The sequence below is a fragment of the Diplotaxodon limnothrissa genome, linkage group LG14, assembly GCF_057381915.1.
Source record: "Diplotaxodon limnothrissa isolate DT_005_m linkage group LG14, D_limnothrissa_male_GT1.1, whole genome shotgun sequence".
In the NCBI taxonomy this organism is placed as follows: Eukaryota; Metazoa; Chordata; class Actinopteri; order Cichliformes; family Cichlidae; genus Diplotaxodon; species Diplotaxodon limnothrissa.
This window is the reverse complement of record NC_140609.1, coordinates 33585824-33874181: the sequence shown is the minus strand read 5'-3', so window position 1 is coordinate 33874181 and position 288358 is coordinate 33585824. Positions and strand designations below refer to the sequence as shown.

At 39.4% G+C, this 288358-nt stretch overlaps 6 protein-coding genes and 1 long non-coding RNA gene across 9 annotated transcripts in view; 3 read left to right on the top strand and 4 right to left on the bottom strand.

Moving 5' to 3' along the window:
* Positions 1-20017, bottom strand: part of gbe1b (glucan (1,4-alpha-), branching enzyme 1b) — a 104281-nt gene extending 84264 nt beyond the window's left edge. For both annotated transcript variants that reach the window (XM_085370916.1, XM_085370917.1), the window contains exons 1-2: positions 19821-20017; positions 6823-6992 (exon numbers count right to left, since the gene is read on the bottom strand). In XM_085370916.1, the coding sequence (XP_085227042.1) occupies positions 6823-6992; positions 19821-20002 (352 nt within the window). In that variant the 5' untranslated portion in view covers positions 20003-20017. The remainder of the gene's footprint in view (positions 1-6822; positions 6993-19820) is intronic.
* Positions 20018-46769: 26752 nt separating this feature from the next.
* Positions 46770-215145, top strand: cadm2b (cell adhesion molecule 2b). Its single transcript, XM_085370717.1, has 11 exons — positions 46770-46830; positions 168977-169003; positions 188402-188551; positions 198349-198534; positions 198801-198938; positions 207725-207883; positions 208156-208246; positions 208458-208636; positions 213178-213204; positions 214796-214918; positions 215027-215145. Exons 1-11 carry the CDS (start codon positions 46770-46772, stop codon positions 215143-215145), a joined length of 1260 nt encoding a protein of 419 aa, XP_085226843.1.
* On the bottom strand, positions 58021-66856 carry LOC146619234 (uncharacterized). The gene is made up of 4 exons (XR_014906793.1): positions 66778-66856; positions 59356-59407; positions 58311-58466; positions 58021-58077 (listed from the first exon to the last, which is right to left on the bottom strand). It is a non-coding gene; the product is annotated as an uncharacterized LOC146619234 (long non-coding RNA).
* Positions 215146-239279: 24134 nt separating the features above from the next.
* Positions 239280-240904, bottom strand: rwdd2b (RWD domain containing 2B). Its single transcript, XM_085371229.1, has 4 exons — positions 240661-240904; positions 240514-240581; positions 239692-240060; positions 239280-239583 (listed from the first exon to the last, which is right to left on the bottom strand). The coding sequence occupies exons 1-4, from the start codon at positions 240871-240873 to the stop codon at positions 239331-239333; spliced, it is 903 nt and encodes a 300-aa protein (XP_085227355.1). The 5' UTR covers positions 240874-240904; the 3' UTR covers positions 239280-239330.
* A 333-nt stretch (positions 240905-241237) lies between these two features.
* Positions 241238-246245, top strand: usp16 (ubiquitin specific peptidase 16). The gene is made up of 18 exons (XM_085370765.1): positions 241238-241435; positions 241628-241694; positions 241788-241981; positions 242064-242167; positions 242251-242363; positions 242443-242675; positions 242753-242845; positions 242928-243058; positions 243167-243254; positions 243645-243723; positions 243841-243932; positions 244016-244069; positions 244178-244336; positions 244426-245101; positions 245299-245393; positions 245538-245624; positions 245721-245865; positions 245945-246245. The coding sequence occupies exons 2-18, from the start codon at positions 241634-241636 to the stop codon at positions 246064-246066; spliced, it is 2526 nt and encodes an 841-aa protein (XP_085226891.1). The 5' UTR covers positions 241238-241435; positions 241628-241633; the 3' UTR covers positions 246067-246245.
* A 233-nt stretch (positions 246246-246478) lies between these two features.
* On the top strand, positions 246479-254038 carry LOC146619230 (transcription regulator protein BACH1-like). The gene is made up of 5 exons (XM_085370683.1): positions 246479-246562; positions 248692-248949; positions 249294-250460; positions 250551-250757; positions 253125-254038. Exons 2-5 carry the CDS (start codon positions 248710-248712, stop codon positions 253458-253460), a joined length of 1950 nt encoding a protein of 649 aa, XP_085226809.1. The 5' UTR covers positions 246479-246562; positions 248692-248709; the 3' UTR covers positions 253461-254038.
* A 6392-nt stretch (positions 254039-260430) lies between these two features.
* Positions 260431-287971, bottom strand: LOC146619229 (glutamate receptor ionotropic, kainate 1). 2 transcript variants are annotated; one of them, XM_085369989.1, is made up of 16 exons: positions 287860-287971; positions 279387-279554; positions 279028-279285; positions 271759-271940; positions 271178-271231; positions 270068-270241; positions 269538-269681; positions 263847-263954; positions 263304-263345; positions 262849-262962; positions 262552-262755; positions 262231-262454; positions 261938-262056; positions 261570-261787; positions 260820-261045; positions 260431-260720 (listed from the first exon to the last, which is right to left on the bottom strand). In XM_085369989.1, the coding sequence occupies exons 1-16, from the start codon at positions 287948-287950 to the stop codon at positions 260431-260433; spliced, it is 2616 nt and encodes an 871-aa protein (XP_085226115.1). In that variant the 5' UTR covers positions 287951-287971. The 2 variants fall into 2 exon arrangements, with proteins under 2 accessions (XP_085226115.1, XP_085226114.1); XM_085369988.1 differs by lacking the exon at positions 263304-263345 and having other exon boundaries at positions 287860-287944.
* Between the last annotated feature and the right edge of the window lie 387 nt (positions 287972-288358).

Below are 288358 nucleotides of genomic sequence, written 5' to 3'. Positions count from 1 at the left end.
ACAAAATACTTTACAACTCCACAATTATATTCGTTAAAAAAAAAAAAAAAACATCAATGTATTTTCACTTAAACAAGCAGCTGTTTTTTTTCTGCATTAAAGTTGTATAAAAACGTAACAGTGCGAATGTAAATTCCTTGCTGACAGTTTAACCAAAAGGCATTTCCAGTGGAAATTGGCCGACACATCCTCAGCATAACCATGTACAGGGAGTGCAGAATTATTAGGCAAATGAGTATTTTGTCCACATCATCCTCTTCATGCATGTTGTCTTACTCCAAGCTGTATAGGCTCGAAAGCCTACTACCAATTAAGCATATTAGGTGATGTGCGTCTCTGTAATGAGAAGGGGTGTGGTCTAATGACTGGACTGATGAAATGAGAGTGAGTCTTGATGGGCCAGATGGATGGGCCCGTGGCTGGATTGGTAAAGGGCAGAGAGCTCCAGTCCGACTCAGACGCCAGCAAGGTGGAGGTGGAGTACTGGTTTGGGCTGGTATCATCAAAGATGAGCTTGTGGGGCCTTTCCGGGTTGAGGATTGAGTCAAGCTCAACTCCCAGTCCTACTGCCAGTTTCTGGAAGACACCTTCTTCAAGCAGTGGTACAGGAAGAAGTCTGCATCCTTCAAGAAAAACATGATTTTTATGCAGGACAATGCTCCATCACACGCGTCCAAGTACTCCACAGCGTGGCTGGCAAGAAAGGGTATAAAAGAAGAAAAACTAATGACATGGCCTCCTTGTTCACCTGATCTGAACCCCATTGAGAACCTGTGGTCCATCATCAAATGTGAGATTTACAAGGAGGGAAAACAGTACACCTCTCTGAACAGTGTCTGGGAGGCTGTGGTTGCTGCTGCACGCAATGTTGATGGTGAACAGATCAAAACACTGACAGAATCCATGGATGGCAGGCTTTTGAGTGTCCTTGCAAAGAAAGGTGGCTATATTGGTCGCTGATTTGTTTTTGTTTTGTTTTTGAATGTCAGAAATGTATATTTGTGAATGTGGAGATGTTATATTGGTGTCACTGGTAAAAATAAATAATTGAAATGGGTATATATTTGTTTTTTGTTGCCTAATAATTATGCACAGTAATAGTCACCTGCACACACAGATATCCCCCTAAAATAGCTAAAACTAAAAACAAACTAAAAACTACTTCCAAAAACATTCAGCTTTGATATTAATGAGTTATTTGGGTTCATTGAGAACATGGTTGTTGTTCAATAATAAAATTATTCCTCAAAAATACAACTTGCCTAATAATTCTGCACTCCCTGTATAATATCCACAAAACTTAAAAAGAGGTTATACACACTAGGGCTGCCACAAACGATTATTTTGATAGTCGACTAGTCACCGATTATTTATGCGATTAGTCGACTAATCAGATCATCATCCACTGGACGTAAAACTACAGCTTATTGCACCAGCAGCATCTGCTCTTATATAACTATCATTAGCTTACAGCTTTAAGCTTTTAAGGTGCTAACTAAAAATAAAGACAAGATGATAGTTTATTAAATTTTAATGAAATTTGCAGATTGTTTCGGTGAAGTTTAATAAACTCCTTGCTATCTAAAATATAACAGGACAACGGAGTATATTCTCCAGCATCTCACACTTCTGATAATCAGCTGTCTGCTTGACGTTTATTCAGCTGTGTAAAAACTACAACTTTAATCTCAGACAAACCGATTTACTCAGGAACAAATAAAATACAAAAAAAAAAAAAAAAAGCCAAACAACAACATTTTTAATTTATCTAAGTGACTCATATATTTAACCTGAGTAGCGAAAGATATGGAACGCCAGGACTGCCATAATGAATTAATTAAATACACCATTAAATAATTAATTAAATGTGGCAATAATTAATTAAAATTGGAATTAATTAATTAAATAAATAGTTATGACACATGTAATTAATTAATTATTGACACATTTAATTAATTATTTATGTATTTCACATTTTAATTAATTATTGACACATTTAATTAATTATTGACACATTTAATTAATTATTTAATGATATATTTATTTATTTCATTTTGGCAGTCCTGACGCCTGGCTCTCGTCATGAAATAATTTTATCTGTCAGCCTCACCCATCAAACTCAGGGGGCGGGGTTAACGCTGCCCATGCAGCTTCTCTAACATTTGATTGGTTGCCGTGCAAAGTAAGTCAAAACAGGTCGATCCTAGAAAATCGATTGCTTGTGTAGACTTGGGGCAGCCAGTTATCCCAGAATGCAGATCAAATCACAAGCAGCAATGGTGGTGGTGTAGTTTTAAAATACCCCGTTTTTCTGTCACCAGCTACACTTTTAACAGTGTTTTAGCCGCGAATGTCGCGACGTATGTCTGGTCAGGTTGTCAACATAGAACATGTTTGCAAAAGTGCTCAGATGTTTTCAGAGATTTCACTAGCTCTGCTAACAGTTAGCATGCAGAGTGCACCGAGGGGGTTACGTTAACCGGTTTGTTTACATATTCCACTCTCCGTGTTCCACATGTTGCATTCGCAGATTCTCATTTTCACCGAACGATCGTCTCTTTCCGCCTGGTCTTGTGTCTCTGTGCTTCTGTAACATAAAGAACGAGCTGACATTTTTCTCACGAAACCAGCGATCAGCTCAACAGACCCTCAGTTTACCTGCATGCATCCTCCTCCTCATCTGTCAGCTGTTTAACACCTGCTGCTAATTCAAGAAACACGCCTAGTTACCTGGTGATAGTCACAGTTTAACTGGGCAGCCGGTGCTCGATATAACGCAATGTCAGCGCATTTTTCTGCACAAGATAAGTAAATATAGTGTTTTCCCCGAGCACAGAGCTGCTGGAGCTCGTTTCCTTACAGAGCACTTTATAGGCGAACAGCTTCATCAGCGGCTGATGTCCAATCACCGGCACACAGCTTTGAAACCTCAGCTGAGTTTTAGCTCTCAGTGGTTAAACGCTGGACTTCATTCACTCAGGTTCTGTCTGTCGGGTCACGTTTACTTCGCTGTTTTATTTACAACTGAGCAAATCGGTTTGGCTGAGGTTAAAGTTACGTTTCATAACTGCATAGTTTCACAGACGTTTAATGGTTCACTGGCACATGTGTTAGACTGAACTATCATCTAAATATCATCTGTTTTTTAATAGTTATTCAACTGTATTCTAAGCACCAGCTGTCTGTTAGAATGTGATTTTTTTTCTCTCTCTGTTGGCAGAGGTATAAAAATGCGCAGGAAAATCTGACGTGCATGGCAAACTTCACCTACGATATTTAGGGAGGAATAAACACACATCAAACATAAATGAACCATTTGTCTGTCTCCATAATTGAGAGAATTTTCTCTTCTTATGTCAACACTCTCTCTCTCTCTCTTTTTTTTTTTTTGCTTTTTCGGTCATGTTATGTTTACCTGTCAAAGGCTTGTTACAAACTATGAAACACATTGTGCAGACTTCTGGATGTTAGAAGAAAACTAATACTGCTCATGAATGAGACTAAAGGCAGGAAGGTGTCCTTTAAAACTAAACATGTTAATAGGACCTCCCTGTTTATATCATAGTTTATGATATAGCACGTGTATTTCAGTAATAGCCTGCTGAGGCCACTATACGTGCTGGCCTCATATCAAATGTGAAGGCAGACTGAGTCTATGTTTGACGTTTTTTATATCTAATCTTCCTTTTCAAACATTTAAACAGCAGCGAGTCTGCAGCTGAGGGAATACAAATTCAAATTGTCGGAACAGGTTTGCTCGTTTCTTGGATTCATTTGGTGATTTATTAAATGTATAACTGTTATTCTAATCTGCTGCTGAGTCTCTTACACTTTTCTTTATGCTGTATATTTTCACGTCTCTGGAATAGTTGGCAGTTAGATAGTCAGCTGGGAAACTTTGTGTTAACTCATGGAGCTGAGGATATCGTGGATATGCTGACCTCGCTGCGTGGTATACAGAGCGAGGTCAGCATGATTAATATTCACAATAAAAATATTAGCCGAACATCATGAAGTCTGTATGTGTTTCATAGTGTCGAACAACCTTTGTACAGTTAAAGCCAGCAGTTACTACATGACGGAAACACCAACGTTATCTCTTTTATGTGTTTATACACAGGTCATGCTGATTACTGAACAAAAACCCAAAGATCAGATGTTAAACAGATTTATTTGCTCTCTCTCCTCCTTAAACATGTTTTTAATGTTAGTTATAATTCAGAATTGGCGACTGAAACACGTAGGACACATAAGAACATCAGGAAATAAAACATCGATAAATATAACCTCAGTAAAAGAAGTCAGCGGGGGTTACTACAGCTGTGTACCGGGGCCTGCGCTTTGTCGGTGGGATTGCTTGCGAGGCGAGCGGGTCTATCCCACGCTTTGCCGTGAGACTGGGCAGACATCTCCGAAATCATCGAAACACTTTTGCAAAGAGGCTGTATCTTGACAAACCGACCAGACACATGAAGATTAAACCACTACATTCTCGGCTAAAAAAATATTAAAACGGTATTTGGTAACACACAAACAGGGTTTTTCAAAGCTCAGTTCTGTTAGCTTCCACATGCCGGTTGTTGTGTGCTAGAAACAATGGCCACCAGGCCAAAGCAATGGTTTTGACTCGATCAGCGTTAACCCCGCCCCCTGAGTTTGATGGGTGAGGCTGACAGATAAAATTATTTCATGATGAGAGCCAGGCGTCAGGACTGCCAAAATGAAATAAATAAATATATCATTAAATAATTAATTAAATGTGTCAATAATTAATGAAATGTGTCAATAATTAATTAAAATGTGAAATACATAAATAATTAATTAAATGTGTCAATAATTAATTAATTAAATGTGTCAATAATTAATTAAAATGTGAAATACATAAATAATTAATTAAATGTGTCAATAATTAATTAATTACATGTGTCAATAATTAATTAAAATGTGAAATACATAAATAATTAATTAAATGTGTCAATAATTAATTAATTACATGTGTCATAACTATTTATTTAATTAATTAATTCCAATTTTAATTAATTATTGCCACATTTAATTAATTATTTAATGGTGTATTTAATTAATTCATTATGGCAGTCCTGGCGTTCCATAGAAAGACGGCGGTGGGTTTGAAAACAATTTGCCGGGAGTCCGGTGTTCTCACCGCGCTAGTGACCTAGCCCCCGGCTAGCTATCGAGCTAGTGGGTAACAGACGTCTCCGAAAACGTCGGAGCGCTTTTGAAAATATGTGGTGTCCTGATAAACTGAGCCGATATTTGAGGTTTACACAGCTACATTCTCGCCTGAAAATATGTTAAACGTTTATTTTGTGACCCAGAAAGAATAATAAGAGTAATATTAAAACTAACTAGCTGCCGCCATTGTTGGAAACTAAGCTGGGCCGCGCTATGAATTCTGGGACACAGCTGCTTCTTCTTCTTCTTCTTCTTCTTCTTCTTCTTCGGGGTTTAACGGCAGCTGGCATCCTTGTACATGCAGTGCTGCCATCTTCTGTTTCAGTCCGTTATTACACTCTTAAATCCTGCTACTTATTCCTGCGTCTTTTGGGATCTTACAAAGCTTCAAACGACGCGTCGACTATTAAATCAGTCGTCTAGTCGACAAATCGTGGCAGCCCTAATACACACACACAATAAGGTAATATTATGTTGAAGCACAGTACGTATCACTCTGCGAGGCTCCTGCCTACGATAGCCGTAATGCTCCGACAATCCATCAAGCGGTGCGGCTTCGTAGCTTAGCAAAGTCGTACTAAAACATTTGACAGATTTTCGAGCGCCGTGTACCACATAAAATCGTTTCAAGGTCAGTAAACACAACCAGAATTCATACATAAGGCACACGGGATTATAAGGGGCACTGTCGATTTTCAGAAAAATCAAAGGATTGATTGGGGGAGAGACAGGGACCAATAATAATAATATTACTAATAATAAAAATAATGGTTGTGAAAAACACTTGAGAGACGAGAGCTTGTCTCAGTCAATCATCTTAAGGATGATACAACGAATCAATGTTGCTCTATTTTCCCACTACATCCATTAACTAAAAATAAAATCCGAAAGTCCATTAAATTACTTCCAAAGTTGGGACCAGAGGGAATAGAGATTTCAGTGCAAACACAGAGGTTGCACTCTCAACAACTTTGCAAGCGATGATGAAATAACTAGCTGCTAAAATATTAACAAACACTCCCAACATTCAAAAGCTACCCTTCAGTATGCAAGTTTATCCTGTGTAATCAATATCTTCCACATTTCCAACTCCCATGTCGGCTGTTCAAAAGTGATGATACTGTTGAAACACGGCACACTGTGTTTTCTTAATTTCTTGCCCTTTTGTGTTCAGGAGCGCAAAAATGTCAAATTTTTTATTTAATGCACTATGGAGACATGCAACCTTTCGCTCTGCACTGAAATCTCTTCTCTTTTGGGGGGAGGGGGTGTCAAACTGTTTATGCAGCTTCAAATTAATTTGCATTTTCTGTATTTTAATGTTATTTAGAAAATGATTGCTACTGTAGAAATTTACCAGCTTCACCTATGTTTTTTATTTTAAGGATAATGAGGATTTCTGCTGGGAGTAAAGCAGATTCCCCAGCACACATGAAGCACTGAAAAAGAAATAGCATTAAAGTGACAGTGACAACTTTCCACCTTAAGGGTGTCCACATCCACATTGTGTCAAGAATTATACACAGCAAGAAAGTTCACTAAGCTTAAAGGAAACAAACTCGGATATCACATGCACAGCACCCTGGTGTCACAGACAGAACAGACGGTTCTTCTCAAGCTACTTACTGAAGTCGCCTGTAAGGAAGAGGGCTTCTGCAGCTGGAGCCCATTCTTTAAAATACAGGCTGTTGTCAGGCCTTCGCTGCACACCGAAGGTATTATAACTGCGTGTGAACTGGTCAAAGCCTCCCTCAGCCTCTTCCAGCAGGAAAAGTTGCTTCTGTAGCAACTCATACCTTCAAAGCACAGAGAACACATAAAAACATGCATGAATGAAAGTCCTCCAGTTAATGTACCATTTGATGATTATATCTGATATTATACAGTATATTATGCTGAATAGATTTCAGGAATTCTGCACAGAATAACTTGCAACTGATTTTTCCTCCCATTGCATCAAGCTGTCTCCTCTGCTTCTACTTCAGCGGGCATGTTCCCTTTTTTTCTCCACACTAACTTTCTCTGGATCGAATCAGCTGTGGATTTATAATAAATCTGAGGTTAATTCTTTAAAAACTTACCCATTTATCTCATTTGGGTTTTCTTTTAAAAGATTTTTCATTTTTATTAATGTTTAATCTCTGTAAGTGGAAGAATTACCGTTGTGTAACTTTTAAAATATGCAATAAAATCATTCTTGCGAAATTCATCACTGTGCAGTTATTATTTTTTATTTAACTGTGTATTCGTGTATATATTTATCTAATTATTTTTTAGCTAGCTGTGTAACTGTGCACTAACCATGAGTAGCTCTCCTAATTTCTGCTAATTGTATTTTGAAAGGTACCATACAAAGGCTTTCTATTTCATTCTAGTGTCATAATTTACATATAAATAAAAACAAAACAAACAGAATATCATATATTATTTTATAAACATTTTCCAAGTTATATAAAGTAAAAGATCATTTGAAATTACATTGATTCAATTATTTACTTGTAAGTAGAGCAACACAAGAGCAAGGGCATGTAAACACACACAAAAAAAATCATCGCTAAGCACCAAATTATAAAATCAAAATCATACATAATTTCCTTAGGGATTGATAAAGTGTTCTGATTCTGATTCAGGTATGAGAAAATGAAGTCCCTCTGCTGTACTCTGTCGATGTTCAAAAATTCTTCTAAAAACAATCACAGTCAGAAGGTTTCACCATTCATTTGTGTTGCTCTACGCTAGATCATACATCATAACTGTTAAAACATTCTCTTATGCACTTCATGCATGTATCGATATGCATATGAAAGTCGTCCATAGAAGATATATTTGGGGGAGGGACCCAAAAAACAAGCACATTCAGCGGCTCATAATATTTCTGTGCTCACAAGGTTCCAAGGTCTACCCTCAGGATGCAAACCTGCCTCATAGCATCAAGAATGTGTGACTACAGACATATCCTGAGAGATAAACCTGTCCGTTACCTTCAACTGCAAAGGACAGACTAACTACTTTGCAATTTATCTCACTTAAGTTCCAGCAGCCAAGCCGGTGTCCATATCAGATCCCCTCCCGGTAAAGAAAGCCTCTTGCAACCAGCAGAGTTAAGTGCACTCCCTCCCCTATAGCCCTGAAGCCAAGCTCAGACTGGCCTATGAATGCCCTGGGGCTAGTGATGATGGGCTGAAGTAACAGCGCCATTTCTCAGCAGCTGCTCCCTGTGTTGAGCATAGTGGGTACAGACAGTGGTTGCCAAATGTAAACCTTTTAAGTCCAACGAACGCTGCCACATGCTTCCTTTGCCATTTTGTCACAGTTTCAAGAATATACTGAGAAAATGGACAAAGGATGGATTCACACTGTGGCAGTGCTTCAGTGCCACAGTATTAGAAGGCATGAAAGTCATGTCTGTTATCATTACTAATGGGTTCAAGGAGGTTGGAGCAGAGGGACTCAAGAGCCAAAATCCAGTAGTGTATGAATGCAGTCATCTTTTACATTGGTTCTACTTCAGATAAAAGATAGTGAGTTTGGTTGGATGGGTTAAAGGTACAGCAAAAACAAATGTTACTCTTATCAAATATAAATCAAACACATGCAGTATATCTCTCCTTTCCGCCCTGTGCATTTATCTAAAAATTGAGTTTGGATTAAGTTGTTAACTCTCCTCACCTCAATCCTCACACTGGCTTTATATTTCCATAAATATCCAAATGTTTTACATTAGTTGCAAATTCTACAGATTACTACAGTACTGGACTGCACATGGTATCCATAGTCAAAATTTGTCTGCGAAACATTCTACCATCTCCACCCACTTTTCTTCACTGTTAGCCATGAAGTCCTGAAGCTAGCAGATCAGAATCATGACTGCAAAACTAGCGGTCTCCCCACAACTTCTCTCTTCCTTCTTACATTCCCTGAAAACTAGATTATTTGTCAGACAATGAAAATATGTGTGTATTTTATATTTTCAATTGTAGTCAGATGTTTAACCTCCTAGGACCTGGCGTCCACATATGTGGACATCACATTTTGGGTTATTTAGACCAAAATACTCAATCTTGCTCTACAAGGGCCTGATATCCACTTACGAGGACATTATACTGCAACTGTTCTATCGAAATTTTAAATGAATATCTCATATGTGGCTCTCATTTTTCTTAGAAACAAAAATTAGGTTAAAAAAAAAAAAAAATCGGGTAGTTCTTCGTTTTTACATTCATCAGGTCCCAATATGCCCAAATATCACAGAGAAATTAAAAATGCATGCCAAGGAAGAGTTCGGGTCTTAGGAGGTTAAAAAATATAATCATTATGCAATGTGATATATCTTATTAGTACTTGATCTCTTTGCATATTAAGAGCCATGAACCCAAATAATGCCGTTCTTAGCCCTTTGACCACAGTGGAAAGAAGCTGTACACTGTTAATATGCCCAAACTAACAAATTCTATATAATATTTAGTGAAGCTTAAAGTATGATATGAAAGAACACTGTTTACTAATCCACTCCTTTTACATAATGCTGGGGTCCATTATCAATACCAAAATATTGATTATGGACTAAGAGAGATGAGACAGACCTCTGGTACATGGCTGAATTTTATAACAGGCTTCTCTATAGTGCAAAGCAATATTTCAGTTTCCGAGAGATACACTGCTGCTCATTTTGAGGTAGCAAACCACTAGAGACACTACTAATCCCTGTTGCTTGAAATTACAAAAGTGTTTTGTCCCGTCTCCCATTCAGTGGTAATAGAGCAGTGGGAGATTATAGATGTGAAGAACAGATTTCTGTCCTGGATCTCTTATCTTTTGGTTTAGATAACTTCTCTATCTACAAAGATATTGGAAAAGAAAAATATCCTGTGGCACAATTGAGAGATCACACTTACTGCAACACCACTTCATACAACAAAATTCTCATCCCCGTGTCAGATAACTGACAGTTTTAGACAGAAAACACATTTTCACTTAAAATATCAAGTTGGCCAAATATTCCTTAAAGGCTATAAGTTTGGTTTAAACTGCAAAGACAGAATATTCATTCATCAATGTTTGTTTAGAAAGTAACTATGTTGTTGCTATGTACAACTGCATAAGGACACCATAAGAATGATGTTATTTTTGTACAAGATGAGCAAATATGGATTAATTTAGAATATATGATATATGCATATCTGTGGGATATACATGGTTTAATTAACAGCAGGCATCTGTACCTAGTAGTCTTGTAGTAGTCTTCATTGGCTTTATTAAATTGCCTGCAACTTTAGAGTACTAACTGGTCACAACCAAAGTGAGTTCTAGGTATTAATCCATAACTTCATCAATCATCCATACCTAATAATGACTCCGGACACAAAGAAAAGATCAGTCAGAACCTTATGTTTAATACATTTCTGTAAATCAAATGTAATGTTTTAGAGTTATGTTCTCACTCTCACTGTCTTGGGAGGTGGTACTGACATAATGTTGCTGACAATCAGTTGACTTGGATGGTGATCACAGCCCTCCAGGGTCTTCTAGGCTACAAAAGCTTGTCAAAATAAACAGCCAAGCTTTTACTTAAATCCCATGTGGTGTCAAGTCCTCTTGGTTTATGTTTTGGTAGTTTCTATTCAATACTAAAAATCTGCATTTTCCTTTTCAGGCTTTTTTTTTAACATTATTGTGCACATGGGTGTTTTACACTTTATTGGTAATTACCCCAAGTACCAAAGTACAGCAACCGACGCCAATAAACACTTAATAGTATCATTAATTAAATAAGGTCTCGCTACACATGGACAGAACTTTGTGCTTATGAAGTCATAAATTAGTAAAACTACTGTATGGCATTAATTTTATGTGTCCCTCAAATACACTGAGGTACCACTTCCTTTATGCAAGGCTGTGATTTCAAACAGTAAAAATAAAGTAAAAATATTTGCTCTTTTTCTCAAAGTTACATGCTGAGACCATGAGGACAAGAGGGAAAACGTAGACCTTTGGATAAAGCTCTGCTGAAAGCAAGACCAAAGTCCAGAAGGCACAAAAGGAAGCTAATGAGCTGGCAACAGCTCTATTGAAAATCAGAGTTAGGGTTTAGCAGGTGCTTGAGAAGGTAAGCCAGAAAAGAGCTCACCATTGAGAAATCTGAGGCTCAAATATCGTCCAAGAAAGCAGACCAGCTGGAGACACTCTCCTGAATACGAGAAATGGGGCTCAGAAACAGCTGGAAAAACTTGACTTCAACTCTGAAGCACACAGAGAAGCAGTGGAGAATCGATCATCTCCAGTGGGAGAAGATCTTCCCTCCTCTGGGCCACAAAAGAAACAAACTCTGCAGGAGACTGAAGTGGAGTGGGCAAAAAAGCAGAGCAGCATGACGTCGAGATTGGATAATCCGAAGACAAAAAGACCATAAAGAAAAGTTGAATAGTCAAGCTCTTCCCATGCCCAGCAGCAGGAATGGATGCCAACTAGAATTTCTCTCTTGGGAGCTGGGCAGGAGGGTCTCTTTGGAGATTTTGTCACATTTATATTAAGTTACAAAACTTGGGCTTGGTTGAAAACCTTTTTCAAGGAGCTGTTGTTCATCTTAACACACTTATACTTTACCATGGCACCTTTCTTTTGATTCTAGTGTCAAACGCCATTTTTTCAGTGCAACTGTACAATGACAGTTAATTTTGAAATTAAGAAAATGAACCAAGTTCAAAGAAATATCTTAGCAGTTAAAGTAAGTAAGAAATTAATAAAGCATTTAAACAAGACAGCTTAAAACAACATGCTTTGGTAGTAGGGTTTTTCTTGCCTTGGAAAACGCACTACGGTGAGCACAATCAGTACGTTTTACTTTATCTGACAGAAATCAACACAGTTTCACAGTGCTCACAGTGACAATGCTAATTTGTTAATGTTACAAGGTCTAATGTCGACCACACAACCATCTATTTTTGTGTTTTGTTGTGCTAATGAGCAGTTAACTCAAAGTACATGTGAGGGTCACCTTCACTTGATTAGACATTGCACAAACCTTTATCTTGCCTCAAAGCTCTAATTATAAAAGCATAACAATGCAGAATTTTCTTTCTGGTGTTGACCAGAAACATAATAATGATAACCAGCAGACTTTACCTAGTCTTCATTATATATATCAAATTGACCTTATGGAATGTCCTTAATGAATCTACTAACTACAATAATTGGATTATAATTGGAATCATGTGTTCATGTAGTTTCATGGCTGAGCCTGATTGTGCGTGTAGAAAAATTCTGAAACTAAGGATAAATTATTTGTTCTCCTCTCTTCTCTCTGTCTCCCCAATCATGATGGAGTAGATGGAAATAGTTCTCTGAATCATCTGTTAAAGAGCCTGATGGCCAAAGTGAAGGCCTCGGCGATGTGCATTTGTCACTACATCTCATGACAGAGCAGAATCGTGATTCTTCCATTGCCTCCTCGTATGACCTTGCTGTGCCCGAGGACGAGGTTGCAAAAAAAGCATCTGATTATTTTTGTAAATATGGCATCACTGCTGGACACTGCTGTCTGTGTCCATGCAAGAATGAATGAATGGAACATTATACTGTAGCTCAGGTCATGTTCAGATTACTGAAGACAGTCATCTTCGCATTTCTGGCACGAAGGAAGTGGTTCAGGAGTTGCTTGGCTTGAATCCAGTATGCGTGTGCGGCCTCTCAAACTGCTACAAAGAACCACAAAGTATTCTTAATCACGTCGTTGCTGTTCTGAACTTCACCAGGTGCGCAAGTTGGGAAAGAAAAATGTGTCTACAGCACAGATGATGATGAAAGGTTGGACTGACAAAAAAAAAAAAAAAAAGCGCCAAAGCCAGACAATTTGAAACAGCAGATAAAGTGTCAGTTTTCTTGCCCAATTCTTTTCCAGTCTGCATGGGTGTTACAGCAGGCCCTATGCTGTGAACGGATTTAGATTATCACCACATCGGATTAGCTGTGTTGAAGCAGACAATGTCACGTGAATAAGTTAAAAGCATATCATTACCGAGAGAAGACTGTGTCTGATTCAAACTCTTGTCAAAAATAGTAAAGCTGCCTTGATGTTGTCCTCTGCTGCACTTTTGCTGTGTCGTAATCGGGTGTTGACATTTCCTTTGCTGCAACCATGTAGTTTTCCTGCATTTCTGGACTTTAGTAGTGAGGAGGTGGACTGCTTGAAACTTGTAGTACACATCCGATCAAATCCCAGTGAATACAGGTGTCTTTAGATCAGACAGTGAATCATTAACCATGTTTAATTTATTATTATCATTATTATTATTTTTAGATTTTTGTTGTGTGTTTGTTTCCCTGAGGTAAGTTTTACCCTCTCAAAAGAGATAATAGCTACTGTAACTAAAATACGGGTCAATCCTTTAAAGAGGGTTGGTGAAGATGCATGCATGAGGCCGCCTACAGGGAGGAGGTGGATAGTCTGGCTGAGTGGTGCGACAGAAACAACCTGCTGCTTAACACCGAGAAGACCAAGGAGCTCATCGTGGACTACAGGAGGAATGCTGACCCACATCCACCCATCCACATTAAGGGGACGGCTGTGGAGCGTGTGAGCAGCTTCAAGTTCCTGGGAGTCCACATCTCCGAGGATCTCACCTGGATGACCAACTGCGCCAAGCTGGTCAAGAAGGCTCACCAGCGCCTCTTCTTCTTGAGGACTCTGAGGAAGAACCACCTGTCCTCAGACATCCTGGTGAACTTCTATCGTTGCACCATCGAGAGCATCCTGACCAACTGTATAACAGTCTGGTACAGGAACTGCTCTGCCTCGGACCGGAAGGCGTTGCAGAGGGTCGTGAAAACTGCCCAGCGCATCGCCGGAGCACCACTTCCTGCCATAAAAGACATCTACAGGAAGCGGTGTCTGAAAAGGGCTGGGAAAATCATCAAAGACCCCAGTCACCCATCACATGGACTCTTCACCCTCCTGCCCTCTTGGAGGCGCTACAGGAGCCTCCGGACTAAGACCACCAGGTACCGGAACAGCTTCTTCCCCACAGCTGTCAGACTCCTGAACTCTGCCTCCTGACATCTGACCCACGTTAACACACGGACTGAACATACACACACCCACAATGGACAACTGTACCCTCAAACACACAATAATAACATGGACTGAACCACCACTCACAACCACTAGCACTTTATATAGCCTCTGTAGAAACTATCTACACCCTCACTTATCTTAACTGCACTACTGTATAGCTCTGTGTAAATAATCATTCTGTACATTCAATAATTTTTAATCCTACAACCGTTTACAACTTGCATAGTTCCCATTTCTGTATAGCTGTATATTTCAGATTCTGTAGTTATTTATTTCATATTCTGTAGTTTTTCATATTTATATCCTGTTCATATCCTGTACATAGCTTGTACTCACTACAGCCTGTACATACTTATAGTTATAGAATATTCACAACATACTTCATACCGTGTACATTATAACATACCATAATAGACCCATTTCTGTAATATACTTACATATCTATACTATTGCTAATATATATTGTAATATATCTATATCACTAAAGCACTTCTGGATGGATGCAAACTGCATTTTGTTGCCCTGTACCTGTGCATGTGCAATGACAATAAAGTTGAATTCTAATTCTAAGAAGGACTAATCATGTATCAGTTCAGTTCTTTATTTTCTGATGTGACAACCCAAACTCATATCTGCAACATGACATTCATGCCGGACACACTCCTCCTGCATGAATGTCACAGCATTCATCTCGTCTCCTGGCTGATAACTCTGAGTGGGTGTGGCTGTTTCTGTATAGGTGGCCAGTTGTGTCACAAAAGTTAAACTGTTACCCTCGTCCTTAAAATGGAAGAACATGCAGACAGTGTTGAATTGGCTTTGCAGCTTTTGTGACCAGGCCAGACATCCTGAAAGTCTATTCCATGCGCAAGTGACTCCCAAAGTGAGGTATATCTACATTTGTGAAACAAAATGCTTTCATGCAGTATACAGTCATGCCCTTTCATGTGTTCCAAACACCTGCCACATTTCAAAGAATGAGCAACACATTTTTGGCATGAATGCAAAGCGTACCTAAAATGATACTGTTATGTACCTAATGTTGTAGAATAAGCACGCTGGGTGGCTGAGGGCTGACGGCTGGTTGAGTCAAGCAACAGTGGTACATCTTAGAAAAATAAACACAAAAGGCAATCAAGATGTTTCTAGTGGCCTCCTCCAAGAGTAAGATTTAGTCCTTTTTGGAGGATGGTAGCTCTAACTGAAGTTTCTTTAAGAACTTCTGTTGCTGCTCCACTCACTCATTCCTCTGTTTGAGAGCATTAAAGCCCTCCTGAGTTGCACACCCATGTGTGCTGTGCCATTATTTTCACTGGCATTCTGGTGCAGTCCTGTTGCAAGATCGCACTGATGAGGTGATACACCACTGAAAAGTAGGTTGGTAATAATGCGTTGGATGTTATTTTTACAGTCCTCTAATGCTGAAGACAGAAGAAAAGACAAGAGTCTTAGTGGTGTTGAATAATGGTTAATGCAACCCTGTAATTCAACACTTAAGGCTGAAGAAGTTCCACACGCCTCAATTAACTGGCACATTTAAGAAGTGGGAAGACACCTCTCCTGCGCTAGCAATGGATTTTGCTTAAGCTGCCTTTTATTAATTTTGTTTATTAATTATTAGTTCAGATGGGAATTATGGACAGTCTTGCTTTCAGTCTAGATTTCATTAGTTTTGCTTTTTGTTATTAATTTAGGGGTAAAGTCTAACCCTAACAGTCCAATGCATTGCTGGTTCAAGGTCTTCCCTTTTATCCCCCCCCCCCCGAGCTGGTGCTTCCATCTTCTTTATTTGCGTTTGATTTTTGCAAGTAAATATTTTTTGTCTGATTAAAAATTCTCTGCAGCAACTTTGTGGCATCTCATGTGTCGTGTTCCTTTAAGCCATGGATTCGGGGACTATAAAAGTGGTGTTATTTTGATATCTTAACCAAATCAAAGTCCCAGTTTAATATTTTCCGTCTGATTACAAAGCACGTCTTGAAATTCTCTCCACAGATGAGCTGAACTCTGCACCCTTTTCACACACTCACTGTTATACAATTGGACATCTAAATTTAGAGTGAGTGTTAAGGTCTGTTGTGTTGTGTATGACTGATGGTGACAGCTGAAGCACAGAAGTGTCAAGAAAGTCTGCAATAGCCTGGAGAAAGACAAGAATAAGCTTTTCTGCTTTTTATCTTTGCTCACATAAAAAAGGGGCTTCCATACAGGCCAGGAGCAAGGTGACTTTCAACTAATGTCATTAACGTTCTTCTAGTGAAGCATTAATGGGGCTAAAGAGAGACCTGAACATTTGCTCAGAAGTTGATTGATGAAAGCAAAATTCCTCTGTTTAACTCACATCTTTGTCGACCCTCAGGCAAAGACAATAAATGCTTCCGAAGCCACTTTCAAAGAAGGTACATAAAACATCAATTTAATTTAAAACAACAGGCAGTGTTCCAAATCTTCTCTAGCCTTTCTTCTAATAATTCTTATTAACCAACCAAGTGTGCATGTTATCCCCTTTTCCAGCTTTAACTCCTCCTTTACATTTCCCCCAGTCAGAGCATCTGCATTCATAGTCATCCCTTCAAAGTCAATAATTAGCTTTTCTGTAAATATATTACATCACCATCACAAGCAGAAAACTGAGAATTATTCCTTTTACTTTGAGAAGAGTTCTGATGACATACGCAAATCTGTGCAGTACTAAGGAGCATTCCCAATACTCCCTACTTTCATTTGATCCAATTTAAGAGATGCATAGGGCCCAGAGCTGCAAAATCCTAGCAGCACTTCCTACAGACTTGCGCAACAGGAAGAGTAAATAATGAACGATATCAACACGGCACTGCTCACTGGGGCTGTAACCTGCGTGCAATATCAACGGCTGTTTTCACAATCAATCTGAAACTAGCATCCTGATAAAATGAGAGCTGCCTGCAACCACAGAATAACTAATTAGAATGGCAGACCTGCAAAATCTACTGGAGTCATTTCAACTGTGCACAGTATCTGTCTTGAACCACAGTTCAACAAACCACAGCCTGAGCAGCCTTGAGCAATGACATCACAGTGAAATCTAAAGCATCAGCCTCTGTGGTCATAGGTCTCTTTCTGATAAGCCAGCTAAATTCTTAGTACTGGGACACAGCGTGACACCACAGCCTGAGAAAGCTCCTGATTTCTGTGCCTGCGTTCATGATACGGTGTTTGGACTCTGGGCCTTAGAACACCAGGGGCTTATCAAGAATTAACCTTCACACAGCAGCGATCCTATATGTAAAATTATTTCTGTGCAACTTTCATCAGCGGGACAGGTGTTTGAGACACGTCTAGGGCTCGGTGAAGCCTAAAAATCCCAAGCTGTGTCTGAGATGGAGCTGACACGCTCATCTCTCTGCAAGGCTAGAGCCCTGCTTACATGCTTGAAATACAAAGCAGGCGGTCCCTTACCTGCCACATTAGAAACCAGATTTGACATGGTAATGAAAATTGATAAAACTATATAGCCCCTAAGCAGAGTTTTAAAGCTTAGTTTCAGGCTCTGACCCTGCGGTGAGCAGAAATGATAGCAATCTGAGCTGTAGATCATCATCACCATTTGGCAGCAAGTTAAAAAAAGAACATAAGCATGACTCCCCCCCACCCACCGTTTTTAAATGACTGAAATGAGCCTGATGCCGTCACACCTATAAAACAGTTCATGCTATGATCATCATTGTGTAATATTCTCTCATTCTGCAGGGCTTTGTTTTAACAAAATCCATCCCTTCTTTGAAATCTAGTCGGATTATCAGGTTAAAAACACTTGAAAAATAAGAAGGACATTTAAGTAGCAAGCAGAAAGATTGCACAATTTATTGACTTACAGTGTCTATTTACTGTTGGAGGTTCATGTACATGAGGTCAGTGCATGTACCAATGAAGGACAAGGTTTTGTTTCCCCCTTTCCCCCACACGCCATCAGACTGTTTAACTCCTCTCTGGAGGGGAGAGGGAGGGGAAACAGGAGGACAAAGGAGGGAACAACTAAGCTGTAGTGCCTCTTCACCTCACTGTGCAATACCTTTTGTGCAATACTTTTGTAAATAGTCAACGGTGCAATAGACTCAATACTTGAAATGTGCAACTCACTTGTATTTTTATTTTTATTCCTATTTATTCTATTTATCCCCTTCGTATATTTTATTTATATTGTCTCTGTATTTATATATATGTGTGTGTGTATAACTCTGTAACTTCTGTCGGTGCTGTGCTTTTTTGGAAATCGAATTTCCCAGAGGAACCCACCCGAGGGATTAATAAAGTTCTATCTTATCTTATCTTATCTTTTACCATCTCGTGTAAAGTGCTCCAGAAATGCAAGCTTCTATTCTTTTTAACTGAGGTTTGTTTTAATTGTCACAATAAGCAAACAGTCGTTCTATAAATCCCTGTAATTTTCACTGTGTTCCCTTTCCCTTGGGTGATAAAAGTGACAGAATAAACAAAACTAGCAGTCTCTAATTAGAAAAGAAAAATGACATTAATTAGCTGAACTTTAAACTTGAGCTAATTAAAGTTGAACAAATTAATCTGTTTTAGGATTTGTCAAAACTTTCCACTGATTTTTTTTTTTTTTTTTGTTAAATCATAAGCATATGACTCAGTGTGGCCTGGTCATAAAACTCTAGGAGTCTTCTTCTTTGTGCATTTCAAGTAACATGATCTAAACTGCTACTGAATTCATTAACCCACTCACACTTTATACATTTACAAATACCACACACACACACACACAAAGGCGAGTTCTGAAGTCGTGCATTCATACTTATATATGTCCGGAGTTCAAGTCTAAGCTGGAGAAGAACATCATGCAACATAGCATAACCTAGTCCACTTTGCATGAAGGGTAACTCGTATTGTAGAACCTTTAACCTTGATAAACAAACCACTAGCTGCAGCAGCATCTTTTCTAGCCACAAGCCTCCTACGTTGCAGAGCTACTAAAGGCGGGATACTAAGACGGAGAAAGAAAAAAAAACCCACTGTTATGAAGAGCAAGGCCAACAGAAAGAAAAAGATGCCCTGAAGATGCTGGACCCACTAAACAACAAGCACGCATCTGACAGCATCACCTCAGGAAGCAACGTGGATGTCAGCTGACTGAGAAATACGTGCCTGCTCTCGAAGTATCACGCACAGGAAGTTAGGAGACGACTTGCCCTTTATCAGCAACTTGTCATGTAAAACGAAGAGTTTCTGGTAGCGGTTCATTATTTTTGCATAAGCCGAACACCTCTTATCTCCTATGAACGCGTTTTATTCGGCTGACTGGGAGGAGAAAAGGGGGGCGGGGGTGTAAAGCTACTGCGCACGGGTGGGAAACGTAGCTCTATACGACCTCTATTCGCTTGAAGTGTCAAACCTGAAGACGAGGTTGTGTTGTAAACAACGGTTTTTTTCTAGTGTGTGTATGTTTTTAATTCAAGACACGAATGCCACTGCGAGCGTGGGTCTTGCTCGCTTGCCTGGGGACTGGTTTTGGCGACAAGCTGTTTACAAAACCGCCGTTTGAGCCGTGCTTTACCTCCTCCTGAAGTCCTTTTCGTACGGTTTGAGGTAGGGATCCATTTGGAGAAGGCAGCTGAACTCAGGAATTGTAACATTATCTCCCAGGTCTGCCATGGTTTCTCCAGACCAAGCCAATCGAGCACCGACTGCTGCTAGCCGACCGGACGGACTGACAGCTAAAGAACAGAGAGCAGGCATGCACTGTGCGCGAGGCTTTAGTATCCGGAGACAACAGCGAATCAGGGTGCCGCATGCCAAGCCCGTCCCATCACAACGTGCTGTGTTCCAGCAGGTCAGAGAGGAGACAGCTAAACTGTGCAGTGCTGTAGTGTAACTTTAAGGTAACAGCACAGGAAGCATCTGGCGCGTCAGAAGAAAATGAGGATGTTGTATACACATGAGCAGCTTTGTAGGCTGTGGGTTTGCCTGAGTTTGTGGCTCAAAAGAAATTTCATCTGCACAGAAATCGGATTTAACACAGATGTTGAAACATGTGGTAGTCAATTGATGGATTCACTGTTAGCCTAGAATTACTGTTACTTGGCTGATAGTATCCTGACATGTAGCCCACTGGCTGTACTTTTATCCTCACTAAATGTGGACATTTATTGTCATAAATGATCTTTCCAGAGGCTGCCACTGGCATCTATAACTAACAGGAATTGGCCAACAACTGTGTATTTGAAACAGGTTTAGCAGTCAGCTCCCAGTAACTCCTGTCTACAAGCTGTTGCAGGCAAATGTCACATTTTCCTTCACTCTCATTATCGTCCAAGTCTGTCTCGAGAATTACTGGCTAATATGATAAATATGTTTTTGTAGAGCAGCCACCAGGCTGCAATTTTTCATGAAAAATAAATTGTTTTTGTCTGTGTGTTTGTTTAATTTGCTAGCCACATTAATTTCCCACAGTGTACAGTCCTGTCTCATTTTGGACACTTAGTGAGTCTTTCACTTAAAACAGGAAAACATAAATTTCACAGATGTATCCCAATTATGCTCACTGCCTTTTTATGTCTCGAAAGAAACAAACTCTTTTGATTTGAACACTCCCTTGACTTAATCTTGCAGTTCACAAAGGATATTTTAAGTCCGTCTACTGGTAATGTCTGACAATAAAATCCACTTGTTCTTTGTTATGTCCAAGTCTTTAATGTGGGGTGCAATGAACAGCTCTCTCGGGGCCACTACTGGAGTTTTAGGCCATTTTTAGTTTTTTGTGATATGTTTTTTTCTTTCATTATGAAAATAATTTCTTAGTGACATGTATCAGTGAAATGCAGTATTATTTCACAATTAAACAGGATTTCCCTCAATTTTTGGATGCTTTGTAAATTAAAATGCTGTGCAGTGAGCTGTGCTTATAAAAACGCAGATGAAAATGCATTGCTGTGTGAAAACTTTTTTCTGTACATAACTTCATAGTAAAAGTGCAGCTTTGCATATATATATAAGTGACCTGCCAATCTTCAGTATGCGCTTCTGCATTTCATTTAAAGAGATCCCATGGTAAAAGCACATAAGCATTAGTGTATGTGAGGTGGTGGTTGAGGAGAATGTTAGGTGTTGCTGAACTCCATTGTAATGCAGTGAATGTATGCTTTTCTACAGATTCAGTATCTACTTCACCTGCACTTCTGTTTTGAAGCTATCTTTCTAAAATGCAGAGCTCACACTGTTTTGATCTAATTGTGGCCTCAATAAGTTTTAGCCCAAGCTACTTCACTGAAGTGGCAGAACTAAGTTGAACTCAAGAAGGATAACCTTGCAATAATTTAGATTAAATCCCTGTTGGAAAAGGCTGATAAATATGCACGCCGACTGAAGAAATGGCACAGGTCTTGAAAGCGTTGTCCTTGTCACAAAATAAAACTGTCCCAGCTAAAGGTCATAAAGCGAGTGTCATTCTAAAGAGCCATCTGTTGGTAATAGATGGAACAAGTGTGTTGCCGTCCACCCCAGAAGGTTATGCCAATAAATGTTGTCTCTTTGATTCATAGCTAAATAACACATGTTTATAGGTATCTATGGAAAGACACTTGACTCAGTGATAAAAAAAACAGACAAAAAAAATATCATTTAGCTGACAGATCTTAACTTGGCAACCTGGAGCAAGTAGTTGCAACCAGTATATGTGCACAACATCATAATACTTCATATTACAAAAATAGTTTGTTGTCTTAAGTCAAACATTGTTTTTAGCTGTAATGGGTTATTATTTTTTCATTTCCCACAATACCAAAAATGACATTTGTTTTGCCTGCAGATTTCACAAACATAATCATTTATTCTGCAAAGTTCACAACATTGTTTGTCTATGTTTTTTTGACCATGACAAGAAACTAATGTAAGCCATCTGAGATTGGAATATTTTGTTCGATAACATCAAGATTAATGGAGATCTAACAAAAACAACAGAAAATAGCACTAAGATAGAAATACTAACTGATCTAAATGGGCATAAGCACAAATTTGGATCTAACTTGCAACAGCAGATTGTATTCCATGGTACTGTGAAAAGTTCCTGATTTTTTTTATTTTTTGCATATTTGTCACACTTAAATGTTTAAGATTATTAAATAACTTTTAATATTAGACACAGATAACCATAGTAATACAAAATACTGTTTTTGAACGAGGATTTCATTTATAAAGGGGGAAAAGGTATCCAAACCTACCTCACTCTTCGTGACAAAGCAATTGGCTAATAACTGGTTGTGCTACGCTTGGCAACAAGAACTGCAATCAAGCTTTTGATTGGCAATGAATCTTTCACATTGCTGTGAAAGAATTTTGCTCCACTCTGCTTTGCAAAACTGTTTTACTTCAGCCATATTGGAGGGTATCTGAACAAGGCCATGCCATGCCAATAGGACTGGTAAATGGTAAATGGTCTAATATGGTGCTTTTCTACAGTACTTGAGCACTCACTGCTTTACTACATGCCTCATTCACTCATTCATACAAGCACTGTTTTTCTAAGTGTTTTCTAACATTCATCAGAGAGCAGATTGGGGTTCAGTATCTTGCCCAAGGATACTTTGGCACGCAGACTGGAGTACCATGGGACCTAACCGTCACCCTTCTGATTAGTAAATGACTTGCTCTGCCTACTCAGGTACAGCGACCCCTTTAAGTCCAGACTACTACACTGCTCCAAAATCTTCATTTTGGTTTTGGTTTTTTAGCCATTCAGGTGTGATTCAGATAATTGTCCCTGCTGCATAACCAAAATGTGCTTGAGCTCCAGGGCACAAACTAATGGCCAAATATTCTCCTTCAGCTTTCCTAGTAGAAAGCAGAATTCATGGTTCAAATAATTATGGCAAGTTTTCTGGGTCCTAAAGCAAGAAAGCAGCCTCAGCCCTCTTCATCTTGGGACTCATCAGGATGATTTTTGCAAATGTGAGACAAACCTTTATGTTTTTTTGGTCATCAGTGGTTTTTACTTTGACACTTTTCTGAGGATGCCATTTTTGTCCAGCCTCTTTCTTATTGTTGAATCAAGTACCTTAAACGAGGCAAGTGAGGCCTTCTTTAAATGCTGTTCTGGGCCTTTTGTGACCTCCTGGACTATCTTCAGTGCTCTCTTGGAGTAATTTTGGTAGCCTGGCCACGCCATGGCAGGTTCACCACTGTTCCATGTTTTCTCCTTTTGTGGATAAGGACTCAGCATGTCCCAAAGACTTAGAAATGGCTTTATAACTCTTTCCAAACAAATAGATGCCATTTACTTTTTTTCTTAGGTATTCTTGAGTTTTTTAGATAGTGAAGTGTTACTTTTTGAGATCTTTTAGCCCGCTTTACTTTGTCAGGCAGGTTCTAGTTACATGATTTCTTTGTTTGTGAAATTGAACTTAACTTTCCAAAAATGTGGTTAATCACAATAATTCCTGATTTAACAATTACTTACTACTACAAGTAGGTTTGGTGAGCTTTTTTTTTTTTTTAACTTAATACAAAAAATCTTTATCTGGTCTAATATTAAAATGTGTTTGATGATCTTAAACATGTAGCTGTGACCAATATACAAACAAATGTAAGAAATCAGAAACACAAAACATCCCATTCTTGCTATTAAAGTTAAGGCCTTATAAGCATGTTTTTACTCTGTCTACAACCTGAGGATGCTTGGTTAAAGGGAGCTTTATGGATCCTCTATTCCCCTTTGATCAGTCAAAATTAATCTGATGAGTTGATGAGCTCATCTGATGAGTTTATGCATCACAAATAGCACTGCAGATTTCTGAGAAAACCCTACCTTCCATCCTGCCTCTCTTCTGGCCCAAATTTCACCCCAAGAAAATATTATTTAACTTTCCCAAGACACTTGTAACAACTCTGGGTAGTTTTAATTTATTCATTATGAAGAATTCAATTGACATCTGAAGACAAAACCCTAAATATTCTTGGGTTTTGAGCATTTCTTCCTGAGCTATATGTTCCTCTGCAGAATCATATTGAACCAGAAAGACATCACATCAGAGATTCAGAACACAACTGAAATGCCAGCTCTGTGTGACTTAATAGAAGCTGACACAAACAACCTTCTCATTCAACTAAATTGACGTGACTACGCAAGCATGCTACACTGATATCATTTGCAATGAAAAAACACAATTAGTCTTTCAAAACCTATAATTATTCATCAAAGCATTATAGTGCCTCCAAGCTGAGAGAATTACTTTGCAGGGTGTTCAACCAATATAAGACACATCCAGGGCAAAAATTATAGCTGTTAGAAGATAGAGAATTGAGCAGGGATGACACAGAATGCTAAGACTTTATTTCTAAAAGCATGGCTTTGAGAAACAATAGAAAAAAGTAGAGAAGCTGAAACGTTTTATAAACAAACAAAATGTATAAGGAGAACATCCAGGCGAAGAAACCACTGACTCGAGGAAAAAATATGTAAATTATTTTAAGTGCATCTCACAGAAACAGAAAAACCTATTCAGAGGTCTTCAGTCCTTTTTTGTATATGACAATTCACCCTTGTAAAGATTTTTTTTTATAAAATATTGCAAAATATTAAATTTTGATCAAAAGTTCCTTTGTTCAAAACATATACATATAGATTTACAGGTGAAATGTCTTATTTCATTTGCAGCTCATGTAACAGACATGACCACCTCATATGGAAATACTAAATCACATCCAATGATTGTAATGGTCATGAAAATAAACAGTACCGACAAAGCTCATGAGCACAGAAAAACAAGACAAAGAAAATCGAGATTTCTAAAGGGTTAGGGTTAGCTACTCACATGGAAATCCCAGTTTTCAATTGTCATAGCCAAGTGGCAAAGCGAAACGGACAGAGCATTTCAACATGAATATAAATGAATTTTGGATGCCTCTCATTTTCTTTGGAAGTCTCTCATTAAAATCCATATTTCGAAATTAAACACATTCTCCAAGGATTGTAGCTCTGAAACTGTCTGTGCAAGACCCGGTTAAGATTAAGATCATGTATTTTGAATAGTGAATAAGATATCTGTGTTTGTGTGTGCACTGCATCCCAACAATCGATGTGAGAAAAAACCTTTTCAGGGAGCATATTTTCAAATAAAAAAATCATCTTCAAATTTTAGCTGTGAGACAAGAGCACAGTCGGCACTTGTGTTTGTGAAGAAGATTAAAAGATCTATTTTATTCGCATCGATGCAAACTACATTACTTAAAAGTAATAAAAAGATAAGTTAGTGATTCTGGAAATGCATCCATCCCACATTATAATTAGTATACATTTAGCATAGAGTCTCAAATTGGTACCAACTTCAGAGTCTGTGGAATTGACTATTACCTAATTCCTCATCAGACAATTGTGTTCAAAGTGTTTTGTGATTTATTGTCCATAAACATGCAATTAACAGTACAGTTTCTTTGGCAACAATCCTGGGAAATCAGAGCAATACAAATTAAAGTGCTCATGCACTTATTGCAACTGATTTCAGAAACACAAAGAGGAAAAGAACAATGAAAGAAGTAAAACAGGATACAGAAATATGATTTAGACATGAGACAGACAACCCCCTTCTATTGAAAATCAAATTAGATGTCAGGGATCAGAAATACTGCAACCTATATAATTCCTTTGAAAGACGGATGACGCTGCGCCATGAATGCCACCAAGTGAGAAGGTTAGCACTGAGCAATAAAGGGAACCAGAGAAATGGGGATGAAGCTAATGAGAGGTGATAAGATTCACTCCAGCCTTCAATTTCAAGGATGAAGGGATCTCAGAAAGGACCAGAGACTGACACGAGGATAGAGATCTTTAATGAGAGTCAATAGAGCAGATGGAAGCACCGATATTGGTATGTGAGGCTGAACACAAAGCATGTGCTAATGACAGTTTCGGAAACTCTGAGCTACATAAAACATTTCGCGGGGTTGAAAGCTATCCAGATGATAGAAGATTTCAAATATGTGGTGCGATGTGGTCACGGTTGCTGATGTAGGTTGAGGACACGAGGAGGCAAGCAGAACCTATATCGGCACACTCAGGGTTTTTGGCAAAACTCATTTATGAATTTCAGACTAGTCAGCCCCTGCAGCAGAAGTGAATTGTTAACACCTGACCCCACAATTTAACAGGCCAAATGGCTTAAATCAAGCAGAAAGGGCTCAGGGGACACTGTCAAAGGAAGAGGGCGAAAAGGCCGAATTTCAGCTGGGCGTCAGCAAGGGGAAGTCAAGACTTCTTTAACAGAAACAATGAGACAATTGTCAAGTAAGGTTAGAGAAAAATAATTACACTGGCCTTTCGGTATTAAAGAAAACACATATCCCGATGACTAATTCAGTATGTGCTGTGTGATTATTGGCTTACATGCACAGTTTGAGAATACCATTTCCCGTCTTCCTTCCAAGCCTTGACAATTATAATCCCACCATGTCTAAAACCTGCTGTGTTTCAGATATTTTCGAATGGCAATATGCTGTGTGATTATGTTGCAAATCAAAAAGGGTTGAATTCAAGGAGTCAGTCCATCTACTGAAATGCTGAAAAGCATAAAGAAATATTCTAGATTAGATTCGAAAATCAACATAACCCATATTTTGACTCTGAGACTAAACCTTGAAACAGCACTGTATTAAATCATAAGTGTCCAATTTCCATTTCATTGCCAAGATGAATGAGGCTTCAAACAATGAATGACTGTGTTGTATTTATATCTAGTTTGCAGTGTGTATTTATGTTTCCACGGCCCTTCAAGATGAAGCAGTGAAACAAAAACAACAATTCTCAGTAAGGACAAGAAACAAAAGTAGATTCACACCTAATCTGAGCAGACATAATAGAAGATCATTTATATTCCTGCGTGATGCTGCTATTCAGGAAGACGTACCAAAAACACTGCAACAAAACGAATAGATATTCAAAGTTATGTTGTTGCGTTTCTTCTTTTGTTTCAAAGAAGACATGAACTAAAGAAAGAAACTTTGGTGTGGTCCTCTGATTTTCTTATTTGAATATTGTCTAGAAATGTTGTTTAAACTGCAACGTGATAATGAAGTAAACATTTTCACGTGAGGCTTTCAGGTTCCTTTCACACATCTTTAAGCCTTAAACAGCGATCAAACAACACTGGCATTAAAATAAGTAACTGAAAATGCACAAAGCATATCTTACATTAACTGATGTATGTACTCCCTATGCTTTAAACACATAAATCTCTAAAGTTGAAGAGCCCACGATTTAACTGAACATGCCGATGACAGCATAGGATGCAGTTCATTTCAAAGAGATCCCCAGTTCATCACAGACTTAATACAGAGACACTATCTTTAGACTGTGGGAGGAATCTGTTCTGTTAATGTAGGTCAGCTATAAACACAGAATATCTGTTCATTTTACTTTTTATTATATTTATTCATTTTAGCATTTTTCCACATAATTTACATTGGCATCAACGGGACTCACCGTTGCATCATATTTTGTATTTGCGTCAGAGTATCAGTAATACAGTATATCTAGTGTATACAGTCTGACAAAGAGAGACACCTATGGGCCATTTGGAATCCCACTCACTGCATGTCTCGAGACTGCTGGAGGAAGCCGAAGCATCTAGAGAGACACGAGAAGAACATGTAAACTCCACACAGAAAGGTCCCGGACTAGATTTGAACCCGGGACATTCTGCAGCGAGGGTGTTAAAAATGTGATGACTTTGCATCACATTATGTAAACTGCCGAGTTCCTGTTCAAAGTTACTTTATGTCGAAGTTGAGCTGAGCCATACTGACTGCCATCTGTTTCCAGTCAAACCTACATGCTGTAAAAAGGAGGAAATACTGTCTGTATACTATTTATTAATTCGATGCAAATATTAGGAGACCTGGCATAGCTGCATGGTGGTCTTGATATAGTAGTTACATGTCTCTCTCCCAGTCTATGCTGTGCAAAATTCATTGTTGGGGTGCAGCCAGAGCATACAAATCATCAGACCTGTTAGAGTTTTAAAATATGGGTTAACAAAACATCACACAATATGCTCTGAATATCAACTTATAACAACAGGAGAAATCATTGCGGGAGCAAAAATCCACACACTATTTATATTGTCGATTAAAACACAGACCTCCAGATAGAACAAGCAATATTTAGTTGTGATGGTTGTGAAGGATTATTAATTATTAACATAACACTGCTTGTCATGTTTTGAAATTATTTTTCAAAAATATCTTGTTTGGGCTGAATTGGTATTTGGTAGAAAAGATTCTGTAATCATTTGACATTACTGAGTACCCCACTGAAAAGCATGGATAACAAAGATTATTCTGCAGAGTTTAAAACTGCTTATCTTTGCAGACCATAATTACCCCACCCCTCACACACACACACACACACACACACATCCATCAGCCTTTTAATTTACCTGTTTACCCAAAGTTTTTATAAAACTTTGTTCATCCATTTCTGTCATTTCATTTCACACGTCTAACCTCACTGTGCTGTAAATCAGGCTTTAGATTTAGTTGACTTGTCCATAATTTTACAGTCACTAGAGGTATATATAAAGGGAGCTACAATTAAGAATCCCTCAGTCACACCAGCTAAATACAACATTATGTTTACAAATGTCTGAGAACAAACATATATAAGGAAGGAGACAGGACTTGAAATTGAACCCTGTGGGACCCCACAATTTATGATTGGTGAGAGGACGATAAATTGCTTGCAGCGACAGAAAAGGTTCTATAGGAAATGTAGTAACTGAGCAAGCACAGTGCTATATCTCTGATACCCACCCAGTGCTTGAGGCAGTCAATTAAAATTGCATGATCTACAGTATAAAAAGCCTCACTGAGGTTTAAAGGATTAAAATCGAACATTCCCCAGCATACACTTTTAAAAGAAGGTCATTTGTTACTTTAAGAAGGCAATTCTTGGTGCTGCATGGACATTTAAAATTTTACTAGCGCTTTAAGAACATGTTGATCTATTTCTCTAAAAGAGCAACTTATTTAAAATGTGTCTTTAAAAAAATGAAGGGGCAAAGAAATTTACTGATGTAGTACCTTAAAATATTTTAAACTCTGATCTGTGAGAGAGCTGCTGGAAAGTTTTGGTTTTAGGCCTCAAAAATAAATCCAAAGAGTCAGCCTTATACTCACTTTGAATGCAAGGATAGATTTAAAAGTTGATTGGAATACCTGAAAAAAATAATCCACCTCTAAATAGTTAGAATCTCATATTTTCAGGATTTGATTGAAAAATTAGTGAGCCCTTAGTGCCATTACTGGCACAGTGGTTAACTATGAGGTTTGTTTCTCTCAACGGGACTCAGAAAATATGACAAGGCTTTCGTTATGTGATAAAAGGCAGTTTAATAACCATCCATTCAGTATCCAACTCTTGCTCTCCCACTTTAAAGACCACCTTCTGTGGCCTCATGCTACCATTCAAATTTGCTTGGCTGCTTTGAAAGAGACCCATTACAAAGAGTGATATATGATTATCTCCACAAGTCTCAAGTTCAGGTTTGCAGAGGGTGAATTAGTTGTCATTTCCTCTTTGGCCTCTGAACTAGTGAAAGCTTGCAAGGCAGACCATTTGAAAAACTTCAATTGGTTGATGATGTCACAGGAGTTTAATTTAACAGCGCCTTCAAAATAAGAGAAGCGTGGAGCATGTGGTATAGAATGTAACAGAATCAAGGATGCAGCTTCACTGTGGGTTTATTGTCCCTCAATATTAATGCTGTGGTAAGGATATATTCACAGAGGTGCAGCAAAAATGAAAATAAAGTATTCAGATTTACAAGTATGTTCTATTTAGTATTTAGAACAAAGGTCACAACATGTCATAATGATAGTTATCATATATCTCCAAACATATTAGCCTTTTTACAGGAAATTAAGAGTTTCTAATTAATATTAACTATGAACAAAGCAAAGGGATGAGCATTAAAAAAAATAATCAGCCTGATTTTAAACTGATATTCCAACATTCGAGTACAACAACGTAAAATAAAACAATCAAAAGCTCATTTGTAGGAATTCTTTAAGGTTGTTTTTTGTGAATAAACTCTGACAATGACATGCAATTTTAGGAGAGCAGTTACAATGCAGCTGTGAAGAGATATTAAACTTCGGATTGCACAATAAATCTTTTCCATTCAAACATACAGATCCTGTGAAGGTTTCTAAGGAGATCATATCCCAGCATGCACTGTGCAATAAACACCCTTGACAGGTTGCCAGTCAAATGGACTCCCAGCATGTCTTTGGACTTGGAAGACAACAGGGAAAGAAATCCGCAAGAAAACTGTGTGAAATGCACACAGGAAAACCCAAGTTACAGCTTGATGTTGTATTAGCCATGTGAGAGATCTGAGAGATCAGATCATGGCGAAGCTGGAAACCTGGACCCTCCGTGGCCGATTACCAGGACTATGTGAAGTAGCCTCTGAAGGTTTACTAGAAGATTTGAATGCAGCATTACAGATACAGATACCCTACTGCAAACATCAAAACTAATCATCTGATTCTGATCTACAACATGGCAGCAATGATTACAGAGATGCTTGGCTATAAGACGAACAGCCACAAGGAGAAGTACCCTCATTGAAGAAGGAGAGTAGACACCAAAATCAATGCAGTTTGGACGGAATTTAGCCAACTATCAGAGTTTTGTCATGAAGAAAGTGGTGCCTAGGAAGTACAAAGAGTGTTGAATACATGAGGCATTGAAAACTGCCAAGCAAAGACTCACAGTCTTGACCAGTTGTTTGAAGAGATATACAAGAGAGGTAGAACGCAGGAGACTAAACCAGCTGTACTCCACTGAACATCCAAGGTATACTCTCAGTGGCAGGGGAACAACATGAGAACAGCCCCACCAAGGCTGGAGATGGAGCAATACTGGTAGAGCATAAGGGATGCATCACATAGAAACAGTGCTCAGTGGCTAGTGGATCTAAGAGCAGACAACAGCAACCTCCCCGAACAGGGGCCATCACAGTGGCAGGGTCAGAATGCCTAGAATTATACATAGATCAACAGTGCCATAGGTGCCTTCATCGGGAATTCAATAGGGATGTGGCGAACAGCACTAAAGGCCAACTTTAAGCTAATTGCACAAGCCACCGTCAAGTGCAGGATCTACCAAGGAGATCCCCTGCCCCCACTGCTGTTCTGCATTGGCCTGAAACCCCTCAGTGAGATCACTGACAAGACTGGCTACCGATACTGATTAGGGAATGGAGCAATCGTCAGCCACCTCCACAACATTGATGACATCGAGCCGTATGCCAGGAGTGAATGAGATGTTAATTTGCTGATCCACAAGATTAGGATCTACAGCAACAACATCTGAATGTTATTTGGACAGGAGAAATGTAGTTGGATTGCAACAAAGCGAGGGAAAGTAGTTAGAACTGAGGGGACTGCGCTATCAGAAGGCAACGTTGCAGACATCGAGGACAGCTACAAGTACCTGGGAATCCCTACAGGGAACCACAAAAACCTGGAAAGGCTAGGAAACCCACAGCCACCAAATACCTGAAGAGAGCAAGGCAAGTCCTGAAGAGTCAGCTGAATGGAAAGAACAAGATCTGGGGAATCAACACCAGTGATCATATACTCTATTGGGACAATAAGTTGGCCAAAGGAGGAGATAGAAGCCATTGACATCAAGACAAGGAAACTCCTCATCATGTATGGAGGGTTTCACCCCAAATCCAGCACCCTGAGACTGTACGGCAAACGAAAGGAAGGGGTCCAAGGACTAGTGAGTATCAAAACCACTGTCCAGCATGAGACAACAAACATCCATGAGTACATTAGGCAGATTTCCTCAACTGACCCCAATATCTCAGACAACAGCAACACAAGAAAGAAGGGGAGCAAGAAGAACTATCATGGAAGGACAGCACCCTGCACGGTATGTACCTCTGGCAGATAAACGAAGTGGCTGACATTCAGAAATCCTAGCAGTGACTGGAGAAAACTGGACTGATAGACAGCACAGTGGCACTAATCATGGTGGGTCACTGTGGTTCAGGGGGTTTGGAAGCTCATCTTGTAACCAGAAGGTTGCTGGGTCGATCCCCAGCTCTGTCTGTCTTGGTCATTATGTCCTTGGGCAAGACACTTCACCTTCACGGGACTCATGACGGGGGACATGGACCCGTACAAAGCCGCGTCATATAACGTGCGGAGGGCGGTGAAAGAGGCGAAGCAGCGCTACGGGAGGAAACTAGAGTCACAACTCCAACAGAGTGACTCTAGGAGCCTGTGGCGGGGACTAAGGACAATAACGGACTATAAAGCACCAACAACCGGTATGACGAACGCGGCCGTGACTCTGGCAGACGAGCTGAACACTTTCTATGCTCGCTTCGAGGCTGTAGCTAAGGACTCCAACAATGCTAGTGCTAGCGGCGCTAACGGCTGCAGACAGGAAGATACTGCCAGCACCGGAAACGTGCTCGTCATCTCCGAGCATGAAGTAAGGAGAGCCTTCAAGAGAGTGAACACCAGGAAAGCAGCAGGACCAGACGGCATCCCAGGTCGTATCCTAAGAGACTGCGCATACCAGCTAGCTCCTGTGTTCACTGAGATATTCAACATCTCTTTATCTCAGTCGGTGATCCCCACATGCTTCAAAGAGTCCATCATTGTTCCTGTCCCGAAGAAACCCCACCCTGCTTCTCTCAATGACTATCGCCCTGTAGCCCTCACCTCAGTAGTGATGAAGTGCTTTGAACGCCTGGTCAGAGACTTCATCATTTCTTCACTACCAGACACACTGGACCCACTACAGTTCGCTTACCGTCCAAATCGTTCCACAGACGATGCCATCTCTCATCTCCTCCACACATCACTCACTCACTTGGACACTAGAAGGGGGAATTATGTTAAAATGCTCTTCATAGACTACAGCTCTGCATTTAATACCATAATTCCCTCCACACTCACCACCAAGCTGGAGCATCTGGGACTCAGCTCATCTATGTGTCAGTGGATCTCCAACTTCCTAACTGGCAGACCACAGGCAGTAAGGATGGGTGGACATGTCTCAGCCTCCACCACTCTCAGCACTGGAGCCCCCCAGGGGTGTGTTCTGAGCCCCCTGCTGTACTCTTTGTACACATATGACTGTGTGGCCACTACCAGCTCCACCACCATCATCAAGTTTGCTGACGACACCGTCGTGGTGGGCCTGATCTCTGATAACAACGAGACGGCCTACCTGAAGGAGATTAGGAATCTGGAGAACTGGTGCCAGAGGAACAACCTCCTTCTAAACGTCAGTAAGACAAAGGAGCTGATAGTGGACTTCAGCACTAAGCAGGAGAGGAACTACCAGACCCCCGTCATCAACGAGTGCCCAGTGGAGAGAGTGGACAGCTTCAAATACCTCGGAGTTCACATCACGCAGGACCTGTCATGGTCCTGTCACATCAACACCGTGGTGAAAAAGGCCCGACAGCGTCTCTACCACCTCAGACGCTTGAGAGACTTCCAACTGCCCTCCAAGGTGCTCAGGAACTTTTACTCGTGCACCATAGAGAGCATCCTGGCGGGAAACATCTTAACCTGGTTCGGGAACAGCACCATGCAGGACAGACGAGCTCTACAGAGGGTTGTGCGGTCAGCTGAGCGCACCATCCGCTCCGAGCTCCCTGACCTGCACTCAATCTACAGCAGGCGGTGCTGGACCAAGGCCAGGAAGATCGTGAAGGACCTCAGCCATCCCAACAACAGACTGTTCTCTCTGTTGAGGTCAGGAAAGCGATTCCGCTCCCTGAAGACCAACACAGAGAGACTGAGGAGGAGCTTCTTCCCGCAGGCGATACGGTCTCTCAATCACACCACCACACAGTACTGACCCACACATACAGTTCTTACACACACACTGGACTTTCTGGACATTGTTTTTGCACAACACTGGTCACTATATTCTTCATTTCCAGTTAATACTTGTACAGCTGCTGTTATTGTGTATATATTTATTTATATTTAGATTTCTTCATACATTCTTATATAGTTCTGTATTGTGTATTTTGTTGTACAGTTATTTTATTTTCAACTTTAATTTATATATTTTATCTTATTCTTCCCAGTTAAATTTACCCTTCATTCTAATTTGTGTTGTACAGTTATTTCATTTTTAACCTTAATTTATATTTTATTCCTTCCTAGTTAAATTTACCCTTTTTAATTTTGCATATTTATTTCCTATCTTATTCATAGCCTTTCCTTTTTTTGTTTTCTTTAGGTCACGAGTAGTTGTCCAAGCATTTCACTACATATCGTACTGTGTATGACTGTGTACGTGACAAATAAAATTTGAATTTGATTTGACCTACCGCCTGCTGGTGATGGCCGATGGCGCGATATGGCAGCCTCGCTTCTGTCAGTCTGCCCCAGGGCAGCTGTGGCTACAACTGTAGCTTGCCTCCACCAGTGTGTGAATGTGAGAGTGAATGAATAGTGGAACTGCAAAGCGCTTTGAGGGTCTTGAAAAGCGCTATATAAATGCAATCCATTATTATTATTATTATGGCAGCACAGGAACAAGCTTTGAATGCAAGATCCACAGAGGTTGGGGTCTACCACAACAGGCAAGACTGCAGGTGCAGACTTTGTAAAGATGTCGCTGAGACAATCCAGCTGTTTAAATGATAAATTCTGTACACATGCATGTACTGCAACTGTATGCCACTTCATTACTAATCTCATTGTGAAAACGATCTAGAAGCAGTAGTAGATGGTCAAGATTTCTACCTGAACGGAGCACCTTTACTGCAAAATGTTCTATTATTGTCAGTTTAAAAAAACCCAAATTTGTCACTACCAGATGTCACTGTCAGATGTGCTGACAGCGTTTGTCAATCATAATGAGTATTTTTTGTGACAGCTGTCAGTCAAAAGTCAATCATGTTATTTTGCAGGTTTCAGAAAAAAAGGCTTCCCTTTTAAATCGCGACAAGAAGATCTTTATCTGATAAGAACTGCTGGAATTCTGTAAGTATATTGAATTTTTGTTGTCCTGTTTTTCATGTGAAACCCTTTTGGGTTGCAGTTGTTCGAATTGCATTTTGATTACAGAAATGACAGGGTTTTGAAACATTTACCGTTACTTTTGTTTCTCTTTCTTAACAACTGAATCTATGAACGCACAATATTAAAACCATTTTTTTCTTTATAAAGGCACATGAGGGCAATGTTGCTAGTGTGTGTGTGTGTGTGTGTGTATGTGTGTGTGTGTGTGTATGTGTGTGTGTGTGTGAGAGAGAGAGAGTCTTTGCTAACAGCCCATAATGGCGATGACATTGTTCTGCAGATGAGGTGAGAGCAGCCCATTATATGTCAGTCTGCCTTTGCCTCCTCCTCTCAATGCCCTGATAGGACTCTTCTCAGTGCAGACCTGTTTTGGAGTAATGCCACAGATGGTGATGAGCCTGTGTAATCCCTGTAGATTTCCACGGTTTATAAACAGCAAGACAAGCAGCAGGTCCCGCCGATCTGAACAAACACTTCTAAATCAGGGGGTGTTTATCATGCCTGTTTGGGGTGGAGGTTGTAATTATTGCAAACAAGAGCAAACATGCAAAGAGAAATGGATTTCACAGATCTAATTGATTGGGGAACAGCAGTAGATTTAGCTGCTGTAACCAGCCTCCCCCCCCTCTTTCTCACTGCAATATTGCATGAGACTGTTAGATTTATTATAGTTTCTATCACCTGAAGTAATCCTCATTCTAAATGAGATGTATTCAAAGCGATACGGGGTGCATTTCCTAGGGCTAAATCTGAAAAAAACTTAAACACAGTTGGAAATGGCTCATTGCTATGTACCTCACAGAAAACAACAGATTTCTGGCTCATAATAGTCAAGACCATGAATCTCACCCTGCATGCACAGACAGAGAGAGTGTATCGAGATAATTGACAAATTCCTTGGCGAAATGAAATGCTGCGCATGCTGAAAGTAACATCAGTGTTTGCTTTCTGTCTGGCAAAAGAATCACAGCATTTTGATGTATTGCCTCACCCATGCACAAAAATACATTCATTTTGTCAGGTAAATTCCTTCCCAATTTCCCAGGGAACACGGGGAACATAAAGAAATTGGTTTGATCCATGACATGTTGACATTTCATTTGGAGAAATCAATCAAAATCTACCAGCAAAAAGGGCATATTAAATGTGTCAAATGGAACTGCTGAAATCAAAAGTTTTATGTGAATGGCTTTGGAATATTCATCAGGTAAATGAGATATATCAGAGCACAGCACAAATAACAGGAAAACTTATTGAGGTTTTTTTCCCCCCCCTTCAGTGTTACAGGCGCTAATACCCAAGGGAAATTGTTATTATCTGCACGAATAAGTTTGCTTTCTGGTGCTTTATTGTAAAAATAATACAATAATAATTGTATTAAAATTACCTATTTGAAGATCTGTTTCGAAAGACAGCCTTTGACAGCCTAAACTAAAATACAATCTTTGTGTTTAGTATGCTTTTGTGTTTGTGGTTCACCTTGTTTTACATGTACAGCATCCAGAGAGTCATCTAAAATTAGCAGCACAGTTTGAGAAACAGCAGGTAGTGCTCCCTACTAATAGGCTCTAGAGGTGAATTAGCCATTAGCTAAAAAGGCTAATTCACCTCTAAACCAGATGTCTTTGTGAAAGTGAAAAAGTAAAATTGAAAATAAAACACAGGGAAGCATTCAGAGACAAATAACTTGACGGTGGCTTGTAGACATAGTCAGGAAAACCTGCTAAGGTTCAAACTGAACATCAGAATGGGAAAGAAAGGTCATTTAAGTGACTTTGAACTTAGTATTGTTCTTGGCGAGAGACGGGTTGGTCTGATTGTTTCAGAAACTGCTGATCTACTGGGATTTTCCACACATTTATCTCTGGGGTTCACAGAAAATGGCCAAAAAAGAGAGAAAATATCCAGTGAACTGCAGTTCTCTGAGCCTTCTTAATGCCAGAGGTCAGAGGAGCATGGTCAGACTGCTTTGAGCTGATAGGAAGGCAATGTTATGTCAAAAAACCTATCTCTGAACGCACAGCACGTCCAACCTAGAACCAGAAGGGCTGCAGCTGCAGAAGACCATACCGAGTGCCACAAAGAACAGAAAGCTAAGGATACAATTTGAACCAAAAATGAATGAGGGAAGACTGGAAAAACACTGCCTCATCTGATGGATCTCTATTTCTGCTGCCAAGAATTTGGTGTAAACACCAAAAGAGCATGGTTACATCGTATTAACAGTTCAGGCTGGTGTTGGTGTAATGTATAGGAATATTTTCCTTGGCACACTGTTCCCTTAGTACCAACTAAGCATCTTTTAAACACCACAGCCTACCTGAGCATGGTTGCTAATCAAATTCATCTCTTTATGACCACAGTGCCCATCTTCTGATGGAAACAGTGATCAGAGGATGAGTCAACTGTGCTGCCATGTGACAAAGGTTAAACTTTTTTATTTTTTATTTTACAATAAGCTCACTATGCTCTAATGATCTCCATGGTCAAAAGATCCCAATTCTATAGAGCACCTGTCTACCATGCTGTCATGTCAATATGTACCGAAATCTCTACAGAAATGTTCATTTTTAATTTAGACCATAAAGAACTAAGACAGTTCTGAAAGCCTAAAAGGGGTCTAAGCCAAATTGGAAGGTGTACCTAATAAAGAGTCCAGTAAGTGGCCAGTAGAAACTGAATTTTAGCTTTTTCTATTTGAAATAATAGAAATAGCTAATAATTCTCTACCTGTCATTGCTGTCTCCTGTGTGGATGTGTCAAGATATCTCTCACATCTGCAAATGGAGCGAAACAGCACAAAAACAAACTCTAATCACCCTGCTGTGGTCTGACAACCTGTTTGAGGAACACATCTTAAAGGTTGAACCAGCTAAAACACGAGTGCACTTTCAAACTCTGGCTGGGGGTAAAAATAAATAAATAAATAAACACCAGCAGGCTGTTTTATACTGTATTAAATTGTCAGTGGGATAGTGCGCTTGACCAAAAACATCATTACACAACTTTGGCTTCTCATGGAGCATCTGAACGTATTTCCTTATGTACCATCACTTATTCATATCAGATTTTTTTTTTACTTTGATGTGAGCCAAGCTTGTAATTGCGTGTACCTCGGTCATCATGTTTCCTTGATGAAAATTTCATTTACATGTGAATTATGTATTAGCTATGCATAATGCACTGATGGAATTTCACTTTTTCTCCTCAACAAAACTCATGAAAGTTTTTTTTTCTTAAGTATTATTTTTCCTGGTTATAACTAAAGCCACGTCTGATGCTCGCAATAAATAAATTCACGCAAAACCTTTTCCAAACACCATAACAAGATTTACAAACACTCCTGATCGGCACGATACAAAATAAGCCGACCTCTGTGAAATGTGTTGACCATAATATATTGCCTCACCCACATGCATCGCTCTGTTTAGGTTGAGATGCTTTACAGCAGTCTTTCAGTGGTTTGCAAAGAGTGTATTAGTCATTCCTTTAAAAGCCTGAGGCAGGCACTGAGATTTGACCAGAGGTGGGACCAAGTCATTGTTTTGCAAGTCTCAAGTAAGTCTCAAGTCTTTATCCTCAAGTCTCAAGTCAAGTCTCAAGTAATGTCAGGCAAGTCAGAGTCGAGTCTCAAGTCACTGGTGTAAAAGTCCGAGTCAAGTCACAAGTCTGAAACTTTGAATTTCAAGTCCTTTCGAGTCTTTAAAAAAAACAAACGAAAAAATAATGTTGCAGTTATATGCTAAATGTAAATATTAGACCATGTAATTTTTAAATCTGTGTTTTTCTCAACACATGACAAAATAGTGAACTTAGAAAATATACACAAATTGTGAAATTGCACCTCTTTAAAATGCAGCTCAATTAAACCTAGCTCCAAGAATAATTTTCACCGACAGTTCTGAGATAAGCTGCATGTTATTCTTGGATGCGGTTGTAGGACCAGCTTTAAAATCGCATGACAAAAATATCATACACATTAAAAAAAACTGTATCACCAACGTAGCCTGGACAACATTTGCTAGTTAGATGAAGTCAGCTATCTCATCTTAGCATATTTATATGCATATTTATAATTATACGGTTCTTGGAGTGAGTGCATACACTCATGAAGTTTAGTAACTTCAGGTCACTGCAACAAGCCCAGGTACAGTTTACCGACGGATGGGTACAGGACCTTGAAATGCACCGTGTAGAACGAAAGACCATCGTACGTATCATAAGTTTACCAGTCTCACAAATTGTCGTCATAAATACACATTCCTTAACCGTTTATTAATAGGACCTTTGAGCTCAACGGTAATTAATTAGTAGTGGAAATAATTTCTGGTACCCATCACAGAAATGTAGCAGTGACAACAATATTGTATGCTGTAATCGTACTGGGCAATTAGTGATACAAAAAACCTGTTTTATCCTGTGAATAAAAGTATATGTTTTTGTCAATGTACCATAATAACAGAAGCGAAACGCAATATTGTGTCAGGACAATTCACTATTTATGCACAATAAACAAAGGAGCATAGCGCGACAATTTCTGTTCTTGCTTGTAACCTATATCACCAATTATGTTATGAAAATGACGTATTAACTACTAAAAAACACTGACCTTCGTGTAAATGCTTGGAGCAGACTAACCTGTGAGCTGGAGTGTTCTGGGACGTTATATTTGGTCTTTGAATGGCTGCAATCCAGGCCATCCGTCGCGTCTTTGTTACTTCGGAAACATGAACAATTTCTCTTCAACGACGTAATCCGATAACAACCGATCTCTTTACCCGTCGGCTTCCCGTGGCTGTCATGCGACCGGCTATTGCAGTTAATAATACAACAGCTTCTTGACATTTTTGTGTTTCTTTTTATCGCTGTATAACTGATTTTAATTGAAAGCCTGCGTGCGCTAGTACCGCTTGCCACGAGTTCCCAGAATCCTTTGCGGTTCTACCCGTGAATGACGTCACATTTTCAATCTCTATATAATATGCATGTTAAATTTTATATTTGGGGTAAAATATCAAGTCTTTTCAAGTAAACCGGTTCAAGTCCAATTCAAGTCCCAAGTCATTGGTGTAAAAGTCCAAGTCAAGTCACAAGTCTTAGAACATTTTTTCAAGTCAAGTCTAAAGTCATAAAATTAATGACTCGAGTCTGACTCGAGTCCAAGTCATGTGACTCGAGTCCACACCTCTGGATTTGACCACACTTGAGTACGCGCCAGCCGCAATCTCCAGAAGGAAGTTTGCAGTGCAGGGGGTGTAGGAACAGGTACAGTATTGTTTTCTGTGAAAGAAAGCAAGGCTGCTTATTGAATTAGACAGCGTGCAATCTTTTTTGCCAAACACACACATTTAAGTGTAGATTAATAATTGACATGAAGAAAAAGAAATCTCTTCTTAACTGATGTTAGGCTGTAGCCCAGTTCCAAGAACCCGATAAAGAGTACTGGGGAAATTTAGTTAAAAAAAGAAGGAGAAGAAGAAGAAAAAAAAAACCTTGACAGCAAGCAGCACTTATTACCACTGTGGGGACCATAATTTCTTTCCCCTGCATTAGGCTTCTCAGTAGTACAGTAAAAAATAACAGGAAGCTGAACCTTTTCACACTTTGTTGAAGTTTTTTCGTTCTATTAAATTACAGCTAAAAATATCAGGCTTGAAAAGTCACTCATTGAAGTAGAGTGAATAGTTTAGAGTTTTTCTTTTTTCTTTTATTTATTTTATTTTTTAATTACAGTTATGAAAGAAACCTGTGTTTCTAACATTATCGTACTAAAATGTCAAAAAGTCTGAACAATTCTTAATCCGTTCTCTGCCCATGTTTAAGATAAAAATTGCAGTTTAAGAAGGTCAGAAAGTGTGAGACATTTCATAAATGCAGTATTTTCAAACTTAGCGTGACGTCTATTTTGCAGCTCTCCCGTACGATACGTGTGAAAGAGAGAAAAAGCGAACAACGACAGAAACAGAGAGGAAAGTGGAGAGGGAGAATATGATATCAATACTAAGATTTAGCCAGCAGGGAGAGGATGTAGAGGCAGTAGCTGGCACGTTCAGAAGATTGGCAGCAGGGAACAGATGGTCAGAAGGAGAAAGGAAACATGACCAGGATGTGTAGTTATGCAAAGATAAGCAAAGGAGGTGCCGAGAGTGCTGATGAGCTATGAGACACAGGCATCCTAATTCTGTGCATAACACAGCTATCCAAGTATCAAAACTTTTCATGAGGTGCGAGACTGCTAAATAAGTTGTGCAGTGCTTGGAAAACTTGGTGCTCATTGTTTCTCATTTAGTGTGTAATGAATAAAAGCTGATAGACAACAGATGTGCCACTGTCGGTTTTGCTTTATGATTGATGGAGCTGTTTGAGCTTAGATGTAATACATCAATATATCTGACAGATATAGTCATAATATTAGCGTCATTTTAGGTTTATGTTATATAACGTTCACCTAGTCTGATGAGTGTTATTTTCCTTCAGGTGTCATAACTATGATAACAACAGATGTACCTGAGCTTGAATCTTCAAATGCAAAAATCAAACAGCTGTATACTAATGGCGTTGCTTCCGTCAGTGAAGGATAATAAAGGTAAACAATAGCAACACTGAGCTGCGTGTTAAGAAAACAGAGAAGGGAGCTCAAAACCTCAGTTTTAATCTTTCGCAAGTCCATAACAAAGTAATTCTGGACCCAATAAGAAGCAAGTGAGGAAATCACCACGGGCAGCTAAATCCTGAAATCAGCCCATTTTCCATGCAGTGGTCTGTGAGAACACCAGCTGCCGTGGGCTATCGTGGACGTGAGCCCTGAAATAAAGCACTTTACTCTGCATGGGGCACCAGGTTTTGTTTGTATCGGCATGGACGAAGAGACGGAGAGGGGAGCGTCTGCTTAAATGTGGCTCAGCATTGGTCCCACAGGGCAATGTGTGCCCTTGAAAAGATCCTTGGTTTGTAAAGTTAAAACGAAAGGAAAGTATTGATTCGGTTATTATAGCTCTGCGCTCCGGACCTGTGCAGTAATCATACTGTAATTACCAAGCTACTCTCCTTGCCTAAAGATGACTCTTCCATCAGTAGAAGTTTCATCAGAAAACAAGGCGGTGGTCTTTTGTTTTACAATGTTTATTTATCTTTTCATTTGGAATTAATGAGGCAGTCTAACTTTCTACTCTGTGATGTGAGGAATATGGCTTTGCGTTGTGGTGCTGTTCTCTGTATCCTCCTTCAGATTAAATGGTGATGAAATATTTCACTGAATCACAAACACTTTCACAGCCAAAATTGTAATATATCAGACTACTTGAAATCTGAGGGCATGTTAAATAACGGGGCTTTCAGGGAATAACATGTAAATCTTATTACTCTTGTTTAACCTATGAAAAAACTTCAACTCTCATTATACATGAAATACTGCTCAAGGTTTTGCCTCGTGCTTTGTCGGGTTTTATTTCAACAGTGTACTTGTACAGGTTTAATAGTTTGAATGGGGAACATGGTTATCCCAGGGCCTGTTACAGCTCTCTAACTTGCTTAGATAGAACACAGAGAAAGGGATTTAAAAAAACAAAAAAAACAACATCAATCATTGTTCAAGATGCCTTATCGTGTGCATGGGTTTTGGGTTCTGATCTCGACCACCATGTGGACTATACCTGAGTATACTTGGATGACTCTAATTCCAAGTGAAAATTTTATTACACAACTCAGTGGTGTTGCGCTCAAACTACAAATTAAAATTAGTGCTAATTTGATATTTGGAACCACAGCTGTGCAACATCTTAAAATCAATTCCTTGTAATGCAATCAAATCCAAAACCTATCCTTGCCACATTCAGACTTTCTATGCTATTTTTGATTTCTATCCATGAGCACCAAAGGGAAAAAAATTAACCAGTTATTTCTATATGTTATCCGGATGTGTATTGCTTGCCATGGCCGTGAAATTCTGTAACATTCTCAATTAACACGTACATCTGTCCAGGATTGTAAAGAAATCATTAATCAAATGCAATATTTTTTTACAGAGTGCAGCAATCACTGCAATGTTGAGTTGCACAGCAGTCTTAACCTATGTTTAGTATTGAAAAAACCGAGTGGGATATTCTCTAAAAAAGCCCTGATGATGAAACCCTCTGCTGGATAACTTGTTTACAAAATGACTTAACCTTCTTTAAGGTTTTCTTTGCAATGCTTAGAGAGAGTGAATCATATGGAAAGCAGACAAAGACCAGCAGCCCACAAGAAAGCTTTACCTTAGTAAAGCATGAATTCTGAGATTTATGAACTGTTTAACTGCACCACAGTACAGTATTTAGTTCCTATGACTTCAGTCTCAGTTACATAGGAATTTTAATCATGTTTTTTTTTCACTTGCAGCCACCAATGAGTAATCACCATTCAAGGTCTAAAGTTACTCTAAAGTCATCTCTATATGAAACACAAGTCCAACTGCCATGTAAGATAACAAAAAAGTATATCAATTTGATGACATACTGTAATTGATTTGGATACGAGTAAAAGCAAAAGAAGCACACAAGGATGATTCATGAGTGTCGTGAAGGAAGACATGCAGAGGGTTGGTTTGACAAGGGGAGCATGCAAGGGATAGGGTGAGATGTAGGCATCCATGGGGATCCCTAATGAGAACACCTGAAAGAGGAGAGAGTATAAGAAGAAAATCAAATAATTGATTACACAAATATTTTCTTCTTCCATTTACTGGAAGAAGGTAATTGGAATAAAATTTGTAATATAATATACGTTCCCAGACAGGATGTTTGAATGTGTAGCTCTAATTTTGCTGCACATACTAAAGATTTCATACAGTGCTGACTTGCATGTAGTTTGCCTGGTGCAGAAAGCACATTGTTAGATGTAACTATTCCCAGTGTCCTATCAATAAGCTAATAAACAGATGGAATTGCCTTCTCACCAGCCATTAATAGCAAATGTTCTTACAGGAATAAGAAAAAGGCACAAAAGAACATAAAGCTTTCATTGTGGGCCATTTTTTAAGTTCGAGCCAGAGAGAACAGCTGTTATTTCCCTGAGGTGCATTGATAGGGTAAAAATATGTATGTGTCTGCTGCACTGGATTATGAAATTTGATATCCAAAACTTCAGCATGAATTTTAAATATTTATCAGGATTCTGTTCTGCAGTTATATTTTTTTTCTAGTGACAAAAGCACTTACATGGTCTCTGCCCTAATCCTGGATTCAGTACTTCATCATTTAGATAAAGCATTCAAGCTTTATGACTTCTGTCATTCATATCCTCACTGAAATTGATTGTGTATACTGCATCTGGATTGGTTGCTTTTCAGTCAGTGAGATCACTGTTATCAGTGGCAGGTTCATGCAAACACTGTAATTCATCTTGGCCTAAACTTTCTTCTCCCTGGTTTTAATATCTCTTGTGGACTTTGCAGTCTTGAACATTAAACAACACAAAAGGGGGAAAAAGTGTGTTGTGTCTTAACAGGTACTTGGAATTCTCAAGTGTACGCTGGTGACCTTGTTAAATCTGACGGTACAAACACAACGGGGCATTTTAAATGGTACAAATCAAAGAATGCTATGCAATATAATGCCCGGGAGATAAATACAAATACATTACAGATCTGTGTCAGCACCGTGTGCTTTTCTGCTGAACTCACATGGTCAATAAATCCTTGCCGTTGAAAAGGTGCATGAGTAGAATTCTACTCTCAAGGATCTAATGAAATGACGAGGAACTGACCTTCAGGACTCACGGGATTGATTCTTTACCACCATCCTCATGGTAATTGTATAGGTCTGCTTTGAATTATAAGTGAGTTGTACAGAGAATGTATGTCACACAAGAGCACTCAGTCCTTCAAGGTTTACAGTTCAGAAAGGCATCAGTGATTCCCCAGGGATTAGAGATGTGAATGGCTCTAAGTTAAAAGGCTAAAGGCATCAGCATACAAAACAAAATGAGAGCACAAAGAACCGCCCCCCCCCCCTCTCCATTTTAGCTATTCAGAATGAAAACTTACAATAACCACAAAAAGCTGGAAAACACTATTTAACTTCTGGTTTGCAATGAAAATGAGTGATCCAAATGACTGATTAGAGAATGAACGTGGAGCTTCCTGTATTATTTCCAGTGATTCATACTGCAAAAGGAAAAGCAATTGGTTTAAAATTGGGGGCTATGCCACATCTTTCTCAGGTGGTACAGCCAGGTCAGCAATTTGATTTGAAGTGGGAGTGGCGTAGAAGAGCACTGTGCAAAATTGAACCAAATTCGCCCAGCAGCATGTTAAACCATGTGTAAAATCCTCGCCGTCGGCTTAGAAAACGATCCCTGGCTGGAGCTGCCGTTTCCTCACACCTCTGTCTTTAGGGATGGTCACACTCATTTCTCTGCACCTCTCGTAGGGAACCTTTGAAGGAAGAGGGATGTCCGGGTGCCCATTAACCTCCCTCGTGCCTGCGCCCTGACTCCCGACATGCACCCAGACACCAGGTCACAACCTCTGCGAAAGCAAATGCATCTTCACACAACATGGGCACGTGTTTCTGTTGTTACCACACGGTGCTCTTTAAGCTGTAAAACTTTTTTCAAGTGATAATATGTGTCGCAGTGGCAGTTATTTCGAGTCCTCTGGTATTGACAACAGAGCTTGTTTGGCTGCTCATAAAGCTTTTATGGCTCTAGGGTAGCTGTTTAGAACTGTCTAAAATTGTTAAATTAGCTCTGCTAGCTGTGGGCATATTTTCATGCATTAAATCTCTGGCGTGGTCGTTTTTGCACTTTTTTAGTTCAGTCTGCTGACACTAAACAGAGAGCAAGGATCCTCCACTTTAGAGCATTGGAGGCTCGGTGATGTGATGGCCAGGACTGGATCCTTATATTTTTCCCCATATGCATAAACTATAATCATATTCCTGCAGAGGCCTATTGTTCTGCTGTGGTGTTTAGAAAAGGATGAGATTAACAAAAAAAAAACAAAAAACTTGTCACATGACTACCGATGTCCCTTCTAGAAACTGATGTATCAAAGTAACTGCGCTCTACGGCGTAATTGTTTCGACAGTGTACCGGAGATCAGAACTATTTCTAGGTGTTCTCCATTGGTGAAGCGTCTTCATTAGTCAAAAAGCGTGGGCGGGACTCTTGCTCTCTGCAGCGAGTCAAAGAGAAAGGCAATAAAGGGAGGCAGGATCTGCACTTTGCCGACGAGCATCTCTGCCGTCCTGCTTCACTACAGTGATCACTGCCCCCTGATCTGCGAAAAATACACAGGGACTCCTCAGAAAAAGGCAAGAGTTCATCAATGTAACTCCGGTCAGTCAGAAACTGCGCCGTTCACCTGGATAAGTCCACCTTGACGAGAGAAGAGATAAAGACAGAATAAAAAGAGTCAAACGCGAGTGGAGTGTTGACGTAGAATTGCGAAGGAAAAGAGAAGAATATGATTGCCAAGCAGTACTTGATGTTCATCCTTTACAGCCTCTGTGCAAGCGTCTTTAAAGGTGAGCACTGGATGTTGCTGTGTAGACGGGCGTGGTGTGCGGGGAGGTGGTGGGTGCGTGAAGTGTAAAGATCATATGTGATCATGTCACACGTGAGTGCAAGTATTCGGTGAGGGGAGAGTTGATTTTCCCATAAAACGATGTGTTTGCGCAGCAGTTTTAGGCGCAGGACGAGCTGTCGTTGTTCACTGTCAGAGCCGAGTGTGCTGGAATGCCTGGAAGTTGAATTGTGCGGCGCAATGAGAAGCAGAATGCGGCTGCACAAGTTTTTGCATCGGCGACAACTTATATATTGCACTCCCTCCGGGATTAAGTGACAGATAAAACACCGTGCTGCGGATGAGTCGATTATTGTCGCGCATGGTTGCTTGGTTCATCCGTTTAGGCTATGCCCGCTGAAACTGACAGAGCAAGCCCAAAAAAGAGAAAAAAGAAAGAAGAATGTTACAGTAACCGGTGGCGTGTGTCTTTTTCCCTGTGAGTCCGGTGTCATTGAGCGGATCACGATGAAGTCACGCCATCGCGTTTGTTTGGGCATTTTGAATCATTCCACACATGACTTTAAATGACTGAATTCACAAAGGTGATAACAAGTCTTCGATGTGGCAAAGACTACATTTCCGTTAAGCGTTCGTTAAATGTAGCTCTGTTAAATGTAGCGAGAACTGTGCCTTGCGTGTGTGCTTGTGTGTGTGTGTGTTTTAGGAGGGATTCTTTAGGAGGCACAAGCCATGTAGTTACTCATTTAGAGTTGGGCGGCTGGGGACGCAGGTAAGGTTGCATGCATGACGCTTCTCTGCAGCCAGGGATCGTTGTCGCCTCATGACGAGTCCCCAACTCCCCACAGACTGTCCCGCTCTTGGACATGCTTGCGCAGCCACCGCCCTATAGGCGACCAGTGCGCATAACGCCTACCGGAAGGGGTGGCGGTGGTGGGGGGGGGGGTGTTGTCAAGGGGCTTCATATGAGAAACTACCATATCTAAGCAGTTATATCCCCGTCTTCCCCAGTTTAATAACGTGTTGTCCCACATGACATTGATGACATTGTCAGTGCTGATTCAGTACACTGTGCTGATAATAAAAACGAGAATGACCTATGATCATCCTCATCACATTAACTCGGCCTGTGGTTTAATTTCCATAAGTCTGAGGCTGACTTCCTTTATTGAGCAACTCCATGAATGATGCCACTACCACCACAGACCATCAGATCATTAGAGCACCTTTAAACAATAATATATGTGTCAGGCTTACTTGCACATCACATCATTGAATTAAAAATCAGTTCTCAAATGAATCAGTTTTTCCAGTATCAGATCACGTTACTGTTAAATAGCCTTTTTCTCTCATGACTGTTATGTGTTCAATAAACTACGTAGTTGGATCGCTTTACTGGACAGCCTAATGGTGAAAAATCGTGTAAGTTTGACTTGAAATGTATCTTTAAATTGCAAAAATACTTATTTACTTTGCCCCGATGCACGTTGCCTTGTGCTATTCTTGCTGTCCTTTCCTTCAGCAGGATTTTGTCCAACACTTTTACCTGATCTCACTGAGCTGTGGAAATTGAAATTCCATTATGAGGTGTGTACAGCTGTGATCTAATCATACAGACAGCCACTTCCACTTCCCGCCATGTTGCCTTAAATGTGACCCCACTGAAGAGGAATATGAATTCGAGTTAAATGACCATGCGTGATTTAGCATGCTTTGGAGTCCATTAACTATAAACTGTGTAATGTTACATAACTGCTTATTTAAAGTGTTCTTTTTAAAAAAGCATGCCTTTTTAGCTGACTTTCCATTGTCTCTGCAACCCTTTTCATCAGTTCAAGTCAGTGTAGTTTGAAAATTAATTTGCTGACACACAAAACTTGATTTTTGTTTTAAATGCTGCCTGGTATTGCAACACCAACCACTGGGAAAACGTAGCTTTAATAGTGCATTCAGTCTGAGCATTGACATTGAAAGCATTGCTTTTATAAGCTGTGTTGTAGGAAATGTATTTACCTGTAAATATAACTATCAGTCATGTTTTTAAAGGAGGTGAAAAAGACTCTGCAAACATCCAAATGGAAGAGTTTATCAAATAGTCCTTGCTTACAGAGCCTTACAAGAACACATAAGTGGACTTAAAACTCTGTGTCCCAGATTTACTTTCTGAAGCATATTAAATATTTTTGAAGAAGATTTTCAAAGCTATATTGAAATAAATAAAAAAGGGTTCACTGGTAGAAAAAAGTACTTGGTCTAAAAACCTATGGTATGCTTTGGAAAAGAACGATGTGAATTGTAATTATTGGGATACATGGAAAACTCCTTGTAGTTAGTGTAAGCCTGTGCTGATGCTCAATTTATGAGTATTAAAAAATGTTTGTGTTGCAGGTTAATGGTGGTTTGTTTACACAGTGGACACCAATTGACTAATCATTGAACTCTCTCTTTCCTCCAAAATACATTTGCAGTTTAAGGGTTAGATGCAATTTCACAGATTATTTTTTTCTGAAATGGCACATATATCCCTTTGAAATTTTCCAGCAATTAATCAGGTACACTTCTGTCATAAACAAAGGTATCCACCTTCTACTCTCAGTCTGGATTTTGTAGATTTTTTTTTAACCATGCAGTACTGACAAACACTCTAAAATGTTGTAGTTAGCACATTCATCCAACGTGAAAATTCCTTGGTTTGAGACCAGGCGTATACACAAATCCCTGGATGCCCTTACGTCAGGAAAGGCATCTGGTGTAAAAATCTGCCAAATCAAATGTGCATCCATCTGCTGTGGCGACCCCTTGTGAATAAGGAAGCAGCTTCTTAATATTGAAAACCACTCCCACAGAAAACAATTACATAGATATGGAATCCATTTTTACAACCTATAGTAAGTTTTTAAAGTTGCCTAGCCTCTAGTGGCGATGTGAACAAGTGCATGTAAAATGCGCCGGTGTCTCACCTTTAAAAATGATAGCATGGCTACCTGTTCCAAAAATGGAGCTTTTCTCATGTGGTGAAAGTTATAAAAGGGTTTGTTTTTACCCAAACCAAAATGTTATGTGGCTAACTCTAACCAAAATGTTTCTTTGTGTATACTTAACTTCACAGCAAGAAAGTGAAACTTTGAAAAATGGTCCAAGATTCAAGTCTCATTTTTCAGTCTCCTTGTCAAAAACTTGGCTGTATTTGTATCCCCTGCTGACCAATCTCCCAAATGCTGACTTTTCCCTCTCTTTTAAAGTTTACATTCCTCTATTGTGGAAGCGCTTACTTTTAGATAGTAGAAACAATTTGATTGAATACTTAGTTTGTAGACTCAGTGTACTCTTACCTTTTCAGGAGACAGACATACTTTCGGTGGCTTTCTGGGAAAATATATCTCCCCAAAATGAAATTAAGAATTTTGTTTTCATGAATGAGAACCTGACTTTTAGGAGACAGGACTGAATTAATGGACTCGTTTTTTTTTAGAGGACAGAGGAGACAAAGTAGTTTTGTTATATTCTAATTTCACTACTTGGTAATTTCAGAGAGCCGCAAAAAAAGTATGCTTTTCACAGCCCACTTTGCATCAGATTTGGGGTAATGAATAGGCAGAGAACAGGGCACAGAGAGTTTTCTCATCTTGCCCAAGAGCTCTGACAGTGCCCACTTCAAGGGCTTCTTAAATATTGATGTTATGAGACTTAGGTTAGACTTAGATGCATCCAATGCCCAGGCCTGTGCCCCAGGACGCTAAAACCTAAAGTTCTGTCTTAGTGGAAATGTAAGAAGTCGAGAAACAAATGAAATCAACACAGCTAGAAAAGACAGGGTACATTCTGGGCTGCACAGTCACCCAAATTTGTTATTTAAATAGCCAGATTTTAAAAACCAAAATGCATTGAAAAATGATTTCATGCAAAATACACACAGGTGGACAATTACAAGATACATGTGCCAGGATTTTTTAAAATTGGTTTGTACCAGTAGTTTGTGGCAGATATTTACAGAATTTCCTATCTGGTTTTGCTAATTCTTAAATGAAATCCTGATATACTTGTACACAGAAATCTGGCGTGCATAGAAAACTGATGCTACACTCATTCATTGCTTACCCATTTAACAAATTTCACTGAACAGTTTTTGCGATATCATAGCCTGTAACAGACAAATAAACAAATGGGACTGAAAACATAACCTCCTCAGTGTAAGCAATAAGGTGCAGCATTTTCTGTGTGATCACAGCCTAATCGACAGTTAAATTGCAGTGCTCCGCATCACACACTGCAGTGATTCTGTAGACGACTTCAGCCTCAGCAGCTCTGTTCATGCTCTGTAATGCTGAGAGTTATTTCATGCAGACTCATCCTTCTAGGAACAACTACACTATTAGAATTTGCCTAAATTCATTGCTGGGCTTATTTATGGCTGCAGCCCATAAACTGCTGTACTGCCCAAATGTTTCAAATGCTTCTATGGCAGATAGATATAAAGAGTGTATGGCGCACCCTTTATTAGAGGGCCTGCCTTGTTCTCCTGCTTTGGGTGTGACAATGATGATGTTGTTCCCATACTGTATCTGCACTGGTGTTAACCTACGTAGCGATAATGGTGTATCACTGTATATTTCCCAAAGCCAGCAAATAAAGACAGACTCGTCAGAGGCAGGTAAGACGGCAGGCTAATGCTAATTAGCCATGTGGCGTCGCCATGCTTAGCCACTTTGCAGACCTTGGGCTGATTGTGTCATAGATGTACTGTAGGTCTTATGATCTTCACATTTCCTTGTTGGCCACAGCTTCTCTGGTTCGGTCTGACATTCCCTCTTCTCAAGTGTTTCATCACTTTCTTTCATACAGAGCCCAAAAAGCTCCCATACCACCAAGGGAACTTTTCTTTTGTTTGAGCACCGAGTCTTTCATCATTTCTTATCTTGTAAGACATTTGGGCAAGTACACCCCTCCAGGTGACGTTGGTATGTGTTTGACCATTGTGTGTGTGTGTGTCTGTGTGATGGGAGATGAAAATTGGGTTGGGGGCTTAATGAGGGCAAAGCAGAAAATAAATGAAATTTATGCATTTTATCCGCTATCAAAATGACAGTTATCAAAACTACAGATAAAAAGAGACAAGGTGATTGAGGATGAATAATTCCTTCATAATGCACAGGAAAAATCTTTTCCCTGATTAGTGAGGGAATTGAGGCTAGTCATTAAAAATGCAAAAGTTCCTTGTAAAGTCTTTGATAGCTTCTTTACCCATTGGTGAAGAGAAAGTGGAGAGTTAAGAGCTGTGTTAAAGGTTTCTTATTTGTGAGCAATATAGTGAGCTTCTGGAGGTAAAAATCCAATTCACATTCTCCATATGGATTTCCATTATGAGCCATAGCCATGTAACCATCCAAAGTAGACTTACTATGAGCTTTGACGCTGATGGTATGTGCTCCTATAGAAACCACAAGTCTGTATGAAAATACTGTTTTATTCACAACTTTGTGGAATATAAGTACTCTATCCACAGTTCTAAACTGAAACATTGACACTGACATTGTTGGAGGTCGTTGTTACTATAGAAATTTTTAAACCTGCAAATGTCAGCTTGCTTAGTGAGCGCAAAACTGCAGAAACCATACAACACACAACACAACCCCCCCTCCTTCAAAATGATTACAACATTGAAATTATGCAAAGGATTGAATTTGAAAAGGTTATAGGTCACTTGGTTGGGATTTGTAATTCTTTATGGGATGAGGGTTTAATTCTTTACCCCTCGGCCGTAAAAAGGCTGATCGGGCGGGCGACATGGACATCCAAGCATGAACGAAGCAATGTAGGAGTTTTAATTTGATACCATAGGTGTATCTACTAAAAATCTCAGTGACCTTAACCTCAAGGTTAAGGGTCAGAGGTCAATATTTCTGAAAATCTTGTGACAGGTTGCCACCCTGATGCAGGAGGTGACTCCTCTGGTTGCTAAAAGAAGGAAAATACTCTTATGGTCTCATCTGTTATTGCAAGCCTTATTTACTAAAGCATGCCAGTCATTTTGTAAATTATGATATGACCAATTTGAGTAAATAGAAGATAAATTAGGGTATGCTTTAGGCTGTGCCTACAGTTGGATTGAAAGTGCACTGGAATACTGAAGGCTCATGATAATGCTGATGACTAAAATGTTTGGTTTGAGGCTTAGAGGACAGGCTTCACTGGCCACTGGCTGTTATATGTATCATGGTGGTTCTGTTGATTGTTTATATACATACAGTCTTATTGTTTCATCTGTACAACACTAGACTTGATCACAAAGACTGCCCATTACCTATAGTACCCCCACTCCCACCCCCATAAACATGCCTGAAACAACATTTATTAATTTAGTTTCTCAACTTTAGTAATTTTTTTTTTCCAATTTTGTTTCACTAGATTTTATGAAAATATAATTTATTTGTCTTAATAATTATGCAAAAATTATATAACATTAATCATTTGACAGGCTTCATATGTTTTCATTTGCACCCACCAATATGAAAAATTTCAAACACAAGCAAAATAACAAAAATTCAGTTCATTTACTATTGTTGGTCAGTGCGCAAGACTCCCACCTCTAACAATTTTGCTTGCACTAAGATAAAAATAATGCAAACAGTTCCCAAAGTATAAAGCAAAATTCTAAGCAAATGAATTTCGGAGGATATGATTCAATCAAGCGTCAAAGGCTCTGCTTTTTGCTTTCGTGTATAGCCCTGCAGTTGTCTGGGGAAACGATATTGTGTCCTATTATAGGATGCTGTGAGGAGTGTGGTTATTTCTTCCGTTAGAATGTTTGATTCCAACAGCAGCTTTCACTGCTACAACATAGATATCAATAACTCTCCTGCCTGCTGATTTATCATTTTGAGTGTAATATAGGATGGCAGTTGGTGCACCACTTCTCATTTCTTTTTTTCCCCTTTTTTCTTTTTCTGAGCATGGAGTTTTGTTCCAGCATGCACTGAAGTGTATTTAAAATCTCTTAAAAAAATACATATTCGACCCAGTCAAAAGTAAAGCCCTAAATGTCACACACAGGGAACCTGTGAGCGTATGCATGGGAGCATCTCCTGTGGGTTGGAATAATCAGTCAGCAGGAATAAGCTGGCTGAGCTGAAGGCGAGGTATGGCAGAGGAAGGTGGTTTACATTCACGGATACCCGTTCACCACTACTGAGGGTTAGCTTATCCCTGCAGATTGTCTCCCAGCTGCCAAGTGCTGGCTCTGATGCTGTGCTTTATGCCACTGCAAATGGTAATCCAGTAAAGGGGACAAATGTGCTCCAAAAGAGCCACTGCTGCCCTGCTTGCTTTCTGTTGACAGATATACATCTGTAGGGATAAGCCTCAAGCCAGAGACAAATGTGCTCAGACAAGTGGGGAAGGGGCTTTAAGATTAGCAGCTCACTGCCTCAACTATATTCTGCGTGCTGTCAGTCTCTCTTTGCCAAGCTCTTTGTCATAGCACTTTTACACACCATGCCCCCTCTGAGTGGGTATAAGCTCAGCAATGAAGCTGATAGACTGAAAGGGCAATTACACTATTAAAGATTATTTTGACCTGTATTTAAACGAAAAAGGTTAAGAGATTTTTCTACTTCCCAAGGAGCCCGTTCCAAGATACTCATGATAAGTCTAATGCCACAGTTGGTCACACTGAAAATAGGTAAAAGCAGTGCTTACATCAGTCGCTGCCTTCCTGAAGAGGTGCCCGTGTTCACACATCTTAAAGGGGTATCCGATATAAAACAGAATTTACATATATTCCTATGATTTCAGACAGATGAGTCAAAACATTTCCCACTTCCCGCTAAAGCTGGGACCTATGGAGCATTTGAAGTGTTATGTCACAAATCTCAGGTTTTATACTGTGAGACTTCACAGTCGGGAGAGGATATTATATCATCATTTGCAGCCACATTGAGTATTGTATATAAAATAACTAGACGTTTACTGTGCAGGTGATGATGCTGACCCTGCAATTCACTGTAGCTATCAAGCACATAATAGAAAAAATGAGATTGTGGTGTAAACAGAACTGAATAAACACTCAAAACAAAAATCAAATGTCTTAATGTTGCAGTGTTTTCACTGTTTCTGGGATTCAGTTGTAATGCATTTACCTTTAAAGGTTTAAACATCCTTAACAAACAGCAGAATTGAGCCTAGTGGACATTTATTTAATATTGTTCTAAGTAGTTCAAGGCTCTCTAACTATTTAATGGTGAGCTACACATTCAATTTTCAGAGAAAAGGGAATGGTCGAAAAATATTCTAAAAAAATAATTCACAGACTTGAATAAAATCTTTGGAAAATATAATAAAATAGTGTTGATTTCTTTGATGAATGAGTTTCTGCTGTGCTGCTGAGAAGGTGGTAGACGTGTGTTCTGCAAGAGGTTTATACAGTCCCTACATTTTAATATTGTGCCTGAAATGAAGCCTATACTTCATTTTATGCCAGTTTGCGGTGTTGACCTTTATCAATCTCTCTTGGCCCTCATCTCTGTTGAAGTGGGCTTTGTGCTCGACTATGGATGAGCCTGTGAATCTCATTTACCCTGTGTGATGATCTCCCCTTTCTCCTTTTGCTGCAGTCTCTATGAACAAAGTTAATATTTTTTTTGTTCAGAGATGACCGCCATATGACCAACCAGCTATATAATCCGTTTTTCCTACCTAGAAGCTATGTCAACTTTCATTCTGTTGTCCTTTGACAACATAGTAGACATCCTTTCAAAAGCAGTTGTGGTTCTGATAGTGTTTAATGCTGAGTGTTGACCATAAAATATTGTGCACATAATTATGTGTTTGCTGTGATAAATGTCCCTCTCTGCTTCTGCTGTGAACGTTTGGGAGGCTTCCAAAGAGAATGATTGACTGCCTGAGGTATGGCACTGCAACCAAACACCTGGCAGCCTGACCAGGAGTGACCATGCTTGTTTTGAGTTATGTCAGGGTCGTTTTGGAGTGTGCAAACAATGGCGGACAACAAGCTGTGGAGCCTTTGTTGGGCTCTGTGCGCATTTTATGCAGCTATGACTATTGATATGCAAGTTTAGTGCACACGAGCTTTTCTTTCCAAGTACAAAGTTTTGATCTGAATTAAGTAAGATGAGTTCTCGGTGCGTAGGCAGCTGTTGACAAGCTTTAGAGAATGCACAATGAAGTGGCAAATGTTGGCGTTCATGAAAATATTAGGTCTTTTGTTGTAATGAGTTTAGATATCACTTCATTCATCATCAAAACTGATGATGTTGTGTGGAAAATGTACATCTGTTTTAATAGGTTTTGATACAAATTGTTTTCTACTTGTGTTAATTATTTTTTGATTAACTAAGTAATTGTCTATAGGTAAAAAACATGTATGATTGCTTGATATGCCTAATCAGCACCATATAGAAGGATATTGGTTTACAGTGGTGCATACCTCCTGCATGTTTTTCTTTTTTCCTTTAAAATTGCTGAAACTATTAATTATTAAGTACACTGAAAAAAATGTTTTGTTCAATTTACTCAATTTTTTTATGACAAGTGGTTGCACGAAATAAATTTGTTTGAATCCAGAAATATTTTTTAAGTACACTGAATTTAATTTAAGCGAGTAAAACCAACATATATTTTTAAGCTACTTTAACTTAACTGTTGTGGATACGTCTTAGTCAAATATTATTAGTAAGTCCAACTAAGGTCGTGTTAAATGTACCAGAATAATTTGTTTCCTTTACACTTATGTCCCAAACTTATATTCAAATCAATCAAATTGTTAATTTCTCTCTATTTCAATTAAGTTAAGTTTACTTAAAAAATATTGCTTACCCTGATTTGTAGTTTTTAAAAACGTCAATAATGAAAACTACAACATTCTTTCACATCATTTATTAATGCAAAATTTGTTGCAAACAGAATAAGAATCCACATCTCTAAGGGAAATTGCTGCAATTTGTATAATACAAATTACAAAACTTTTGCCTATGAACTAGTAGCTTTAAAAAGCTGTATTCAAACAAAACAGAAACAACAGACAAGAGAAATGTTAACCAATGTTTCTCTTCCTCTAAAAAAGAAAAAAACAAACAAACTCCTTACATAAAAGAATAAAACACTACCAGCAGTATAATGTATCACAATTAGAAACTGATGCATCCACAAACTAACCAGTTTCAGACTTGCTGTTCTGCGATCCATATTTAGAAATTGCATTTTAATAAGGTAATTAGACTTAAAATTAAACTTGTGTTTTCCTTACTGCTTATTGACCACTGTCTTTCCATTCTAGTCCTTCCTTGAAGATTCTGAATGTTTTACATATTTTCTGACCTAACATACTCGCTTCAAAACAATTAATAGTCTTTAAAGTGTTACCAGTGTGCTGCAGTGTGGTAATCATGAATGTTTTTTTTTTTTTTTTTATCCGGTTGAGTTAACACTGATTATACGCAGGGCAGCAGCTATAACTGAATAATTACAAAGTTGCTCTTCAAGCTACTCAAATGTACCACACGTGAAACATTCATTATTGAAAGTTAAAATGTTCAATCGAAACATAACACAGAACAAATGATGGTTGTACAAGAGTTTCACTCCTATTCACAAGAGCACCAGTCATTGGTAATTTACATAACAGCATTCTCTTGATGTGTTATTTTAGAAATCTTCCTATCCAGTAGCAATTTTGTTCTTCAGCCCAAAGACTTTGGGGGAGAGCTTTTCACCATCGAATCCCATCAACACTTTCTAAATGAATTCATAATAGTCCTTCAATTCCTTGGGGAAGGCTAGGTTTAGTGCATAGATTACTCCAAGCATCAATGCACAAGCTTGGGCCAGAGATCCAATGTTGTCCATGACTATCTCCCCTTCAACAAATATTCCAATGTCATCATAATGTCCATTTTGTCCATCCTCCCTGTTGATGACATAAATGCCCATGGTGTGCTTCTTCAGGTCTCTCTGGATATCATCTCCTTCAATGTCCTAAACATTTAATAAAAAGGTAAAAGAAAAAACAATTAACTCTACAATTAAATTCCAATCTAGTCGTTTGTGTGTGTGTGTGTGTGTGTGTAATACACACACAGATATCTATCTAAAAAGTGTGTGTATAGATGACTTGCTTACAATGACTTAAATGACTTACAAAGAACTCCCGAATAAGGCTTCCGTCCTCTTCACAAAGGTAGAGGCAAAGTGCCCTGAGAACTGCTTCCCTTTTCACTTTAACATCACTTTCAGCCTGTTTAAAGAGAGTTGCTGATTAAACCAATTTGGAAAAAAGAACAATGTCTGACATTCGCAATAAGTAAATTTTATCATATGTCAGTTCAAACATAGTAAATAAAATTTATATATGAAATTTCAAAATTTAGATTGCTTGGCTGGTCACCTAAAACGGCTTATTGGACTCACCAGTGACCTGCCACTTAAGACAAAAGAAATCCAAATAGAATTTGCAATATTCAGATTTACCTCTTGCATGATCTGCAAGTGGTGGGCAAGTTTCTGCCCAGAAACACCGCCCTTCTTCTGGAAAACTGTCATCAACTGAGGTGTAATTCTGTCTAACTGTGCCGCGAAGGTCATCTCCAGTTGAAGTGTTGTAATACACTGGAATTCAGCATTTACCTGTATCACACACACACACACACACACACACACACACACACACACACACACACACACACACACACACACACACACACACACACACACACACACACACACACAGAAAAAAAGAAGACTGGTGCTTAATCATTGGTATGATTATTTTGTTATTTCTTCATTAAATGCTACAATGCAATTGCCATCACTTCATAAAGCATGATTATCATATGGGTTAGTATACAGTGCATGAAGGATGTTACTACTGTTAATCAAAGAAGAAATGAATGGCATCAGTCCATTTAACGGGTTTAAAGGGTTTTAAAAAGCAGATATTTGTCTGTTTCAGGTGGTTGGCAACACATTTTCCTGTGCTCTTTGTCCACTGGTGGGAGTGTCTCACCTGTGAGGTCAGCGGGGCAGAACTCTGCCATCAGCAACAGAGAGCAGAGAAAATTTAGATGTGCAACTAAAAACATGCTTGCCATGTAAGCCCCAAACATCTCTGAAATTGCTCTGCAAACTTCAGAGTACTTATACTTCAGGAGTCCTGTGGGTACCGTAAAGACTCATGTATGCAAACAAACCACATTTTTTTTTGCAATCTGATCCTTTTTCTCTTGGCGGTTTCCTTCAGGGATCACCACAGTGAATGATCCACCTCCATCTAACCCTATGCTCTGCATCCTCTTAACTCACAAGAACTAAATTCCTGTTTTTCATTTCACTTTCGCAAGTTTTTTTTTTCTTTTGTCCTGGATAAAAGAAATTTAATCATATATATTAATTGATATTAATTAATATCAATATTAATAATCACAAGAACCCTTAAGATGAGATAGATAAACTTGTCCCTGCAATACTGTGACAAATACTGTTGTGATAAATATGTAAGGAATTTGCATGTACTTACCAAAATAACACCATCTTCTTGAATAAACAGTAACACATAAGGGGAAGAAAATCTGCCAGAAAAGGAAGACAAATAAAAATAAAAAAAAACTTTAGAAAGACAAACAATTACCGTTTCCAAGCCATTACAGGGCTCTAGACTAACTTTTTGACATGGGCGCACCGGTACGCCTAACTTTAAAAATTTAGGCGTACCGGCACAAAAGTTAGGCGCACTCAAATTTTTCAACCGCATCGCTTAACACCGCAGTTTTACATGTGCACTTTCTTTGGGGGGGGAAGTCCATACAGACAATATTAATTTCTAAATTATTAACTAACAAACTTGTGCTTAAAGTGCTTTGTCAATATTGTAGAAAATGTTAAAAACTTAATCATCATCTTGGCCTCCTCTGACAACCTGTTTGCTGCTGTCTGCTGCTGAAAGGCCGTGGGGAGAGGGGACACTTGGGCAGTGCATTTACTGCAGCATATAATGTGTTTTCTGGATACACTGTGCTTTTTCAACATTCAAATATTGATGGCACCGTGTCAGAGCACTGGCTATGAATTTCAGACAGATCAGGCCTTAACTTAACAAAAAAGTTATCAATAGTTCTTTTGATCTTTTCTTATTACCCACAGCTACAGTACATCCACTTCTCTCAGGCCTAGGCTGCTCACTAGGGCTGAGTATCATCACTGATTTCTATAATCCATTCAATTCCGGTTCTCAAAGTCCTGATTTGATTCAATTTAGCCTCAGACAGTCAGAAATATTATAATTCTATTTATTTATTTATTAACCTTTATTTAACCAGGAAAAGTCCTGGTTAAATAAATTCTGATCATTTATCAGTACTGATACACATGAGACTTCATCAGAATTGTGAAAATCACAGCAGATGCCTTTGTGTGAAAGTAACTGAGAATAAAACACAGGAAAACATGAAGGAGATTTTCCTGGTCTGGCTTTTTATAGCAGATAACCTTAAAAATACTCTGCAATTTTGCATAATTTTAAGAAATTTAAATTTCTTCAGTATTGAACAGCAGAAATTAGGCTTTCTTGTCCGAGGTCATTTAAGTGAAAAAAGAAAAAGCGCTGTAAACAACGCTAGACTGGTGGGTAATAAGCGAATGAATAATGCAGAAAACGGATTTGAGACGGGAAACTGTTCCTGAAGTACAGAGAGAGAGAGAGCTGTGCAGGAAGTGTGATTTTTATCGTGGTGGAAGCAAAACAGCAAAAGTCAGAGGGAATTCATGACGACATTGATCAAATGTGAAGCGCAGTTTGCTGCTTCTTTTGCTGCAGGCTCGGTGAATTTTGGTTGGAGAGAGGCAAAACCTGCAGCTCAGAATCAGCGCAAAAAGACGTAAACACAGCGCGGACCCGAAGAATCGCTAAGCTCCGACAGCGTGTCCGTGTTCAGGCCGTCGGGTGAGAAAGCCGAGAAAGACGAAGCTGATTCTGATGTGTTGGGTCCGCTCCGTGTTTAGGTCTTTGTGTGGAATCCGTTAATGAATTGATATCGCTTTATTCAAGCTACTCACCTCTCTCTTCCACCTGCACTTTCAACTGGACCACGGCCAATCAGAGAGGTCCCGCCCCTGACTATCTCTGATTGGTTTAGTCCACGATAGGGGCATAATGTGTGTCTGTTGTTGACCACACGGAGAGTTACAGAGATTTTTTTTTTTGTTACCGGAACAGTTGGTCGCACAGGTGCGACCAAATATTTATTTTTAGTAGCACCACTGAAAAATTTGGTCGCATTTGCGACCAAATTGGTCGCACTCTAGAGCCCTGCATTAGTGCATTACTTCATGATACTCCCTTGTAACAAAACAAATCTTACTTGTGCCTCTGTGCAAACTACAGATGGCACGATACCACTTTTTTATGTCCGATACCGATATCATAAATTTGATTATCTGCCGATGCCGATATGAATCTGATATAGTGTATTTTATAATAAATAAAACTGTTTTTATAAATATTTTGCTGCATTTTGTATAAGTTCATACTCAGTTTTAAAAACAAAACATTAAAGCTATTCTGTTATACCTGTATGCAAAAAATACACTGCACCCAAAATATTTTATACTTCAGCAATACTGATCAACCTAAAAAACTTACACCATCCTCCTTATTCAGGTATTCTAAACAGTACATAGAAATATTAAACTAACTAATAGGACTGCCAACTCCCAGCAAAAATATTAGGAAACCACCCCGCACCCTCCGCCTGATAATGCTTAATTGACGTAATCTACTTTAATGCACAGAAATCAATTATTTTTCTATAATAATTTGATTCAACATTTTTCTTCAATACAGTTGCAGACAGCGCAGACAGCGTACCTTCCCAAAGGAAAAAGTGCTATATGTACTACTATTACTAGGGCATATATTAGACTTAATATTTACTACATACAATAATGGATCTCTATACATTTAACCAGATCACCACTTTGGTAGTAAGATTTAGAATAATTATTTATTAAAAGCTAGACATTTTAAATGAGAATAAGAAAGAAAATTATGTCTTTGTGTCTCCCTTTCCCTGTTAATGCCCTACCTGGCCCCTGGCAAAACTTTGCTAGATCTGCCCCTGCACAGTTACCAGATGTCAGCTACCTAAAAAAGGATCCTGGAGTTATTTGTCTCTCAGAAACAGTTCATAACTTCCCTTCAACTCATTCATGTGACCTAAAATGTAAACCTGTTTCTTCATTACCTGTTCAGCTCTAATGATTCAGTAAAAACTTCTCCTGGTTTCACCTTCATGTTTCCTTCTCACCACATATCCAAACTATCATGACCAGCAGCTATTACTGTCACGGTCTCGCTGGCAGACCGTGGGGAAAGGAGGACCCAAAATGCAGGACTCTACAGTGCAACAGTGTTTATTTACAGTGGTGACAATCCGAACAACAATAAATCCCCCCGTGCGATCCCAACTCCCGTTCCGTGTCTTCTCCTTTATCCCGTGCTCCGTGCTCTGTCTCCGTTCCCTGTGTACTCTCCGTGTGCTGCCTCCTGGTCGCCACAATTCCTCCTGAGGAAACACGCATACCAAAGGCAGCCGTGAGTACAAAACCTAACAGTAGACTTGCACTAACCTTGCACAATACACTTAAGACTGACGGGAAGTCACTCAACGATCCAGCGTCGAGGAGCTCTCAGCCACACTGTTTTGAAGCTCCTCTGACGAGGCTTGATCGGCGCCAGGTGTGTGTGGATTCCTGGGTGGGACCGGTCAGCTGGCAGGGCCACACCCACCAGGCCTAAAAGTGCCTGCCACGACCGCACCCTCACATACACAAGCACACACCCCTAAACACCTGACAGTACACCAACACGGAAAAACAGGACAGCAGACACAACCATAATAACAACAACCACAATAATGATAATAATAATAATAATAATAATAATAATAACTACAATAGTAGTCCACACTGCTCACGGACCCCGAATCCCTGGAACTGGGTCCGTGACAATTACGGCTGTGGCTCCAGAAAACATAAGCGGATACTAGAAGTAATATTAAAAAAATTCTAGCAACAGCTTATCAAGCTTAAACGTGCTGCTGTTGTTTATCTGCCGTTTTCCTCTTTCTAGCGCAAACTGGGTGACTAACAAATGAGAGAGACTAGCGACAGAAAAGCCGATCACCTGATAATCGATCAGTTTCATGATTGAAGTAGCAACAGGAGAGGGAGGGGGGAGAATGAGGGAAGAAGTTTTAGCTGTTCAGCATGAAGACACCGAATAACTCCAGCTTTGTGTCTTTTTTCATTCTAGCTGAAGTATAAAACAAATCGCTTCCTTTCCCCCTCAATACAAAACTCCGACAGCCAGTCCAGCTGTGGCTCCATACATCGGTTGTTAAGCTCAACATGGAAATACTATGCAAACATAAAGAGATGAACTTACACACTTGCTTTACTTCTCTGTGTTAGTTTTCTCTGAGATTAAATGCAGCGGTTTGGAAGCACGTAGCGAGGCTTTAAATGCTAAACCAGACCGCTGACAGGTCTTGCACTCAGCTCTATCAAGTGAAGCAACTTCTTTTCTGAGTTAATTTCAGTTCTGACAAACATCACTCTCAGTGCCTTTTGATCTCACATTTTTGGCAACCACTGAGTTATTCTCCTCCACAGTTTACAACCATTATTTTTTTCTGCACAAAAGACGTTGTGCAACGCCAATCCTACTTATTTCCTACTGCACCCCTGACTGTGCAGGTGCGTTCAGAAGCCCCCTCCCCCGCCCGACTATTCCTTAATGCCAATGTTGTGGCGGGAGGGACGATTTCTCCACTTAAAACTGCAGGCGACTGTACAGTGAACTTTACAGCTAACTACAGAGAAATTGCCTCGTTCCATAATTTGTTAGTACAAAGTGTGCCACAAGAACTAAGCTAAAAACATATGACATTTTAACGCATCAATACAATTACTCTTAAACCCCCGCGGAGCCATCATTTTGTGTTTCTACCTTTAAAAGCCGGAGAGCAGTCAAATGCTGGAAGTGGAAGCTAAATTGGCTAGTCATTCATATGTATATAAGGTTGTTAAATAGGAATTCAGGAGGGAGGGGAGTGGGGGTGTGTGATTGAGGGGGTGGGGGAGCGGAGTGTTTCAGTTTGCCATCTTAGGGAGAAATCAACACACATGGGTGTAGGTCCTTTGTTGCTGACATTTATTGATAAAAACAGTACAAAAACCAACCATTTGTACACATATTTACAAATAATAATAAAAAGCGAGTGAGTACATTACAACATTTTCAGCAATCACTCTCAATCCTGGCACTGCCATGGTATCTGTCGTCTGCATTTACCACATGTGTATCTGTAGCAGTGAACACATCGCACAGTGGCCTGATTTTTCTTGCATTCTGTGGGTTTCCCAGGTTTGCTGACCAGCAGTCATTTACAGATGGAACCCTGTTAACCCCCCGCAAGATCACAATTGCAATAAATGCCATTAGTTCAGGGAGGTCCATGAACCAATGAACATGCTCCGTTTGCTGTGCATGTTGAATAGTCCATTCTTGAATGCTATGAAGCATGTCAAGAGTGATGAAACACAGGAAGCTCTGAAGGCGACTCGAGATACTTCTCCTGGCCTTAGCCGTTGGCTCTCCATCTGCAGCGTACGCTTCTATTGGGGTGAAAGGTAGTGTAAATGACTGCTGGTCAGCAAACCTGGGAAACCCACAGATAATTGGAACTACAGGGAGTGCAGAATTATTAGGCAAGTTGTATTTCTGAGGAATAATTTTATTATTGAACAACAACCATGTTCTCAATGAACCCAAAAAACTTATTAATATCAAAGCTGAATGTTTTTGGAAGTAGTTTTTAGTTTGTTTTTAGTTTTAGCTATTTTAGGGGGATATCTGTGTGTGCAGGTGACTATTACTGTGCAGAATTATTAGGCAACTTAACAAAAAACAAATATATACCCATTTCAATTATTTATTTTTACCAGTGACACCAATATAACATCTCCACATTCACAAATATACATTTCTGACATTCAAAAACAAATCAGCGACCAATATAGCCACCTTTCTTTGCAAGGACACTCAAAAGCCTGCCATCCATGGATTCTGTCAGTGTTTTGATCTGTTCACCATCAACATTGCGTGCAGCAGCAACCACAGCCTCCCAGACACTGTTCAAAGAGGTGTACTGTTTTCCCTCCTTGTAAATCTCACATTTGATGATGGACCACAGGTTTTCAATGGGGTTCAGATCAGGTGAACAAGGCGGCCATGTCATTAGTTTTTCTTCTTTTATACCCTTTCTTGCCAGCCACGCTGTGGAGTACTTGGACGCGTGTGATGGAGCATTGTCCTGCATGAAAATCATGTTTTTCTTGAAGGATGCAGACTTCTTCCAGCTCTGAAATATGGCCAAACTGGTGGCAAGTGGCATCTTGGCAGCTGCACGCTTGACTTTTCTCAGTTCATGGGCAGTTATTTTGCGCCTTGGTTTTTCCACACGCTTCTTGCGACCCTGTTGACTATTTTGAATGAAACGCTTGATTGTTCGATGATCACGCTTCAGAAGCTTTGCAATTTTGAGACTGCTGCATCCCTCTGCATCCCCTTCTCATTACAGAGATGCACATCACCTAATATGCTTAGTTGGTAGTAGGCTTTCGAGCCTATACAGCTTGGAGTAAGACAACATGCATGAAGAGGATGATGTGGACAAAATACTCATTTGCCTAATAATTCTGCACTCCCTGTATGGCACGAAACCGCTTCCAAGACATCATGCAACACCTACGCTTTGATGACAAGTCCACCCGCTGTGATCGAGCAAAGACTGACAAGTTCGCTGCAATTTCCAGTGTGTGGGGATCATTTGTCACCAACTGCATCACGTGCTACAACCCTGGTCTACATATCACCGTTGATGAACAGCTTTTCCCATCAAAGACTCGGTGCTGTTTCCTGCAGAATATTGCAAGTAAACCTGACAAGTTTGGGATCAAGTTTTGGGTGGCTTGCGACCTAAAATCCAAGTACATTTGCAATGTCTTCCCATATCTTGGCAAGGACCCCAATCGTCCCACTGGGGAGAGACTTTCTGAAAATGTAGTAATGAGGCTGATGGAACCATTCGTAGACAAGGGCAGAAATGTTACCACGGACAATTTTTTCACATCGCTTTGACTTGCGCAAAAACTTCTTAGACGGAAAACCACCATCCTCGGCACAGTCAACAGGATTCGCAGGGAAATTCCTCAATCCACTAGACAGACAGATCGCAATGAATTCACCACTCAGGTATGTTGCAGGTCTTTTGTGGTTCTATGTTTATGTGTTTCATTGTGTGTAAAAGGGCTATGGAAATAACAATTTATCTTATTTCTTAGGTGTTTTCAACCTCTGCTGCCACGCCATGCCAGGATTGTGAGTGATTGCTGAAAATGTTGTAATATACTCACTCGCTTTTTATTATTATTTGTAAATATGTGTACAAATGGTTGGTTTTTGTACTGTTTTTATCAATAAATGTCAGCAACAAAGGACCTACACCCATGTGTGTTGATTTCTCCCTAAGATGGCAAACTGAAACACTCCACTCCCCCACCCCCTCAATCACACACCCCCACTCCCCTCCCTCCAGAATTCCTATTTAACAACCTAATATACATATGAATGACTATGATTTAGCTTCCACTTCCAGCATTTGACTGCTCTCCGGCTTTTAAAGGTAGAACGGTAGAAGCCTGGCAATCCTAGAGCAGTAGCTAATAGAGCACATAGCTAGCTTAAGTCAAATTCATGACAAAGTTCAGAGGTGTACAACTACTTAGACTTCTTTCTCCATGTGCACACGTCTTAAAGAGTCAACATGCTTTGACTGAGGTAAAAAAATAAAACAAAAACGACCGTAAAAGGTTTACTTACCGAAGCTAGACCACCTTTATATGAAGTTGTGCGATTAACTTGAGCCCGCTTGCAGCACACAAAGAGTCCGCTTCTTCAGTCCGCGCGCAAAATGGTGGCCTGTCCTAACGCATGCGCAAAATGGCCCAGCAGGAGGCTATGAAAAACATACTTAAGCATTTTGAGCTACATTTAATTAACTAAAATTAATTGGATTAAAATGCAGGGAATGTATTCTGGAGTTACTCGAATTATATATGTAGACAGGAATTACTCATTTGAATTGAAAAGATATACCAAAATATAATATGCTATATTTAAAAGGAGACAATATCACTTTTTTCAGTGTAGCAGCTTTAATTTATTTTGGTTGACAAGGCAGTTAATCTTCTGATCATTTCATCTTGCACCAAGCACCTTGTTTTCAAATAGTGCTTGAAAAATATGTCTTTTCTGGACAAAGTAAAGTTGAGACCGCCCCAAACATATTTGCAGAGAAAAGAATACAGCGAGTTTAAGTGCATTTGGAATAAGTGTGCTCACTTTACCATGAGGATTTAATGCTACTATTTTAATGTATTAACTCAGAAAGCCCATCACCTGCACACCGCCAGTAGAATTTTGCATCGCTGGGTTTCTGAGCTCATAAAGGTCCCTCAGTCGACTGCCCCAGCAGTCAGACTGGACGTCTGAGCTCCAGATAAAGGAGGCTTTGTTGTGCTATCTTTGGAAATTTGATAGGTTGCTGGAATACAACTCGCAAGTAATATACTTTTAAGAAGCAAATCATGGCAAATGCAGTTATTCATTCCAGGGTAGTGTTTTGCATTTTATGGCTTCATGATTTGATATGCTTTGTTCACAGTACAAAATTAAAGACAGTGGAAAAAATAAATAAAGATGAAACGGCAAACGTGCTAAGAACAGACTGTTGACTTGTGAGACAGGCTCGTAATAATTTGTCAGGACAAAAATGAAAACCATTTATATTCTCAGCTTGCTGAATCCCTCTCAGGGTTTCAGGAGCTGTAGACTATCTGAGTTTTTTTCTGAACGTTTTGCTGAATACAGACGGGTGTGGATGGCAGGTCACCTGTCCATCAAAGAGGCTATCATACGGTGCCTGGAAAGATTCATATCATAAGGAAATTTGGTGTCTTCACTCCTCTTTAGATTTCTACATCTCCGTATTTATGAGAAAACTTGCAGGAAGTTGAAAAGGTGAAAAAGATGCCAATGTAAAGAGTACACAAAGAGGACTTTAATTAGAAACGTCTTCATGTCAGGAAATATTTTATGCCATTTTCCCATGTGTTTTGGATTTTATTCTTTGTCCCCAGTGTGTTTATTAATGCAAAATAAGCAAAGAGCCTGCTTTTGTGCCCGAGAGCATCCGGAAAACAGCACCAATCTAACCTGTTTATTTTCTTATTTTATTAAGCAAACTTGCAAGTACTTATGTGTAGACTAATCCCTGCCGTATACACCGCCTGAAGACAGTTTAACATGCAACATACATTTGCAGTTTTCAAGCTCTGCATGCGTTGGTTACATCGCATTTTCTGTTTGTATTAGGAGAGAACAAACAAAGTTAGCACATTAAAAGGTATAGCATCAAACAATTGATCTAATAAATAAGTATTTTCAGGTCTTGGTACTTAATTAATAAGTATATGATTGTTCTAAATCTGGCTTTTATAAGCCCACTATATATATCTGTTGGTATAGATGATGTCCAGTAATGTTCGCACAAACAATAAATCATATCTTAACATTGATGGTAAACATATCCAATTGATTTAAAAAATAAAACGCATAATTATCATAATTCTCTTAATTCTTTTAAAGCTAAACAACACTTTTCTTTTTTCTTTCTTTTTTTCTTACAAAAACAGTAATGCTAAAAATTCTAGCTGTGCTTCAGTGCAAGAACTGGGAAATTATTTTGTTTTATAAATCTGCATGAGTGAGATGCTATCCAGAAAATCTAACTTTAGAATAAAGACACCAAAAGCACAAAGTTAAGCTCATGCATGTTTATACCCTTTTATTGACTTCCTCTTTAAAAGCTTCCCACAGGTCTCTAAAGCTGAAGTGTAGATACTGAATGCAGGCATATTTGCAAGGGAAGGTGGGGGATAAAAGCACTGAAACTCATGTCCTCATAAAGAGGGATCAGCAGTGTGTACGGGAGCTGCATACCGATGCAAGAGATGCCAGTGCTCAGAGCCAGAGAGCATGCTTTGCTTGGGGGGGGGGGGGCCTTAAAGCTGCTAAGCTTAGAGCAAGAAGGGGAAAGTAAGAGAAGGTGTGGAGCAGGAAGGCACACTGTAAAAGGCTGAGAGAAGTGTCATTGTATATGTCTGCTATTTCCTTCACCTCCTGTGACTGCCATTATAAAATGCAGGTTAAGCCATTACATAGAGTAGTAGTACAGCATACTGGTGTGTCAAAGATTTACTCTGGTTTTTGGTAGTTTTGTGTGGAAAAGGAAGAAAAAGGAAATCTGTTTCCAAATTTGAGGATCTTAACATTTGAAAGGACACAGATGAATATATTAGAGCCTTCACACCATTGAGAAGAGCAGTTCAAAAATTAACTTAAGAATCAGAAACAGTGTCACCACCTTGTGCCGCCACCACCACGGCGTGAGGGTGACATTCAGAAGGTGTGTTCACACCAAGGAGTTCACTCTGACACGGAAGAATAATCATTCCTTCACCAAGGCAAGAGCTGAAGATGTAAAAGTGCTTTCTGCATTGTCTGTTTGTTGATTTGTTTGTGACAGACATTATGCAAAAACTGCACAGCCAAATTTCACAAAACTTGGTGGAGAGGTGAATCATGGATGGGCAAATGAAGCAGCCATTAACATCTGGTGCAGTCTGACATAAGAGTGTTGGTCTTGTTGGAAGATATGCGCTAGAGTTACCATTCTAGTTGTCTCTTTTTTACTTTAGGTATGTATCTATAAGATTTACACAGATGGCAAAGTGTTTTAACCAGTCACATTTTGTCAAGTATGAGTTTGACTGAAACTGAAAACTCAAGGTGCTAAACTCCTGAGTGTAAAAGCTCAGCAGAGCTGAAGGTAAGCATATCTGTTTGCATTCCATACCCATTTACAACAAAAGGGTCATTCCTTCTTTTTTACTGTAATTACCCAGCATTCACTGCAGCAGTGAATGGCATTTTTTGAATTACAACCACATATACATTTAAAATCATCACGTGGTACAACACATGGTTTCGCATGGGCCTAAACAAAATATAAAAAACATGGCACATATTGCATCTGGTAAGTCACTGAATGTCATGCTTTTCACTTGCAAACTTGCAAAACCATTTGGTTTAACAGAGATAATTCTCACTATATCTATGGGGCACAAACAGTAGCACGAGGGCTTGGCAAACACAGAGATTCAGCCAGTGTTCCACAAATTTATCTATCACTGATCTAGGCTTCTTAAAAAAGGGTGAACAGCCACATTTGTATGGGACCTGGAGTATTTTAGATTTAGTAATATTACACCAACTGAAATCATAAATTCTACTGTGTAACAGCCTATACATAACGCCACACTGATCTTACAATGTGCACTGAAATGAAGAATAAAGGGTGCAATTAGTTTAGTTTAATTAAATAATTTTGTGTGCTTTGCAGTTCATTCAATTCAAGTAATTACATGTTCTCTGTGAGAGCCTGGGTTTGTTAAATATACCTGCTGATATTTATACACAAGTGGGCTTTAAGGACATACGTTGATTCAGTTCTACATAATTTCTCATCAATTACTCATAAGACCTTTAATTTACAACAGCGTATTTGACCTTGTGGTGTGATATCTAAACTTTAACAACTCCCAGTGTGCATAGTTGTAGGGTCATTTTGAACCTCTTTGAACATTGCAAATTGCTTTTTCTCCCAATTACACCTTCAAAGTGATACTAGACTGTTGTCAGACTAGAAAATCTTACTTGTCACTAGAAACATTTTCCACATAATGCTGCAGTTAAAGAAATGCATAAAAATGTGTACCCAGACTTACTCTAATGGTGAGAATTTTAGAAATTTCTACAAAGGCAGCAGTGTGACATGTTAACTGAGGTCACAGCTCCCTCGTGGCTGTGGCTTCAAAAATATCATCCCTGAAGTTTTGGCATGTGTTATGCATGATTTTATTGGGCACATTTTTTTTCTCAATTTATAAATGGATTCCAAAGGTGTCAAAAATACAAGGTAACATCTTCCAGTGTTTGATACCCATCTGTCTACTATAGGCAGGTATGTCCAGGTATTAGAAAAAAATGATAGTGAAGATGTGCTATTTGGGATGGTGCTGAAATAGCAGGATATAAAGCCAGGATGGATCCTACAATAAGCTCATATAATGATCAGTCTGGGTAGACCCTGCTTTTATGGAGTCAGAGATGATTATACATTTAGTATCCTCCAGTTCTGGTAGAGTGTGAGGATATCTGGTGTAGACCGGGTGACCTTAACTACTGGAGCTGTAGCATCTCCCAGATAATGACCACTCTGAACCCCAGGAGCAAGCCTCATCACCTCATAAATACAGAGACCATATGGACTCTCGGTGGAAAGCTGCCGACAGTCACTTTTCAAATCGGACGCATACTTGTAGGAGGCTTTTGTGCTGAAAAAAAAAAAGAGAGATCCAGTTAACATTCGCAGGTTCATGAAAACGGTGTTTTGTGTAGGCTGCAGTTCAGTTACACTGACCAAATGGCAGATGTCTTGAAAAATTGATTGCAATTTTTTTTGAACGGTGGTCTTGACTGGGAGAAAACTATATGGTCAGATATAGAAACTGAGCCAGTGGTTAAAAGAAATTGCTTGTCAGTGTTAAAGTGCCCTGTTTGCTGCGAATTCAGGGTCACTGTGTAAAAGATAGCATAGGATTTCTATTTTACAGCAAGGCAACCTTACCAAAACCATAACCAATCAGAAGTTTGACACGTTAATAAAAAAAGGTTTTCTTTTAAATGTATGGTTGATTTGAAAAAACAAATTGATCTCTGTGAAACTGTTTAGGAGATGATGAAACATTTAAATCTTTACTTTTCTGGAAGGCGAAACAGTGTATGTTCCTTTTTCATAGTTCTAGCCCTGATTGAGCACTCACTTTGGGAGGTAACTGGATATAGAAGTAGTCCCTCTGGACACAATTGCTTTCTATGGTGATGGCATACCAACCAGTTCTGTGATGCTGAGCTCTAAGCATTTTATATAACTCAACGAGGAACTGCCAGACTACAATCTGAAGGTACCCTCCATAGCCATAGCTACAGTGTGCTTGGAGGCACTGTATGAAGAGAATTTTAAGGCATACCTTGCTTTATTTACTTATTTATTACAGATTTTTTAAGCAAATGAATAATAAATAAAACAAAACAAAACAAGAATACAATAATATTTCAAATCATCTAGATTTTTGAGAATAGCTCTTGTACAATGCCTTTATGACATAAAAACTAAGGGCAATTTACAAATATTGTTGTATGGGTAATTTTATATGATTCATGACGGTAATTTAACTAGGCGAATAAATCGGAGACAGGGAAATGAGTGTCTTGAATGTGATCCGACTTGGCAAACGCCTGTGTTTATGTCTGTTTGTGTCTGTCGCGTGTGTACATGTGAGCGACCTAGATAACACCAAAACTGTAGGTAACCTTATATTATTGCTCGTAACCTTGTGCTCAACCAAACATAATGAAAACTAGGTGCAACAGTGCCCCAACTAAACTCTGTCTGACATTCATGCCTGATGTCACCAGGCAGTCTGTATCTGGGTATGTTCTGTGGATAATAACATCTCTTCATGGTTTTTTGGCATTTGACTCCGCTTCTCTGGAGTCTTGAGCATGTGAACAAAATGACAAATAGTAAATGAACATGGTCCGCTTCAAAATGGGTTTTGATTGAGATATTCGAATGAGGTACAGCTATGTGTTCTCTGGCAAGGAGAATTCATTTTTTAAGAGTGTGCCCAGTCTGTTCTATGTGCTCTTCACCTTGCATTAACATACTTTTTTCCATAAAGATAAGCTATCTCAGCACAGATAAACTGGGTGCAAATTGGGTTTCTGTGCTCAGCTTACCTCCGTGACTCAGGATAGCTTATGTTGGTGTTTCTCCGTCATTGCCATCAGCATCCATCCATGTTCGCATTCAACAAAAAAAAAAAGCACTTTTACAGAAGCCTTTCCACAACACATTAAACTGAAACCATGGAAACACCACTTGCAGTATACTGTCACCAAGTCAAAGAGCACAGCTCTTAGTCTTCTCCAATAATTGGTTTAATATTTCAGCATTACAACACATCTCTCCAAAGAACAGAGAACATTGTCAAGCTTGTTACTCCTCGAACCAACATATTCATACTTATTCAGTCTCTATTATTTCTAATTGAGACTTTTAGAATATTTAAATACTTAAATAGGTACTTTTCTTTACTCTATGTTGTTTTTATTTTAAATTTGAGTAATAGTAAAATTTATTTGTAATATTCAGGTGCTAAATATATTAACCATGGATTTACTTCAAAAGAAAAACAGCATTTACATAAGCTCTAATGGGTGAAATGTATTTAGATAGATGATTATTCCAAAAGCACACAGACCTTCAGCAAATCCCTAGTTTATTCCCTTACACAGACGGACTCGCACACATGCACGATAGCATTAACATAAATGAAAGTCATGGTTTAGGACACTTTGATAGGTTGTTTAATCGTGGCATAAACCTTGAAAAACAGAAAACTATGGGTACCTGATGTTGCCATCAATGACACAATGCCATAAACAAGGCTTTTCCTAATATTACAATTTTTTTTCTGTTGTTGCTTATTTTCAAACTGACAAAAACTGTCTAAAGTAACTGTAATCCATCTAAATCAAGCATAAATTTATACACCGTTGAGTTAAGTGTAGCAGCAGTGGGTCTGTTAGGCACTGGCTTGTACATAGGGAGCCAGTCCCACATGGAATTAATATCACAGGTCTAGATGGGAGCAGTCAACCTTTTCATTATTATCCTAAGAATTCTTTTTATACCTAATACTCAGAACTTTAAGGTCCTGTCTGTGAAAAATGTAGTGGTCTTATGAGAACATTTGAAGAGGAAATGTAATGCATTTCATGCACAGAGAACAAATTATTCACAATTACCCATTGCTTTCAATTCTAACATTTTATATATTGTATATACTGACCACTATAATGTTATCAGACCATTCAGTGGTTTTTATTTTCAGTCCCATAGATAGGACTACTGGGATTCATCCCCTACTAGCAGGTTTGAAAGGCAGTTATTGATTGCAGGCAATGATAAAGGGAAACCACACAGACTATGTTTTTTCCAGACTAGTATTTTGGTGCCTCAGAGTGTAAATGTTTTAAGCTACCGTTCATTTCTTTATATTATGCTAGAAAAATTGGAATTAGGTATGACAATTTAAAGCATGCAAAACTGATAGAAATAATATATATATAAGTATAGCATATAAGGCAAAATCAGTTTTGTATAAGTCAGTAATCATGAAACTCAGTGACCATCTTTATTTTGCAACATAGTTTGAACTCTCTCTCCAAGCTTTCTTGTAATTTCTTTAGTGTTCAGAAAGAGTTCTATAATAATAATAATAATAATAATAATAATAATAATAATAATAATAATAATACATTTCATTTTTAGGCGCCTTTAAGACCCTCAAGGTCACCTTACAATAACACAAGAACAGTAGCAGCAATAAAATATAATAAACACGGCAAAATAAAATTTAGACATAGGGTAAAAAAACAAAACAAAACACAAGCATAAAAGTATAAAAGCTGAGCATGGTAAAAATGGACTAAGACAGTTCTCCAGGTTTCGTGAAGGACATTGCAAAGCTCTTCTTTGAATGTTGGCTGCCTTTAGCTCCACTCTCTGCCAAGATGTTTCCACAGTGCTTCAAGAATGCTGAGATACAGGCTGAAAAATGTTGAGGCCAGTCCATGTCTGATAGTGTTTTATTGCGTGTGATTTTTTCTATTCAGGCTTTTAATGTATTGGCGATGTGTATGTTCTCTGACTATGATTTAACCAAAAATAACAACATTTTCCTTGACAGCCACCCTTCAATTGAGAATGTTTTAATGAAGCTTGGGCAAACAGTAGATGGATCAAGTGAACGGTCAGGTGTATCTGTCAGATCTTGTTACAGAGATATTTTTCCTGTTTCTTAACGACATGACCTTCAGATACTGTTCAGTTATTATTATTGCTCAAACTCTTATAGCCTCTGGTTCTCCCACCTTATCATAAAAGCCTAAACATTCACATGCTTTTCTCTCACACGGCGCCTAAGCTACGACCTTGGCTCCCCGTTTATCTGCTCCTGCTGAGTTGGGGCAGAAAACTCCAGCATGTTCTGTTCTCTTCTAATCAGACAAATAAGGCGATGACTTTCTGCAAACAGTATTTCTTATAACATCATAAAACAATATCATTCATCCACAATAAATCAGCAGTCTAATGTAATGCAAATCAGTTTAACGAATGCAATAGTTATCAGCTTCTTCTAATTCAGGAGAATAATGCAAACTAAAACTACATAATAATTCACAATCTTTAGTTAGAGGTATAACGTGGCATAAAATAATATTATAATCTAACAGTAGACAGCCTTTTACAGCTGCCACCTTTTGTCTGCTACTTGTTCAGTTTCCTCAAATTTTGTTAAGTACAGGTGCATCACCATGCACCACCTACACCAACATTTTGGCAAATAGCTCTTTTAGAATAAAGATAGTATTTTTATGCCTGTCAAACTGTTACCTTTGGCATTTTTCATAGATTCAACTGAAGAGAAGGCAACGATTTATTTGTGTTTGTGATAGATTAACAGTAACACAATTTAAAATTGTTTAATTTTAGACACGGCATGGATTCATCCCTTGAGTTAGGTTTTTTATACTTAAATGATTCATAGGTTATCAAAAAGAAAAAGATAATTGTGTGAAAAGTCTGGACTGAAAATATGGGAGGGGGAAGCAGATGTCCAAAGAAAAAACTTTAAAGGACCTTCAGATAGCTCGGAGAACTATCATTTAAGACCACTTAGAAAATTACAAGAAAGTCTGGCTCCTTGGAAGTTGGGTACAAAGAAATGAAGGGTGGCTAACAGAACAAAGACGTGACGTTGAACGTAAACAAAGAGTAAAAGCAAAATTAAAGATTGAATCAAAATGAAAGCTAAATACAGCTGTAAGAACTTAAACTACAGTTATTGTATTAAACTGGAAACATACTCATCATTACTTTCATTCAAATGGCTAAATGTCATGAGAAGAGGAGGCCACTTCCTGGCAATATGCATTGGACTGATAACAAATGGCCATTTGATGAGGTTATAAGATTTAAAAAATGTTATAACTTTTTTTTAAATGTAACCAAAAACAATTCAGTCAGTTCACCTTGACGTGATAGCTGGGAACTAAACTGCCATATGTTTCTTAATATTTCTGCTTAATCACATTTAAAATGCCGCATTTTATTATAGTAACATAAAAAAACCCCTTCCCGACTGTTATTCTACATGACTGTTTGCGATGAGAGAAATGCACCACATTTGTTCAAGCAGTTTTTTTTTTATGTTAGGCTATTTATTCCCTAAACATTTTTTATCACTTCCTTTGTTATATTATTCTTTAATTTAAACTTATTTCCCCTGCCTGTACCAAATACCACCCCCGTCATAGCTGCAGAATATGCTGCTTTCATCTCTGATTATGTATACATACTGAAGCGCCATATAAAGGTTTGCTGCAGTCTTTTGTTAAAGAAATTATTCTCCAATTTTATTTTTTATGTGTTTTTTGCATTACAGCTACCAAATGCTCTCCTTTTACCTACTTTGCTCTTTTTTTTCAACAGCACCAAGACCTTAGGGAAGTGTAGTCATACATTGTGGGGAGCTCAAATTCTCCTTCACGTTATGTTATCAAATCAAACATGTATCCTAAAGGATACTTGCAAGAAGGATTTATTTCCATATTCTCTTGGCAGGTGATCACATTACACTTTTCCTTCCATCTCTCCTATATCACAAACTTCAAAGCTAAACTGATTTGCGTTTGCCCTGCACTTTTAAAAAAAACACATTTAGAGTAATGCACTCTCCAGTGAATTGTACATCTGTTTCATTCATTCTGTCCCTGTGAATGATATTTTCTCACTTAAACTTGCTGGAGAATTTATTCCCAAATCACAGCTGAGGCACATAGACAGAGAAATTGTGTAAACTTTATCTCATAGTTTTACAAAGTAAAATGATTTACTCTGAACACAAAACCCGTAGAAGAGCTGTAAACTAAAATTTACAATAACTTCCTGATCTTGACTCCCTTTGTTACCTTTGCACCTGCCTCCTGCGTGAAGCTTTAGGGAAATTTGTATCATCTGTTTATTTAGGGAGTTGTCTCTCAGTTAAGCAAGAAATATGCAGCAATGAAATGAGTCTTAAAGTTTTTGGCAAATCAATCCCAGTATTGGACATAAAAGGTGAATCCAGAGTTCTTTCATTATTCCTAAAACCAGCATGTTTGCGTGCTTTAAGTGCTGTCTGAAAAGCTTCATGCTAGCAGCCTTATAGGTCTATTTGTGTTCACCACTTATGTAAGTGGCTTGCATTCATATGAGATTATAGTGGGATGCTTGTTGCTCAGGATTTTCACTCAAGCTCAGTAAAGACGTACGTCAGGCTTAGATGTGGGAATTAAAAAAAAAGCTGAGTGCCATTAATAAAAATAGTTTTTCAAAGGAGCTACTCCAGTATATGTTTATCCCATACAGATCAAGTATCATGCTTTCTTAAGTCTATTGGTGAAGGGTGATTCATGGGTCATCCTGTTTAATCTAAACATTACTGCATGTCATTTCATAGTTGTTATATGTGGCAAGATAATCAAAGCGATTTAGAAAACTGATCTAAGCCACAAAGACATATGGACTCCATTGTCACAAATAATTATCACTTGTAAATTACAGAAATTGTGATTCCTTGAGAATTTGCATAGTTAGAGACAAGTGGCAGGAAGAACAAAGTGTCCTCAAGTATTAAAATGTTGGTGTCTGGTATACAGTAAGCCTAGGGGCTTAACATGAATGCATGCTAGAAATACCAGTATAACTGCCGTACATGGGTAGAATGCAGGTGAATAGGTTTTTGGACTCGTATTTATTAAAACAAAGAAACAAAACAAGGAACAGACTTGTTTAATTGTCTGAGAGCAAGCAAGGAATAAATATAAAAACATAAATCAAATGTAGCTTTAGTTTACCTGCAGTTGATATAAAATTCACATGTAACCAAATGACAAAACAAAATTCAAAATACAGATTTAACTTTTGAGGTCCAATGCTCTTCAAGTTGAAATATATGTAATGATAGTAATACACGAAAAGATGTACACAGACACAGTCAGCCTTATGAGTGCGATTTAATCTCGCTGATATAATAGCATGTTGAGGGCTGGAGAAAAGCTCCCAGCAATACTCATGTTTGTGTGCTCATTATTGCCACAGCTCTGAGCTTTAAGAGGGTGCTTATGCTTATCAAAGAGTGAATTATCAAGCATGACATAAACAGGCATAATTAGACCATCAATAAAGTAAATTAGTTATGGATTATCTCTCTGTAATTGACCCTTTTGTATTCCAGGTTCAAAGTGAAACTTAGCTGAAGATTTCAAAAGTGGGCCGGGTGTCTGTGATTTATGTTTTCCTTCCTGCCTCTTATTGTGTAGGGTAGTCTTTTGTATATGTTCATCAAACTGAAGCAGTCATAGTCTCAAATTCAAATTCAAATTCAAATTTTATTTGTCACGTACACAGTCATACACAGTACGATATGTAGTGAAATGCTTGGACAACTGCTCGTGACCTAAAGAGAACAAAAAAGGAAAAGGCTATGAATAAGATAGGAAATAAATATGAAAAATTAAAAAGGGTAAATTTAACTAGGAAGGAATAAAATATAAATTAAGGTTAAAAATGAAATAACTGTACAACACAAATTAGAATGAAGGGTAAATTTAACTGGGAAGAATAAGATAAAGATAAATATATAAATTAAAGTTGAAAATAAAATAACTGTACAACAAAATACACAATACACAACATAGAACTATATAAGAATGTATGAAGAAATCTAAATATAAATAAATATATACACAATAACAGCAGCTGTACAAGTATTAACCGGAAATGAAGAATATAGTGACCAGTGTTGTGCAAAACCAAAGTCCAGAAAGTCACTGTCTTATGCAGTAATGTTGAGTATTGGTGATGATGAATCCCATGAAAACATGTCAAATGGCTAGCAGAATTATGCAAAAAAAACAAAGTGGCTTTTCAAATGGGGCAGGAGTCAGTTCTGGGTGATGAATCATAAGCTGATACTCTAAGGTAAAGCTTGGCTGGGCGCAGTCTGTGTCAATATGGTGCTCTCTGGATCCTGGAATGTAAATGCGTTCTGGCCAGGCTTCTATGAGATCCCTAAATGAACTTGACGTACTGTATCAGAGGAGATAACAACAAAAGAGCTGCCAGTGTGCAGAGGTGATTTGCATTGAGTCACTGCTGGGCCTTCTGCTATACCTGAGTGAGCTCTCAGACAGGTTTCCAGACACTCTTTGCTAAAGCAAGCAGCAAACCACCGATTGTGACGTCTTGAGATGTTTACTGCAGAACTGAGCTAGAGGAGTTAGGACAGCCGTGTGTTTCATCCTTTGTATAGCCCCACAAGTGTGTGACTGTTGCTCTAAAAGTCACTTGACCAGAAAGTAGTGAGGGAAGAGTTGATTTAGCATTTCCAGGTCTGTGCGTCATTCATTCACGTTTCACTGTGTGTGTGTAGTGTTGCTGTCGGGATTGCTGCCCAACATTTACGCTGATTTATTCAGTCGTTCTGTATACTTACAGAGTATATATAAAATATGGACATAGCCACTGGTTTTAGCACTGGATATATGAAGCAATAGGTGGCTCTGACTGAGAAAGGGGGCATGCTTTACACTCATACTGAAGGAAAAATATCCCATACAAACACATGTTTGTATGGGATATTGTATTTGTTTTAAATGTTATATACCTATGTGGTATGTGACTTTTGTTGCTATGATGCCAGGTCTCTCTTGGAAATGAGATTTTTAATCTCAATGAGATTTTGTACCTGGATAAATAAAGGATTAATAAAAAGACTGTAGTTCAAGGCTAAAATCACCAGAGAAGTACTGAGATAGACTAGAAACACAGCTGAGTCTTATAGAGTGAGACACAGGAAAACATGTCTGCAAACAGAGCACTCTTTCCACATTAGTGTCTTCTGTATAGAAAGGTGTCACATTAGGAAAAAAAGTATCTTTCCAGTGCCCAACTTCTAAAAAACAAATAAACTAAAAAAACAGTTGAATTTCTCTCTCTAGGGGAAAGTTGGAACTTTTCCCATTCACTTCAAAACAGCTTTATTCAGAGCCAGCATCTAGCAGCCATCTGAGCTCTGCATCTTAAGGCACGTCCACATTAATTTCAACAATAGTCAGGAATGGCTGTTGGCACTGTGTACTCACAGGATATCTGTGGACCTCCAATGTTTAGAAGTTGATCTAGGAGAATATTTGTTACTAAATGCATTTTGTCATTTAAAAAAAGGGAAAAGATTCTTAATTTAGATCATTATTTAATTTATTTTTCCATTTTTCCAAGCAGGGCCTGCTGTCTTTGTTTCTGCATGAAGGCAGGTGTAGATCTGAAGATTAAAAGAATAGCTCACACTAACACAAACTATAGGACAGCAGATTCTCACTTCAATGAAAAGTGAATCTAGATTGTGTTTTGTATTTTTATGTTGCTAGAAAAAGAATAAAAGAAAATGTGAACCTTATCAAAATGTATCTGTACACAGTAGCAGCAGGAGTCAAATACAATGTTGTGCAAGGCTGCTCTCTCGATGGCTTCAGTTGTTTTTTAGACAATAGGCTTCACAGTGTTAAAATGTCAGCGCTGTAATTAATTTCGTTATTCTGCTTGTGAGTTTTTTTTTTCCTAATGCAGCCGCAAGGTAAGCTGTTCTTTTGTCACATCAGACTTTTCAGGCATAAAACCACATTCCAAAACCTAATGTCAAGATGATAAAACTACACATCTGTCTTTAATGATGCCTCAATTTCGTATGCAAAGAGCGCTTCTTCTGCTTCTGCTTTAAAATACCCATGTTCTGTTAATACAGCTGCATGCATGTAATCAGTTACCTATACCCAACGTCACAAAATGACAAGACACTTCAAGAACCAGAACACATTTTTCAGACTTTCAGACCTATTTTCCATTTTTACAATTGCATTTATTGTAGCAGGAGGTAATTATGTCTATGGTGTTGGATAACTACTGTCCTGTGTTCCAGCTATCAGAGCGGTGCTGGTGGTGATAGTGACGGTGTGTGTGGTTGTGGAGAAGCCTGCAGAGATCTGTCACTCCACTACTCTGAAAAGCTTATTACAGAGAGGACTCTATCTGCTTCACAGTTGAGCTGAGATTCTTTCTTTAGGTCCAACTTATACTGCTTCTAACATTATTACGTTTGTATTGTTAATATGTGTCTTTATGCTCTAGTGAATTTAAATACAAGATGTATCATGTTTCATGCCAAGCTATTTTAAGTTAATCTAATATTGGCTAAAAGTGTGAATAAATGAATAATGCCAGCTGATCTAATCAAAGCAGAAGTGTTTCCAATTTATAAAGTTGTTATGCTACTGCAAAATTTTTGTGCTTAATTGATCTTCATTTTACCTTAAGTGTAACCGTGTTAGAGCTACGGGTGAAATGCTTTCCTATGTGGTTGTTCAATGTTCTCACAGTAGGCTTTAATGTCAAAATCACGGTGTAGCAGATGGCAAGGAGATGCCTCAAGTGAACATCCCTTAAAGGCATCTGTTAATTGTTTTTGAAGATGAACATTAGTTGCTGATGTATGCAGGAGCTCTTCATAAATGTGACATCCTCCTTGGTTTGATTTCACAGTAAAGTCTGCTGACCAGCAGTAATTTCTGATCAGTATTGTTCACCTGCTACAATCAAACACATGTCATGTCCTTTAAAATAATAAATACCATACCATCAATAGAAATTAATGTAAGCACGAAACATCCGTTCTCACTCCTGACGGGTAATATACCGACGATTTGTCACGTCCCAAGGGTAAAATGTTACGCTTTCGGAGTGAGAACGTGTTGGGACAAGTGATGTTGTGGTTATTGAGACACTGGAAGGCCTTTGAATGGAAATGTTTTTGCAGGACCAAACCATTAACTATTAAACCATTAAAACCATTTCTAATTCTTATTTTTTCCTAATTGTTTACACCTAATGGTGCAAACAGATCTGCTTTCGTGTTATGGGCTCACACGGGCTCCTTTTAAAACACTAAAAATAACTTGAAAGTAAACGGCTTATATTCATGACAGTTCAGCTGATTTCTCCAAATGTATCTTAGCAGTTATAAAATGAATAGCCTGCAGATTATCACCACATAAATTAGTGAAGGCTAAATGGTAGTGATGCACAAATTTCAAAGTGTGGACTTTTGAGTAAATGTCATATTTAATTTCTGTCAATACAGTAGGATGGCTCAGATGTTAACCAAATAACATCAAACTCATAGCTTTGGTCTTTTACTTCACACTTCTGCTTAAATTCATTACCTCCCACACATTGATTTGGCCTCTGTATGCACTGGCAACCCCCACCCTGGAGTAAGATATTCAGCAAGTGCCCTTTTTAAGAGCCCAAAGTTTCTTGACGAACTTTACGTTAATAACCAATCGGCCCAAGAGTCTGCCGTTGTGTTGTTGCTTGGAATTTATTTGTACTCCCATAAATTATTCAGTATTTTGCATCGACTAACTGCCATACCTTTAAGGTTGTGGATCCAAGACCTTGGCACACCTTGAATGTTAATATGGCTGGACTTACAAGGTGAGAGACAATCCCAAAATGACCAGGGCTTTAGTAGAGTTTTCCTAAAGAACAAAACTTTTGGCAATGCCTTCTCATTGTTCCCCAACTTTTTGTTTTGGGGAACAATGAGAAAGCAATATCTATGTCATCTATGTCATGCCTGTTGCTCTCTGAACATCTCAGTAACAGCTTGTCGGACAGAGTATGAGATTATTGCTCTGTGGAAGGTTTCTTTGTTGTCAGGCATAGTGCGAGGCGTTGTGGCCTGTCACCGTCAGGATGTCGATGCCAATCCTCAGTCCATCTGTCTATAGACATCCACTGTGAGGGCACATCCCATCCCCTCTGACAGCCAGTGCAATTACAAGCACCTGGCAGAGTGAGAAACATCGTAGCTGAGCTAAAACGAGATCACAATGATCGACATTGCTTACGTTCCATCTAACTGCTAGACAGAAAAATATCTAAACTTCACTCTTTTCAAGGATATTTGAACAGGCAACCCCTTCAAAAATGCATTAGAGGAACAAGAAGGTTTAAAATTTGCTAGCAGTAATTTACTCTCAACTGAAAGACACATGTTGTTTAAAAGCTTGTAGTCACTTTAGAGCTTCATTATACTTTTATTAGAGAAAAAAATCAGCGGCTGAAATATTAATTTTTTTTGATCTCCACTTCCAGCAGCAACTAAAAAATATATATTCTAGGGCATGTTAGGTATCAGGTAATGAAGACCTTCAAACTAAATTGAAATGACTATCTGCTGCTACCACCTGGGGCTACCATGGTGAGAAGTTTCCTACTGCTGGTCTTAAGTGATGTAAAGACTTCCTGATCAGCAGGCAATAAGCACTTTAGAGAAATATTTGTATCTAAGCCTTAGTTGTAACTATAAGGCGATGATGTAATAAACGTGTTTGTGTGTGAGAGGCATTTGTGTGTTTGAAAGAGTGCGAGAGAGACAGAGAGAGAGAGAATCTTCCACCGGAAGGTGACGTGATGAGATAGCAGGAGTTTAGGAAAATCACACCCACCTTTGGCACAGCTTTAGTATCTGGACTACTATGACTCACACTTCGTTCCACATTCCTTTTATATTTTATCTATTGGGATCATGTATACGAGCAATGGTTCAGATGATGTTGTGTTATCTGAATACATTTATCGCTTGCTTTATCAGCATGTCTTTCTCTGAAAAGTTAGTAGTAAGTAAGTAAGTACATAAAACTAACTTGTTTCTATGTTTCCTAATGACATGTATTCAAATGTATTGATTGAGGTCATTGAATGGTTGCACTATAAATGGTGCAATTGAAAACGTAAATTGTAAATTGCCTCATAAATGTCACAACCTTACTAGATTTTAATCTACCATTCGTTGTTGCACATGTCCCAACTGTCATGAAACGCTGTGTGGCAGGCAGGAGATGAGGACTCAAAATGCAGGACTCACAGACTCGAGGGATGAACTCAAAACCACAGCTTTATTTGCTGGTCGCAGCAAAACGAGCATACAAAGTAAACTAAATTAAACTGGGGAATAACACACTAAACTCACAGGGAGATCCACACGGCATGAGGGACAACGTAACACTGACTCAGAGAAACACAGGGTTTAAATACACTGGGAACATAATGCACAATACAGAGTGACAGAAAACAAGAAACTCAAACATGCAAAGACACAGACTTACACAGAACAGAGGGGGCACAGAGAAACATGAAGGGCAAGGGATTAAAACTAGAAACCATAGAATAACTCACAAGTACAATAATACAAAAACCACGAAGAACTAAACACGCTGGGTCAGAGACCCAGGACCCTGACACCAACAGCTTTCAGTGACTTCCATTTTTACAGCACTCCCTTGAAGTCCCATTCTGACCATTTGCACTGTGGATTCAGCGATTTCACCATGAATCTCGAACTTGAGCAGAGAGCAGATGTTTCTGATGCAAACTCAATCAAGTTTCCTGTGAAGGATCATTGCTGGTGATGACAGCTGTGGTTCTGGCTAAGTCGTAGCAGCTTTCAGAGGTTTTAGGTTGGAGGGTCTACAGTTTCCAAGTGCTAAGGCACTGGGTCAGGTTAGGTGAGACTGACGAATTGAGACTGTCAATCTCGAGTTCTACAGTAACCTCCCTGCAAATTCTTGGTGGAGATCTAATGAGCATCACAGAAGCACCAGTACAAGAGCACAGGTGTGGAATCAAGGAAAACTGCAATCGCCAGAAGCCGTTTTGACATAACTAAGAAGTTGATATTGAAACAAAGATAATCCAAATTTAGATAATCTGTTTTTTTAAGTATCATTTTTTTAATGAGCTGATTTGATTGCACCTCATATATCAACACTTTGAAATATATGATTTTAAAATGTAATGCACAAGTGAATAAAATGATGAAATACAAGTTTATGTAAAGCATGTAATACTTTGTCATTCATCAACAAATGTGTGAGTGTCACACATAACAAAGACTCTCTAAAACCCACAGAGTTTAATTGGTGAATGTAGATAAATAATATTTGTAGACAGAGGTCATGCACTATTATTGATACCTTTAATTCATAATGCAAGAGAATAAGCAAAAACGCCTGAAGAAACTAAAATGAAACACATTTAACTTTACAGGTTAAAGTGCCCAGTTTGTTCAATCAGTGTAACCAAATAGCAAACACTTGCTCGACTGGCAGATTTTCCCAGGCCTTACAAATTCTTCATCCTCTATTTAGTCAAAATTCTGTCATTGAAAGAAATTTTGGTGACCGTGAAGATATATAAGAGGTACATTGAACGTGACACATGAAACAAACACAAACGGAGAACGTAACATCACAGTGTTAGAGGGTGATAAATATAAAAAAGCAAGTATTCATGACTTGAAGACAAGTGGACATACATACATAGTACATACAGCTTTTGTCCTTTTGTTCCTGGCATTTGCTATGACGTTTTAGTATGCATCTCTTGTTGTAATAACCTTAAACAAATCTCCATTAAGGATGTAGAACTTGTAACTTCTTGTATCCCAGAGGACTTTACCTGGTATCTGTCTGACCATGTGCAGACTCAGGCTGCTGACATTAGCACCTTGCTTCTTTAAATCTTTTAGCTTAAGTGCAGTAATGCTGATGTGGTGACTTTAAACAGGCCAGTTTTTCCTCATCTAAATATATTCAGGCAAGGACTGCTGGCCACACAAGCTCGTCTTCAGTTGCTCCAAATCTCAGATTTGCAGTCACACTTGTGCGCTAACGACTACAGCTGCTGATCACTTAGCCTTCTCGTGGTCAGGAAAGGCCATGCGCCTAGCTTAAGGACAGCTTTAAGGTAATCATTAAGCAGTTAGTCCTAGATCACACTTTTGAACCACTAACCTTCTATGTATAAGTCGGCATGACTAATTTGAGACCCTTTTAAATGTGTATTCCATATAACTTTGGCTATTCTATGCAAAATTAGTTCAGGATTAATGTCATTTATTGGAAAATAATCTGTCTAAAACGAGTACATTTCACCAACTGAAATATTGTTTATGAAGGAGATTGAAATATCTCCAGATAGTAGTGCTTCCTAACGTCTTGATTCTGATTGGATAGGTCTAGTCAATACGTTCTCATTTCAGGGCATCAAATAGTGCTGCCATTTTTAAATTATGCATAAGGTATTCTTTGCTGATTGGTGGGCTTGTTCTTGTTAACCAAGTACCATCTTCACCTTAAATGGGTTGCTGACCCAATTAAATTTAAACATCACTGTGATTTCCTTAAATGCGACCGAGATTTAATATAAGCTTTTCTCAACTTTCTGCGCTCATGTTTTATGACATTGCTTACTCCTAGTTTGGACTATACTGTTTATGTTTGTTAAACTTGCAAGCAAGCAGCTGCTTACACTTAGTTAATAATAATAATAATAATGGATACTTTATTGATCCCCATGGGGAAATTACTTGTTTTTCTCTGCATTTGACCCATTCACTCAGTGAAGCAGTGGGCAGCCCACTAAGCAGGCGCCCGGGGAGCAGTGTGTAGGGACGGTACCTTGCTCAGGGGTACCTCAGGGTAGCCGTTAAGTGGATTCGAACCGCCGACCTTCCGATCATGGGGCGACCAGAAGGTCGGCGGTTGCCAAAGCAAGTACTTGTTGTTTGACATTAGTTGTTCGGAGGCAGTCATCCTGCTGCCTGGAAACTGGGCTTCGTTTTCTCAGAGCTCACTCACAAAAATCACAGTAAGCTATTTTGTTTTGATTACACTAGGCACAGGGGGTGTTGCTGCCATTGTTTCAGTTTTGGAAGGAAGCAAAACTGCTTTCTGCTTATATTTTGTAGATTAACTGACACCACTGCTCTGTTAAATTTCATTATTTCTATCATGGATTTAGCAACACCCACAAGCTTGTTTGCTTTTGCTTTTGCCTTAGTTGTTAATTATATCATTACACAATAAGTAACTTTAATAAATTTAAGACAAGTGGATTTATGTTGCTTCTTTTTACCCAGCTGAGCTGGGCCATAGTCCTTGTGAAAACTGTTGGTAGCAAGGTCTTTGGATTATCAGAGTACGCAGTACATTGTTTTTGAAAAGGCACAATTTTAAATTTTGAGGAGCACAAACAAAATTACTTCCACTTTAAATTGAAGTGGCAGCAGATGTTTTCGTGTCATAGATGAATTATAAATATCTAAACGTAAATCCAGAACAATCTGTTGTTTTTGTAACTAAGGCTAAGTGGATTCCTAAAGCTTTAAACTTTAATTTCAGATTCATAGACCTGGGTGTACAGCATAAGCACAGTTCATAATCCACATATCTATGTGTGCTCACCTCTATATCACCCGCCAGCTTGTTAAATGTGTTAAACAAGATAACCAGCAAAATTTGCAAATAATCCTCGTGTGGCACAAGAACTCGGCAAAGAAGCACACTTACTCAGATAAAAGAAAGTGTCAGTGGAGATGAGAGGATTATCAATCCAATCTAATCTCCCACGCGTAGTCATTACAGCAATATGTTGCGTTTGGATCCTCATTCACAGTACCTTGTAAAATTCCCTTATATTCAAATAGAAAATCATTTTTAATTTTTTTGCCACTTTGGATATAGATGCTTTTATTGTAAAGGACATTATCCTTTTAAATGTGACATTTTCAAAAAATTAGGAGCACTCCAGCTGCTCCAAAGAACCTGGAGTGTGGTGGTCTGATGGAAACCATCTCAAGTGAAAGTGGATTATTGTGGGATTTAGATTTATGAACAGAGAAGTTGAGAAACGAACCACTCTTTGTACTTCTTTAAGAAGTTCAGCACTAATACAAACATACATACTTATCCTTGTAAGGTTAAAAGGTTAATGGATTCAAACTCAGACAAATAGCTGCTTTTATTTTGTTCAGCTGTAAGTTTGTCTCCATTATGTTGCACTGACTGAGGTCTGGAGCTTGCGCAGAAAAATGCTGAAGGTTGTTTGAGCAAAGTGCCTTCCGTAGTCAACTGAAGGACAGTTTTTGAAAAAACTAGACAGGTAATTATGTATTATTTCTACTGACAATTATGTGTCTTTGAGTCAAACTAAACTTGAGACATTATGTGGGCTGACTTAGCTCTAAAGTGTTAATTAGGCTTACAGAATAAGGAAACTGGCTTTTAATGGGTCTCACTGAGCTGAGAGAATAGGTCTAATCTTTTGCTATTAATATCCTGGTGCAGTATAGACTTTTCTGATTACACATTGTAAAAAGTTGTGAAGAATCAATCATTTAATCACACTTGCATTTTTAAGTGTACTGCAAATCATCTCGCGTCAAATAATTAAAATCTCATGCCTTTAAAAAAAGAATCAGAGCCAGCAATATTCACAGAGACCTAAGTGCTCATTTTGGCAGTTGAAAGTAAGGACACGTTTTTCTTATTATCGTATTCTTGAATTTCTTTAAGTAGTCATAGTTAAACAATGAGTAAATACAGACAAGACATTGCAGTTTAAATGAAAGTGGGTTTAACTTTAAGCAAAGAAAGACTTTCTTGGAGTCCAGAAAGTGGGATTTAGAATAAGTAGTCCTTTGAAAATTCAGAATTTATAATTTCAGATATAAGCTAAAAGATCAAATGAGAAAAAACATTTTGTATGATATGCAGTTTCAGATTATTGGAACAAACACCAGTTTATTGTTGTCGAGTCTAGAAATGGCTGAAGCTGTTGAAGGTATATTTAGGCTTACTGCAACTATACTGTGCAATTAGATTTTATAACTATTTTGATTTGATGCAAATGGAATTATATCTACAGCTTACTGTGCTCAACATCTATTGTATAATCCAATCAAATAAGTTTACTTTAGTGCTGCCGATGAGTCACAGCACTGAACTGAAAGGAAACTTTGTACATTTTTAAACACAATGATGTGACAGTGGAATAAACATTGAGGCGGCCGTGATTTACTCATTTATTCTAAAGGTTAAAGAGTTCAATGTTAATTGCAAAAACAGTCAGTGCTTAGTTTTGGTTGACTTGAGGTTGTGATTAAAATGCAATTTAAAAAAGCATAATAATAACTGATCAGGTGCTTTCCTGAATCATCTTTTAAACTAAAATAAACTATATAACAGCTGCATGAATGTTTATAGAGGGTGTTACACATATATGTGTACATATGCAGGGGCGAGAGGGGAATTTTTTATATCCTCTTGCCCTTGTGGGCTGTCCTTTCTCCTTCAAGCGCGGGTCCTCTACCAGAGGCCTTGGAGCTTGAGGGTCTTGCACACTTCTGGACAGAGATCTCGGATGTCGTTCCTGGGATCTGCTGAAGCCACTCGCCTAGCTTGGAGGTCACTTCCCCCAGTGCTCCAACTACCATGGGGACCACTTTTGCCTTCACCATCAAAATCTTGTTGAGCTCCTTTCTCAGCTCTTGCTGTGTCTCTAGATTCTCATATTTCTTTTTCTTGATATTGTTATCATTTGGTATAGCTGTATCTATCACTATGGCCAGCTTCCTTTCCTCTCATTTTCCACCACTACTCGATTAGTAATCACCAGTTTGTTGGTATCTTGAAGTCCCACAGGATCTTAGCTCTTAGTCATTCTCAACCACATTTGGGGTTGTATCTCATTTTTCTGGTGGCTGAGATATACACTAAGCACTCGGCCAGTTATGGCCCTCTTCCTGATGTACTCATGGATCTTTGGTGTTTTGTCCTGGACAGTGGTTCTGACACTCACTCTGCCACCTTCCTTCCGCTCAGCATACAGTTTTAGGATGCTTGATTTGGGGTCAAACTCACCATACATGGTAAGGAGCTTTCTTGTCCTGATGTCATTGGCTTCCGTCTTTCCTTTGACCACCTTATTATCCCAGCAGGGTATCTGACAAATGGCAGGGGATAGGTCTTAATTGCAAAAAAAGCATCTTGTTCTTCCCATTCACCTGACTCCGCAGGACTGGTCTTACTCTCTGCAGGTTCTGCGTGCATGAGGTTTTCCTGGCGGCATTTTCATGTTTCCCATTTGCCTGTGGGATTCAAAATCAAATCAAATCAAATCACTTTTATTGTCACATCACATGTGCTGGTACACTGGTACAGTACATGCGAGTGAAAGTCTTGTGTGCGAGCTTCACAAGCAACAGAGGTGTGCAAAAAATACAATAACATAAAACAAGCAAAATATAAGAATGGCTAAATCTGAGAGTAATAAATATATGTACAATATAAGAGTGTATGCATTACTGGATGTGTATACTAAATATGTTTTTCTACGTGTGTGTGTGTGTGTGTGTGTGTGTGTGTGTGTGTGTGTATACATATTTTACAAATTAAATAGAGTAAACAATAAATAAAATATATAAAGTATACAGAGGTTGGTAGTTGGATATTGTGCAAAACAAGTGACATTTATATACAGTATGTAGTACATAATGTTGAAGTTCCAGTAGTGAAGGTGAGGTGTCTATGAAGTGTTCAGCAGTCTGATGGCCTGGTGGAAAAAGCTGTCTCTCAGTCTGCTGGTTTGGGACCGGATGCTGCAGAACCTCCTTCCTGATGGAAGCAGTCTGAACAGTTTATGGCTGGGGTGACTGGAGTCCTTGATGATCCTCCCCGCTTTCCTCAGGCAGCGCTTCCTGTAGATGTCTTGGAGGTAGGCAAGCTTACCTCCAATTATCCGTTCAGAGCACCGCACTACTCTCTGGAGAGCTTTGCGGTTGTAAGCGGTGCTGTTGCCATACCAGGTTGTGATGCATCCAGTGAGGATGCTCTCAATGGCACAGTGATAGAAGGTCCTGAGGATGCGGGGGCTCATGCCGAATCTTTTCAGTCTCCTGAGAAAGAAGAGGCGCTGCTGCGCCTTCTTCACTGTTTTGTTTGTGTGTACTGACCACGTAAGATCCTCAGCCAGATGTACACCAAAGAACCGGAAGCTGCTCACTCTCTCCACAGCAGCGCCGTTGATGGTGATGGGGGTGTATACTTCTTTGCACCTCCGGAAGTCCACTATCAACTCCTTTGTCTTTGCGACGTTGAGTGTGAGATGGTTGTATTGACACCAGTGGGTCAGGGCTCTGACCTCCTCCCTGTAAGCCGCCTCATCACCGTTGGTGATAAGATCCACCACTGTAGTGTCGTCCGCAAACTTCACAATGATGTTGGAGTTGTTAGTGGCCGTGCAGTCATAGGTGTAGAGTGGGTACAGGAGAGGGCTCAGTACACACCCCTGTGGAGCACCAGTGTTCAGTGTGATGGGGGATGGGGTGATGCTGCCCAGTCTGACCACTTGGCGTCTGTCAGACAGGAAGCTAAGGATCCAGCTGCAGAGGGAGCTGCTCAGTCCTAGATCCTGCAGTTTCCTGTCCAGCTTCGAGGGAACGATGGTATTGAATGCTGAGCTGTAATCTACAAACAGCATTCTCACATACGTGTCTCTCTTCTCCAGGTGTGACAGGGCAGTATGTAGTGTCAGGGCTATGGCATCATCAGTGGACCTGTTGTGGCGGTACGCAAATTGTAGAGGGTCCAGTGAGTCGGGTAGTGAAGCTGTCCTCCTAGCTGTCCTCAGTGTCTGCAGTGTTGCCTTGTGGTAGTGCAATCCCCTCAGTTCCGACTACCTTCGCTCTCTTTGTTACCATCTGACTACACTTCTCCAGTCTGAATGACATTCTATTGTTGTTATAGTAGATCCCCTCAGTATGGATGAGTGAATCAATGTCTTGTTCACTCCTGGCATACAGCTTGATGCCATCCATGTTGAGGAGGTGGCTAATGTCAGTGTTTGTAGCCAGTCTAATTATATTAATTAATGATAATAAGGAGGTTCAGGCCTGTGCAGAACACCAACAGGATGCATCTTCTTAACTTGCTTGTGACTTGTACCATCGGCTTGAAGTTGGTCTCAGGTCTTGTTTTCCTCATCCACATGAAATTTCCGATGAAGGCTCTTAGGGTCCTGTTAATCTTGGACAGCTCTAGGCATTCCAGGATCTGTGTGTGAATCAATGAGTTATAGGCTTTCTTGTAGTCAATCCAGGTGGTGCACAGGTCGGTCAGTCGGGTCTTACAGTCTCAAGCAACTGCTCTATCTACCAGTAGCTGATGTTTTGCCCCTCTGGGGTTCCTTCCAGTTCTTTTTTGTGACCCATTCATGTATTATGCCATGTGCCTGTTCATCTTAGTTGCTATGATGCCTGACAGGAGCTTCCATGTGGTGCTGAGCCGACTCCCCATGCATGGAATACATGAAATTCATAAAAATTCAATTTACGGAATGTTAGATGTCCAAACAGTAATCTGTTGAGCTGCACAACACTTTACAATTACAATTACCATCTGATCACTGGGGTAACATTCATATTACAATTATTTGTTATTCAAAACAAAGAAACTGTAAAAAACCTTCTAGTTTGAACTTTGTTTTTTACTTTTGAGTAATCCAAACAAACAAACAAACAAACAAACAAACAAACAAACAAACAAACAAACAAACAAACAAACAAACAAACAAACCCTCCTTTCTAAGATGGAAATAATAGACAAATTTAGATATTTTGAAAATTCAAGTGGCTAATAGGATTTTTCAAATAATGGCCCCAGAGGAACAAACATAAAAATTTTGATGTTTTTTTCTGCTATTCAGACTATTCCATAATTGTTTCAGTTATCTGCCACACAGAAACTGAGGGGCACTAAATTAAAATCCTAAGTATCAGGTTAACCTTTACTAGGTTTACATAAACATTGAATGTCCTGTTTATAAGCTATTGAGAACTGGTGAAGAGATATTCTGTGACCTGCAGAATTTCAGCTGTTGCGGAAATGTATATAAAAAAGTTTCACCTTGCTCTTTAAATTAAAGAGCTAATGTGTTGGAGGTTTGAAAAATTAAATGCAAATACTGCCTCAGTAGCAGGGAATCACAAAATACACAATAACTACTATGAATATTTCATAGTTTTTCAACGGTTGAAAAAAAACCCCCCCTTCAACAGTTTCAGTAATAATTGGGGATATACATCAGTGGTTTTAGTCGTTGACAAATAATTTTTTTGCTGCTAATGGAGGCTGTTTTTTCTTCTTCTTCTTTTCTACATTTGAATTTCAGCAGCTTCTAAAGAAGAAAATTCCTTGTAAGTCTGAATACAGAAGTCTTGATTATAACACTTTGGAGACAAGTTTCCACAGTCAAGCCTCCACACTCGACTTATGATGCCCCCGTTCAGTTATCAGATAATTGGTTAGCAAACGAGATAGTTTTTTCTTCAATTTGTCATGCTTCTTTCTGGTCAAAGTCAACTGAACTGTCAGGAACCTATGAGCTCATTTCCATATTGTTTGCAGTTGTATAATGACTCAAAATGATCTTCTAATTAAATCTGAGGAATTCACACTTGAGTGCATACTGTGTGTGTGTGTGTGTGTGTGTGCGTGTGTGCGCGCGCGCGCGTGTGTGCGTGTGTATGTGTGTGTGTGTGTGTGTGTGAAATTCATTCAGTAGTTCTTGATAGTGGAGACAGAAAATAATGTCTGGTACACTCAAGTGAACAACACATCATCAAGTTTACTTTGACACAAAGCACATTTTTTATATGTCACAGGCAGATTAAAGTTACAAGAGTCAGATCATTTGTTGTGTTTTTTTTTTATTCGCTCATTTTGTTTTGAATATCTATTGTATGTGAATACATTAAGAGAAATTTTAGCGGATTGTCGGTAAGCCGTTGCGCCTGTGTCGACATGCACGACATGTCTGTTCTCAAAAAGCGCTTTAACACATTTGACACAAAGAAATTGTGTAGCCTGGCTTTAGTTGTATTGATTCTGTTATTAATGTTTCAACACCCTTGGCATTTCAGATGTGGTTTTCCTACACTTTGTCTTATCCCGCCTGGTTCCTAGCCTGAAACAATCACTTATCAATAAATGCATGGTATGTGTTGGCACATGCTATCAATCAACAAAAGTGGGTGCAGCAAATGTGGCACGGTGCAGCAATATTTGCCATTTTTCCTCTTCTCCCAGGACTTTTATTTTTCCTGTAGAGCCTGAATTGCGTTTATCATTATTCAACTGGCTTTTGTTGTCCCTTTTATGTGAATATCACTTTTTAGTGTAATTGCACTGTAAACTCATCTAGGCAATTTGCTAATTTACTGCACAATGTAAGTGCATTTCTGTAAGCTACTTCGGCTTTACGGAGGCAGATGGTTTCATTTGTATGTAGTCATTAAACCACACATCCTCCTCACCAATCGGTTATTTAAATTTGCATTTAAATGTGTTTGACCTTGAGACTTTGCACACACTGGCTCCTCTCCGTTGCTTCACACCTTTAATTGGCTAATTATTTTGGGTTTTGTGTTCAGCCTGCATCATTATACTTTGTGTGTGTTTTTGCTTTCTCATGTGCTCCTGGTCTGAGCTGATTAGGCAGGATTTTTCCCACTAATTTTGTCTTTACGGATCCTGAATTATCTTCAAATTTGGTCTTAAACTGCCTGTCCGGCCCTACTTTGTTTACCTCGTGAGGTGCTCGCAAGATACACATCATCCAAAATGACCAACTGACCATGAACATTTAGTTTATTGGGATTATACAAATCTGATAAACAGACTCAGAGAAAGTCTTTGCAGGGGTCACAGTAGAAGAGTTTGTGCAGTAGACTTACTGATCTCAACACAAGCACAGTACAGGTGGCAGGTAACAAACTGAGGCAAGCCTGAAAATGCTGTAGGAAATTAAACAAATATTAAAGCATTGCTGCCTGTATTAACATAGGCTTTTGAGGATTTGGGGGCTTTAGAGACTCAGGGGCTGCTATACTGTGCTTGCTCATCAACAATACGATAGTGTTTTAAAATCCCAGACTCTACTCAGCATTAGTCACTGTAATTGACAGTAACTGACACACACTCTATTCATTTTGTAGTGTCACCTATAGCTGATGGATGATGACATTTGTTTTGCGTATTTGACAAAATTGCCTGTGACAAATGTTGCAGGAAGAGCCTGCAATGACGGGAGCTTTCCAAGTTTGCAGAAAAACGAACAAAAGTGCCTTTTAACCTGAAGCACAGCACTAGAGCACTACAGCATATCAGTGTGAATAACGAATGAGAAGGTGTGTAAATATATATATACACACACATACACATACATATCTATATCTATATCGATTATACATATATATGTATATATAGAGGACCCGAGCTTGAACGATAAACCGCCCGCAAGCTGGGTGTTTTTATTTTTTATTTTAATATATATATATGGCACTTACTGTTTAAGGCTAGCTCCCAGGTGAACCATTAATAAATTTGCTAAAAGACAAATGATCCACCTGTCCAGCACCAGGTTACCCTGGCTGAGAGGTAGGAAAAAGTAACAAATAACATTTTAATTTGACACCGCAGCAGGCTGTTCAGTCACCACTGAAGTACTGTGCTGTGGTCAGAAAAATTAGCATGCAGTGACGATCCCAGCAGCCTTATAAGCTTAATGCCAAAGAGCTGTTGCATCACAATAGCGGTGTGTCATTTTCCTCTGTCATCCACCTGGGCACAAACCATGGCCACAGTAAGAACTGTTTATATCCCAGTAAGAAAAGTAGACTGATAGGAAAACCCCTGTTTGCTTAGAAGGTGCATACATGGGTTTGTTTTAGGTAACATAAATATTCTCAGGGGATGGAAATTTGGCTCTTGAGGATCAATGATGAAAGCCTTTGCAATGGCTAAGAACTGTTCAGGAGGAAGGGATCTCTTTCAGATATAGACAAATATCGCTTTTAATGTCAATCATATCAGTCTCTTTCTGTAGATAAGATATAAACACAGATTGCAGGTTTGAGGAGCTTTTAAGTCTCATGCAGGCTTTCAGTGTAACTAAATAGTCTTGATAGGAGGGAATAAAAACTGGTTTCTTTGCCTGTATTTATATGCGAGCAGTGCTCTGAGTAACTAGGGCACTTTGGATTTACAGGTGTTGGCTTGGCTTTTCTGGATAGAAACAATAAAATCCAGATAAGGTTCTTACATGACACAGTTTTCTGAGCAATGGCAATAAAAACTAACACATTTTTATTCAGGGTTTACAATAAAAAGGGTATTGGGTTATCATTGCTACTGTAACCTGGATGTAGGCTCTTTTTGCTGCTTGAGAAAGCTTGTCCTGTACACAAAGGACAGACTTGGCTTTCAAGATAATAATGTGCATCCAGATGTAGCAATTAGATATCTGCAATGAGCAGCCTTTATTGTGGCGAATGGACACATATTAAAAAGTGATGCAGGCCTGAATTTTAAATTAATATCTTCATAACAACTATTGTTTTATTTTCATCTCCTGATTTTTTTTTTGTTTTGTTTTTTGATTGGCTAGTATATTTGGGTTTTTAAGGCTTTATGCAATACAGACAACATTTGTTCATCAAGTTTAAGCTTGCATCTCAGACTGAGCCTCTTTGTCTTGTTTACTCCCAGTGCCTTTCGGTACAAGACCATCTGGTGGGTGTCAGGAAGTGGAAAAAACTAACCAGCTTAAGTTTCAGCGAAACAGGAAGAATTCAGGAAAAATAATTAGTGCTTTCTGAAATTCATTTCTGCAGACAGCCAACTGTCTGTGTTCCAAATCATTCCAAAGTCTTAATTGGTGGTTTTATATCCTGAAATCCAATACATGTGGCGTTTGACCCTCTAAACATATAACGCCAGCATCAGCAAGTCAAACGTTTTTTTTAAAGTTTTTTTTTTAGTTGTTTGCCGCTTTTCTTTTCTTTTCTTTTCTTTTCTTATTATTATTATTATTATTATTATTATTATTATTATTATTATTATTTGTTTTTAAATATTCATCCCATAATATTATTAATTCCAGTTACTTGCTGCCATGTTTAATAATCCCAAATAATGAATGTCTGAGACATCAGATCACCAAATGTTCCAGACTTAGAAGCACTGAAAAGAGAAGGAAATACAAATGAATGATAGATGTAAGACAACAAGATAATCTTAGTCCCATATTCATATTTCATATTACCACAGAGCAATGCTTTGTCCCGTTTTCAGCATAAAGACAGAACAGGGAACGTTTTTGGAACTCTAAATTCTGACAGTATGAGAAAACATTGTCTTCCATCTCATTAATCTATACTGTGTTTTTCTCTTTTTTTTGAGTGGGGGTGGTGTAGCAGTATAGCAATAGAATATCCAGGCCTCCTCTCTGAACTAATAGAAGTCAGTGACCTCATTCTAAGGAGACTATAAAAAACGAAAGATTAACAACATGAAAACATAATGAAATCAGCTTCCAAAAAAGCCACGGCAGCAGAGTAAAAGTCATACAGGAGGTTGGCACTAGTCTGTGTTCTGGTCGCTCATTATGACAGGCATTTCTCTTTTTAAATTAATCTAACTATGTTATGACTGTGAATGAATGGCAGATGTGCAGTATCCAATATTTGCTAATCTGTTAATGTATCATGTCCTTGGAGGACACAAGCTTATGTTATGGTCTCTCTGTGTTCAGCTGTGATATCTTAGCATAATTGCTGAAAGTATCTGATGTGAGACTTTTAGGAAGCCAGGACACTGCTAATTCAGAAATGTCAGCACTATTATTGTGGCTGTCAGTTCCTCTGAGGACATAAAGGTTGTGTTTTTTATGTTTTTGTACTTTCTGTTTTCACTCTGGATTTGGAATGAGTGTATGCAGAGAAAAATTGCCTCGCCACCATAATCGGGTTGAAAATTTATTTAGTGTGGGGTTTTTTTCTTTCTTTTTTTTTTTTTTCTTACTGTAACCACTCCAAAAACTCTCAGGAGCAATGGATGCAGCACCTCTGAGGGCATCCTTGTTCTATCTGGCACCGGGTTTTTTGTAAAGGATCCTTGAGGTTCTGTGGGTTACAGGATAGGACATCCATGGATTGGCTTTACGGCATGCTTGACTGAATTAGAATCTAGGGAGTGTGGAAACTGGGGGAATGCCTAGATCACTTTGTCATGTTCATTGGGGCATTCCTGAGTTTTTGCTGTATGGGAGCTGTATATTGGCCTGCTCAAGCAACCTGCCACTGAGGACTTTTTTTGCCATGGGGTAGTCTGGTTGGCTGTAACAATGTTAACCCGGATGATGCATGGAAAAATGTCATTCACGTGAATGCCAGCACCCATGATTTTCCTAGCAGGACATTGCATTGTAACAAGATAATCTGTGTTTCTCATCTATCAGTACTTTCATTGTTGTTGTTAATCAGTGCTGAAAAGCATGAGAAACTGATATATAACTAAATTAGTTCTGGGCTAAGACACATTGACTCAGATTTCTGTTCTGCATTTCTTACTAGGTGAACAAAACAATTCTTAGTTCTCTTGTTAATAATTATGTCTAATTATTGAAGCACCACTTGGTAACAAATTTACCACAAGTGTCAAAAGGCAATTAATTACAAAGTTTGATAGCTCATACTAAGTTATTACACTACTTAAGTTAACTAAGTTATACATTTACACATGTACAATAATAATAATAATAATAATAATAATAATAATAATAATAATGATAATAATAATGACAATAATAATACATTTTATTTATAGGTGCCTTAAAGACCCTCAAGGTCACCTTACATTAGTAATAAAAAACCCTAAAAACATCAGGTAAATGAAAAATAAAAAAACAAGCATGAAAGTATAAAAGCTAAACAAGGTAAAAATAGACTAAAACGGAATCATGATGAAGGGTATGCAATTTTGAATAGATGGGTTTCAAAGTCATTATAATCATTATATTTTATGCGCAACAGGAGACTGAATTTAAAAAAATAACAACTTAAGTACTGATTAACCTAACACACCATGATGCACGAGTTTACTCCTGTTCATTTTCATTTAAGTGTGAAAGTTGATTTATTTAATATGACCAAAAATAAATGAGGAGTTTGCTGAACAACATTGTTAACATTTAATGAAGCTGTTCCGAGGTCAAAGGTTCTGCTCTTGCAGGACATATTTTTTTGCATTCAGCCTTTTATTTGATGATGAAGAATAAGATTTGGAATTTGTAAAGTAGTTGTAGAATTTTGATCTGAGTGTTAGAGTGCCACTTTTAGCAACTTTATTAGCTTTGGCAATGTTACCTAAATGAACTACAGCAATCCTATCTAATTTTAGTTTTAGCAAAGTGCCCTTAACTCTAACCATAGAAAACCAAAGACAAGAGTAATAAAACTTGCTTTCTGATATTATGATGCCAGAAAATGACTTGAGTGGCAGTGCTCATGACAAATTTCTTTGTGTAAGTGTCAGACATGGCCAAAACTTCAGACCACGCAAAAGTAGTTTGAGAAGAACTTTACTGTAGCAAATTTAAAAGTTTTCATTCTGTTTTAAAGCTACTTTTGATCCAAATTTTCACAGAAAGAAAAGGTGACTTACATTGCCTGTTGAATTATTCAGCGTTACAGTGGATATTGTTGCACACCACATGCATGTCATTGTATCCTTACAGCTTTGATGGATGAGATTCACAAGTTAAAGTCTTATAGATTTTGTAGGGTTCTGCAATGTTATTTTAGCAGTCTCTTCCGGCTTTCCCTGTTTTTTGGAGTAGACGGATGAAGGTACGTATGGGCACAGTGAGGGCAATGGAGTGTGGCTTGCCTCAACCCTGTCACTTTGATAGAGTGAATACATTGTGAGAGATAATGGAAACTTTCTATTCAGCGAGGGCTGGAATAAAGAGAGCCCTCCTAGTCATTCATCAACATTGATTACTGTACAGCCCATGGCCTGGAAAGAGCATGGGAGCACTACTTCTCACAAAGACTCTGCTGAATTGCAGGGAGAAGAATCAGAAAACAACAAAAGTGCAATACTGGCCTTTTAAGATACATCACCTCAATTTGTTTTAAGGTGAAGCTGTACAACATCTGATGCACTGAGATTTGAGGTTATAAAGAAAACTGTACTATGTATGGCATTGCAGAATCAACCTGCAATCATTTTCTTTCTGATATTCATAGTAAAACAGGGTACAGTAGCTTATCTGTTTTTGAAATTTACATGTGCAGTAGAAGATGCCAATATTAATGGTGATACATGAATTGAAATTTAAGCTAAGACACATCCAGATTTGTTTCTTTGTTCCACAGGGACACCATGATCGTCCACGTATGTGATGTTACTTAAGACACAGTAAAGTCATTACATGGACGTGGTTTTATAGCTTTGCCGCTGCCTCTTACTACTCACACTGGCCTAGAGACCAGTCAGCAACCACTCGCCAACTGGGTGGGGATACACATTTTTTTCTCGTGATTGCTTGTCCTTAGGGGGTCTTTGACCAGACCTTAGGCCTATGTGAATTGGGCTTAAAGTTCTCAAGATGGCGAGACGCCCTTAATATGTAATATGCTAATGATAGTAATATGTTTCTATGACTTTTAAGGATGCTTGTCAGAGAGACGTGACTCCATGGTAATTTATAGATTTGCTTGGCAAGTGAAAGGGCACTAGTCTGATTCCAGCTGGAGACACAAGTCCCTTTGGAGTTGTGTCAGAATCTGGCATAAAACTGAAGATAATCCTGTAATGAGCCAGTACCTGGTAGTTGGTGCAGGCCAAAAGTAGCTTAGCCTAGCTTAGCCCCAGTTAGCTCTCCACCAGCCGGCAAATCTGGCTCACTGGGTGACTGTGAGCAGGAAGCATAGTTTGAAACAGAAGCCTCAGGTCCCCTCCCCAACCGAACCAGTGGTGACAGCATGTTCTCATTGGTGTCTGGGCAGTTTCCAAAAATTATGCAGGCTTCATAGATAAGTGTGAAAAGTTCTGGGGAAATCCTGTTGTTGTTAGGAGTGATGACATTCATCCAATGAGCAGCTCTCATTTTTAGAAATCTGGACGAATTTATTAAATACCTAAAAATGTTACTATCCAGAGTTGGGACCAGGAGACAGACTTTCAGTCTTACACACCTTTCTGCATTTTCTCTCTTTCTGTTATCCCCTCAAAAACCCAACCCCGTAGAGGCTGTGCCTGGTCCCAATTACCCATGAAACAAAAAAAAAAGAATAACACTCTCAACTAAACCCAAGATTAAATCAATCAAATTTGTCCTATTAAACAATAGGCCTCTATCTTCTAAGTCCTTGTTAATAACTTATTTAATAATTGATCAACATATTGATTTATTTTGCCTGGCAAAGGCAATGAATATGCAAGTTTAAATGATTGAGCAGCCCCAAATCACAGAGAAGAGAGGCAGCATCATTTATTCGAGCTTATTAATCACTCAGGTCTGCAGAGAATTTTGAAACTCTTAGCCTTATCCATTCTAATTGGAAAAGTAAAAAAAACTGTTTTACTTGTTGTTATCTATTGTCCTTGTTGACAGTAATCAGAATTTCTGTCAGTTCTGATAAAGTAATTATTGTAGATGATTTTATCATCCACGTAGATGCTACAAATGTCAGTCTCGACACCTCATTTAATTTTTAATTAGACGGAAGTGTATTTTCTCAAAATGTAAATTAGCCTATCCCACACTTAAATCACATTGGATCTCGTCCTGACATATGCCACATACTAGAACATTTAACTGTATTTCCCATAAACCCTATTTTGTCTGATCCTTTCTTAATAATAATTTAAATGTACAACAAAAGATTACACAGCATTAGACAATAGATTTCAGTACATTTTTTTGTTATTGTTTTTATCGTTAACTCTGTTTTCCTGGGTCTTTTCATGTGTGTTATGAATAAATCTTCTTTTTTTTCGGTACCGGTACTAGTTTTATTTTGTTGTATTTATCCGCGACACCTTAAAGGCCGGTCTGTGAAAATATTGTCGGGCATAAACCGGTCCGTGGCGCAAAAAAGGTTGGGGACCGCTGCTTTAGATGGCATTACCTAGGCCTTCAGCAACACTGATCAGGATATGTCCTTCTGAGAGCACATCAAACAAATATGTAGAACTGCCTTAATATATTTGCACCCTGCATCCCATGCATTTATTACTTTGCCCTATATTACTGTGCTGTATTGTAATTCATTATTATCAGGTCGCTCTCAAAGGTCTGCGAAAAGCCTTGAGTTTATCCGAAAAGCTGCAGCAAAAGGACTAACTGGAAAAGACCTTATCAGTCCCATATTAGTTTCTCTTCATTGGCTCCTGTAAAATTCAATATTTAATTTAAAATCATTCTCCTCACAGACAACATCTTGAATAATCAGGCCTCATCTTATCTAAGAGTTCATGGTACCTTATTATCCTAACAGATCACTTCACTCTTAGACTGCTGGTTTTACTTTAAACTCTGACTCTCTCTCCTGTAGTGGGTCTTTTGTTCTGTTCCCTCTCCCCAAACTGGTTATGGTGGATGGCTGCCCCTCTGTGGGCCAGGTTTAAGTTTTCCCTTACCACTTTCACCAAGTGCTTGGTCCTAGTGGCTCATGCAATTGCTGATATTTCTTTCCAATATTGAAGAGTCTTTACCAAACAATAAAAGTGCCTTTCAAGTGACTGTTGTTGTGAATTTAATCGTGTTTCTTTGTAATCAGCAAAGATTAAACTTTTTTGACTATTCTTTCACTATAAAAGAATTGTTGGTATATTTCCTTAACATCAATATCTCAATATTCTATTATATCACATAAAGAAATGCGAACAGCTATGTAAAGTCAACTTTTTATGAGAGCTCTATAACCTCCTCAAATTGGCTTATTTTTTTGACTAAAAAGAAAAAACAGAGATATTAACATTTACATTGAAGAAAACACACAAAACTAGAAAATTATATTTGAGAATCTGGAACCAACAACTGTTTGGCATTTCTCTTTGATAAATAACCCAAATTTATTTGACCTGTGTTATTGATTTGTTGCAGCTCTATTTTCAAGGTGATGTGGTGAATGTTTAGAAAGTAACCCCTTTTCTATAAGGCTTGTGCAGTTTAGGAACTTATGTAAAGATGCTCTTGAGTTCCTGCAGCCCACGCACCCAACCCAAAAGTTTTCAGTGTTAGCAGCTGAATGTGAAGTGCTTCAAGCTTCAAGTGACAATCAAAAACGATCCTAAAACGATTTTCCTCTGCTGCTTGATGAAGCCGAGGCAGCAGCAATAATTGCCATTATATTATAAACTGCTCAGTTTGTTTTGACACACTCTAGGGGCGCTTGCTTGTCAGGATTTTTCTGCCTCCTTGTAGCAGGTGCTGTATATTGCCCAACGTATGTTTGAGAATCTTGTGCTCTGCACCTCATTTAGAATCTGATCTGTCAGCATTACTGAGGTGTCATGTTGTATCACATTGCAGGATGGCTAACATGTTACAACTGTTTAACCTAAATGGAGCTTGTTTCCTTATTCAGTCATACGGGCCCAAGAGTGAGAGAACGTGACTGTTGACAAAATATGCATCAGCGCCCCTTCTTCCCTCTGGGTGATGATTTTGAACCCCTATACAGCATGAAAAAAATCATTCCAATCAAAACAAAAAAACGATGTCATACTTTAAGAACATTTTGCGTTCGTATGCTGTCACAAGGATTTAAACTAATTTGCTGTAAGCTACAGTATGAGGAAGGAGTATCTTATTTTTCATAAAGTGATGGTGTACTTGATAACAGTCCTAGTGTGTTCAAATCATTTCACGACTACATTTCACTATAGTTATATGGAGCATAGAAAATCTCTGCTTTGTTATTTCTCTATGGCCAGAGGCCCATAGTGTATTCTGAACAATGCACAGAGCTTTTTTTCTTGCTGGATTTAAAATAAAAAAGAGACACCTTCCATCTTCTATTTTTTTAGTCAGAACGGAAATATTGTTGAATAAGCTGTTACTGTATGTCCATATGAAAGAAAGAGCTGTGTGCTCGCCCTGTTCACATAGAGTCTCAGAATAAAAGTCGATTGAAAATCCTTTCTCCCCTAGTACACAAATGAATCTTATAAAAGCATAACGTCTTTAAAAGATCACACTGATTTGACTTTGGAAGGCAGGATTCTTTTTGATTGACATCTTAATGAAAGCACTAAATAGCAATTCGGCAGCCAGTGCTGTCAGCAGGTAAACAAAGGCGTGAATATTAAAATGAAGAGTGATCTCTGTTACAACAGCTGGCACTTGCATACTGTACATGCTTTGGCCTGATTGGTTTGACTGCTTTGCATAATGCAAGTATTGCAAGGTGGCAATTCCCCCGAGTGAAATTGTTTTGGAGGAGATGGTAGCCAAAGATGCACTATATGCATCAAGGACGGTGCATATGCAAAGATTCAAATGCGGCTTTCTGCAAAGTGTGTGTCAACTCGCTTGCATAAGCAATTCCACCCAGTGAAATGGGAAAAGAAAATTCAAGATAGTGTGAGAGCTATTTATGAATAGTTGTAGCCATATTTGCTCGCCAGAAGTTGTAGTCAGGTTACAGCTTTAGATGTATTTGTAGCACAGAGTTAAGATGTGCGAAGATAACTCAAAATTTCAGTTCAGAATCAGAATAGAGAGAGAGTTTTTCTTCCATCAATGTGTTGATGATGTGATATCAAGACACAGGGTCAGCATGGGATATCTTGTTTCCTTCCCATCTACTCTACAGCTCACACTGTGGTAGAGTTATGAAGTCTTATTTGGCTCCCCAGGATATGGGGATTGATTTGCAGGCAAAAATAACCTAGATTTATATTTGACCTAAAAGGTTGAATACAAGAAGATACATTGATTGTGGCTTATTCTTAGATTTGTGCTTAGACAAATTACAGTTTTAAGCCTAATTTGTATTCACACGATTTGCAAATTATGTTAATCCTCATAATGTGTCATAGTTTTAAATGGCACTGAGAATGAGCATGCATGCAAACAGCCTGCACTGCAGTCAAATTTCAGCAGGAAGTTGTGGGTTTGTTAAACATATTGGATACTGGGTGGGAAGACTAATATGTCCTTCACACAGAGGATTAGACATTATCAGCTTGTGTTTCCCACAGCTTGCCCAGGCCTCTCACTGTACACCTCAGGACTGCATAGTTAAGCAAAGAAGCTTGGAGTCAGGTGTGGTTGCTGGGAGGCCAAGGATGAGAAAATCTAGAAAGGATTTATAGTTTATGCAAATTTTGTGTAAATGTTGTGTGTTCATGTGTATAAAATGAGACAAAACACCTCTCAGATCATAGCTCTTTTTATCGATTAGCTTTTACTTTTGGTCCATCGCTGGTTAATTATTCAAAATGCCTCCTGTATTATGTACATGATGATGACATAGTTTTATTTTTAGTTTGTTTGTTTTTTTTACTGTAATACTTGTGCCACACTCTCTTTTTCCTGCTTGAGCTTAAAATGTTTATACCCAAAGCCAAAAAAGAATACACAAGAGTCAACAAATATCCTATTATTTGGTTGGCTAGGAAACAAGAAGCTGTAATTGATGGAGCAGGTCAGCCTATCCTTGTAGCAAACAGGGTTGGTCTCCAGAGAAAAAGAAAGAAAGAAAGAAAGAAAGAAAGCGAGAGAGAGATGTTAGTGGTATTTATTATCATACCTGGTTGAGTATCATTATTGTCCGTCAGGCTTCACTGATAATTTTCTTTATGCTATCTCTGAACCCACTATCAAACAGCTATTGCTGGACCTGCTTTTTTCCCTGATTTTGTATCTGTATTATTACTTGTAGTAGTGATCAGGTGGATTATAATATAATGATTTGAGTTATTTACTAGTGTTTGCAATATTTGCCTTGTAACATTTTCAAAAAATGATATGGATAATTATTAAATACATGTATTCGTATTTAAAAATTATTTTGAAATGAGTAGTTGGCAGGATAATGGTGAAGGAAGGACATCATAATTGATTGTAGTGTATTCCCAGAATGATTATGTGGGCAACACAGGTCATGAAATGGTAAACTCTACCGCAAGTACAAAAACAAAAGCTTTCGTTTCTGCAGGCATGACAGAAGGTACGCTGCAGCGTTTGCTCCTTTCTAATTAAGTTAGTTTGTTGCACTGGGATCCAGGGCTTGCTTGTCATGACCACCCACTGGAAATTAAACTTGTCATACTTTCTTCAATGCCACATTCACTTGATGAGATAAAGAAATTGAGTGAATGTAGGTCCAAAGACTTACTAGGCTGGATTCGCTTGAACTCTCCCATTATGTGCCAAGTGGGACACAGAGATTTAATCTCCTGTTGACTCGTGGGTTTATCAGCAGCCACATTGCCCTTGGCGAGGCCTCCTGTTGCTCGACTTAAGCACCGCTTGTGGCCATGTTTGTCTTTCTTGAAAAGATATTAGCCTTTATAATTGAAACGGGAGAGTTGGCATCTAGGCCTTGATGTCCCATTTATAGGCCATTTCTTAGCACTCCACCAAGCAAATTAAGTTAATTTTCGGAAAGCAAGACTGCAGCCATGAGCATCATGAGCACTCAGCTTTCAATCTTTGTGTAAATACATAATCAAATTATCATAAAGTGAAAACCTTGCAGAATAAAACAGGCTATTACATGCTAATTTATAATAAAATTGCCCCATAATTTAAATGACTGTGGTTTCATCAATTGCTGAAGCTTGTCACAGTTTAATAAAAACCTCACTGAGATTGCTGCACTGTTTGCGTCAACAGTCATTAGATAAATATGGTCAGTGACAGATCTATTACATCTCAGAAATACCATCTTGAACAGCTTTTCTGTGATCAAGCTTTTCGTACATCTTGTTTTCAGTGGGCACAGTCATTTAATTACAAAAATGATCATCCTTGATTAAAGTATAACTATTATATTAGTCGGTGGTGGCAGAAAACAGATGATATCTATCTTACCTGATTATATGAGGCTTATATAAATGACCTCATTATAATCAGGGAGATTGAACAAACTTTAGATTTGTGCTGAAAGCTTGAAGTTGTCTTTATTAAGTGTGCTGTTTGACCTGAAAATCACCAAAATCATGGTTGGAGGGCTCTCAGAATCCTCTGTATAACATCTTATGCAATTTAAGGGAGGTAGCACAGCTGCGGTAGAGTTTTGGAAGTTTATCAACAGAAGAGAAATTAATCTGAATCTGCTCAGACGAGTAAAGCTGCTCCATTTTTTTTCTTAATATTAAACATTTCAACATGAATTGTGCAATATTAAAAAACATGCACGGTTTAAAAATGATACGGTTTTTCCAATTAACATAAAACATTTTAGTTACTTCAACTTGAATAGTTAAACATTTTATTTTTTAGGGTAGTTGCAGATTTAAACAAAGAAGTGATTTGTTATGCTTCATGAAGTCTGTTGTATATCACAACTATTTCTAGTGTACTTTTTTTCAGAGGTTCAGTGGTTCGATCCCTGGCTTCCCTGGTCCACATGTCCAGGCACATCCATCAGATTGTAAAAGTGCTTAAAGGAATAGTATAGTGTCTCAGAATGTGGCTTGTAGTAAAAAACCCTTTAAGTGCTCAGATGGAGTTGAAAAATGCTGCAGTGTTTTAAGGATGTACATGCTTTGATACAACACTGCCGTTACCTCTTTAAGACAGTGTAATGATGGCTGTTTGCTGCAGGGTTGTGATTTAATTAAAATGTGCTGATGATGTACTCGGTGCTTGCTTGAGTTGCAGTTAAAGTACAATTTTGCTTATAGTGCTTTAACAAATGAGGAAACAATTTTAGAAATGATCCAGTATAGAAAAAATATGCATATATATTTTTTTTACCTAAGTAATCCTGTTGGAATGATTGCATATACCCACAAACACAAATATATACACACGCACATATATATATTTCGTAACACACTGAGGAAAGCGTATAGCATTTTTGTCACGTTCCTCTTGCACAAAGCACAACACGTTTAGTCTAGTAACAAGGTTTCGGTTCGTCATTGAATTGAATTGTATTTATATTTATGGTCAGTTTGGTTGTCACCTACTGAGACAGCTGAGACTTCTGAGATTGAATGTGCAACACACTGCAACACTTTAAACTAAGTCTTCTAACTCGGGCGACAAGACATTATCAAGACACCGAGTCCTGTAAGGACTCCTCTACAAAGGGGTGAATTATATGTTTTTATCTATATTTTTCCAGTGTCCACAACATTTGCCAGAAATAGCATCTGCCTCTGCCATATTAGACATGATGCCAGTGGCTGGCACTTTAGTCGAAATGGCACTAGAGTAGGCCAGGGTATCAATGCAGCTCTTTTTAGACTTGACAGATGGATGTGAGTCATAGGAAAAGATTACCCCAACTATCGGTCGATGAAATAGCAGCCGGATGGGAACTTGTAAAGGATCCCTTTGAGTATGTGGTATAACTGTTATCTTCTTAACTACTTTTTCACTTTGGGATCATTAGGGTGACCATTTCTAGCTGAGAAAAGAGAAGGGAAAATAATGCTGACTGGATACAGTGTTTGCTTTGATGCAAAGCTATTCATTGAGATTATTTTTTTTCTGGAAGAGACATTCAAATAAATGAAATGAATACATTGGATAATACAGCTCAAATTATCAGCATTAAGCTGGTGTATGTCTAAAAATCCTTTTAGCTTACTTATTCAATTAAGGCTGAATTGTCAGGGGCTATGGGGAAATGATAGTCCACTGATGTTGAATAATTAGATTAGGACAATAATAGGATTCAATATATTTCTTTGTCCTCTGTGGCAGATATTTTAATAGGAGTTGAGACCCTACCAGGCCATTAGCCAGATGGGTCAGAGCAACTTAATCTCCAAACAATGTCTTCAATGGAGCAAATGACCTAATTAGCTTCATAATACAGGACATACTGCACAGCGACTTGCAAATGAAAAAATTAAATTGTAGTTCTCTATTAGGTGTAATTATACTTGCATGCTTTGTATGACAGCAGTAAAACAGTCGTGAGAGGCACAGTGACACACCCTGTCAAACCAAATACTCACAGAAGTAATAAAATTCCTTTTAGTTTGAAAAAATATTCTTAATAATATCAATTTTCTTTTTCTTTATTTATTTAGCTGTTGACCCTGACAAACTCTGACAGTCAAGGATAAAACACTCTAAAATAAAAAAGGAAAAAGAAACCCTTTTTCTTTCTAATGTTCTGAAACATTTGAATATAGAAAGCATTATTAAGATGTGATAACCTGCTCAGTTAACCTCCACTTGCTTTTTTTTTTTTTGGAAGTGATTTCAAAATAGTTTCCATAATTCATGTCGTCGTCGTCCCCCCCTGGAGTTCTACTCATCTGGTGGAGTAAGATGGATCATTTGCTCTGAGATGCAAATTTTTATTTACTGAAATTGAGTCTGTTTTGACAATCTGTTCTGTTGAGTCAGGAAATACAGTATAATGGGCTTGACACATGGTGGGCAGCAAAAGACAAATCGCACCACCCCCTCATGATGACCTTAACAATCAGCCACTCTGTAGCAGATTGCAGGTCTAGTCGTGCTTTGTATTGTCTTAGAGAGGAAACAATGCATTTCATTACATTTGTTAAAATGTTTAATACTGCAAGTGTTATTTTTTTATATAACACAACCTTTTATTGGTTACCATGTTTAGTGGTTACCAGATTTTAGATATTGTCAAAACGAACAATTCTTTGTGTGTCTGTTTTTATCTGGCAGAAAGTCACGAGAGCAAACATATGGAGAAATAGACATTAATGTCACACAATTACCTTGCTGCATATAGGAAATGTATGCATTTTAAATCTGTAGAGAACCCAAACATCCTGCTGTCTGGCCTTTTGTACTGAAATAAATTTAGGAGAGAAGACTTGCTCAGCTGTCTCTAAATGCCACAATGCTCTCTATGCTTAAAAAATGTAAACACTGCAAACAGTTACTAATCACTGTTGCTCAAACACAGAGAAACAACTAAAATGTGGAACTTTTTCAACAGATTAGCAAGTAACCATCAGCTGTCTTCCAAATGAGGTAAACTGTAATTTAACTGCAGTTATCCAATTATAACACTGGAGGGACTGCAGCATGCGCCTGCTCTGTAAATCACATAACTATAAAAAATAGCCACTTAGAAAGTGTGTATGTCCATGAGAATGTGTGTATGTCTGCATGTGTGTGTACGTGTGTATGTGTGTTTTTTACCTAATAAAACAGTAGAACACAATAACTGTTATTCTGAGTGACAGTGGCTGTTTTTCCCATTTATGAGCATGGGGGAGTGTGGGAATTATACAACTTTGCACTTTCCTAACACCTATCCACAACTTGATATCACCTCATGCAGTCTGCTGTTACTTATGAATGAATTGTGTTTAACTAGGGAAATGGTGGGTGAATGATTGTGAGATATTTGTGAGGAGGCATCACTGAGTCTTGCGGACAACCCTTCTGTTCACAGAGTAGGTGTCATTTATATTTGAATTGGGAATGGAAAAAGTAGCTAGATAATTATACCAAAGATTAAGTTTAATGCTGAGCATAGATGAGAGGCGAAAAAATGCAAACCATGAAAGATAACTTTTTATTTTTTTAATTGATTTAGTCAGATTTTGCCTTTAGGTAGTTTTAGAAGGTCAAAACTATGCTTGTTTTCAAAGTCAGTTTTTTAATCAGGTGGCTTTTTTCAGTAATAAGAGACTTGGAGTATGTAATTAAAAGAATGCAAGGTCTTCAGCCACTAGGCGAATACAATGAAGCTGAATCATTAAATCACAGGAGCTGCTTTGTATTAAATGAGAGCTTTCATAATAACTAAAATAAAAGAGAGTGTTTTCAAAGAGCGCCTTTTCTTGTTGAAAAATGTTTTTGTTTGTCTCATGAATACCTTGAGAGTCACAAGGTGACGTCGTGTCATAGCGTTTCACTATTGAAAGCACATGCAAGTTGCATTCATTGCCTTTAGGCGTAAATGTAAGTGAATGATTGTCTGTTGTAGGCCTGTGATTAAGTGTTGCGTTTTCCAGTGTTTTGTTCAGTTTGTGCCCAGATGACCGTGTGACCCTGAATAACAATACGGCAGTGAATGAATTATTTATTGTATGTGGTTCACTTTGAAATTTGATTGAACCAGCTATGCGTTATATAGACTACTGACGATTTTGGACAGTGCGTCATTCTTACTGTGAATGATACAGCTTGAAAGTCGATATCCAATTGGACAATGGCTCACGTTTGCTGTGAAATGAAATGGAACTTCTCAGTTGTATGCAAGAAAGCAAGAGCCCCATTAGAGAGGGATTTCTTACATTTTTCCAGTAAGAAGTCCAAAATAGACTTCTTATCTGTTCTCTAATAAGGTAAATTTTCACCAGATCATCATTGATTGTAATCATGTAAAGATACTTTATATTTAATAAAGTATTTCTGGTTATTTTGTTACTATTTTTTTTGCTCAGATATAAGGATCCTTATTTTTTCTTTCATAACCTGTTCTTGTAGGGCTAATGCCATTATTTGTTTTGCAAAAAGCCATTTATGTTTTCCCCCATAAAAGTAAAATTGCCATGATTATCACACATATTTCTGTTGAGATTTCACAGTTTTCTATCAATGTCCCTTTTTTTTCAATTCATCCATGGATCATGAAATGTTTTTTTTTTTACTTGTACATTTTGAAAACAAGATCCATTTGTTTTGACAGATGCTTGTTCTAGGGCAGTGGCCAAAGCTCAGCTTGATTTTCTGGACCATCACGTAAGACTTGTGGTTTATACTTTGTTGTCAGACAAACAAAATTGCACATTTGGCACATTGGGTGACTAATTATCTCTCTCCAAAGGGATGCGATTGTTGAACTTGTTTTAGATTGGAGGGAAGTGCAGGGCATAGATTTTTGTCTGGAAGAGAGCTTTGGCTGTAATTTGGCTGTCATGTAAAGCCCAGATGCAGTTCTAGTGCTGTTTTAAAACTTGGAAGGCTGCTGCAGAAAAATAAATAAATCAAGATGGATTCCAGGGATGTTTGGACGGTAAAATCAGAGGAATAACAGCGGACATATTTTGGGAGATTTGAAAGCTCAGTGGTTTAGTTTTTGTATTTCAGCTGATGTGTTTTTCGGGAGAAGAATTAAGATGGCCAATCAGGAATCGCTAGAGATTTGACAAGTCATGCCCTTCATGCAGAAGCTGTTAATTATGTGTTTAATCATTTAGGATGTCTTTACTTTCCATCTTAATAACTCACCCTTTCCCCTCAAGCACTTAGCAAACGCAGTGGATTAGCAGTCATGTTTGAATGTATATCTCCAAAGGTGACAGCAATGTCATTTTTCAGGAGGAATAAAAATGTGTAGCCTTGCTGATACTTTTTTTTTCAGCGATGAATAATCTTCATTGGTCTCTCAAAAGTAAGATTAATTTAATAAAGGGAGGGGCTAACTTCTTCGCAGTTTATGGTACGAACTAAACTTCAACATCGCCCCAGAGAATATCCACAAATATTGTTGCAGTTATTGTAAGACTGAATTCTCTTCAGCTTTCAAGCTTTGATAATGTTGAATGGTAAAAAGCTTTTTATCCATGCAGATGTTTGCAACAGCAATCAGTAGTTAACAGTGCACACAGCTCTGCTTCAGCAGCTGGCGTTACCTCTGAGGACTGGTTCAATCACAGCAGGTTTTCATGTGTCAAAGAATTTGAATAGTGACCTTTGTGACTCAGTGGCACGCTGTAGATGTGTTCTGCAGGTTGCAACGCTAATCTTGGCTGAAGTCTAAACAGGGAATTTATTAGCACTGCTGCGTACATGCATAACACATTCCCATCAGCCACATTTTAAAAGCTTTTGAGTATTCTGGAGGTGTCGGCAAGGATATTTGGAGGTGAGTTTAATTAGAGCACAACTCCCCTCCGCAGCACTGGCAAAAGAATGCATAATAGCTTGAAGACACAAGAAAGCTGCTTTATAAGCTTGTCATGGTTTTAATTTCTTCACTCTAAGTCTTCAATCTAGTTTGTCTTTAGCAAATCAGTGCTATCATTTACAAGAAAACAATATTGGTTTACTTAAGGTAATGTGTTATCTACAATATGTCTCAGAGTGTGGGTGTCCAAACTAAATAAGTTTCGGTTATGGGCAGGACAAGCATTATGCCAGACATTTGGTAACCTTTTCACTTCAGATTCTAAGTATAACCACAAGAACTTTTTCTTACAAAAAGTAGATGTCTCTGTCTTTCTCTCGCTCTCTCTGTGTCTCGTATGAGTGTAAATGCAGTGCTCAAATATGAGCCAAGGTAATTGATTTTTCTTTTCCGCTGGGAATGAGCAAGCACAGTCTGCAGCACTACAACACAAAGGAGGGGTAATTATTGGTCACGTATATCTTGGCCAAATGTTGGCTCCTCAAACATCACATCAACTAATGGAAGTGGGCCAAAGAACAACTCATTATCATACACAGACCAAAGACATTTCTGCTATGACCTTATAATATCATGACAGCATTACAATTAGTATGAAGATTCAAATAGCAGCAGCACAAATTTAGAAAAACGTTCATTATCCTAACAACGTAACAGTCAGATTAATTACAATATGTATGTCTTGATAACTGGATTGATGCGAAAACAAAGAATATCTCCCCAGTTAAAGACTGTGGATTGAGGAAAAAATGGAGCACACCTGCGAGAAACCGTTTTCACAGTGACATGCTTTTTCACAGATTAGTCGGTGAGGATTAGTAGCAGTGAGCTCTCCCTTTTAATATGGAGATTGTTAGTGAGAATGGCCCATTTCTGCATATTTTACTGAGCTACAGGAGCTACATGTGAAATTGCTCTGACACCATACTGATGTCATGTACCTTTTTGCAACTCCGTTGGACGAACGTTGCCGTGGGATTTTTATGATACACAGCATCAAGGTTTTGTGATTACTTAACCGTTTAAAAAATATTGGTAGCACTTTATTTTTTAGTCCCAAAAAGACGTGACACACGTCCTGAGAGATACATTTCATGAAGCCTTATCAAAACTGGTCACAGTGGCTGTCAAGATGCCATTCGTAAGAAAGAGAAAAAGGGTAAAAAAAAGCTGATGTATGCCAAATTTCACAAGAAGTGGACTGAAATTCAATGGCAGTGTTATGGAGGGATGAATTTGAGTTTGAACGTTTTGGTTAAAATTGTCAAGACTTTTGCATAGCACTGTAGTGATATGCTTTTTCTTAGATCGGTTAAGAAAAAACGTGATTAGCCATAACTTAAATCATTATATAAGGTGAATAGAGAAGTAGAGATGTAATTAATCCCTGCCTTCTTCTATTATTATTTCCCCTGTTTCATGGACCATCCCGAAAGGTATAGCATATGAGAGTGCTATTGTTCTCCATAGAGAACACTCAATATGGAAACATAGCAGAAAGCTAAAGTCTCTCCATCTCTCTACTGATGTGGCGTTCAGGTATGAATCAGACAGCCAGCTGTGATGGCTGATCATGGAATCTGTCAGCCACACAAGTTTTCAGGCAGTCCAGGTTCATTGCCAACCGCTTCCAAGAAAGATTAATACCAGGGCTCTGTTGAAGGATTGCTCTGGTGCAGTCATTGGGCACGGAGATTGAAGCTCACCCATGGCAGAGCAATGGTGACAAGACTCATCGCCAGAGAATTATATATGGAGAGACGGGAGATGGAAACCACAAGTCCCCCTTTCACTCAATTGTGCGTACCGGTGATTTAAATGAGCACCAAATGGAAGCGTTGATTACAGGAAAAAAAAGGATGGACTTTCTTTTTAATCACTGTGCTGCTGTTTGTGTGACAGCAGATTTGATTCTTTTTATTGAATGTTGCTTGATGTGCTGAATAGCACAACATCCCAAAGGTTCACAGACACACCAGCAAAAATAATGGCTTAAACAAACAGTAGAAAAAGCCCAAATTCCCCATGCATTTCACCATTCTGTCCAACAATGCATGATAGTGAACCCTAGTTATATGTGCAGATGGAGAAAAAAGCAACAGGGGCTTGAAAAGATGCATTTCAGCAGAAATTTGGCAGTTTTGCTGATTCTGAATACAAAGATGCTGACCAGAACAGGCTTGTTTACCAATGTGTGGTATGGTTGGAGTGCTGCAATGTCATTGTGGCACAGAGAAATGTCAGTGCTGTGCTAATATTTGGTTATAGTGCATCCATAATTCAGCTTTTGATAAGAAAGCCATTTGTATTCTCACCGGATGCAGAGTTTGAAGAGGGAATTTTATTCAATACCAATTTTTCATGAAAGATAAAAACATGGTCATTCTGTAGATTACAAAGTGAAATATAACACGGTTTCTTCATTAGTCTTATCCTCTAATTGTTTCACATGACTATAAAGAAAAGTGTTGTTTTTTTTTCAATATACAGATGGATTATCTAGACAACAATTTTACTGAAGTGAGCGATTAGCTCTCTAAACAAATCCCTCTATCTATTCCTATCAAGGAGGACTGAAGGTCATCCATCTGTCTGGCTCTATTTTTCCTGTCCTTTGTTGTCGAGTTGCTTTTCCAATATGTGAGGAGAGTCATTCCGTTCAATGCACCGCCTGCCTCGGCGCTACTGCTCGGCACAGTGATAAATCACAACACACAGTAACAGAACTTTATTTGCATTCAGCTTCCATCCACTTTTGAAGCTGCAGATTTGGAATTGAATTTTTTTCCCTCCCCTTCCCGGCTCTTTCTTTCTCTTCAGTAAGAGGCTATGATCTCCGAGGTCTGAGCTATCTACCTTGTTTTTCCAGGGAAACCTGATTTAGCCTGAATCTGTTAAAATACGTAAACATTTCCATACCTGTATAAATGGCACTTGGCAGGTACCATTTTTTGGCTTAATAATAGGAAAGTGTTTTAAGGTAAAAAAAAAAAAGAAAAAGAAAAGCAAAGCACAAAATCAGCAACCGCATGGTCATTTATGTCACCATAAGTTATGGTGATTATGGTTAGAGAAGAGCGTCTGGGGCAGACCCAGAGGATGCAACCCGCCACCAGATTTTGGAAGATAAACAGCAGGGCATGTGGCAGGATGTTGACTGGCTCCCTCCTGGCTTTGCAGGCTGCAAAGGGAATCTATCACGTCAAAAAGGCCATAGCCTCCAGCACACTCCAGATTGCTCCCTCTGCATACATACACACACACACACACACACACACACACACACATTCACATTCACACAAGCGTGCCTGCTCAAGGGCTGGCCTCTTCCACTTGACCGCTCTCGGTGGCAGAGAGGGTATATACTCTCTGTGACAGTGGCACTCTGTTGTCCTCCTGGAGATGGAGCTCAGCCCCTCCATCCTGTCTCGATGCTGAGAGCTGGCCCGCATCGAGCCTCGTGCGCTGCGACCTTCATGTCCTACAAGCAGAGGTGAAAAGCCGAGCGATCCTGGAACAACGCCTTCCATCCAGCCTAATGCTGGACGATGTTTCATCTGTTTGCTCGTTCCGAACGAATTAGAGATAATTTTGTATTCATCTGTGAGTCAAATGAGTCAACAGTGTCGCCGGTGCAGAGCCAGGCTAATCTGCTTTGCTCGCTGCTGTTTGAAAATTACTGACAGAGTGCTGATAAAGCCCAAGCAAATCCAAAGCTCAGGCCACTGTTTCATTGGAAGATTCAACAGATTGTTCCCCCTGGATTGTATTTCAGTGTAAGCCACCAATTGTAAACATGGAGAAACATGGTGATCAGTTAACCTCCAGCCATATTCTTTTTCTTCTACAGCATTTTGCTTATTATTTCTCTAATACCACATTAAGACTCTTTTAAATAAAAACAAAGAATGTATTTACAAACTACTGCTTAACCGTAGCATCTACTCTCACCAGTAGAATTTTATAAAGAGAGAAAATATTAATTGGCCATCTCTGCCGTACAGCAACACAACTGATATTCCTTTTCAAGCTGTAAAAATTTGGAGAGTTTCCCAGTTTTCAGAGAAAAATAAAGGTTCTGAAACAACACACCTCAGTTTTACTTGAAAAATGTGCTTCCTTTTCCTTTTTGTTCCTAATAACATGGACACGAATGATGAAGCAAACAACAGGCTTGCGTAAGAGTGTCTTTTGAAGTGTACACATGTTAACATTGAATTAATAACAATGCAAATATTAATACTTCTGCGGTACTTCTGGAGACGTAGCTCGATAAAAGCCCCTCTGCTGAGTTATTTCGGCTATATTCGTATAAATTCTCATTTGCAGTGTAAAAATCTTGTTATGAGATTGTGCATGTAAAAATGATTCTGCAATTAAACTCGGAGGCTGTGGAGAAATCCCCGTTTTTGTTTGTAACATGCTTACAAACAAGGATGCAACCACACTCGGGTGTGGAGATGGTACATATACTCTCACTGGTGATTTCAAGCTTGTCCACTGAATAATTAAATTATTTAATAAACTGAGAGGATATTGACACATTCTTTGGACCTTTAATTGTTTATTTCTGTTCGTTTCATAGTTGAAATTGTCATGGTCCTGGGTCGTGCGACCCAGTGTTTTGTGTTTTAGCCTATTTTGATGTTTATTCTTTGTTTAGGGTCACTAAGGCAGTCCAGCCATTTGTACATATTACCCGTGTATTAAGTCTCCCTTGCCCTTCGTGTGTTTATGTCTGCGTGTCTTATATTGTCAAGTCCATGCTGTCGGTTATGTCATCTCCCCTGTACTACGTCTCCCCGGTTCATGTGTCTTGTCTAATCTCCATGTTTCCTGTTTTACTTTGAAAGTCTGTATTCACGGTCAGTGTATTCAGTTTCACTCCTTCTGTCCTGTCGTTAAGTTCATGTGTGTCAGCTGTGTTCCCATGTGTGGCCACTTCCCCTGATCATCCCTCATGTGTATTTAGTCTCTGTGTTTCATACAGTCTGTCTCGCGTCGTCTGTGTTACCACCTCCTGTGTTCTGTACCTCCAGCCATAGTCTTTCCTTAGTTTTGTCCAGTTTAGGTTTTCTGTTGAGTACTACACGTATGCTGCCCTCATTCTGTTTTTGTTCTTTTCATCAGCCATAATAAAAGGCTCGTTTTGTTGGAATCCACTCCTGCATCCTCGTTTGTGTTTGCACCTGGGTCCACCACACACCTTTCCGCACGGTCTGCCTCCGCAGACCGTGACAGAAATAGTACACGGAACAAAGGGGGTGGGGGGGAGGAAAAGAAAGAATGGGAACAGAGTGACCCATAACTTTAAATCTACCAGCAGCTTACCAGCATACCAATGTTTTCTCAGTAAGTTTGGCCTAAATGCTTGTACTTGCTCTGGTACCAGAGGTTATTTCTGTTCTAGGTTAAAAGATGTCTGAACCCATCAGGAGAACATGCTAAAGCCTCAGAATTCATATGATTTAAAAAGACTATTCATTTAACACATGCTCCAACAGAGTAGGTGCTAAAAGCAGACCTATAGTTTGAATGACAGACCTAACTGTTCAGTATAATTAACACTCTGAAAATTTTCTTAATGGAATTTCACTGTCTTAACATAGCAGCTGTGGTTATAGGATTTTCGTAAGATTCACGAGTTACTAGGGTCATTAACATCTCCACCTTCACATGGATGGCTCTATGCACTGCTGACCTTAGAGCCATTAAATACATTCAGCATGCCGTGATTAGATCTTGAGTGAAGGCATTATGTGAAGAATTGATTTGATTCTTTGAATAATCACTCTAGCCCCCCTTAAATTTAGTCAATACAGTGGTCAGTAATGAGTAACATGTTAGACTGCATTAGAGGTCCTTTGACACTTCACTGGGTCCTCGATTGCTTCGGGCACTGACATCTATCCTTACTTGGCCTAATGAAGCATTGTGCACCCCTGTGGCAGACTACTTAATCTATCCACCATGCTTGCATTGTTTGAGAAGAAACCCTGTGCTGGAAGGTTGAAGGTGTGAGCTCAACTTCCCATCAGGACCTCACAGAGTCGACACATGGTGCCACCTGGTGAAGTGTTACAGTCAGTTGAGAGCTTAGTTGGGGCTGAATTTTGTTGTTTTAGAACGATTGTTCTAAAATACCGGCATTGTTAAAACAAAAAAGCCTTTGATTGCTGAATTATTTACATGGCTCTGTAAAAACTGTGACTTTGTTGTCTGCTACCTATTGTTTAACTTGTTACTGGACCACTGAAAGCATAAAAATGATGGAAAAAGATTGTCAATTTTACAGAAATGGTTTGGGGTTAGGTTCAATAGAAAAAATCCTTTTTATTCTTCGAAGGTAGTTTAATTTTCAGTCATAAGAGCTAAAGGATGTCATTGGACACCCTCTTCTTCCCAAGGGCTTCCAGTTTTTTACTGCACACAAAAGCATCGGGGATAACATGTCTGTGTGACAGAACCACCCCAAAGATGAATGAAAACTAGCCAAATAAACCACCCAAAAAGACAGTGTTGGCATGAAGTGAGTGCCAGGTGTTATTAAGTATTACATGTTGTGTTTATATGTGTGTGCAAAGTTGGCTTGGTAGGATTTGGGTGCAAATATGCTATTTTATTATGAGTAAATATGGATTTACAAAATAAGCCTGCCCAACTCTTGGAAAAAGTCCAGGGTGATGGCAATTTGTGAAAAAAAAAATGACAAAAAATGTCATTTTTTCCGTACTCATGGATATGAATCCTTACATATTTTTTATGTCAGTGAAAACAAATTTGTAAGAAATATATTTTTGTAGGAAATACCACTGTATTTGAACCCAAACAATAAAACAGGATTTTTTAGTGCCTAAACCTAACCATGTGATATGTGTGTAAGAAATAACATTATGTGAAAATTTTTGATGTATATAACTAGAATTCAACACATCTCAAACTGAATAAAAAGAAAATTTATAATCAGCATCAAATATATATATATATATATATGTGTGTGTGTGTGTGTGTGTGTAAACACAAAGAGGGTGATAGGTTTGTAGCTTAAACCTATTTGCTGGAGCGTTCAAGATAATTTAATTACACAGCAAAGCAAGACACAAGTAGGCAAAGTTCTTTATGTTTCTCGTGCACGGGAGAGAACTGGACAAGCGCTGTTCCTTCGCTTGACCCCAGTTGCTCTCATCCGCTCCCCCCTTAACACTGCTCTTTTATTGAGGTGACATGAATATACATACGTTCATTGACATATGATGTCTACATACAAACAAAGAGTACCTTGCCTGTGCGTTGTGTAAGTGTGTGTGTGTGTGTGTGTGTGTGTGGGGGGGGTCAGAGTGTGACCCCATAAACAACTTCCCTAAACCTACTGGTCTGGAAGTCCAGTAGTTCTTCTAAACAAAAGGAAATTAGATACAGATATAGATACGTTTATCCTACCATAAAACAATAAGACAAGGTACGACCTCTCCCATGCTCCCAGAATGTGGGTGTGAATGCCAGAACACTCTGGAATGCGCACAACATCTCTGCAGACTACTAAGGATCAAACCTCTATCAATCTACAACTAATTATAAAACTCTAAGCATATATAAGTAGATATTTCTAAGCATAAATGATAATCAACAATACAAATCCAACAGAGGGTTAGTAGTTGTTTGGTTGCTGATTACAGCACAGTTACAGCAGAGCAGACATTTTTGTTAATGGCTAACAGTGCATGTTGGATTGTCAAGATCTTTTCTCTTTTTCACACTAGAAGCCAGGAGCATGCATTCAGAAAGAAGTTTGACAGCTTCTTTGTTCCTGAAAGCTGAAGCCTTGACACTGCTGAAAGATGACTGGCTTTTCTTCTTTATGATTATAGAGTTAAAGAGTGCTTCAACCAGATGTCATCACACTGTCCTGTTTATGTTGGCATGTTGAAGGGTGAAACATTGTTATAGAAATACATTACCATCCTTCATTAAACTGAGACCAGTCGCAGGCAGTATTATGTAAATGAACCCTGATATGAGAATCAGTATGCCCAGGACAGAGAGACAGCAGTGCCAAGAAGAGCTGGCTGGGAAGCTCTCACTCAGAGCCAAGAGTCCCTGGCTCCAGCAGTGGAGAACATGTGTTGGTCTCAGTGTTGGAGTTACTTTGCATTTTTGCTCCTGACAGTCTTCATCACCCGTTTGGAAATCGCTGAAGTAATTGGGGAATATGTCAGCAGATAAAAAGCTAGTCATTAACTCTTCTTAGGGAAAGCTTTTTTTGTCCTTATTGTTCTACAAATTCAGTGTAATGGACCATTTTTAAGAACAATCGTAATGTAAATCAATCAAGCAGTGACCATAGCCATCTGTGTATCTCCCTGTTCTTTTATCACATCAGACTAGACTAGCTCGTTACAGTCTGGCATAAATGCAAAGGCACATACATACAGACACAAAAAGGGAGGGTGACACCCAATCATTAGCAGCATATTTTTGTAGAGACTTTCTGTTCAGTTGCTTGAGCTTCTGCAATTAATCTGCACTGCTTGTTATTTCACAAAGAAATGAAAACCTCCATGATAAGTCAGCTCCATGCTCGGCTGAAACAAAGTAAGGGATAAATTAAACAGTTAGAAATAGACGTGTTAGACAGTACAAACAGTCTAATTCAGCATTTTACAGTAACATTAAGTGATCTCTGCATAGTGAGACTAATCCTGTCAGCTCAGGGAGATAGCAATACTTGCGCATTAAATCCAAGTGTCTGCTTACGTCCCCACACAATAAAGATGGCCATCTTCCCAAGTGAGCACCACTAAGCACATTTTTATTATTCCTGCCATAAGGATGAACCTTCATAAGGAGCATCAGCATCTCTGAGTATGTGGCTGCCCAGGGTAGTAAAGCTCCACAGGGCTGAAGGTAATGGCCATATTGCCTGCAGCTCTGCAGAGGGTTGAGTGTTGCCGGAGGCCACTGTCAGGAGAGGAGGGCTGAGCGCAGTATTTGTCATGGCTCCGGCATATGAACCACTGAAATCCCTACCCCAAAAGAGTGCTTTCTCAAGTATCGGTGAAGAAAAATTCTACTGATAATAACTGTTGCTTTATCAAAGCTCTGAAGTCTTCTCTGCGAAATGATGATTAGATGACAGCAGCTGGAGGCATGCTCCGGTTTGAAAATTAGACCTTATCAATTATTCAAAGTTTCACCTGGCTTCTTTCCTCACTTCCTGTCCCTAAGATTCCGTGATGATCTCTTCAATTCTCTTTGGGATGGTCACGGTGTGTCAGAGGCAGCTTGTATAGATGGCCGTGTAAAACAAGAAAAACATTAACTTTGACTGATGTCCCATGTATCCATAATTAAACTGAACATCATCCCTAGGGCTAGATATATATCAGAAAAGATGAGTCAGACTATGGGCCTGTGGAACAGGATGAAATGTTGCCCTTGGCTGTTAGCACTTCATCATGGAGCCACAGATCACAATGTGGAGACCCCATGGCACCACAGACCACCACTGGGCAGTGGACATTACAGCATGGCCTGTGGTTTTGATGTGATATAGAGTTTACCCTTGGGATGTGCTCCACAAACACAAGTGCAATTTTTCTTTTATGGCTGGTCTGTCAGTGATGTATCGTAGATAATTCAAAATGAGTGGAAATGTGTGGCTTTCTTTAATAGCATTTCACAGTGAAGTGTTGGTTTAGTGATGTCTTTTTAAGTGCGCTAGCTCTTTCGGTTTCTTCGGTTCTTGTCTTTTGTTTTTTTTTTTCTCACGCCAATGGCGGTGCAAACTTTGTTCAATATATTTCTATCTGCTATATGTTTACACTTTACAGCCTGTCTTCTCAAACTGAGGACAAGCCAATTGGCTCTTAGAAAAGAAACTGGAAGGAGAAGAAATGGTTTTTGATGGACAAATCACTGAGAGCTCCAGAGGACTGTCTAAGCTCTCTGTGAGGGATTATACAGAGGTTAGTGTAAGAGGTGCTTCTCACTTCAGCTAAGTACTTATGAGCCCAGGCAAATGATGTAAGATATTGTATATAGGGCTATGGTACAATACCGCTGATACTGATAAAGTTAAAAGAGTTGTTCTTTTCAGTTTTTGCATTGTTGTGCAAATTCTCAGAACCACTTGTTAATACAGTCTAAATTAAAATGCCATACGTCTGAAAGCCCAAGGGTTCTACCATTTATAGATATCTGATCCCTTGCATAAGTATTTAGCAGAGCTATCTGGCATTGCAAATGGCAGATAAATCTTAGTTCAAAGAGAAAAAGAAAGGGAAGCTGTGAATTTGGTGCATTTGAGTTATGATGCTCAATGGCAACATATTGGGCAGCTCTGGTTGCTCTTTCTGGAAGGCTCCTGGACCCCTCTGGGAGCACAAATATGATCAGATTTATAGGGCAACAGCTGCCACCCCGCTTTCTTGAAGCCACTTGGCTGCAGGGAGATTTGTTAGTATTCACTCTCATCACTGATAATCTGATACCCATTTCTGACAGAACAGTATAATGATGATAATTCTTAAGAGTGTCAGCTTATCCCTGACTGCTCCAGTAGACCAGTTAATTTAGGATTGTGGCTTTCTACCCTCATACAATGGAAGGGTGTATAGTGAGTGTGTGTATATGTGTGTGCGAGAGAGAGAAAGACCATATGGATGTTTGTGACGAAGCCAGAGGATTTCACCGTTGGGAGGTGCTGAGGTGAGGATCGCACACCGGCACATACAGGCTTTCTGATGCACATTGATCTCTCTGCACGGTACATTGACTCGACGAGCTTGTGTTTTTTTTCAAACTCTCAGTGTATAAATCTGATTTCTGTAAACCTAGTTGGTATTTTGTTTCAGCTAATCCATACACTGATTTGTTTGTGAAAGGTGATCAGTCATTTTGCATCAGGCTTTGGAACAACTTCTGAGGTGATCAGCCATGTCAAATCTTCAATTTTTCCCTGCTGCTATTTTATTTAATACTGTTTCCCTCAGTTTTTGTCATTTATGGCTGCTGCATTGTGAAAATACAAGTATAAATAAGTATAGCAGCAGTACGTGCTATTTCAGCACAAATGTATGTCAGCAGCTCAGAGCACTTATTTGTAAAGTAATGCTTGACTGTGGTTTTCATCAGTTGCTTAAATCTCTCGGGCACTATTTGACCTAGAGTGCTTGTGACTAATCATCAAAAGGTGTAAATGTCTGTTTGATTAGCAGGCAAATAGCTGTTTTTCCTTATCATGGATTGTTTAATCTGAATCGCTTTAGAAGTGCATTCTCACTAGCCCTGTGAGTTATCAGATCCAAGGTTGAAAAAAACTCATTTATTTTAGGCCTACATTACACTGACGTAGCCATGTTAGTAAATATAGAATTCCCTGAGTAGAATATTTGCTACTACCACCAATATCTCCACCCGGGCTCGTCACAATGTAGCCCTCGCAGCGCCGCTCCAACGCTATCCATTGTCAGAGCTAGTTGATTCAGTTGGCTGTAGCTTAGGTGATAGAGCAGGTCACCTACTAATTGAAATCGGTTGGTAGTTTGATCCTTGATCAGTCTGCATGCCAAATATCCTTGGGCAAGATTTTAACCCCAAGATACTTTCTGATGCGACCATCCGAATATGAATGTGTCTGAATGTTAGATAGAAGCACTTAGAAAGAGCATAGAAAAAAGTGTTTGTGTGAATAAGGCAAGGTGTAAAGCGCTTCAAGTGCTCAGTTAAAGTAGAAAAGTGCTATATAAGAACCAGTCCATTTACCATTTGCCAACCAATTTGCTGATTTGCCTTTGGAAACAGTTACCCCATAAAACAATGTCAAGTACTTGGAGAAGGAGGTCCGAGAGTTGTGCCCAACTGGCACCACCAAGTTGTCTGAGCAGTTTGTTTGGCTGATGAGATGGAGGACTTGTTGTAGTAAGTCACTGCTTAGTTCGGGAAAGTCAAGGCTCAATAGTTCCAGTGAAAGAGAACTTCATGCTGAGCTGATGATACAGTACACTGGAACTCCAGCAATTTTTGTGTCTCTGTCTCCTGCCTGCTCCTTCTTGCCAAAATTGGATACTATCCTTCTGTCATGAGTCGTTGGTTCTTTTCAGAGATGTGAAACCTGTTCAGTCTGGCTCCTTCTCATGTGCTGATGAAAGTGAATTGACAGAGTGCCTGCAGAAACAAAATAATTTATCAGTAATGAAAGAGCGTCTGTTAGAGTTTGTATTGTTGATTGTCATTTATGCTTAGAAATATTTAACCATAGATGCTTAGAGGTGTATAATCAATTGTGTAGTGATAAGTTGTGTGATCTTTAACAGGCTACAGAGGCTTGGTGTGTATTCCACACTAGAATGCACACCTATATCCTGGGAGCATGGGAAAGTTCGTACCTTGTCTTAATTGTTTTATGGTAGGATTAACGTAGCTACGTCTGTTCTAGTCTAAGTGCTTTTCTGTTTAGATGAACTGCTGGACTTCCTCACCGGGGGGGGGGGGGTCTAGTCTACCCTCTTCCTGACCAAGGATGTTTGACCCTTTGATCAGCAACACACACACACACACACACACACACACACACAGGCAAGGTACTCTTTGTTTGTATGTAGACGTCGTATGTTAATGAACCTATGCATATTCATGTAACCTCAATAAAAGGACAGTGGTACGGGAGGACGGACGAGAGCGACTGGGGTCAAGCGAAGGGACGGCGCTCTGTCCGGTCTCTCCCGTGCACGAGTAACATGAAGAACTTTGCCTACTTCGTGTCTTGCTTAGCAGTGTAATTATATTGTCTTCAACGTTCCAGCGGATGGGTTCAAGCTACAAACCTATCAGCGTCAGTTTGCCGGGTGGTACGGTAGTTTTGCTTCAAGTTCTGTCTTTAAACTTGTAAACAGACAAGAAGACCAAACAAATGTTATTTCACAATAGCAGTTGGTTGATTTCTGAAAAGTAGGTCTTAGGGGCAGCAAACCATGCTTTCATCTTGCCTTGATGCACACATGTAGTGATAAACTGATCTTACAGTTCAGTAGCCTTCTATCAAGAAGAAAGAAGGATTGATAGGTGCACCTCATAAAATGAGGAGTAAAAGTGTAATAGTTCACAAAAAAGCACTGAGTAAGTCTTGACAGCAAGCAGCCTGAAGTCAGCAACAGGTGAGTGGGAAAACAGGGCTGAGCAAGAGCAAAAGATTGGGCAGAAAAGAGGAAGTAAAAAAAAAAAAAAGTCAGGTAAAGAAAAGCTGCCAAGATGATCTGACAAAGACTAGCTGTCCCTTTGCAGTGATTTTGGAATTTGAAAGCCATAACTTTATACTAGTGAAGTACCGTGGTAAAGGCCACGGTCTTCACTGTATTACAATGTTCTTGTATTTACTGTATAACAATAATGGGCAGTGTAAAATTTTGACATGCACAGAAATTTCATATGAAGTAGTCACCTCTACAGACCAAGAGGAAATAATTTCATAAAATGTTACAGATTGTGCTGGCTTCTGTGACTTTTTATGAGCACCAGTTTAAGAATATAACTGAAATAAGGACATGGGAGGCATGTTAGTCTGATTTGATCATGTTAAAAAACCCAGCTGTAAACACTGGTAGAAAAATATGTTATTTGCCTTTTGAATTGCTCCTTTGGAGTACCCTGAGAGGTTGCAAGTCTATACCAAGATGGTACATAAAATGCTCTGAGATGTGATTTCCTATCCTATTTGGTGGCATTTCTAGTAGTTTCAATCATTTTGAACTTTTATTACACAAACAGAAGCTTTTGTTCACTGCAGAACCTCCTAGAATTATTCAATAATCCTGACACCATTAGGTCCTTTAACTGGCTATATGACTATAAAATAAAATAAACTGCATAAACTCCAAAATACCTGTACGCCAGTGGCACTAGAGTGCTTAAGGTGTAGGCCGGATTAAGTCTGTACTGTATAAGTTTGTACTGTATAAGCATTGCTGTTTGCCCCAATAAAGAAAACAGGAAATAAAACTAACCAATAAATGCAAAAATAAATATCAAAAAATCAAAATATGAACAATGCAGATGGATGGCATGAGCTTGCTCTCATAGAACTGATTTTATTTCCATGTTAGGATTTCAGTTCACCACACATTCAGACAGGCTGACTATGTGATATCATGGTGTGACACAGATGGAGCTCAAGATTTTTTCACACAGTGTGATTTGCAGTAAACATACACAATCAGTTTGGAAGCCCCTTAAGGGAAATTTGGATGGTGTGAGGGGAATCCTTGGGGTGGGAATGATAAAGGAGTGGTAACTGCAGAGCAGGTGACAGAGGAAAACAGCAGGCTGGAATAAATGAACAAAAACAGAGAACCACAACACCTACAGCACTCATTAGGCAGACATTTTTTTTTACTGTAGATCTTAGCCCAGATGCTTATGCTACAATAATTATGTCTGGCCACGCTGCTGGTCTCAGAGATAATGGTACTGTAGGTGTATAGGTAGGAAAGGTGTGATGAGTGCACTTGCTTTACTTCTAAAAGACGAATAATGAAGTAAAGCAAGTGGTCCATGTTTCCCATGGGAAGTGTAGTTTTGTTTCCACACCTGACACTGTGTGATCTGCGTTTTCTGCAGGACCAGAGAACATGATTTATGTGCTCTGCTATTTTTTGTCTGACCTAATTGGACATTATCTGCATCACATCAATGACAGGTGTAAATGTACTCAAGGAATCGGTTACAAGGAGAAGGTAAATATTTTTCCCCAAAGGCTGGGGAAAAAAAGAAAAAAAGAAAATGTCTTCAGGCCTTTCAGTAAAGCTTGAAATATTTTATGTTTGCTAGCCTTGGTTAGCGTTATATTTCCAGACTCTGTCAGCTAAACCACACAGACTCACGAACCAACTGTAAGATGACAGAGACATAGTGTTACAACTGAGTCTCATCCCCGCACCTCCTCGTAAGTTTGTTACTGGATTGTAGCACCTTGGCTGGGGCCGCTTGTGCGCAAATAAACTAATGTTCTGTCACCTGTGTCAACAAATCTTTATAAATGTGTGGTACACTTTTGATGATTCTGCTGCCGTTCTAACCTTCACTTTTACAGCAGTTCATGTGTAAAATTTTGTTTGGGCTGCAATCTATGCTTCAATCTCAGCTCCCCTGTAAAACCAAAGCAATCTCTCTGTGCGGCTGAGTTAAATGATGTTCATTTCCTGACAGATGTGTCGGTAATGTGGCCCAGATACCGGACAGATAGGTATTATGGGCAGATGTATAAACTGTGGCCTTTAAAGTCATGCATAATTTCATTAGGGATATCATCTGTGACCAGCCCATCTTGAATCCATGATTCAGCTCCTGATATGATATTGAATTGAAACTTGCAGCACATACTTATGTTTATCCCCCACTGCTACCATTCAAAAGACTTTTAAAAAAGGCAATTGTGAGAATAGAATTTGCAATTTTGGTAATTATTTTCTCATGGAAATGTGTTTATTTGGGTGGCTTGTACAGTGATAGTGTGAATCGGGCATTGGCTCCATACCTACTCACATCCATTAATTTTACAGATCATCTCTTTTGGCCACAGTCTCAGAAGCGTATTTCACCCTCATTAGCTGCTGAGAGTAGAATAAAATTTTACAGTTTTTTCTTTCCCCCAAAGGATGTGTATGTTCACCATATGGCAAGACACTTGCTACTTGCTACTGAGAAAATTCTGTGCTAATAGTGAGTTGCTAAGTTCAACTGAAAAGAAAGTTGCTCTTTCTTTTTTCCCCCAAAATGACTTTAAAGGTTAATATTAGCTAGGTTAGTCTATGCTTCTTTTATATTAATCAAACAAACAGCTATGTAATGTAATGGAGCAGCACATTTTTCTTGTTTCACCATATTTTCTGAGCGATTCAGTCTGATCAGCAGCAATGCTCGCAGCATTTAGTTAAATCTCTTAGACAGCTGTCTAAGCCTGGTGTCAGATTGATGCCCCGGTTGCAGAAAAAGGAAATGAATTTTTCTTTAAAAGAAGCATATATGCAAACAGTATTCCCGACACATTGTTTTGTCCTCAATGTGTTTAAATATAAAACATTACTGTAGGTTTAGCTGACTCAGACTCCAGACGAATCAACACTCAAGCAAGGTTTTAGGGAAGAACAAATGGGGCTGCAGGTAATACGTGCTGTGTGTCGCTATGTAACAAAAATGGTATTTAAAATTCTCATAATATAAATTTTGATGCCACACAATAGTATAGGAATAGAGGGAGTCATACTATTTGAGATATTTTAGAATATTGCTACAATAGGGTTAATTTCTCTCCTATTAAAATGTATTGAAATTTCAATTTGTATCACAAATAATACTGCTTCCCTTTCTGGAAGAGCACACCGATTGATTTAGGCATAGCTGCTGCTGTATGTCAGTTCTTTTGGTTTTGGTATTTCAGAGTGGCCTTTTAGAAGAATCACCACCATTGAATTTTTTTGTAATGTAATTGGTTTTGTTAATCTGAAACTCTGTGTAAAAGCAAATGAAGTGATGCACTGAGTTAACATTCTATCATTCACTTGACATAGAAACAACAGAAATCTGTATTAATCATCATCAATAATGAAATCTGTGAATTCCTTTGATGTAGCATTTGGTAGCTGCTTTTGTCTCTCCTGTATTTCCAGCTGCAGTGTGTATGGTGCTAGCACATGTTCAGGATGCTGAAATGTGACAGTGATTGCTCTGATGAATCCATGCAGACTGAATCCATTAGGAACATAACAGACTCAGAAAAATGAGCCCATAAGTACTAATTATGTGATACAGATGACATGAATCTCAACCAAGTGGAATTTTTTTGAGGGAATGGTGATCAGTATTGAAACAAAACCATAAGAAATGCGAGACTTTCTCATATCTAATATATGGAGCTATTTTTATGTGACTAAGTTAACATTGTTTTGACCATTTTCTAGGGTCCACTAGTAATGGCACCCTCTTTAAGTAAGAATATTAAACATTTACAGATCATGCATCTACAGATTAGAATTAGATTAGAATTTAATTATATTATATTTGTTTGAATTTAACATAGGTCATGAATTTGAAGAAAGTTTTCCAAATTCTCAAAATTAGCAGAATTTAAGTGACATAAACTGGATAAATTAAAAGGATTTATGCAACAAAAATTGGATAAATGTGCTTACAATGTTGCTTCAGAGGGTGGAAAGAGAAATAATAATTTCCCTTTAATTATCATCCATTCCTACTCAAGAATGGGTGTGCAGAGGCAGCAGTGCCTGGCCACTTTCTCTGCTTCCTGCTCAGTGCCTTCCCAGGTCAGAAAGGACGTGACATTTTTCTAACATAGCCTTAATTTGCCCCATGGGCTTGTCTAGAATACCTCCCTTAGTAAGGATGTAGATAGCATCTTAGTCAGATGCCCGAACCACCATAGCTGGTTTCATTCAATCAAAGCTCCCCCTTGTCTCCGCGTTCTTGACCTTGTCTCTGAACAGCTCATGGACCTATGGTTCATGGTTAAGGTGCCTTAAGGTTTTTTTTTGTCACTGCCGAGAATTATTGATAAAGATTAATCACAGCTCAACTTCTTGAGCTTTGCTTTGCAGGCTCAGCTTCTGCTTTACTATGACCGACTGTATCAACTATCCACATTACTGAAGACACAGTTCCAAACGTGCTGTCGCTGCCATGGACAAAACACGAAGACACTTGAACTCTCTCCCCACGTGCAATGGACAATCCTCTGTTTTCTGGCAAAGCACTGTGGCATCAGAGTTTGAGATGCTGATTTTCATCCCAAGAGTTTGACACTCTGCACCTGTGCATGCTGAAGGTCAGGGTCAGCACCACTGTTCACTGCTGTCTTCAAAAAGCAGGGATGTGAATCCCTTTTTGGGGTTGATTTGTTTGAGTGATTGTTTGTTTGTGTTTTTGTGAGGTTACTAGCTTGGGCACTCTCCAGCTGTCAATAAATCAGCAACAGAATGGGAACCAAAGCACAGGCCAACTGGAATCCAGAAATACAAAGAAAATATAGTTGAATTATTACAGAATGAAGCACCTCTATAAAGAGCAGATGGTACATAGCAACAATACCCCATTGTCCCACTCCCCTCATTACAAAAATGCTGTGAGAGGCACAATTTCCATGTTTGCAAAACTCCAGAAGAAAGGATAACCATGTCCCATGATCTTTACAGCACCTTTGTAAGGAAAATGACATGACCAACTGTTTCATATTTACAACAGAATCTGCATTGCTCCTCCTGAAACTGAGGCTCGACAGTTGGACGGACTCTTCTTCCCAAGACAGAAGTGGGTGATGCAACTAACCATATGTTGGCATCATTGCTTCAAGGGTCAAGGCCTGAATACAATGTGCCCAAGCGTTCTCCCTTTTTCCTCTCTTTGTCCCTGTCTGTTTCAAAAAGGTCCATTGTTGTGACATATGTTTTTCAGAAACATATATCACTGATAAATTTACAGAAGTACACTCATCAGCCACTTCAGTAGTTAAAGCTTGTTAATACTTGAACTCCCTTTTGCCTTCAGCACTGCTTTGATTCTTTGTGGCATCGATTCAACAAGGTGTTTTGAACATTTCTTTGAGATTTTGGTGCATTTTGATATGATCACACAGTTGCTGCAGATTTGTCACCTGTACATACATATGTGGTTAATTGTTCCACCACATACCAAAGGTGTTTTATTAGATTCGGACCTGGTGACTGAGGAGGCCACAAGAGTACAGTGAGCTCACTGTCATGTCTAAGAAACCAGTTTGAGATGATTTGAGTTTTGTGGCATTCGTGTTATCTATCTAGAAGCAGCCATCTGAGGATGGGTATAAAGAGATGGACATGGTCATTGTCAACAACATACTAAAAGTAGGCTGTGGCATTCTAACAATGCACATTTGCTAGTAAGGGGCCCAAAATGTGCCAAGAAAATAGCCCACACATCATCACATCCCCACCACCAGCCTGAACCATTGATAAGAGACAGGATGGGGCCAAGCTTTCATGTTGTTTATGACAAATTCTGAACCCTCCATCCAAATGTCGCAGCAGAAATCAGGGCCCATCAGACCAGACAACATTTTTCCAATCTTGTATTGTCAAATTTTGGTGAGCCATCCACTTTCAGAGTCACTTAAATCACCTTTTTTCCCCCATCCTGATCTTTGGTTTGAACTTTAGCAGGTCGTCTTGACCATGTGTAAATGCACTTAGTTGCCACCATATGAATGGTGATTGAGCTACCTATGAGGTGACCAGTGAGCATATACGACAGACACATCATCCAACGTGCGAACAGCATAGTGAAGGACACTTTCCACCACTCACATGCACTGTTCTCCCTCCTCCCATCTGGCAGATGGTTTTACAGCATCAAAACCGTAACGACCAGATACTGCAAGAGCTTCTTCCCCCAAGCAGTCAGAGCCCTCAACTCAATACCACCAAAGAACTGATATACAAACACACCTTTACAAACACCTTACAATACTCACCCGAAAGACTCAAAAACAACAAAAACTTACACAAATCCACCTGGGAACAATATGCTTATTTGCACACTCAGTCATATAGTTACTGAACACATATCTAAACTATACTACATTTGCAAATTTTGCACCTTGCACATGTCTTTGTCATGTCTCGTCTATAATAACTTGACAATAACTTGAACCTGGTATTCAATACCAACTACACAATCCACTTTGCATTGTCTTTGTCCTGTCGTATGTCCTGTCCTATCGTATAGATAGTATTGTATAGTTTTCATTATACTATTATTTTGGATATCTATATCTATATCTATATATATGTAACAATATGTAAAAAAAAAAAAAAAGCCACCACTAAATATGTAAAAAGCCACCATTTGCCATTTATAACTTAGTTGTAATGTATAGTTTTAATGTTTTAGCTTCAGTATCCAAATGTCCTACATAGATATTGAAGGTCTCAAAAGGTATCAAACTACCCTGAACACCAGTAGAACCTTGCTATTCTAAACTTGGAAGGTTAATCTCTCCCAACAGCCGACTGCAGGTAATCAGTCTCTGGGGAGGAAGGGTATTCTCTCTGTCCATCTCGTGAAAAGTGTGATGGAGGGCTCAGTCAGGGACATCACTTGGCGAACACCCCACATCAGCTCTGCAGAGAATGATACTTCACTAGAGGTGTGTGAACAGCCCCTTCCAACACCAGGCATCCATCACTATAGCCAGCCATTCAGAGACAGTAGACCAAGGTGATTTTATTTTAATTGCGGAGATTTTCGTAAGATGCTTTACAAACAGAAGAGTAAATGCCATTGCATTTCTTTTTTCTTTATGTTATATAGTGAAAAAACATATGACTATTAGCCTACACCCAAAAGTTTTTTGTATTCAAGGACATTCACTGTGGGACTTGACTGTGATGACTGCTGAACTGGCAATGCTGATAAAACTGAAGATCTTGTTTTTCTGTCAACATGGGGACATGAGCAAATCTGATGATTGTTAGTCTATAAAAGGAACGATCAGCAAGACTGTCATATGTATCAGTTATGACAGCGCAAAATTACACACAGCACAAGAGGCAGAGAAGCGAGTGAAAGAGACACTTCTTTGGACGAGGAGGCTGAGATTAGAACAAACTGAAGTTTATGTATTGAGAACGTATTGTGAAAGACTTTCCTGGCAGCAGCAGTCAATAGTCATGTGTTTCCTATTTCCTCTGGAGTAAAGCGCAAAGCTATGAATACATAATTGAACAAAGGGGAAAATAGTCCAGTCCAAAAAGCAACCCCTGCAAGACCCATTAGTATGAGCTGCTTGTACTGAACAAAAAAAAAACCCCAAACAAACTAATTCCACTTTTTCTTCAATGCTTCTGTTTGGGGAATAAAAACTGGCACCAACATGAAATGAGAGTTGTACAACGTTGCCTTTTTTTTACACAATGGATACAATTTTTTAGCACAAAAAGGAACAGCTTCCATATGATTGCAGTAATGAACATACAGAGTTTTATCTTGAACTAGTGTCTTCACCCTTAGACCCCGGCAACTGGTGGATTAGAGAGCTATAATTATCGAACATGGTGTGAGAAAATGGTATTTATTGGCATTATCTCAGTTCATGATGTCAGCCTGACTCGATTAACTCCTGCAGCGAAGAGTGAATGAGGTTATGGGCCTTATCAGGTAGGATTGTGCCTGTGAGCTGTTTGCTGTTTGCCTGTTTGCCTTTGTCAGTCATGAAGACCTTCTTATTGATGGCTGGGGTCTGAGAGGCTAAACCGATATTACAGTTTTTAATAGCAGCCCCGCAGATACTGTGCTCCTCTTACAGCACTGCGAAACCTTTGTTCTTCCTGCCTCCAAGCAAACATGCCTTTAATCAACTTCTAGACCTTGAGCTGAAGAGTAGTTTTAAAGATATGTTAATGAATGAAATGAAGGAGCAGTCAGTATCCACAGGCAAGGGCTGACGGTTCAACACATTGTGGAAGCTGTTTGCAAAGCAGTCATTCGAACAACTCCCTTGTCCTCTTGCGCTCTCAACTTTCTTGTCTTTGGTGGACAAACCAAAAAATTGTGCTGCAATGACAGATGTGGTGCTTGTCCTCAGTTGAAGATATCTGAGACAACTTAGGCAAAAAGAAAAAATTACATGTGACGATTGGGAAATGCTGACTCTGGTTTGAGTCCATTCTTTTGAAAAATCAATGCGATCTAACCCTCTTTACCGTAATGTCACAACATTACATTAAGCAAAGTAACATCAAGGAGGACACGACGATACAAGCGGCATGAATGTTTTAAATAAAAAGTAGGCCTGGCTGGTGGCTAATTAACACAAATATTGTGTCACAGAAATGTAAAATGTGATACCACTGAGGCTTCCTGACAATATGTTAATACAGTGGGGCAAAAAAGTATTTAGTCAGCCACCGATTGTGCAAGTTCCCCCACCTAAAATGAAGACAAAGGTCAGTAATTTGCACCAGAGGTACACTTCAACTGTGAGAGACAGAATGTGAAAAAAAAAATCCATAAATCCACATGGTAGGATTTGTAAAGAATTTATTCGTAAATCAGGGTGGAAAATAAGTATTTGGTCAATAACAAAAATACAACTCAATACTTTGTAACATAACCTTTGTTGGCAATAACAGAGGTCAAACGTTTACTATAGGTCTTTACCAGGTTTGCACACACAGTAGCTGGTATTTTGGCCCATTCCTCCATGCAGATCTTCTCGAGAGCAGTGATGTTTTGGGGCTGTCGCCGAGCAACACGGACTTTCAACTCCCGCCACAGATTTTCTATGGGGTTGAGGTCTGGAGACTGGCTAGGCCACTCCAGGACTTTCAAATGCTTCTTACGGAGCCACTCCTTTGTTGCCCGGGCGGTGTGTTTTGGATCATTGTCATGTTGGAAGACCCAGCCTCGTTTCATCTTCAAAGTTCTCACTGATGGAAGGAGGTTTTGGCTCAAAATCTCACGATACATGGCCCCATTCATTCTGTCCTTAACACGGATCAGTCGTCCTGTCCCCTTGGCAGAAAAACAGCCCCATAGCATGATGTTTCCACCCCCATGCTTCACAGTAGGTATGGTGTTCTTGGGATGCAACTCAGTATTCTTCTTCCTCCAAACACGACGAGTTGAGTTTATACCAAAAAGTTCTACTTTGGTTTCATCTGACCACATGACATTCTCCCAATCCTCTGCTGTATCATCCATGTGCTCTCTGGCAAACTTCAGACGGGCCTGGACATGCACTGGCTTCAGCAGCGGAACACGTCTGGCACTGCGGGATTTGATTCCCTGCCGTTGTAGTGTGTTACTGATGGTGACCTTTGTTACTTTGGTCCCAGCTCTCTGCAGGTCATTCACCAGGTCCCCCCGTGTGGTTCTGGGATCTTTGCTCACCGTTCTCATGATCATTTTGACCCCACGGGATGATCTTGCGTGGAGCCCCAGATCGAGGGAGATTATCAGTGGTCTTGTATGTCTTCCATTTTCTGATGATTGCTCCCACAGTTGATTTTTTCACACCAAGCTGCTTGCCTATTGTAGATTCACTCTTCCCAGTCTGGTGCAGGTCTACAATACTTTTCCTGGTGTCCTTCGAAAGCTCTTTGGTCTTGGCCATGGCGGAGTTTGGAGTCTGACTGTTTGAGGCTGTGGACAGGTGTCTTTTATACAGATGATGAGTTCAAACAGGTGCCATTCATACAGGTAACGAGTGGGGGACAGAAAAGCTTCTTACAGAAGACGTTACAGGTCTGTGAGAGCCAGAGATTTTCCTTGTTTGAGGTGACCAAATACTTATTTTCCACCCTAATTTACGAATAAATTCTTTACAAATCCTACCATGTGGATTCATGGATTTTTTTTTTTCACATTCTGTCTCTCACAGTTGAAGTGTACCTCTGGTGCAAATTACTGACCTCTGTCATCATTTTAAGTGGGGGAACTTGCACAATCGGTGGCTGACTAAATACTTTTTTGCCCCACTGTACGTACTAGAACTGCACCCATTATGAAACCGATCCTTGGATGTCCCCAAAACCACTTTTGTGATACAACAACAGGTGCAATCATGTCCACATCATGACATGCAAGCATACAGGTGAAGGTCAAAGTAATAGCAGCCACACTTTTGGTAGTTTTGTAATGAAGGCATTGAAGACATGGGCAGCGCTTTCTGAATTTCCTTTTCCAAGAAACTAAACACAGTGGACTCAGCTGTTTGATGCCATGCTTATCTTCATACATATGGATCTCTCATCTGCTCCTGTGAGCATTTTCTTTGCCCATCTTAATCACTGTCATCTGCTCTTTTCTGTGATTGGAACAGTTTTGCTCTTGCTCAGAGATTAGAGAATGTTTATGTTAGTGTGCGAATGTGTGGGCTGAATAGATATTTGTCGACAAAATAAATAGGAAATGCCCTCACAGTTAGCCAAAGCAAACGTACATCCATTATTATAGTGATAGGTTATTCAAAAATGTATCCTGCTGCCAAGATGCTTTACAGCTTATTTCAGTCGCTCTAATTTGTGGATGCTGCAGTCTCAGTCTCGGCGAATGTGTGCTGTTTCTCTTTCTTTTAGCGGTGACATGTTGCAGAAAGAACGGATGCCCTCAGAGCACAACTTTGAAGATACCTTGTGATGGCCTGCCCAGGTGCGAGAATAACATTAGACCTGCTGGACAGGTGGCAATGGGAGAGAGAAGGGCTTAGAGGCGCAATAATGAGGGGTATGCCAGTTAGACCCCCATCTGTTGCCATGCACAGAACTCTGATCCATTAAATTGCAGCACATTTAAGTTTTGTAACAGATGAGGAAATGTCTGCTCCTCCAATGTGTGTTTGCAGAGTTTTTATTACCTTGAAATCCTTTTAAGTTATCAGTTAAAGCACATATTTTAATGGGATATTTGCACCGGCAAATTCTTTTCACAAAGAGTACTTTTAAAGACAGAGCTTCTGTGCGTGTTTTTCTCTTTATTTTCAAAAGAACATCATATTATTCAGCCCATGCTGTCCTTCTCTTTACTTATCTCCAGGGAAGCTATTTTTAAAGTGCCCAATCAGCCTGTGCATTCACTAATTAGAATGCAGCAGTACTTTGAGGAAGATTCCTCATAGGCACTGAAATGCGGTTGAGGCGAAGCTAAAGTGTCCTTAAAAACAGCAATAAAAACACATAGTCCTTCGTCTCTAACCTGTTTTCAGAGGGAAAATATTGCCATGTTTACCCGACATATGTAGTACAGAAACACTATAGCTTTATTTATGTAGCTTTATATATCTAATGAGTTTTCAGCAATATATATATCTATTAGTGTTGTCAGCGTTAATCTCGTTAAGGCTATGGCCGTTAGTAACGCCGTTACTTGTAACGCCGTTACTTGTAACGCCGTTATTCCCATCACTGCACTTCACATAGTAAATGTGTCATGAATAAGGCACCATATTAACAATAATGAATATGGATAAGTACTGTCAGTGTAAAATGGTCTTTTCCTTAAAGAAATCTTGTTTTTTTTTTTTTTTTGTCTGGTTCTTTCTCAACCATGTCCCTTCATGGCCATAAATTCAGCAATGAACAAAATGGTTTGCAAAAGTTAAACATGAGGCATATTTTTTGTCTACCTTGTGGCTTTTCTTGGATATTTTGCATTGTTTTAGAGAGGAAAGAGAGAGTCTTTTAGGGATTAAGAGTAAATTATTGCAGCTGGGAACTGAGCTACTGGGAATGACCCTAGCAACAGTGATGTTCGTTACTGCTATGTTTCCAGACCCCGCAGTGTGGCTGTTGTCAAAGGAAAGTGAATTCCTATATACCCTGAATTCAAAACCTGTCTGGGGACTGCACTGAGTGCAGCTCTTGGCTCATTTCCAGCAGACACATTGTCTCATCCTCAGCAAGGCGTGTCTCTGGTCACGGTGGTCATTGCTTCCATCTCTCCCCTCCTTTGTAATCCACAAACTGACTCCAGCAAGATCTGGATGGTTCTTGACTTTACTGGCCAAGATGGAGGTTACTTGTTCACTCTCAAAATAGGGCTGCTTTTGAAACAGTGATATTAATGCGTCATCCTTCTAATTATGAACAGTTACTGTATCACTACCACGGTAACTAGGGCATGAAAAGACATGTAACACAAAGAGATTAAAATCTTTATGTTTCTGACACAATTGTAGCTGATTGCATTCACCTCAATCTACTATTCACGTGAAAAGTTAAAAAAAAGATATTACTATTGCTATTACTTTGGATTAAATATTAAATTTCTTCTATTGTGGTGCTTATTTGTAGTTATGAAAAGGAAATAAAGATTGAAAAAAGGGAGAAAAAACAACTACAATAATATTTTTTTCACTAACTGCCTAAAATTAATTTTGTACTCTTATTAAAGATGAGAATACCCAAATCTTTTTTTTTTTCAGTGCACAGACAGACTTTCTGACCAGCTGGCACTGAACAGTCCTGTCATAAGCCCAAAAAAAAATGAAAGCTTCTTTTGGCCACGCTGATTTACTTTTATCATGGAATGGTTATATAGTAGATTACTGACAGCACTCCACAGGAAGTATTTAGACAAGAACTCAAAATTATACTTAAGATTGTAAGACTAATCAAGACCAAAGGGTGTCATTAAACAGTTATACTGTTATGGTGCCCCCTCCCTTATGAAACCATGTTACCACACCAGCATGTTGTAGGAAAACCAAGCAGTGTGATTCTTTTTAATGTATAGGGTTTTTTTTTTTTTACTTTTTTTTTTTTTAACATTTGTTAAAATAAGAATGGATTTTTTTCTGCTCCATACTGTCCCCTCAATAGCACAAGGGTGGGCAAATGTATTTAGCAGGCCTTGCTACCCACCAATAGCTTATGAAAATATTATGCAGAAATTATAATAATAATAATTCAATTATAATAATATCAAAATAGATGGTTACACCATAACCATGACTAATGGATTTTAGACGGGGGCCACAATAGCTGTTAATTGCATTACTTAAGCCAATGCTGTAAAGCACTGACATGAAAGAAGCTATTAGTTTCATTAGGTTAATTTGTTGTGATGGTATTGAGCCGTTACCATATTTGTAACAAGTAGTAGTCTAATGCAGTTAGATATGTTTGAATTTTGAGACACAAAGCATTCAAAACCACTGACCATCTGAGACATGGAAAAATTTGCCCTAATTTCAAAGCTGTTTGAACCAGGATCACTGTCTGACTGTTGTCTTTTTTTTCTTCTTTTTTTTCCTTTTTTTGTGTCCCGTTTGGATCTTTAGCCATCAGAATTGTTGTCTTAAGGCTAAGAAAGATGCAAAGCGGATTTATTTTACCAAGTGGATCATCATGGCCTTGCCATATTGGTCCATTTGATTGACCTTTATTATAATTATGAATTTATTTTATTTTCAGTTCCTACAAACGGGACAGACATGACTGGGGGATAGGACAGGGAGAAAGAATGAAAGAAAGAGAGGGAGAGAAAGAAAACCAAAGGGGAGAAGAGATGGTGAGAAGGGGGGGAAGAAAGAAAAAAAAACCAAACAACAAAAAAAACCCAAAACACCTGGGTCACCTGTATGGAGAAAAAAAACAGAAGAGAAAGCAAACAACAAAGAGCAACATAATAAAAAAAACGGCACCATCACAATAAACTAGCTAGCAGTAGATATCAGTAGATACTAAGTAATAAACGATATTGTGCAGCACGCAAGATAGAGTCCGCCACTGGCAGGGGAAGTGGTGGTGGGGGGAGATAGGCCTCCAAACCTTGGAGGGCCTGAGATGTCCCCAGAGAGGTGGCGTCTGATACCCAACCTGACATATAGACACAGACATACAGGCACACACAGACACAAACATCCATTCCCACCCTCATGCTCTCATATGCACTTACTCCACACTCAACCGATGTGGAGACAGACATAAAGAGACGCTGTACACACGATCACACTCCCCAAGCGTACTCTACGAACCGGGTCTAGGTACCCTTGCCCCTGGAGGGGGGAACTGCACCCAGACCCAGGTGGTGTTACCCTTTTCCCTGCGGTGGGGAGAAGCAGACCGCCCCGACTCCGCAGCAGCAGGGAGGCCCCACACTCCAGACCGCAGTCGGACGGCCAACTCCTCCTCCTAGCCCCCCCGCTCCAGCAGGTCGCAGAGAATGGGGGTGAGAGAAGACTCCAAACCTCCCTCCACCCGCTCATTGTAGTGTTGATGCATGTGTGTTCTAAGGTGCAATTAAAACCCAGGAGGGCATGGAGCTACCTGCCAGAGAGCAGCAGGTAAGCGCATAGTCCCTCCTGCTAGCCCTCAATGTCTACGTGTATTCAAAATTGAGAGGTGGGCAACGACGCCAGGGGTGAGGTGTACACCCTGATGGTAATTTGGACTCCGTGTATCATGCCCACCCCCAAGATCCTATATGTATGTGTAATGAGAGTGTGAGTAATGTGAATGTCTAAGTTGTGGGATAAAATTGAGGCAGAGGCAGCTAGAAGGGGACAGGGGGGGGGGGGGTAGCCTCCTCTGCACCCTGGTGACATACCCCTACTCCAAGGTCCTGCATGTGTGGGTGGTTGTGGTGGAGCGGGAGGAGGGAGGCAGCTGGAGATGGGGAGGGAAGGAAGGGAGGGGCAGGTGACCCCTCCCTGGGGCCAGCTCCCCCGCTGACCCCAGTAGGCACTCCCACACCCGAGAGCCAAAAGAGCCCCCAACCGGACATGACCGCTACCCCGGGTTGAGCCCCCCATGGAATATGCCTCCAGGGAACCCCCTGACGCCCTAAGCCTGTCCCTACCCCCACACCAACAGTGAAGGCGGGACCAAACTATGACCCCCCACCCCCACTAGGTGATGGAGCTGATCAAAGGAGCCCAGAGCAATTGATCTGATGTGGTGGCAGAGGCTGTATCAAGACTAATGTAATCTAATAGATCATTTCTATATTGGTTAGAATTAAGATTGTTTTTATTTTTCCAGTTCATGAGGACAGTTTTCTTGGCTATGCATAGGGCAGTGAAAACCATATGGGCGATCTAGAAAGAGTGGTCCATGCTTTTATTACTTCACGGCTAGACTACTGCAATTCCCTCTATGCTGGCCTAGATCGTTCCTGTCTACATCGCCTTCAACTGGTGCAGAACGCTGCCGCTCGCCTGTTGACCGGTTCAAAAAAAAGAGACCACATCACTCCGGTTCTCTGCTCTCTCCACTGGCTCCCAGTTGCCTTTAGGATTGATTTTAAAATCTTATTGCTGGCTTTTAAGGTTTTAAATGGCACTGCACCTTCTTACCTGTCAGAACTCCTTAGTACTTATCGCCCCAGGAGATCTTTGAGGTCAGCCGACCTGATGCTTTTAGATGTTCCCAGGTATAAATTAAAGACAAAGGGAGAGAGGGCGTTTGCTGTGGCTGCACCCAGACTGTGGAACAGTTTACCTCCTCACGTCAGACTCTCCAAAAGCCTAGAAACTTTTAAAACCGCTCTTAAAACTCACCTCTTTTCATTGGCTTTTAGAAAGGTTTAATTTATTTGTTTTATATATTTTTATTTTATTTTTATCAGCGAGGTGTTATTACGAAATTGTGTTCTATTGTATTTTTATCTGTATTTACTGTACAGCACTTTGGTCAGCCTTGGTTGTTTTTAAATGTGCTCTATAAATAAACTTGACTTGACTTGACTTGACTTGATATTCTTTTCTGAAGTGACATTATCTAAGCTGCCCAACAAACACACTAAGGGGGAAGTTGGAATGTTACATTTCAGACACTTTGATAAGTCTTCACATATCTCCAAAACTTCTGCACTGGTGGACAGAACCAAAGAGCGTGAATGTAATTGTCTGGTGTATTGCCTTGACAGTGTGAGCAGTTGTTGGAAGATGTAAAGCCCATCTTGAACATCCGATGACCTGTATAGTGCACTCTATGCAGACTGGGATTTTTAATCAATTTAAAGGTTTTTAAGTATACCTGAGACCAGAAGTTTTGGTCTAAACTGACTGATAGATCTGCTTCCCACTTTGCAATAGGAAGGGATATTGATTCATCTAATTTAGAAAGTGTTCTGTATATGACTGTTGTCTTACTAATTGCCCCTTGGGGATAAATAAAGTCTTTCTGATTCTGATTTATTGTTTAATCAATTAGCATTTTTTTTAATTATCAGAAGTAACAAAAAACAGAATTGATCATTTCAAAATAAAAGTTAGATCCATAAGTACCTTTGTTTTTCTTTTAGATCATCAGAGACTTTCTGGAATTATTTCTAAACATTAAGGTTGAAAGGCTTGCAGAGCTGGAGATTGGTAATATTAAGTGCACTAGACAGTAAATACTTGACATTGAAAATATTTTGCATTAACAATAAGCGACTTGGATTAAACCCAAACCATAAGCTAAAATGGAATCACTGGAAAACATGTATGTGTAAGTGTCAGAAAAAAAGTTGAACATATGGATTGCAGATACATTATTAGTTTACTATGCTTTTCTAAACAGCATTGTTTTTTTTGCTAGCTCTTACTTTCCCTTTTCCTGTATTTATTTATTTTTTGTTGTTATTTTTTTATAATTCAGATATAACCTGTTTTTGTTTCTTCCGTCCACCTCCTGGCTCATCTGTAGCTGATCCTGGCTGCAGCCTTTTAATTTCCTTCAGTGGCAGCTATTGTGCATGTGCAATGCAAAGGCACAGCATGCAGATGTAAGATAAAGCAAATGGTGAAGATGTGCCAAAAATAAAAAATTGAGTTTTTTAACATACACTTAGTCTGTCAAAAAATATGTAGTTTCTACTGAGTGATATTTTTTCCAAAACTATAATTATCTTGGTAATTTTTTGTTGAGTTTTCTTTCTTAGTGCTCATTTGTACAGTAGACAGATGTTCAAATGTTTAATTTGATTTGTCTGTGGCATGCGTGTCATCACTGCAACAGCTGCTGATGCCACTTTAAAACAAAGCTGATATATTCAGGGTTTTGAAGGTTTTATTAAACTCCATGCATTTGGTGACCTCTTGATTGGCATTTAATTTAATTAGAGTACACCGTGTCTTTCTTCTGTTTACCTCTACTGATTATGCTGAATGTGATTCCCTTTTCTATTATATTGGTAGTGGCATCATAAGCTTGCAGGCCTGGTGGGAACAAGGAGAATGAGACGTTAACTCCAGCCCATATGAAGAGGTTTTTTTTGGTCTCCATTCATTTCACCTGACTGGCAGCTGGGATTCCCTGTTGATCTATTGTTTGCGGTGTCATAATCTAATAACAATCTGGCTAATAATCTAGCCCTGCATTAGCTAATACATCACACAGATGTATAGCAACATTTGATCATCAGATTGCTTTTCCCATCCTATACATGCTGGAAACCAAATGGTGGCTGTGGACTCGCCATCCTTTTTCCTGCTCACAGTTGTACTGGTGTCAGGGCCATTAACCATTGCAGAAGACATCGTGTCAAGAGGTTTCACAAACTTAACCCACTAAAGACTCCATTGCAAAATGGTCAAGGAGACCCACTGTTGCTTTTGCAGGTCTGAAGGAGACTTAATAACTTCCACAGAGTCAGCACATTGTCTCTGATGAATGACAAGCTGCCTCTGGGGTGTAATGTTCTGGCGCACACATGGCCCCAGGGTCTGCTCTACACTTTCACTAATTTGACTATCCTGCAGCTTATTCAGGTAGAAAGAGTGAGACTGATTGAGGTGGCTCCTCTTTTGCCCCATTTGCCATGGTTTCACCAATTCTGCCTCTCTTAGACAGAACACAGTGGGAGTTCTAGCTTCGAAGAAACCTGCTGTCTCAGGAGAGCGGGATGCAATTTCACTCCTTTCCTTCAGGGTTTCTTGAAATCCCTGAGAGAGACAGACTGCTGGTTTTAGTTACCAAAGCCTTTAGTGAGGACTGGTCCCATAAACTAAGGCTGCATTGGGAAAACAAGTGGGTCTTATATGCTCTGACAAGCAGGGTCACCCCTCAGTATGTTAAATGAAAATTCATTCTTAAATGAAAACTATTTATTAGTTAGTTAGTTAGTTAGTTAGTTAGTTATTTGCTGTCAGTAATATTATTTAAAATATTTGAAATTCTCTAAAGATCAGATTTTCAGAAAACCAAATGATCATAATTTTAATATGAAAATTCAATTTTGAAACAAAAAATGAAGTCTGCTGATGACATTCAAATTTCATCCTATGGTAAAGGAATGAACCTGATGAATGTAGCAGAAAATGCAATAGTAAAAAAGTGAGGGGACCTTGTATTCTTCTGTGCTTGAATTTCATATCCAGTCCTGTGAACTGCTGAACTTACAACTCTTGCTTTGAGCAACTGCTTGGTGATACTATTAGTATCTGGGCTGAGCAGATTACCACTTGCCTTACTTAACTCCCTACTGGGAGACTCTTGGACTATCCACCTGTAGTAGCTGATTAATGACATGTGGCCTCTACTCTTCAAATGCAACTTTGAAGAGCAGAGACCAAGCCCTATTTGAAAAGGAATCCATTAAAAAGCTATAATCCCAAAAGGTAGAGTCACTCATGCCATGGATAGTTGGTATTTTAAAAGGCAGTGAGGGCTTGACAGCTGTTATTTAGAGCAGAGGCTCAGCAGGTTAACCCACAAAAGAAAGGCCTCATTACTGATAAATAAAACACAGTGCTCTACAGTTTCAATAATAACATGAGTAGTAAAATTCCCGGGAAGTGCTGTTGGAGTCTCTGAGCAAAGGTAAATTCACTAAATGTACCAGGCTTTCTCCCCTTGCCAAAGGCAACTCAAAATCATTGACTCGGAAGCACTCTTGGAGTCATGTAAACTCTAGCTTTTTATTTTAATACCCTAAGCATGATAGCTCATGTGCCTTACAGCCAAAATGTGCTAGTTAACAGTCTTTTTTCAGAAAATATGCATGAAAACCTACAAGAGAACTTTACAGTTGTTACCCTTTCCAGTTTGACTTCTTACCATGTTGTTTCCATTGGTTCTATCATAAGGAAGGTTCTGCTAGCCCCAAGGTGAATCGTTTTAACTGAAAAATTAATTCAATTTTTAAATAATTGGAAGTACACATTGAATGGAAAGCCAGTGACAGTTATTGCTATTCTTCATCTTTCATCTTTGCTGCATCTTGTTATCCAGTTTCAAATTGTAATGCTAGTATGAAATAACAAAGTCACTGTTTGACTAAATGTTAGGTTGGATTGTGTTCTTGAACTGCTCAGAGTGTTAAGTGCCTCTCATTGTAACATCTCCAACACATCACCTTGTCACTCTCAACAAGTTTTCAATTCAACTGATCGTAAAGCATAAAAGTCTTTGCAAGCCCAGGTGATTTATGAAGCATCTATTGTATATCAAGGTGGAAAGATTTAAGGAAGACACTTGTGTGAATGTGAGCAAATTCATCAAAGTGGATTATCTTTGCAGCCAGAAGTGCTCTCCAGAGATTGACCTTCTTTAGAATTTCATCAGTGAGACATAGAACACAACTCTGAGTATGTTTTGAAAGATAAGGGGCTGATATACAAGGAGGGTGACCATGTGTGTATGTGCATCTGACATGTAGTTACATATGACACGGAACAATCCTGTTTTGTCAAAGAAAATTTTGATGAATTATGTTTATAGTGTTTACCAACACCAGCGGGGTGTCTCCCATTTTTAGGCATTAGAACATCAAGTCCTCTTCACCGCCTCTCAGCTTAATTTCATGTGCTAAAGTGAAGAAGCTTGACCTAACATTTAAACAAAACATTTAACTTTACACTTGATTTTCACAAATCAGACCCATAACTTATACTCTGAAACAGCCAGCTTATTTAGTAGATGTCACATTTTCACAGTTTTCACGGAGTTTAGGTTTGCATCAAGTGCAATGCTTAATATAAATTTCCTTTTACTCCAAGCAAACTACAAAAACACTATTAATAGTCTTTTTCTTTTTTTGAATTATGCAAAGAAGTAGAAAGATGTAAAATGTAAAGTTAAAAAAAATCTTTCTAAAAAAACAAACCCTAAACCCTCTGTCATGGTGTGCTGTGTGGAAGGCTGGATAGGACGCAAATGTAGGTCTGTCAGAGATGAGACTTAAACTCAAAACACAGCTTTATTCGCTGGAGACACTTTGCATAAGAAATAAACTTTACCAAACTAACCAAAAAACCTCGAACATGAACTCGAAAATAAGCTGGACTCAACAAACTAAAACTAGGAGAACTAAACCAGAAACTAAAAACTAGAATTTCACCAGGAACACAGAGCGAGAAAAGCACGGAGAGGGAGTACATGAAGGTTAACAACACGACAACAAGCAGAGGAAGACTGAGGACTGAAATACACAGGTAGAATCATGAGAGGATGGGGAACAGGAAGAAATACAGCTGGGACAAATCAGACATAATGGGACGAGGGAAGGCAAAACTAGATACGCTGGCGTAGGAGACAGACTATCAGAATAAAACAGGAAATACGCCACGTACGCACAGACACTGACTCAGAGACACAAGCTTAACCCTACAACATAACTGACATGGTAACAGAGGGAACATAGAGTACAGGGACAGGAGTGACATGAGACACAACTGACTGATGACTGAACAAGAGAATAAACACGAGGACAAAGTACTAGAAAGACAAAGCAGCAACCAAAACACGAGTAGACATAAACCAAGATAAAACCAAAGATTGTTGTTATTATTATTATTATTATTATTAACTCATTCACTGCCAATGGCTGGCAGTGAATGAGTTAATAATAATAATAATAATAATAATAAAAAACAAAAATCAAAACACTGGGTCACCAACCCAGGACCGTGACAATGTCTCTGTATGAAGCAGCACTGTTGCCTCACAACAAGGTCCTGAGTTCAATTCTACCATGAGGGTCTTTCTGTGTGGAGTTTGCATGTTCTCCTGGTTTTTTGTGTGGGTTCTCTCCAGGTACTCCAGCTCCCACACTCCAAAGGCATGCAGTTATTGGGTTTAGATTAAGTGGTGTGAGTGTGAATGGTTGTCTGCACAGGGTGTACCCTGCCTCCCGCCCTAAGACAGATGGGATAGGGTCCAGTCTGAATTGAATAAACGTAAGAAAATGGAAGGATGGATTTCCTACTGATCCAATGCCACATCTCTTTTTCCATAAATATGCTCATGAAATATCATTTAAAGGAAGCTTTTGTACCATGAGTCATTCTGCCAATTAAGCAAATGAGCGGAGTTATGATTATGCATATGTAACCATTATGCTGTCTTTTAGTTATTCTGTTAAAGGTGCTCGATTGAAATATTGTCATTTATCAAATAAAATAAGGAAATGTCATTCACTTGTTTTCTGAATTAAACTGGTTATAGGTCTCATTACTGTTCTTTGCAGATTGTCAAATTCATGTTTGTTATCATATTTTCCCTTGTGTGCCATATGAATACCTACAGTGTCACCCACCGTCATGCTAGACTGAAACTAGAGGAGAGTAGTGGAGTGTATGCCTGCCATTATCCTCGGGGTTGGCAGAGAAAGACTTAGGAGGTTTGAGTCTTGGATTGCCTTAAGCAGGGACCCTCATCTGCATGCAGAGGGCTTCTACAAGGCATTGGCACAGCTACATAATGTCAAGCAATTTTGTGTAACTGAAGTATTTGATTTGTGGTAGAGCAGCAAGTATAGAGATGGACACAATCTCAGTTTATATCAAGAACAGCTAAACTAGACTGAAACATAACCTCATGTCATGCATACCATAACTTGCCTAACAGGTAGTAGTGAGTGACAGACTGCTATGTTGACATCTTCGCCTTATTGTGAATGCCACAGAAAAAGGGCTTTTATTACATGACAAACCTTTAACCTAATGTTTTGGCCAGTTAAAAGATTTAAGCTACATCTGAGTTGTTCAGTGTGCAGGCAGGAAGTAAAGGTACAAGACAGAAGTAAGCATTTTACGTCTTTTCATACTAAATTGCAAGTCTTCGTGTTGCTGTACTGCAAACCACTTACAACCTCTACTGAAAAGGCAATTTTGTGTCGAATGGGCCACTGAAATGGTAAATCTTACAATGTTGTGCCTGAAGCAAAAACAAAGATTTGACTTAAGTGCTGCTATGGAAAGAATGAGATAGAAGAAAACAAGAAAAAAATAGAAAAATGTAATAAATATCACAATCCAAGACCAAGGCTGAAGCTGCATGTTTCCCCTATCTGATGCTATGACTCATGTTTTTGCCAACATTAAAGTAGGTATACAGACTAATCCTTCAGAGCTACTATTGGCCAATGGAAGCGTTTCTCTTTCTCTCTTGTATTTTATAATAATATAGTCAGTTAAGTGTAATTTCAAACCTCAAGTCCAATATTTATCAAAGAAGTGATATGACTTACAAATTACATTAGATAGATGCTTCATATGACCTAGTTCTTTGTTATTTTTCCCTGGCGTTTGAGCCTTTATTGGACAGAAATAGTACAGAGTTAAAAACAGAAAGAATGCCAGCAGAGATCAAGGGACGGATGACATGCAGGAAATGGTCCAGAGCAGAATCAAACCAGGCCCTTGCAACCTTTCAGCATATGGGTCTCTTGCTCAGCCAAGTAAACTATAGCAGCACCCTGTCGTTAAACCTTTTAAAAATCCATTCTTACCATTGCATGTGCAGAGGTGGCTTGCTAGCTAAAAGGTTAAAATTAGTGTCAGAACAGGACTGGTGAGCCAAAGCACAAAGAACAGGGGCTTCAGCTTCATAGGCATGCACCTGAAAGCATCGGCCAAAAATGTATAACTAAGCCTATCATTAAACAGCATATGTATCTCTAAGTTTGCATTTGGTTTGATTTATGTAGCATGAAACAGTAACATGGAGTGACAACTATTTTTGAAATTTACTTTATTCATGTACATCAATGAAATTGCTAAAAAAATATAGCAGTTAGCCATATGCCACGCGTGTGTGTTAGCCGTGTGAGTGAGTGTGTACACATTAACGCAGTATTTCATTACCGAAAATGACATTTCTAAAGTTTTTTTCATAGTAACACTACATCTAGTGATGGTCCAGCTTTAACAACAGGTTTTACAGTAATTTATACAGTAAATTGTTTATTTTGTAAAAAAAAAAAAAAAAAAGAAAGAAAGAAAAGAAAAGAAAAAAGAAAAATAATGACAGGAAAAATAAATCAAAATTGAAAGAATATTAGCATTGTAATACATTGTAAAACATGACTTGGATACTCACAGACATAAAAAATTAACAGACACATAATTTTCCTTTTCATTCTTGTAGTGCCTGGTCAGATTTTAAAAGCAACCTAAAAATAAAAAGATTAGTTTAAATATTACATGATGTTACATTTTAATTTTTCAGTACTGTGGTAAATATTGTAGTTGTTTTTTTTGTGTTTTAAACCTGAGTTTATTTGAAAAAGTTCTTTAAAACAATGCTGTTGGGAAATGGCATAAATTATCTGTCAGGTAGTAATATATGCGAATCGTATATATAAAGATAAATAAATAATTTGACTTTCTCTTTTGTGTCTCGGCTTTCTAGAACCTTCACCCTCATCTTCTCATCTTCTGGCTCCGACTTCTACATTTCATTCCTCCTGTTCATTTTATTCTCCATTGCCTTATACTCTTTGTTCTCTCTCCCTTTGTACTTCTGCCTCTTTTCTGTCTCCTGCCGAAGTGTTTTAAAGTATAATTTAGTAAAATGATATAGCCCTTCTTCATTTTATCAGTGTCTGAGTTGACGTGCCACTTTGGATTTAAATTTTCAACAACACATAAACAAAGGCAAAATGTAGTTTTTGCAAACTTTTATTTATAATATTAAGACAGTATAATTCTACTTGGTGTTTAGGTGTTTGTTGTTAAAATAAGCCTAAAGCTTCTATTGTAATTACCAAAGAACATATATCTCTCCATTAATTAGGCCTACATTGATTATGTATTCTTAAGTCTATGTACTAATGCTATAGTAAGTACAATACTAATCTTATTCTGGGAAAAGATGGTAGTACATCCCTTAACTTCCCTTCTATCTTAATCATCTTGTTGTTATTTTCAACATCTTCACGGTTTCACAGTTTTTCCAAAGCTGATGTAGAGATTAATATTTATGTGCAATAACAGATATTTTTTGGACTGACTGTCACTAGAACCTATTTTGTTGGTCCAGTTGAATAAATTAGCTCATTGCCTGCTTTTACATCAGCTGAAAAAAGATGTTTTCGTTTTAACTAAGGTTTCACTTATGAGTTATTTATTTGGGGAAATTTTGATTCTTTGCACATATTTCCAACCAGATGCACTGCATTCACGCTTTGGGGCAAAGCCTGCTCTGCTGTGCTTGTTCTCCATAAGTTTGCGTATTGATTGCACCCAAATTAATCGAAAAAAATATAAACATATCAAAACATCAAAACAAATTTTGCATGCAAGCACCACATTTTGAGTGCTGAGTGTAGTAAAATGTGCTGTCAAATAACCAGAGCCAGTGAACCATCTTATTACAGTATTTTCTACACTCAAAAAAATTATTCATTGGATGAACGTAATTTTATCTTGCCACTTATATTCCATCTAAACAAATCATGTTATATTAATCATTTCTTGGTTGTGTTGTGTCAACACGATATATGTGTGTAGGTTTCACATAACATTAACATTAACATTCAATTAATTTGACTTTTGTTCAATCAACATGTTTGCACCACATTAGTCTAATTAAATTTATTTAAATTCATCTTAGATTGTTTAAACACTTTGGCACATCAAAAGTCAGTCTTGTTACATGAACTAGTAAAATATTTGTTTGTTACACCAATGATAATCTTGTTGAATGAATGAAATGTAACTTATGTTTGTAGTACATGTTGTATTCATATTACATAATGTTCAACAAAAAAATTCAACGGATTTACAGCAACTTCCAATCCACCCATCTTCTTATCTTTATCCGGGCTGCGGAAGTGATAGGGTCACAGGGGCAGGGTACACACTGGACAGGTCGCTAGTCTATCATACAGAGGCAAACAACCATTTTCACTTCAACACATTTGGGTAATTTAGAATAACCAGTTACCCTTACAACTGCATGACTTTTAACTGTGGAGGAAACCAGAGTACGTGGAGAGAACCCACTGCAAACTTCGCCACATTGTGGATTTGAACCCAGGATCTTCTTGCTCTGAGGCAACAGCACGAACTACCATGGCATTAATCTGTCAATACAGACTTAACAAAAGTAGGAAAGCTATGCTTGATGATGCTTTATGTTGTTGTCCTTGACAAGTTAAACCATAAGAAATAGTAACAGCATACACGTGGTGTGGTTGTCTGCCTCTTGTAACCCCAGTGATTTTCCTGTGGTTTGACATCTAATGTGATCTTGTGAATTTAGTGAGTCGACTCAAAAAAATGAAATTGGGTGGTTGTTACTACAATCTAGTAAGGGTGGTTAGTTGCCTGGATCCAGCCACTCTTACTTTATTGTAGCATGTCATCTCAACAAGAACAAATTAAGTTGCTGAATTTCATGCAGATACTAAATGATTTAATTACGTTCACCATAGAAACATGGAGTTATTTAGTTCAAATGACAAGTTTGGATCCTGTGCATGTAACAACCACCCAATTTCATTTTTTGAGTGTAAAGAGGATGTTTGATTTTTATGTTTTTTAATTGGATGAAAGGGCTTTACTTCATACATGTTTGTATAAGCAGTTTGATTAACCTCATCTTTGTGACTGGTGTTCTCTTCAAGTATGTTTGTTATATTTTCTATTAACCTTTATTGGTTGAAATCCCTTTTATAGTTCTAACTCTTTCTTACATCTCTAACTATTACATACATCATCTTTTAGCCCATTTAGAGAATGTAATAGGCCAAAATAAACTTATAAACTACTACTGGATTTTGGTGTAGTGTATTTTTTACTGATGCCCCTATTACTGTGTACCAGGATTGTATGTTGCATTTACTTTTACAATAACAGTGTGACATGGAAAGATGACTGGGTCTTATTCATCATACAGTGGCTACACCTTGACACAGCTGTGTTAAATCAGGTTTTTGCAATTACTCTGGCTTGCCTTCCCCTGCTTGTGTTCCTCTAACTGGAGGGACACTTGCAGGCTTTTGTTACATGAAGTGCTCCAATTGAAACACAGTAGAGACAAGATGAGAAAATTGAAGAAGGAATTGGTTTGGGGTGTCATCAGGTACAATATGTGTGTCTGTAATGCTACCTTTCACAGTGTTCTACCAGTGTGCTTAAATTGTGGTGTTTTTATTGGACCAGCAGTAGAGATGTATGGGGCCGTGTGCTCCCAGGAGAAAAGTAAGCTTGTGTTTCTCTGACTGGAAGTGCTGTTATTAATAGAGGGGTAAAGCAGGAGGCTCTATTATTAGTATAATTTATTGGTTATTATCAATACATAGAGCTGAAGACACTGATCATTGAGTACAGCTCGACACTGGTGATAAACACAAAGTATTCACTGCTAAGAGGATTTTGCAATTACACTTAACTAACTGCACAATGTCATTTTCAATAGGCTGATTGCTGGGGTCACCAATCTTTACTATTATAAGAGCCATTTTTAAACTTTTCTAAACCCTTCAAAATCATTGTGGAGCTGTAAAAACTGTTTGTTTAAACTTGGCATAATGAATGTAAAACAGCTTCTTGGGTATAATTGAGCCTGTCAATATTACTAAAAGGTAAAATTAAAATGCTTTACCACATGTGGCTAGATAAGTTATCATTATTTAATTTTTGATTATAATAATACCTTGTTTTTGTTGAATTCATGGAATCACAGACTAGAACTACAATAACTAATTATTATTTACTTGTTAATTTTATTGTAATGCAATAAAAAATATCTATCACCATGTTTAGGCCTACTTTGATATATGGGTAACTACAAAGCTGTCATGTTTAGGCTGTGTGCAGGTATGGAGGACCCAAAGTGCAGACTCAACTGAGGTGGGAGTGAAAATCAAAAAACAGAACACAGAACACTAACAAAGAAACCAAAAGAACAGATAAATAAAGGCAAAATCAAAGTACAATAATAATGAAAACTCAAAAGTCTGGGTCAACGACCCAGGTCTCCTTACACAAAGCTGTGCAGCCATGCATAGCTGCAGCTGTGAGTCCTACTTGTTTTTGTGCAAATTAATCAAATTAAAAGGATCCTGTTTTGATAATACATTTCATAAAAGGAAGCCCAATAGTTTTGAAAAGACAACAGTAAGTATGATGTAGTTGTTTTTAATTGTATTGTAAGTCCAGCAAAAGATCAAGCATACTAGTAAACTGTACAATTGGCAGTGAGCGTAAACACATTTGTCTTGTTTCCTGCTCTAGTTTCCTCCTTGACTTTTTGTTTTATTTAAATTTAGAATTCAGAGTAGGGGGGCTCTGGACTAGCCATTTATGTGTATTTACCCAGGCTAACCAATGCAACTGAGGTTAAGGATAATTTTCATATTTATCTAGCTTTTTGTTAAAGCCATAAGGAGATGCTGGTAAGAGAGCCACATGTGGTCGGGGAATCATAGGAATCTTGCACTAGTGCATAAAGTGTTACAGATTGTACAGAATGTTTGTTCTGTTGTAGTTTGCCACACTTTGTGCAGGTCTTTTGTAATTAACTCAAAGGTAAACAGTAATCTTTTAATCTAGAGGCTCCTTCTATAAAATGTTGCTATGGTCCTATAGTGATTTTTACAAATACACTTCAGCCCTAAAATTTTCTGAGCATTACATTGCAGTTACATTACATTATGAGGTGTTACATAGTGCAAAATACATAACTCAGTGTGAGGTCCAATTGCATCCATAGTGCAGGTAAATAGTCCAGTGAATTCCCAGAAAGCTAGTGCGCGACATGTTTGCTCCTGCATGCTCCTGCATGCTTTACCCAGGCAATTTCCTACATTTCTCAAGTTATGCACATGCTTGATGTGAACTATCTCCTGTTGGGTGCAAAATGTAAAAAAGGCTTTCTATGGACAAATGTCATGTTTATGTTTATCGAAGCTGATCAGTAACATTTAAATGAGAACATTCGCCATATTTCTTCAAATACGTTTCTGGCACTTTTTAAAAAACAGTTGTTGGTAGACTTGGATGTAGGGACATTATGGGAAAAATGTCCCGGTCCTGGGTCGGTGACCCAGTGTTTTGAGTTTCTTGTATCTCTGAGTTTTTGTATTATGCTCTTAGTTCTTTGTCGCCCCAGTTTATTCTATAGTCTAGTGTCTTAGTTTGGCCTTCTTGTATTCTGTTTAGTTCTCTGAGTATTTAGTAGCTGCCCTCTGTGTCTCTTTGTTGTTGTTCTCTGTGTTTCTTAGTTGCCCTGTCTCCCCTAGTCTAGTTTGGATCTGTGCTACTTCCTGTTTTACTTTGAAGGTCTGTGTCTCATGTGAGTGTATCCTACTTTGCTTCCTTGTCTTGTCAGTTCTGATTTCTCCCAGCTGTGCCCTCTTTCTGTATCTTATTCCCCTCGTTACTTCCCAGTGTATTTAAACCCTGTGTTTCTCTGAGTCAGTGTCGTGTCGTCCCTCATGCTGTGTGTGTTTTATTAGATTCTTCTCAGTTTAGGTTTTGTAGACGTTCTTTGTTCAGCAACAAAAGCTGCCATTTTGAATTCAATCCCATTTCTAGTGAGTTTGCGTTTGGGTCCAATTCCTGCCTGCACACAGCCGAAACGTGACAAAAAAACTGAAGCATCAAATTAATAGAAATTTAATGAGCAATGATTTTGATCATCTTCTGATTGTCCTCTGCTCAAAATGTTCCAGCTCTTTCTCAGTTTAATGCCATTCCAAATTGGATATTGCTGGTCTGTGAAATGTTGGCTGATCAAAAACAAGCATTTTGAAGACCAAAAATTTCAGTTACCTGCCACTGATGTTTGAGGGCCACCCACATGCACAGCTCCCCAGAACAGCTATTAAAACTGCCCTGTGATTCCACTTGTGGCTGTGTGGATGTGAGCTGAATATGATGAAGTACTTCCCTGTCAGAGGGTTACTTACAGCCACGCTGTCCCAGGAGAGTTTGCTGTGTGACACTGGCAGAAGGAAAGCAGTGACCCCAGTGATGGCCAGCTGAGGGACAAAGTCCAGAGCTGACTGTTAGAAGGCAAACCTCTCAGTGGTTGCTTAAGCTAATCACCACAGGGATCAACAACCATCGCTTTGTTAAAGCTTATATTCCCACGTTAGGAAATGAGTTTTAAAGATAAGTGAACAGACTATTTCCTGACACACTGTAAAAGTCACAGAATGCCTCTGGTGGGTGAACTGGCCAAAGTCCCATTGTTCTGCTTTGTTATATCTCTCCTTTTCTTATTGCTTTCCTATGTCATTGTCATTGACATGCTATTATCAGTTCTGGCAAATATTGGACTCATTCAGCTGGTGTGGGATCCCTACTCATCTTGAACATGGTTTCATCAGTTCCTGCTGTTTTTGGCTTGTCTTGTTATGTAAAGCTACTTTAGATAAGCTGTGGTTCCTTTATTTTTGTTTTGTTTTTTTAACATTTTGCAGTCTTAATTTGTTCATCATTAAGTAAGATTATTTTAGGCATGGTGATAAATGAGTGTAAGTACAAACTATGCCTAAATAAGCAACAGTTGTGTATATTTATTAGTACTCTTTTATCTTGAAAGCGGCGTCTTATGTTATTTTAAGGGTTATTTTCTAAACCACTGTTATTTTGGCATTTTGCTATTTGGGACAAAAGGAAAATGCATTTTTAAATCCCACTCAGGAGGCAGTAAAAATGAACTGTACAAAGGAAAACAAGTTAATTATATTATGTGGTTTATTTAACTAATTACAACAAGTACTTAATAATAATCCACAAGGATAATTGTAAAATACTCTAAAACTGCATAAGAAAACGTGTCCATATTTGGATACAGTTAAAAACATGGATGGCTATTGTTGTTATGAAAACAACAACAACCATAGGCCAGCTTAATACCTTGACTTTAATGTTATTACATTTATAGACACACTGTTTTCATCTTTCATTTTTAATTCTCATTTAAGCCATGCAGAATTCATCAGTGACATGTCACTTAGCAACCTAAACCTGGAGGTTTTAAGGGATGCATAGACTAAAACAGTGTTTAGTAGCAACTTCTCTTATATGTTCAACTTGAACTAATTGTCACGGCTGGCGGAGTGAGCCGTGTGGTGTGGAGGAAAGGGAGGACCCAAAATGCAGCAGTGACTGATGATACGAGTGATGTTTATTTACAAAGTGACAATGGCAGAAACAGGCAGTGAGGCATGACAAAACAACTGAAGAAACCTAAACTGGGAGAACTAAATGACAAACCTGAGACCATACAAAAGGGGTGCGGGGCAGAGAGACGCAGAGACAGGAACACCATAGAACGCAGACGAGCCGACAATGAACACAGACCGACACCCACTAAATATACACACACACACAAGGTAATCAGGTAATCACACACAGGAGGGAAGAACAGCTGAACCTAATACACATGAGGACCGGAGGACACAAGCTGAACACAATGACAACAGACACAGACCTTCAAAATAGAATAGGAAATCCAGAACATGAGCCTTCAAAGTAAAGCAGGAACACACAGACTGATTTACAACACAACACGGGGACATGAACAGAGCACCAAGGACAGACACAGGTAGGGCTGAATACACACACCAAACTACAGGTTCAACCCTAAACCAATACAAAATCAGAATAAACACAAAGCACAAAAATGAACTTCAAGGAAACACAAAACGCTGGGCCAAAATGACCCAGGACCATGACAGTACCCCCCCTCCAAGGGCTGACTCCAGACAGCCCAAAACAAAAACAGATGACCAACCCAGGGCGGGCGGCGGGGGCCCAGGACGGAGGGACCAACACCGAACAAAAACAAGCCCCAGCGAACCAAGTGACCTGTCCAAAACAAACACACATGCCGGAGCACAAGGACAAAACACAGTTCAGGAGGCCGGCCCGGAGGCTGACACAGATCCAAAAGCCGACCGAGCGGAAGGCAGCGGTGGCGGAGTGGAGGCAGTTCAGGGGGCCGACCGTGCACACGGCAACGGCGGCGACGGGCAAACAGTTCTGGGGGCCGACCGTGCACACGGCAACGGCGGCGACGGGCAAACAGTTCTGGGGACCGACCGTGCACACGGCAACGGGCAAACAGTTCTGGGGACCGACCGTGCACACGGCAACGGCGGCGACGGGCAAACAGTTCTGGAGGCCGACCACTTGGAAGGTAGTGGTGGCCACCGAGCAGGTCCGGAGGACGGCCACGATGCCAGCGGCGGCGACGAACTCTTTCCGGAGGCCGCCCCCGAAGGCCGTGATGCCATCTTAGAGGCCCGGAAAACGGCCGGCAGAGGCGAGGCAGAACGGGTCGAGCTGGCTCCGACGGCGGTGTGGCAACCGCAGGATCAGACGAAGGCGGAGCCGAGGCCGGACCAGGCGGCGGCGTGGATGACGACACGGAGGCCGGACCAGGCGGCGGCGTGGATGACGACACGGAGGCCGGACCAGGCGTGGATGACGACACGGAGGCCGGACCAGGCGTGGATGATGCAGAGGCCGGACCAGACGAGGATGATGCAGAGGCCGGACCAGACGAGGATGATGCAGAGGCCGGACCAGACGAGGGTGCAGAGGCCGGACCAGACGAGGGTGCAGAGGCCGGACCAGACGAGGATGCAGAGGCTGGACCAGACGAAGATGATGAGGATGCAGAGGCTGGACCGGATGAAGCCAAAGCAAATGCTGAAACCGGACCAGGCGAGGATGAAGCCAAAGCAGATGCTGAAACCGGACCAGGCGAGGCCGAAGACTCTGAGGCCGCAGCAGGCGAGGGTGATGAGACTGCAGCTGGTGATGAGACTGCAGCTGGTGATGAGATTGCAGCTGGTGATGAGATTGCAGCTGATGGCTGGACGGGCTCCTCGGGCCCCCCAGCTGACGAGGCAGAAGGCTGGACGGGCTCCTCGGGCCCCCCAGCAAAAACAGTCTCAGACCCAGTGGGCACTGGAGCCCCTGGCACACACAGAACAGAACCAGCAGGCACACGGGCCTCTGGCAGGAACGCAACAGAACCAGCAGGCACACGGGCCTCTGGCAGGAACGCAACAGAACCAGCAGGCACACGGGCAGGCACACGGGCCTCTGGCAGGAACGCAACAGAACCAGCAGGCACACGGGCAGGCACACGGGCCTCTGGCAGGGACGCAACAGAACCAGCAGGCACGCGGGCCTCTGGCAGGGACGCAACAGAACCAGCAGGCACGGAGACCTCTGGCAGGGACAGAACGGAACCAGCAGGCGCACGGGCCTCTGGCAGAGACAGAACAGAACCAGCAGGCGCGGAGACCTCTGGCAGAGACAGAACGGAACCAGCAGGCGCACGGGCCTCTGGCAGGGACGGAACAGAACCAGCAGGCGCACGGGCCTCTGGCAGGGACAAAACAGACTGCAGCTGCGCGGAGCACCGACCCTGCTCAGGCAGCGACAGCCGGGTGCAGTTCTCAGCTGGGTTCTTAGCCTCCAGGGGTCCAGAGTCAGCTGAGGGCTGTAACTTAACCTCTGGTGAGGCCCTGGAGCAAGTAGCAGTCTCTAAACTAGCCAGCTGTTGAGGAACGATTGCATTTTTAACGTGTTTGTCTCTCTGCAAATAATACGTACTAGAAAAAGAGTCAAAAATGGGAGGCACAAGCGCAGCCTCCCGTACAGAGGGAGTCTGTGAAGACGGAGACGGCATGAATGACTGGGCTAGCGGAGATACCGGAGTCCGAGTTGCTTGTGGCTGTGCAGCTAAACGAGGTAAAGACAGCTCAGCAGGAGAATGAGCAAGCAACACACAGTTCTCCTTGTCGTCTGCTGCACCAAACAAAGTCCCTGGATAAACTGTTCCACAGTCCAAGACAGAAAAAGGGTCCTTCTCACTCACCACGGCCGGCAGTTCTGAAGTTCCAATATCTGGCTGTGGGGTGACGCGCCGACGGCGCGATCGTCGCTTCCTCCCGGGCAAAACCTCCGGCGGGCCGGGCAAAACCTCCGGCGGGCCGGGCAAAACCTCCGGCGGGCCGGGCAAAACCTCCGGCGGGAGAAGCTGACGTGGCTGTTCCGGGGTGGCCGTAATCCGCTGCTGCTGGACAAAGTCTGTGGATTCCCGAGCTCGCACCACCCCCCGGGCTTTATGCAGGTTGCAAATTAAGCCTGAAACTCCCTTAAGCTGGCAGAGGTAGGGATTTTCTTCCAGGATTGCTTCGATGGCTTTTAACCCCACCACTTGTGCCCTTGCGTTGGTGGTGTGGGTTACCCAGTCCATCAGGCGTCGGATGCGTGCGAGGTCGCTCTCTCCAGACAAAGCTGCTGGGTCCATGTTTGGTCGGCTCGTACTGTCACGGCTGGCGGAGTGAGCCGTGTGGTGTGGAGGAAAGGGAGGACCCAAAATGCAGCAGTGACTGATGATACGAGTGATGTTTATTTACAAAGTGACAATGGCAGAAACAGGCAGTGAGGCATGACAAAACAACTGAAGAAACCTAAACTGGGAGAACTAAATGACAAACCTGAGACCATACAAAAGGGGTGCGGGGCAGAGAGACGCAGAGACAGGAACACCATAGAACGCAGACGAGCCGACAATGAACACAGACCGACACCCACTAAATATACACACACACACACAAGGTAATCAGGTAATCACACACAGGAGGGAAGAACAGCTGAACCTAATACACATGAGGACCGGAGGACACAAGCTGAACACAATGACAACAGACACAGACCTTCAAAATAGAATAGGAAATCCAGAACATGAGCCTTCAAAGTAAAGCAGGAACACACAGACTGATTTACAACACAACACGGGGACATGAACAGAGCACCAAGGACAGACACAGGTAGGGCTGAATACACACACCAAACTACAGGTTCAACCCTAAACCAATACAAAATCAGAATAAACACAAAGCACAAAAATGAACTTCAAGGAAACACAAAACGCTGGGCCAAAATGACCCAGGACCATGACAGTACCCCCCCTCCAAGGGCTGACTCCAGACAGCCCAAAACAAAAACAGATGACCAACCCAGGGCGGGCGGCGGGGGCCCAGGACGGAGGGACCAACACCGAACAAAAACAAGCCCCAGCGAACCAAGTGACCTGTCCAAAACAAACACACATGCCGGAGCACAAGGACAAAACACAGTTCAGGAGGCCGGCCCGGAGGCTGACACAGATCCAAAAGCCGACCGAGCGGAAGGCAGCGGTGGCGGAGTGGAGGCAGTTCAGGGGGCCGACCGTGCACACGGCAACGGCGGCGACGGGCAAACAGTTCTGGGGGCCGACCGTGCACACGGCAACGGCGGCGACGGGCAAACAGTTCTGGGGACCGACCGTGCACACGGCAACGGCGGCGATGGGCAAACAGTTCTGGGGACCGACCGTGCACACGGCAACGGGCAAACAGTTCTGGGGACCGACCGTGCACACGGCAACGGCGGCGACGGGCAAACAGTTCTGGAGGCCGACCACTTGGAAGGTAGTGGTGGCCACCGAGCAGGTCCGGAGGACGGCCACGATGCCAGCGGCGGCGACGAACTCTTTCCGGAGGCCGCCCCCGAAGGCCGTGATGCCATCTTAGAGGCCCGGAAAACGGCCGGCAGAGGCGAGGCAGAACGGGTCGAGCTGGCTCCGACGGCGGTGTGGCAACCGCAGGATCAGACGAAGGCGGAGCCGAGGCCGGACCAGGCGGCGGCGTGGATGACGACACGGAGGCCGGACCAGGCGGCGGCGTGGATGACGACACGGAGGCCGGACCAGGCGTGGATGACGACACGGAGGCCGGACCAGGCGTGGATGACGACACGGAGGCCGGACCAGGCGTGGATGACGACACGGAGGCCGGACCAGGCGTGGATGACGACACGGAGGCCGGACCAGGCGTGGATGATGCAGAGGCCGGACCAGACGAGGATGATGCAGAGGCCGGACCAGACGAGGGTGCAGAGGCCGGACCAGACGAGGGTGCAGAGGCTGGACCAGACGAGGATGCAGAGGCTGGACCAGACGAAGATGATGAGGATGCAGAGGCTGGACCGGATGAAGCCAAAGCAAATGCTGAAACCGGACCAGGCGAGGATGAAGCCAAAGCAGATGCTGAAACCGGACCAGGCGAGGCCGAAGACTCTGAGGCCGCAGCAGGCGAGGGTGATGAGACTGCAGCTGGTGATGAGACTGCAGCTGGTGATGAGATTGCAGCTGGTGATGAGATTGCAGCTGGTGATGAGATTGCAGCTGATGGCTGGACGGGCTCCTCGGGCCCCCCAGCTGACGAGGCAGAAGGCTGGACGGGCTCCTCGGGCCCCCCAGCAAAAACAGTCTCAGACCCAGTGGGCACTGGAGCCCCTGGCACACACAGAACAGAACCAGCAGGCACACGGGCCTCTGGCAGGAACGCAACAGAACCAGCAGGCACACGGGCAGGCACACGGGCCTCTGGCAGGAACGCAACAGAACCAGCAGGCACACGGGCCTCTGGCAGGAACGCAACAGAACCAGCAGGCACACGGGCAGGCACACGGGCCTCTGGCAGGAACGCAACAGAACCAGCAGGCACACGGGCAGGCACACGGGCCTCTGGCAGGGACGCAACAGAACCAGCAGGCACGCGGGCCTCTGGCAGGGACGCAACAGAACCAGCAGGCACGGAGACCTCTGGCAGGGACAGAACGGAACCAGCAGGCGCACGGGCCTCTGGCAGAGACAGAACAGAACCAGCAGGCGCGGAGACCTCTGGCAGAGACAGAACGGAACCAGCAGGCGCACGGGCCTCTGGCAGGGACGGAACAGAACCAGCAGGCGCACGGGCCTCTGGCAGGGACAAAACAGACTGCAGCTGCGCGGAGCACCGACCCTGCTCAGGCAGCGACAGCCGGGTGCAGTTCTCAGCTGGGTTCTTAGCCTCCAGGGGTCCAGAGTCAGCTGAGGGCTGTAACTTAACCTCTGGTGAGGCCCTGGAGCAAGTAGCAGTCTCTAAACTAGCCAGCTGTTGAGGAACGATTGCATTTTTAACGTGTTTGTCTCTCTGCAAATAATACGTACTAGAAAAAGAGTCAAAAATGGGAGGCACAAGCGCAGCCTCCCGTACAGAGGGAGTCTGTGAAGACGGAGACGGCATGAATGACTGGGCTAGCGGAGATACCGGAGTCCGAGTTGCTTGTGGCTGTGCAGCTAAACGAGGTAAAGACAGCTCAGCAGGAGAATGAGCAAGCAACACACAGTTCTCCTTGTCGTCTGCTGCACCAAACAAAGTCCCTGGATAAACTGTTCCACAGTCCAAGACAGAAAAAGGGTCCTTCTCACTCACCACGGCCGGCAGTTCTGAAGTTCCAATATCTGGCTGTGGGGTGACGCGCCGACGGCGCGATCGTCGCTTCCTCCCGGGCAAAACCTCCGGCGGGCCGGGCAAAACCTCCGGCGGGCCGGGCAAAACCTCCGGCGGGCCGGGCAAAACCTCCGGCGGGAGAAGCTGACGTGGCTGTTCCGGGGTGGCCGTAATCCGCTGCTGCTGGACAAAGTCTGTGGATTCCCGAGCTCGCACCACCCCCCGGGCTTTATGCAGGTTGCAAATTAAGCCTGAAACTCCCTTAAGCTGGCAGAGGTAGGGATTTTCTTCCAGGATTGCTTCGATGGCTTTTAACCCCACCACTTGTGCCCTTGCGTTGGTGGTGTGGGTTACCCAGTCCATCAGGCGTCGGATGCGTGCGAGGTCGCTCTCTCCAGACAAAGCTGCTGGGTCCATGTTTGGTCGGCTCGTACTGTCACGGCTGGCGGAGTGAGCCGTGTGGTGTGGAGGAAAGGGAGGACCCAAAATGCAGCAGTGACTGATGATACGAGTGATGTTTATTTACAAAGTGACAATGGCAGAAACAGGCAGTGAGGCATGACAAAACAACTGAAGAAACCTAAACTGGGAGAACTAAATGACAAACCTGAGACCATACAAAAGGGGTGCGGGGCAGAGAGACGCAGAGACAGGAACACCATAGAACGCAGACGAGCCGACAATGAACACAGACCGACACCCACTAAATATACACACACACACACAAGGTAATCAGGTAATCACACACAGGAGGGAAGAACAGCTGAACCTAATACACATGAGGACCGGAGGACACAAGCTGAACACAATGACAACAGACACAGACCTTCAAAATAGAATAGGAAATCCAGAACATGAGCCTTCAAAGTAAAGCAGGAACACACAGACTGATTTACAACACAACACGGGGACATGAACAGAGCACCAAGGACAGACACAGGTAGGGCTGAATACACACACCAAACTACAGGTTCAACCCTAAACCAATACAAAATCAGAATAAACACAAAGCACAAAAATGAACTTCAAGGAAACACAAAACGCTGGGCCAAAATGACCCAGGACCATGACACTAATAGCATTTCATCCATTTAGCTTCTTAATTTCTCAAGAGTCCACTAAAACGCAATGTTTTTCCATAATAAATTAATAATAGGATTACTTGCAAATGAAACACAAGGAGCCAGAAACCAAAACAGCAAACACAGGAGCCCAGAAAACAACTCAAAACAACCAAACAAACAAGGTCCACAAAAGGTGCAGGAGGCCATGAAAACAGTTCCGAAAAAAAGTTCAGGGGGCCGGCCTGGAGGTAGACAGCACAAGGTCCAAACCCGGGCAGTTCAGGAGGCCGACCGTGTGAAAAGCAACAGCGGCGAAGGAGGTCCGGAGACCGGCCGCGCGGAAGGCAGCGGCAGCGGCGGCGACGCAGTTCAGGAGGCCATCCACGATGGCAATGAAGTCCAGTCATCAGCCTGGAAGGTGGCTGGCGATGTTGAGGTGCTGGACGTGGACTGGACGGCGCTTGGCAGCGGCAGGACCAGGTGAGGCAGGACCAGGCAACGATGGCGTGGGAGCTGCTGATGGTGGCACTGCAGGTGACGGCGTGGGAGCCGCAGATGGTGGCGCTGCAGGCGACGAAGACTGGACGGGCCCTCGGACCCTCCAGCGGAGACAGAAAGGCAGGAAGGCAGAGGAGCAGGCTCAGCAACAATTGACTCAGCTAAAATAGGTTTTAACCCCTTTTCACCATGATTAACAGTTTTCAAAATCCTAGGTTTAACAGTCTTAGAGTGAGCTGACTTGGGGATGACTGAACCAGACTTGACAAAACCTGAACTGACAGAACCTGAACTGAATGTCTTAGTACTAGTAACATTGCTCACAGTTTTAACAGGGTTCATAGTCTTAAGCTGAGGATTATTGTCCTTGATTCCTCCCTGCTCAGAGGGAGCAAAATGAAAAAAACGTTTCCCAGTCTACGTCATCATCCAAAAGGGAAGTTCCCCACGGATCAGAGGTGAGTTTATTACTCTTAACGTCAGATGGGACGTGAGAATAGGAGAGAAACACAGCTGGGGCAAATCAGGCCTAACGAAACAGGGGAAGCAAAACCAGACACATTAACATAAGACATGCACCTCCAAAGTAAAACAGGAAACATAACACAGACTGAACTACAGACACAGACTCTGACTGGACACAGGGAGACAGCAACTATGGAACAGAACAGAAACCAGAAGACAACTCTGACAAAGAAACCAAAAAACTAGAAATGATAAATGATATAATAAACTCAAAACTCTGGGTCAACGACCCAGGCATCCTAACAATTACCTTATTGTGTGTGTATAACCTCTTTTTAAGTTTTGTGAATATTATACACAGTTATGCTGAGGATTGTCGGCCAGTTTCCACTGGAAATGCCTTTTGGTTAAATTGTCAGCAAGGAATTTGCATTTGCACTGTTAAATTTTTATATAACTTCCATGCACATAAAAAACAGCTGCTTGTTTAAGTGAAAATACACTGATGTTTTTTTTTTTTTGCACTAATAAAGTTGTGGAGTTGTAAAGTATTTTGTCTAGTGTCAATTATATCGTCAGTTATATCATTATTGCAAATTTTCAAATGTATATCGTGATAAATATTTTTGGTCATATCGCCCTGCTCTTCTTGCAATAATTAATCTAATTGATCTAATGATTATATAGACACATATATAGGTGCAACATTGTATTTCATCACGCTGAATGATTTTCAAACCTGCTCACGATTATTCCTGCTTTTGAGAGCGTTGACTCTCCTCATTATGCTATAATAAAGTGTGATTATTAATATAATTACTCAGTTCATTTAGTTATATGAACAGTAGCAGGTGGGCGTTTGCAGTATTTCCACACGCTGTAGCGTTGACCTTGTGCAGTTAACCATGACAAGTGTATTAAATATACTGACATTCTTACAGAAGTGTGTTGTTATGCGCTCTCCTATCGATTTTCAGTGAAAGTCCTCTTAGGAATGTCAAAGTGTTATACTTGTCAGAGAGAATATATTGATATGCTTGCCATGTGCTTGCAAACATTTCCAGTTCACAGCAAGGAGAATCTTATCATGGTGTCTGACTTTGTCAACACTATTAAATTTAGGGAGAGTCTATGATTAATAACTTCCACATAAGGAGAAAATAGGAAGACGCGCAGGCTTGAAGGCTTACAGAAAGATTAATGAGTGTCAAAAACAATGAATTTTCCATTAGATAGTAGATTGTCATACATTACTTGTGTGATCTTCCAGGTTTCCTCATCAGATAAGTTTGTTCAAGGATCATCAAAAAATTATCCATTTTTTATAGATAAAAATTTTGTCCCTTGTGCACAAGTCAGAAATATTACTTTTTCCAAAATACCACAACTAGCAATCTAATCATAGTTTTTATTGAACATTTGACCTGACTATTAAGAGAGAACAAATACGAATGTGCAGAACTTGCCTTGTGAAGGCTGGTTGCAAAGGGGAAAAAAGGACTGATTACAGGACACTCTTTTAATTTCAGCAGCATTATTTAAAACACACATGCACACGCAAGAACACGGGAAGTGTCATGCCTCTCTAAGACCTTTCTCTGCAACTGTGTTATTATTGTTACCAGCGATGGCCAGCTGATATCAAATATCAGCAATGGGGAAAACAAACACGCAGCATTCATGAGCATGTTGAATACTAATGCAACTTTGAGTAGCAGAAAAATGATAAGAAGTGAAAAATTATTCTTCACAACAAGAGAATCAAATGAGGCATGCATAGCGTGAACAATGCCACTGGCACCAGCAGCTGGAAAGGGATAGTGGTCTGTTGGATATTTCCCATAATAGACCAGATGTGTCAGCATACAGTACATTTGTGGACCAGAGAAGAGTGGTAAATTGTATAAGTGAGGCTTTCTTGACAATTTCAGAAGTGCTTTTTTTGAGTTATTTTCTCTGTCCACAAGTAGCAGCGCATTGCATGATCTTTAGTCTGTGAAAATCTGGGAGAAATTTGTAAGTAAAACATTAATTTTCAAACAAAAATAAATCACTAATGCCAAAATAAATAAAAAAATAAGAAAAAAAATAAATTACAAATGCTTAAACGTTTTTGTTTATCCTTCTGTTCTTTCTAATGCAGACTTTGGACTGTGTAAACTGCACCTTAACATCAGGTTCCACAGATTTTTCAGGTTCTAGTTACATTCCCTGAGAAATCAGACTTCAGCTTATAATAGCGTAATAGTTTCAGTTGTTGCCAGGATATCCAGTTCAAAACCGATTTTTGGTGAGGTGGACACTAAGGAAGGAAAAAAGGAATTTTATCAGTTGGTTACGTAGAGAGATTGAGCTGGAAAGAATCTGCTGTGGGTTAGGGTGGTTAAGAATAGAGATAGAGATGTGTGTAAAGAGCATACTGGGTACGTGTAAGCAGTATTTTGAGAATAATGAATGCAGAAAATGGGAGAGCGAGGAGGACAGAATCCAGAGAATTAGTAAGGAGGAAGTAAGAGCAGCTGTGAAGAGGATGAAGACCGAAAGGCAGTTGGTCCAGATGACATACCTGTGGGAGGTACAGTATGTATATGTCTAGGGGAGATGTTTGCGATGATTAAAGCTGGGTGACATACAGCATTATCTTGCTGGCAGCAGTAATCAAGGGAAAGATATGGTCGCCAACAATACTCAGGTAGCCTGTTAAACCATTGTTCAGTTGGTACTAAAGGCCCCAAAATGTCCCAAGGAAATATCCATGACACCAACCACCACCAACCTATACTGTTGACGATTTCATGTTTTCATATACTTTTGGCCAAATTCTGATCCTACCATCTGACTCTCGCAGCCGAAATTAAGACTCATTAAACCCAGCAACATTTTTCCAATCTACTATTGTCTGGTTTTGTGAGCCCGTGTGAATTGTAGCCTCAGCTTCCTGTCCTTAGTAAGTTAAGCTTGGGAGTGGCACCCAATGTGGTCTTCTGCTGTAGCCCATCTGCTTCAAGGTTCAACTTGTTTCCATTCGGTGATGCTTTTCTTGCATACCTTAGTTGTAATGAATTGTCATTTGAATTATTGTTACCTCATCATCTCGTCATCTCAAAGCATTCTAGCAACCCTCCTCTGACTTCCAGCATCAACAAGGCATTTACACCCAGAGAATTGCCACTTAATGGATATTTCCACTTTATTGGACAATTCTCTGTAAACCCTAGTGATATTTGTGTGGAAAAATCCCAGAAGATCATCACTTTCTGAAATACTCAGACAGGCACTTTTGGGGATTACATACTCACCTCTTGTACTCATGTGATGACATCAAATAACTGCTTTGCATAAAATGATTACATTAGTTGGCTTTAACTTGATCCAAAGACCCTTGGTGTTTTACTGTCCTAACAGATGCTGCTGTAAAGCTGTATTTAGTATTTAATCTTGTCATATGCAACACTATTGCCAGAAAAAATAGGCAGTTACAGTTGCCATAACTATATTGGAGTGTTCTGACTTTCGTTTGACTTTAATTCTAAGTAACTACATTACTTGGGACAGGAGCTACAGATGCATGTTTTAATGAAGGATTAATGGTACAAATAAGGTTGTAATAGAGTTAAAACTGATAAAGATGTAATAGTCAAGTCTTTTCTGTTTCTTGGTAATGTATTGGTGATAACACTTGACACATCATCAAGTTATGTAATAAATGAGTACTGAGTATCCTACTCCCATTTCCATATTAACAACATTTAATCTTATACTTCCTGTCACCATGGAGCAAATAATCATTATGCTATCAATTGTATTCCTTCACACTACCTATCTAACTTCCTGTCTCCTTCCTTTACCCCCTCATGCTATCAGTGGCTGGGACAAAAAGCAAAGCTAGAGGTGAGTTATTGCCTCCATTTTCTTGCTACATGATTTATGTTGCACGCAGTTCCCAATAAACAATGTTTGGATCACCCTTTTATCTCCACCAAAAGCCTAGCAAGCATTAACATACGCTGCTCCTCCTGAACCATTCTGGGCATTTTTTTGTTGTCGTTGTTAACCTTTCTTTCTCCAGGAAAGGTTTGTTGAACATCCTTGCTGTTTTCAGATACAACCTTCTTCACGTATGTATAGATTTCACACTGAAGTGCTGCCTGCCTCACCCAGCCATGCTTTCCTGCATTTGGCCTCTGTGCAGCTCATCTGGAGCAGCTGGGGGTGGTTTCCAGTTCAAGGACACCTCATATTTAGGGGGGATCATTTCTTATTTACTCATCCTCGACAGATTTTCTTAGCTGTATTGCACATTCAAACAGGAGATGTTCTGGTAACCAACTTTATTTTTTTTTCACCTCTGACCATCAGTATTTTACACTTTTTCAGATAAATATGTTCACTTCAATGAGTCTTATCTATTGCTTATTAAAATCTGCTTTCAAATGCATTATTAATTTAGATATTTGGTAATTTTAACAATGTTTCTTTAAGTTCAACATACATTTTGTGTTATTGGACTTTTTTGTTTGTTAGTTTGCTAGCATTTTTTTTTCATTATCTAGGTGTTACATAGATATTATTTGCTTTATGTCTACCTTACCATTTTTTATTGGAATCCCTCACTACAATCATACACTCATACATTAATTAGTTCTCAGTCTATTTGTTTTGCTGTTTGTGGTTGTTTTTTCTTTTACATATCCTCAACCAAACTAAATGATTAATTTTTTAATTTTGTTTTTTTCTTAAAATGAATGTTAAGCCCCACACTCCCTCCTGGAAAATACTGTCTTTTCTAATTACCAAGGAGGTTTTTTTTATAATTAACAGAAGATACACATTTAGCCTTTGTACCCGTAGAATGGGACAGGCTTTTTCAGCAGCACCTTTGTAGCTGATTAGTTGTTGATTATATATTATATATGTGTGTGTGTGCGTGTGCGTGTGTGTGTGTGTATGGGTTCATATATATGAACCCATGCATCAGTCTTGAATATTTATTAATGGATTTTGTAATGCTGTAATGCATGCTGATGATTGCTGTGTAATTCATGGAATAACTGTAAGAAGTCAGTATAAAAGATCCTCCTAGCAGGCATCATTATAATGGAAAACATGCCTCTTGGCTTATTTACCGAGACCTTATGAATAGATTTGTTTGCTCTGCGAGGATTCACCTGAGCGTATGAAGCAATGGTTTGGCCAGTGCAAGCAGAGGGAAAAAGAGGATCATTTATTAAAGTGAAAACATTGTATAAAGAGAGAAAACTGAGGATAAACTTTTTCGTGAGAAAACTTTTTATGGTCACCTCAAACTTAGGAAAGAAACTTGTATTGGCCACTATTTTTGGTCAAACAATGAGACTAATGGGACTAAAGTGCTCCAACTCTGCTCCGACAAACACGTATGGCAGCAGTAAAACATGAAGTTGAAATAGCAGAGGTTGTTTTCACAGTTGTGTTATGTAACCTTTATGAAGGGCACATTCAGGCAGGTGGAATGTGAATTTAAAAGCCTTTCAAATACAGTTAATCTAGGAGAGGTTATGTTACATTAAAGAGAAAAGGGCGAGGATAAGGTTTACTGAACATCTAAAAGAGGAAATGTACGTTTCTCAAAGAGCAATCTCAAATGGACTCTAGGAACTAGTCTTACTTTTTCCTGTCATGTGCCTTCTCGACATTTTAGAGGAAATCCATAGTTGGGCTTACTGAGAAAATATTATACTCAAGCTTGTGCTTAACCGAATTAACATTGATTAAAACATTTCATTTGGCAGCCCTCGAGAGTTGGGTTGATTACCATTAGACGCTTTTCTTGTTGTCTTCTTTGTTGTCTTAGTGGTGCTAGTTGTTATCACTTTGTAGCCTGAATATCCTTAATATACTGTCACTTTGGCAGTTTTATTTTTCTGTGTAGTGTAATACTTACACGGACCTTGATTTTACTTAATTTGAGGCACGTTAAGTGTACATATTTTAAGTAACTACTTAAATATGAAATCTCCTGTTTCACGTGGAGACAGTACAGTATTTCTGACACACTTTCTGAAACTGATGTATTACCACTTTCTTCTTTCCTTTTTTTTCGTGCACAGCAGAAAAAAAAACATGGCTAAGAGTTTCCCCCAGCAGGGATATTTATTGCCAGTTCTGTGGATTGTCCACCCCCTACTTTTTCCCCCACCTTCCCCACTGCGGTAAATTATAGGGGAGGACGACGCTCAGTACCACCTCTGTGTCGAGGAAGGTTCACTTTTGCTCAGGTGTTAGTCTGTAACAGGCACAAAATGTTCTTTTTGATGAAGGGTAAAGCTAGCAGACAGCTCACTCTGTCTTGGTTATTTCCTTTCTGAAAGACTTCATCAGCTCAATCAAATGACTGCATCATTTAGGATCACATTATCAGTGCAGACCATGAATACAATACAGCGCTGATAGTCATTTTTTGTGTGCCGGTGGGTTATCTCATCACATGCATTGTGTGTGTCTGAGTTCTTGTTTACAGATGATGGAGCCACTGTAAAAAATCACTGTAATCCTAGTGCAGATAGAGGGTGCATAATATATCTTTGTACAATCTACATAAACAAATTGAATGCAAAGATGACAACTAATTGATTTTACAAAAAGGAAGGAAAAAAAACAAGAGCATTAAGTATGAGCCCAGTTGCACGTGAACGTAGACACCAGATTATTTTATGGAATATACTATACTGTGTGTAAAAAAAAAAAAAAAAAAAAAAAAGATACAAAATGATACATAAAGACTCTAATATTCATTTTGGTTAAATGAATATTAGATGAATGGTTTGGTTAAATTTCCTTTAGCATTTTAAACTAGTTACTTTTGGTAACTATCAAAAAGCATCTGACATAATTCTGGCTGGATATTTGACCAATCCTCTTGGATTAGGTAGAGTTTCTTTCAGTTGGTTGGTTTACTACCATGGAACCAGCTTTTTTTCAGTGTCCACAAATTTTAAATAGGAATAAGTTTGTGGCTTTGAGAAGGCTATTCTAGAAGCCTAATATTAGCCTGCGTTTTGGTTTTGCGTGTGTGATTTGAGATAAAGTTGAACAATTTGGAGGTAGTCCTCATTCTTCATTATTCCATTCACATTTTGTAATGTACCAGTACCACTCGAAGCAAAATATCCCCAGCGCATGATGCTACCACCACCGTGCTTTACAGTTGGCACAGTGTTCTTATTTCTGAAAGCCTCCAAACATTCCTCTTTTGGCCAAATCTCAATCTTTGTATTGTCTCACCATAAAACGTTTCTCCAGAAAGCACTTGGGTTGTACACGTGTGCAGCTGAGAAGGTCAGTTGAGGTTGAAGGTGTCAGTTTTGGAGTAGGGGTTTCTACTTCTTCTTTGTTGGCACCCTCCAAACCCATGGTGATGTAAACCTCGCTTTGCAGCGATGCTGATGTTCCAGGAGTTTTCAGTTCATGGCACACTTGTGCCTTGGTGGTTCCTGCAGTAAACAACCTAACTAATTTCCTCCATTTGAGGATGACTGACTTTGGCAAAGAGGTAACAAATCTAAATGACTTGCATTTACACACATTTGTTTGAACTGTGTGTAAGTCTAAGTTAAAAGTTGTGTATATGCAAGTGGAACTGATGATCTTGAAATCTGCAATTGTTTGAAAATGGCTCCAAGAGACCTTCCTACCTTGTATAAATTTCCCTTCTTAGGTCTTCACTGACTTCCCTGCAGTTCTGAGCATTGGTCTATCTAATGAGTGCGGCCAAATAAATCCTTTATGCTGGAAAGGAGAAATTACCAGGAATCATGATTGCTAATGAGAGGTTAATCATCATTAGAAATCATTAAAAGCTATCCCAAAAGGTTGATTCTGTTCATCTGGACGTAGCGTTTTCAGTGGGAGAAATGAACAGAATCAACCTTTTGGGATTTACTTACCTGGATGATTGAGCATGCATCAAGTACGGACATAAAAGCTATCTATCTGTTACCTACATACCTCACAGACATTAAATACATGACCAGTTTGGCTACATGTAATCAAAATATTTGCTTTTACTATAATTATGTATAGATTTCAGTGTCTAAATGCATTTTATGGTGAAAGGCCTGTATAGTTTCAAATACTGTATTTCTTGCAGTTTCTTTTTTGTGACATTATCTGCAACTAAGTCTATGGTGTACATTTACAGATTAGCTTCAGTTCATTGATCAGATCTAGATTTAGCGCTAATTAGCTGCTGTCCTTAAATAGTTGCTTAAATCTTTAGCTACCGACTGTAGGCAGGTAGCTGTTAAAATAGCACACAATAGCATTTCTTCAGTTCAGTTCCTCAGATCAGTACGTTTATAATAAGCATGGTATGCATTTATGTGGATGTCATACCAAGTTAAATTACACTGTCAGTGTAAGTGATTCTTTTGTGTGAACGATGTGACCTTTTAGTCAGATTTAAATCATATAAAACATGTTTTTGCCCGTGTTCAGGAAAGATCACTCGGCAAACAATCAGATCTCATGGGGTTACTTTAGCAGTAAACTACAGCTTGTCTTATCTTTTCTCATTATCATGTTATTCCATAGCGTTTGTTTTAGGAAAAACAGTTAAAGGTAGGTAATGAATGTGTCTGCAAAGATACTAATATTTAAATCATAGATGTGATGAGCATGGTGTTTACATTACTTCTGTGTTTGCACATTGCATTCATTTAAGTAATCCACACACTACTGTGTTGTGAGGGTGTCTTCTTCAAGCTCGGGTCCTTTGCTAAATGCCTATGTGCAGTATCTTGGCTTTTTGTAGAACTACATTTCCTCACCCCTCAAATGTTATACTGGAAACTGACTAAAGCGAGGGGGAACAAGCCCATAATGGTCTGTGTGAATTTAGCACAAATCAGGCTGAAAATCTTCTTGACATGTTTCACATAGCTGAGAAGGGTTATGATGCATAATTAACTCATACACTATCAGCTTTCTAAGCAATCTAAGCAGTTCTATCATTCAGTTTCCCACAATTGAGCTTGAAGTTACCTCAGTGTGCTTGTGCAAGTATAGAAGCAAACAATAACAAATATGGAACGGACCATAGCGGATATTGTGTGGACAAAATCTCTTTAGACCAGAATAATTGAGCTCTGACAACAACACACTTGCCTGTAAAGCCTCTTTTTTTCTCCCTTTCAAAGATGTGTCATCTTGTTTAAATGGAATTTCCTTGGAATTGTCAATAGAAACCATCCGAGGGACAACCCTGATCTGTTATGTATCTTGTGAAAACCCACACAAAGAGGAGGAAGAACTCATCTGGGGTTTTCATGTATACAATCAGTGTTAGCATTATGCCTCCAGGACTTGTGCTGGGCTGTGCAAGCTCATTCTTATTCCCAGACTGACATATACTGCAGTTCTGTCAAAACTGCTGGCATTACAGAGAGTGTCTTTTGGGGTTGGTGCTTTAATGCACTGGTTGTGCCATAGTGAGACCAGTGTCACTCATCTTTCAATGCCTAGGGTTATTGTTGTGAACTGTTGTATTTTAACCCAGCCCACACTCTTTTCCAATGTAGCTTTGCTGCCAAACTAAACAGCAAATTAAAGAAACAAATTTTTGTTTGAAAACCAAATCAGGTCGTGTTAGAGTGAGAGAAAGAAACGTATGCTTGTTCAACAACACGTCCATCAACAATCCATTAAAATGTTCACATGGACAGATGAAGATGGAAATTTTGATGTGAGTGCTCAAGCAGAAAACTGACCTGCCGCAGGTTAAAATATACTTTATAATTATCATAATAATCCTTTAAAAGTGTGTGTTAATGCACTCAAATAACAAAAAAAAAAAAAGGAAAACAGAATATGGAATATTGATGTGCAGCAAATGTACAGTTATGTAATCTATTTCTAACCAGTAGATTAGCTGCAGGCAGAGCTGCCATTTATAACAGAAGCTGCTCTTGTTTTAAAAATTTTGTCAGATCTCCTCATTATACCGTCATTATTATCATGGTTACATTATTATACTAATTTACACATTGAAATTTAATGAGATGCTTTTCATTTTGCACTACAGACTCTAAATTGACATATTTTAGCGGATTAGTACAGTAGAGATTGCGTTCTTTAATAGATTTCAAACTAACTGGTTTCAGTGCTTCAGAAATAAGGCATCTTTGTCTTCAGTTTCAATAGCCTTTTACCATATAGTTAGCTTTAATAAAATCCACTTCCTTCAGCATGAGGGAGGGCTGTTTTTCATTTTAGAAGGGAGACTACATAAATGCTGTACTAAACAATAATATCAATACCATGTTGGAGAATAATGTGACAGGCAACCATTATCTGGACAGCTTGAGACAGATATCCTCGGGCATGATTATATCTTTTTGAGCTGAGACCATCACTCTTGAATCTAGTCTGGCTCTTTAGTACTACATATGTCTGACAGTGTCCTGTTAATGATGCTGAGTGAAAGTGTAGGGTTCAACAATCTGTTCATTTTTGTGTCATGTCATTTAGTAATTATAAAGTTCAAAAGACAAGAGTGAGGAAGATCAAATAAAGTACACCTGTGCCAGGCCTACTAGGTCTGTCAAGTCTTTTACAATACTGTGCAAACCTTTAGGCCATGGAGGTTGATCATCCACCAAATGTGAAGTGGCATAATCGTGTCTTTTCAGCAACTTGAAGAACAAGGTTTACTGTTGCAGATGGCCTCCACATCTCATTAAGTCCATCTACTTAAAAGAGTAGATCAGAGTAACCTACATGCCTGGTACCTTAGAAACTACTGAGGATGATTGGTACTGGTTCTCTGCACTTTATATGGAGTCAGTTGACAAACAAAAACTAGTCTTTTAAAATTATTCTTTTTTACTCCTGGGTCCAGAGTCATCATTTGTTTGAACCAGTGCAAAACCTTCTTCTGGGGGCTCAAGAAGAGGGTTTACTCAAGAGGCACAGTGACAAGTTTGCAACTGAAAGGCATGCAGCTTCATTTTTAGTGTTTGTCCTTATTGCAAATGTATTTGTAAGAGTTCAGTTTTTCAGACAGAATAAAATTAACCACAGAACTTTCCACTCTGATCTTTGCTTTCCTGCGATCCTATCCTTACTCTCATTTGCCCAGCTTAGTGCCGTTGTTCAACCGAGATCAGGCACAGCATAGTTTAAACTACATATTAACAAGAAAATCATCGACCAAGCATCCAGTGACGGTCAGAGTTAAAACTTCCTTTTAGCAGGAAGAACCCGGAAGTAGAACCAGCCTCAGGTTGAATTGACCAGTTGGGTTTGGAAGAAAGCAGAGAGAGAAAAGATGAGCACCCTAGGATAAGATTCTCTCTGGAGTTTTCTTTAGACCCTGGTCTCCCTAATGGAAACACAGATAGTTAAGGGTCATTCATCCTGAGTCAGTCCTAAGCACAAGTTTTATTCTTTGAAATGCAAAGTTTTAAACCTAAAGTTATAAACCTAAATGTTTTGTCTTCCATTCAACATTTGGAAACTCTAGGAACCACAAGGTAGCCAGATCTGGTCTGAAAGAGAAATGTTTCATTGGGATAGACAATACGAAAGAGGTTTTCCAATATGATTGAGATATATATATATATATATATATATATATATATATATATGTATGTGTGTGTGTGTGTGTGTGTGTATGTGTATATATATATATATATATATATATATATATATATATATATATATATATATATATATATTAGGGGTGCAACGATATTCGTATCGATATTGAACCGTTCGATACAGTGCTTTCGGTTCGGTACGCATATGTATCGAACAATACAACATTTGTAATTTATTTTATCAACTTTCCTTCCGACGATGCTGTCTGTGTTGAGCGCTCAGTGAATCTGCGTTCAACTACTCCGCCTAGGCTGCACTGTCGAGCGCAGATCCACTGAGCGCTCAACACAGACAGCATAGTCAGAAGGAAGAGCGCAGGGCAAGCTAGCAAGACACATGGACCTCCCCCACCCTCATTCAGATCTGGCGTTTGGAATTATTTTGGTTTTCATGTGACGTATGACCCTGAAGGTAAGCGAGTCATGGACTAAAGTAAAACAGTATGTTGGATGTGCCATGCAATGCTCAATTACATGGGTGGGAGCTAGTGTGTTAGCGCAGTTAGCTCGTTAACGTGTTGGCTGTCTAGACCCACACACGGGGCGATCGGCGGTAGCTCGTTAACGGAGATTTGCCGTGTTGTGGCGTTAAGGTCATTTCAACGAGATTAACCTGAAAGCACTAGTGGGAACACAACGAATATGACTGCACATTTACGCCGACATCATCCTAGTGCAAAGACAAGTGGAAGCAGAAAAAAAACAAGCAAGCATGCTGCTAACTTTAGCCGAGTCATTTAGACAGCTGTTTAATATGCTGCTGAGAATATAGCCCAGAGGAAGCGGATAGTATAGCTTTTATTTTGGAAAGAGCCATTTCTCTGTAATAAACTCTCTTTTCCAAAGATGAGTGATTCCTCAATCAGATACAGGGCTCGCAATATCGCTAGCCCAACGTCCTGGGGCTAGCGATTTTTTTCAGTCGGGCTACCAAAATCTATCTCTGCCCTGCCCGTCGGGCTATTGTAGGAAGGAAAAATATATGTCAATGCTTTTGCATTCTTTCAGAAATGTAGCTGGGTAATTATGTCATTGGCATCTGTGAGCCACTGTCAATATGTGACATATTGAAGTCGCGTTTGAATTTGCGCTTGTTTTTTTGCTTTCACTTTGCAATCGTGCGAACTGTGTATAGAGAGCGACAGCACTGATCTGTGAGTGATGATAATTTGCGCACCAATTCCTCTGACATCGTCTTATTAATCGTTAGCTTACTATGCAAACATGACAAGTGAAATCTCCCACAGCAAGCTTAAACATGTGAGAGGTTGATTGCGCAGAGAATCGCTGAGCTTATGTGAGTGCGTGTGTAAAAGCAGCAGGATATATATATTTTAGTTCTGCTGAGCCAAATAAGACAGGTCAGGGTGAAGAAGTGACAGCCAAAGAAAAGCTTACCACAAAACGGAAAAGTTATGACAAATCAGACTATAAGGCAAAAAGAAAGTGCAGCTTTATGGTTTCATGGACAAAATAATTTCTGTGGCTGCAATATGACGAGCTATATAACCAGGGCTGCACATAAGTGGTCCGCAGGTGCGCATTCGCTGTCAAAATAAAAAACACGCACAAGGGTTAGGGTTAAATTTAAAAACTGTACTTTTGAGTTAAAATATAAATTTATAATTTTAATAAATGAAAAATTAAAAAGGCATGAACATTTTTTTTGTATCGAAAAAATATCGAACCGTGACACCAAAGTATCGAACCGAACCGAACCGTGAATTTTGTGTATCGTTGCACCCCTAATATATATATATATATATATATATATATATATATATATATATATATATATATATATATATGTATATATATATATATGTATATATATATATATATGTATATATATATGTATATATATATAAAAACACCCAGCACGCCCCTGCGGGCGGTTTATCCTTCAAGCTCGGGTCCTCTACCAGAGGCCTGGGAGCTTGAGGGTCCTGTGCAGTATCTTAGCTGTTCCCAGGACTGCGCTCTTCTGGACAGAGATCTCCGATGTTATTCCCGGGATCTGCTGGAGCCACTCGCCTAGCTTGGGAGTCACCGCACCTAGTGCTCCGATTACCACGGGGACCACCATTACCTTCACCCTCCACATCCTCTCGAGCTCTTCTCTGAGCCCTTGGTATTTCTCCAGCTTCTCGTGTTCCTTCTTCCTGATATTGCTGTCATTCGGAACCGCTACATCGATCACTACGGCCGTCTTCTTCTGTTTGTCTACCACCACTATGTCCGGTTGGTTAGCCACCACCATTTTGTCCGTCTGTATCTGGAAGTCCCACAGGATCTTAGCTCGGTCATTCTCCACCACCCTTGGGGGCATCTCCCATTTTGACCTCGGGACTTCCAGGTTATACTCGGCACAGATGTTCCTGTACACTATGCTGGCCACTTGGTTATGGCGTTCCATGTATGCCTTGCCTGCTAGCATCTTGCACCCTGCTGTTATGTATATATATATATATATATATATATATATATATATATATATATATATATATATATATATATATATATATATATATACATACATATGCATATATATATATATATAAACATACATATGCATATATATATATATATTAGGGGTGCAACGATACACAAAATTCACGGTTCGGTTCGGTTCGATACTTTGGTGTCACGGTTCGATATTTTTTCGATACAAAAAAAATGTTCATTTGTCATTTATTAAAATTATAAATATATATTTTAACTCAAAAGTACAGTTTTTAAATTTAACCCTAACCCTTGTGCGTGTTTTTTATTTTGACAGCGAATGCGCACCTGCGGACCACTTATGTGCAGCCCTGGTTATTTAGCTCGTCATATTGCAGCCACAGAAATTATTTTGTCCATGAAACCATAAAGCTGCACTTTCTTTTTGCCTTATAGTCTGATTTGTCATAACTTTTCCGTTTTGTGGTAAGCTTTTCTTTGGCTGTCACTTCTTCACCCTGACCTGTCTTATTTGGCTCAGCAGAACTAAAATATATATATCTGTCTGTGAAGGTTCTCAGTCATCCAGGTCATCGTAGTCAAATATATATCCTGCTGCTTTTACACACGCACTCACATAAGCTCAGCGATTCTCTGCGCGATCAACCTCTCACATGTTTAAGCTGCGGGAGATTTCACTTGTCATGTTTGCATAGTAAGCTAACGATTAATAAGACGATGTCAGAGGAATTGGTGCGCAAATTATCATCACTCACAGATCAGTGCTGTCGCTCTCTATACACAGTTCGCGCGATTGCAAAGTGAAAGCAAAAAAACAAGCGCAAATTCAAACGCGATTTTAATATGTCACATATTGACAGTGGCTCACCGATGCCAATGACATAATAACCCAGCTACATTTCCGAAAGAATGCAAAAGCATTGACATATATTTTTCCTTCCTACAATAGCCCGACGGGCAGGGCAGAGATAGATTTTGGTACCCCGACTGAAAAAATCGCTAGCCCCAGGACGTTGGGCTAGCGATATTGCGAGCCCTGTATCTGATTGAGGAATCACTCATCTTTGGAAAAGAGAGTTTATTACAGAGAAATGTCTCTTTCCAAAATAAAAGCTATACTATCCGCTTCCTCTGGGCTATATTCTCAGCAGCATATTAAACAGCTGTCTAAATGACTCGGCTAAAGTTAGCAGCATGCTTGCTTGTTTTTTTTCTGCTTCCACTTGTCTTTGCACTAGGATGATGTCGGCGTAAATGTGCAGTCATATTCGTTGTGTTCCCACTAGTGCTTTCAGGTTAATCTCGTTGAAATGACCTTAACGCCACAACACGGCAAATCTCCGTTAACGAGCTACCGCCGATCGCTCCGTGCATGGGGCTAGACGGCCAACACGTTAACGAGCTAACTGCGCTAACACACTAGTTCCCACCCATGTAATTGAGCATTGCATGGCACATCCAACATACTGTTTTACTTTAGTCCATGACTCGCTTACCTTCAGGGTCATACGTCACATGAAAACCAAAATAATTCCAAACGCCAGATCTGAATGAGAGTGGGGGAGGTCCATGTAAGGAGAGCTTAACTTCTGTCTCGCTAGCTTGCCCTGCGCTCTTCCTTCTGACGATGCTGTCTGTGTTGAGCGCTCAGTGAATCTGCGTTCGACTACTCCGCCTAGGCTGCACTGTCGACCCTAGGCAGAGTAGTCGAACGCAGATTCACTGAGCGCTCAACACAGACAGCATCGTCAGAAGGAAAGTTGATAAAATAAATTACAAATTTTGTATTGTTCGATACATATGCGTACCGAACCGAAAGCACTGTATCGAACGGTTCAATATCGATACGAATATCGTTGCACCCCTAATATATATATATATACATACATATGCATATATATTTGGTTGAGAGGAGATTTCGGAAGTGATGTTAAAGTATGACACTGATTTAACAGTCTGAGCTTGTATGGCAGGACACCTCAGAGCCTAGGTGTCCTAACAGGGAAATCCAGTCATCTTTCATCTTGAGCCTGGACTTAGCAAGTGCCAAGAGCAGTGCCTGTGCTACTAAAGCTGCACTCTGACTCATAAGAGGCCAAAAGTTCAGAGAATGTAGCTTGGGCAAGACCTTGATGCAGAAGTTAGGAACAAAATCTTATCATCAATCAAAAAAAGAGAAAGAAAGAAAGGAAAAAGAAGGGAATGGCTGCCAAAATGTCTGAAACAGCATAATTTTATTTAGCATTTACACACTGTTAGTTAAAACCTTCAGTTCCCATTTAGCCTTTTCATGCTTTCAGTCCTGAAAATAGCATTTCTTTCTGACTTAATTGCAGCATTAAATACATTTTCAAATAAAACACACACTGTTATGAAAGATCTTAAAGACTGTAAAGATGAGAGTGAGACAGGTCCTGTAGTTATGCTGTAATGTACCCTACCTGCACAGGAATCAAGGTCACTAAAAGAAAACATTTTCATTTCTATTTTTGCTACTCTCAGAGACACCTTTCATCTGTACCTTCTCTCAAATTAAATGATTCATAACTTTGAGTGGAATTTTTTAGAGGTCTTTTTCAAATGTGTTTCCTTGATGTTTCGTGAAAAACACACATCTTAACTGAATATCTGTTTTTGTCATCACCAAGAATTGCCATGAAAGGATTTTCTCCATAATCATTGAGATAAAAGCAAGGTTAGTAAGGAGGTTTGAATCAAGGCTGGGTGTCTTTAAAGGAGCCAGACTGGATTGTAAAATATGTGACAAAACCATTAGTCACTGAGTTATTTACAACAAAGAATATAGTTGGTGAAATCACCTCTGTGACCTCTTTGAAGAATTTAGTAGGTAAAATTTCAGGTTCACTGCTGTGACGGGGTATTTATGACAGCATGTATTAATTTATGATGAGGTTGAAAAGATTTTCCAAAGCAAGTTAAAGAGAACCTTATAGGATGTTACTATCACAATGTTTTTCTAAACCTTCACACTGACCCGGGAGCTGCCTGTATTTGTCTTGTGCAAGAGACAGCAAGCTGTTATTTTTTTGTTCTTTCCACCACCAAATACACCCCACAAGAGGTCTTCACAGCTTTTAATTAAATGGAATATTTTTACACTGCGGATATGAAACTTCCTTTTCTCTCTCAACGTGGCGGCATATAGGCCACGCAGTTTAGACTTAGGCAATTAATTACAATTTTGTCAAGTGACAAGCATTAATTACTATGTTCCCAAGAGTATATTGTCTAGTTAAATAACATGTAAGCTTACAATGAGATTTAGGTTTTATTTAACATCTGTCTATTTATCTATCTGATTATCTGTCTATCCATCCAACATCATTTAATTTGACCTTTTGAATAGCAGCAAACAAATGTTTCCATTTTTGTTTTATAGCAATTTTATAATTATAATATGTTGATGTCTGAGTTATCAAACACTTAAAATATAGATATATGCATAATTAGATCATCTACAGCATACATTCAGTTCTCACCATAAATCCATGTGATTTGTAGACAAACTCTTACATAGCATTTTGTTACCGGCATCACTCTGCGAAGTTACTGTGTCTCATTAGTATGCAGTGGGGTGCTCAGAACCTCTAAAACCTCTATTTGCAAAGAAGTTCTTGTAAAATCAAGCACCAGAGGTGAACTTATGGCTTGATAACTGCCGTTCATATGAAAATGAATACTTGTTTTCATTTCTTAATGAATGGAGGCATTTTTGCCACTGTTTTTTTTTTCCCTGAGTTATTTGTTTTCTTTTTATCCTGCCTGCAGTTTATAGTTTATTCTGCAGTGGTGTGCTTGACTGCTCTCCAGCCATTCATCAAGGCACTGCTTTCCATTATTTGGTGCAGTCAGCTGAAACTGAGAAAGGCTTTTGGGGTGGTACGGCTCATTCTTCCTCCACCAACTCTCTGTTCTCCCAGACAGAGACGTTTCTGGGCTTTTTCACCTTATGGCCTGGATCAGTGGTCGTTAGACGAATCAGTGAAATTATATATGCAACACTGTTCTCCAATGGTTTGGTTTTCTGACCTAGTTTCTAAGCACGGCATGATTTTCCATGAGTATTATATCAAAACAGTAAAACGAAATCTACAGAAATAGTGATAAAGGGCTCAATTTACATTCATCAGTGAACCGTCTTAATCCTCTATTTAAGTATAGTCACAAAGACTATCTTTCTCATATTCACATTTTCTAGATACCCACCAGATCACAAGACTTGCAGAATCAATAACCTAAGTATCATATTCTTGGCTTCTAATATTGTCAGACTGAGATTCCATCAGGCTATGGTCTGGTCTGAGCTGCATTCTGATAACAGCATGAAAAGAGACTGGCTGAGATGAAATGAAATAGTTTATTGCTAATGTACACTCAACAGCCAGCCATTCTGCACATCTGTATTCATATTTGTACTCTACACCTGCTGTACAGACCTCATCCCTCATAGAGATGAGAAGTACTTGCATCCAGCCTGTGTTTCAGCAGACATCTGTTCCTTTGGTTCCGCTTTAAAATCTAATCATCAAATATTTGTGTTTACAATGAAGACGCTATCCTCTCTCCCCATTTACATTTCTACCTAATTTTAGCTGTGCAGGTAAATATTTGATTCATGAGGCAGTGTCACTTGATTCTGCATGAAAGTTAATGCCATGGTTGAGAGATGTGTCAGCAGCATTCTGACTGTGTGAAGCACAGCAAACAACTTGACTAATCTTGTGTTTGCTGACATTGTGAGTGATGATCAGTGTCCTGGTGGCCCACCTGAATGTGGACCATAAGCTCTTGGCTCAGGGTGATATTCCCGGTTTCAGCTTTTTCTGGCCTCTTCGCTTCAGCACAAAAAAAAAAAAAAAAAAAAAAAAATATATATATATATATATATATATATATATATATATATATATATATATATATATATATATATATATATATATATATATATATATATATATATATATAGCAGATCCACATGATCACTAAAATATATATATATATATAAAGCTATATTGCAAAATGGGAAAGGGCTACCAAGGGACCAACTGTAGTTTAAGAGGTAGGCCCATAAGCAGACTGATGCCTTAGAGATATTTTTAATTAAAGCAAGGTCACTATGGCAAAACAATAAAATCTTGGACTTTAATATAATAAATTTTGAGTGAAATGGGTTCACTCAGTTAAGGTTTCATTATTTTATGTTTTTAATCTTAACCTCCCTTTCTGCAGAGCTGTAGGGAGGCTGGATTGGAAAGCGGGGGAGCGAGAAGCACCCATGACATCAGATATTGACTTTAGCACTCCATGGTATTCTCACATAAAGAAGCAGAGTATCCAGTTTGAAAAAGCAAACATTAATGGTATTCATGTATCACAGGGCAGCAGTTAGTTTCATCAAGACATCTTGGGTCACTCAATCCTCACCTATTCACTGTCACGGCAGGCAGGTTGCATCCTGTCTGCTGTGAATATGTGCAAGCTGTCAACCTTCAGCTGTAACTGCCTGAAAATAACTACCCCCCTCTTTTTCAGTATAATACACCTAACCACTGAGAAAAGGATATAGCAATGCCCAGTATTGAAGTTCTTTAGCCTGCAGAAGTGAAAAACGTTGTGTATAAGGGTGGCCTATCCTCCCCCAAAACATCTTGCAAAAGTGCAGGCTTATTCCTCATTTCATCACTGCACTTCACGGAGTCGTCTTGGCTCATCAGTAGAGCAGACAACCTTAATACCTCTATTACTTCTACAGTTTGTTTTCATTCACTGGGAAATACAGCCATGACTCAACACAAACTACACATCCTTGCTTACTTTTTTCAATATTTTTTCTTTCATTCATTTGGAGACAGATAATACTTGACAGACAGACAGACTACTGGACTTTTTAAAATTTGACTCCAATAAACCTGTACCTTTGAAAAAATCTTATGAAAGCTTCTGCTGTTTAAAAATAATTCTGTCTTTATTTCACTTCCCACTTCATATAGTCATTTTTCTAAATAACTAAATGCTCTGAAGCTACAGTTTTTAAAGGACTCCAATATTTATATCACTCTGTTTCTTATTTCCATCAAAGAAAAGCGAATACAGCCTTTGTGCTTGTAACAGTGTTTATCTACAAAGCATAATCTGATACTATGAAGATTCACGTCGATGTAGCTTGTACTTTTTTCCCAGTGTGTGCCTGTGTTCTTCTTAGGGAGATGTTCGATTAGGCATCTGTCTGTCCACTTCAACAGTGCAGTAGTCATTAGAAAAGACCCTGCACACCGATCATTTTACCTCTGCTCAAGTGGAAGAAGGTCACCAGACTTTATTACCTTAAGTACAAAATGCACATCGCATTTTTCATTGTGCCATGTATTTTATGCCTTGTTCCACTCATTCTTTAACTTTAGCAGATGCTATTAAAATGATGGGATTTTAGTAGAAGGCAAAGCAGTATTATCACTGTCATCACACCATGAGAGTATGGCTGAGACAGTATGCCTCAACATACCAGGATCCTGAAACTGAAACAGCTAAATGCAGTTCAGCCATTACTTATTTATTTAGACCTGTGTTTTATCAGCTGTAATGTGCTAAAATTCTTCAGAAATAGCCTATTGCAGGCTTTAACAGATATTAAATGAACAGTATCTAAATTCTTGCATGTTTTTGAAGACGGTTATAATAAGGTAATTACAAGAATGCTTAATTATTCTCCCTACCTTACCTTTAAAATCCTTCATGGATACATGTTGTTACACACACCTCTGTGCACCTGTAGTATGCTGCTGAACCATGCTTCTTTAAAGGTTAGTGTACATGGTTGCACAGGACAGTGTAGTATCCTTTTAGCGGTTTGTGATTCATTGACTTTCTAGAATATTGTTTGCCACTGTTCTGTAGAATTAAAGCCAGCCGCCCTCCACTCACAATCTCAAAAAAGAAAAAAAGAAGAAGAAGAAGAAGAAGAAGAAATGAAATACACTCTGTAGCTGGCACTGGGGATTATGTTTCCTCAGAAAGGACAGCATTTTCTCACTCTAGACTCCTACAGAATGTCAAGACAGTGGAATTTCATGAATTTATTAAGTAAAGATCAGTTAGCTCCAGTGCACCTGAACCATGAAAACACCACCAAAAACAGCATAGCCATACCTCTGAATATGTGAAAAGCCTTTATTGGCTTGACAGGCATAATTAAAATAAATTTTAGGGTTTTTTTTTACTCAAACTGGGGTAAAACCTGAGGGACTGACAGTGATATTTATTACTGTTTGGGTTTTTACCTATTTTTATAGCATTCTCTGTGAATAGTGAACAGTATACTCTGGAGACATGCAGCAAAGATACCGAAGAGATTATATGAAGAAAAAAAAAAGCTAAGCAGAAACTGACAACAACACCTCCACATGGTACCCCCCACACAATGTATTTGCATCAGCATTTCCTACCCAGCTGCATTTGAATTATTGTGATGATGGCATTTTTAAGTCACATTTCATTAGTAATTTGAGCAATAATAATAATAATGATGAGATTAAATGATGCGGCAATACACAGTAATAATAGATGATAAAAGCCAATAATAAATGATAAATCTGTACAAATATCAAAGAAAGCGTTTAAAAATGCATTTTGAGAAGTGTTACTGATTGAGCAGTGAGCAGGTAGTTGATCAATAAAGCCACTGCCACAATATTAAAATCAGCAAATGTGTGCTATTGCGTTGGTCCCTTTCTTGTTGTTAAAACAACTGGTTCTCCTATCGGAATGGACACAAGAGCTGTGGGGGTATCATGTGGTCTCAGCACTGGAATATTGGTAGCAGGACCTTTAGATCCAGTCGATTAGAGGGTGGAGCACTGCTGGTGGAGACTGATGTGCCATTGCTTTTTCTGCAACAGACTTTATGCAGGATGCGTCAAGTTAACATCCGCATGAATCCAAGCAACTAAGGTTTTCTATAACAACATTGCATTGCAACAGCATTATCAGTGTTATTCACCTCACCTGTCAGTGATTTTACTGCCGTGGCTGATGTATATGGTGTATATGTAATGTGTGTAATTTGGAATATTTTCCTATTACTATTTATAGTCAGCCTCACCTTCACCTCTTTCTGACAATGGTCTCCATCAGGACAATCGAGGTCAAGGAAGGTCCACAGACCTATGGCTGTCCCAGCCTCTTCTGCTCCCATGTGTGAGCTGGACTAATGAGGCAGACAGCTGCTCCCGTAGTTGAAATGTCCCTGTGGTGAACTGTACCTGGGAGAGACAATGTCACCTTCAAATTCAGGCATATTACTGTACTAATGGAAACCAAAGCAGACGTGTAAAATCAAGAGAAAAAAATGTGCAAAGATTAGCTTTTAGACAGTGAAATGTATCCAGGAAAAGGCGGTACATTAGTTTCAAGCATGAACTCGAAAGCTTTATTGCTTTAACACAATTTATCCTTTAAGGGTATAGCCTGCTCAGGCTCATATTAGCCTACACTTTGTCTTATCACAATTCCCTACGAAGGAGTATTGTTTTAGACATCTGTTTCTGAAGCTTGGCAGAGTTCAATAAAACACAGGCGGGATAGAAATGCGTCTGCAATGTAATTAGGGGACTATGCTGAGACGACAAGTACAAATGTGGAATAAGAAGGTAAAATCCAGCAAGGCTGAGTGATTAGGCCTCATTTGGATGTCTTCTACACACTGACGAGCGGCTGTTTCAGGGCACGGCAGTCACTCGGATCGAAGGCCCACGGTGTCTAGGATTATGTGTCAATTTACCACCCAGCTGCAGCTATACACTCTACAGCAGAACATGACTACCTCTAATTAGGCCATGCTACCAATTAGAGCCCAGCAATAAGGAAGCAAGGAAAGCACTTTGGGAGATTAAAACCTACCATTGTTTCCACGATAAAAAATCACTGTCTTCTACAGCTGTCAAAGGCTGGGGACCATGACAACCAGGCTCCCATTAAGCTATCTTTGGTTTACTGTGATGTAATGAAGACGTTAATGGAACTGGGCAATATAACAGAACATTAAGTTTGCAAGGTGTCAAGCCTGAAATGGTACATTAATGTGATTCTGTGAAAGGACAGTAAAAACTAGCCCAATACAGCAATCTATTCATGTCACAACCATGACCTCAAACTGTGTTTTATAATCCTACAGGTATCCTGGGTCAGATCCCCATAACTCAGAATGTGACGGTGGTGGAGGGGGCCATAGCCAACATGACCTGTCGTGTGGATTACAATGATAACACTTCCCTCCAGTGGTCAAACCCTGCACAACAAACTCTCTTCTTTGGGGACAAAAAAGGTAAGTAATACTTACAGGGAAAATGCTTGTGATGATTAGATAATGAGATAAAGACATCTTAGGCAGATTATATTACAAGAGTCTTATTCATTAATTTTTTTTAATTTGGAGCATTCAAAATTGCCCCTGCCTGCAAGCACGCTGTTTGACTGAACACGGGGAAAAAATGATACGAAAGAAATAAATGCATCACTCGTAATGTTGAAGGAGACTATTAATGAATGTGTATCTCCATTGATGTCCCAGGGCACAAACTAAGCAGAAATAGACTGCTTTTGAATTGCACTTTTGTAATCATGAAACACTGACAGTGTTGTTTACAGCACAGTAATGCCTGTGGATTGTAAGATGATTGGGCTTAATTAGTATTTTAGTTGCCCTACATTTGTATAGCTGTTTGTATGTCACTCTGGAAAGGAAGTACAGTGTTGCAACCTTGTGAAACACGGCCTCAGCCAGAATGAATTATAATGTGCTCTCACCAGCCAAATCCAATTTAAAGGTGACAAAAAGTCCAGAGTTGATAAATTGGAATTGGGGTGAAAGGGAGTAACATTGGACTGGTATGGAAGGGCTGGGGTGTTCATCTTTCAGTGTTTCTCACAGCATATTACCCATTTCATTTATGGTGTAGCTGCTAATACAATATCATTGGTTCAGTGATTGAAGATGAACTTTCCCTTTGAATAACAATTGATAAGAGGCAGAGATGCCAGAGTGAACCAGCAGAATGAGAGTCACAGTCTGGATTGAAGAAATACTTTCTCCCTCACAAGTGATTGGATTTAGTAATGAGGTCTAAGGTGTTTTATTAGATGAAATTACTTCCAAATACAATTAAATGAAAGTTAACTGAATCTTAAACAGATGCTCTTATGTGAATGGTGTAAATGTGACCAAAGGATCCGGTCTTTGAGCCAAACTGTATTTTTGGAGAGAATAATAGTTGTGGTATTTTAACATGTCAAAGATAAAAGCCTTTAAAAATCATTTGGAATGGATTTTAAATGTTTCTGATTACGTCACTTTGATATTTTCCATCACATAATGCAAATGTTTTTTCCCTCCCTAGATTACACAGTGTGACTGGCTGCATCATTAACAGTTAAGGGCAACAGCTGGCTGATAATATACATTAGCTAGTGCTGTAGCTCATGCTTATAAAACATCTTACAATGTAGAAATTCATAATATTTGATGGGGCGTTAGTTTAGGCCCAGTGGCCATGCATGCCAGTCGGCTATTAAGCCTGTGGAAATGGGAAACTGCAATTTCTGATAAAAACATTTTAAACACAATGGCATAGTGACACGACAACAATGATATTTTTGTTTTCTTACCTTGAGGCAACTGTTGTTGTCTTTTGGTGCTATATCAATAAAATTATATTTTCACGTTTGACTTGTATTTCCATTGCAACTTGACTTTTATTAGACTTGTTAGACACCTATAGTTTCAAATGAACCAGATCATACCTGAAAAAGACTTTATTATCAAGCGATGTGACGTGATGAATCAACTTCTTTTTTTAATTTAACATAAATGAAACCAGCTGGCTATAATATGTTCCTATCTCCTGTGAGTGCAGAGCTGCATCTACTTGTAAATCTGCAATGCTGTTGCTTTAAGCATGTAAGGAGAGCTTGGGGAGCACAATACGTGTGAGCCATTTTGCCCTTCTTGGGTAACAATTTATATTGGATGACAGAATCCTTTTCCTGAGCAATAAGGATGACAAAATGAATATAGTCCATTCAGCAGAGGTTGCCAGGGCTAAGTGTGGGAACACTTCCTCTTCATCTCCTACAGCCAAATGAAAAGCCTTATTGGCACAACAAATACGATGCCTGTGAGGCTATCAGGACAAACTGGAGGCGTGGAATGACACAGGCTTCATATGACGAACAGGGTGGGACACCTGGGAAGAAATCTCTGCTGTGCCAAATCACCAGTTAATTGCTTGGCAGAGGGCTGCAACTGTCCTTCTTCTGCCGTTTGTTGTGCCTTGTTGTAGAGCCAATGAAAAATGTTAAATTCAACCTTATGCTACCTTTCAGTCCAACAACTAGCTACAGACTGGTTGAGCTTGAGGCAAGCTGTTCTCTCCCTCTCATGAACAGCTGCTTGTGGACTGCTGTCACGGAGTAATTTAGATTTTTGTAGCCCTTCTTGTTTCTAGTGTTTAGATTTATGGCTTTATTTTTTTCCTGATGTTCTGATAGATATCTCCTTTCCTTTGTGCTTGTTGTCTCTGTGTGCTGTCCACCTCTGCATACTATAATCCTCTTGGGAATCCATGACAACATGGCCATATGTAACCATTTGAAGCTCATGCAAGTTCCCTTTATTCTCTCTTCACAGAGAGGATGGGGGGAGTTTGTCATTGTGCATGTGTAATCCAAAGGCGATTCAGCTTTCACCGCTTTTATGTGTGATTCTGGATGCATAACACATAGAAGTAATGATGCTATGAGGCATATTTTTTGAAATCTACTCTTGGTCATTCCCTCAAGCTTGGTATTAAAGATAAGGGCATGTGTCTGGATGTGTTTGGAGTTTGATCTAAAATTGTGCGAGAGGAAAAGGAGTATTAAAATGACCTTTTAAATTCCTTTGAGAAGTTATAGCAGAGTAAAGTGAAACAACTAAAAAAAACCTGACATTCCATATTCAATTGAGTTTTACAGCTTCTGGGTAAAGTAAGACAAAATCTGATCTTTGCCCGAGCTATAATTTGTTCCATTTTAATTCAGGTCTGACAAATTAGATTTTTTTAAAACTGCATTACAGCCAAGGACAAAGGGATTTCTGTGTCTTTCAAAAACACTGAATATCATAAATCTACTCCAGTTTAACAGAACTATATGTAGTGTGTGCAATGTCTTTGGAATTATTATTGACACTGTTTGTTTCAGTTACATCAGTTATGGCCAGGAAAAATACTTCACTTAAAAAAACACATCTTCCAAGGCACAGCTTTCTGATTAGCCACTCCTATGGTAAAGGTAAGTTATTTGTAACTGTTCACCCTTGCCAACATGGTTTACTGTTATTAGACGACAAGCAGACGTGAGCAAGCTGTATTTGGTGTTATAATACAATGGATCACATTAAAGGATGCACTCTTGTGCTTCAGTTTTGTGCATCATTTTTAGATCTTTTGGCTGATAATTGGGTTTTATGTTACTAGAATGAAAAACTTGATAGCATGCCAAAAAATAGCAAAGATTTGGAACAATAAACACCTATGATCACTACTGTACTGTATTAAACTCTGTCTAGTTGCTAGTTAATGCTTTACTCTGGGATTTTACAAGAAACCTTCCACTTCTTACACAAAAAATAGTTTTTCTTATCCAGTTAAATGAACATAGTCTTTTCACATTACAGATCGGCAGTACTCATAACCCTAACGCCAACATTAACATTATCATTTTATTATTAGCTATGGCCACTAGCCGCTACCCTAACAGTGGGCAAAAATAATAACTGTTTTAATGATGGCACTAATTATGCACAGTTTTTCCCCAGAGTGTCTGTAACTCATAGAGGCCTGGCAGTTTTACAACTGCCTTGCCAAAGGGGTTTGAAAGAAACCATCAGGGGCTGTTGGTATAGGAGACCATCAGACAAAGTGCAACCACAACTTTGATCTCTGGAACTGTGGTTGCACTTTGTATAATTTTTCTTTGTTGTAACATCTCACACAACTTTCACATTTTGATTTGCATGATTACAAAAATGTCAGTCACAAAAAGCATTTAATAATCAACTATTGTTAATTATTTCATGGTGAGTATTGTACTTAATCCCAAGAATACTCCAGTTGACCTTTGGCTGATTTAATAACAACATGCAGCAAAGGAAGGATCACAACAGTGCATAATTAGATTATAAACCCACTGGGATTCCTTAAATGAAACACAATTCCAGCAGTGCATCATGCAAAAACTAAAACTTCTCTACACAGCGATGGTGTGACAAACCTACAAAAAGGATAAAAGATTAAACAAGGCCTAGGTTGCAGGTAGGAACGAGACAGTGCAATTGGTCACAACTAAAGCGATATGTATTATGGGCGAGAGAGCCGATGATATCTCATCCTGTCCCATAACAGGCTCAGTGAAACCTTGAGATTGTTAACCTTGCTAGATTTCCACATCCGATCCATATGTGTTGGATTGTCTCTGCATATTTGTCTAAAGCTGAACACAGCCCTCTTCTTATTTCATGCCAGCTGGCTCTTTGGCATGCGCCTCCTCATCCATTATGAGCATCTGAGTCTTGGTTGATTGTTGCCACCTCACAGGCTTCAGACAACACTAAGGCAAAGACCAGCATTCAGACAAACCACAGACCTGAGACAAGGGAGACAGATAGGCTTAATAGCTAGGCCAATGCATCCTTCATTTATTAGGCTGATTAGTGGTTACTGAAAGCAAACAGCTCTGTGGTGAGTTGCCACAATGAAAAAAAATTGATTTAGACCATATGTCTTTTGTAGAATTATCCCTTTCATATGCTGCTGGAGTTTAAAATTACTATTCCTGAGCAGGGCAAATGAGAACAGAGCTGTCTTTTACTGTCTTCATTATGATTAACTTCACTTTTGGCTTCTGTGAGAAAAGGATAAATGTAAGCAGCAGGGTTGTAAAGAATGGTAATGACATCTGTGAGGCATGCAGAATGGAAACAGAATATTTTGTCAGATATGGGAAATATGAATAATGCAATTAATGGAAAGCTGCTGCAGGTTGCATGTCAAAGGCAGATAGCAAATTGCTAATTTGATCTACAGCGCGTGGAGCAATGTAGAGCAATATACGGCATATACATGCCATAGCAGATTGTTAAAGACTTCTCCCCATTTCAGTTCCATCTCTCAGAAGTTCATGGTTCTTCATTCATGACATTTAATTGGGGCATTCAGTCTGGATCATAAAGGTCACAAAGCAAAATTGATCTTAATTGGCTTGTAGTGATCAAAATGCTGTTATGTGCTAAATGAATGCTCTAATGTGAGCATTAAAACATTCATTAGCTTGAGAGAATGAAGGATAATTACCAAGGATGCAATTACTGGAGTGAGCACCAATGAAAGCCCATTTAAGCCTCCTTTCTAGAAAACACATATTTGATGGTGTGTCTGTTATCAGCAACTGAGTGACACTTACCTTTAAAATTCCAGTTGAACTACATATTATTATTAGTCTCATTATTGCTATTACAATTATTATGACTGTAGTTCTGTATACTTCATTCATAGACTTAAATTATAAGATAAAATAAAGGACATAAACATACAAACAAAAAACATTTAAGTAAGATGTAAAAGATCAAAACATAGCACGATGTTAACTTCATAAATGTAAATGTCACATAATATTTTTCCTAATCTTCTTGGGGAACTAATTTTTACATGTGACGAGGCATAGATTTGCTGTTCCCAGTGTAATTGGCAGCAAACATTTAAAAAGTGCCTCATGGCCTCAACTAATGTATTTCTTTGGGGACTAATGGGCTTTTAAGTGTACTCCTTTACCTCTAGCTTCACTGAAATGTGAATCTACCATTAGGGTACTCTACACTAAGCTAAGATCACTTCTGTGCACAGCTACTCTTCTATGCACTAAATGATGATCTGTGCCACACTGCACTCTAATGTATAAAAGCTACTTTCAGGTGCTCCCTTATTCACAAGGGGTCACCACAGCAGATGGTGCCACATGTTTGATTTGGTACACCTGATGCAACCTCAAAGGGATTTGAGCCTCCCCCTGGTCTCAGTCCAGTGAACTTTCATTTGTTAGCTAAATATGTAAACCACTGTACTATGAAACCTCTCATGTATAACTTATAAGTATTTAGTGTAATTATCTGTTGTATTTAAAGGCCCTTAGAAGTTTAAGGTCCAACTGAAAGAAGTGAAAAGACTACATTGTAAACTATTACAATTATATAATCCTGCTTGGTACTTGTTTTGGTCAGGATTTAATCTGGAGAAACTGACAGCATAGATGGAGGAAATTCCACAGTGTACGATCAAGTTAAAGCTAGTTAGTTGAGAAATGGACAAAAATATATTAAATCTCATTATTCACTGCATGAAGAAGGTACGCAACATAGCTGCTGGAAAAATTCCTCCCTCTTTGCTTAGCTCCCTCAAGTGCCGGAAATTAGTCCAATTTGAGCAGCATCTGCTCTGTGGGATCTTTGAAAGCACGGGCAATGACAATGGCCCTTTGGAACAAGGCTCTTTCCTTTTCTTAATTGCAGCCACATGTGTTGTGGGAAAGAGCCCCCTGCCTGCACCACTATAGACCTGGAAGACATCCAGATTCGCCCACACAGTCACCGAGCGTGCACAGATAGCAGCAAACACACTCTAATTGCAAAGAGTGGAGCCCCTGGCTGGAGAACGGGTAGGGGTTAGTTGCCAGGATCCTGTGTTCTCGCTTAAGGAGAGCTAGTGCTTTCACATTTCAGTAATAGCTCAAAGTGGTTACAGGCCATTCAAAAAAGGCCAAATGGGGAAACAGTACACATGTAACATATTTTGGCTGAACCCAGGAGCCATCAGCTTCCAAGACTAATGAGTAGATGTGGAATCTCATTTAAAATCAGAACTGTCGGTGGATACTTAATTGTTTTGAATTAAAAACATTTTAACACCCCTCAGTGTTGTGGAAACGTGAACGCCATGTGATGATTGCTCTTCGAGGCACTTTTATTTTTAAGGTCATTGCTATTCTAACCAGACCGCCTGTTCTTCTTATGTGTGTCAAAACTGGGCATCAGGTTATAGTTTCACGTGTTAAAACCATTTTTGGAACATATTACCTGCAGGTGATATTCAGTAAAGTATGCCTAGATTGTTAAAAGTAAATATCAAAAACTTTGGTTATGCCCATTGACCTCACTTTGGTCTTCCACTGGTATGGTTGGTAGTGCGAAGGACTGTCAGGGAAATGAGCCAAACATTACTTTGCATCAAAAGGGCAAAGCAACAGCGTTCCCTGCCCTGAGGGAGAACTTGGGTGTCAATTTTACTGATTTGAGACAGCCTTGGTAAGGCCTCCATCGCAGAAGACGTACGGCTGCCATGCTATTAAGCTGCCATCCTGCAAGGCTGGAGCATACACAAGGTCAGGGTGCAGATTTATGTTTGTGCCTTAGCAGAATGAACAGCGCAAGAGCTGTCTAGGGTTTGGGGGAAATGAACCTTTTCATCACATTGATTTCCTAAAGCACCTGGAAAAAAGCTTTGTCAGCCGTTGGCATTTGGGTCTGATTGTGACAGATCTGGCCACATTCTAGGCCTCCAGCCTGGATTGGATTCTGGTAGTATGGTTTCCTGGCCATATGCCGTTTGAGTAATAGATAACCCCTGTCTTTGGGTTATTCAAACCTTTGTACATCTCATTCTATCAATATGTCATTGACCCATGTGTTGTGTAGTACCAGTGAATGTCTAACAAAAATGCATCAGTCATGACCATCTTTTATTCAACTATAAGTTGTTTGGCAGCTTTTGCGTGGGTTCAGCCTATCAGAACAAGTAATTCGGCTACTGACATTTAGATATATTTCAATTCCGAATATGGTGTTGTGCAGAAGATACAGAAAATGAGCTGTATCCAACTTGGTCCTTTAAATGTCATTTGAAATTATCACTGGTCTGTACTGTACTTCGGTCACTGTTTGGTATTTAAACTGATAGCCTATCTATTTAGTAGCAGACTTTGTTAAGAGGTTGGTTTTATTTCCACTACGTAATTTTTGCGAATAGCAGTCTTAAATTTAATTGTCAGAATCCAACAAAATTGTGGTTTACCAAAGAAATATAAAGAAAGTCCCCCTTGGAGTATAATAGAAATGATTGTTACTGCATTTGTTGAAAATATGTGTAAATAAGCCACTGTGGAGTTCTAAGGGTGCTAATGGTGCAGATTGGAAGGAGGCTAACTAATCACCATGGAGAATCAGCACTTTTAATTATTCTTGTCGCCCGTGAAGAAACATAATTTCAAACTAATCGTAGCTGCTGTGGTAAACCACACATTATTCTGTATTTAAACACCCAGATTGTGTGCTAGACGTAATTTTAACCAAAAAACACCAGCTTTCTCTGACCAGTTCCCTTTTACATAACAACAGCAGACCATTTATCGTCATCTCAGAGATGTTTAAGGAGCGGGGGGGTTAAGAAGAAAAGTTGGCCTGTTTCTCCTGACTTTCTTCAGTGCGTTGCAGAGATAGAGGGATATGGGCCAGGGGAAGACTAGCACTGTATGTCATCTTGTTGAAAGCTTTGATCCTCCCAGCCCATACTGCCATATCTTTCAAGTTCCTGTACAGTGTTTGCTTAGACCCCATAACCTCTCCAATGTATCCATCCACCAAAGGGTTTGCTGTTTTCTGCCAGAGCCTCTGGGCATTTTCAGGCTCTGTAGTGAGGATGCTTAACTACAAAGAACATCAGGCAGCTTTGTTTCAGGATGCTGTTTGCTACAGTAAGACTATCAAATGTTTGTATTAAGCCCTGTAGCACATAATAAGCTTGCTGTCTGATGGCACAGACAGCAAGCTATTAAATTTTAATTCTTGCTTGAAGATTGTTTTTATTTACACAAGTCCTTATTCTTGGATTACAAAAAGTCTCTAGTAAGAAACTTCTTAGGGGCATCAATGTCTTTTTTTTCCCTCTTTCGTTTTTTTAGCTTGTGTGATTACACGATAATGATCATCAAATTATATGCTGTAATTGAAGCTGAAGAACAGCATTGTTGATAATGAACTATGCCTGTGTAAACCTAATAACCACTTCACCCAATCTAATTTAATTGTGTATCACATGTATGCTGTGTATGTTTATCACTAAAATCAAATGGAAATAACACTGGTGATTAATGATTTTTATATAGATTTGCTCTTTATCTGATAGGGCAGCACATTACATTGGTCACAATGATTAAATCCTAATCAGCACCTATTCCTGCTGCATTTTGCCAGGTTTTGCCTGTGTAGTACAATTCAATAGAGTTCAAATTGCTTCAAATGAAAAAGGGTGCAGGGAAAGCGCTGGCCAAGCCTCGGGGGACTGAGGATTAAGAATGTGCAATTTATTCAATGAAGGGCACTTTCCTTCCTGGCCTCTGTGGTTGGTCGCTTGTCGGAGCAGGTGATTTTGAATTTGAAATTGTATAGAAGATGACATGAACAAGATCACCTTTTTAACTATAGATATGTTTCTATGGGTTGGTCAGGGTGCGATCTACCCATTGCTTTTGTCACTGCTCATGTGTACAACACAGTCCTATCAGTGCAAAGATTTGAAAACATGTCCATGTCAGTATTAAAATTTTGCCTTTTGCACTGTAACTGTTGCACGTCTCTGAGCACAAGCAGAGGCAGCTGCTAAAAGTGTAAATGATTACCCTCCAAAATATTTTAATCTCAGATTGTATTTTTTTTCTATCGCTACGCTTCAGTGCGTCCCATGGATGCCTACTGTATTCTCGTTGAATGTGAATAAGCCTGTCAGCCTAGAATGGAAATCAAAAGAAAATGTTTCAAACCACTGGCCACAGTATGTGTTTGCAGCATTTGACAACTATTAGAAATAACTGAAAGCACAGTGTATTCTGCCTTGTTCTGGTAAAGGTCATCTGAATTTCATAGTACCTCTACACGTTTGCTGCCCTCACTGAAATTCAGTGCGCATTTGCTCATTAGTTAACTGTACGTCTTCTTTCCTCTGCCCTCTATGACTCTTTGTGTCCTCCTTTCTTGCATAGCTCTGAGGGATCACAGAATTGAACTAGTTCGAGCCTCATCGCAGGAGCTCACCATCCGAATCAATGACGTCAGCCTGTCAGACGAGGGACTGTACACTTGCTCGCTCTTCACGATGCCTGTCAGGACCACCAAGGCCTTTCTCACTGTTCTGGGTGAGCATGTGCATTTTGGTGAAGTCTCCATAGGTGAATTACTTCTCAGAAAATAAACACCTGCACATGCTTTTAGGTTCTGACATTAAAAAACTGCATGACTGTAACATTGTCTGCTAGATGAAAAATAGTAATAATAAAGTTAAACTATCTTGTAAAGAAAGATTGATATCTGAAATAAATTATTTTTGTTGCTGTTAGAAGAAATCCACCTAGAATTCCCACTGAGATATTACTCAATGTGCATACAGTATTTTTTTAGTTGTTAGATTGTAGATTTACATTTCTGTGCACTGCAGGAGTGCCAGGACGACCAGAGATCACAGGCTTTACCAAGCCAGCAATGGAGGGGGACGTAGTCACTCTCACGTGCACCACATCAGGCAGCAAACCAGCTGCTACCATCCGATGGTTCCGAAATGACAAGGAGGTCCAAGGTAAGTGTGTGGAGTGGATTTAAGAAGCCATTGTATTCTCATTGTACTCTCTGTCCATTTCTATCTGTTAGTAGGTGTCCTTACCGTCAACTCACTCCGGTGCTATATTTCTTTATGCTAAAATATTCATGCATTTTTCCCGTGGCTGTATTGCAATAGTTCTGTGAGTTGCATGGTGCATTATCAGCAATGCTATTGTACTTGGAAGCTGTTCACTAGCTAACTTTTATTGATTCTAATTAAAAGTTAACTGTAAATAAAAAAAAATCTCTGCATTCAGTGTTCATTGTCATACAAATGAAATTAAAGATGCATTCAGTCAGTCAATTCATAAAAAGCAACAGCATCCAATACAACAGTTCTTAAAAAATATAAAAATGTCAAATCTAACGTTTCTTCTTGGGCTTCAGTAAACAAAATTCCCGAAAATGCCGTTTCCTTTGAAATAAAACAGAAAAAGAAAATTTTAGAAACCCATATGTTTGTGTTTTGCTGAATATTTTATACAGTATATCTAACATATTTTCACAAGCTTTTAAATTTCTTCTTTTGATTGAGTGACTCCTCCATAAACTGTACAATTACTGTATATTTTGATTTTAAGACAAAGAAGTTATAATTGACTGAATTGATCTATTGCATTTCAGCTTTTTCAGTCTTTTGCTAATTGATTGGCAAGGAAAATCAGTAAAGAAGGGCACAAGAATGTGTAACAATACAAACCTGGAAAGAGCAGATACCTAATTTAATCCAACTACCCCACTGAAACAGTGCAATATCAGATGGTAAACCATGATGTGCAGTGATTACAATAAACCAGCAGAAGTTTTCAGTGGTTCCACAGAATCATACAAGCTTTCACTTTCTTGTACACTGCTTTCCAAACTCTTTGAAACTCTGCACTTTATGTTGTATAGCTTTTATCACCTTCTTATTTCTGGTTTTAAGAAGCACAGGGAAGACAAAAACATTAAGAAATAGGAGTGGAATGTTTTTCCTCAATTTGATGGCTGAGATATGCTGTTTGGAGCTCTTTAATGTAATGGAGCCTGCTGTGGAGGCTCAGTGTGACAGTTGCTCTTTATTGAAGATTTGCACCAGAGAGCTTTTTCTTGGTGGTTCTGTCTGTGTCTGGCCAACATGGCATGCTGATTGAAGGGAGAGGGGCTGGGATATGAAGTTTTCTTGTTGAAATGACATGCACGTAGACTCCTGAAAGGCTAGTGGAGAGCTGGCACACAGCATCACAACCAGACTTGCTGTCCGTCTCAAGATGCAGTGAGAGATGAGATGATATTTTTGTGCTTTATGTTTTAGAATGCAATTAAATCCTTAAAGCCTTAAAGCATATAATCTTAGGATATATGGACATGTGCACATAAGCCGAGTATAAAAATGCAATCGAGCAGAGTTCAAAGAGTGATGCATGCAAATATCAGGATAATACCTTTTGCTGTGATATAAAAATTTAATACCTTATTGTTCACCGGGGTTTCACAAGCAAGCATAAAGTGAAGATAAAATGAAAAAAATCCCATTATTTATATGTGATATAGAAAATGGCATTTAAATATGTAGAAATTGCGCGTCTCTAAAAAAGATCCTGTGCCCCCAGTCTGCCCCAAACTGGTATGTTGTATACAAATGTGCTTTTATTAGTTTTACTGGCATACAGTGGATTTTATTAAGTCGCTTGGGCAAACACATCAGGAGCGTTGCATCTCCAAGTCAAAGAAAAAAAAAGAACATAGCAGAGACTGGAGGGCTTGACTTAAAAACTTCATTTCCATGTCAAAGTGTCAAAGACAGGGAATGTCAATCAGTGCTCTGGATCCAAGTCTTTTGTAGGTGTGGCTTTAAAGCTTTCTTTAGCGAGTATGTTGTGGGAGCAGCATGTTTTGCCATTGGTTCTTCTGTGGAAGATCATTGCCGCCAGTGTCTGCTGTCAGTCAAATCTATCCCCACTGGGGGACCAGTCTACAAAGCTCTAAGACGACAGAAGGTGTAATAGCAAAAACATGTCATATTTATTTCATGCTCTGATGATTTGTTTTTCGACAATTTATATTAGAGGCACACAGCATTACAAACCTCAAAATGCAACTGTCATCCAGTGTCAAATAATTTGTTTACAGAGTATAGAGTCATACAAGTTACTTGTGTCGCTGAATGACAGCTAGACTTCAAATTGTAATCTATTGAGAAAAAAACCCACCCACTGTTACTCTCTTTGCATACATAAAGTTATCCTTTTTCCACAGCGGTTTGAGATAAATTGAAATTTTCTATTTGGCATATTAGACACTTAAATTGTCCAGCTATCCTACAGTACAGTTCGACAATACATTTCTGTCCTCTATTTTAAATTAGTGCTCACTTCTTGTTGAGCAAGTTTTACTCATTTCTTATCCATATACCTTTCTTAGTATATAAACAGTGTCTGCAGCAGCGGTTACTGTAGGAAAGAGCAGGGATTGCAATTTCTAGCCTTCTTGTGGTATCAGGGATATATTTGTATAATTGTGCTATCGTCTTACTGACAAAAGCTGACATCCCAGTAGTACACAGTGAAATGTATATCTATCATATCAGTTTCACCTTTAGTCATTTATTTATTCATTTTGTCCCCTTTCCTCTACTTTCCCCATTCCTCTCACAATTATCTCACAAGAGCTCTGACAAGGAAGCAGTTACCATTTTTTTAATACCTGTGGCCATCAAGGCTGTGTGTCGCTTCATATACTGAAATATGTTTCCTATATAGCCAGTGTCTCACTGCCTAAAGTAAGATACGTTTTAAGAAAAGTGTTTAGAGTTATTTTCAGTGCTTTTCCTTAAGTCCAACATTAGACCTGACTGCTTTTTTACTCATTACCAGTGTTGGTCAAGTTAATTACTAATTACTGATTGCTTCTCCAAAAGATTAGTCCTCTTACTTTACTGATTACTTATTTTCAAAAGTAATTAATTACTTAGTTACTTTTCAAAAACATGATATACAGCCTGAATACGTAATAAAGCAATAGACCTTTCAGCCCAATTCTATTTTTTATGGATAATCCATCATATAAAATTGAATCGAATGAAAAGCCTCTTTTAATTTTATGCACATTGCATTAAGCAAAAATATAATTATATGCAACAGTCTTTGACTTGAAGAAATTCTTTAACATTTAAACCTATTTTCTGCATATTCCAGCATATAAAATAAAATAATGTTTTGTGTTCACACTCACTCTTTCAAATAGACCCAAGTAAAACACAGCAAAAAACAAATAAAATCCTGTCGCTCTTAAAGCTATTTTCACCTGTTTAGCAGGAGTGGGGCCGATGGAGGTTTGCAGCGGTCATGTCAGTGGAGAATTCCGGGGGTTTCTCTGTGAATTTCACATTCCCGTGGCGGCTTGCTAGGTGCTTGCTCAGATTTGAAGTTTACTTTTTAACGTCACATGTGCTTACGTCACTGTCATGAGACTCTCTCACAAACAAAATCACAACGGTTTAGTAACGCAGTAATGCAGTGTGCTTACGGGAAAGTAACAGTAATCTAATTACTTTTTGAAGTAGTAATCCCTTACATTACTCATTACTCGAAAAAGTAATCAGATTACTTGTAATGTGTTGCTGCCCATCTCTGCTCGTCAGAATGTAAAAGGATATAGTACGTATACCTACCCATCTAAAGAGAGATGACTTGAGAACAGGCTACATTTTTTTTTGCCCCAATTTTAATATTAATTGGTGTTTTTACATTTTTAATCACTTATGATATTAGATTAGATTAAAATCTCATTTAAAGACAGAGCTCCTTAGCTAATTATCCCAGTTGTGTGGTGGAACCAAAATACAGCATAACACCCTCACATTCCCAGTCACTCAGAATTTACACTCTGAGCTAGAGGATCACTGGCTGTCAGCCGGCTGCAGTGCCCTTCCCAGCCAATTTCCAGCTACTGTCTCACTCCTCCTCTTGTAAGACTACCTATATTCTGTCTATATGTTCTGTGCTATTCACTAAATAGCTGAATGCATCAATATATAAACTACCTAATAATATTTTTAGCGCATGTCTTGCACACAGTGTGACAAAATAATCTGTAAAAGGAATGTAATTAGTAAAAGTATTAAAAGTAAAACCAACAATCACTACAGACTGATTTGTGGCCAGTATTTGTTATTTGTGCATTTTAACTATAAATTTTATAACTTAATTTCACCCTAACTCAGCATTCATCATCTTCAATGATGAATGCCGATGCTTCACTGGCTGATGAGCTGAACACGTTTTATGCTCACTTCGACGCCGCAGCAATTAAAACAACAAATGGCTGCGCGCGCTCGGAGTGCACCAGTGAAGAAAATGCATTCGTCATCACAGAGCATGCCGTGAGGAACACCTTCAGGAGGGTGAACACCAGGAAGGCAGCAGGACCAGATGCAATCCCTGGCCGGGTCCTTAGAGCCTGCGCTGATCAACTAGCACCGGTGTTCACGGAGATCTTCAACCTCTCCCTGGCCCAAGCTGTGATTCCCACGTGCTTCAAACAGTCCATTATTGTCCCTGTTCCAAAGAAACAACAGCCCGCTTGCCACAATGACTACCGTCCAGTAGCACTGACTTCAATTGTGATGAAGTGTTTTGAAAGACTGATGAGAGATCACATCACTTCTTCACTTCCTCCCACCATCGACTCACTTCAGTTTGCTTACCGGACTAATCGTTCCACAGACGATGCCATATCTCACCTGCTCCACACATCCCTGAGTCACCTGGACACTGGCAGAGGGAATTATGTTAGGATGCTGTTCGTGGACTACAGTTCAGCATTCAACACAATAATTCCCTCTAAGCTTTTCACCAAGTTGACGGATCTAGGACTCAGCTCATCACTGTGTCAGTGGATCCTCAACTTCCTCACAGACAGACCCCAATCAGTGAGGGTAGGAAAACAAGTCTCCCCCTCCATCTCACTCAGCACTGGAGTGCCTCAGGGCTGTGTTTTAAGCCCCCTGCTGTACTCACTGTACACTTATGACTGTGTAGCCACATCCGACACCACCTCCATTGTCAAGTTTGCTGACGACACTGCTGTTGTGGGCCTGATCTCCGACAACATCGAGACGGCCTACCTGGAGGAGATTAGGAACCTGGAGACCTGGTGCCAGGAGAATAACCTCCTCCTAAACGTCAGCAAGACTAAGGAGCTGATCGTGGACTTCACTACAAAGCAGGCGAGGAATTACAAACCCCTCATCATCAGTGGCACGCCAGTGGAGAGAGTGGACAGTTTCCGATACCTGGGTGTCCACATCACTCAGGACCTGTCATGGTCCTGTCACATCAACACCCTGGTTAAGAAAGCCCGTCAGCGTCTCTTCTTCCTCAGAAGACTTAGAGACTTCCATCTGCCACTGAAGGTGCTCAAGAACTTCTACTCCTGCACCATCGAGAGCGTCCTGATGTCAAACATCTGCACCTGGTTTGGGAACAGCACCAAGCAGGACAGACGAGATCTGCAAAGGGTGGTGCGCTCGGCAGAACGCATCATTCAATCAGAGCTCCCTGACCTGCTGTCCATCTACACCAAGCGGTGCAAGTCCAAAGCTAGGAAGATTATGATGGACCTCTCCCATCCCAACAATGGACTCTTCTCACTGTTGAGGTCTGGGAAGCGCTTCCGCTCCCTTAAGGCCAAAACAGAGAGAATGAGGAGGAGCTTCTTCCCCCAGGCTATTCGGGCCCTGAACCAGGTGTAGGACTGGACTCTCCCAAACACGTCACTATAAGACTGGACTCTCACACACGTCACCACACGCACCACCACACATTTCCTATAATCCTATAATTCCTATAATTTATAATCCTTATCTTTATAATCTCTTCTGCTATTTGCACATTCTTTACTGTAAATTCCTAAGTTAATTTGTAAATTTTTGTAGTAAATTGTAAATATTGTAAAACTTTTCTTCTGTCATTTAATGGTCGGGCATTGTACAGCTACAAGCATTTCACCCCCATGTCATACTGTGTATGGTTGTGTGTGTGTGACAAATAAAATTTGAATTTGAATTTGAATTTGGTTAGATGTACAGATGGATGGATGAATGCTCATGTTTGGCCAATTGTTGATTGATCTTTGATCCAGTAGTGCAGCCACATTATACACTTATTTACACCGAGATAATCCAGTACAGAACAGACTCAGCTGTCATGGAGCACTACTTGTGTAGACTACACCTAAGACAGGAAGTTCAGTGACACCAACGCACACCTACTCCAATTTAGAATCACCAGTTGACCTAACATGCTTGTCTTTGGACTGCAAGAGGAAGCCAGAGCATGATAACGGAATCAACACAGGCACAGGGAGAACATCCAAACTCCACACAGAGTTTGTAAGGTGAAATTACATTACAAACACGTAATCAATCAGTGGGTATTAAACTGTGTAGTGTCAATGAATATAATGTATACGAAAAAAAGGACATGTTACTTCTGGTTGGTGGGCACACATGGCTTCTCTACATTTCCATTGTTGGGGCTTATTTACTGCTATCCTAAGCTTGAGCAAAATGGGTAACTCAGGTAGCAAGCATTTGGCTCTGGAGGAATGTCACAGTTTATCTGTTCTAGGCAAGGTCAAAGTTTAAATTCTTCCTTTATTTAAAGGTTTACTAAAGTTTGTCTAAGTCTATATATTGGCCCCAGGCCTGTGTGTCATGGGAGACACCACCAAGAACATTTCCCAACAACCCACTACTGAGGATCACTAGACCACACAAGCCTTTCTGCTACAACAAGGCTCGGATCCAAGAAAGTACTTGGATCGGGAATAGCCACTTGGGTGGAGGCCCCAGGGACAATGTGAGACGTGCAGAAGGGATTAGAACTCCCAGCTAGCCTGAGACTCACTAGCTCCCTCCGAAGGAACTGGAGGGAGTTGCTGGAGAGACAAGAATACCTGGTCATCTCAGGCCTCTATTACAGCTGTGACAGTGAAGTGAAAGAAGTATTTTGGAGAATGAATGAGAATGAAGAAAGGAAAACACCAAAATAAAATGATGACTCCAAAAGCCCCCCAAAAAAGCTGAATTTGAGTTAGTACTATAAATTACTTCATTAGCAATTAAATAGAGAAAAGTAGTCACAGAGTAAAAGACAAAATCAGTCCAAGTTCAAGGTTCATCTGCCTTTAATTTTCCAAGATATACCTCAGCAAATCAGTTAAGGTCAGAGAAAAACACCAGAATCCTGTCACCGACACACTTTCTTGTTAAAACAGACACTGAGGTGGTGCTTACAGGAGTGCCTCCAGTTGCCTGAATACAGCTTTACTGGCCTCTTGGGGTACTTGTTCAAAGCAAGCACAATTGGGCACATTCCCATTCTTACGAAAGCTACCTTAGCGTGTTCTCTGGCAATGCTAGCAGCCGCCTTAAAAGAGACTGACAGTTCCTCTGTTGCAACCCTGATGCTGTAGGCGACTTGACGAATGAGAGAAAAAGCTGGAGAGATTTGCGCTTAATACCACAGAGGCGCTTCCCTTTCCCCTCCTGTACTCCAGGGCAAAATCCAAGGCATCTGACTCTCAAATGTAAGGCCTCCGACTTTCCTCTTTGCTCAAATCCTATGTGATGCTTGGATTTATTTTTTTTTTCAAAATCTTGACATTTATGATGCACTCTGTTGCTCTGTGCTTTGCATTCTTATTCTTAGCGTTATTAATTTCAGTTTTGAAGTTTGACTTTTTAACATTTGTAGGCTACTCTGCAGTACATTAGGATTTTGTCAGACCATTTCATGAAAAATGGAGTAGTGTGGCACAAACAGAATAGATTAACCCAAAATGATGATGCTACGGGTAATCTGGGTTTCACTGAAAGGAGCTTTTAGTGTTTAATAGACCAATATCAGTGTGTAGGTGTGTGTTTCTGAAGGAGCTGAGTGAGCACACACATATGTATTGATTGACTCTGGTTTGCTGTGGATGGCAGGCAGTCCAGGGGGAGATGGTTGGAAGTATGTAATGTGAGGAGGATGCAAGGAGGTAGGGGTGAGTGGGGGAGCATCTCCAAAGAAAAGTCCTTCTGAGGCCATTGTCAACTAATGTCTTGTTTAGATCCAATAGCCTTGTACAGCAGATTCTAGGTGCCACACTAAGTGCTGACAAGAGAGTAGCCACAAACGGCAATGAAAGGCTTTCAATTACAAGTTAAAAGGCATAGCTTAATGAGGACAACATCACAGGGCAGGGGAAAAATGAAAACAAATTGAGATAAGTTGAAGGCGAATGTTTTGGTATGACAAAAGACAAAAAAGAAAGAAAGAAAGAAGAAGTGTCACTAAAACTATGTAAATCTATCACATACTACTGAAGGGGGGAGCATGCCTGTTTGTGTTGGCTGGGATGTCTGAGAGATGGTCCTAGAGGAGCAAACACACCCAACCAACCGAGTCAACTCTCATATTGCTCTCCCTTCACTATTCACTCTACTTTGACTTGACTTTCAAAGGCTAAGGATTCTTTCCCTCAAAGGAGATGCAGAGAAAAACAACAACAACAACACTGCAGCTGTCTATGTCAGAAGAGCAACATCTTGAAATAAATTTCTTTCTTTTTTTTTCACAGTTTTTCAGATTTACAAGATGATTTTTGTTTTGCTCTGCTTCTTTCTCCAAAATAATTTTCCTGTAAAAGTCTTGCTCAAAAGCTAGAACTGCTCCCCAAAACTATAAATAATTCACAAGTACATTTCACCCTGGTTCATATTCTGATTCCCCACAGGCACTAAGGAGGTGAACGCTACAGGAAAGTCATTCACAGTGAGGAGTAGCCTTCAGTTCCAGGTGGACAAGCGGGATGACGGCGTTGCCTACACCTGCAGTGTGGAGCATGTGTCTTTGTCCAAACCCTACATGACAACCGAGGTCCTGGAGGTCCACTGTGAGTGGGGTCATAGCCTGTAAAACTGGGTAGATTAGCATTGCTTAGATTAGCGAAATACATGGATTGAGATTACAGTTATGTGTCCAGGTTTAGTCTTGCATTTGTTCTGGATTAATATGGGATTATCTTGCAGGTAAGGGATTAGTGCCTAAACAGAATAGTGATATGGGCTATAGCTAAGAGCTGCTCAGTAGGCACAGAGCTAACTACTGTTGCATTTTGTGTTAGAACCACTTTTTTGTGTTTCTTTTTTTGTCTCCTCTTTGCAGATGCTCCCCATCTGGAGATCACACATTCACTCATCATCCCACAGGAAGGCCAATACTTCAAACTGGAGTGTGTTTCCATAGGCAACCCAATGTAAGTTGAAAAGCATTTACAACTTCAATTTCATATCAGCACAAATAGTGCAAATTGCACCTAAATGTAATTTGTTTTGTGCCTTGAGATGACTTGTGAAAATGAGTTGAAGTGAAATCAAATTCATTATGGTTTGTTATTGTTTTTGTTTTTTTTATCACAGCAGTTTATTCAGTTGCAGTTAAATACATTTTCTCAAATTCTTTCCCAGACCTGAGCCAGTGGAGTGGTCTAAAGATGGAGGAGAGCTGCCAGACATTGAGCGTATGATTGTGGAGGGAAGGGAACTTACCATCACTACGCTAAACAAGACAGACAATGGCACATACCGGTGTGAGGCCAGCAACCATCTGGGGTCCAGTAGTGCTGAATACATACTGTTTGTATATGGTGGGTACTTCAGTAAGGGCTTTTTTTGTTATGCTTTATCATTTCCCTTTGTTGCTGCTTACAAAGCTTTGCAGGCAGTTGTGTTCAAACTCAAAGGCAGATGGTGTTCATCACAAAAATACAAACCCAGTCCATGTCAAAAAAGCGAGAGTCAACTGGTAACTGTAACTGTTGAAAACAACCTGTTTTAAATATGAACGATTTTTCAATACAGGGAAATCAATAAATTGATCATCTTTGCAATATCAGATAATCAGTTGTTCAAAGTGGAGACACTTTAGGTAAGGAGTTTATGGGAAGGTAACTTCACTTCAATCATTTAACAGTCATTGATTAATAATTTATGAATTTCAGCTATCAAGGTCTCCACACCCACACATCTCTTTGAACGATAAGCAGATAGACTTAATGAATGGATATTTGGATAAGCATAAATGGGTAAACATGTTTCAGATCTTTTTCATCAAAAATAAATAAATAAATAAAAATCAGATTTCCCTGAATAATGTTTGGCATTAATTTGAATGCCATCTAGATTAAATTGGTTTTAATATTTCAGACACTTTAACCACACGTTTTAACTACTATTACTACTGCAACATATGTTGGCGATATAATGGCTGGCAAATATACAGTTTTAACATTCAACACAGCCATTGGGTTCAATGATTTCAGTGTATTCTAACATGGCCATTAAGTCTACAACCATGAATAAAATGACTCACCAAAGTTGCTCAGCTAAGATGTCTGTATATTTCATTAGAAAACTGATGGTAGCTCACAACAGAGAAGGAAATTTAATTATGTTAAAACACACTGATGTATAAGGTCAACACGACACTTTACATTCTGCTTCCATCTGGATCATCAGTTGTCATTCGCAGATGACACACCGTCTTCAAATGACAACCTGCACATCCTCATCAGCATGTTGGCTTTTTAGTTTGTGAGACAGCTCTAAAGTGAGACATGTGTTTGTAGTAAATGAGATAAAATATTTATTATTATATAAGAAAAAAAACTTGCTATATGGGGGTTTTATATTTCTGCCAATTAGCAATAAAAGATGGTGCAGAAGAGAGTAGATTGTGACTTGCAACAGCTAAACGGTATTATTTGACACAAAGGTGGCATAATAAGAATGATAAGTTAAGTCTGTTTAAATATCATCAATTTGCAGTTCAAATATATATTTTCTTTATAAGAATAATACATATCGTGCAGCACAGAGATCTGTAGTCATGCAGTTTTCCACTCCATGTACTCAAGAATCCACTTTCAAATTTCGCCTTGGCACTATGCAGGATAACACAGTTTACCTCACTACTTATCACGGCGTGGGTTTAGCTTCTGGACTCTTCCTGTGAGGAAACAGAAAAAAAGTGTTAAGGATGCAGAATTTAGCTTCCAAGTACAGCCTGGAGGAGAGATAAGTTAATCCTGAGACAGTGAAGGGGTTGAGAGAATAAAGACGACATGGTCCAGAAAATGGTTCGTTAAGGCCTCTGCAGCGCATGTTTGTAACATTTATCAAATACGGCCAAAAATAAAAAAATAAAAAAGGCAGAAACAAGAGCAGAATATTGCAATTCAACATGGATTTATTTGTTTCCACTTTTGCCAGCTAAACAGTGCCACTGGAGATTGTAGTTTGTTTGTGAACGACTTATCGCAGCACAGACTTATTCAACTCCCGAGCAGTTAGTGGATGTACGGCAGCTTTTCTGTGTGATTTTTAAAAGCAAAGGCTTTGGGGAAAAAGAAAGCTCTTCATTGGGAAATATGAAAAGAAAAGGATGACACATTGGTCTTTTCAGCTTTTGTTATCTTGTTCTCTCCTTTCAGCATGTTCATTGAACAGGGGTAGGCAGTGATGCCAGCCTAGTGTAGATCACTGTATCACCCTGTCATATCTAGACACCATGTGCTGATCTAAGGTTTCCTTCCTCGCATAAGATGTTTTTTTTATTTATTTCAAACCAGAAAAAAGAGAAATTTGTTGAACTAACCCAGGTGTTTAGAATTATACATACCCAGAGGGTTTCTAGCTTTTGTAATACTGGCTTAGGAAATAACAGATGCGATAACCCTCAGCATCCATCTTTTACTAAATACAAAGGTTCTGGTAGGGAGGATTGAGAAATTGAGTTGAGCAGGTAAAAAGATGCGTGAGACGGGCTCATTTCCACCGATGATGACAGTCATTTTTCAGGGCTACAATGTGTCTGGCTGGATACTTACCAGGTCTCTTTGGATCGTCTCAGCCTCTAAACCTAATTTGCTAATGACAAGAGAGATGAGAAGCCATAAATGTCATCGGTCTGAAGCAATATATCACAGACTGCAATTATATCCTTTAATATACTGCATTAAATAAAGAAAAAGAAACACTGTATTAGATGACAGAGCGGTAGTAACAGATACTAGTTTAATTAAATAGAGTCTGCATACATCTGTGAAGCTGCAGACTCACTCATGCCTGTTTCTCTCACATTTCATTGTGATTGATTGTACATTTTCACCTCAACAAGCATGACACATTGTAAGTTTCACTTTTCCTGTGTGTGCTCTATTTACCAGCCAATCATCAGTTGCTTGAAATTTTAACAGATGTAAAAGTCCTTCGACTCCTTCATGCGTGACTCATCTTTTACGGGGTGATACTGCTGAAAGACTTTACTGATTCAGAGCTTGATTCATTGTGCAGCCCTTGTATTTTAACGTCAGTTCATTGTTTTCTTCTTCTTCTTCTTTTCGCTTGTATTTACTAAGGTGAAGTAAAGTCATGAATTAAGCTGCACCAGCCACACACAGTAAATCACCGGGGCTGTGTGACTGTCCTGTCAGTTTCTCACACCGATGCCTGTGCTCCTCAGAGTGGTTTGTTTTCGCTTCCAGTTGTTCCTATTTTTGCTTAGCAGACGTCATCGCCTTCGTGCCTCCCTCTCTAGCCTCAATCCTTGCAGTCTTCTAATGCCTACATTGCCACATTAAGCATAGGCAGTCACAGCTGCGTTCACTTGCACCCGCTGCGTGGCCCCGCCTCCCCCGTGCTCCACGCACTCACAAACGTGACAATGAACACACGGCTGATGATTGATGAGCTCAAAACCAGGCTTTGAGCTAGAAAGTAACATTGTTTCATTTGATGAATTCAGTATCCTTTTCACTTTCTATTTGTTTGTTTTTTTCTAACAACGCTGTTACATATGGATCATTTTTGTTACTGCATGTGATTAATTCTGTTATTGATAGCTGATGTTATGCAGATATTGTAAAAATAACAAACCCCATTGTGGAGTTACTGCTGGTAAACCACTGCATACATAAAAGTCCAAACAGGAAACATGACAGTGTTCATACTTTTGTTCTTGGGCTGAAAATGAACACATGCAATTATCTTAATGATAATTAATAACAATGTTCAGCAAAACCACATGCTTCATGTCACTATTTCACTCTGTCTCTCCTAATGGAATTACTGTTGCAGTGTTTGTGTATTATGACTTTGACATACTGAAGCACAAGAGCTGTCTGCAGGTAAAACATGGCTGCATTAAAAGAAAAAACAAGTTTGTTGGATGAGAAACTGCAAACATTACTTAGACTTAGGCTGTGCTTTGTTTTGGTAATAACTCGCATTAAAGGTGCCGATTAAATTTCTTGTAAACAAACAAAGGTTATATTATGTTCCTGCAAAAACACATCGTTTTTAACTTTGACTAATATTTTCTTCCTTGTAAAATATTTGCTCCATATTTATCCCCTGGCAGGACCTTTGCAAACGCAATTTTTGGTCAGTGGAACAGCTTAAAACTGGCAAGAATGTGTAATGACAGCATGTGCTAAAAAAGGAGGGATAAGGAGCCTTATATAGTAACCAGAATATTAATCACACAGCCACACACACACAAACACAATGTGTGTGTATGATTTAAAACATTTAGGTGATGTTTGAACGTTTAAAGCAGATTCAAGTTCCCTCAGTATTAACACAATGGCACGCAGTACAAAAGAATTTGTTTTTCCATGTATCTCTACTGCTCTATGCATTCAGATGGTTTGGGTTTTTGGCACAGGTTTTGACATATTTGTCTCTCAAATATTCTGCATATGCCTGCCATAAAGAGTCCTGGGTAGTAGAATTTTATTTGTAATGTATAAGCAGGAAAAAAAGAGCAATATGCTCCAATGTAGACGAATTATTAAACAGGTACCAGTTAACTTAAAATACCCAAACCATCTGAATACTTGTGGAGGTTAGTGAGATAGTATTTGACCAATTAAGAAACTACGCACTAACTCTATACGTATACAACCTTCTTGTGCTGCTCTCTAAATCAACATTTATAGCAAGTCCAGTTAGGCATGTATTTGGCTCATGTGACAGCAAGCTGTGCATACCTGCACACTGTCAAGTAAACCAGAACCATGGAAATCTCTTTGTGTTTTCCTTTGAACTTTGTGGTCACCTTTTTTATCACGGTGTTGTTCCCCTCGTCTTCCCTTACTGCTGTCACTGTCTTCAACCATGGCAACAGCCAAAGACTTTCCAGGGCCTACAACAGGTAAATATCCCAGTAGATGATCATTTCAAGCCAGATTTAGAGTGTGTGATCTGGATCTGGCTCTGGGTCAAGACACATCACGGCCTCACCCAGCATGAGCCAAATCATCACCATGCATGGATGCTCGCTCAGTCGTTTTCTCTCCAGCCATGTCACAGGCTGCATAAGTCATCACACAATATGTTTCTATTTTGCTTTGTCTTTGCCACTGAAATAGATGGTTCTCAAAGGACCTCTGCTGAAGATTGTATTTGTGACAGTATCTATGTATATGATCCTGTGGTTACAGTAAACCAAAGTCAAAAATTATCTTTCAAATATCTGATCACAGAGCTCTTGAAAAGTATTTGTTCACCATTATTTGTAGATTTGATCTAAGTGCAGAATTTCTGTTTGCAGGAATTTAGTTATTTTTCTTTGTAAGACATTTTGAGTGGGATTGTGTCTAATTAATGCAACATGATTAAAACAACTTATCTCTCTTAATGTAACTGAACATCAGATCAGGCAAAATATGACCGACGAAATTACTCTTGTCCCTGTGTGCTCTTGAAATGACCTTTTGTTGTTGAATGTAGCAACTTACATCCTATCTTATCTTTTATGCTGCTTTATTTTAGTTTGTTCCAGAGCAGTAACTACTGTATCTACACAATCAGTACCAAATTCTGTTAAAAATGCACCAGCCAAGTGTGATATAAAAGATTCCTTATGCTCCTTGCTGACAGTGCTGTACAGATCATTCTATCCATTAACATGCAACCAAATTCAGTTAATTCAGATCAAAAAAAAAAAAAGAAAATTCAGAGTTTGCAGTGCCTGCTTGTGAGTTGATGAAACAATCGTGGTGGTCTATTCTGCATGGAGTTTAATAAACTGCATGTTGCACAGCTTCATCCCTCTTTTTTTTTGAACGTCCCGCACGCTGGGATTTTAAAAATGAGGGTTGCATTCGTTACCAGCAGAGTATAACAAGGTTTGTAGAAACATCGCCGCAATCATTTCCCAGGGTCACTTTGGAAAACCGAGCACAAGCCATAACCATTCATCAGCCTGAGATAATGAGAGCACACAAGGTGCACAGTAAAGACACAGCCACTCACAGTTTATCACAGGACCGGCACAAAGGCATGCTCCTGCCTGGGAAACCCTCTGTCTGCTTTCTGCCCAGAGGATGCACAGTGTTAAATAATGCTTATTTAAAAACCTAGTCCTGAGCATTATGAAAGTAGTGCTAGGAAAACAGAAACATGAAAGACAGAAAAAAGGAGGATAATGCCAAGCTTTTTAATTGTATAGAGATTTGTGGTATTTCCTAAGATTACTTTTTTTCTTTTTTTAACAACTGTTCAGGTACTTCAAAGCAGTCGTTTCAGGTTGTTCTAAATCTGACAGAAGCTCATCTGCTACTCTTGTGCTTTGTTCACAAGTGTAAAAGCAACATCTGGATTTTTTCAGGTTATTTGCAGCAAAATACCTTTAATGCTGTTTAATAAACACCTACAGCTGCATTGACAGTAGAAGCTTCCAGTTGTTAAGTTATCATTCCTCCACTTTTTCTCATCTCCTCTCTCTATCTGTTGTGTTTCAGATCCTAATGCTTTAGGACAGCATGGACCTGACCACGCTTTAATCGGCGGAGTTGTTGCAGTCGTGGTCTTCATCACCTTGTGTTTGATAATAGTCCTTGGACGATATCTGGCCAGACATAAAGGTAAAAGAGGTCTCCTGAACTGCTCTGAATATCACTTTGCTTGTTTGCAGTAAATGAATATGTCTTGCACTCTCTAGCTGGTGGATAACTTGCTTTTTATGTCTGCAGGGACATATCTAACACACGAGGCCAAAGGAGCAGAGGACGCCCCTGACGCTGACACAGCCATCATCAATGCTGAAGGAAACCATGTGCATGCAGAAGAAAAGAAAGAGTACTTTATTTAGACTTCTTTTTCCTCACTTCTTTCATTTCATGACAACCTTTGACAGCAGACGTGCAATTTTAAGCTGTCTCAGACTCACTGCATTGTCTTTTTTAATTCATTGTTCTGTCTTTTTTAGAAAGCAATCATGCTTAGATATGCTTGTTTTCAAAGCATTCACTAACAAAATAGCCTTCGTCTTTTGTAATATAATCCATGTACAATTGGATTATGTCCTTTTCAGTTTTTCTGTGCCTAAATGCTGTACATTCTTCTGCATTTCTTTCATTGCCTGTATTTTTCTCTACTCTTTCTTACGTTACCTGTTATACAACCTTTTGCAGATTTTTAAAATTCAGAAGTAACAACAGTAATTTTGTTCTCCAACTCAACTCTCAGCATTTGAAAAGGTTTTTCTGTAGGAGCAAAATATGTTAAATACATCAGTTTTTAAGGATTACATGATTGGCTTGGATGTTTCCCGGAGCTAACCCTCCTCAGACATGCCGCACACGTTTAGAGCATCTTAAAACAGATCAGATACTTTAACAAACACAAAGCAGAAGCACAATCTGAGTGATTGTCTCGAGATGAAATAATCGCCCTCTTAGCATTGTCTGTATATTCCTGCACTGATTTTTTTTTTTCCCTTTTTGTTACACTGTTGATTTATAACCAACAAAGAACAAGTTAGAAAATTAAAGCACAAAGTCTGAGGACTATTACAGAGGGGAAAAAACATCAACTGCTTTTTGTCTCAGGATTCAATATGAGTCTAGATGGAGAGATGGTGTCAGACATGTGAAGAAGACTTCAGTTCAATCGCAGTTATTGTTGTGGATGAAAAACGTTTCCTTTTTGTTGGCGATTTGTTGTAATATCCAAACTGAATGAGTGGAACCTTGTGTCAGTTCATTATTTATGTTGAGTTTTATTGAACAACTATGCTAAATGTGTGGATATTGCTGTAAAATACTTTGCTAACGTGAATATTAGTGACCAATATTGTTGAATCTTGGGATCCCTGACACATTGCAGTTTGTATATTAGCATATACAGCATTTAACGGTACTTCACAGATCTTTCATGTTTTTCCATTTCTTTCCAATTTTGTTTTGCCCGAAGGCATGTAAATAATATGTAAGTATTCAATTTTAGTAAAAGGAAGAAAAACTCTGGTTATAGCCTTTAATTTCAGGTCATATGAGTTCCAGTCACTTCGAGGACAGCGTTTTCACATTTTTGAAGATTTCTTCAAACAGGGATTCTAATGAAATGCTTAAAATGTTACAAAAAAAAATCTGGGTAAAAATATATGTATTTATTATTATTATGGCTGATTGACTTTCTTATATGATACTATATTGATTGATATTATTGCTGTTATTATGAAGTAGTTGTCTGACATTAACTTTTCCATTTTTATTTCTGTAAGTTCTCATAAAAGAACAATACAAGGATCACCGTTATGGCCTTTGAGTTTGCTGCAAACAGTACTAATGACATGTTTAGGCATTGGTGAATCAAACATCCCCTCACTGTATATAATCACTGTATCAAAGACATTGAACCACATTGCCAATGCTCATACATGTTATTTTGTTAGTTCAGTATGATGCTATAAATAACTCATTTTGTACAGATTTAAATTGCTGTAATTAATTTGCTTTTTATGGGGGATGTGTGAGGTTTGCTTTTTTTCACAGTATTGAATATTCATTTTTCAACTATGCCACTGTAAAATGAAAAAAAAAAAGATGCGAAAAAAGAGAGATGAAGTGCGGATTAAAAAATGAACAACTTGAAAGATGTCCTTTTGTTGTTACTAAATTTGCACCTTGAAGCGCCTTGCCGTGATGAGTTGGAGCGCTATTACCTGCACTCAGTGAATCAGTCCACGTAGCTGCCGCTGAGCGAGAGAAGCATATGTGGTAGGCAGTGCTGTGACTTAAGTTGCACTATAATTGATATTCTATACTACTATAGTAACTGTTAAGTATTACTTGCCTTTAGTGTTAATAATATATGCAAAGTGTCTGACTTGTAGAAAGATTAAAAGTCCATGAAGCTCCTCGGGAAGATTGCCCGAGGCATTTAGCTTCAACTCATGATTTGTGCATTAATACAGGGCGACAAAAGGAACACTTAAGTCTTCCCAAATTCCTCCGTGTCTCAGTGGACCTGAGTTTGTTATGCTTCAAGTGGCTTCAGGAAGCTACTCGCAGACACCCACACAGCAGGCTGCTGTTGCCCTTGTTTTAACAAATTAGACAAGAAGTAGGTTGGGTTCGGTCAAGGATGCTGAAATGCAGGTGATTGCTTTAAAAGTGAAGAAAAATTCTAATACTTGAGATGAAACTTTATTTAAGCCAGTAGCCAGAGAAAAACGAAATAAATATTCTTTTTTTTCCTAGTTTTAAGAAGCTGTTACAGTTGAGACAATTGTAGAGTTAAAGCATGTGCCGCAGATGTTGTGTTTACTTTTGTGAAACATAGAAGAGTCGTATAAATCACAGATATATTAACTGATTGATTGATGTGCGTTACCGCCATTCATGTTCACTTAATTACTGGAAACAGTCATTTCTGTGGGATAAATATTTACTATGATATACATGAAACCAAATGATATGCCTTTGAAATACCCTGAATATAAGCAACATATATTATTACATATATCCATATTATTTATTTAAATATGGCTCAATGTATATCTGCAGATGAGAATTAAAAATTCAGCACCCTACCAAATCTACACTGAAACAAATTTTCATTTTCATAGCCTACATTTAGTAATATATAACAGACAGCGTGCCGTAGCAATTTAGAAAAATACAAGAAGACACCTTTAATGGTCCATTATCACTGCTTCAGTGACACAGATGTACTCTTGAAATGTGAGGACGAGACGATAGCCTTGCACAGATTACTGAGCTCATATTAAATGTCTCAGCATCCTTAAAGGGAGATCTCGTTCCAGGACACAGGACCCAAGTCATTACGATCCTCTATTCTTTAGCTCCCATTGACCTTGAGCATAATGTTGCTTCCCAGCAGACTAATGTTGCTATTATCAACACACTGTCCGACCAACCATCTGCCTGCTTCACACAACGCCCGGCTCCCCCTCTCCTCGCACACAGACGGTTCCCAATGCTCACTTCATAATCATTACCACCAAAAGCCCAGCCAGTTCAAATAAACATCAGCTCCCACTATTGCACCCCTTCACATTATTAAAAGCTCAGTGCTTCATTAAGCTATGTAAACTGAGATAGACTGTCTTGAATAATGCCTGGCAGAAAATAATGCTAAAAATCCATCATCATTTAGTAACTGGATATCAAGAAGGCAAACATTTATGTGTAATAGTAAATTGTGAGTTGGGAAATGGATTTTCGCTTTACCCTTGAAATGCGAGACCCATACCCTGGGCAATGTAACAATCACAGCATGACCTCTGAGGAGGCCTTGTAAGTCTTACTAAACTGAAGAAACTGATCCCCACTGTACCCTGTAGGCAGGGTCCATATCAGCTCACAATATTCACATATTCACAAAATTCTTCAGGGACAAACGGATATCTTAAAAACACAACACTTAAACACATTGGGCCTACATACTGATTTTAAATGTCAAAAGTTATTCCTTTAGTTAATAGTCATTACAAGTTTCATTTGTGCATTTGTGTGTTATTCATGAGTGTTAAGCTTCTCTTTTTTTTTTCGAGTTTTATTATCAAGGCTCTGGAAGAAAAGTAAAGTTTTTACAAAAACATGAGCCCCGCTGCTGTCAACATATTTTTTTGTTGTTGTTTTTTTCCTTTTCATTACACAATTCTGCTGTAGATTAGTGACAACTGGCAGAACCATTGAAACAAGGGGCATAAAAAGCCCTCCAACCATAGCACAAATAATGGTCCTTCTCTTGGATTAACAGTACAACGTTTTATGCAAAAATAACAGTTCTTTCACTTGTTTTCACTATCCAAGCATGTAAATTGCCTTGTGTAATTCACAGGGCGATTTGCGTAGGAAGCAAAAGGATAAAAGGATTTCAAAGATGGGGTGTGGTGCAGTATGCTTAACAGAGGTGATGGAGAAGTGTTTGTCCTCTGGATCATGTTTTTAATTACAGATTTAAAAGGTATTAGTGATTCTGCAAAGTAGCCTGCTGATTCATGCAAACATTTAGTCAGTGCTGTACTTACAGATACTTTAACTGTGACAGCTCTCATATTGCTTTGTAGGACAAACGGTGTGGAAGAGTTAGCTTATAATTGTTGCCCTGCAGCTAAAGGTTTGGTATAAAAGATGAAAAGCAGGATATTTTTCAATATTCTGCTTTTTATTTTCAGTCCTTTGAATAGAAACTCTGTTATCACTGGCCATAGAAGCCTGGGATTGCATTGTTTGTGCAAATGGATTTTGTCTTTGATTGACAGCTCACTCTAATGGAGAATCGGGAAGAATCATAATAGCATGTTTACAGCACTGCTGCTACCTTGGAAAATGGCCCATTGCAGAAAATTCTCACAACGATACAAACTGTAGTTACCGGTAATCTCCTAGAACATTATGGATTTGTCAAAATACCCACAGCTAGATTATTTTAAGGTTTTCTCACATATCTATAAACAGGTTTGTGTTGTTTTTGTAAATATAAAGGGAGTACAGGTTGAGCACAGCTGAGGCTTCCTGTAGCCCCATTTCACTTAACGTTTACACCTCATGAGTATCTGTACTGCATCGGAGAGCTATGGGATATTATCTTGAGATGTGTTATGCCTAATCATATTTGATGAGATTAAACAGATCACTCACGCTTCTAGTTGTGACAGGGCCGAGTGGAAGTTAGAAGGAGTCAAATGATCTGGAACAAAGAACATGAGCTTGTGTATCCCCCCAGATGCATCACCATGCCATTAGTCTAGATGAATGTGTACAGTCAGACACAATTCCCTTGTTTGCTGCATGAGGGCTTCCACTTTGTGAGGCAGTAGCTCTGCTGTGCGAATCAGGCCACATGCAGGTCCATGGATTGATGACTGAAACAGGGCTACCCACTGTATTTTAAACTCATTCATCCACACTGACTCACATTCTCTGTGGTGCATCTTTAAATAGCCTTCCCTGGGATTGTCTGCCTGCCAGTTGATTAATTCTATATTGCATGTGCATGTGTGTGTGCGTGAGTGTGTGCGTTTGGTTTAATTACAACAAACTTTTCTGAATTGTTTAGGTGAAATTTAAATCATGCAGGCACCCGAGAATACACAAGCCAGCCTTGTTCTGGTTAGTCTTTTGGGGCGGGGGTAGGAGAGGGTTGAAAGAGGAGAGTTGTTGAGTGTTTGGTGGTGGGGTGTAGTACTGTACCTGTGGCATAAGGTATGCAATAAATAGCTTGCCATCTGTTTGGATTTGAACACTTGAGATTCTTCCAAGAAACTCACCAGAGACTTAATTAAAGTTGGAATATTAGGAGCGTGAGACTGACGTTCCACTAATAAAATGACAGCTAGAGGAAATTCTTGAATTAGTTTAAAACAGATATTCTTTTTTTTTTTCTTCAAAATAAAAAAAGAAAACTGTGACTGTAAGGGAAGCGTTTCACCTTGTAAATTATTCCAATCGTTTTGATGATTTTTTATGATTCTAATCTCCATTTATTAAGGACATCTGCTCTTTCCAGCAAATAGGCACATTTAATGAAGACACAGGAAATGATGTATGTTCATACAAGTAATATGTTGAATACGGAAGAGCTGCGCTGTTGGTTAAATGAGTGATTAGCCAGTTAATCGGTGGATAAAGAACAATATTTGTCATGGAAAGATGATGTGCTTTAAGTTTATTGTCTCTTAAAAAAGGGGCTACTGCTAAATAAATCAAAATAAATATTCGATATGCTTCTGAAGGCAAATAAATATTTTATCAAAAGCAACAGTGAATAACTTTTCTGAAAACTACACATAAACTATCCAGAACCATTCTCATAACCTTGTGTTGCTCAAACAATGGTTGCACCTCTGTCATTGCATACGTACTTGTATTTGTTCAAATCACTCCCATGACAAGAAAATAACTGTTAATTTTTCAGCAATTTGTTTGGGCAGGAAAATCCAAAAGCAATGCATAGTCTTTAATTTCATCAAGAGTATGGTCCTCCATACAAGAGAAGTGGGGTTTTATAAATGAAAAAATGAGAAATGTTCATATTTTTCAACTACCTAATTAAAGAACATATTGGCTATTATAAATTTTCATCTGTATATTGCATATTCTAAATTTCTTGTGCAAATTGCAACCCTTTTCTAGTAAACACATGATATTAATCAATACACTATAACATACTGCAGTTCTTACAAACTGTGGTACCTGCTGACTGCCAGCTGTCTGGATGTAGGTGGACATGAGATGTTGGCATCAGCCTCAAGGTCCTCCTCTCCCTTCCCCAGTTGTTCTTTTTTCGGTTTAAGCAATAATACAATAGGACATCAGATTGGATGATTTATTTTTATTTTACACTTAGCTTTCTATTTTTAAGTCGGGATTTTAATTAACCATGTTGTAATGATGGCAGAACGCGGAGCACATTAAGTTGTGAATGATCTTCAGAGAGTGTGAAATTGGGTGGTTAAGTCAGAAAAGCTTTAATTGTACAGATAGCGATTTAGAGTGGAGACTATTTTAACTGAAGTACTGTATCTATTGTTTATTTAGAAGCTGTGCAGCCGTACAGAATGCCATTAGTTTTTTCTGACTAATGACCCAGCAATCAATTTTACATTTTTAATTTTAGGTTGTTTTTTAGGATGCACAAAATCACGGTTATCAATTTGCTCCTTGTTGTCAAATCCACCAGCACAATAAAACTTTCGAAAGTTTCCTACAAGGAATACATTCGTATGAAAAAGAAAGTGCACAATTTTTAAACTCTTATGTATCGGGATGTTAAATAAATAAATAAATAAATCATCTGGTCTTTACCAGGTTAAGCATAACTTTACTGTTTTCATAGGAATGAAGAGGTTAAGTACTGATCATCAGCAAGTGTGACCACTTCTATAATAGCAGAAGTTTTAGCACTTTGCTGGGATGGGTTATAAGACCATTTCGACACTATTTAAGGTCCATCATTCTACAGTAATAAAAAATAATTCACAACTAGAAAACATTCAAGACAGTTGCCAGTCTTCCCAAGACTGGATGCTCATCCCAATGTGAGACAATGCAATAAACAGGATACTGCAATCCCCAATAAATCCCCAGTAGCTACATTTCAGACTGTACAGGCCCCAATTAGCATGTCAAAGTTCATGATACTAAGGTTAGAAAAAGGCTGTAAGTATGGCTTGTTTAGAACAGTTGGCTGGAGAAAGAGGGACATGGGAACATGACTTTGGTTTGCAAATTACCATCTGAACAAGACTTGTAGGGCAAGGTCGTCTGAACTGTGACCAAAGTAGAGATTTTGGCCATAATGCACAGCTCCACATTTGAAAAGAGCAATACACAGAATATTAGCATTAACACTTCATACAAACTATCAACCACAGTAGTATACGACTGACTTGGGTGTGTTTTGCAGCCAAAGGACCTGGGCACCTTGCAATCATTGAGTCAATCATGAATTCTTCTGTATATCAGAGTATTCCAGAGTAAAATGTGAGAATCGGGTTATGTAACAGACCACAACCCTAATGAAATGACCTGGTGAGAGCTTCACAAAAATAAACACAATGAACTAAAGTAATGCTGTAAAAAAGAATGGGTCAAAATACCTTTATAAATAATATAAATCTTTTAAATAAACATTTCCTCAACTATAGTGATGCCTAATTTGTAAGAGACTGACAAAATCATGCAGAAAACTACTTTAAGTTACTGATAACCATGGGTCTACTAATTCAAGTATCGCTTCTGCATCTTATCGCAGTTTTTGTTAAATAAGTGGTGATACAATGTAATATGTCATGTATTTTTTGTTTATCTGAGGTTGTGTTTGAATAATTTTACAACTTAATAAGGGCCAGGTTTTTAGAATAGAAAGATGGTATACTATCTTTTTCACATGACTGTGTTTCTCATATTTCCACTAGACGGTGCTTTAATGGAAGGGAGTAATCATGGAAAAAGACATCTGCTACAAATCTGGATCTGTATCAATGCATTTTGCAAAGATAAATAATACCTGAGACTTGGTCGGGAGGCAGCCTAGTACATTTTAAGTGTGTAACATAGCTTGTTTTGATTTACAATGTGGTAGGTGCTAAATAGCGCATACAAAATGAGTGGAAGGACCAATGAGATATCTAAAGCTTAAATACTTCCAGAGTAGCAAACCAGTTGTCTTTATGATGCCAGTCAGCTTGATGGTAGGCCTCAGGGATTACTCCAGACAGACAGCTCAGTAAGACAATTGATTAAATAGTAGTGAGAAGAGAGAAAATGTTTAATTCAGCCATATTTAGTATTCATGGAATGAAGAGCCATACAAGAGTTCACCTTGAGGGGTCATCAGGAGAGCAGGTCCAGAATCCCAAAGAGCAGCTAGGCCAAGTTTCCACATAACATTTGAAAACACAACTGATTGTGTTTTTAATTACTTTGATTGTCAAGTTTACTTTAGCTGAATTGAAAATGGTAATGCAACACGCACTGAATTGACAAACTGATATGCTGTGAAAAGGAGATCAGTTGTGCAGCTCTTGTGACATTGTGATAGATTTACCAGAATAAGAAGTGCTGAACCTCAAGCAGAGGATATAAATTAATATTTCGCACATATTTAACCTCTTTCATCATTACAGAAAACTTAAGCATTCAGAAATATACCATCGATTATCTTACAAAAATCTAGTAAAAGACTACCCAAATAATTTAAGTATATTTTAGTAACTATAATTCACCGCTTATTGCATCACATTTATAATATCACAGTAAAACTAATGTTAAGGAAAACAGTATGTGTCACACTGCATGTGAATAGTGAATAGTGTATACAGAACAATGTAGTATGACACCGCTATGGTGTACATCTGTTTCAATATTGCAAAGACTCATAAGCAAAAGTTTGGAAATTTTTTACTTCTAAACCTTCTGTTCGGTGTTTTCTGCCTCACACAATTTAAAAGAATACTATTTCTACTCGCCTGACTCCTGTGAAAGAGTGCCAGCTACAGACATGATGAAATCCCTGTGTTAAAATACAAAACCATGACGTTAAAAACTAATTCAATTATATGCATGACCAGTTCAATAGACCTACAGAATTGAGTTATTGTCTGAAATGATGGGAAAAAAGAAAAATACTAGTAAATCATGAGTGAATGAAGTGTAAAGTAAAAATTATTTTCACAAAGAGTTGCCAAAAAAGGCTTCAAGAACAAGGCATAATGGTTACTGCAGTAATCTTCCAAGCTATTTGCTCTTCATCAACAAGAGGTGCATAATGTGAATCTTCAAAGGTATTTTATCATTGCTATAGTGGCTATAGTGAAGAGGAAAACAGTGTAGGGGTGAGGTAGGGCCAAAAACAGCATAGTGGAAGCTTTTTTGAAGTCTAGTGTATATACATACAGAAGGCATCTGTTGTATAACTTCTCTGAATCATAATAAAAAAGCATTAGGCACTGCTTTGAAGGAATAAACATTAAAAATGCCAACAATATTCTTGTTTCTTACTGAATAGGCAGAATTATTCAAATTAAGGCCAGATTTTTGGGGTTTCGATTGACAGCTCATTGCATCAAACGTGGGATTTGAATGTATCAGTGAAAAGTCAATATGAGTGTTAAGCTTCATGATGAGAACCAGGAGATTCCAGAAATCTTGTCTGAGGGTATGAGAGTCTTCAAAAGCAACACTGATTGATTTTAAGGTTAAAAGTCTGATCATGATTCAGCTTGTAAGCGTCGCATTAGAGATAAAAGTACACAGCCATCTCACCAGTAATCTTTGCCATTTAGTTAGAGTCTACCTGCCATTTATTTAATGTGGAAAGCATTAATGCCACAGAAGAATAAAACTCTATGAGGAAAGTAAGTGGAGGGAAATAAATGCCACCATCGTCCCAGCCTTTGTGTCTGCAGTTTTGTGACACTGATGTTAGAGTCGCAGAGGCTCCAGAGAAAGGAAAGTGCCCAATAAATTTGCAGATCTGAAGAACTTTGATCTCTTGAACTGTCTCCTTTACCATCCATCCATCCATTTAATGCCTTTTATCTTGGTCCAGGTTATGGGGGCAGCAGTTTAAGCAGACACTAACACCTCTTTCTCCCCAGCCATCTCCATCGGCTCTTCCGAGGTTACACCAAGGCATTCCCAAGCCAGCTGTGAGATGTAATCTCTTCAGCGTGTGCTGGGTTCCCCCAGTAGGATACAAAACACATCACTTAAGTGTGATCACCTTACCGTAATGTATTCCTTTCATCCATCTTTTTACTTCTGCTTATTCATTTCAGGGTCAGTCGGGGGCTGGAGCCTATCCCAGCTATCATAGGGCAAGAGGCAAGGTGCACACTGGACAGGTCACAAGTCTGTCTCAGCACTTTTCCTTTCAGTTGATATCACTTCAATTTTATTTATAAACCATTAATTCTAAGTTGTTTCCTCAAGGTGTTTTAAACTGTAGAAGAGAAAAATCCAAAAATCTGACAATCCCCTATGAGCAAATGCTTTTCGACATTGCTTTTCGACATTGAGAAAGAAAAGCTCCCTGGCAGAACGAGACTCAGTGAGGGGCAGCCATGTGCGTTGATCGGTTAGATGTGAGAGGAAAGAGAAAAGAAAAAAGGCGAGTGTTATGTTCTCTTATAACTTAACTGGTAAGTAACGACGCCTTCTTTAGTCGTAGGAATTTACTTTAATAACCAGTCTAAGGAAAACAAGGCGCAGGCATATCAATGCGCGCATACACTACACTTTGTGTTCTACACTCAATAACAGAAAGTAGTGCCACAAACTATAAACTGATTTTACTAAATACATAACAGTTCCTCCCATCCAACCTTGATGAACACAATAGGTACCAAACAATCAAAATATTTCAGATAATGTTGTAAACCAATAATTTAACTTGAACTGAAATATGACACCTACTCAGTGATTTACAACATGTAGGTAGGTTGTTTCCTCTTAAACATTTGAACTGCTTTCCTACAGAATTAACGTGAAACCTATAAGTTCAGTCTCTGAGGTGCTCTGCGATTTCTCTCAGGGTACCGTCTGCCTATTTGGTCAGACTCCATAGTGCTCTGTGTGGTAAGTTCAGGTGTGTGAGCATCGGTAGCTTCACATAAATCCTGAACCTCAGGTGGTGGAGCGAGGGCAAACTCTTCTGAATCTTGGTGTGTAGATGTGCTCTCAGGTGGCTGTGGAACCATGTGGCTTTCCGCATCTACAATCTGATCAACATGTCTACGCCAGACTAAGTTGGCTCCAACATCTACAGTATATGTCAGTGGTCCGGTCCGTGACAGGATCGTGCCAGGCTGCCATTTCTGACTTGGGTCTCTGTAGTCCCTGGCGAGAACTTTTTGTCCGGCATTGAAGAATCTAGTTTTGTTTCTTGTTGCGTCCACCATGGAAGACTGTTTGTCTTGGACATTCTTGCGAATGTCTGGTTTCAGCAAATCTAGACGTGATCTCAGATTTCGTCCCATGAAGAGCATTGCAGGTGTGTGTCCAGTTGTTGCATGGGTGGCGTTCCTGTAAGCCAGTAAGAAATTGTCTATTTTCTGTTGTAGCGGCTTCCCCTCTGTGCGACTGGCTTTCATTGACCGCTTGAAGGACTGAATGAACCGTTCGGCTTGTCCATTTGTTGCAGGATGATGGGGAGCTGAAGTGATATGTCGTATGCCGTTACTCCGAAGGAAACACTGGAACTCCTCTCCAGTAAACTGACGACCATTGTCACTTACGAGCTGTTGTGGCAGACCTGTGCGTGCAAACAGTGACCGAAGGCTATTGATCGTGCTGGCAGCTGTTGCTTGCTTTACGGGGAAGATTTCTGGCCATTTTGAGTGAGCATCAACCACAACTAGGAACATTTGGTCCATAAATGGGCCAGCATAGTCTATATGGATGCGTTGCCATGGAGCGGATGGCCACTCCCACGCGTGTACAGGTGCTGTTTGAGGTTGATGCAGCGTCTGCTGACAACCAGTGCAGGATTTTGCCATGTTCTCTATTTCACAGTCAAGGCCTGGCCACCAAACATAGCTTCTAGCAAGAGATTTCATCTTAACCACACCTAAATGTCCAATGTGCAGTGAGTCCAGTACCGTTGTACGTAGTTTGGGTGGCAGGATGACACGAGTTCCCCACATAACACATCCTTGGCAAACGGATAGTTGGTCTTTGCGGGTGGAGTACGCAGAGAACTGAGTGTCAGTGCAGGACGGCCAACCATTCACAGTAAAATCGTATACTTTGGACAAGATTGTGTCTCGGCTCGTTTCCCTTTTCACCTGAGCACTTGTGACAGGTAGGGGTTCCATTTGTGTAACGTGAAACACAGTAGCTGGATCAGTCAGTTCTTCAGTGGGTTGCATGTGTGGAAGACGTGAAAGTCCATCTGCATTTCCATGTAACTTTGTCCCTTTGAACTCAATGGTGTAGGTGTGTGCACCTAGGAACAAGGCCCATCGCTGCAAGCGTGCCGCAGCCATGGTTGGAATACCTTTCTGAGGGTTAAAGATGGACACCAGCGGTCGGTGGTCTGTGATCAGGGTGAAGTGTCGTCCATATAAATACTGATTAAACTTCTTCACGCCCCACACTAGACTGAGTGCTTCTCTGTCTATCTGCGCATAGTTGCGTTCGGCTGCATTTAGGGACCTTGAAGCAAAGGCAACTGGGCGTTCCGATCCATCAGGCATTTTGTGAGATAGCACAGCACCAATGCCATATGGTGAGGCATCACAGGCGAGGCGAAGTGGTAGATTGGAGTCAAAGTGTGTCAGAACCTCCTCTGATGTAATGAGCTGCTTAGCGCCATTAAATGCCTCTTCACAGTTTTTTGTCCATTTCCATTTGACATTTTGTTGCAGCAGAGAGTTCAGCGGGTGCAGAACTGCTGAAAGGTTTGGTAGAAACTTGTGGTAATAATTAATTAAGCCCAAGAAAGAGCGCAGCTGACTCACATTTTTAGGTTCTGGTGCCTTCAGGACTGCTTCAACTTTGTCCTTGGTTTTGTGGAGCCCATGTCTGTCGATCTTGTGTCCACAATACTCAATGGCATCCTTAAAGAACTCACATTTGTTTTTGTTTGCTCTCAGTCCATATTTTTCTAGCCTGGCCAGGACTGCTGTTAGGTTAGCCAGATGAGTCTCCTCATCAACACCAGTGACGATTATGTCATCCAGAAAACACTGTGTTCCTGGAATGTCTTGTAGGACCTGATCCATGGCACGTTGCCATACTGCTGGGGCACTGGCAATACCAAATACCAGTCTGTTGTACTGATATAGGCCTTTGTGAGTGTTTATTACCAGATATTTTCTGGATGTCTCTTCTACTTCCATCTGGAGATAAGCCTGGGCAAGGTCAATTTTTGAAAAGTGTTTGCCACCTGCTACTGCTGTGAATATGTCTTCTATCCGTGGAAGTGGGTATTGATCTATGCGGAGAACTGGGTTCACTGAAACCTTAAAATCACCACAGATCCGCACACTGTCACTTGCTTTCTTGCTTACTGATACTATTGGTGTAGCCCAATCTGACCATTCCACCTTGGTGAGTATTCCTTGCTCTTCCAAGCGTTGAAGCTCTGCTTCAACTTTAGGGCGTAGAGCATAAGGTACAGGGCGTGCCTTGTGGAATCTTGGTTTTGCATTGTCCTCTAGTATGATCTGTGCTTTAATATTTTTCAGGGTGCCGATTCCATCTTTGAACACCTGGGCATGGTTATTAAGGATCTGTTTCAGTCTTTCATCTACAGAATTTGCACTCAGGCCTCGTTTCAGTCTCATTGACTTTATTTCTTTCCAGTTGAGGCGGATGTGTTTCAACCAGTCACGCCCAAATAATGGCACACCTCCATTTTTCAGAACATAAAGTTCCAGGTTGCATTTCTTTTTCTCATATTCCACTTTCACTTTTAGTTTTCCCAGAGGAGTTATTCTTTCACCTGTGTACGTTTTCAGTTTCACCGAGGTGTGCTTCAGTTTCAGATTGGGGAATTTGCTTCTATAATCTTCATATGAAATCAGTGAGAGAGCAGACCCGGTGTCCAGTTCCATCTGTAACTCAATCCCTTGTATTTTAGGTGTGAGCCATATTGCATCGTTATCTTTCTCTTGCATTGTGTACAGTTCCAGGCATGCCAAATCCTCCTCAGAATCAGTTGGCTCTGACTCGTTTACTTCATGCAGCTTTCTGTCTCTTTTCCACATTTTGTTTTTCTTTTTATCATACTGCTTTGATTTACACATTTTCTGTATATGCCCCTTTTTGTTACATTGCAGGCATTCTTTCTCTTTAAACCAGCAATTAGCAGCGTCATGTGACTTCTTGCCGCATCTGAAGCACATCGGTAATTTGTTATTGCGCTGCGGATATATTTTGTTTACAGAACACGGCTCCGTGCCTTTTCCCTGAAGCTCTCCGGCATCTTTTGCTGCTGTCTCCATCGATATCGCTATCTCTAATGCACGGTGCAAAGTGAGGTTATCCTCTGTGAGAAGTCGTTTCTGTGTGCCTTCATTGTTCATGCCGCAGACGAAACGGTCTCTCAGCGCATCTGACAGCCCCTCCCCGAACTGACAGTGTTCCGACAGCCACCGGAGTTCCGCGATGTACTCCGATGTGGACTCATTCTTTAGTTGATTTCGTTTATGAAATCGGAAACGTTCGGCTATAACCAGTGGCTTCGGTTGGAAATGTTTTTGGAGCACTTCTGTGATCTCCTTGAAACTTTTGTCAGCTGGTTTGATCGGTGTGATGAGGCTGCGCAACAAGTTGTATGTTTTCGCTCCCATCACACTCAGTAACACAGCAACTTTCCTCTCGTCCTCTACTTTATTAGCTCGACAATACTGTTCAACTCTCTCTACGTATGTTGTCCAATCCTCTGTGCCATTATCGAAAACGTCCATTTGTCCAACGCCTCCTGACATTTTTCGGTATTTTTATAAGCGTCCTTCACTTAAAATAATTGATGTTACTCACGTCCTCTCTTTAGCCAGGCAGGTGAGCTAGCATCCACACGGAGGGTTAGTTGTTTTGGCCCTAACCGTTTTTCGTGTCTTTTTGGCCACTTTCACAAGGATTTCCCCCTCTCTGTCGTCCAATGCACATCGGGGATCCGTTTTAATCCTCGTCGCCAGTCTGTTATGTTCTCTTATAACTTAACTGGTAAGTAACGACGCCTTCTTTAGTCGTAGGAATTTACTTTAATAACCAGTCTAAGGAAAACAAGGCGCAGGCATATCAATGCGCGCATACACCACACTTTGTGTTCTACACTCAATAACAGAAAGTAGTGCCACAAACTATAAACTGATTTTACTAAATACATAACAGCGAGCTTAGCTAGGCAAGGATGAAACACAAACTATGAAAGCAGATAAAAGTTAGGGACATGCATTAGTGGAACATAAACACATCAGAAGTGAACTGTGTATCACAAGTCCCAACAAGTTCCCTATGCAGCCTGAGCCTAGAACAGCATAACTAAGAGATGGTTCACTGTCACCTGATCCAGCCCTTCCTATAAGCTTTATCAAAAAGGAAGGGGTGAAGCCAAAGCGGGAGTTGGCCCACAGGAGAGGAGTCTAATAGCTGAAAGATATCCCTCCCATTCTACTTTTAAAGCTCTAGCAACCATAAGAAAGCCTGCAGTCTGAGAGCAAAGTGCCGTAGTGGGATAACATGATGCTGGGGTCTTTAGGACATAATGCAGCCTGATAATTCAGGGCTTTACATGTGAGAAGGAGGATTTTAAATTCAATTCTGAATTCAACAGGGAGCTAATGTAGATAAGCTAATATGCGAGAAATGTGATCTTTTTTCCAGTCTCCGTCAGTACTCTCGCTGTAGCATTTTTGGATCAACTGAAGGCATTTCTCCCAGCTCTTAGAACAGCCTGATTAGAAGAAATTACATAAACCGAGTTGAGAAGTAACAAATTCAGCATCACTATGAGATGGGATGATTCTAATATCAGCGATACTGTGCAGATGAAATAATGCAGTCTTCCATATTTATTTAGTGCACACATTGCAGGACATATCCTTGTCAAAAATGCCTCCAAGGTTCCTCACAGCAGAACTGGAAGCCAAGGTAATCCCATCCAGAGTAAGGATCAGGTTAGATACCATGTTTCTAAGAATTTTAGGGACAAATGAAATAATCTCAGTCCTATCTGAATGTAGAAGTAGAAAATCGCAGGCCACCCAGGTGCATTCAGGTCCACTGGGGCAATTTTTGCTATTTTGCTTTTGTGCACTGCCAGAAGTAAAATGAAGCAATCAAGGTGCCACTTAGAAGACTTGCAGCTTTAATTCAAGGCACTTGAGAAAAATATTTCCTTTATTTTATAGGCTTTACAGCAATTTAAAATTTGTAATTAAATAAGTGGCCATATATAATGCATCCCATTATATTAGACAAGGTCATTTTAAATGTTGAAATTGTTTTAACATATCAGCTGCATACTCTTTGTAGCCAATAAATGACTGAAGTTTAAAACCCACTGGAAACACAAAATGCATTTTCCTACCTTAAAATGCCTCATGCGGTATTTCTTGCAGTTTCTGCTGCTTGTTTATCAACTGAAAAGTTCCAATTTTGCATTGCCTTCAGTAATGTTTGTTTCAAATAGATTTTAAAGACTAATATTCAAAAGATCATTTTAACCCTTTAAGACCTACCATAGAACCAAGTCCGCCAGAGCTTATATTATATTTTTACATGCTGTGGAGCCATTTTTGGGAGCATTTCAAGTTGCTATACATCAATACAACCATTATAGCCCAAACTTTAATAATATGTCTGCATTAGGTGCATAGTAATTACATAAATTGCAAAAAAGTGCAATAAACTACAAAAAAATTGAAAATCGTTTTTGTTTTTTTAACATATATTTCTAGTTAGAGAAATTTAAGAGGCTTATCCCTCAAAACTGTAAATACAAAAAAGTTACACAAACTAGTTTCCCACCACAGGAAATTTATTTTGAGTGTCTTCATAGTTTTATTTTTGAAATACACCAATTTTTATATACTGCAGGAAAAACGAAAATAAATATTATAGTGCAAATTTGCAAAATAACAGCATATGCATCAAAATAAACTATTTCCAGCAGTGCAATATGAGTCTTAAGCATCCCAGAAACGACACAGAAAGTCATAAAGGCAAACATAACTTTTTAAAACACATAACAAGTAAAACACAAGCTCATAAGGCCCCGATCGTAAAAAAACTACATTTCCGCAAAATGACGTCACTTCCGGTTTCGGGCAGGTCATGCGGTCATGTGATAGTTCGCGCTGATGGACGTAGGAAGTGTTACAAACAGCTGATGGATCGGCGAAGCGTGTTTCTGGAATATCATGTTTTTGTTGCTGCAAGTGATTTTTATGCAGTTTTTGCAAAGCTATATGTGGAAGGAAACTGTGACCTAGGACAAGCTGATGGCATAAGATGTAAGTACAACTCCTCCAGTTTCATATGCAAAAAAAATTATTGTGCTAGCTTACTTGGTTGCAGAGCTACCGGGATTTAAAAATAGTTACGCAAAACAGAGCGTGCCCGCTCCGATCGGCTGTAAAGGGTTAATTTGTCCACATTCACTCAAATTTTTAAAATGTCTATTTATTTTTGAGTAAGCACTAAAAGTAAAATTAATGGTGAATGCAATAATATTGTAAAACCCCTTGACTTTAAATCACATCTTGATTGCTTCATTTAAAAATCCTTTGTGATAGTCACAGAGGCATAATTGCAAAAATTGTGTCCTTGTCCTAAAATTAATGGACTTCACTGTAGCTACACAGTGCAGTGTGACTGTTACTGTGACCGACAGTGATATTTCCCATAGCTTTGATTCTGTACTCCTGAGACAATCTGAAATAATGACTTAGCTGTGCTGACTTGCAGCTTCAACAGTGCATTGTGTACACAAACTAGATATCTTGGCCCTTAAAGTATTTCACACAGGAAATTGCATAGTGGAGATGGCAAGCCACTTAGATCTTGATGAATCTCATATCACATGACAAGCCTAAACAACAGTCACACTCCTATGGTAATTGCTGCATAAAAGTGATGTGTGCCTCTTTCCTTGATCGTTTATGTTTTTGGTTTCATTTTTTCATAAATGTTTATCGGTGTTTGTGTTACAATTGGCCTGCCAGAAATTTACTGTATACACACCTTTTTGAACAAGTCCCCACAACATTGCTTGATGTAGGGATTTGATAATTGCAAAGCTACAATATGATATTCGCTGGATCGTATACTTTTATGTGACAAAGAATTTGAACTCAAATATTTTTCAAGTTTATCACAGTTGCCTGTATCTTTATGTGCATCTAAAAATGTGCATATAGTGGTCGTTAGAAGCTTGCAAACCCTTTATAGTCTTTTTAATATATTTCATAAGTATAACCTTTAACATAATTACATTTTCACACAAGTACTGATAGCAGTCGAAGAAATTTAAGTAAATTAAAGAAATAATACATTGTTCTTATTGAGGACAATGATAAAACTTTACATATGCGTGAGCAGCAAATGTGTGAATCTCAGGTATAAGGACTTAATTTGAAGGTGAAAGTCAGGTATTCAATCAATGGTAAATGGTAAATGGCCTGTATTTATATAGCGCTTTACTAGTCCCTAAGGACCCCAAAGCGCTTTACATATCCAGTCATCCACCCATTCACGCACACATTCACACACTGGTGATGGCAAGCTACATTGTAGCCACAGCCACCCTGGGGCGCACTGACAGAGGCGAGGCTGCCGGACACTGGCGCCACCGGGCCCTCTGACCACCACCAGTAGGCAACGGGTGAAGTGTCTTGCCCAAGGACACAACGACCAAGACTGTCCAAGCCGGGGCTCGAACCGGCAACCTTCCGATTACAAGGCGAACTCCCAACTCTTGAGCCATGATCGTCACCTGGCGGACGTCTTCACCTCTATATATAACACCTCGTTGTCCTGTTCACTGGTACCATCCTGTTTCAAAGCAGCAACCATCGTTCCCATCCCAAAACAGTCAAATGTCACATGTCTGAACGATTTCAGACCTGTGGCACTCACCCCCATTCCCGCCAAATGCCTGGAGAGACTGGTCATTAAACACATCAGAGCTGCTTTTCCACCATCCCTGGACTCGCACCAGTTTGCATACAGGGAGAACCGGTCAACCGAGGATGCGATCGCCACAGTGCTGCACACATTACTGAAGCACTTGGAACACAGGAACACCTATGCACGGCTCCTCTTTGTAGACTACAGCTCGGCTTTTAATACCATCCGGCCATACAAACTCCGTCCCAAACTCCACCAACTGGGACTTAACTCCTCTCTGTGCAACTGGATTGTGGACTTCCTCACTAACCGTAGACAGAGTGTCAGAGTGGGTAAGAACACCTCTTCCACCCTTGTGGTCAACACCGGTGCCCCTCAGGGGTGTGTTCTGAGCCCTCTGCTATACACTCTCTTCACCCATGACTGTATTTCCTCCTGCGCGTCCAATCTCATTGTTAAGTTTGCAGATGACACTACAGTGCTCGGACTTATATCCAACAATGATGAGACAAACTATAGGACAGAGGTGCAACAACTAGAGTCATGGTGCCACGACAATAACTTGGTCTTAAACACCAAAAAGACCAAGGAGATCATTGTAGATTTCCGGAAGAGGGGTCATAACAACCATCTGCCTCTCTTCATTGGCAGTGAGGCGGTGGAGAGGGTGAGCAGTTTTAAATTCTTGGGGGTAACTGTGACCGAGGACCTGTCCTGGGGCAACCATATCACCTCAGTTGTACGGAAGGCCCAACAGCGCCTTTACTACCTGAGGAGACTGCGGAGCGCACACATTCCCAGATCTCTGATGTTGAACTTCTACAACTGTGCCATCAGCAGCATTCTGACGTATAGATTTCTAGTGTGGTTCCCCAGCTGCACCAAGGCCGATCAGCAAGCACTCCAGCGGGTGGTGAAAGAAGCTGGCAGAATTATTGGAACAAGTCTGCCAGAGATCAGTAATATCTTCCCCACTCGCTGTCTGAGGAGGGTGCACAGTATCCTGCGGGACCAACATCACCCTGCGCGCCACCTTTTCCATCTGCTGCCCTCAGGGAGAAGGTACAGGTCTATACAGGCCAGAACATCCAGACTGGCCAACAGCCTGTATCCACAGGCTGTGAGGCTCCTGAACTCTCTGCCCCCCTCTCACGGACAATAACCATATCCAACTTCTTAATAGCAATGAACTGGTCTGCATTGGTGCATCATATCTTTATTCTCTTCCCCCTCCTGCCCCCCCCCCCCCCCCCCCTCTTTCTTAAATAGATAACTATCATATCTGATATCATATCTCACAGTACAATAATATTGAATGGGTTGCATTGTTGTATTTTGTCATGTTTCTCAGGTCTTTGTCTGAATTTCTACGAACATTATTGCTAAGGATTGTCTTATTGCATTGGAGTCACACTGGGTTAAATATGTACACTTGGGTTTTAAGGGGTATTTATTATTTTCTTCTTTTTTTTGGGTTGTATGGAAGCCCCAAACGCAATTTCATTGTTCTTGACAATGACAATAAATAAATAAATACTAAATACTAAGAAATGTCAGCTTTGTTATTTGGTTTGAGATGTGCATTTTTCCCATCCAGCCCTCAACCAAATGCTGGATCCTTAACTTGGTGCCCAGTCGCCAAAACACTGAGAAATCCTGCTCTATTAAACTAAAGGCCTCTTTCACATTGGCTAGGAGGAGAACAGTAAACAGAAATTGTGTGCATGGGAGCAAGGAGAACATTACTGCCATTCTCTACTTATTAAGGATCACATGGGACAACCAGAGGACTGTTGGAACAATAGTTTGCTGATGAATATGACCAAATTTGAACTTCGAGAAGTGTCTGAAGACAGGAAAATCCAGTTGTAGTAGAATCACAGTCTGGGCTAGGATGACTGGACATCATTGACGAAACAGTAAGATCTGGATTGCACCACTGTGAATCAAATCTCAAGAGAAAGTGGGTCACGCAGCAAGACACCGACCCATGCAATTCAGTCTCCCAAGGAATGCTTAAAGAGGAATAAAGTTAATGTTCTGGAGCAGCCAACTCAAAGTCCTGACCTTAACCAAACAGAAGTGTTATGGAAGGACATGAAGCAAGCAGTTCATGTGAGGAAACCTACTAACATATAAGATGAAGCTGCTCTGTACAAGAGACAGGCTAAAATTCCTTTAAGCTCGTGCTGATCCACAGTTACATTCAGTTGCAAACGGGGTCCCACCAGATACTATAACCAAAGACTTAGATGATTCTGATTAATGGATCATTTTACTCAATAAAAAGACCATGCTTAATATTTTTTATGTAAAAAATATTATTTGTGCTTCTATTTATGCTTTCTTATTCTTTAGTAATCACTGGACTGCTCTCTCTATCTACCAGTAGGTAAAAAGGTAAGGAATCTACAGGTTACTTACAGCAAGAAGGAAGTTAGTATTGACTCTGTGAACATGTATTAATGATTTGCACTAGAGCTGCAGTACAGGTCAATAACAGTTTTCCACTCCCTAATATCTTAATTGTAACAATGAACTATTACAAATACATTTACTGAGGTTCAGCTTGCAGGTAGAAACCAATTAACCTCTGATGGAGCAGGCATAACTACGGTATGGAGCCATTTCACACTTTGGCATTCATATTTCAAGGCATAAATTTATCATGACTTTAGAACAGCAGTCATTGTCACATGTCGCGATCACGTGCTGGAACATCACAAGCACCATTCGTCAGCTCACCTATTCAAGGAATAAGTGGGAAAGGACACTTACAGTGTCTGACAGTAACCATACAAAGCTTTCTATTTAGCCATAAATCAAGCATTTATTGACTAATTTCCTTAGAATTAGCACATTTTCAGGTCAGTTTTTAGGATATGTCATCTGCTGTTCTATGAGTCTACTTTTAACATGAAAACCAAATTACTTTATTGAAACATGACTGCTTCTTACAGTAATTTGCAGTCCATACTCCATGATTCAGTCCTTTATCAAAGCTGCTGTGATGTGATTTACATCATTAGTCATAACTTTACAGAGTATAGTAATGATGCACATCCCCGCTGAATGATTCAGTGCAGAGACCTTCATATAGAGGCGCTAACTAATGAAGGATTATTAGACCCAGAGATGTATAATGTGGATCTGGATGGGGTCACTTCTTCTGATTTACAGTATTCTACTGAGGATCCTGAGGAATCAGATGATGTGAATGCACCTGGAAGTCAAGCTCTCTTCAACGAAGAAACAGAAGGGCTCTCTGATGAGACTTTGAAGATAAAAGTCAGAAGTCCTTGTTCCAATAGACCTCTGACAAGAGTGAATATACACTGTAAGAACAAAAGAACCCATAAAATCAGCAGGGGCAGAAAAGGGACTGTCAAAAGAAGCAGCACAAAGACTGTAAAATGAACCAGCATCTCACAGGACAATGGAGGCTTGGGACTAAAATCAAGGTGAGGAACTCCTGCTCGTGGCTGCCTCTAGATTTAGTATCTGTTCAACACATAATATTTCAAATGTTATTTGGAAAAAATCACAAATGGAGATTGTAAAGGACTTTGTGATGTTTTGGCTGCTTTAATTTGTGTTCAAATGCAGATACAACCCCTCCGTTTTTACAGCACTCCATACTGTCTGAGCTTGTAAATCACAGTAGTCAGTTTTCACATAAGTAACAAGTGAACACCAATTAATCCAAATTATTGCTTTACTATTCCAGCTTTTTTTCTCATGCTTTTAGACAGAAGTTAGGATTTTAAACATGTTTAGGAAGTTAAGATATTACTGTTTCCATGTTTCCCCAATTTAATTATGTTATGCTGCCATCTGCTGGACAGTGTAGACCAACAGAGTCTGCAAGTGTAATCTGCATGGATCTAAACATCAACTTTGTCTTCAATTTGTATTATTTCCTTTCAGCGTAGAACTGTGCACTGAACCAGACTTAATCATACCTTTTATTGTTAGTTTTAATACTAAATTAATCACAGGAATTACTAAAAGTACATGTCTCACTGGTAATATAACTTTGGCAATCTAACTTCCTAAATTAAATTACTCTGTGTTCAGACTCGTTTGAAGACTTTACATTCTTCTGTATTTCTTTATTATTATGTGATAAAAATGGTGAATTGATACCTTTTAAAGGCTGTATCTAAGGAGTGCACTTTGCATCAAAAAAAGAAAATCAAGAATATCCATTTATATCATAATACGTTAGACACAACTCCAGAGGGGAATCAACAAAGAGAACTTGTTTGTTTTTTTCATCCAAGGCTTGGTGGGGGAGAAATTAAGATTAATGATAAATAACCACACGTTTTAATTGCCAGTGTATAATCCACAGCAACGCATAATTTATCTAACAACTAATCATTCAAAGAAAATTGGAGAAAGAATTTCCATGCTTATGATATCTATAATTCATAAAAAGAAAATCAACAGATTTAAAAAAACAGATATCCAGCATTTTGTTGACAATGTTGTTCAATTATTAAAATGTTATCAAACCTGAAAATCCTATAATAGCCCCGTAGTAATAACACACTGGTGCCATTTCAGAAAAGAAACACCTGGGGCAATTCGTGATATGCAGGAGTATTAAAATTGCAAATATAACTAAAGTCCTTGAGGAAACTCTCAGATAAACATCTTTTTTCTTCCTTCTTTTGATAAAATGTGCCTATTAAAAAAAAGAAGAAGAAAGAAATGAAAACTGTTCCTCAAAATTGCAGAAATGTTCTTTCTGCTTTTTATTCCAGTGAATTTTGCAGGTATGACAACTTTGAAACTCAAAAAGTTAGTTAGTTAATTTGTTTCATTTTATCAGCTTATTCCATTCCCATTTCATTTAAAAGTTATTTTCAGAATAAGTAATTTCAGTGACAAGGCACCGGTACAAAAACTATGTACATCCATTATCTCGGTCTGACTACTACCTCCCTTCAATGCCAAAATACATCTGAAAGACTTCACAACAGCCTTTCTCATTCAAGAACTGGTAGAGCTGCCCAAGGTCCATGTGATTGCCTCTGTTTCCATGGGGGTCAAACATTGCTTCTTCAAAGCCTGTAAATTTGCGCAGGGAGTCTATATGTTCAACAAGCCTGCTGTCCTCACTCTGACAATCAAGGGAAATATCCTCTCTGTGTCGAATCATGATCTTCTTCCATGTCAAAACCTTCACTCTGTGAAATAGGGGAATAAGATTGGAAAAATATTAAACCTGACACCTCAGCAGGCTTCTGGCTGTGATTAAGTCATCCCCAAAAAACCCAAATCAACAGGCAAGGTACCTGGACCAGAAATCCTCGCAGGCAGATTGAGGACCTTCTACACACACAATACCAGGTTTCCCAGGCATGCTAAATCCTGACAGGCCCAGCTCCTTTGACCAATCCAAGATGTTCTTCCTTTTCGACTTGTTGTAAATGTGGTGACTGTAGATCCACAGCCGGCTGAACACTTCAGGCATCCGAGGTGAGGCAGACTCCTTCTTAGGACCTGGGGCTTCTAATAAGCTCTTATCAATAAAAAGCTGGAGGTTGTCTTTCACCCATTCAACAGCAGAGAGCACACATATTTCCCCCTGGCAGTTTCCCATGAGGTATGCATTAAGAAGTGCCTGGAGCTGTGTCTGCTGGGCCCTACTGAGACCAGAACACCTGAAGCAAGAATAACACATGTTCTAAGAAGGTTTCAAAGAACATTTAAGGTCACTTGGCACTGGGAATTTCCATATCTGGGAGCAATGACAGCACAGCTTCAGGAGGTTCAGCGCTATTAATTATAGTGACTAATGATACACTTTAAACAAATTAGAGGCACTGTTTCTTCCACTTACTGCTGTGGCTGTGTTATTGTTACACAAATTAAATTTTCTTTCATTCAAAACTATATTTAAAGGCAACACTGTGAATGCTATCTGTGCTCATCCAGGCTGCGCTTCCTATATGGTAGAAAAACCTGGGCCACTAGTATTCTATTCACTATACTATTGTTTTCGCTCTCTCTCGTTTTTTTCAACAAGTCTGTACACAGGCAGGTGAGACTCTCCTGAGTGAGCTCCCTAACTATTTTCCTTTATGTTAGGAGTTCAAATGAGGATAATCGCTTACCGGACTGTTATTTCTGGTAACACACTAGGATATTCAGATGGGTAAGCACAGGACAGAATGAACACCGTCTGTATGGGGAAAAAACATGAGAAATTAAACTAAATAATGATTTTTAAAAAAAATTATATATAATGACAGATTAGTTACCCCCTCTGTGTTCGCAGAGTCCAGCTTTTGTTTGATGAGAAACTGGGGTCTGGACGGTGGAGGGCCGCCTGTTGAAGCTGAGCCCTCCACGTAGTCCCTGAGCTCGGCTAGTGCCAGCTGGTCAGTGAACTCCAGCTCCTCCACGGTGGGGAACATGCTGGTTAGCAGCTCTATCTCTGCAAGCTGAGACTCAGCCCACTCCAAGTAAGACATGCTGCTTTAGTCGAGAACTAAAATAGTCAATCTTTTCTAATGTTCATTTAAAAAGTTACCAGTTACACCGTTTTCTGGTACGTCCAAAAATATGACTCACTTATGCTAACACATACCATGTTTCCGGCCGTAAACCAGCCTCTAAAATTGATTTCGTTACAGAACAGTATGAAATCTGAAAACAAAATAGTATTTTTATGTATACAGTATAGACATACAGAGGCAGTTTACCACTGTCTAGTGTCCCGCAACGTCTAATAATGAAGTTTTGTTTGAACTCGGACTCTTTTGGCCGACGCACGCAGGAAACACACGGCAGCAGAAACAGCGGCCCCATCACATTTTGTTCCTTTGCATGTGTCAGCTGGGATTTTTTTTCCTGCCAAATCACTGGAGTTATTTTTGCGTGTTCTAAACTTTACGAATCAACGTATTTACACTAAAGCTCGCGATTTATTTCTCCAGTCAACAGTCTAACGTAATTATGTCCGAATTAGAGAAGTCAGGAATAGAAAGTAAACGAAACTGAAGACGATTAGGGTTTTAGGCTCGGTTTGTCACAGTAAGTTGAATGGCCCATGAGGGTGATGATTAAATTTAACGATATATTTCTTATTGTGTGTGTGTGTGTGTTTTTTTTAACAGAATTTGCCGTCACTGAACTCTATTAGCAGCATTATAATCTCATGTAGGTATTAGCCAAAGCTAGCCTTCTGTTTCACTTGAGTGCTGTGTTCGATTCCCATCTCTAAAGGTGAAAATGGGAAAGAAGAGGGGAAAGGACAAGACCTCCAAGGAGGATGATGAGCTTGACCTGACAGGTAAAGAATATTTCATCATCTTTCATGTCATGCAACAACCTGTGGAAAGCCTAGTGTGAGACTTCCTTTTCATTTAAATCTTTATTGTCCCAGTTCCATCCTGTAGGCATATTAAGAAGGGAACAGACCAAACTCTTCTCAAGAAACTTTCTGGTACCTCAGATTGGACGAGTTGTCAGGATTGTAAGCAGGAAGAAAATAAAGAAAATATCAACAACCATCTGCCACAGGAGGCTGAGGAAGAAGAAGAAACAGGATTGTGGATGTGCTTGAAATGCGGCCATAGAGTGAGGTTTTTTTTTTTTTGTAACTATTTGTCATTGGGTTTAAAATGGCGTGCATTTTTTCTAAATGCGTCTTTTCCACTAGGGATGTGGACGGAATTCTGAGAATCAGCATGCCATCAAACATTATGAAACTCCCCGGTCTGATCCACACTGCTTGGTGGTCAGCTTGGACAACTTTAGTGTGTGGTGAGCATTTTATGTTGTTTTGCTAATCATAGGCCTCTACATCAAGTTTGAAATAAGAATAATATGTTTTTGGTTTTTCGCAGGTGTTATATATGTGATGATGAAGTCCATTACTCCAGAACAGGGCATTTGGCTCAGCTAGTAACCAACCTGAAAAAGCAAACATCTTCAGATTCTATAAAACGACCACAGAAACGTAGGTACCACTGGGGAAGTCTAACACGCACATACATTAGACTGCTTCTAACCATGTCAACCCTGTTTGCTTTCTTTAGGGGTCAAGGAGGAAGATGCCTTGATGGAAGCTAAACAGAAGGTGGAGACTGTAAAAGAAGATGAAAATGAGGACAAGGAAAACAAAGAAAACGGGGATCACCAAAAGAAAAACACAAAGAAAGAGACTGTTGGGAAATCTCAGAAGAAGAGCACAACTGAAGAGCATTGTGGTGTTTCAGTAAAGGGTCTGAGCAATCTGGGAAACACCTGCTTTTTCAATGCAGTCATCCAGGTAAGACTGATCCTTACAGGATGCCGGTCTTGAGTTCAGTGAGAGTTATTACTGATTGCTATCGTTTTCTTTTCCAGAATCTGTCTCAAACACAACTCTTAAAACAGACTCTCAACAAAGTGACAGAAGAGAAAAGTCTCAACATTAAACCCGGTGCTTCCTTAGATCTGGTGTGTTTTCCCCACTTAATAGAGTAGTTATGTTCCTCTACTCATTACTATTTATAACTAACTTTCTTTATTATGATGACAGGAGCCTATAGAAGTGCAGTTAGACGGTCCCGGATCTCTAACTTTGGCTATGTATCACCTACTCTGTGAGATTCAGGAATCGAAGAAGAGTGTAGTAACACCACGGGAGCTGTTCACACAAGTTTGTAGAAAGTAAGAATGACTATAGTTTTATGTTAAAAGTCAACTTTAAAATGTGCTTAAAAGTATAGCTCCCAGCATTAGTGCAAGCGTGGCTCATCATTCATCTTATCTGTGCAGGGCTGCCAGGTTCAAAGGATTTCAGCAGCAAGATAGCCAGGAGTTGCTGCGCTACCTGTTGGATGGCATGAGAGCCGAGGAGCACAATGTGTGTACTGAGTTTGAAACTGATCTCCCCATATTTAAGTCTGATAGATTTCTACTAAAATGAGAACTGTGGCTCTTCAGAGGGCTATATGTTACATTGCAATAGATTGGTTTGACAGCAGAACACTGCTGTAGTGAGTTGTTTTATGTGGCGGCATTAAATGTAAGAAATTGTGTTTTAAAAACATTTTCTGTGTCCTATTTAATGACCTTATAATTCTTCTTCTCAGACAGTTGGTTAATTTTCTGTGTGCAGAGGTTTTAACAGGAGCAAATTTTAAGGGTAAAGGCCCTAAAATTAAGGTTTTGTGAAGAATGGATGTCTCCATCTTGTGGTTAATCAAAGGTATCTTTCATCTTTTGAATATTACGGTTGTATCTGTGTTAACAGAGAATAAGCTCAGGAATAATGGACACATTGAAACAATCTAGAGAAGGCACAGATGGAGAGCTGAAAACGCTACTAAAAGGCAAGTAATGCTGCTATGTATTATTAATCAGTGTTAAATAAAAGTACGTTGCTAAAGTTTTTGCACAGTAGCTTTTCTTTGAGAAATGTGGCTCTGACGTTTAATTTCTTCTTTCAGAGTATGAGAAAAATGGATTTCTAAAAAACTTTGTTGACCAAGTTTTTGGTGGTGAAATTACCAGCACTATTATGTGTCAGCAGTGTAGAACGGTATGTATGAAGACCAGAAAGTAAGTAAGAGAATATATCCTGATGATGTCACTCTAAAAATATCCACTTGTTCATCCTTACAGGTTTCTGTGGTCACAGAGATGTTTTTAGATCTTTCCCTTCCTGTTTCTGATGAGGTAAAGCAGGCATTTGTTTTGTTTTTTTGTTTTTTTTTTGATAGTTACTTGAGTAGTTATTTGTTAATGTCTGTATCAGTTATTGTTCCCTATTGTGGCATCCTATAGGCATATAGAAAGAAGAACCAAAAAAAGAAGACCAGTGCTTCAAGCCAGGATGACAGCAGCAGCCCTGTTCGGACTAGTGGGAATGATGACATTCCCACTGGGGCTGGCAGCAAGTACCAGCAGAAGAAAGCCAAGAAGCAAGCAAAGAAGCAGGCAAAGGTGTGTCAGTGAATGCATACTGAAGGAAGTTTCTTTTTTCTTAAACTTAATTCATTAATTAATCCAAATTAATCCATCTCGACTTTCAGCATCAAAAAAGACAGCAGAAGCTTGAGGGTAGAGCCACTTTGGACAGTCTCACCTCTCCCAGCCAGGCTGAGAGCGAACACACAGATGCTACAGCAGAGTCAAAGGACAGGGAAAACACTGATAATGAAACACTTGAAGAAGATTCACAACATCCTGCTCCAGTCAGTGTGTCTGAAGAGGACCAAAAGCCCTGCAACGCAGTGCAGGTGGAGCAGGAAAAAGAAGAGGATGAGGATTCAGCGAGTGACCCTGACTCATCAGTCAGCAACCGGTTTACTGCCTTATCAGTGGAACAGCACTCAAAGGACAGCACCGTATGCAATGAAATGGCTAACATGGGTCATGAAGAAGACAAGACAGAAGAGGAAGACACACAGCTGGTGAGGAAAATGAGTAAAGTAACCTTGGATGATGCCTTTATAGAAGACACTGACGCAATGGAACAAAGCATGGAGAGTGAAGATGGAGTGATGGAGACTAAGGAATATACAGTAATAAACCAAGATCCAGAGCTGGCCTTCCACACGATGGCTGTCAGGACAATCCCAGAGAAACAGGAGTGTTCAGTGCAGTCGTGCCTTTTTCAATTCACAGAAGTAGAAACCCTCACGCAAAACAACAGTTTACTTTGTGTCACCTGCACCAAACGGCAGCTGGGGAACAACAAGTCTGGAGGTATTTAAAATGCTTCCACATCAGTACTTAGTACTTAGTCTGCTATTTAATGTCCTTTGCATGTCTATGCACATGCAATTTTACATAGTGAAGTATCACAAATGTGTAATTTTCTTTTCTAATACCATTATTAAACTTTCTTTATACATAGTTTAGGGATCGACTAAAACCCACTGTCTTTTTTGTGCTGTGTTTAGGATCCAAGAAGAATATCTACACTGATGCCTTGAAGCAAATCCTTATCTCCTCTCCACCTTCAGTCCTTACTCTTCATTTAAAGAGATTTCAACAGGTATGCTCTGCACTGATCCAGTTCGCTGTCAGCTAAGGTTTTTATCACAGAGTTATGAGCCAAGCTTTAAAGAACATTGAACCCTTTATGGTAAGGCAATCAAGAAATCACTATTTGGATTTTAATGATGTTTTTTACCTGTAGAATGGCTACAGTATTTGTAAGGTGAATAGACATGTCACCTTTCCTATGATACTGGATCTAGCTCCCTTCTGTGCAGTCAAATGCAAGGTAAGTATGGGAAGTAACATGTTTTATTATACTGTACAAAGACGGCTATAAGTGAATTAAATGTAGAAGCACTAACCACTAGTTGTTTTGAAACAGAATATACCAGAGGGACATAGTCAGATCTTATACGGTTTGTATGGCATCGTAGAGCACAGTGGAACAATGAGGTCAGGTCATTACACGGCCTATGTGAAAGTGCGGCCCGAGTGCCCTCAGCCCTCATCCAATGGACTTACAGACGGTGGGTGTACTCTGGCTTGACCGTTAATAGGATAAACACTTCTAAAAATGAAATGTATAAACTCATCGTTTCCCTTCAGGAGATGCAGAGCCATCCAGAGGATCCTGGTTCCACATCAGCGACACAAGCGTTCAACCTGTGAGTGAGAGTAAAGTCCAGAGCTGCCAAGCCTACCTCCTCTTCTATGAAAGGCTCCTCTAATTGTGCATCACCACTCAGGAAATCCAAATAAACCAATGCTGCTTCAGTTTCACCTTCTAAGGGATCTCAAAGAATATTTCCGCCTCTACCTGTTCTGTCAGTGTCTGAAATTGTATGACAGTGTCTGAAATATTAAACAGGTCATTTTTATCAGTCTCATACCAGTACAGAAAACCTAGTTGGACAATGAATTGACAATATGGAACTGGAAGTCACAGTTTCAGTATATTAATGAAAGCTTGGGATAGATGATATGTAGATATATATTTTTTTCTTTTTTAAATCAATGTCATGTAATTAAATGTTGCAAAAACAAACTCCTCTCCTGTGTGCTGGTTTGTCGATACTTGCTATGAGTCTGCGCAGTAAGTGCTGCTAGCGCTTCCTTGTCCAAGCTGTCACATGACTACAGTGAAGTCAGGCTCGGAATGGCCAGAAGCATCTGTACCCTATCCCTAAATTTACTAATGGCAGTGTTATCCAGGTAGCATGGCAGGTCAGTAAACGTTTGGCTTTTTAAAGAGCATCGAGTAAAGTCACAATAGCGGAATGTTTCAGTTTCTGTTTTTTTGCTAGCAAAGGATAAATACGAACTGAGCGCAGTTAAAGCTAACGGTCTGGCCTAGCCTCAAGCTTTTCCGTTTGCAGACAATTACCACTGTTATTTGTTTAGCTAAACGAATCTAATATAAGTCGTCAGTAACATAACGAACTGATCATAATTTTGGACATGCTTTTATTGCCTTTATCCACCAGGCCCAGTTGATTAACTTGGCTAAACGTGAGTCAGCATTTTAGCGTTGAACTTGGCGTACAAGTTAAAGAGTCACCGTTTAACCCACATTTCCTTGCTGTGGGGAACTATTAGTTATCGGCAAGATTAAATATTTGCGAAGTTAGATAGTTAAATATTGAGAGGCAGTCGCCTAACTTAAGGACTATGTTAGAAGTAATTTTAGCGAACGTTATAGTTATTTTTCTCTTCGTTACTTTAGTCAGATTAAAAGAAAAACGCACTGGAGCATGTTTTTACATGTCGTTATACTTATATAGGTATTAAATTCTATTTGACTAACTATTCATCAGTAATTTCCTTGAGGGAGAATTTTATTCATAATCAAGTGTTTCGCCAAGTAGCTGGTTGGATGTCTTGTACCACTTCTGCTGCCCATAACAGCAGTTTAAGTTCCTGAACCTTTACATAACTTTACATAATACTAAAGCTCCCCTTGCAATACTCAACATTGGGATTTCTCACTTTTTTTCCAACTGCATATTACGTTTAACATTGTCAGTCTGTTTTATCCAGTAAAATAAAGTTATTTCACTTCGCTTATTTTTTTCCCCACAAAATGAGATTGTTACTCATATAAACACTGTCACTAAAATGTGCAATAAATGTTACCATAAGAGGGTCTGCCGTCAGTTTTTGATTGAATTGGGTCAAGTTGGTAATTACATGCAGTCTGTTTCTGTTAATATAACACTTAACTGTGATAAATCATTGAAAGCTACTTTTTTTGCTGTCTATATAGACAGAAGCTGGCACTTAGTTATTAGATTTGTATTCCGGAATCTCCCTGTTTTATAAGAAAACTGATAAAGACTCATTTGGACTGAATGATCAGTGCAGTCCCAAATGGTCATTTTTGTGCAACACCCTCAAGCTGTGAGCAACCATTTAGACATTTAGAAAAAAATTAAATACAGTCACAAGGCAGCCACTGATTTATTTTTTTTAATGTATTAGTTTATTTTTGATTGCAAGGGATTTGCTGTCCTGTTTTACTTGAGTGACTGGGCCGTTAGTTTGCTCTGAATCAGGATTTAGCTTTGCTGAGCTAAGTGTGTCCATTGTTTTTTCAGTCTTGCTGATTTATACATTCATGATTTATAAATTTGCTCGGCTAACATTATCTCGGTCATACATGAGATGAACCCTCTTGTTCGTAATATTCCCAGTATTTTAATTAATTAAATAAAATATAAATATTTGGTGTCCCTGTATTGATATGCTATTGCCACACAAAATATTGTGATACATTATTCTTTTTCTTTTTTTTTCACCAAAAAAATGTGCCTTGCAGCTGTCTGTGGTTGCCTCATGATACACGGAAGGCTTTGCTAAAGACACCTTTAGTGCAAGCAATGATTAGTTGTATTGTATTCTGCTCATTTTTTAGTTATTTAATCCATAGAATGTCTGCAAACTCTTAAGAAAACATACATTCAAAGTCACGTTGACAACTTACAATTGGTCTAAAATCTGGAACGGTTTATGTCGTCATAGATGAGTTACAGTACCAACATCGGAGAACCAGAAACCCATGAATTTCTGTACTGTGTCTTTTATTTATTTATTTTTACAAATTAATTAAAATGGATGCAAAATCTAGACGAAATAAGAAAATAATTATAGTTACTTCTGCATGATTTGGCAGATTTTTTTTCCAACTCAAAGAGATTTGTGTCTTGAGCTGGGAATCTTTCACTTGTTAGGCAAATGTGTAAACTGCTCCACTCTGTAGCCACTATAATATAATACACATTGATAAACCTAGAGAAATGTTTCTTGTGTAATCATGACATTTTTGTTAACTCCATATGGCTCTCTTTTTTGCACAGGCTGAGCTTGTAAGAACTATGGCGCTCCAAGCTCCTCGCACATCGGTGTTCACCTTCCAGTCTGCAGTGCACAGCGCCCACGTTCTGCAGTGTCTGAATGAGCAGAGACAACAGGACGTCCTGTGTGATGTGACGGTGGTGGTGGAAGACAGGAGTTTCCGTGCTCATTGCTCTGTCTTGGCTTCTTGCAGTGAATACTTTCACAGCAGGGTCACCAGTGTCACCAGCCAGAATCCCATCATCACCTTGCCACATGAGGTTGGTGCCTTGGGGTTCAGCCAATTTATATAGGGAAAAAACTAATATGGGTGATACTGTTGAAAGTAAATGGTGGTAATGTTATACAGGCACCATTATTTTATCCCTATTATCCATGAAAAGTGTATGCATAGTTAGATTTGTTGTCTGTCCACTAGCTTCTATTACTTGGTCCATTTTGTGTCATAATGTGAGTGAAAAACAGTTTATATGCAGTGTTTGGAAAATTCAACTTAAAAAGGTCAATACAGGTACATAAGAGACCTGTTGAAACTGAATTTTTGAGCTGCCTGAGTTTCATTGTGTTTTATTATGTTTCAACAATTTATGTCTTTCCCCTGCAGGTGACCGTAGAGGGGTTTGAACCTTTGCTTCAATTTGCCTATACATCAAAGCTCCTTTTTACCAAAGAAAACATTGATGCTATTCACAGCAGTGCTGAGGTTTTAGGATTTCACAACTTGGAGTCGACATGCTTTGATTTTCTCATCCCAAAGTTTTGTGAAAGCAAAAAATCCTCACAGGAGGTCAAGCAAAAAGTCTGTTGCCAGAGCCGGGATCCTAGTGCAAGTTTTGGCTCTCGTGCAGAGAGTAGCCAACCAGAATCATGTGAGTCACACAGCTCAGTGCCTTCAGGAGGTGATGAACAAATAGACTTCCCGTCGCAGTGTCCACAGAGTGCACAAGGTCAGACAAACAGCAGGGAGGAACACTTCTGTTTGGAGAACTGTGGACCACAAATGGCCCCCTTATCTCTGGAGTTAACAGGAAATGGCATGTGCCCCATGTTGTCTCTGCCTTGCCCAAACTCTGACAAAGCAGATCATCCGTCTCAGTTTTGTGAAAAAGACATTTTAGAGATGGGAGACGTGTGCAGTCAAAGTGAGATGCGTTTGGCAGACTGCGGCTTATCTTGTGAGCTGTCAGCCTCGGGGGATGTGAATCCACCAGAACTCATTGATCCACCAGGCAGAGAAATTAAACAAACTGTTGAGACACTTGGTGCAGAAACCAATTGCATCCCTAGCTCATGTCCACTCGAGACTTCAGGGGCAGAAGATTGCAGTACTTTAATAAAACAGAGTGAGGCTCACTTTGAACAGGGAATGACAGGTGATCTTTCAAACTCTGCACTGACTACTCTAAGCCATGAAGAAGGATGTGGCGAGAGAAGTCGCGTGGAGAGGGAGGTGGCTGAACATCTGGCAAAAGGATTCTGGTCCGACCTCTGCCCGTCTCAGGCTCAGCCACTTCCTGTGGATCCAGTGGAACAAAATAATCTAGCAAAAGCATCTGACTTTCACTGGCTTAAGCAGCTGGACCTGAGTGCCAGTGTAGGAGACTGTCCCTTTCTCAGGGACCTTGGAACAGGTGATGATGCAGCTACACACACCGACAGCTTGTCTCAGGCAGAGAAGAGCCCTTGTATGTCCTCCTCAATAAACTCTGCTGATGACTCTGACCTGGACACAGATGGCGATACTGAGGCCAACAACAAAAGAGCGGAAGAGGTTGTTATTATATATGCGTCTGATGTTTGGTTATTGGTAATGGAAGATAGAAAATCAAATTAATCTAAATTGTTTAACTCTAATCTTCAGGTTCAGCTTCCATTCCCAGTGCAGCAAATCTCAGTGCTGAGCCGGAGTGAATTTCAGCAGCTTCTGAAAAAACATTCATTGACCCAGGAGCAGCTGGACTTCGTCCATGACGTCCGTAGACGAAGTAAAAACCGTGTGGCTGCACAGCGGTGCCGGAAGAGAAAACTGGACAGCATATACCAGCTAGAATGTGAAATCAAAGGATTAGTAAGTTGACTCTAACATGCCTGATTTTCCAAACATACTCTTAAACATGCTATAATGTAATTTCATAAACTAGTAATATTTTTTTTTAACTTTGACATGATGACCACTGTGAACTGCAGCTTTGTGGATAACACTTCTTTCTGACGCATCCTTACCACCTTTTTCTATCCCTTATTCACACTCGGGTCACAGGGGCAGTAGTCTAAGCAGAGCAGTCTAGTCTTCCCTCTCCCTACCATTGCTTTCCTGCTTGTCCAGGGAAACACTGAGTTGTTCCCAGGCCAGATGAGAGAAATAATCTCACCATTGGGCACTGGGGGTGCCTCCTCCTGGTATCACATGTCCAAATCACCTCACCTAGGAGGCATCCTAGTCAGGTTCCACCTCAACTGTTCCTTTCAATGTGGAGAAGCAACAGCTCTACAAGTCACTCTTTAATATCCAAACTCCTCATCCTGTCTATATGGGACAGCGCAGTCAGCTTCTCAAGAAAACTCATTTCACAGAGTGTATCCATTATCTTCATTCTTTCAGCCACTAACCGGAGCTCGTAACCATAGTTTAGGGTAAGAATGTAATTTGTCAGACAAATTGACAGCTTGGGTTTTCTGCTCAACTTTCTCTTCACCACAACATATCAGTAAAGTGTCTGCATCACTGTGGACGCAACCCCTATCTGGTTACCCAGTCTCAGTCTCCAGTATTCTCTGAGCTGTGAACAAAACCCAAGATACTCCTCCAATTGGGGCAGCGGTTCCTCCCAGACTCGGAGTGGGGACTCCACCCTTTTCTGGTTGAGAATCATGATCTTGGATTTGGAGGTGTTGATTCTCATTTCTGCCGCTTCACACTTGGTCACAAATCGCTGCAGTGCAAGCTGGAGGTCACTACTTGATGAAGGCAACACAACCACATCATTCGCAAAATGCTACCCTGAAATACTAAGACCTACTTGGCTACGTCCAAATGATGTGTCCAAAAAACTGAACAGAATCTGTGACAAGTCTGTGTCCAGCGGAGATCATCAGCCATCTGAATGAATCCGATTTTCTGCCAGCAATGCAAACCAAGCTCTCGCTGTGGTTGCACAGGGTCCGAATGGCTCATAACAACACACCAGATACCCCATACTTCCCACCTTCCCACCACCTCAGTCCTCAGTGGAGGTCAGCAGTATCCCACACCTATTGTATCTAATGTGAGTAGAGCCCCATTAACCCCTCCTGAGTCGTCAGACCAAAAGTCTCATTTCATGGTCACATCAAACCCCTCCCACACATTTTTTGCTTCAGCTACTGCAAGAGCTGCAGTCCACTGCTGTTACCTGTCAGCTGCATCTAGAGTTCCATAGGTCACTATCTGGTTCTTGGTTTAACACCACAACAGCAGTGCCACCTCTAGAATTTTGCTCAGGAAAGCAACCTTCTTATCCAATGAAGAAAGCCCTCAACTTTTTGGTAGTAAACCAGGGGGATACAAGCATATCTACCCCTGGCTGCCACCTCTTAGGACAGCTCCAGAGTCAAGCCCTCCTCCAGGAAACTAGTTCCAGAGCCTGAGCTATGTGTTGAGCCAAGCCGGCTATATTTAGACTGTATCTCAACACCTTGTGCACCAGCTTAGGCCCCTTCCCCACCAGAGAAGCAACATTCTGTGTACCAAAAGCTAGCTTTGGAAGTTGGGGATAGGACTGCCAGAACCTTCGCCCCAATCTGAATGGCACTGAACCCTGTCCTCAAGTGCAGCAACCAGGCACTCACCCTCTAGCTTCAAGGTTGTACCCAGGTAATCCTGTCCCGGGCAGGATAACTGGAACCTTGATTTCTTCATCATCATAGGAGTTCTTGTCCACTTTATATAACATAAATGGCTGTAAGTAGGGTGGTAAAAGTAACTGAATGTATCCTGTTTTATTGAAATAACTTTAATAATGAGTGGTAGAGATAGGTTTATAAATTGAACTGACTGGACTAGTATATTAAATACTATAGAGAGAATATGAGAAATTTTGGTTAAATGTTTGCTACCAGCTCCACTGATTGATGTCTTTTTATGTATGTTATTAAGTGCTAATTAGCTAGCCTCAGCTCATGTTGATTACGTCATTCCTTGGAACTCCAGCTGCAGCTAGCAGTGGTACACCTTGCTCTCTTCATAAGAACTTGCTGCAGGTTTCTCAGCTTTGCAGTATGTATCCCAGAGAGCAGAAAATGCTAGCTAGCCTGCAGGTAGGGAAACAAGAGGTGGTACTCGTTAGTAGTAACTGGGCTTTCAAAAAAATTGTACAGTTAAATTGTAGATGAAATGAACCAAATGCATTATTAAAAGGTCAAAAATGAGTGAGCTTTACTGTTATCCTCCCCACAGAAAAGTGAGAAAGAGCGGCTGCTCCATGAGCAAACAGAACTGAAGCAAAACCTTGAGGACATGCAGCAGAGCCTTTGTGGCCTGTGTAAAAGTGTTGAATCTTGCTCTGATCAGGACCAGTTACAGATTCTTTCCAGATTCTCCTCGCAAGATATTCCCATCCCTTCTCCCAACATTGTTCCAGCAATTGAATTGGTAAGTTCAGAGTGTGAGCAGAGCGGGCAAACTGTACAAACAGTTCAAGTCGCTGAGCCGCAGGCCGGCACAGAGGACACGGGCTGCCCTGTTCCTACATCTCTGCTCAGTGCCTGTCTGGATATGAACAGCAGCTTATAGTAACTGGACTTAAACTACATGGTCACTTGTAATCATGCAGGCCCACAGGTCAAAGGGTGAAACTTGGTTCTATATTGTAATCCTCTTTTGGGATAGACATGCTTTCCTGTGTGTTTCACTAAATAATTGTCTGCCTGGTAGAGGCAACTATCATGTCAGGCGTTTTCTTTGCTGTAATTCTAGTCTACATTTTACTGTAGCAAAAAAAATTAACCAGTATTCATTGTTTTAAAGGTGCAGGCAATTTTCAGGTAGTTCCTAAAAGTTTCCATTTGAAAATTAGGAGGATAAAAGTAGGTTTGCTTTTCTCAGGGAAGCTCATAACCTGACTGTATTTTGAATCATGCTGCGCACCCAAACAGGTATGAAAAAGATGTTTTATTTTACGCTAATTAGTCTGTTGTTTTAATCTTAACACATACTGTATTAATATTTACAACTATGCTATTTCTTTGATTAAATAGGCATAGAACTAATTGAATCTTTTCCAGTAGACTAACAAATTTACACAGCTAACCTAACTTTTCAACCGCATTATTTGAATACTAATGTATTTTAAACTCTAGTAGGTCTAAAAGTGTTACAAGGGAACATAAGAAGTTATTTCATTTTATGCAAAATGTGCCTTATGCAATTGTGTAATATGGATTCAAAAAGATGAGGGCATCTTTGTATATGCTTGTTTCAAGCACTATTGCACATTAACCCAGAGCTAATATTGATGGCATTGTGTTACATGGTTTGTCTGCATGTTCAGTATTTTTATTAAATGCTTTTATGGATTACAAATTTAAATAAACAACACTTTGTTATCATTCATTGTTTTATTTCAACTTCCAATCTTTGGTTGTGTGCGCTACCAGAGTTTGGCCAGTAGATGGAAGTATAACTCTACCTCACCAGATGAGACAGACGTGACTAGAGTAACATAAGAGGCTCAGACTAGACCTTCAGGGAGGGTAACTGCACACTGAACTCTAAATAAGGGAAGGCAAGGAGTTTGTGCTAATCCACCTGACAGAAAAATGTGCAATTTCCTGTTATCTGTCATCCGATTAAACAAAACTTATTTAATTGAGTAAATGAAAACCCAGTAACAAACCCAGGTTTAAAAAACAAACAAACAATTTTGTGATTTATCTCTGGCTCTTACTAAAATCTTTTGGCCATGCCAACAAATTAACTTTAACCTTCAAAGTTAAAAAAAACTTTAACCAACAAAATCAACAATACAAGTTCATGTCTTCATAAGTTCATATCTATAAACACAATATGTAACATAGTTGTCTAGAGACTTAGTACTTCTGCAGTGGCTTTGCAAAGAATAATTCAGCAGGCTCTAAAAAAGGTTGAAATTAAAGACAGAGTCAGATGGAGGCTGATGAATGACCTTAGCACTTTGAAGAGCAAAGGTACCCTGGAAATCTGCAGACAGGAAATTAAAAAAAGTACGGCATATCTGACAACTATCCCTGTAATCCCTGCAGTTTAAACAACTAAGATTTCAGGGTTATTCTGTAGATGCAGGAAAGATAGCTTTCCTCAAAAAGCACCCGACCAATCATTTGAGTTTGTAAAGTTTTTGCCTATTTTATAGAAGTGGTAGTTCTACACAATAAAAACCTGTAGCCCCTATAAAAATGAAAAGCAATCTGTCGTCTCCTTCACATAGACAGATGTTATTTAAAAAAAAAAAAAAAATCCTAACTGCATTTTAGCCATCATCATGTCTGTTGTCTGTAAATGGCACACACCTAAATGTCCACATGTTTAGGGCAACATTTAGTCCTTTTGCAGGTATCGATGATGCAGACAACAATCTTTAAAATACATCCCAAATACACAATAAACATTAGGTTTGGATGTTCTGAGGTTGACGCTAAGATGACACATCAGTCTGCTAGTCAGTGACCCCTCACTTATAACTGTTGTCAAACAATCTTTATGTAATACTTTATAATAATCAGCCATTTGCCAAAGCTCACAAATTCAACAATGATACAGCAAGAATATTCCAAACAAGGAATATTATTTCCTCTCTCACTCTTGTAAACATTTAGTTAAAATTTATTGCAGTGGCACAACCTCCTCAAGGATTCATCTGTGAGCAGTAACATTTAGCAATCAGTAGCAATGACTAGTAATTCATTTTACTGTTCGTGTTCCAGGCTGCCAAAAGAAAATTGGGTTGTGCATTTGTTAAGGTTTAAATTTTAGGGGCTTAACAAAGCAAAGCAACAATCTGATCCGACACTGGTCTGAGTGCTCCTCTTTCATTGCAGACTGGAGAGGATCATAGATCAAACAAACCAGTACAGAACAGAAACACCACTTTAAGAAAGTCTTGCAGAGTTGAAGAAGCAATTTTGTCAAGATGTTTTTGTCTTCTGATGTGAATTATTATTTTGTGTCCTTTGAAATAACTACGGTAGCACTTGGGGACAATGAAAGAAAAAGCAATCTCATTTTGTTTTCCTCAGAACAGAATCCTCAAGGTTAAAGTGGTAATTACACCAGCAGCCATGGAGCAACTCATAAAACTGGAACCTGTTTTTGAAAAGTAACCTCACACCCTGACAAAGAGATGTCACTCCGAGCACAACAACTGGTTTTCCATCGAAAAAGCAAAATGATTAGATCATTATAATACTACAGACATCAGATATGATCTCTGTCCGCTGGAACGATGCATCTGTACCAAATCTTCAATTTGATGCGTGTCAGCGTGAATATCACCCTCAAAAAAAGCACTGCAAGCACCTATTTACAAATTTCCATCTTAAAACTCAGTTCCACAGTGTTTGTCTTTTATATACGGTTCAGAATTTACGGCATTGTAGTGCAAGACTAAGATGATCCCTCTTTTGCAAGCTACACAGGACGAAAGACTTGATTTGAGGAGGAAGCAGCTGCGAGGCATGGCAAGGTCAGAGGCCCATAATCCGCGGCCTCATTCATGCGAGATTAAAAACCTGCTCTGAGTTCTGATTAAGAACGCAGGGTTAGAAGATTAAAGACCAGCAAACAAAATGAAAGCAGTTAAAGCCCAATCCTGGAATTCATCAGAATACCAAAACCTTAAACTGTCATAATGTGAGATTAATGCAAAGCCCTCTTGACCTCAGTATCCGTCTTGATACATATTCTGTGTCATAGCCTATATTTCCTTTTTTTGTCCCTAAAATCTGAATTCAGACTTTTCTTTGGTGTTGTTTGTTGTTTTTCTTCCCCTTCTCATTTTCTTTGTTCTTATTTGGGACATTTATTTTTTAAATCAAAGTGACAGCTTGAATTGGCTTAGCTTATTGTCGATGTAATCATAAATCCTTGATTTTTTATTGTCACTCAATACATGATTATATTTCCATAAAGCGTTTATGTCCCTTTTATGCAATGATTCAAGTCATTATCCTCTTGACGATGGAGTCGTACTACACTCGGGGAGCAAGGATTAGGAAACAGGAGGGAAAGGGGAAAAAAACAAGATTAGAAATTAAAGCATCTGGAAGTTAGCTTGCTCACAACATTGCTAAAGGAGAACATATATGCTAATAACAATGACATTGCTCAGTGTAGGACTGCAAAGAGTTTCTTTTTATGGCACAGATGCAAATAATATGTAGAAGGTAGCAGGCACCAATATTTTAAGCTCGAATGCATGATTATGGTTGCAAATATGACACTTCTTATCCATTCTCCTTGTGAGATAAACACAACAAAGCGCTGAAGAAAAGTTGACAATTCAATTTTGGAATAGCACACCAACATGAACCAAGATCCTTATTAGAATATTGGTCTGAAACCCAGTAAATAGCAGTTAATATCCTGAAATGTCAATTAGCATCTCCAATGGTGTTTCCAAAATAGAAACACTGTGAATGCAAAACTAATGAGAGAAGATCTATATACCAATATTCTCTAGTTTAAACCCTGGAGAAAGACACAATACTTGTATAATTAATCCTTGCATAAGGTCTGTGACCTTCTTGCAGCACCACATAAGTCTCATAACCTACTGTCTCCTAACTGATTACATGCTGAAGTGCTGAACTTCATTTTGGGGGTAGTGCAGAGAAAGGGGCTGTATCTCATTGACAGGATTATATGAATGAGGACCATAATACTGTAATCTCACAGAGAAATGAGAGGAACAAGGGGACATGCTGGCCCCAGCTAGGCAGCACCCTGATCTGCAACCTTCAGATCAACAGCTGGTTGTACAGTGACAGATTACACTCACACTTGTTTCTCATCCTAACAATCCTCCCTGTGTTGAATTTAGAACACTATAAGCACAAGAAAGGGTATTTCAGGACAAAATCTCACCATACTGTACCAGAGTATATTATTTTACTAGTCATGGGGAAATTGTTAGAATTTATCAGTGTCAAAAGACAAGCAGGAAAGCAAAGAAATGATGCCTTCAATTCTGCCAAGTACACTGGTTTTTAATTAACACCACTGTTGTGAGAGATTCGGCAGAGAATCTTTTTTTTTTTTTCAGCTTAGCTGTGTAGAAAAAAGTCCACAAAGCTTTAAAGGAACCCATTAACCTTTGAACAAAGACAAACAGAGTAGGTTTTTCATCCATTTCAGATTTTTTAACAATATAAAACACATTTCTAAGGTGTATTTTAAGTAACGGTAAAAAAGTACACCTATCTCAATGACAGAATTAACATTTATATTATTTTTCATGTTAAATGTTCTCTTTCAGTCATCAAAAACATTCTGAACAGAGAGTTCATCATCACTGCAAAGAAGAAAAAGCTCAGCGCAGACCCCCGATATAATCCCCTCCCCACCTTAAACACATCTGTCCCTCCAAATGCACACCTCACCCTGTCCTCATGCCTCGCTTCGCACCCCATCATATGCTTTCTCTAGAGCCACAAAGACACAGTGCAACCCCTTCTGACTGTCTCTATGCTCTTCCATCAACGCTCCCAAAGCAAATATCATATCTGTAGATATCTGTAGGACTATATTTATATTTGGGAAAAGCTGAAAAAAATGCATTGATAGGCAACTGTTTTTTGTTTTGTTTTCCAAAAGTCTTTTTGGATGACAGAGGAATGTATTCTTTAATCCTGCCTACCCTGTACTCGACTTTACTCTGACATAAATATGATAATAACAAGATATACCCATGTCTTATATGTTAGCATTGAAAACATTCAGCTGTTGAAACAACTCTTTATAGCTTCATGACAAAAATTACAAGCTGTGTTCTTTACGCAAACATACCACTGTGTAAATACTATACATTTAAATTGTGGCCACGTGCAGTTAATGTCTAACTTTTTAGATATTAAAAACTTTTCTTCAGCACATACAAAAAACTATAAACATACAAGCAGACTAGCAAATTTGTAATATTTAATATTTGATTCTTTATGAATATTTAGGTTAAGTATTCAATATTTAGGTACCTAAGGTACAATAAAGTACATCACTAATGTTTAGGAATGCCAGAAACTGCAATCATCTGTTAGGTAACTGTTGTGGCACTCGATAGACATTGTAAACAGTCCAAGTCTAAACTGAGCTAATGAGTAATGTATAGACAAAACAAGCAGGATACAGTATCAGACTTTCACCCAAAATATTTTCCTTACATTTGCAGGATTTTCAAATATGTGTGACAAGGCCTGGCCAATTTTAAACCAGGAATGTTTAATGTGGATCTTTATAATGATGAGGATGAGGATTTTATTTTCAAAGCTATGCCTTATTGAGGGGAAACAGGTAGGCAAAGAGAAAGGTGAATCAGGGATGAATGGACTGTAGGATGTGTCATCAAACCCATTTTTTTCTTGAATGCTGAGGTTACATCTCTATCCTTTACATTTTATTTGTAATCCATTTGAACTAATGGTTTTAGATGCACAATTTAATACACGACTTTATATCCATGGTGAATGTGGGAGAAGTGACTTGGAAATACAGGATTGTTTGTTAGTCTGTACTAAAAATACCAACAGCTTATATGTGTGCCAAGGGTTTAACTTTTGTAAATATAGTTGTGTGTGTGTTTGTGTGTAATGCAGTGGCTTTTTTTTAATAGTGCAGTTCAAACCCAAAAGCCAAAAAACCCAAAGTCAGTAATCACATCACCTCTTTTCTTGGATAACGTGAGTAAATGTGTCTCATGAAAGCCGTTTCTCAGAAAAGACAGACTGAAAAACATCACAACTGAATGTGAGAAAGGGAGACGGCTGCAATATAAAAGTCATATTAAAGTTACAAGGCTTTAGTCTTCTAAATGCGACCTCAAGTGCGTGTAAGTTGAGGCCCGATCCAGTGAAGGCCCAGGATCAAAAGCAAAACAATCAAAAAGTTAAAGGTTAAAGGATGTAATGTTCTCACATATTTTTAGTCATTTTGAAACAGCTCCAACATGACAAAACGTATCCATGCATTTCATAAACTTCATATGATACAAAAAAAGTACAGACATTAAGCAACTTGATGAATAAGATGTTGAGGGAGTACTCACTCATAAACTGTCAAATAAATCAACAAGTTTGTAAATGTGTCAAAGTTCCCGTGCGCTGTAAATATGAAAATGACAAACGTGTCATAAGAGAATCAGTCATTACTGGAAAGATACCACTTACCATCACTTACCCATAACACCATGAAAATGACATTTCTCTCACACGGAGTAATGTTTAAAAAAAACAAAAACAAAGAGCAAGGCCAAGATGGTCAAGAGTCACGATGTCAGAAGTCAACAACAATCTGTCATCATCATAAAAAGGGTTTCTAACCTATTCTTCCAATCGAGACTAAAATGTTTGTGTGCTCTACATAAAAACTACTGAAAACACAAAACTTTGCCTTAAAAACTTGTTTTGATTGTAACAATGCAGTTCGACACATTCAGACTTCAGTTTTTATTGGCCTAGTGATTGCTGTAGTCCTGGAACGACAACACAAGCGTGTAGTATGGTCATAACAGTCTTTGTTAATACTTGTTGTGCCATTCGCACTGGCCGACGCTCACCTCCTCGATGTCCAAGTTTTTTCTGGATTTGTAAATAAACTCTCCAATTGCTACAAAAACTGAGAGGACTAGTCCAGCTGCCAATACAATAAAGATTCCCCCTATGTTCTCCACGCCCAGGGCACTAGCCTCTTTGCTATCCTCTTCTGGGCAGCCATTCCCTCTCCACCACTTCTCCTTCATCATGTGGAGCTTCCCTTCTTCTTGAAGCTGCAGGATTGCAATGGTGACCTTATCTCGGTAAGGGGAGCCTATAGCAGGAATTACAGTAACGTAATCTTTAGGTTTCTGAGAAGGAGCATGGTAATTAATGGTTATTACTGAAATTATTATATAGTGATCACTCTTACCAATTGGGGTTCCAACACCATAGCCCTTTGAGTCTATCAAGCCTCCGATCTGTGTGAGGTTGCAGTTGCGCTGGCTGATGTACTCGATGCTGGTCGACTCCATCAAGAGGGCATAATCTGTAGTGAGGACTCTTTGAATCCCTTCACGGTTGTTTTTCACTAATGCTGTGTTTTTCCTGCTGCTCATGAAAGCCCACATTTTCTCATAAGTAGAGATTTTCGATTTCTGTTGAATCAAAATCAACATTTGTGGATTATTAAAACCACGGTCAAATCTACAAGCACCAAAACGGCATTTTAGACAAAAGAAAGCATCTTTACACCTTTCCACACCTTTGGCGCCTGCTTCTAATATTTAAAATGAAACCATATTTGCAGGGTATCTGTTGACTGGTGCCATCTCCTGCTGTGCATCAGAGCACAAATCTCTTCAAGTTCATTCAATTTTCACCATAGATTTAGATAAACTGCTGGGTCTGCTGCAGGCAAAATAATAAATCCGTCAAATCTTTATGGAACAGTCTCCCACAGGTTCTTGTTAAACTGATACATGGGAAAATTTCCAAGACACTAACCTTTAACCCTCCTCTTTTTCCAAACCAAATCAATTTTATGCCAGCCAGTCAGGCTGCACATGACTGAAGACTGTTGGCTCAAGGGTAAAACTTGCCAGGCTAATTAAAATTAAAAGCAGTGTTCTTATTTCCATTCTTCCCCTACAATTGTCCTGTAAAACAAAAAGACGGTTACCTTAAAAAAGGTCATGGTGGAGCCATCTCTTACGGCACCGTACTCTATTTTGGTTTGCTTGGCCAAATCATCAGCGGAGTCAATTGGCGAGTCCATTCTTTCCACTGTGAGGAAGGCGGCCAAGTTGGCAGTATATGAAGAGATAATGATCAGGGTAAAGAACCACCATATCCCACCAACTATCCTTGTAGAGAGAGCCTTCGGCATCAGTTCAGATCCTATCAGATAAGATTACAAATCACATTATTGATTCATAATTAAATTGAATACTTACTTACTTGAAATTAAATGAATACTTAAAAGGAATGATTAAATGTGCTTTACCAAAGGAAAACTTCTGCCTGCATAAAAAGATAATAAAGGGATACCTTGCTGCATAAGTGCGCCGACTCCAAACCAGACACTGTTTATTAGAGTGAAATTGTTTTCAACCACATCCGAGTCTGGGTTGCAGGGGTGAGGGTTGTACCACTCATAAGGAGTAAACCTAAAGGTTATGAATGAAAAAAATCATCGGTTAAAATTAATAAGTGACTATTGGCCTGTTACAGACTGAAAGTCAAAATGTTAAACTGAAATTTTGCCTTTACATAAACAGTGTTGCTTAAATGTAAAAGCAACTATAATAAGTTCACATCAAATAGCACTTTTTTTTCTTTACCTGGCAATAACAAAAAGCACACAGCTGACACCAAGGCATGCCAACAACACGTACATCCAGATATCAGGAGAGAGTGGGTTAAGGAAGGAGAAGACTCCTGGATTTGTGCCGTTGGGTTTGTGGTAGAGGATGCTGATTCCCAGCGTCATGAATGGCTTCGAGAAATCAATAACTTTTTCCCTGACATATGTGATAGTGAGAGGGGCCACAGCAAGATCAGCCACCTAGTAAAGAGCAAAAATCACTGTCAGCTGCAGACACTGTGACACTTTGAACAAGACGTCTTCTCTCTTACATTAAGACTGACTGATCAGTACTCACATGATCAATGAGTTCCCGCACCATGCCATTCCACTCCCCTTTGTCATTCTGAGCTCCATATTTGCCATCTGACACCAACTTTACTTCATAAGAGAAGCCCAAAATGTTAGAGAGCTCTTTGAGCAGGTCGAGACAGTAACCCTCAAAGCGGTCATTTCCATAAAGCGGCTTGTCAGATTTCTTATACATGACATAAGGATTTTCCTGGTGAACGACAGAAAGGTTTCAGTGGATTATATAATACAAATACATTTGAAATCAAATGCTCACTAGCAATGATTTTATGTCTGTTCATACCAGAATAGTAGTGACAATAAGGGTCCTATTGGCCATTGAGTCTGTTACATTTGTGGATGAATCCTTGTTAATTTCTGATAAATTAAGGCCTGTTTGGGAGTTCCACACACCAATCTGTAACAAATAAAATATCCAAATAACCACAGTGGCTGGACTTTAAATAGTTGCTACCTGGGTAACCTTCGCACAATTGAGGAAAATAAGGTAAAGACAGGAAAAGAAAGCAGTAACAAGTAGAAAAGTTAATATGAAAAACACAGACATAGGGGGGAAAAAAAGGAAAGGCTCACAAAATGTTATAAACTTGAAATGCCAGTAGAGAAATGTACACCATTTCTAAGAACCAGTACCTGAACCTTTTTATTTTTTAATGAAAAGGGGTAACGTCACAAAGGTATAGTAAATTAGTAGGTGTCAATATTCCTTTAGTGTGCCATGGCAGCTAAAGTACAGACCTTTTTCCACACTTTATTCAAGCGGTTGTTGCCTGTGTTTGTCTTGCAAAAATAATAAAGAGAAAGCATTTTAATCACAGATCACAGAAGGGGGAATAATTCTTCTGTTAGCAGTTTTTACACCCAACTGTGTTAACCGAGGTTTAAAGTCTTTGCAGTGATGATAGCATGAACAGGTAACAGCTTCTTAATGACCTGTCAAAACCGAGAGTAGCATTGTCACTGTGATTAAAGGAACATGCACACACTTGCAAGCTTGAAGAGACAGCTACAAGTTATTTTGAGAGAGCAGTGTGTCAAAACAGTTCAAAAAGTTACTTTTTAAATGCATAATTAGGACACCACATTTCAAGATTTATGTAGTCTTAATTAAATTGGTCTATATGTTGGTTTAAAGACAAGTCATCTTTTTGCATATTTTTGGGAAAATGCAGTTAACAGCTCTGTCTATGCTCATTAATGATACTCAGCTCTGCTTTAATGTGTATTAACAGAATAACAGTAACATGTATTAACGGTATAAACATGGGTTAGACACTTCACCTTCTCCAAGCCGTCCTCCTTCAGGCTGATGACATCTAAATCAAATTCTTTCCTCAGACCGTCCGTCTTGTTTATTATTATTTGTCCTGTCAAGCCGTTCCACTGTGCCTGTTTCAGAAAACACAAGCAAAGACCCCCTCAGGTTTGTTTCCTGTTTTTTTTCTTCCTTTTTTACATCATATCAATGCAAAACAAAGCAGGAGCCCGGAAAAAATGAAAACAGCTTTTAAACATGAATAATTGATGAGTACTTCATTAAGCAGAGAAGACTGACTTGGCTCACAATGGATGTTTTTGCATTGGCTAGATTCTCAATGGAAATATTAAATGTCTCCGAGTCTGTAACACAGAGGATGGTGATGTAAATGGAGCAGGCAGGCATGCCCTCTGTCTGTGAAGAGAGCAGCGGGTGGGCAGCAGCGCTCAGATATATTTGAAATCAGTTGATAATGAAGTTAGCTCAGTTGAATTACAGTCAGGTTAAATCTGTTACAGAGAGCACAGAGAAAGTAGCTTTATATCTGCACTGACAGAGAATGAAGTCAATTTCTTTATGGAAAGATGCAACAACGAAACATCAATAGACCTTTTCAGTACATTCCTATGACGTCTATGTGTGTGAATGTGTGTGCGAATGGGTGGATGACTGGATGACTGGATATGTAAAGCGCTTTGGGGTTCTTAGGGACTAGTAAAGCGCTATATAAATACAGGCCATTTACCATTTTTACCATGACATTCTAACTGTAAAGCCGAAAAAAATGATAATTATTGTCAGTTGACCCCCAAATAAAATGCTTGTACAGTACTGTGCAAAAGTCTTGACTCACGTTTGATTTCTTTATATTTGCTAGGAAAATGGGAAACAGGTGCAGCACATTATTGAAATGTGTACAAACTCAGTCTCTGCACAGCTTTAACAAGCTTGAAACTCAGTGTTTTGGTTGGATCACCTTTAGTCTTCATCACAACCTGAAATCTGTTTGGCAAGCTTTTTACTTACACTAGCTCTACTTTGTAGTCTTTGGGAATAGTTCTCAAGACTTCTTGAAGCACATTCAAATGCACGGGAGTCATTATCCTTATCTTTACACACTGTGGTATCAATTGATATTTTTCACAGATTCATCTAAAGAAATGATAATTGGAAAATTATGTATACAATATCCTGTTAGGCTTAAAAGATTCACAGGTGACTTAAAAACAAACAAACATGCGAAGGTACAAAGACCAGAAAGAAAATGAATAAAAAAAGCAGCCAATGCTGAAACAAAAATGTTGAAAAACTTCAGAAAGGAGCCCGGAGAACTATTGTTCATCAAGAGCACTTGATAACAAAGCCTGGCTTCTTGGAGGCAAAATATACAGAAATGAGGGGTGGTGCAGGACTTTCTCACAATACCAGTGCGTTTTGATCCAAATGTAAAACAAAGCCAGATTTCTAAATGACAACACTACATTACATTTAAATGTAAGAACAAAAATGTCAAGTTCGGGGGAAAAAAGCATCTCAATATTACAGTTAGGTTTCAATATAACGTTGCTTTTTTTTAAAGCAATGTTGAAAGCAGCCACAAATATCAAACATGGGAAATAACATATGGTATTCAGGACATGAACAGTGTGGTTTGTGTATTTTTAAAGAATTGGTTCAACTTAATGTTTGTTTACTCTAAGAGCAAGGCATTATGGTATTGGAGTGACACCGAGGACATGCTGTCAAAAAGTTTTTATAGCATATATATACAGATTTTAAGAAATACAGTGTCATGCTAGTATTAAACACTGCAAAATATTCCACTAAAATCTATTCTGCTGGAAATAGCATACAGGTGAATTTAGAGATGCAAACCAACAGTGAGCCTTTGACTTTGAAGTGAAAAATATTCCATTAATTCGACTGGAACCGAAGCAAATTCATCTTGAGCCATTAGTACACGCAACGAGCAATAAACAAAACAAGATTAAGAAAAAATGTAATCCAATGTCATCATTCTGAAGCAGTATGATGAAATTGATTTTGCAGAAAGAAAGAAAGAAAAGGAGGATAGTATTCCATGTCAGGAATCACACATAAACTTAAGAGTTCATATTAAACTTGATCACGTCATGAGAAACATCAGTTTCTTTAATACATATAGAAGGTTAGAGGGTATCATTCAATGAAAATGCCCTTTGATATGTCTGCTTTCCAGTGTCGTCACTCACATCTTTGAGATCTGTTGACCCTTCAGTCCAGATTTATTCTTTTGATTAATTCTCCTTTTTAAATCCTCACCAATCAGATTTTCTCTCTCTTGACAATGTGTTTCCACGACTGCAGTTTATATGCAGTTAGGTCTATATTTTGTTGGACAATTTTTTTGTAGTTTAAACTAAAGAGACAAAAAGTAATTGAAGGGGTTTAACAAACATATTGTATCTACTGTTTATGAAATACAGCCATTTTTATAGATAGTACTCCTATCTATAAATATATATATAGTTACATATATTTAAATATTAGGACTGTTTTTAATCCTTGAATGAAAACCCTTTGTAGTCAGTGACTATCTTAAGCCTAATCTGAATCTGAGCAGAGAATATAGCCCAATCACATCATCAATAAACACTGCTGGTCTGGTTCCACTTGCCTCTACCATATCTCCATATTTTTCCCATCATCCTTCCTGGTACAAGTTAATCTTGGATTCATCAGTCCAGATATTTTTCTGTGAAGACTCTTTTAGATGTTTACTGGTTACACTCGTGTTCTTGAGTGTAACCATGTTTTTGAGTGTAACCAGCGGTTTGCAGCCTTTGTCTTGAAAGAACAACAGAACGGGCCTCACCTAACCTTGAAATTGGTTGTTGGTCAATTGTGCAAAGTATTTTAAGCCTCTGAAACCATGTATGAAAATGTTTCTAATTCTGCAAAACTTTTATCAAAGCCCTCTGAATTAAAGTGGAAAATCTTGGCTCTAATCACAGTTGTTTAACAGATTTAAAATCTATGGTGGTATAGAGAGGCAAAACCACTCTTTGTCCAAGAAGTGGACCTATTTTTTATATTTGTAAGATAATGATACTGCCGCCATTAAAAACCCATGACCACATGAGAGGAAACGGTGAGAAAAAACAATATTTTCTTTTTTCCACATCAATACTGTATCTAAAATCAGATCCAAGCACATTCATCTGTATGCGTTCAAAGTGCCCCTAATATTCTTGAACAGTTAGTTCTTCATAAAACTTAACTTTCCCTGTTAAATGTGTGGCACAGCACCAAGTCTTGCAGGCAGATTTGTCAGTTTACCTTTCCACCCCCACAAGAGCAGAGTGTAGGCTGAGCTACTGAACAGCACTTAGTGTCTTGCTCAAGGGCCCATCAGCTAATGCTGTTAAGTTATAGTTCTTAATTTAAAATACAGTCTGAAAGGACCATACTAATATGTTTACATATTTTCAATATAGTCTCTACATATGTTAAACTTTTCCACCATTAAACTTTTATATAGGCATGTACACATTAACTTTCTAAATGGTGTGTTTATTTGTGAATGTGTTTTTCACCATTCAAGCAGCTACTCGTTTCTTTAAGGTATCCAATTTGTCTTGTAGAAGCTTGGAAATGACCTGCTATAAATGATTCAGCTCTGCATACATCACGTCTGGTTTGATTACTGTTAGAGTTACATAATTATTGTGTGGTAATGCATCATGGACTAAATCAGAGTGCCTCTCATACAAGCGGTAACAGGAATAAGGAGAGGCATAATGGCAGGTCTATTGTAAGCTGAAGACATCATTTCCTTTGAATATTCCAAATACTCAGTTTAAGCATTCTCCAGATAAGCACACCCCTGTCAGCTCCACCAGACACATAGTCAGTATACTACTTTGCAGTGCAGAACTTATGTTTGATAATAAGATGAAACTTATGAGCAAAATATGATAGATGTACAGTATTTGTCAACCAGCTTCCCTAAGTTCCCTGTAAGATTGTGTGTCGTGGATTTGCTAAGTGTTTCCATTAATGACTAATTTAAAAGCTAAACTTAGTACAAAAAATAAGGACATTTATGTTCGGTCGATTATTTCTTTGCTTCCTGGCAATAAATCTTATACTGCTAGAAAGTCTGTTTACAGTATTTCTCATTAAATGGTGCCACATTTGTAAGGAAAATGCATTTGTGGGTTGAGCAGCAGAGCTGAGCATGTGGGTTGCGCCCATAAAAAACTTGCCAAATCTTCTTTATCCAACCATATAGGCTTTATTGCTAACACAAATTTCCTTACTTTCTCTGCTAAGTTTCTATCAATTCATTCACCCAGCCATCAAGCCTAATGCCCAGACCGTCCTTTCCCCATCCACAACCTGTATATTCCCCTCTCCTTCCCAGGTTTTCCCAGGTCAGCTGGGAAACGTAATCTCTCCAGCATGTCCTGGATCTTCCCTGCTTCTTTTTTGGTTGGATATGCCCAGAACCCCTTGCTTAGGATGCATACAATTCCTGAATCACCTCCACTCTCTCTTTTAGCTTTACTCCGAGTACTTCCCAAATGATCAAGGTCCTTAAACTACCTTCAAGGATGAGCCAGACACCCTTCAGAGGAAGCTCAGTTCTGTCACTTGTATCTCCAGTCTTATTCTTTCAATCACTTACCCAGGTTCACAACCATAGCCGAGGACCCTAGTAGCTAAGGTTTACCAGTAAATTGAAAATCTATATAGTATGGCAGTAAAATATTGGCTGGTAGTGACGTGTGTTGTATGCATAATATGCTGTAAATGGGAGAACAGTAAAAAGAAAGCACTGGAATGGCACTTTTAAATTTAACCACTGTACTAAAACAACAATGTTCATTTTAGGATGTTTGGGCTTTTTTGTGTGTAGAAGAAAGAATATTACAGTGGAAGTCATCAGTCGACAAGAAAATTACATTTTACATCGCTTTGTTTTTATGTAAAAATACTTTTCTCAAGTCTAATTACAGACAATATCTTTAAAGACCATACAGCTAAAAGTCTCATTCATTTACACTCTGCTGCCTGGGTCATTTGGCTTTGCTTGTTGCTGTCAATATTCTCTCCTCACTTACAACAAGAAGAGCTCATTGGTTAAAGAAACATCTAATTAGAGAGTGCAATAACAAGAGAGCTTATTAAAGTGAGATGAATATATCTTGACACAGATGAAAAAGTCTGCTTCCACAGCAGGCAGCGTGTTTTTTTCAACCTGTCAGGCTTTGCTGAGTGTTTGTCTCATTGTGTTTCTGTTTAATCTGCTGTTAGATCAACAATTCATGCAGAAATATTTTTCGTGTTCAACAGAGCAAGAAGCATGCTACATGATCCTTAGCACGAGTCTTCAGTTTTAGCATTATTATTAGCTCATGAGGAGCTGTCTCAAATCTACATTGTCTTTACCTGCTTTCATAAACATTCACACAAGGAGCAGCATTCCTCCATGGACAGCTCTAATCTTTACAAGACTACCAACATGTGATGCATGACGTCAATCACCATGTCTTGAAAAAATTATTTTCAATATAATCATCACACACTCGTTGCTCATTCACCAGATCTAATCTCCTAACTCTATTGTTTCTGCTCTTGCACAAAAGCAAGTGACACAGAGGCAGCGGGCTATGAAAAGGACAGATGAATGGATGGAGCGCCGGTGTCACACATTCATTAGGCAGACTCACATCTTTGAGCATGCTCATGAAGCGTGATCCAAAGCGCCAGGGTTTGTGTCGGTGGCACTGAAGGGAGCTCACAGTGATCTGAGAGGTGCGTTGTGAGGCAGCAGCCACCATGTAGACGGCGTCGTACATCAGAGCTGCTTCAGTCTGAAAGAGAAATGTGGCCATCATCCTCTGTTACTGGGGACTGCAAATCACATGTCATCCAGTTATCACACCCGGGCTGTCTATGTACATAAACAGCAGCATTTCATTTCTGCAAGCACACTCAAAGGTACAGCAGCAGTTTTAGAAAATTCATAAAATTTCTGTATTTTGACCCAAGTGTATGCAATGAGAGCTAGTGAAAATGTATTAAAGATCTCATGCAGTGTTACAAATAAAGCTTGAGTAGGTACATTTACATGTCTGGCTTTTTATTACATTGTTACTTGATAGTATCTGGAGACAAAGTTAACAAAATGTCTATTTCATGTGCTGATTTGAAAGTTTCTATCGATAATACAGAAAGCATTAGGTAAAACTAGGCTTACTGTCATCATCCCCTCCATCATTCCAGTCTCGGCTTTGGAGGGTGCCTGCAGTCGCTCCATGGCCCATCTTTCGACCACCGAAGCCACATGAGGATTGTCTATGTTTAGCAATCTGAACCCCGTCATGTTGACCCCGCTATAGCGGTACGGCTCCAAATCAAGGGCAAACAGGTCCTAAGGGGATTGATGTGACATGACATAATCTTCTTCTTTCAGCGGTGATCATCTGCCTCCATCTCTGCCTGTCCCCAGCATCCCTCTCTGTCACACCAACCCTCTTCATGTCCTCCATCACTACATCCATTAACCTTCTTTGTGGTCTTCCTCTTATGCCTGGCAGCTCCATCTTCTACATCCTGTGTCCAATATAGCTACTATCCCTACTCTGCACATGTCCGAAACCATCTCAGCCTTGCTTCTTCAAACTGCTCGACTTGAGCTGTCCCTCTGATGTAATCACTTGTCTTGTCCATCCTCTTCACTCCCAATGAAAATCTTAACATCTTCAACAGTGCGTCAATGTCCAAATACATCTTAGCAGATCTCACTACCATCTTGTAAACCTTCCCTTTCACTCTTGCTGCTGTCCTTCTGTCACAGATCACTGACAAAACCTGTCTCCACCCTGCCTGCACGCTCCTCTTAATCTTCCCTGCGCACTGTCAGGAACTTTGGATGGTTGACCCAGGTGTTTCTACTCCTCCTCCATATTTACTCCTTGCATCTTAGCTGTTAAACCTGCCTGTCTGTCAATTAAACACATTCTGTCTTCCCTCTACTGACTTTCACTCCTAATGTCAATATGAGACCAAGATATAGTTAACTGAAGAGAAAGGGTAAACCAACACTTGATTAAAACAGTGGAACAACATGAGTACAAGGTAATAACATGGAATTATGCCAAGGGCACCCAGCAGCCTTATTATAAAACAAACCACAGATGTGCAGGCTCATCAGCATAACTCAGTAGTGTAGCATAAAAACAGACTTTAGGCAGGCCAGCATTGTGTAGTTATGTGGCATCATAGCAAAATACCTATCTATCAAGTTTCAGGAGTCACAGTTATTATGATCAGAAAGAGGGTTTTTTGTAAAAGATTTGTCTCTTACCAATGTGGTGAAGAAAAAGTGGTAATATTCAGTCATCATTCCCATGGACAGAATCTAAACAGGGAGAAAGTGTTTGAGAGTTTTCTGTTTAACGGTACAGTGGAGGTTTGTTCCAGCCACAATAAATAATCTTCTCTTCCGCCTAAGACCAACCAACCATACCCACAACCACAGCGAGCGGCAAATTATTTATTCCATCCATTTCCTGAATTGTCTCATATTTCTTTGGCTCACATTAACAACTATGCGAGTGAGTATATGTCACAATTTTCTCCTGTTAGTGAAGTGTCTTCAATTAATCTTCCGAGCAGCTGTTGGTTCTAAACGTGTAAGTCTGGCCCAGAAATAGGCTCTGCTTGGATTTGGTAATGAACACAGGATTTCTGAAGGGGATAGAAGTGCACTAATCTTGCACGTAGTGAATATTAAACCAACAGCAATTCAGAAAAGAGATTTAGAGGCTTTTTTTTTCCATTGAAGAAAGAAAATCCACATTGGTTATCTGATCAAATTTTCACTTTATGTGGCGTGTGGCTGAACCCTCAGTGGCCCACAAACTGGCAGAAGTGCATGTTATTCACCTGCTTGAGAACATCAGCTGATGTTTGGTAAGAGCAGTCAAAGATGACATAGAACTCCTTCCCTTTCTTCATTTCCTTCAGCAGGGGACGGGCATCTTTACTTCCTGTGGGCAGCTGCCGGATCTTTATTTTAATGCTGTATCTGGATGGAGCTTTGATCAACTCTTGCAGACGAATCAGGCCTTGAATCAAAAGACAAGGAGGCAATTATTAAACACAACAGTCCCCGTTTTAATGGAAACCTTCCACCTGGAACATTTTAACTGTACAAGTTTACTTATATGATGTAAGGAAAAACTAAAATTCCACCTCCAAGGCCAAAGCTACCAAGCCAAATTCAATAAAATTGTGTGGAGATGTTTGGACATTCGCAGAAGAGGGATAGTGGATATGCAAAGGATACTGAAGATGTTAAAGCCATTCAAAAGAGGAAGACCACAGAGAAGATTTATGGATGCAATAAAGGAGGATGTGTAGAGTGTTGGTGTGACAGAAGAGGATGCTAGGAATAAGATGATATGGAGGAAAAAGGAAGATGATTTGCTGTGGAGACCCAAAAGGGAGCAGCCGAAATAAGGCGATGAAGAAGAAGGCAAAGGATCAAGCCACACAATTTTAGTTCAAATTCAATTCAGTTAACTTCCATTATATTTATTCACCACAACAGCTGGCTCAATGCGCTTAAAATCCAGATTACTCTCTTTAAAACTGCAAAATGAAAAATTGGCCTTGATTGAGGTCACTGCATTTTCTCCTGCTTCGTATTACAGCACCTCTCATTTATTTTTAGGGGCCTTTTATATGAAATTAAGCAGAGCACAAAAAAGCAAACCTTGTTTAAAGAAATCCATCATGTCAACAGTTCTCTGGTGTCATGTCGTAGGAGCAGCAAGAATTTAAACATTTAATCATTTAATCTGATTATTTTGCATCCCACCACAACATTTGGCAGCTAATGGCAGCTATTATATATGAAACAAATATTTATTTTATTTTGACTTGAATGTGGATTTTTTGTTTTGTTTTTAAAAGCATCTTTTAACCACAAGCTGCCTCATCTGCACTTTCATTGCTTCCTTCCTCAGTGTTTTCAAATCCCAGGTTTCCTCAAACTATGGGAATGCTACTTAAAGAGGTACAATGCTGTCCTCTGCAAAAGGAGAGATTTTTTTCAACATTGGCAATAAAACTATATTTAAAAAATATTTAGTTACTGTAATTTGCCAGAAGATTAAATTTATGCCTACTCTGGCACTATATTGGTTAATGCTGCAGTTCCACAAAGTGACCAGGAGGGGTCACATACCTAAAATAAGTGATTGCTAGCCTGATACTTAGTGGCTAGACACCCTGATAACCAGAGCCCCTGAAATTTTGGGGGTCACGTGGGTCATGTAGCCTTGAAATAGTTCCCGCAAGTACAGTCACTGCTGCTTACCGGGCAGTTTAAATGCATGTTGATAACATATCGTTGCAAATAAATAAATGATACTGAAATAGTATAATTTGCAACAGGAAATGTTTTTAAAAATATATTAGTAATATTCAAATGCTATAATGCAGCAGTATGCAAATCATTTCACACTAGTGTAAATGCTTTAAAGAAATATGAATTATACAACTGTGATCTGCACATATTATTGAAAACATTTTTACAGGCTTTCGTGCAGCAGTTTGTGTCTCTTCCGGGATTTGAAGGGATGTTTTACTTCTTAGGGTATAAATCACCTCACACTGCACTATGGACATTTTCTTCTATAGATAGACATGACTGGAAGCCGGAATTACTTTTAAGTAAGAATAAGAGGCGGTCGGATGATCCAAATATCAATCGTATCGATACCAACACTAGTATTGGTATTGGATCGATACAAGCACAATTGAATCGATACTTTGCTTTTATCCTTCAAATTCAGTATGTAGCCCACTGAACTGTGTTAATTATTTCTTTGGAAAAAATAAACCCCAAACGTGCATTATGAAAAATCTCCAAACCTTTTGTGGTCTTTACAGACAGAAAAATTTACATTTCAGTTTCAAAACACACAAAAAGCTGAAAGTTGTGTTTTGTTGTGTTAACTAATGATTGTGGAAAGTAACAATCGCAGTGGTGGTGAAAATTTGTTCAGAATTTGCAAATTGAGAATTCATCTTATAAATCATGGCACACTACTCGTCCCCCCATTAGCTGCCTGAATAACCAATTCGTACTGATATCGTCAATACTGGCCCTGTATTTACACTCAACAAAAATATAAACGCAACACCTTTGTTACTGCTCCCATTCCCCATGGGATGGACGTAGAGACCTAAAATTCATTCCAGATACACAATATAACCATCCCTCCCAAACAGTGGTCACAAATCAGTCCAAATGTGTGGTAGTGGGCACATCTGCTATATTGAGATAATCCATCCCACCTCACAGGTGTGCCACATCAGGATGCTGATCTGACATCATGAGTAGTGCACAGGTGTACCTCAGACTGCCCACAAAAAAAGGCCACCCTGGAATGTGCAGTTTTGTCTCACAGCAAAATGCCACAGATGCCACAAGCAATGAGGGAGCGTGCAATTGGCATGCTGACAGCAGGAATGTCAACCAGATCTGTCGCCCGTGCATTGAATGTTCATTTCTCAACCATAAGCCGTCTCCACAGGCGTTTCAGAGAATATGGCAGCACATCCAACCGGCCTCACAACCGCAGACCTCGTGTAACCACACCAGCCCAGGACCTCCACATCCAGCAGGTTCACCTCCAAGATCGTCTGAGACCAGCCACCCAGACAGCTGCTGGAACAATTGGTATGCACAACCAAACAATTTCTGCACAAACTGTCAGAAACCGTCTCAGGGACGCTCAACTGCATGCCCGTCGTCCTCATCGGGGTCTTGACCTGACTCCAGCTTGTCGCCGTAACAGACTTGTGTGGGCAAATGCTCACATTCGATGGTGTCTGGCACGTTGGAGAGGTGTGCGCTTCACGGATGAATCATGGTTCACATTGTTCAGGGCAGATGGCAGCTGAGAATGTCCCAGTTCTTGCATGGCCAGCATACTCACCAGACATGTCACCCATTGAGCATGTTCGGGATGTGCTTGACCGGCGTATACGACAGCGTGTACCAGTTCCCACGAATATCCAACAACCTCGCACAGCCATTGAAGTGGAGTGGACCAACATTCCACAGGCCACAATTGACAATCTGATAGACTCCATGCGACGATGTGTTGCACTGCATGAGGCAAATGGTGGTCACACCAGATACTGACCGGTTCTGGGTCCCCAGACCCCCAATAGCGCAAAAAACTGCACATTCCAGGGTGGCCTTTTGTTGTGGGCAGTCTGAGGTACACCTGTGCACTACTCATGATGTCAGATCAGCATCCTGATGTGGCACACCTGTGAGGTGGGATGGATTATCTCAATATAGCAGATGTGCCCACTACCACACATTTGGACTGATTTGTGACCACTGTTTGGGAGGGATGGTTATATTGTGTATCTGGAATGAATTTTAGGTCTCTATGTCCATCCCATGGGGAATGGGAGCAAAAACAAAAGTGTTGCGTTTATATTTTTGTTCAGTGTACTTGGTATTGGATCATACCAAAATTTGTAGTGTGGCACAGCACTACTGTGAATGAGGGAAAGTGTGAATGTTGAATGTTTTTGTTGAAACGTCTAGGCAAGTATATACATGTTAAATTACAAGATACACATGTTCAAATAGCATCAATTATCACAACTTCAGGATTTTATTTCTATATGAGATTTCTTCATAATTGAAACAATAAGAAAAAGTAGTCTGAAGTCCTGCAATGTTACGAAGCTATAATTTAAAATATAATAACACATTAAGTTTTGTACAAAGTATCAATATCATCGATACCACCCTGAATTTGACTTGGTATGGGATCGGAAAGGAAATTATTGGTATCGCACGTCACTACTAGGCTCTTTATGTGTTATGTGCCCTCTAGTGGTCACATTGCGAATTTACAACCTTAAATTAACAAAGCAACATGTTAAAAAAAACAACAACAAATTAACATCAACATGATAAAAAATATATATATTTTCCTGCAGAGATTTTCAAACAAAAACAACTAGAAATTGTCTCTTGCAATTCTATAGCTAGAATATGTAAGTATTCTGGTCATTACTGTTTGGAGTTTACTTTGCTTTAGACATCTTTAGCATGAAACTAGCTTCCTCCACATTGGATCTTGTGTCGGAAAAATGTTTTTTTTTTCAGCCACGCATAAGGAAATGGTGGGAGTCTGCCAGTTGTGATAATGTTTTATAATTTTCCATTGCAGTAGGACAACAGAATTCAAACGAAACACTGCATTGCCATCTTATGAACTACCAGACCTTTTAATGGATTTGCTTGCTAACCAGAATAGGGGCTCCACTCTGCCTTCCCTGTTCTCCAGGTAAGAAAGCTGTTCCTTTAGTTTTCTGCATATTTTTTTTTCCTTGACAGAGTATGTGTCGTTTGGAGTTGCTCTGCGACAGCCTGTCGCACTTGTTTGGCAGCAGTCACAGAAAGTACGATGTTATCTTTTGTCAGTTGTCTGTTTGATTAGTGTTAAAGGCTAATTGTCAATGGATTGCTATGTTGCATATCTAAATAGTTGAAACTAAACTTCAGTGGCAATCAGTAATTCCCAAAGTTTTGTACACAAAGTGACTTGCAAAAATATTTTTAATTTCACAAGTGATATTTTAGTTGTTTTAAATTAGTTTTTTAAGTCAAAACATAGCGGCAATTTATAAAATGTAAATAATTGTAAACTTTACATTTCCTTTAAATATTAAAAAAGGAAAAAAGAAGCGCATAACAAAGCCAAGGTATTCTAAATAAATACACCACATTCTGCATTTCCTGCAATAGCTTTCAGGTGTTTCAAATAAAGCTGTTAATGATACTAGCAAAAATATTTCACAGTAGAATGATCAGAGTTGTGATAAAAAAAATTTGGATGGGCCACAGAAGATTTCGGATTTTTGAAGTGGGCCATGATGCTTTTGGAGACAAGTTTTAGGCACAGATTGTAGAATTTTCCATGAGGTTAAAGTACAAGACAACTGCATATACAGTATATGACGATATATTTTAAAGCTTTCGTTTGGGCATCGCAATTCATTTTCAGAAAATGTTTCAAAATGGAGAAAATGCTTGTCTCGCTTTCCCCCCTGTAATGATAAGTGGAAAACTGAGCAAAAAGAGGATGAATTAAAATCAGTTATATTTGCATTAATAGAAAATGAATATAAAGTTCCTCATAGATGAGAAGGATAAACAGTTGCTGAAATACATTTTCATCCACTGTATAATTAGTCACTGAAGTCTTTGCAGCCTTTTAGTCTTAATCTGTGTTTTCATTTATATGGTTTTCACCTAAAGTTGTAGAGTACCCCAACCAACAGAAAATCTGAACTTCAGCATCATTACAAAAACAATGATGAATCACATTTAACAACAGAAACAACAAATCAGGACACTGAGCAGTATGCGCCACTGACACTTAAAGTGCATTCCTAATGGTGAATACTGCTTATTTCTTAAGTCTTGTATTATTTACACAGATTTAGCTGCTGTTTATTGAATCCATTCTTCTGCCTCAAAGTTAAGTTTTCCCTTTTCCACTGGCTGCAAGACGAGCACCAATCCATCCCTGTGCTCACCAGCTGGAGATGTATTGTTCTCATGAAACCATTGTTCTTTTATTTTTTCCTCCAAGCACATTTTGGTTTGTTGTGGCCAAAAAAAGTTTATGTAAATGGATCATCTGGACTGATGGAGTTTAGATTAAAGACAGAAGGTTTACTGTAATGTGAGGACTTGATGGCTCTTGAGGGTCATATTTGTGCAGGTGTTGCTGCACAGAAACTGCCCCAACTATGGTTGAATCAGTGAACCAGCTAAAAGAAGTTGAATTTTGCACAGACTGGCGGAGATTCATTTATACGATGAATGCATGTAGTACCTTAGAGACCTGATGTTGTAGGTACTGCTAAACAGAAGGCCAGTGTAGAACTTTGAATTTCTGAGCACAACCACGTTATAGGTTCTGCACCCTGATTTTAAACAATGTAGCATGCAGTATTGCCACCCTGTTTGTTGATGTAGACATTGACACTCTCCTCTGTTTGGTTCACAGGCTTAGCTTTCTGGTTTTGTCCAATTTAAAACTAGAATAATCCCAAGAAAGTCATTCGGTATTATTTTTCACAGCTAGCATGGGGCAGTTTTGCCCAAACCCAACACTGTCCCTCCAGACTATATAGTTCTTAAGGGCTTTTTCCATCACCTTGGGTCTTTATTTACCTTCCAAGCAATCATGGAAGAGATCAATTGGAAAGTTTTCTGGTGCTTTAAATCCCAAATCTTCTGTTCCTATTAATGAGGAGACTGGTACCTGAAAATGCTCAGTTATCTTCTTTTAGTCTTTTCTTACATGGTGGGAAAATTATTTGAACTCATAGAGTGCTGGAAAACTGCTTAGTGGAGCTCATGGCTGCTGATCATTAGGACAAGGTCTGAGGATTCAGAGTAATCAGAAATACAGTTGTCACATGGTAATTGTTAAGAAGCCATAGCCCTAACATCTCAAGGTCTTAATCTTTTGTAAAGTAGCACAAAATGAAAATGCAACAAATAATACAGCAGTCTTTCTTAAACTCTCAAAAAGAAAGCTTTATCTTTGACTTTATGTCCTTTGAAGGTCTGATCATCTTCTCCTCTCATAACTGCTCACAGTAACAGGACCATGACATATTCTAGCACAGTTAGCCAGGTTGAAAGAGTGTACATCACAGTGGCATTGGAAACTCTTGATTTAGAATCATCATAACTACTTGTGCATTATCCTCACTTCTTAGTTCTGTCTTATATTTGCTTCTTCCTGTTTATTTAGGAGTGATTTTTGTCTCACCATCTGTTGGGACTGACTTCTGTTTCCAGAAGACTTCTGTTCTTTAAAAGTTTTAGAGCACGTGCAGGGCACATTGACTCATCTATAAATAGCTTCAAGGTAATTTAACAGGGTTGCTAAGGCAAAGACTTGCAGGAGTTGTAGTTCTTATTTCAAGGGCACTTTATAAATATGACAAACAGTTGCCACATTTTTATACTTTAAAAGTAAAGTTTATGTTCTTCCTGCTGTGTTAAATCACTAACGGCCCTTCAGTATGATAGTGAAGTCTGTGTTTCCCTCCAGATCTTATGTTGTATCATTCATTCCCATCTCAACTTACCAGTTGCATCCTCATAGACCACAGTAACCGTCTTCCACTTGTAGAATTGCACTATGTCCAACACAGCTCTGCTTATAGAGGCATATTCAGGATAGAGGTTAATGTAGAAGCTGTCTTTGTTGTCCACTGATGGGTGTTTCCAGCGTGTCTGGATGTGAGGGACTTCCAGGGCATTACAGATAGACTGGACTGCGCTGACCGATGAGCTGTGAGAGGGTCCAAAAACAGCACCGACGCCCAGCGCCAACTGGTCACAGGCTGAAGTAATCAAACAGAAAGTGGGAAGAAAATAAAATCTCAACAAAAATCTCTTACTGATTCTCAAGTGGGGTTTCAAAATTAAATGACAAGATCTTTACCTCTTCTTGAAGCCTCAAAACTGTCGAATAAGTTTATTCTCTGGATGTCATAGGTCAGCGTGGTGTTTGGCATTAAGGTCCGGTTCCTGTTTATGTTAGTTACGGCAAATTTAAAGGCCAGTTCTTCAACACTAATGGGCTCATTTTCAAGAGTCTCAAAGATGCCCCCTGCAAGAAGAAAAAAGTGGAAGGAGTTTTACCCAGCTCACATCAAAGCGCTAGCAGAAAAATTATCGATCAATTGGCTTCTCTCGGTATAGATATTCACGTAGTGTCTTTTTAAAGATTGAAGGTTACCACAGCTGAATTGTAATAGTTGCATAATACGGCCCCATTTCGTTTGTACTTCTGTCACATAATGCTGCTAAGGGACCCAGTTGAGATGACAGGATTTAATATTATTCAAATTAAAAGTTGAACTCTCCTGGCTTCAGCCTGTTACAGAGCCTGAATTTCACAAGCTGTCACAATAACTTTTATGAAAGCTTTGGCATTTGTTCAGTTAATTTTCACATAAAGGATAACAGATTAAACATTTAGCACATATAATCAGGGGAAACATTTCAGCCATCCCTTATTCTCTTATGCATTTACACATTTTTCAATTAGGGGGAAAAACCCCTTTCCAAATCAAAAGACATTCATACTTATTAATCTTGTTTTGTAGTTTTGTCTCCTTTGCAACTTACTGCTACTGGAAACAGTCATCATACCTAACATATAAAGTCACCAGCTTGTGATTTACAGATCAGTTATTGAAGCCAAAAGATGTGAGGTGACTTACTGTGAAAGGGTTAAAGGTGCCAAAGCACCCGTGCTCTGAAAAGCTAAACTTTAGCACTTTATAGACACTTTTAGTGTCTATAAATTTCTTTATTTCAAGTAACATGACTTTAGTTATCATCCGTTTGCATCTGCGTTTAACTACTTGAAGATGCAGTAATGAAGATGTTTCCTCAGAGTTTCCCTGCATCTGTTGTTTTGTAAGTACTGTGAAATGCTTTTCTGGTGCTAGAAATTTTTTTGACAACTTTGGGCTAATTAAGTACAAGTACAAGCTATTTTATTGTCATATGCACGTGTAAATAACCACAGTGGGTTTGTACTGTGCAGTGAAAGTAGGTTCCTTTCACACAGCAGTTACAGATATACTTTAATATGATACATAACATAAAATGAGAAGTATATTAAGATAAAATAAAGAAATGAGGAACAGAATTAAGCTCAGATTTTAATATAAAATGCAGTTTGTGGAAATGACATGGACAGCTTCATCATTGTCGCTGCATGAAACACTTTAACAGAAGGAATATTCCCAGAAGCTAACTGTAGTTGCTGCAAACATAACACTGTTTACGTGTAAAACCTTGATATCATAAGACTAAACATGTTTCATTTACTATTAGTAAATGTCCCTCATAGTCAAGAGGACAATTTTTAGATGTAAATTAGGCTTATCGGGCATTTTGTAAATTCTTTTCTAGTTTTTAATATTACATGTACAACTTTGTAACAATATTTAGGAGCCCAAGGTAACAAAAACAAAATGATTATTGTCAGTTTACAGTAATGGTGAAGAGCAAAGTCCTCACATTTTACAAGCATGAAAAAGGGGGAGAAGTTATTTAAAATGTATTAGAAGTATTTATCAAATATGATATTAATATATATGATATTCAAAATACTATAAAGATACACTTAGCACAGAAGTTCTCATTTAATCAATTATTTAAATTATTAATTTCGATTAATATGCTTTTTGAGAGGCACCACGTCTCTGTACAGTCCGACGGTACTTGTTCTTATGTAGCACTGGTCATCACCTTTAAACTGAGATTTAAGTGGCTTTAAAGGTAAATTCAGTCACTTTTAGCCACAGTTGGTGTTTGTGCCAGTGCCACAGAGGAGGAGGAGGAGGAGGGAGGGGAGAAGGGGGGGTTATTTCAGAGTTGAGAAGATCATACTGAAAAACATCCAAGTCTTAATCCATCATGCTGCTCCAGAAAGATGGCGGGTCTAGCATGCCACAGCTGGCAATAAAGACATATATGACTCCAGCCAGGCACATGCACAGTCTTTTACATTTGTTACATAAAACGCAGCTTAAAAACTATTGGGATTAAAGCCAGAAAAAAATACTGGATTGTTGCTACCTGCGTGCAGACAGGCGCGTGTGAGATTCAGTGTGCTTATGCCTGCCGAAAATTCCCCTGCTCATTCAATTCACTGAAGCCTTTCAAATGTAAATAATTTAACATCTGGGCCTTCAGTGATAGGATTTCTCATCTAATATATTCAGGGTTAAATGTTTGTTCCTATTGCATTGCACTTCACAAGTGTCAACAGACTTGGGTCCAGTGCTGAATGCTGTGGGTAAGCAAGTTGCTTTCAACTTTGACATATTTTTAACTAACAAAACAAAGACTACAATAATGCATTTTTGAAAGCTCTGCCTTTTTCAGAAATGTTAATCAGGCATTATATTAACAATCATCACAAATTATAGATCCCATTTAGATGGTGCAAGTGTTTGCGCATGACCCCGCTTCAACACTGAGGCTACAGATGGCAATAGGTCACTGCACTCTCAGTCTTTGAAGACTTGCCTGTGAAATTGTGATTGATTTGGAAGTAGAAAAGGCCTTTAAAAAGCTCCCCCTGAGACCTTGATTGTGAATGACCTTTTTCTTTGGTGTTGCATAGCCTCAAACCCCAAACTGAGAGAGCCTTGTCTGGACTCCCTGGTCACTAAAAGCATGCTTGAAAGTGCCAATCCTAATTATGGTTACCAAGCCTCAGTGAGCAGCTGCTGGGACCTGTTAAAGTCCTTAATTCACTCGACTGAAATATAAAAGATACATCAGTCAGTTTATAAATTTGAGAGGAAGTAGATTCTATTTCACTCTCTTTGGTGCCTCTTTTCCTTTTAAGGTGTTTTTTTTTAAGGTAATAGAATAGGAAATGCACACGAGTACGCACCAGCTGGATCCTGAGGTTTGTTTGCTTAAAGTGCAGAGGCTGCAGCAAATGTCACGGGCTTTATTAAGGATTCAGCAGCATCACAACATCATCGTCATCATCCTCAGTGACAGAGATTTTGTTTTTCATTCTTTAACAAGGCTGTGAAAATGGATCATCCACTTTCTGAGGGAGTTAAAAATAGCTGCTGCTCTTAAGATTTTATGATTTATATGATTTGCAGTTGGCGTCTAATTTTATACATAATCACTTGTCCATTCAGATCTAAGAGCTCAAAATGTAATGACATTTGCACCTAACAGTATAATACAAAATGTCTTTTTAAGACTCAAAGACTATGAAAAATTAATGTAGCTTCACCGATATGTTAAAAGCTGCCAAATAAAAACAAACCTATTAGGAGCTCGACTTATATTTGACTTACTGATAAAGCTATCATTTTTTAAAGATGAGCTGTAGCCATGAAATCTTTATTGCCAACATAATAAAGCTTATTAATTTCCTCTCTGAAGCTTGGGAGCAGGGAAATCAAACTGGTTAACTTTCCCTTCATTTCACCTTGAAATAATGCCTTAAAATTTGTTTAAAGTGCAACAACTTACTTGATTTCCTGAGAAAGAACCTGATTTGAGGAAGGCTGGTGACTGTCAGTAGTCAGTGTCATTAGATAACTAGTAAAAAATATAAACTATCACCAGCTTACCTAAGGTAGTTTCACTCTGCAGGAAAATTCCCATCTTTCTATTAGCTCAGTACCACAGGCCTAGAAACTAGTCTGCGATCCTCTGGCAACCATGAGTCACCAGGGAAAAATATGTATTCCCCAACCAGTTGGCAAGTGGTTGCTGGCTGTCAAGGTGAAATTGGTCACAAAGAGGTGGCAGGGCTGCACTGAAACACCTATTTCTGACTGTTTTGGCAGATGACCCTTGTCATAGTTCGTAAGGAAGATGCTAACTGCTCACCATGAAGTAGTGATTCAGTGGAAAAAGGCTGACTTTTTGCCTTCAAAGTAAAAGGACTTAGCGATAACTAGGTAAATTATTAAACTTTTAATATAAATGAAACTCCATTTCTGGTTTGTGTTGCACTTTTTCAAATTTCACCATTACTGCGAGTAGAGTTGGATGTGTCGAGACCACTTTTACGAGGTCTTGGTCTTGTCTTGGTCTCGCTGTCTCGGTCTTGCTGTCTCAGATCGACATAGTAGTAGAGAGATTTGGAGTCAACAGTATCCATGACACACAACGTAACCTTCGATAATGTGTCATGCGCGAAAGCATCAGCTCTAAGAGCCGTGCTTAGAGAGTGCTTTGTAGTGAATCAGAAGAGTCGACTCCCATTGAGCGAGAGCCGTCTCCTCACTTAATTTCCTTTCGCTGCTCAGCTCTCACACAGTGGCTCAGCTATGCTCCAATCCTTCCATATTGTGGCCAATCACATGCGAGGATATAGGATAATATCATTATGTGAAAAACAGAGAGGGTGAGAGACGTGACAGTCAAGTGGAGCGTGAGCCTGTCCTCTCAGTAAGTGAGTGAGACAGTAGACAGTGGTGAAGAGGGCTGTGCGAGTGCATCGCAAAAACACAAAAATATGCCTGACACTCGTAAACGAAGCAGCATCTGGCTGCAGTTTAAAGACCTTTTTGTCTCGTCTCAGTCTTGGTCTCGTCTCGACTTTGTCTTGGTCTTGGTGTCAATACCCTCTGGTCTTGGTATTGTCTTGGTCTTGGTTTAGGCGGTCTTGACTACAAGTCTAACTGCGAGTAGTTGGCAAGCAGGGTGTCTCTAAGCAAGGCTAACCCACCATCAACCATCCAGACAACTGAAGTGAAGAGCAGATCTCAGGGTATTTTTTGGGGGGGAGGGGGAAATGGTTTTAAATTAGCTAAAGTATATATATATGATTGAAAATTCAGTCCAGGCTTTTTAATTAAGATCTCACAAAAACACTCTGTGTATATCACCAGAAAATAATTGAAGTTTGCTTCGTCCAAGGCTCTAACAGCTGGCGTCAAGTGAAGATTCAGTGCTTCTTTTGTCTCTTTAGGAAGACATTATTAAAGTTGCACATTTAGTCCAGGAATCGTCTGAAAGATGTGGAAATCAGAAAAGCTTTGAATGCTTGTCAGTGCAATAGACAATGACGCATCTGTTCCTTTGTTTGGTGGAAAATCTTTACCACAGCCTCAGATCCAAACAGAGCATCAAATTGGAGTCCAGCTGATATAGACACTGATGTTCGAGTTTGTGTTTTATAAAAACATGTACCCTTTAACACACAGCAACAGTGATATACATATTTTCCATTAACTACTAATTTTATGTTAAAATGGTTAGAGATCAAGATATGTGGCTAATAAATGTGTATCTTTTATGAAATTGATCTTTTCGCTTTTGCAGCAGACATATACAAGCCTTTAGACGATGCTGTGTGTTTGTTTGGCTCAGTGTATCTTTATAGTATTTTGAATATCTACATTTCATAACTTCAAACCAGTCATGACAGTCAGTTCTCAAATATAATACTGATAAATTGGAAGACAAATAAGTGTTTGTTTGCAGATGACACATGAATCAGTGCTCCCTCTCAACAGGTTAACAGATGAAGGGACAAGAAAGGATCATTTATACTTTTATAAAGATTAAACGATAGAGCAGAAATCACTAGAAATATTTTCCTCCCAAAATTGTGAATATCCAGTAGGGAAGCTTTCAAATGTGAGTCCTGAGAGTTAAAAAAAGAAACAACCTATGAATAGTTACCATTAATTTGTGTATGATATAATTTTCAGGATCACTGAGCTTCCGTCTCATCCTTAATAGGCCAGACAATGGTTTGGGGTAATGTATGCTAGGAGGTCACAAAAACAAAAGATTCTGCTTATGCTGCAGGCGGAAACCTTTAGGCTGATCCTTATTATAGGCTTCCTCACTTCAGTGCAGACAGCAAGAAAAATAACCGGGTTCAGGTTCTGGCAACAGGATGGACTTGATTTTAATCCAGAAACCCGCTGACATTGAGACAGTGTCCTTCAAATAATTATTTTAATCCACTTTTTGTATTATTTTTTTTTTTGTGACCGTGCAATAATCACATGAAGGAGAGTCTTTTAAGGCAGAGGAACACAATGACGTAGTGTTGTGCTTTCTTCCTTCTCCCCATCCTGGGCCAGTTCCCAAAGAGACCTCCCGCCCCCACCCCAACAACACCACCAGCACCACTCCAACCTGGAGCTATGCCAGACTGTGAATGAATGAGAAGGTCCTCACAGCCTACTATGTTTGTTTGATGTAGAGCACTGAGGTCTCTCTGTTTATGTGAAAGATCCTTGCGATTCACTAGGAAACATTCAAAATGAATAAACATATAAGTAATCTTCTATATTAATACAGCCAGAGTAATACTCTACCAGATTTAAAAACTGTATACTGGAATATATATACTTCATCAAATTATAATTCAGTTGTTGATCTGAGCTGGTGCCACATTTCTCATTATATGGACTGAGCTATAAATACACAAATGAAACATAATGTATCAGAAAGTAATCATTAAGTATGCAAGCAAGAGGAGAAAAAGAAATTTAACAAAAGGGAAAGTAAACAGAAGGCCCAGCTACATCTGTTAATTCTGTGTTGATTCTGTGCTCTCCCCAGTGATGAGATTTGGTCACTGCCTAAGTACCATATTTGGGGAAGAGACTTAATGCATAAAGAAGATTAGAGTTAGTTGTTTAAGGGCTTGGAGCACAAGATTTACCATTATTACCAGTCCCAGTGAAAAAAGTGGGAGCCTGTCACAATCTGATGCAGACGCTAGCCAAGACGGAGAAATGTTAATTGAGCCAAGCCACACACCATATGGGAGGGATTATGATGTGTGTGGGTCATGAAGAGAATGACAAAGATTAGGTGGCCTTTGAGAGTGATAGATGATTGAGAGATTAACAATATAGAGCACAGATCGGGACTGTTGAAACCAGGAAGTCACACCGACTTCTTAGCCTTTTAAAGTTATGCAACACCACGTTTATTATATTCTTTTAAAAATTTGAATATATATTCAAATTCAGAGTTGCTGCAGGCATTAAGTAAAACGACGCGTCCTTAGGGCTAAATTTTAAAAGCCATTTTTGTGATGCAATCTTCTAACCCATGTGAATAACCAATGGGAGAAGAGCAAAGAGCCCGAAAGTATTAATTTGCAGCAAACACCGGCTCATTGTTCCAAAGTTACATCAGAGATCAAAGGGGGGAAACTGAAGCAAGAGCTCTGTTTGTTTAATTACAGGCACAGAGGGAAATTGAAATTACTCTTCTTGTCAACCCTCAAAGGCTTAACAGACAGCTTTGGACTCAGATCCACATTTACAGATGTCACTGGCCATCAGTGCACACAAAGCTTAAAAAACCTTTGAGTATGAAAGGGTAGGGAGCAGCCAAATATATTTTATAAATATATTTTATATATATATATATATATATATAAGTTTTGCTGAATTGCCCACTCTTTATTCTTTAGTGATGTATCAATTTCACAGTGCTGTGTGCCAAGGAGAACATTATGCCAACAGTATATGCTTTCAGATGTAGCAGTAGGCCAACTTAATCACCCGTCTCTCCTCCTGTTCTTTGCTGTCAACATGGAAGGAAAAGAGAGAGAAAGAGAGACTCTGCCATTGGTCAACCAAAGTGGATTAACACAATTTTGATTAAAAAAAAAATAAAAAATTTCATTTGAATAACCTACAGCTCGGTCCGCAGTACCCTCTCTTGGAGTAAGAAAAAAAAAAATACAGTAATAAAAATTATAAGGTTATTGCACAAACATCACAACAGGTGAATAAAGTTGAATATGTCTTTTTTTTTTTTTTTTGGACAATGCTTTGAGCGACAGTTACATGATGGCAAGACGCAACAACAACTGCACATTCAAAATTTGCTCCTAAAAACAACATATGTGATGTGCCTCGATCTCGTTTGGCTCTATGGTATTTAACTTGTGGTCGAGGGTATCAGGATTCAAAAGCGATTCAACTACAGTAACTGAGATGTACATTTGCAATGAACAGACATCATTTCACAAATCTTGGCCGTAATTGAATTTGCCTTCTTTGTTCTTTTAAAAGAAATGAAACAACATGCTGCACTCGCACTGAGAGAGATTAAGAATGCCTTGCATTACGAGAAACCACAAAACTGTATTTATATATTTTATGTATTCATTTAATTATTTAGGTGCCATTCTATAGGGAAAATACATTTTAACAATTCCAATCAGTGTTGCACAGAAAGTATTGCCAATTTTTCAAGGCTCTAGCTTGAAATCCTTGATACATAATATTTTTTTACCCCAGTGGGAAATGAGATGCAACCCAGACTGCATAATAACTGGGTCAGCGATGGAAAAAGCTGACGAGCGCAGTGGCAGCCAACATGTTAACAGTTATTATATAAATATTTATGACATGGACACTTTTACCACTTACCAATTCTCAGGACTTGCTGCGAAGTGAGCCAAAACTCTGCCATAAAGTACAGCAGCGAAAATAACAGTCCCTTCCTTTTCACCATGGTCATTCCTCCAGAGCTGAATTTAACATTTATGGCAAATTTATTTTTCTTTTTTCCCCTTAGTAATTCATGCTGATAACCTGCCAGTCCTTGTATCCGTAACGAAAATAAACTGGCATCCGACCCATATCCATCCCTCACACATTGTGGTGAGAAAAAGAAACAACACAACCACACACTCCACTTGAAGTTGTCACTGATCAAAAGATTTGATCAGATTTTTCCATTCTAGGATCCTTTGTATGCCTGTAAGGTTTTGTTTCCCATATTCACTGTCCAGATAGCCTTCTTATCATGTTTTTCCCGGTGCACACTTGAATTGTAGGCTGCAACTGAGGAGGAGGACCGCACTGGGCTCCTGTTGTCAAGTAAGCAGCAACGGGAAACAGCTTCTGCTTACAAATTTCACAATAA

Bases quoted from the DNA above. Each gene is read 5' to 3' on its own strand.
- cadm2b (XM_085370717.1), top strand. From the start codon at position 46,770: ATGATTGCCAAGCAGTACTTGATGTTCATCCTTTACAGCCTCTGTGCA. The intron at 46,831-168,976 runs GTGAGCACTGGA...TCATGCTATCAG, and splicing joins CTGTGCAAGCGTCTTTAAAG to TGGCTGGGACAAAAAGCAAA. The intron at 198,535-198,800 runs GTGAATTACTTC...TGTGCACTGCAG, and splicing joins TTTTGGTGAAGTCTCCATAG to GAGTGCCAGGACGACCAGAG.
- rwdd2b (XM_085371229.1), bottom strand. From the start codon at position 240,873: ATGTCTTACTTGGAGTGGGCTGAGTCTCAGCTTGCAGAGATAGAGCTG. The intron at 240,582-240,660 runs GTAACTAATCTG...TTCCCCATACAG, and splicing joins ACTCTGCGAACACAGAGGGG to ACGGTGTTCATTCTGTCCTG. The intron at 240,061-240,513 runs GTAAGCGATTAT...TTCTTGCTTCAG, and splicing joins TTACCAGAAATAACAGTCCG to GTGTTCTGGTCTCAGTAGGG.
- usp16 (XM_085370765.1), top strand. From the start codon at position 241,634: ATGGGAAAGAAGAGGGGAAAGGACAAGACCTCCAAGGAGGATGATGAG. The intron at 244,337-244,425 runs GTGTGTCAGTGA...CTCGACTTTCAG, and splicing joins AAGCAAAGAAGCAGGCAAAG to CATCAAAAAAGACAGCAGAA. The intron at 245,394-245,537 runs GTATGCTCTGCA...TTTTACCTGTAG, and splicing joins ATTTAAAGAGATTTCAACAG to AATGGCTACAGTATTTGTAA.
- LOC146619230 (XM_085370683.1), top strand. From the start codon at position 248,710: ATGGCGCTCCAAGCTCCTCGCACATCGGTGTTCACCTTCCAGTCTGCA. The intron at 250,461-250,550 runs GTTGTTATTATA...TCTAATCTTCAG, and splicing joins ACAACAAAAGAGCGGAAGAG to GTTCAGCTTCCATTCCCAGT. The intron at 250,758-253,124 runs GTAAGTTGACTC...TCCTCCCCACAG, and splicing joins AATGTGAAATCAAAGGATTA to AAAAGTGAGAAAGAGCGGCT.
- LOC146619229 (XM_085369989.1), bottom strand. From the start codon at position 287,950: ATGACCATGGTGAAAAGGAAGGGACTGTTATTTTCGCTGCTGTACTTT. The intron at 279,555-287,859 runs GTAAGTGGTAAA...TTCTTCTTGCAG, and splicing joins GCAGCAAGTCCTGAGAATTG to GGGGCATCTTTGAGACTCTT. The intron at 262,057-262,230 runs GTAAAGAAAAAA...CATAACCTTTAG, and splicing joins GTGCTTTTTGTTATTGCCAG to GTTTACTCCTTATGAGTGGT.